Source organism: Melopsittacus undulatus, chromosome 3 (assembly GCF_012275295.1).
Source record: "Melopsittacus undulatus isolate bMelUnd1 chromosome 3, bMelUnd1.mat.Z, whole genome shotgun sequence".
NCBI classification, from domain to species: Eukaryota; Metazoa; Chordata; class Aves; order Psittaciformes; family Psittaculidae; genus Melopsittacus; species Melopsittacus undulatus.
In genome coordinates, this window is record NC_047529.1 from 97,766,900 (window position 1) to 98,008,293 (window position 241,394).

Here is a 241,394-nt window from a genome sequence, read left to right on the forward strand (position 1 = left end):
AATAAAGTGATCAAAGTTCCAATCTTTAAAGTCATTAGTATAGAAACAACATTAATGACACAAGGATTCTTCAAAGAGATTTTTAAAAATCATCAGTTTGGCAAATACAAATGTTCTAATCCAAGTGCTCTTGTGTTGGAACACTTGAGAGCTGGACAGCTGAAACATCATTTAGAAAAATATTCATAGCTGGATTCCAGAAATTTTGAAATACAATCAGTTCTATACTTACATTTGTATTCAAACACTGCTAACAATGATTTTTAAAAGATGCATAAACTGTGTGATATTAAGGTGATTCAAACGGAAATGCCTCACAACCCCGTAATGAAATTATCATACCAGAGTATTCTCATTCAGTGCCATGTAGTGAACCACAATTTATGCAAAATGGCACATTTCTCTTCCTAATTCTTGAAAAAGGTAAGTGGGATATCAGGAAAGGTAGGTGTACCTTATATAGGTAATGTATTTATCAATAAACTTTTATTTTAAAGGAAACTAAAATTTTCCACTTAGAAGAAGGAGAGAAAACACAAAACAACAACATAAAGTGGAGAGCATATAACATGGGTTAGATGGGTTAATCTGATAGAGAAGAAAGTTCCCAGAAGCTCTTTCTAACATTGTTTTCAAGAGGGTTGTACTGACTTCTTTCAAGTAACAATGCTTATTCAGTTCAGGCCTGATATAATCCATTAACTTTGATAGATTGATTCTTGATTAACATGGCTTCGACACTAAAATCCATCTCTCTGTACTGTATCTGAGTACTAATGTCATTATGTACATCAGATACATACTGTATGTATCTGAGTACTAATGATATTAAAAAATGAAGAATAAAAATAGAAAACTACTTTTCAATTAGTTTGACAAATGATAGCACTGCAGAGTTCTAAACTCTTAAAAAACCCTACAGATACGAAAAGCAGATAATATTTTTCTTCACATGACATAACTGTCATGACATGTAGTGTCAGGAGATTTTGAAATGTAACCAAAACTGAACACATCTGAAATGAGTATCTTGTCAATTATGTCTTCTGAAGGAAAATACACCAGTGAGAGAGCTCTGAAATTGATTCTGCAAAATATCAAACAGCCTAATACAGCAAAATCTTCAGGGATGGACTTAAATAAATTATTAGGGTCACTGAAATCAACAGGGATAGTCTAAAAGGGGACAGCATGATCAGCACCTTGCAGTTTGATAGCCCCAGTGAGAAATTTAAATGCAAGTCAGTATTCACTTTCTAATTCTGCCACTCTTTCCTTCATCTTTTTCTGTATCTGAGATGAAGGTGGCTGTTGGTGTGTGTGACATTCATAAGCAATACATCTTTTCTTTATCATTGCTTCCAACTCCAAGAAAAATGAGAAATTACATTTGCTGCCCTAGAAATTCTCTTCAGCCACAGCCACTTTCCAATACAACCCCATTTTTCTGAAGGTAATCTATTAAAGCATCCAGTGCAAGTGGCTGCTTTTATACCTTCATATGCTTTGCAGGATAAGAATTATAAGGATGCTGTATGGCCTGAGAATGGAAAATAGCCTGCTCAAATAACCCAATGCCACTTGTTGTACGTGCTATAACTCATTTTACTTATGTTCTTTGTCTCTTACCTTCTCTTAATCAACATTTTCTTCACAAATTTCAACTTGAAGTTGCCCCCTCCCCCAAAAAAAGATGAAGTTAAATTGATGACTAGGTGAAATATTTATTATGAATGAAAGACTCTGTTTACAGACAGTCCTCGGTCACTTTTTAGAAAAATATTGTTAAGCCTATATCTTCTCAAGCTAAAGAGAGAGGTAATTGCTTCTTCACTGAAGATCTGTTCTGAATGCTAAGTCAAACAGGGAGAGAAACCTGCATGGAAGTGTTATTTTTAGCATCGGTAGTACAGCAATAAATCATAATAGTAGTCTTCAACCTGATGAACCAAAAGCCTCTTTTCTCTTACTGTTCTTCAGGCTTGCTTCTTCTTGCTCCCTGGACAGAAGCATAAGGAACTGATGAGAATATCATGAACCTTTTCAGACAGTCTTTTGAATTTATCCCATATTTGAGTCATTAAGGTTATAGTATCAAGAGCATTTTTTTCATACATGAAGTAAAGGGCTGAATTTATTCTAAAAGCCTCCTCATAAACACTGGTTTGTAGATTATTTTTCTATTTATCAGGAAAGCAGCATTACAAGAGATGATCCCACCAGCCATGAAACTGTTATTTCTTACTACTGTTTATCATAGTATGTCATTTTCATAACAAGTTACTTCAACATTAGCCATTTGAAAACAGTTGCTTTTGTATTTTCCTGGGGCACAGCTGTCTTGCATCAGAAATCCTATTTTATGAGAGGTTTCTGTTGCTCTGGCAACAGCCTTTGACAAGTTCTGCCTGTGAGGCTGCAGAGAAGAGAAATCGCTCAGAGGAGAGGTCCATGCCCTTCTCACTGATGCTCTGACTTTGTTATACAAACAGTACCATGTTTCTGAAAGCCAACAGTAAATACTTATCAAAGGGTACATTCCTTGACTGTCACAGGGCATTACAGAGAAAGGAACTTATGGAATAAATACATTGGCTAAGAGTTAACTGATTCTGATTCTATCATATGTCATACATGAAGAAATGGAGCTATGTTGTGATGCATATTGTCGACTAAAAATGCCACTTTAAAAATGGTGACAATGCATCTGCTAGGACCACAATTTGTCTTTGTATGAACATCATCAGAGCTGAGAGCACACAGAATGACAATAAAAACAAGATTTTGAAGGGGTAGTATCATACAAGTTTACTGTTTATTATTTTTGTTATCAGAAATAATGATTTTTCTTGCCATTTTCTTTCTTTTCTTTTAGGCCAGATGATAATTATGCTTCTGTGTTGCAGTATGTAAATCCAATCAAATTCATTTGCTCTTTGGGTCAGATAGACGTTCATTTCTACCAAGTAATCTTAGCTTTGATGGTTTCTGTGAAGTTGTTTATTGTGTCCTGATCATGACGCTGTAGATGCCTCTTTTTCTTTGGATTCTGGGTTGTCAAAAATTGTTTATTTATGGAGCCTTTTGCTACTGAACTGCATAGATCTTCAGGAAAGAGGTCCTTGACTTAACACCTTCATTTGCTGAGTGGTGTGTGGGTACAGTCCCCAGGCGTCTAAAACACTGCCAAAGATGAGTTGTGACAATCCCCAAGGCTTCTTTCTTACAGAAAGATGAGAGTGTCCCATATTATAGAAAGGCCTGTTTGGGCTAGGTAACTGCACAAACTGGAGATTTCTTATCTCTGGCTTTCACTGTACTTCATTTGTTGACAGAGTCAGGAAGTAGATACCTTAAGAAAATGGAGCTCTCTGGGCTCATAAGGTATCCACACCAGAATCAGTTTCACCTAGTAAAGTCAGTGACAAGACTAAGGAAGATGAGGTCAGCATCTTGTCTGACAGCAGTACACTGAAAAATTAGGTTTTTGCTGGATGGCAAATTTGGGATCGGAAAAAGCTCACATAATTCAGTAAGGAATCTACGGGTATCTGATATCTGTCAAGGCGACCGTACTTAAACTGTCAACAGCTTCCTGACAAAGTTAAATGCAGGATATAAGTAGCAACCATTTATATTTTTTTTGTTTGATGATGTTTTAGTGCAAGGTATCCCTGCCCATGGCAGGGGGGTTGGAACTAGATGATCTTAAGGTCCTTTCCAGCCCTAACTATTCTATGATTCAATGTTGCATAGAATGAAAATATGATAAATGTGAGAGCAATGAGCAAAAATCTTTCAAAAAAAACCCCAGCAATCTGATTTTCAAATCTGCTGACTGTAGCTCCTGTCCTATATAATTGCACAGAAAAGTTTATTTGGGATTGAAACCAGTGTGAGCCCACACCAGATGGTAAAGATCCTGCTTCTGAAGAGATGGGATGAAAAGGGTTTTTTTTCCTCTTTTTTTCTTGGATGAATTCTTTCCAAACTTGCAGTAATATTTTCAAGTTCTTTTTGCTGCTGACTTTCAGCGAAGTTTTCTCTTCTGCTTTTAAACTAATTTTCTATGACATAGTGCTTTATGTTTCATGAAAATAAAAAGTCATGCATCAACCATTCTTGTCAAATGTGAAGCAGATCCCCTAAACTAAGACTGGCTGAAAATAAAATTACAATACAAAAGTAATAACGGATTTCTGCTTCTCTTTAAATATTTCTTGCTGTCAGCATTGAAAATTAGCATTTTAAAATTTTCCCCTCAGAACTGAAGTGCTAGAAATTTTCCTTTTTATTTTTGCCCTGTAATGAGAGCATCTGCAGTCTTTAAGTATTGCTACTGTAGCAGCTGAGAATCTCACAGAACAACTATTGCAGGACTGTTAAAAAAATTGAGAATTGAGAGCACTGATAATAATTGTACTAATTTTATTAGTGCTAAATCCTTACAATTAGATTGCCAATCTGGAGCAAGAATAGAAGAAGTATAATATGAAATTTGCATATAAATGAATGGCACATTTACAGTATAGTGATACACACTAGTATAAAATCCTAATATAAATAATTCTAGCACTGCTGCTATGTAATCAAAGCAGTAAAGAAGCAGGAAGGGGGACCTAACCATGGGAAAAGGTTACTGCTGACAATATCTTATAGCATAGCAGCTATAACCTGAGCTGAAAACTGCAACATGCATTCTACCAGTAGATTATAGGAAGTGTGTTTTATTGAAGATGATATTTATAACTCAGCAGTGACTTCAACAGTGTATTTGTGACAACTGAAAGTTTCAAAGAGCACAGAATTTATGGCAGGCAATAAGCAACATTTGCTTATTCATAGACTTAATTAGATGTAAAATGATGGCTCCCAACAAAGATTTTGACCCTACCCTGAGCTTTAGAAGCCAAGCTTATGAAGGGTTTTGCAGATTGCTGCTGTGAAAAGTCGGGAAAAATGAGCCTCTTCTCAATAGGTTTGGATCTTGCAAGGCCAGCAAGGATCTAATGAGATTTTTCAAGAGGTCACTGACAAATGTAATGATACATCATGCTGAATGAAATAGAAATCTTGCAGGAAAGATATCATGCATGAGCTTCTAATTAGGAATATAACTTCATGTATATGAAGGGATGGGGTTAAGGATTTATAGACAACATTGTTATTCCTTTTGTCTGAAGCCATCACAATGAAACCCCAATGTTCTTTTACATAATTTTAATGTATTTTTTATAGTTCTGTGTAGTAAAGTATCTTCAGTCTAATAACTGTTCTATCAATTTGGAAGTGAAACTAGAAATTATACAAGAGGAGACAATTTGTCTGTCTTTCATTGTTAGATTACATATGCTTTTAATGATTCTTTAATTATTCCCCTCTCAATCTTATATGTGTACAGGCAGAAAAAGAACTGTAGGAAATGTCATAACTGACAGAAATATCAAAACAAACCCTTATATGTTGTTGGAATAAATCTTAGTGATTATTTAAATATCATAACACTGGAGTGAAGTTTTAAACTCATTAAAACTAACTCTTTCTCTTTCAGAGAGTCTTTCAGAAATTCACAAGGGTCCCTATATACACAGAGCATTTAAATTTGTCAGTAATCTCAGTGAAAAAGAATAAAGTCAACTCAAAGGTGTCATTCAGCTACACTGCTGATGTCTCTCTCATAGACTGCATATATTATCTTCTTCCCACGATATTCTTTCTGGGCTTCTGCAGCCCTGTTAACCCTGTGTAAGTGAGAATTGTATGTCTGTTCTCTCACATCCCCAGAAACTAGAAACCTCCTCCAGCATTATGAACAAATAGAGAAGTGGTGCAGGAGGGGTTAGTAGACCACCTAGTCTCCTGTAAAGCCCTCTGGGTCTCAAATGTTTTGCATTATTTCATTTTTAAAGAATGCCTTTTCATCATGAAGGATGGGTCTGATGACTGATAAAGACAAGAAAGGACCAAGAATATGTATGAATTTACTTACCGACAGCATTTCTAGGGGTGCAAGTTTGAATTTATCTGCATCAGGGTTGTTACTTTTCCTGCCCACATATATACTTTTATTTTTCCTGCCGAAGCGGACAATGAGAAATGCATTGGCAGTTTATCAAATGAAACATCAGAGTACAGGCTTTGTACTTCTAGCATATAAAGCACACAACATTCAAGTTATGAAAACTTCGCAGCTCTCTATTACAACTGAAGAATACAGAAGGGTGTTCTAACAAGTTAGAACTTGCTAATACATGTCCTTCCATAACACTAGCTCTTGTCAATTATTTTCTTGTTTCCTTGTGCTGAACATAATACAAAGTTTTAATCAAATCAGCCAAAAGATTCTAAGTGCAGTTGTGATTGTGAATAGGAATTCAGTCCTGCTGAAAGCATTTTGGCTTATATCTCCTCTGATTAAATACTGCAGTTTTCCACCATTTGCAGGGAACACACTACACTAATCATTGCCACAAAACCAGATTTGTGGCATAAATTAGTTATTACATTTCAGTCTTAAAAAGGGAAGCATGTTAAGGAAATTTGTCTTCTTTTCCAAAATGCTTTAAGCTTATATTTCCAAAACGCTTTAAGCTATTTTCTTGTGCGGTTTCTGTCTCCTCTTGCTAATTAGAGCAATCTTGGATGCCATCTTCGAAAGAAAAAAAGGCTATTTTATGGTTTTCTTTTTGGATGTAGAACCAATAGCATTAAGAGGGAGTGAATTTTTCCATGTGGCTGATAGGACCTCATAACAAGTTGCTGTGAATAGTAATTAATATTGCCCATTTTAATTCTTCTTTTAAGATTTTCTTCTTTTTCTTTGCTTGCTGCATCTAGTAACAATCCTTGAAATGGGAATCACATCATGTCTTCTATCCTAGTAAATATGAATATCAATTCAGCAGTAGAATTTATCCTAGAGATGCCATGTAATGCATGTAGAAACTCTGGATGACATGTTTACAGTATTTCAGAGCCACTGATAAATCATTCTGTTAGTTGCATAAAGCTGGAAGTGTCCAAAATAAACAAGGATTGATAAGAGATTAATTTTCTCACCAAATCAATGCTCACACATGTTGGAGAATTTTTTTTTGGAAAATGTCACAAAACACTTGTATTCCATTAACAGAGTTTAAGTGTTTTTCTTTTAGTTAGATTTACTGTTTTGTCAAATATTCCAGTTTTACCTCTTACTGTTCCATTTCCTCCTGTATGTGGAATTCCTTGCTTGTGTGTCAATACATGCCCTGTCTGCACCAGCTGGCAAAAAGTTTCTAGAGTTTGGCATTTAGATTTAATCTACATGAGCCTGCAAATAAATGTGAACCCATTTACCAGCAAAGTGGTTTTCCTCCCTGATGGATTTTTAGCACTGGAATTTAATGAGGCCTTTGAACTTCGTCTAATTCCCTTCAAATGGCAGACTCTGACATCTTTGCTTTCTTCAGGACAGGCCTTCATGTGTAGAAAACAGCTGAAGCTCAGCAGCCCCCTTGATCAGCTATACAGCCTGTTCCTTCTCTCAGCAGCTTGGGGAGAAGATGGTAGAAGGGATTACACAAAGAAGATGCTGCTTGCTCTAAAACTATTGCTCATTTTAATTTCCTGAAGCTTCTATCATCTCATCAAATCCAAATAAATAGAGACCGAATGGAGTGCTCAGTTCAGCCAAGTAAAACAATCCTGGAACAGTGTTCTCAGGAAGTCTTTTCTCATGTATGATAGACAACTGAGCATCACCAAAACTAGCTCCCTGTCATGCCCCTCTCTCCTCTGTCTCCACTTCCAAATACTAGATAGTGTCTTGCAAACCCATTATGAGTGTCAGCACATCTTTCTATCAGGTTCAGAAACCTCCTGAGAAGACTTCCTGAGCAGACTAAAAGCACACACAGCACAGAGCATTTGGCCCTGTGTTTTCACTTGGCACCACAATGCCCTATCCCATACACTAGTTTTGCTTTAGAAGATACTAAGGAGCTTCTGGGAACAAACTAATATTTACCAGTGTGGATGGCCAGCAAATCAAGCCATATGGAGTCAGTTATGCAATACTTTAGATATACTGACCAAAAATAGGTTTAGTGGTCACCTGCATTGTCTTCTCCAAATGCCTTTTTACCATTGTGTGGTAATTAGTCACTCGAGTGAGTAATAAGCCACATTCATTGGTTTTCTTTCTGTTTTGGAATAAAAATTTGTTGTAAGGTGATATGCGTAGGTGTTTAAAACTGTTCACACCAGCCTGCAGGGAGAATTTAAATCAGGGTGAGTAACTAACTCCCCAGTACATGGTGAACATGTACTCACCCCTCAATCCCCAGCATGCAGTCTACTCTGGGACAGTCTGGACACAGGTCACTGAATGACCCCAGGTGCTGCATGCAGCTAGCTAGCTGTAGCCATAAGGCTCAACTCCTCTTTTCTTCCACTGTTTCCTATCAGCCATTCTTGCCACATTCTGGTGCAACATTTTTCCCCATCTTCTCTCAGACTTCTCAGAGATGCCACCAAATTACTATTTTGGGAACAAGAAGGGAGGTGGAGCTGTGGCAGGAGAACAAAGAATGAAAACTAACAGGGAGAGAAAAAGAACTCCATGCTTCTCTTGCCCAAGAAATTTATGACTGCAGTGTAAGGCAGCCATGGCTTAAATGGGAGATGGGCTATCAGAAACTGCAAGAGCACCAAGCCTGTGTGCAGAGTTGTCTCTGGAATGACACCAGTTCTGTTGAGTCCTACATGTGGAAAATAAGAAACAGGAGTATATGGAAACTTTGGTGATAAAAATAAAAGAGGAGAAGAGTGAAATCTGTTCTTTTGACAAAATTCCTTTTCCCAAGGATTTGTCAGTAGAGATGTTTGACAAAAAAGGTTTCATCAGTTTTATGCCTGGTCTTTTTTAACAGAGGTGTTTTGTACTTAATAGAAGTTCATGCAGTATTCACAGAAGGGAGAAACTGTGAAAACAGTGTTGCTTTCCAAACCCAAATAACCTTTGGCATCTTTACTTCTTAAAATTATCCAAGAGGAAGAGCCTATTAGAGTTATGCTACAGTGGCTCACAGCTCCTGGGCTCAACGCTTATTCATTTGCAGTGGAAGATTACTATCACTGAGGTAAACAGTGCTATTTTGACTCAAAAAGAATATCAGAACCAAAGATGTCCAAACTGCCTCCGCTTCAGCTATGCTTCATAAAGGTAGGAATTTCAAGAAGGAGGTCCAGAAAGCCTACTGCCTCAAAATATTTAATCTTTAAAGTACTTAGAGATCAGAAGTTAGTTAGACACCTAAAGGTAGATACCACATAAGTTCAGAAGCAACCTAATCTGGGAATTCAGCTCTGTTGTTATCTAGCTCTTTTATGACTCTTTACCTAGGATCCTTCACAGACCTTATCTGAAAAAAATGCTCAAAGGATGACTCCTGCATCACATTTTAGTTTCTAAAGAGAGGTCTGCATTGCTGGGCCATGTCTGTAACTTGAGAGGAGCACTGGGTGCTGGAGCACTTAGAGCAAGCAAGGAGAGGTATTCATTCTGCCCCCTTGTTTAAAGCACTCAGATGAAAAAGAGTCTATTCCCCAGAAATGCTGCAATTCACAGTTCGCTTTTGTTCAATGGAAGAAAAATAATTTAAGGAAGCTGTCACTAGAGCAAATATTCTGCCTGCTTCTAGGGCTGAAGACCCCTAATACTACAGCCTTCAGGTCAAGGCAGGATTTTTCTTGCTCTGTTTCTGACCCTGGGACTCTTGCATTTTTAGATACTCAACACAAAATAAAGGCAAGACAAAGCTGCTCAGGAATTTAAATAGACTGAGCAGATACTTTGGCTGCATGAGGTGGTAGAAAAAGTACATGTGAGTGTGCATGTGTATGTGCTTGTGTGCATGTGTCTGCGTGATATGGCTTGGAGATACAGGGCTGAGACTACACAGTGGAAGAGAGAGAAAAAGCAGCTTCAGCAGTCTGAACAGCTCTGCTGTGTAAGCTTGTGGGAAGCCTGGGGATGTGACTCTTGGATTAAAGTTCTGGCAGAAGGAATCTTGGAGGGGTAAGTGAAGAAGCTGTCACAGGTTAGTTGGGGTTTTTCTACAGTCAAAGAAGTGCGATTTGTACATTCCTGTAAGTCAAGCTGCATAAGAGAGATGTGATTGACTCCATTGCTAAGTTTTCTTCCCAGCTGCAGATCTTAGGAGATCCTGATCTAACAGCTGCTTTGATCAAAACATGCTGCTAACAGTAATTGCATGTTTTCCTCTCCGCTCATGGGGAATGTGAAGATATTTTTTAAGAACTTCATAGGTTTAAGTTTCAGGACTGTGCCTACTGCTGCACTCCTGCTGCTGTCTGTTTTTCATGGTATTCAGAGATACTGTCATTTTATAACACCAGACTTTAGTTATAGTCCACCATTTTGATCCTTTTGCCTCAAAATAACTCAGACAACTGAGTTCTCCAATGAAGATAGGCTGGCATCCCATGTTAGCTGTGCTTCTGTAAAGCTTCATCAATTGATATCAATTGACTCTAAGTTTGAAGTGAATCCTGCAACTCAGATCCATTTAGTTACACCAAATTTATATAAGAAATAAGAATTTGAGTCTCAGTTGACAAGTATAGACCATAACAGTATATGTTACCTGCCTTTTCTCACAATCAAGGGCTTGGCCTATTGTCAACAAAGAGGAAGAGAGGCTGATAAGGAGATGTACAACTGAAAGTTGTCCCAAACAGTCTGAGAAGGGGTAAGGCTCCCTTTAGTTCAAAGGAGGAAAAAGGGTGAGAAAGTCAGTCATCTTTCTTTTGAATGGAGCCAGGAGGCTCCTTTCCTCTCTCTAAGGAAGCTCTCTGACTTTTGGAAGGAAGAATCTATCTACAGAAACAAAGACGGTTTGAGCTTATGAGAAGTGAATGAATTGCAGGCTGCCTGCCCTGTTGAAAGCAAGTAGTGCTGGCTTCTACAGAGATGGAGTAAGTAAATAAGTACCTTTCCTCTGACCTCAACAACCTATTAGTACTGACATATTTTAAGATGTGAATTTAATTTATATACAAATGATGCACACATGAATCCTGCTGGAAGTGAGACAGTGTTCGTGTTTCATATTTCTTGCTGCATGAGCATCCAGGTGTAATTCTCCATCAGCAGTGGCCTAGATCAGACTCAGGCTAAGGCTCAGCTTCCACAGCAGTTTTCGGATCTAATTCCATCAGCTCCCAGCAATGTGGACTGTGCTCTGCAAGGCTGTAAAAAGCCAACATGGAATTTAACTGAATAAATAGTTTAGCAATGAATATTACAAAGTAACCCTTTACTTGGTCTTTTTTTTTCTTTTTTTTTTCCTTCCTTTTTTTTAAAAAAAACCCAGGGGATAGATGTTTTTCTGCCACTTTGTGTGTTTATTTTCCAGTTACCATAGAGAATAATTGACCTATTTTCTTCCAAGAATAAATATCTTTATTCAACCTCCCTAAAAGAACAGGCAGCCAAGACTCGCACTGAGGCCCCACCCATGCTGTCTGCTGCTACAGCCCACAGTGGACAGATTAAGCTTTACCATTTTTAATGAGGCTTTTGAACTGTTGGATGAAAATGTGTTTCTTACAGTACATTTATCCTGCTGACTCCTACTGTTTCAGACCAGAGATTTGGTTTTAATGAGAAGCCTTAAGGAGATGCAAAGTGTAAAGAAGGCAAGACTTTCAGCAGTGTCATTGCCCCAGGCTCTTTGCTGTTTCCTCTCCATTTCTTTAAATCCTCCAAAGATAACTAAATAAGTCACCTTTCAGACTGTTTTTCCTGGTCATTCCTTTTTCTTTTCCCTTCTCTGGGTATGTAAGGGCTTCATCATAACCCCACTGAATTTATGGGAAGAGTTGATGGCATCAGGATTTCAGTGCTAAGTAGATTATTTATATATTTGTTTCTGGATAATTTTATGGTTTTTGCTCATGGATATAAAATGGGGAGAGAAAACCTTTTGGAATTCCTCACACAGCTCCCCTCTGAGAACCAGGCTATTTGCTCCATTACCCTCTCCGTAACCCCAGAATATGTACTCAGACACTATCCCAGTCACTTTTCCCCCTCATACTAATGCCTGTGCATATTGTTCACGTTTGCATACTGCTGTCCACTTGAAATAATTCTAAAATTATTTCTGCCAGATCACAGGCATTGTTTCTATTTATACAGCGTAGATTTGTTTTTTCATTGCTGCTAAGCACTGCACTGAATCTGAGAGTTTTACCTATTGCTTTGTCCAGCAACTTTTCTGTTCAATGTTCAGTGGCATACATGGCAAGTGTGGCAGCCTTGTAATGACTGAGATTGTCTGTAGCATTCCTACCTTATTTGCTGAAAATCTGGAAGCATGTGGTAAATGCAGCACAAGGATACACAAAATGAAAGAACCACCATGTAATTCTGATTTTTATGTACCTCAATAGCCAGTTGTTAGGAACAATGGCTGCTTTTTCTGTTTCTCTTGTGCAAGAGTTTGCATCTTCACACCCATCAACTAGGCACAGTCAAAAATACGACCCAGAGGGAGGACTAGGTAGAAAATACCACAGAAACATGGTGTATTTGTGTTATTCTTTGGTCCATATTTGAGCTCAGACTTGCTCCTTTTCCTTGTATGAATACAAGGCCTGGCTTGGCAGTGGAATCAGCTACATGTAAGAGGAAAGAATGGGCATACCCTGCACCTGAGTGCCAGTGCAAGCACCCATCTCCACGGGTGCTTTGCTCTGCCAGGCAGGTACAGATTTTCCATTAAGTTGATAAGGACAGCCCTGGGCCACTCTCTGAGCTGGCTTGTCACACAGAGCAGGCACTGTAGGTGTGAGTACATAGAACTATAAAGTCAACCAGGTTGGAAAAGACCTTTAAGATCACTGACTACCAAGTACACCACTAAACCATGCCACTAAGGGCCTTATCTACACGGTTTCTGAACACTTCCAGTGAAGGTGATTCCACCACTGCCCTGGGCAGCCTGTTCCATTGCCTGAGCACCCTCTCAGTGAAGATACCTTTTTGTAATATCCAGTCCAAACTTCCCCTGTTGCAGCTTGTGGCTGTTTCCTCTTGTCCCATTGCTTGTTACCTGGGAGAAGAGATCAATCTGCACATCTCTTCGTGCTCCTTTCAGCCTGTTGTAGAGAGCAATAAGGTCCCCCCTGAACCTTCTCTTTTCCTGACCAAACAACCCCAGTTCCCTCAGCCATTTCTCATCAGACTTATTCTCCAGACCTGTCACCAGCTTTGTTGTCCTTCTCTGGACCGGCTCCAGCACATTAGTCTCTTGCTTGTACTGAGGGGCCCAGAACTGAAACCAGGATTTGATGTGTGGTCTCATCAGTGCTCAACACAGGGAGACAATCACTTCCCTGGTCCTGCTGGCCACACTATATGCCACGCACAAGCTCCTCTTCTGCCCAGCAGACCTTCATAAGGTATGTACCATGCAGTTCCCAAGACTATCCATGACATCTGCAGAGGAAAATTGCTATAATCCACACATCCTGTCTCCCAAACACCCTTACACAATATCATGCATGCTTTAAAATTCATTGTTTAAACCAATCCAGCTTATTTGTAAATTCCTTTTAAAAATACACAAATACACAAAAATGCTTTCTTAGTGCACATTACAAGATTTATTCAGATATTAAATTAAAATTGAGAATAGCTGGAATTCCTGAAGTAACTGGTAAGAATGGTAACTGCTGGGAAAAGGAAAAGGAAATTATAATTTACTCAGTGTTGGCTGTAATACCAGGTTAAAAAAGGGATGGTTTTAATCTTGTGTCTTCCCACTAAGTTTTCATGTATGTGAGTTAAGCGATCCAAAAGATACTCAGAAGTCTCACCATTCCAGTGTTACAAATTACTTCGTGTTCTCCACGGATTGATAGCCAGATAAATGGAGGCAGTGTTTATTTTACCACTCAGCAGATCTTTAAATATTATTACTGTGGCATATTTCCTTTGCTTTGTTTTATTTCAAGTAGAATTCTATTTAAGACTTTAGGTCACTGCTTTATGGCCTTAGGCTTGGTATAGATCTTTAACCAAGCCACTGTAAATAAACAGTAGTGATTTCATGGGATTGCAGATCATGACAATGCTGTTGGGAACATTTTCTTTAAATGTCATGTCACTTTCACCTACTGCCTTCAGGCCAGTGCATGACATGCAGTAAGTGTCTGATGAAATGTCACATCTGGGAGGAAGAACTTGTGTGAACGCTAAACTGGAATGTGGAAAAATGGTGTTACATACCCTGTAATCTAATATTGTTCTGCCTTCTATGGAGATATGTGTCTACATTCTATGAAGATAACCAAAATGACTTTTGCTTGAAGTTCAACAGAAACTAAAATTACCTCTTTATCCCCAGCTTTCTTGGGAAGCTCTTGCTTCAGCAGTTCAATTCCAGGTCTTTGTATATTTTGCTGCCATGATAAGAGCCTTTAACAAATAAACTCAGAAAATGGAAGGAGAGGAACGAAATTACTCTATCTTATGGCATGAGAATAACAACCTTCTCCTTAAATAAGAGAATAGCATCCTACCCCTAACACTCTAAATCTTAGGAGAGTCCCTACTCTTAGAAAAGAACTGGGAAGGGATCTAGTGGTGCTGCCCTAATACATACTCAGCTCAGGCATTTAAGAACGTGTGATGCATTATTTGAAGTGTTTCTTTTCTATTTGTTTTGAATCTGTCGCCTACAAGGTCTATTTGATACCCATAGTTCTTATATTAGAAAAGGCAGTGGACAATTAACTCCTATTCACCTTTTCTTTTTACTCTCTGTTTACAGAAGTCTAGCACAGCATCCCTCCATTGTTTTCCGGGCTGTGTGCCATTACTTTCAGGGAAGCTGGTTTTAGCTTAAACAATCCCTCTTCTCTTTATCTTTTTTATTTTTATTATAAACTTTCTGAGATGATGGCACTGGAAGTGCACACAGTATTCAAGTTCTGGGTCTGCTATGGATTCGTGCCATACTCTTTTCCAAATAAATCCAGCATTTTAGAAGCTTAATTGTTTGTTAGTAAGGACTTATTTTCCAAAATCCTCCTCCTGAGTGATAGAAACTATTTCTGAGTCTACCATGTATACAGGATTGTTTTCCCCACAGGCATTACTTTACATTTATGCATTCAATTTCATTTGTTGTTTTATTACTCCCTTAGCATCATAAGGATCTCCTGCAAATCTTCACAGTCAGCTTTCATTTTGATGACCCTGAACAATACACTATCATCAGCAAAATTTTGCCACTTAACTGTTTAACCCCTTTTCCAGCTCACTGATTATATTTTCTACCACTGTTTTTACTGCTTGAGCTGGTATTTTCAATAGTTTTGAATTCTTATTTCTGACAAATGGAAGAAATTCCTGTCAGCTGGTACAGAGCCGTTTTTAAACAAGAAGTTATACATGTGACAGCTAGTAGGTCAGCTATTTCAGACTTGTGTAGTTTTACAGCTCTGTTCTGAACAACATCTGGGTACAGTTATTTGTTACCATTCACTTTGCTGACGGTTCCACATTTCCACAATTCAGTCCACGACACATCCTCCGATTCATCCAGTGGGAAGAAGGACTCCAATGGGAAATGTTTCCAAAGTCTCCAAAGAGAGCACAGCTACAAAAAAATTTTTTTTTTACAGTTTCTGCTCTGACCTTATGTTCTCTGAGCACTCCCTTTAATGTTTGGCCATCAATTGCCTGCAAATTTTCTGTCTGGCTTTTTATTCCTCATCTCTTTGAAAAAGCATCTATATGACATTTTACGTCTTTTTCAAGTTGTTCCTCAAACTTTTTTCCAACCTGCCTTCCTATGCATTCATATTTAATCTGCCAGTTTTTATATATTATTTTCCATTTTCCTCCTTTCAGTGTAGCCTCAAATATTTGAAAGCCTGTCTTCTTACTTGACTTGTCTTCCATTATCCTGATATTGAATACTGTTAATTGATTGCTTCAAGTTTATGGTGGAGTGTGTTGATATATCTGAAGTCTGTGGTAAAAATCCTGCCATCCTTCTGAGCCTCTGATACCTTGTCTATAGTCTTCATGTTCTGCAAACATTTACTCTTTTAGTTGACCCTTTTAGTTTTGAGTTTTTTTAGTAGGAGTTCTCATTTTAGTGACAGGACAAGGGACAATGAGTTCAAACTTGAACAGGGAAGGTTTAGATTACATGTAAGGAAGAAGTTCTTTACTGTTAGGGTGGTGAGGCACTGGAATGGGTAACGCAGACAAGTTGTGAATGTTCCATTCCTGGCAGTGTTCAAGGCCATGTTGGACAGAGCCTTGGGTGACATGGTTTAGTGGAAGGTGTCCCTGCCTATGGCAGGAGGGTTGGAACTGGATGATCTTAAGGTCCATTCCAACCCAAACCATTCTATGATTCTGTGATTTCCATATAGCTGTGCTATTTTTTTTAATCAACTACTGCTGAAGCACATTCTGGAGACTTGCTGTTCCCCAAAATTTTGCTTCCCCAGATTTTAAATCCAGGTGCATAATAGTCAGTGGTTCATTTTCCCACAGGGAAATGACTCATGACAGGCTTTTTTATGATCCTGTGCCATGCACCGTCTTGTATGCTTCCCTCTCTGTACCTTGTCCTTTGGCACAAGCTGTGTATATTAGAGTTTGGTGCTCTTGGTCTTCTTTTTGCTAAGTAGCATTTATCTTGTCCACCTTTTGGCTGAAGAGAACTAAAACTGTTGTTGAAGAAAGTTTGAATGACTAGCAGCAAAAAGCTTAAAATGTGTATGGAGAAAAACTGCTCATTAATACCTGTCAGTGGTCTCTCCAGCACTGCTGTAACATTGACTGCTATCAAGGGAACACACATGATGATGTTGCTTGACCTCCAGAGTATCTATCTCTTTATTTTCCATTCCAGAGCCTCTGTCATTGCCTTTGGGAGCTTGCTGCTGTCTGCACTGTCTGAATACCTGGCCATACCAGTTTGTCTTTATGTGCCCTTTTCAACCATGACAGGAGGTTCTGCCAATATCTTACTTCCAACTAGGATGTCATGCACTAAGTAATACATTGCTTAATTCACACGGGATCCTCTGCATTGCAACTGCACTTTCTTTCAGTAACAAGTTCCTTTCCTGGAGCTATTTAAGTAGATTAACATTCAACTTGCCCTCTTATTTCTAGGCAGAAGGATAATTATGTACTGTCATCTCAGACTCTGAAATTAAACTGTCAGTCATGCAATGGTGTCATCACACTACATTTGATAAATCAATCACAGGACTATGCATATATGCCAACACGCCAGCATCACTACCTCTGTCCTCAAGCTAATCAACTTCTTTAGGTGCCCTCTTTGCCTGATCTCAGAAGCAAGACTCCTAAACTCACATTTTCCATGTGAAGGTATAGAACAGGACACTGAGGTTACAGACCTCACATAATACTTTATTAGTGAATACATAAATTATTAAAATGCATACAGAAAGAAGAAGAAAAGGAGGCTATGCTATAAATAGAACAAGCTTGCTGCTGGAGACTTAAGCAGTCATCCATACTCATCTTCTAAATGATTTAACTCACTGCTGTAATTCATTAGTTCCTTCCAGTATGGAAAAAAAAAAACCCAAACCCCGCATTTGTTTCTATGGCAAACATCTGAATTCACATTGAACTGAAGGTCTACATAGCCCCTGATATTTTACAGGGTTTTTATCTGTTCAACCAAACCCAATAAACTCAAGTTTACCTTTATTTTTCAAAGATATCCTTGAGGTTAGCACTGGGTCTATATACTGCTGACAGCTATAACAGAGTAGAAAAATGAATAAGGGAGATTTAAATTGGTTTCATCAGGATGTTGCAGCCACAGTAACCTTGACATAAACCAGCTGCAAGCTTCCCAGGCTAAAACAGCCCTGGGGTGAATCAGTTCTAATAATACTTCTGGCTTGTGCGCCATTTTAACTGTATCTAAAAATCCTCCAGGTTTATTGGGTTCAAGAGGTATTGTTATTATTTGGTCTTACTTGCATGAGTCCCATAAAACTTAAGCAATATGCTCCCCACATGCTATGAACTTTAGAGGATCCTAAGTGACCCATAAGATGTTTGTGGTAAATGCCATATTGTGGAGCTGGGCAGACAGACTCAAGTGTAACCATGAAGGTCAGAACAAACCTTGCACCTGTGTACAAAAGGTCAGAGCAAGAAAATGCTCATTCTCAGCTGCTTCCTCCAGATCTGATTGAGAGATGTGCGTGGAAGTGGCTGATCCATCAGGAATTGTGCCACTACCGTACCTTACCCTAACCTTAACGTTAACCTTACCGTACCTTACCCTAACCCTAACCCTGTCTGTCCACAGTGCAGGAAAGCTCACTCCAAGGTCAGTAAATACAAGTATTTTCAACTTGACTCACCTGAAGTCCCGAGTATAGGAGTACTTGTTATTCTGTTTATTTATTGCCTCAACTGATCAAAAGTATGTCTGTTTCAACAAGTTTCCTTAGTGGACAGAGGACTTTTGTGGCTGTCACTGTTGAACGTTACTTAAGCATGGACTGAAAAGTTCTGTGAGTGAATCTGCGTTATGGCTAGTTTGCATTCAGTCTCACTTCGAAGACAAATCAAAGTGGTAACCAGGTGAAGTCTAATGGCACCGAATTCTTGTGTGGCTTTTCCAGAATGTTTTGTCTCTCCCCAGTGGGTGAACTTCTTATTTCCTTAGCAAAAAGGAAAATCTGAAATAGCCTTGAAAAGCAAGTCCCATTACATTTTTACTTGTCTTGAGCCAAGCAATTCTGAGGCCAATTTGTATCATGATCTTTGAATCTGAATTTACCAATCACCTGAAACTTAAAGAATTAAAATCTTACTGCTGGATCTCAGCAATCCAACAATATCACCCCCAGGCCTTTTTAAAATAGGGAGCATTTCACATCATTCTGAGACTCTGCTCAGTGCAAACCAACAAAATCTGAGAATCTCTGCATGCGCGTTCTAAGTGGTGATGCTACCACAGAGGACTGCAGTGTTAAAAATCACGGTATCTGTCTGCTACCAAAATTCAAAAGGGTTAAATATGTCAGAGAACACTCTGACGTTAGACTGTGAAAGAAAGGATTTAGTGGTAGGAAAATGGATATATTCTGTGCCACATCATTTAGTGGGATAGCAAATAAACATAGCTGATAAAAGCATGTGTAACATGGTAAACCAAATAAGACATCAGAAGCAATCCTGTACAAATAGATTCTAAATATTTGAAGAGAAATGCTCCTGGTGAAGATCCTTAGCACTGCTGCAAGTGTTTCTAACTGCTGGGTATTGGTGACCTGTCAGGACTCACAGCATGTGAGTTGAATGTGAGCAAATTCCTAATAGCTCTGTAATTTCTTACCTTATGGCCCCTATTTGCCTTCAACCAAGAGATATACACCCACAGATGTTGCTTCTACATTTACAGAATGTAGGAGGGAGTGTGCAAGCACCCTGATTTCTTATTTGGCTTAAGGTAATCAGCTTCACCTCCCTTTCCAAAAAATGTCATCAACACGTGCAGTTGGTTGCATTTGAACAAATGATCTCACTATAAACATATGCCTTTGGTGTTCCTATCTCTCAGTATCATGTGATTTTCCCTTCAAGAAAGGGAAGTTTGGAATGCAAATGGCAATTTATAGTGGTGAGACCCTTCGTAAAGCAGAAACTCGCAGCTTGAGAAAGGTGCTTTTACAGAACTGGATTTGTTGTCTGGCATGACTGCATGATGATCTCATTGCTGTCAACGAACCAGAACGAAGACCTGATGGGAGCTGTTCAGGAATTTGAGGACAAAATGTAATGTCATTGGAAAATGCTGATCTGTCAAAAAAAATTTTTTTTGGAAATAGTCTGGGTTTAACAAACTTTCCCTAAATCACAGTTGTATTTCCTTTAAACCTTGCCCAGTTTTCTGACGATTCATTTAGCGGGCTGTTCAGGATCTTGTGTTTCCAGGGTCCAAAGCTGTGGCCAGCTCTGGCAAAGCTTAAAATGAGTTGGGTTTGAAGGATTTGAAGACCCAAAGTTTACAGTTTGTGAACAGAAAGATGCTTTGCAGAACAGACCACTTGACGAAATATTCAGAAGAAATCCCTCTAATTGGTTGATGGCTTCACAGCCTTGCTTCTGGGCTACAGCAGCTGATGACAGCTTCTGCAGGAAGCAAGCAAGGTCCATTGCTCGGCCCTCCTTACAGAAGATCAGAGCAGAAATAATCCAGCAGCAGAGGCTCTAACCTGGTAGCAATAGGACTGCTCCTTTCATTTACATCCCTACAAAACCTCACTGGGAAAGGGGAAAGGCCAAAGAGCACTGTCTTTGCTTCGTGTTGGGAAGGAAGATGAGGACATTGCATTGCAGACTTGGGAGGAGAGAAACAGCACCTCAGAGGGAAGTTTTTCATAAATCTTATTTTCATGAGTACAGGCCTGATTTGGGGCTTGAGAGACCAAATTCACTTTTGGATAGGGGATAGACTGATGGCAGATTGGTAGTAGCACCCACATAGATTTACTCTGTGCTTACAGAACATGCAAAGCTCAGGTGCTGATGCTTAAAAGACCCCAGGACTTCAAGTCACCTGCCTGTGCAGCAAGAGGATTCCCTGCTCACTGACCCTCCAGTAACACGGAGCACAGGAACACTTAGAGCCTCAGTTCACAGAAGACTTCCCTGCTCCCTGCCAGAGGACTGGGTGCCACATGTAGACACTGCAGTTTTTAGGCTGCCTGAGCTGGGGTTAGGATCCAGGATGCAGACAGGGGTTTTGAGTGTCCTGGGCTCTCTGCCAGAGAGTGGAGCACAGTGCCAGGCCGCAGGGCTGCAGCAGCAAGCCTGCCGGGGAGCCCCAGTAGACCAGTCAGCTTCATCGCCTTTGGGAAAAAAAGAACAAAATAACAAAGCAAGAAGAACAGAGAAATCTGCAGGGGATGACAGTGACTGCAGTCTTCATTCCAGATCAGAGGGGAAATCTTCCTTGTTTCCAAGAATAAGAAACTAAGTTTTAGGCAATTGTAGCACAGCCTCAAGGCCTCAATCTATGCAACTACTTAAGCATCTACAGATTCACAGAGACAGAGCTAACAGCATAGCGGCTCCAACTCTTCAGTGGGGAATGTTTCCAATGCATAATCAGACTTTAGAGGACAAAATACTTATGGTTCACACTAAGTCAGTACTTCTCTCTCATTTTGCCATCTGGGCATGGACCTTCCTGCCTCTTTTGCTGTGATTTATCAGAATATTGTGACTGATACCTACAGTTGCCTGTCTATTATAAATGCTTCAGATAACTGAACGTATCACATTAATTTGACCCTAAATAAAAAAGCGCTTCACCAACATTTTCTGTCCTTGCTCTATGGTAACCATAGGAGCAAGGCTAAAGAAATGTTAAAACTCACATCTTCAGGAGAATCTGCTAGTCTTCGTACTTTCTGTTCAGGATGGTGTTAAGTCCATAGATGCCAGCAGAGTATCACCACATATTTCTTCTGAGCCTTGCTCATGACAATACCACATGGCAGAGTCATATAAAAAATACTGTGAGAGGCGACTCTCATGCTTGGACTCTCCACTAAGGACTTTAAAGTATCATGGTAAGCAGGATCCAGGTTCCTTCTTCCTCTGACAGTAGCACCTCCTTCTGTGTCTCCTCTACCCACAGCTGGTCCTGCAACAGTCCCTCAAACCTTGCTGGTAGGAGCTCAGCACAGCTCATCTTCAGGCTGTGCTGGTGCTGGTGAGGTTAGTTTGCTGGTCCCTGCGAGTAGCACAGTAACCCTCACTGACAGCTATGATATGCCTTGTGAAACCTAAATACAGAAGTATTTGTAGGGAGTAATATGTGCAATGGTCTGTCCAGAGCCTAAAAGTCATCCTGGCCTTTGCTTCCTCATTGTAGTGAAAGCTGTTCATGAAACAGAGGGTTGGAAATCAGACTTTTGAGCTGTTGTGTGCCATAATCAATCTTTTTAAATAGTCACAGAAAAAAAGAACTTCGTTCTAGAGCACACATTGTTTATAGGCTGAATTCCATGCTGAAGTTGATATTTACAGCTGCTATGAATCTTTTAAAGGAGAATGTCCTCTAACTGCAATAGGGTATAAGGCTTTAATAATGCAATACTTGCAGAGGCTTGACGAGATGTACGGTAGCCATATTTTTGTAGCCAATGCATTGCAAATAAAGAAATATAAAATGAATTACAGCCGTGCTGATGCCAGCAATCACAGCTGCAGATTGCATAAAAAGCAAACGAAGGACTCTCTTTTTCCTAAGGCAACCTCCTAGTTGGCTGCTAGTTTTCTGATCATTTGCTGTTCATTACTTCAGGGGTTTTAAGAGTTTTTTACACACAGGAGAATAAGCAACCTGACAGTTCCATAAAAAGACACAATAATGGTTTGCATGATAGGCAACTGATATGCACTTTTCTCTTTAATATATTAACCTATTTCAGCTATATTTGTAGACACACAGTGACACCCAGTGGTTGATACTAAAAACAATAGGCCGACCCATAATTTATTTGAAGCCCTGGAACCGATTATTAACAAGATCATACACATTCCAGGGTCTGAAAACTTCCAGCACATACAGTTTATTGAGAAAAAAAACAACCGTAATTCAGGATGTTTTTCTATTTTATATATTTTATTGATGCTCCTAAACAAAAATAAAATAGAATTACACAGCACTAATTATACTGGGCAAAGTATAATAAAAATGCTAAAAATAGCTGTTTTCATTTGTCAAAAAACTTCTCCTAATCACGTGTGTAGGGAAAAAAATCTCTATTTTCTTTTTATGGCAATTCTGTGCCAGGCACAGACTACAGACATGTATCAATACAGCATATACAGACTAGCATGAGTATACTGCAAAAGACAAGATTATGCATATTCAAGAGTGAAGGTGAAGAAGCTCTAAGCTCAGACTCCACTGGGAATACCACAGAAACTCTCAGTGACATGAGTGGAGCACAACAGTGCATAACTGCCCATGAGTGTTGCCTCAGATGATTCATGGTATTGCAAATCTGTGAAAATCCCTCAAGGTTGGGGAAGATACATGCTTGAGTTGACTAATATGCTACAACAGCGTAACTCTGACTGCTGTGGGTCAGAGCTAGTCAGTTATACTGAGTCATCTTCCACGCTGTGGCTTTAATGAAATACTTGGTTTTGTCCAGAGAATGTGGAAAATTCTCACAGGTCTCCCTGATTTCTCTTCATGTAGTACTGGAAAAGGTTTGCTTCTTACTTGTGAGAGTCACACAAGTTCACTTTAATTTTCTAATACACAGTTCAGAGCAGTGGTTGTTTAGGCCTTTCTTAGGCTTATCTATGATCTGAGATGCCTTCTTGCCCTGAACACATGAGCTCCCACCAGAATTTTCCAGTAAGATACCATTGCTAGTAGGAGCACTCAGCTAGGTGTGTTCCACGTTCATACATTTGAACCTTCAATTGGAAGTGGTCTGGGGTAATTCTGAGTAGAGAACCTTAGGGATAGCAAGTAGAGCTCTTGAAACGTCTGTGTGCAATGAAGGCAGCCTAGAAGTAGCTAGGTTTCTGTAAGTGTGTCCAGATCAGTGAGATTTCTCTTTATATACTGGGATATTCACGGGCTTGATGAGGAAAAACCCTTTGCTGGTATTCCTATTATATTTTTGTAATTTGAAGAAAACTTTTTTAACACTGACAAAATTATTGTTATTTTCTGCCTTTTGGCAGGTGACATCATTTGGTCCAAATCTCAAACTAATTTTTGAGGTCCCAGTCTTGAAAGAATTTGAGCAGTTGCAGCTCCCACAAAAACAGTCTGATCATTCCTTTATCCCAGTCAAAATTTAGCATTCATTTAGATTCATTTTTTAAAGAACCTCTTCATATAAAAAGAGATTGTCAGGGAAGATTCACACAAAAAAAAAAGAGGCGTAGAAAGGAGTAAAGTTAAAGAAGAAAAGGAAAGCAAATGTAGAGGAGTAAATCTAAAGGACTACTTGTTGTATGTGAAGGCATGGCTATGGGTAGAAACAGTCTCAGTCTTACTTCCCTTACATTGGAAGCCATTATGTGTTCACATAATAAACTAACACAATAAGGGCGTTAATGCCTTTCTTGCGTGCTAGCTAGTTATTACAGACTCACAATAAGGTGGATCAGAGAATGCCTGTCACATGCCCAAACTACCTTTATTCAAGGAAACTGCCATCTCAGTGCGTCATATGAGGCAGGTCAAGCCTAGGGTGAAGCAAGCTTTCTGTGTAAGAATTTTAATTAGCAGTGAGCAGAATAAAATACGTAAGCTGCTGAAAGTTAACAAGTGCTACTGTTCGAGATTTATGTTCAAATCCATGCCATGTACTTCCCTTTCCTCACCGACATACTGGATTAGCAGTATACTGGATAGTCAGCAACAAATATTACAATCATCCTTCTAATCTTATTAACAAACTTGTAAGAAGCATTAAGGACACATTTATACCACTTGTGGGAAACAGTCCAAATACAACGAACCAGAAGCTGCTTATCTACAAGCAAAACCAGCATTCTATGACTGAAGGGGGCCAAGTTAATCAGAGCTATCAAGAGACTAATTCAGGTCCAGAGGACTGGGAAGGCAGATTAAATGATTGTTCATAAATCACTGAAAACATACACTATATAGTATTGTAACAACAAACAATGATCTTCTGTAGGGTGCAGTTTCCTGTTCTCTCTATATCTGTGTTTTGACATTTTAAGTATCTCGTCAGCATCTTTTTATTCCTAAGTGGTGAATATATGGCAATAGCATTATAACTCAGCTTGTTAATCATTGGACCTTTAGGAAAGAAGAGGGTAGACTGCAAAAACAAACCTCAAATTGTCCATGTTTATAGGCAGTGCTACTATGCTTACTGCAAGCATGTAAAAAATATAAAAGAATATGATCCAAGATACTGTGGAGGAAAACTTGGGAAAGTGACTGAGAGGATGTGAAAAATCAGCTTTATATATGCTCCTTTGCTTTATAGGATGGAGGGGAGGATACTGCTGGCTAATTTTTCACTCTTAAAAGTATTTTGTAGAAGTACTAAATTGTGCTGGTTTACCAAGGAAAACAGGACACCAAATGTAGGCTTATTCACTGACTCCACCATGGAACAACTGGGGTCTGGTCTTATGCCTCTCTTCTAGTAGGATCGAGACTATCCACAGGCTACGACTGACTCCTCTTGAGAAACATCTTCCAAAGGCTAGTTACCCATATTTGAAAGTTGTTAAAACATTACACTTTGGCTGCTTGCTGTTTTTCCCATCAATACTCCTAACAAAGACTTTTGCACTATTTACCAAACGCAAAGGATTCCTCCAAGGACTAGAGTTAATGGCAATTATTTCTGATCCCGCAAGACATGGAACACACTCCAGTTCTCTATGCAACATAATGCTCCACATTTCTAGTGCCTGATTTTCCATTGCTATGCACTATTTCAACTATTCAGGACTTACGTGCTGAAAGACTAATTTGAACTTGCTCTTGTAAAAAGTATCACCTGAAATATTGCAATTTTTCTAATTTTTTTTTAAGCAGAAGGCACACGGGCTTTCCTCTCCTTAAAAAAATATATTTAAAATAAATAGTAGCACTGCCAAAGGCATGTAGGGTTTCTTAAGAGAAAATACTTCTAGCAAAATGAAGTGAAAACATCTCTGAGAAGGTAGTGGCAAGAAAGAAAGCAGTTTACCCACATCAGTGTGATCTTAAAACTAAAAAGACTCAGTAAACAGTAAAAATGTTGTAGTGCTTGGCAAAAACAGGTTCCATATTATCTGTAGGTTGATTGCAAGTTTCCTCCTTGTACAATTGCTTACTACCTTTTTTGCTTGAAGAGTATGTTGTGCAATAACCTTCCTGTTACCAGAAACATATGGAACTGTTTCTTGATGTAAAACAAGTTGCAGTTCAGAACTATTTGAAATTTTACAATATAGCAGTTATCAGAAACCTAACCTTCAGTCCAGAGTTACTGGTCAAGTTAGTATTTCTACTACCACTTAAAATGAGTGCTTCTACGATGTATTTACTTCATTCACTCTTTAATGGTTTCATTGAAAGATAGCAATTTTAATTAGTGAGATGTTCACTGCAAGGCTCTGTGATATCTACACTAAACCCTGCTGGTGCAAGAGCCAGGGCTCAGAGCTTTCCTCACTAGATCACTATCTATCTTGCTATCACTAGGTATAGTAAGGCAGGCCCAAAAAAAGGGTCTAACAACCCCAGATGCAAACGCAACAGCCATTTCAAAATGGACTATTTGTACTATAAAGAGTAGCCTAATCTGATATTATTCTGAGACATGAGGAATAAAACTCAGCAAGTCTGCCTACTTCTCCTGTCACATCATTTGGCTCCAGACTTCCCCCAAGAAATTGGAAGAGGACTCTTAACATCAATGATTCTGACTTCCTTTTCACACCATAAATATTACAAAATATTCCAGAAAATTCACATACTGAAATATTCTTATATTTCTAAAATTAAACAGGGGTCTTCCTAAGATAACCTAAAATTTGCAGACAGGTTGCATTTGTAAACAGCACATTTGTACAGCCTTTTAAATACCTCTTTTCCTTTTTCCCTTTCCTTGACTACTATACAGTAAGTCACAGTGCAAGCCAATTGTCCCACTGGTGGCAGGAGTGAAGCCAGCACGTGCAAACAGTTAAACTACATGGAAGGGTAGTTATGTGCAAAGATCTACAAGAAAACCAAAACTTCAGCAGACCAACTGGAGCATTTTATGAGTGCTCACATTTTCAGATGTAGTCTGGGCCTTAATTTATGAAGGTAATTTCTAAAATGAACAGAAAGGGAAAATTCATAAAATGTAGAGAAATCTAGTAGTGGCATCTGGGTGAAACAAGTTACTCAACTGGTTTTCAACACCACTTTTCAGAATCCCACCCTGAACTGAAACCCTGGGCAAAACCTGACATGGCAAAAGCAGGGCTAGAGTGCCCTCCGCTGGCACAGCAGGGGCAGGGGACAACGGGTTGCTCGCTTGGAGAGTCTGAGGGAAAGGGGAGCTGAAAGGAGGGGGAGTGCAGCCTTAGTATTTCAGCAAATGCTGAAAAATCCCAGTGCCTTGCTCTGTTGTGCTTCTCGATCCTTCATTGCTCTTGTATTATAGGGCATCACACAAGAGGAGGAGCAACTCTTGAAAACCTATTCATTGTTCTCATTTTAGGTAAGCATGGGCAAAATGTCTTTTCTCTGTCTCCTTCAGCATCTCTTCTATGTGAAATCCATTTGGATCTCAGCTGCTCAAAAAGCCCCTACGAGAAGAAATAATAAAACTAAGTTTCCTTCTATTATCAAAACCATGTTTAAAAAGAAGATAGTGAGTGATAACGTCCTCATAGATAGTCTATTGAAAACAAATAAACAGAATTACTTACTTGCTTGTGTTCACAGAGATCACAGTCCAAATCACAGACTACAAGAAAATCTAGAAAACATTTCCAAATAGCAAACAAGATCTCTTCTTTGGTCCATATGTTCAGCAGTCTTACAAAATTGTCTTCTGATCCATGTCAACCTACATGTACTGCAGCTGTACTTAGAAATGTGTGTATGATGTATATGACCCAAATAGCATTGGGTCAAGTGCATGAAGCTATGAAATGAGGAGAGAATTAACTAGTCACCCAGCCTATCATGCAGTCCCCCTGGTCACTGCTTCTGTTTGGCACACAAATAAAACATGCATTTGTGACTCATTTTATTGCATAATATTCTACCACTAAAAATTATTGTCCAAAGTTTCCTCCTCAAAGCTGATCCAGTGTGAGACTTCATCTCTTTTGTCTCCTCCCACCCTTTACAGTGCCCTGAAAGCCACTCCTCACATTTATCAAGAGGCACACTGCTTTTTCTGCTGCTGATAATCATTGTAAAAATCCACAGAGAACCTGAACCCAAGGAATACTTAATATAAATGCAAACTTCTGTGATCTTTGAATACGACAAAGTAGGAACTTCCTAGTTATGCTCTACCCATAAGAATCAGATTAGCTTTTCCTTGTTCAGATTTGAGATGGAACTTGCAGTTTTTCCTTTAATTGAATTTATGAGAAAGGTTACTTCTCCAAATCAAACCACTGCTCTAATGCAATTCCTCATCCTGTAACTTTTTCAGCTTAATATACAGCTATATTTATACTCCATGAGCATTTAATGAGTTCTATGTGCGAAGTAGAATTAAATATATAGAGCATGAACACTAAATTTAAGCCCTTTTCCCTGAGATGTCAGGAAAAGTAAGTGTCCTCTCAGAACAAATGTTCAGCCTGGAGCAGAGGGAAGGAGCTAATGGCTAAGCCTAAGCAGGGTTATGTGGGAGCCTTTCTGTTCAATCTAGTAGTCAGTGAACACATAAAAAGTGAGGTCCTGGTTCTTCAAAGCATAGACCACAGCTAAAGACATCCTGCCTGTTTTCTTGCAACATGCACTAGCAACAGCATCTCAATAGCATTAGTTTACACATTTTTAGTAGTGCAGGTCAGTCAAAGACATGCTTCACAGCATTATCATTGACCAGATCGGGAACAGACCACTTGCTGATGCTCTGCAAATAATCAGACTGCATTAGGGAGCATTTCTTACCGAGAGGGTGATCAAACAGGTTTCCTAGAGATGTGGTTGATGGCCCAAGTCTGCCAGTGTTTAAGAGGTATTTGAACAATGCCCTTGATAACAGTCCAGAAGCCTCAGAACTGCAGGGGACTACCAATATATAGGGACCAGGCATGAAAACTGCATATAGATACTGAGAGAGAAAAGCCAAAAGAAAAGGGGAGAAAAACAAAACAAAACCAACAAAAAAAACCCAAAAAACAAACCAACCACTGCTCCAAAAAAAAAAAACCAAACAAACAAAAACACACACACAAAAAAAAACACCAACAAACAAAAAAAAGGTGTCAAGTAACAGAATAAATTTACGGTTGTCTATGGAAAATAATTAGCAAAAGGGTTGCATATGACCTTGATGATACTGGGAGGTGAAGTCATCTGAAGTATCATTGGATAGTAAAGATGGAGCCAAATCCTTTTGAAGGGAAGAGGAATATCTATCATGGAAGGAAAATACTTGGGACGATGCTCTTATTCAACAAAGAAAATTCACAGCAAACCTTGTGATACTCAAAAGTTCAAAATACTCTTTCTAGCAGCACGCAGAAAGCAATTACATGGGTCAAGCAGTACACAGAAAGCCGAAGTACCTCACTATTGAAAGCTTATAATCAAACATGGCAACAGGCAGAAAGCACTGGGCACCTGGATGAACCACTTCTATCAGAAACCAAGGAAAACTGCTGCAGGTGGCAGTGAGGGGGTGAAGCTATCTTCCCATGGTGCTGCAGGTACCCATTTTCTGCTCTCAGCCTTGAGATCGGTTCTGGGAAGCCAGGCTAGACTAAACCATCCAGCCTCACACCTTTAACACTGCCCACCTCGGTGACAGCAGCTCTCGCACCGAGCAACTAAGCAGAATGCCAGCTGCCCCAGTGAGAGTCCTCCAAAGTCCTCAGTGCAAGGGGCTATTGCTCACTGTTCGGTGGGTCCGGTCAAGCAGCTCTCCATGAGAAGCACTGGCAGGAGCATGAAAGTAGGGCATTTCCCGGTCTGCCTTGCGGCGGGGCGTTCATGTACCCTACCGACCCAATACCCGGGCCTCGTAGCGCCAGGAGCACAAGGCACTAGCAAGTGGTGCTCACGGCTGGAGGATCAAACCCAGCAGCGCCGGGCCAACCTCGAACGGGAAGGGGGAAAAGGGGTGAGAAGCCCCCCATAAGGCCACAGTGGCCACCGGCCGGAAGATGAAACACGGCTGTGCGGCGCTGCCAGCCCCCTCGGCACCGTGCCGACCTCGCCCCTCCCACCGGTTGGGGCGGGGGGTGTCACACCTCTTCCAATCAGGAGGAGCCTTATACCGAAGTTGAATGACTTAGCTCCCCGAGACAGAGCCGGGGAGCCACTCAGCATTGGCTGTACAGCCGCCAATCACGACTCTCCTTACAAGCAGCCAATGGGAGGGGTGCTGTCGGTTGTTGTTGCCCTGTGAGGCGGCTGCGCTGTGCTGTTGGGTGCCGGCCGCTGCCGCAGGAGCCATCCGTGAGGCCCTAGGCCCCCCGTGCCCGCTCGCCTCTTGCTGCCCCCCACCGGTCCCGCAGACCCCGCGGAGGGCGGGGAGATGCAGCCCCCGGGCCCTCAGCAGCCGCCGCTCTATGCACCCAGCAACGGGGATTTCACCTTTGTCTCCTCAGCAGACGCCGAAGGTGAGCGTGGGGCTGCGGCCGCTCGTTTTCCCGACGGAAGGGCTCGGCCAGGATCGGGGGAGCGGCAGCTCCCGTGCCACTGGGGCAGGAGCTGCCTGTCTTGCCCCCTCCCCCGCTGCTGGGCTTAGTGGCGTGGCTGGAGGCGGAGCGGGGTGGCTAAGGTGGCGGTGATGGCCACTGCCCTCTGGCCCTGGCTCCAGGGGCGGCCGCGGCTCTCGGTTCCTCAGGTTCTCCGAGAGCCGTAATCTAAATTGTGCCCGGCGACCTGACACAGCCGTGACAAGCGCTGCCACAGGCCACTCCTCTTCCCCACGTTGCTGGAGGCGCCGGTTTTTGTCTGTTGAAGATAGTATGTATGTACGCGTTCGCTGTAATGTTGTGCCAAAGGCTGCGCGCCGTGTCTTGTGTCAGCACAGGAATGGGGGTGTAGGGGGAAGAAGCCGTGCCCATAGTTTAGGGATGAAGTGTGGCCTGCTGCCTCACAGCTGCACAAATAGCTGTGGTGTTCCAGCATGCCATGAAGATCTGCCTCAAGACTATGAAAATGAACATCGAAGAGTCAACATTGTGCTAACTTAACTTGATGGGGGATGATCCTTTTAGGCTCTACCTATTTAAACATGCATTCTACTTTATGTGTGTATTTAGTAACTGTTGAGATTGTGGATGGGATAGGGAATCATGTGAATCCTGACTCATGTGCCCCACCCTGGAAAAGAATTACTGAAGTAGAAAAACTGCCATAGGACACCCCTTCTTTGGTGAACTTCCAAGTCCCTCTGACAAGGGATGCTAATCAACAGGTACAATCTCAGCTGTGGGGTTTTTGTTTTCTTTGTTTTTCTTCTTTGCCTTGGCCTGAAAAATGATCCATCTGAATGGAAACTCTCTGGGTTCCCCTGGAAATATTAATTGAGCAGTGCTGAGCCCAGTCCAATACAACTACCTTTCCTGTAGGATATGTCGAGTTGGGTTTGGCTTTGTGTTCTTTATGAACACAAGGAAAGTGTGATCTCCTGCGTGTTTTGCAAAGTGCTACATAGATCTACCCCAACAAAGAAAAACATAAGAGAAGTTCAACAGCTTGGTATTTCTAAATTAAAATACTACATGTTGCACTCTAATTTACCAAACGTTTACCAAGTCTTGAGATCTAAATATATATGTATGCGTGTGTATATATACATATATAAGTATAAGCTGTTTTATTTTCTTGCCTGTATTTCTGTATGGTAGGAGCTGTTTGTGGGGAAAGAATGCTGGAGAGGTGTTCTTGGTTAAGTGGGCAGATACAGTATGAAGAACAGATTGCCTGATGTGTGTTTTTTTCTCTTGTACTGCTTTTTCAAAACCAAGAGCAAAGCATGTCTTGAAAGCTGGTTTTCTGCAATGCCTGGTTGAACAATGAGGCATGTGAGGTACCCCAGTTTTGCTTTTGTGGTGCTTGAGACAGTAGCAGTGAAACTCCCTAACTCCTGCAAGTGAGCAGCAGAACCATCAATTCTTGGCACATTCTTTAGCACTTGGTCTGTTGTTAACAACCTCATGTAGAGCAGTGTGTGCTATAAAGAGGAGATAGTGGATTTTTTTTCCCTTTGATTTCTGCAGCTATATGTCCCACCTGAGATTTCTTGCAAAATAGACTTAAAATCGTGTTAATAGGTTTCATGATTAAAAAGTGTGGTTGTAGGCATTCACTGGTCATCAACTTCTAAAAGGAGTCCTGTTAAATAAGACTTGTGTAGAGGTTTTCCTGCCTCAGGATGGATTGTCAGTGATCACTGAGAAAGGAGAAATAAGTGGCTGGCTGGGCTGTTACATTGGCTTGTTTTGGCAGTCACAGTTGTGCACAGAGTAGCAACAGCCTCACCTTGTAGAGAGGCAATATGTTGTAGCATAAACAAATACTTTTAAATGGCAGAAGGGTTCCATGACAATACAAAACTCCTGAGGTTTCCTCTACCTTGAGGCCCAGGCATCAAGAATACATTTATCTTTTTTCCTCCCTATGTAAACATCACAACAGAAGGCAGCTTTGCTTGGGTCTGGTGAGAACTGAGCATGTGTGCTGATACTGACAGGAGCAAAGAAAAATTCCTTGTCTAAGTTACAGTGATCTTTACAAAGATCCCGCACAGATGGTGTGCCTGGAATCAAAGCAGTGGCTTATTAACTCTCATGATTATGAAATGGTTGAAAAGCATTTATGGAGAAGCTTAAATTAAGCTTGAGTGGCTTAGCAAGTTGATTGGGAAGGAGAGTTCTGCTAAATTGGTTGTGATATTGAGTAATCGTGAACACTTCTGACATGCTGGCTGAAGCCTGTGTGAGGGTCTGTCTTTCTACACATTTTCCTTCTATAAAACTAGGTTGTATTTTGATATAAGATGTTGCAAGTGTAATTTACAAATATGGCCTGACTTGCCTCTGTGAGTGTGTGTTTGAGAAATACTTGCTATAAGTGGCTGTTTTGGGGGAATTGGTGCCCAGGAGCTTCTTGGTGTGAAGAACAGACACAACAACACAAAGACAAAATAAGCTTTTCTTTGGTGAAGTAAAAAGGTGTTGGATGAGAGGAGAGTTTTTTGTCTTTCAATATACTTGTAATAACATTTGTAGAAAAAATCACATGTTTATGCTGGATTTTTACTTCTTAGCAAATGGAAATCTGTTATTTCCTAAAGGAATAATTATCTTTTCTATATTTTATCTCTTTTACAGTTACTTAGTATATTTTAAGTTATTATTTTGTATTTTTCATCTGTGTATAACTGAACATAGTGAGTTAATAAAATCAATGTTTATTGGTGACTTCAACACAGCCAGAACTACATAAATTGCCCTTTCTGTTTTGTTTGGTACTGTTGCAGAGCAAGATCGCAGTATCTTGAAGAGAACTCCTTGTATCTCATCTTATTACCTGGAGCCTCGGGATCTCTGATAGTATCTTTCTCTGACATTTTCAGCTGTTTTATAGGGCAGGCTAAAAATGTAAACGTCTACAGATGTTTTCCTTTCATGAAAAATTGAATATAAAAGCAGAGAATGGTTTCAGCTCAATGCCACTGTGCAGAAACAGGCTCCAAAAGAGTTGTAATATGATTAGCAAAAAAAATCTTAAATAATCCCCACCTCAATGTGATGAGACTTGCATTAGTTAACTCCTTTTATGCCTTTAAATACTTGATGATAAAACACAAATCACAGCCTTCCTGTCACACCATAACACTGTGTCATCAAGACAAGAGTTCCGTCTGGAAACTAAAACTTGGTAATTTGAGTCCTAGACCAACATCGTTACAATTGTATTAAAAGCAGAAGGACCTTTTCAAATTATGTATCTGTTAAAATAGAATTTTATTCTATAACATGGAATATTTCATGGTGATGATGACCAGCACATTTAACTTTATATGTCTGTTGTTTGTCTCACAGTACTTTTGAAACTAAATGGCTTTTGACAAGACATAAAATGGTGTATCTTTCTCTCCCTTTCTCTCTCAGATCTTAGTGGCTCAATAACAACTCCAGATGTTAAGCTAAATCTTGGAGGAGAATTCATCAAAGAATCTTCTGCAACTACATTCCTAAGACAGAGGGGGTATGGCTGGCTTCTGGAAGTGGAAGATGATGACCCAGAAGATAACAAGCCACTCCTGTATGTCATAATTTTTTTTTTATATCTCTTTTTATTAGCTGTGTAGGAAAAACAAACAACTTGCAGCCTCTCAAGTTGTCCCACAGCCTTCTGCTGTCACAAGAATTCTTTTTGACAAATTGCTTGGTGTACAGGAATGAAAACATTGTTTCTCATTATAAGGTTTATTTTTAGTGTAAAGGAGAGGCTTGTTAATCACTGCCGGGGAGGAAGGAAGAAGTAAAATCCAGTTTTACTCATATCTATAAAACTTCTGTGGATTTTTCTGCTGTTATCTGTTGATCCTGTAATGATCAAAAAAACCCAATTAATTCTTTTGCACTGTAGTGAATTTATTGCTGTCAGAGAATCAGAGGCTAAGACAATCTGGTGGAAGGATTCATGTTAAGTAAATACACTGTCAGTTACTCTGCAGTAAAATCCTTGTGAATTGTACTTATTACAGAAGGGATGTTAGAAGGAAGGTAGCACAACCTTTATTATCTGTGATGCTCTCTTGTAATATAAAGCTAGATTAAAAGGGTGGTAGTGTTGAAGGACAGCTTAAAACCGAAAATCGCTGCATCCCTTGTTCCATGCACAGGTTGGCTAAGGAAACTTTGTATCTTAAGGTTACTACACCCTAGGCTAGGCAGCCTGAGTCTCAGTCCTTGTTCTGTATCTAAGCAACTTCATTCTCAGAGTCTCTGTTTTTCTGTGTGAATTAAAGATAACAGTGTCTTAAAAAAATGGAGTGAGCAGGAGAGTACTCTGGAGAACTCAAATGAGAGTGTTGGAGAGAGCAATGTATAGAGAGCTTAGTAATGACACTGCTACTTGAGAAGTCTTTTAAACTGTGAGAAGTAGCTCTTTGTGTGAATAAGTCTGTTCTGTAAAGCTCTAACTTTTAATTATGAAACAGAACGGAGCACTGAGGTTTCAACATAAGCATTTTTTTTTCTTTTGCATACCTTTTTATACCACAAAAACCAAGTTTGTGATTCAAATGGGTATAAAGCACTGGAAGTTCCACCTGAACATGAGCAAGAACTTATTTACTGTGAGGGTGACTGAGCAATGCAATAGATTGCCCAGAGAGGCTGTGGAGTCTCCTTCCCCGAAAATATTCAAGAGCCATCTGGACACAATCTTCAGTAATGTGCTCTGGGTGACCCTGCTTGAGCATGAGGTTGGACTAGTTAACCTCTGCTGGTCCCTTCCATCCTCAAGGTGTTCTAACCTGCTGGTTGCTGGAAGTGAGGAGTACGTGCCAGGGACAGGATCAGTTTATGACACAGGGTGAATGTATTCATCCCAACAGAGAACACCTCAATCTGACTGTTACGTAGCAGTTTTTATGCAGTTCTGATTATTCCCATAGCATGTGCTGTAATGAAGCCTTGTAACCTGAATCCTGCTATGACTAAAAGACTAGCAGCCAGTTAAGGGAAGTTAACCCATGTTGTGATACCATGCAAGTATTTTGTTCAATAGAGGAAGATTATTTTTCTTTTTCATTGGGCAGTCTTAGCCCAGAGACTTGTTTCCTCTTACAGCATTCATCACTTCTTGGATGAGGTAGCTATCAGCTTCACGCAAAGACAGTCTATTCACATGAGAAGTTGTCAGAATTTGCCCTAGGCAATGACAAAGAATGATTTGCAGACAGGAAATATCTGCACAGTCTTCAGAGTAAAATACAGGGATGCTACATCCTGTTTAGATAGATGGAGGCAAATAGATGCTTCTAGTCTACCCCTTAGATTTAGGGATGTGTTAATTTTTGTTATTTAGTCACAGGTTAATAATATGAATTCTAAAATAGCTTCAGTAATAGCAATCCTGAAATTGCCTTGAGAGACTCAATGAGCAGTATTTGATTACTTTTTTTTTAAGAGAAATTACGGTGAATCATGTCTTTGTGTTTATTCCTCGCTTCAGCTTTTCTGAGGAAAAAGCCATAAATCAAACCCGTGTATAAAACTTTCATAAACTGACAGGATATGATTCTGCATTTTTTTCTCTACTGTGCTCTTAAGTACAGAGCAGAAGCATGTCTGTCAGAAGCCTCTTGCAACTCTTGCTACTTGGTTGTGACTGCATAAGGAAAACCTTCATGTACAGTTCTGGTTTTAGGTTCCATGCGTAAGCTTAACGAAGTGGAATTGCCCATTACTTGACAAGTTTTATTTCTTCCTGTTCTCCTAGGACAGTTGAGGCAAGATGTACCACTTAAGAATCTCCTGTGCAAAAGAGTCTTCTGGTCAATTTGTGGCTGCTTACAGATAGTTTGCAGCAGGGAGTGAAGAAGGCAGAAAAGAGCAAGATCTGTTAATAGAATTTACTGATAGCTTAATTTGCTTTCATTTATTTTTACTCGTATCTGAAACAAGCCAGTAATTAAACAACTGGCATAAACTGGTCCGCTAAAAACTACTGTTGTTGAAGGAAGTTAAACCCCATTTAATTTAAAGGAATTGTTTTTACCTTGTGCTTTGAATGGTTTAGGATTAGTGAATGTAAAGGTGTTCTTTCCTGCAGAATTTGAAAGAAAATGTTTCCAGAACAAGTGTACTCACAGCAAACTGCTCAGCATAGGAGTACACAAGCATCCTACTTTTGTGTATGCGTGTCTGACTTCTAAGTAGTTACAATGGTATGAATGTGTAACATGTTCCTGCATGTCAGAAAATGGATCTACTGTCTTACTGTAGACTGTTAGGGTATGTTGTGTGTGTTTTCTATTCTCAATCATGTAACTGAGTACTGAGCAATTAAATGTATCTGTCACACCAGTTCCTGCCAGTTCCTGAATGTGGGGTGAAGGTTTGTTGTGGGCAAACTGTTCTCTTGCTAGCCATGGCTTCAGAAAGCCTTAGTGATGACAGGAGAGTTGCTCCATAAACCTACCATTTACCCCTGCAATTACTTTTTTTTTTCCTGCTGTTTCATTGCTGTGCTGTATAGTAACACTCTCTTACTTTACAATTTCAGGGAAGAACTTGACATTGATCTGAAAGATATTTACTACAAAATTCGATGTGTGTTGATGCCTATGCCATCTCTTGGGTTTAACAGGCAGGTAGTGAGAGACAATCCAGACTTTTGGGGTCCTCTGGCAGTAGTCCTCTTCTTCTCAATGATTTCATTATATGGACAATTTAAGGTAGGTATAAGGCTTTTACCCAAAAGTAATTCTAAGCTAAATTCAGGGCTATGACTGCTAAGCAATTTACATTCTTATGTACGTAGAAGTCTTTTTCTTTTTTCTTCTTTTCTTTCCACATACTAACGGAGGGCATTTCAAATGGTGATTCTCAAGTTAATATGTAGAAAGACAGCAGTCAGAAATGTATTAAATGGCCCACGGGTAAGTTAATTGTGATGAAATGTCAGGCTTGTTTTTATACAGTAGAACAAAGGAAAGATGTGGTTTCTAGAGGGAACAGATTGATGCTAATGGGTTTATAGTCATATTAGTGAATCTTTCAATTTTAATTGTGACCTTTTGTTAATATGCTTTTTATTACTAAAAATATTACTGAAGAGCATGTGTTTGGATGTAATGAATTTTAATTTCCTGACAAATAAAGCTACTAGTTTAATTCATATTCTATCACTGCTGTTATCTGGTATATTTAATCTTCATGAGTGCCATTTGCTATTTTGTCCTCCCTGCTCAATTACAATCAGATAGCTTTCCTCTGGTCAATAGACTTTTTCCATAATTCCTTTTGAAATACAGGGTGAATAGCTGTTCAGCAGCATTGTGCAGATTTCATTGGCCTCCATAAACACTGTTAGGTTTTTCCTTTATATTCAGGTTGAAAGAGAGAAGTGGTATCGTTTCTAGTTGGAATTTAAATATGAGCCTAGGTGATCCTGCTTCAGAAATCTTTATGACTATATGTGTAGTTACAGTTGGTTTAAATATAATGTAGTATAGCAATAAGACATATGTAAAGTAGCAGAATGTGCTTATGCAAGGATTTTTGTGAATGGTGAGATAAAATCTTTTGCTTTGCAACCTCTGGCTTCCATATGGTGTAGCAAATGCTGACTAAGACGTCACTCTCAGTATCTTGTTTCTGTGAGGCTCAAAGAGAGTAGGCTAAACTACTGTATTATTCAGTCTTCTGGGCAAAACACTTAGCTGTCTCCTAGGCAAAGCAAGGACCATTCCTTGATCCCATGACAGATAAACTACCTTTTGTAGTTTGTGTACCTACTGTACATGGACAGTAGGTTTAATGTTAGGAACAGTGGATTTACTATACTGGTGTAAGAGTGCTGTATGTGTGTGAGGATGGAAAGCTAGTAGCCAGCAACAGTATGGCTGACAACAGCTAGGCTAGATGAGCTGGATGGTGGGCTGTAAGCTGGGGAGAGTGGAGCATTCCTGCTTTAAGACTAGTCTGGTCTTCTTAGACTCTGAATGAAAGCAGAAAGTAAAAGGAGGCCATGTTTTGTTTTCACCAATAGCATACCGCTGTGGTTTTTTGTTTTGTTTGTGTTTAAGTGGTGCTGTGATTTTATTTTTTTTTATTTGTGGGTTTTTTCTTGTAGGTTGGTTTGGTTTTCTTGGTTGGTTGGTTGATTTTTGGTTTTTTTCCCTGTTTGATTCTTCAATGAATCTGGAACTTTTAATTAAGCAATATATTGAATTGAATACTGACTTAAATATGAAGTCATTTGTAAGTTCATTGTACATTTTGAAATAGAGACTGGACTGATACTGTCATTTCCTTCTAAAAAGGTATTTCAGAAGGGACGGCTTCACTTCTAGTCCTCCCAGTGGCTCACCTCCAAGAGCAGCTGAGTTACTTTGAAGGCTCTGTTAAGCTAGAGAACAATTTTAATTTTATTTTTCTTCAGTTTAAGACCAGAGCGATGAAAGAAGCAAGAAAAAATAATGACAGACTTTGTCCCAGGAGTCTGGGGCTGTATTAAGTTGTAATCATCAAGTTCTGCTGAGAGTTAGTCTGATGACTTCTGGGCATTCTCAGTTTGAGTAAAGTGGTGTCTTCATGGATGAAAAAAAGCAGAAGTCCAATGCCTTATATTGGTTGAGCTGACTTTTAAGCTGCCTGAGCCCACATTTTGTAATAGGTGCCGTGTGAAGACATTTAGCTAGGGTGATCTTAGCTTTAGTTTTAACTAAACTCTTCCGAAATCTGCTACAGTATTACAGTACTTACAAAACACATTGCATGTACATTCCATGTTCACCAAACCTACCATTAATGTGATTCTGTAAATATAACCTCTGAATTTTATTCTCAAGTTCTGTTGTAATAGTAAGTGAAACTATTCAGAATTCAGTTTTGCATAATAAAATCATTGACTGCAGTAAAAGTAATTAACAGAAATGAGTTTCTTTTCTTACAATGAAAATTATTAATATAAATTAATTGGTTTTTATCTCCTAAGGTGGTTTCTTGGATTATAACTATTTGGATATTTGGATCCTTGACAATTTTTTTACTGGCCAGGGTTCTTGGAGGAGAAGTAAGTACCTGTATGCAAAAGCACATAGAGGGAGGTAATGTAAAGTCTCTTGGCTACACTTTTCAATAGTAATTGGGTTTTCTTGGTGCTTGGTTTTGGACCTTGTAGCCAGCTAAGAATGGATGCAATTGGTAAGCATAACATCTGGATTGAAAATACAGAGGGTCAGCTAATCTTCCTGTGCAGTGGATTATGGCTTGCTGCTGGGTGTGACAATCTGGAAATCTGTACTGTGAATCCCAGAAATGTGAACAGGTGTCTGTGAGCCAGGACTGAAGCCTATTCTTGAGGGACAAGTGCTTTCAGTTTTTCAATCACTTAGCTGAATGGGACCCTTTCTCCTCCTTTGCACTACTTTTGCACTGCCCTTTGCTTAAACATTTTAGTTTTTATTTTAAACGGGGCTAGCAGCAGTTTTATAACGTCCTTATGGGGAGAGCACCTACCGGTGTTTGTTTTCATCCTTGGCCTGATGCAGTTCAAACCCATTAAAGAATGAAAGCACATGTTCTTCAACTGCAAAGCCAACTGAAGCTCTGGCCTACATCCCTCCCTCCAGCTGCTTGCACCAGCAGGGTTGGAATAGCTGCTTGAGCTGTTTATGAATTGAGTCACTAAGTGATTCAGTTGTAAACAACAAGAAGTGACTTGCAGCAAGGCCCTCAGACTGCTATGGTTTAACAGTCAGGAGGTTAGAAACTTCTTAAAATGGCTCTGCAGCTTAAAATGCCTTGAACTGTGTTGTGAAGTACTAAATATTCAGCGGTACTTGATTTTGATACTTTAACTGTGCATATTGCATTCATGATGAACTAGTGTTGCAAGCTTCCTACATCATTTACATTTGCTTTCATCTTTAAATTTTCCTTTTAATCTTAATTACTAGAGTCTGCTTGTGTGAATACTGTTTTGAGAGGTAAAGCTTTTATAAATGCGATTGCATGGTTTTCTGCATAACAGCATAATCCAGACGCCCTGAAATCATTGTGGTTTGTGGCTCAAAATTAAATTATCGGAATGCTGGGGAGAAAGTATAGGTCTGTACTGGGAAGGATCAACAGCCACAAGATATCACTTGCAAGATGTTCTCTTGTTTCATCACTATTTTTTGTATTAGACCCAAGAAGCCTAGCTGGGCCCAGGAGGGTTTCAAACCATAGTGGGGTAAAAGTCTTTCCTGCTTGTGACAGGCAGGACTAAGCTGAGAGGTCTCTTCTAGGGGTGTGCTCCTGGGTATCATATGTACCCATATGTACCCATGGAGAATGGCAGTTGAGAACCACTTAAGGCAGAACACGAAAATGTGAGGGGTGGGTGGAATGATGTATTTCAACTGGTGTAAATACTTCCTTTAGAAGTGACAGAATTGTCAATTACAGTGGGTTTTGGCTTTTTTTTTAAGAAAAAACAAATTACACCAAAACAACATATATCTAAGAGATCTGAATGAATTACAAAATTCTAAAGGGTCACATACAAAACCAGTTTTCATACTAGCAAGCTTCATTTAGCTAAAATTTCATGAATACATAACGCATTATTATTGCTAGTTATACTATTATAACAAAATCAGATTGGGCCTGGTGACAAAGATTGAATGCTACAAAGTTTATTTTTATGTGCTTGAAAATTTCAGGTTGCTTATGGCCAAGTTCTTGGTGTGATAGGATACTCCCTACTTCCCCTCATTGTCATAGCACCTGTACTTTTGGTGGTTGGATCATTTGAAGTTGTTTCTACCCTAATAAAAGTAAGTTCAGTATCATTTATAGAGAATTGTCTATGGCTATTTTTAATGCACTTTCCTAACGCTTCAAGTCTTAACCTATTCAGGACAACAGAATGATGTGTCAAAATATTCAGAACTACAGCACAAGCGAGCTCTGTGATCCTCTTGGCTAGTGTGCTGGACATGACTGCTAAGCAAATTCTGCTTTAAATGTGTGAATACTTGGGATAGACAATGCTGTTGCTATAACAACACCTGTTGTTATCAGCTAGCTGCTGTTTAAGGATTTTGCTGTGCTCTACTAGTTGCATTAAAAATAAATAGGATTATAATTTTGAGAAGAGGATGCATAATTAAACCTCAGAATGAAGAGTCTGAAAATAAGCTGTTCTGTTCCTCCCCCCATCATCCACTTTATTTTTAAATACTGCAGCATGAGTCTGACGTTAGTCATTGTTCTGAGACCTTCCCATAGTGGTAGCAGTATAAAGCTCTTGATAACCTTTGCAGAGAAGGTTGGTATTGTTCTGATTCTGTGTGGAATGTAAGGTACAAAGCAGGAATAACTTGCCTGATGCCACCTGCTTTTTCATTTTTTTGAAACTAGCAATGTTCCCTGACAGATCCTGACACTACGTAATGTTCCTGAGCACTTCCAGTGCTTCTTAAAACCCTTTTAGGTAGCCTTTGAAGTTACTGCTGAACTTCTGGAAAGGTTGACTGAGAAAATTGTTACTAGCTAAGCTGTATGCTTTTTGAGTTCTTGTTCTACTGATGTTAGTGTTTTCTGTTCTTTTAGCTTGGTGGTAAATGGTATAATTGAAGTACAGCTGAAGTGTATGATAAATAACAATTGCTGTGTTTGTGACTTGATAACTTGCAATTACTATTAAGTGATAGAGTCAGAAAGCAAATCATTAATCTGCCAGTTAACTGCCAGAAATATATTTTAATTAAACCTCTCTTACTTGATTCCTACTAGCAGTTTGCTAACTGCAGGGCAAATCGTTTTGCATCATTAGATCATTAGTGTGAAAATGGAGGACAAGCCCCATATGGCCAAAACTACTTGTTCTGTGGCAAGCACTGCTTATTATGTCAGGAGAGCTCAGTGCTCAGGGAAATGCTTCACAGTCCTAAAGTTGGGGAGGTTACAGTGAAATAGCGAAGTGCCAGTCAGCTTTCCTCCAGTTGCAATCCACAAAGTAAACTATTTGGGTCATGTGCCTCAATTATTTTAATTGCTGCAATTTTCCTTATATATCTTTAGGAATTCAGTCATGATATTGATTAGTCTTCTTGTTGAGCTCTGCAGGCCTGGATTAGGCAGCAAAAATGGAAGTATGTGATCCCATGGTTTTTTTTGGGTTTTGTTTTTATGAAAGCAGTTGAACAGGCCACATAATCCCTCAAGGGGCTTCAACTTCTCTGACAGAACTAGAACTGTGAAAGAAGTTCTTTGCTGGGGTCCTGTTACGCATGCCCTCTTTGGTCCTGTGTTTTGCAGAAGACTACAGTGTTTTTTCATGCCACTCAATTTTAAGTATTTTTTCTTTTTTATTAATATTTGAGGTGCTGCTAGAGCATGATGTCTGATTACTTTTTGCTATAACCTTGTGAGTTTGAGCTTTGAGTCTTAATTCACTGACCTCAAGATTTATTTGATTATTTTTTTTTCTAACTTCATATAACTTACTGGATATTCATAGTTAATGTTACTTTCTACCAGTCTTTTAAACTGGTTCTTTCTTAAATTCATAATCAATATATTTTTTTCATACAACTATATGTTGTTTTCATTTTGACAGGCTTCTCTCTGCACTAGAAAAGGAATGTGAGGTTGAGTTACCTTGAGGTGGAGGCAAAACAATTAAATGAAAGCTTACAAGACAGACAAATCCTAAAATAAACAATGGTGATATTACCCTCTGGTATATATTGTAGTAGGAAGTCAAGTATAGTAACTCCAAGAGCATAAGGAGTGAACAGCTGGGGACATGAAGGTAGAAAGCAAAGTTATTAATCCAGTGAAGTTTCAGTCTGGGTGTATATAATCTTATGGCTTGCTTTGTGGTATTGGTATGTCTTGTATTAGGGAAAACTTACTGTAGATCCTAAGCTGCTCACTTCAGTAAAAATGTCTCAAATGAAAATAACATACTTATTTGTGAAATATTTCTCTAAACTTACATGAAAATGCACAGAACTTTCTTTGTATATTTGGACTTCTTCCCCTCCTTGCCTCCTCCCCCCCTCAGCTTTTTTGGGGGGGGTTCTTTTTTTCTTTTTAACTATGTTGAGAGAAGAACTGATTTTTATCTTGATATCTGGAAAGACATTTTTGTGGTGTCAGCTAAGACTGTTCATCTTCTTTTTCAGTTGTTTGGAGTCTTTTGGGCTGCATACAGTGCTGCATCATTACTAGTTGGAGAAGAATTCAAGACCAAGAAACCCCTTCTAATTTATCCAATCTTTTTATTATACATTTATTTTCTGTCCTTGTACACCGGGGTGTGATCTAGTACAAGATGTGGCTAGAAACTGTATTTTATTCACTTGCAGACTGATAATGCGTAAGATTAAGGAGGCTGGAGATAATACAAGTGACTGTTTTGTATCCAGTTGTCAAGATGTTTTAAGATTGAAGAGCATATTTGTGTATATTATTTAATGAAGCAATTGTAGCTATATAGATTTGTATCAAAGTTCTAGGTTTGTTTAAGACTCTTCAGATTTTAATGAGCAAAATAAAAGAACCTTGTGTTTTATAAGAAAGTGTAGCAAAACCACAACTCAATACCTGTGCCAAAAAGCACTAGGACCAGATTACTATATTTGAGGAAAAAAAGATGAGAAGTTAATGGTAACGATCTCAAAGTGCAATTTTTCTTTTCAGCTTAAACACAGCTGGCTTTTTTGGCACAGCAAATTCTGTAGATAATATATATTTATGAAACGGTTCTGATTGTTCACAGAATAGTCTGTATAATCAAGACATGAAGATACTACTTTTAATTTAGTGCCTAAATTACTTTGATTTGGCTATTGAGTTTTTATAAATTCCAGTTTGTTTTCAAAACATGTATATACTGTGTATTTTGTATCTATGGCTTGTGTGTAGCGTAAGTACTCCTTGGTTAAGGATGTATATTGGGTTTTTAAAAATTGAAGATACAAGTATTTGAAGTCTTCATTTACTATCTCTGACCAAAGGAGCAAGATATTTACTGTGCGACATAATGAATTGGAATGCATCTTTAGAGAATCAAATTATTTTACTCAGAAGTGTAAGTTTACAGAGAAATAGGTAAACACCTTTCCCAACTGTAGAGATGGCTTAATGTTGCAGGAAAAAAAGATGATCTTTCAAATTTGTGTGATCTTAAAACAATGTTATTTTATGATGACAAAATAAAAGTAATGCTTCCCTAACTATGTTTTACAACATTTTGCTCTGTCTTGCTTTTAATAGCATGATATTTAACATGCATCCATGGTTTGTTTTTTTTGGCTGTGTGTTTGTTTTTTTTCTTTCCCCAGTACTATTAATCCCTTGTAAAGAGAAATAAAACAAATTTGCAAGGGCAGATTCTCCCCACAATAAACAAGGCAGAACAACAGCCTTGGTAACAGTTACAGTCTTGCTAATTTTGACTATCCAAGGATTATGTAATAATGTGGTGACATGTTAAATATTTCCTGTGTACTGTGTTGATTGCTTATGTAATGGTCCTTATGGTAATGTTTCTTCACAAAGGAAGTCCACTGAAGTTCACTTTGCATGGTACTAACTTAGGTATTTGCAATCTTCAGTATTTAGCATTGCCAAATAGATTTTGAGCTTCTTAGTATTTAATTTTGGTAACAGGGGAAAAGAAATCATTCCCCGTCCCTTTTTTTTTGTGTGCTTCAAATAAAAATTAGCCATTATAAGGCTGTCTGATCCCTAATGGACATGCTTCCGTACCAGAACTGTAGTTTTTCAGACTTTTAGACTGTGTAACTTGCCGTTTTAGTAACTATTTTTACTACTCATTAATGATGCAGAATATATATTTAAACTCCAGCTCTACCACAGACCTTTAGCTTATGCAGTCTGCTTTTCTGGCTGATGCTTGTGTTGGTTTCAAGCAGAACTAAGTAAAAGTTGGTGCTGGCCACAAATTGTAACCTAATACTCTTAACTTGTAATACATTAAAGAGGAAAAACTGGAAGAGAGGTGGTCTTTTCACCTCATTTTTGATTTCTGCAGAAGTCCTGGTGGAATTACTGCAGATCTGTCCTAAATCAATTATAGCACCAGCTTAGTTCTTACCTGTGTTTTGTGAGCATCCATAACATATTCTTAAAAAAGCAACCAAAAAGAACAACAAAAAAAGTGTATTAGCTCTGGAATCTTGCATGATAATTTGGTCTTATCTCTGTTTCCATGACTTACATTTCTTTTTTAACAGGAATATCCAACTAGTATTAGAAGACCCAGTATCAACCCAGACCCTGTCTGTGAATACTGGTTTACTAAACATCCCCACAAACATGAAGGGCAAAGACACATTTAGGTTGTTAGGCTGTCAGAGAGCTTTAAACTTAGTTCCTCTTTGCATAGCTGTTCTATTCAATATCCATAATAGGTCCTATGCATCTGAAATGACTGAATATTCAAAGGATGCAAGAACATTATTTAATCTCCAAGTATCTTATTTTCCTCTATAGTGATGTTCTATGAAATTTATAGTTGCAAGTTTAACTGTTTCTTTCCACAGACTTGGCACATGTGTAATATGCAATGTAGATATGCACTTAACATAGTACAGATTTTGTACACGATTGCAGATTTGCACCTTTTAATCTTAGTCTCTCTATGGTCACCTTCTGCGTATGCTGTGCAAGAAGTATGTACAAACAGCTCTTAAATGGTTCTGATAGTTTGTAATAACTTTGCATTCAACAAACTCATATTTTTAGATGAGGTATGTGTGTAAATACAAGATGTATTTTATAAAAATTTTGAATTAAACTTCTTTACAGAATGTATGAAGCTCCTTTATATTTACTGAATTGACATCTATATTCCTATTAATGTCATCAATCTCAAGCTTTGAGGTGATAAATAAATACTTGTGATAATAGATGCAGTACTGCTACTGTCACTGAAATCTGGGAAATATACTCAAAATGACAGGTTAGAAAGCCAACATTATTATGGCAACCCCAGTGCATGGGGGCTCACTCTGCTCATCATGCACAACAGCAGAGACAGTTTACAGTGTATGTATCTTCATTATATACACATTCATAATTCCATAAAATGCTCACCAAATTCTGTTACTCACACATACAGTAATTGGGCAGATAAGGTTGTGGCGCAGGCGCTGTGAATCCTCTGTGATCATGATGGTTGGTTGGGGAGAAAGAAATACCCTTACTCATCCTTTTATGGAAAGCCATTAGCTAAGGACATTGGAATGTGTTTAGTCTTTCCAATTAATTATGTGTTCTTGTTTGGTCTAATTTAGACCCTGAGAGGCTCCTTGAGTTTTCTTTTGCAGCTGTTTACCTATTTCTGAGGCCTTGCCAACAGGAGGAGGAAGCCTCCATTCTTCTTGAGAGAAGACATCTGGTTCTTTTGTTGCATGCCTTTCTTGAGAACTGTAGCCTATAGAGGCTCTAGTTTAAGAATCGTTGTAGCCCAGCTATGTCCAAGTCTCTATTCAGTGAAATACTAATTTGGTATCAATTTCTCTCAAAACTGGAGAGCATATCCATCTAGCACAAAGTTCCTGTTCCAAGATGCAACACCTCATTTCAGGAAGAGTTGTGGGTATCGTATATTCATGAAATGTGCCCTTTGGACCACCTTCTGGGTAGAGCAGTGAAACATGTACATGTGAACTTGCTTTCTTCCCTCTTCTACCCATCAGACATACTCCATCATTTATCAGAAAACTTATGCCTACTTGAAAACTATGTGAAATCAACTGCTTTGGGGACACCATGGAGCTTGAGGTGTGCTTTAAATTTGGTCGCTACCCTTATGGGTCTTTCATGTTTCATCTGAAATAGTGAAGTAAGCTTGAAAGCTGCTTATTCTGCACTCAGGACAATTTTGATGAGGCTGGTGCCATACCCATGTGGATTCTTTTATTTTCCCCTTAGACGCTGTATTTCTTAAATCATTTACCTCCTATGGCAGCCTGTGTTAACATGAGTCCTTCTAATAAAAACATTCTCCTGTGTGAAACCACATTGTATTTGAAACATATATTTAAGACCATAAAAAAAATCAGAAGTTTTTAGGACATCAAAAACCATCAATATATTTAAGACCATAAAAACTTTTTCTAATATTCTAGTAGAGCGGGTCACTTAGATAAAATAATGCCAATAGGTAGGTTTGGTATTCCGGGGGGGGGGGGGGGGGGAGGGAGGAACCCTCAGCAAAATACAGAACATATTTATGTCATTTTTGAAGCTGGCTGAATCCTGCTTCATAACAAAATGCTTTCATGGGTATAATGACTCCATCCCTACTTTGGGGTGTGGGAGATGGGGTGGGAAATGCTCCCGGAAGGTATACACGTGTGTGCACCATACTCAGTCCGAAAGGAAGCGGTAGCAACACGGTACTTGCATTTCTTCACTCTGTACCAGAGCTGGAAGCAGCCCAACCAGGGGCTGTCGCACCGCTCCGGAGCGCAGGCAGAAAACCAGCCGCAGAGCCAGCCTGCGAAACCCTCAGGCCCTTTTCCCCGACGCGGGAGGCGGCAACCGCGCTCATCCGCTTACGACCGAGTCTGTGACACGGCACCGGCGGGGGCTGAGGAAGAACCCGATCCCAGTGACCGCACTGAACCCCTGGCAGGGGCTAAGCAGCTTCGCCGGCTCCTCTCCGGAGGCCCCGCCCTGGGGCAGGAACACAGCTCCTCCCTCAGGCCCCGCCGCCCGGCGCGCTACGGCGGCGCGTGCCCTTCCGGAGGGAGGCAGGAAGGAAAGCCCCGCCTCTCCCCTTGCCCCGCCCCTCTCCGTGCTGAGCGGCCGCTCCCTCGCCGCGTCTCCCCTCCCGCCGTGCGAGGCAGGCGGTTGGTTCCGCATCCGGCGCGCTTGTGTCACTTCCCGCTCACGCTGGCGCTCTCCCTTTCCCCCTCTCCCCGGACCCGGATGGTGACTGGCGGCGGCGGCGGCTCCAGGGACTGTCAGTGAGCGGCTCCCCGCGGGCCTCTTGTCCTGAGGGCGGCGGCGGCAGCGGCCCGGAAGATGGCTGCGGCGGCCTCTTGCTCTTCGGCGGTGTCGGCGCCGACTGGGGCCGGGCCCGGGCCGGTGTCGGCCGGGCCGGGCTCCTGCGAGTGGCTGCTGCTGCGGGACGGCTGCCTGCGCTGCGACGCCGACGGTCTCTGCAGCTTGTGCTACCACCCGGCGCTTAACGCCATCCTGGCCGTGACCGCCCGCGGCGCCATCAAAGTCATCGACGGCACCTCGGGGGCCACGCTGCAGGCGTCGGCGCTGAACGGTGAGCGCAGGGCCCGGGCGGCCTGCCCGGCCCCTCTGCCGCGAGCCGGTGGCGAGGGGAGCTGGCCGCGGCACTCCCGGGGCGGCTGGAGGGCACGATCGCGGCGTGGCGGAGCTGTTCGGGAGGTGGCTGGGGCTCGCCTGGACACAGGTGTCGAGGCTGGCGAGGGGCTTCCGCCCGGGGAGACCGAGCTCAGCGCGGGCCCGTGGTGCCCCGGCTCTTGTTCATTCCCTGTCGCTTTTGAAGCCTGAGCGGTTCCGACTCTCTGGGGCAGAGATACTCGTGTAGGCAGCACCGAGGCCTTTTTCTTCTGCAAAATGTATTTGCCTGGTTACTGAAAAATGAAATGGGATGGAAATCTAATGTTGAGGGCTATGTTTTGTATTTTATCTTTTCAGGTGTGCTTATGGTTAACGTAACGTTGAACCTTCCAAAGATTAGAAACAGCTTGTTATGCAGGATAGGCATAGTTCTAGTTCTTATTGATATATGATACCGTAGGAATTTATTGAGCCTTAATCTGGGCTTGCTAAGAAGGCGTATTTCTTTAAAGTATGTTTTTAACACTTAAATAATACTTAATAGTGTCAATACAAAATTAAAAGTGTTACTTGTCTTATAGTTCAGGATTATTTTAAATCAGAATTCTTAATATTATTTGATGGTATGTTTTTATATATATTTGCATAGTTTTTCAGGCTGCTGAGTGTCTTGATTGTGTCTGGTGCTAGTAACAGTATATCTGCTGCTATGTTAAGGAGTCATGATTACCCACTGACTTTGTGAGAGGCAAGACTATAGCATCTCCATAATATGAAGCAGCTTTCTTTGTTGCCCATTAGTGTTTTTAGACTGCTAACAAACTAGCTGTGTGGAAAAAGATCCATGTGCCATGAATACCTCTTGTTCCTAGCTCATTAACAGTTCTTAAACTGTGGTACTTGTCAGAATATCGTGGGGGTGAGGGTGTAGGGTTATTTTTGGTGTGTTGTGAGACCAGGCTTTGGCATAGAAAGATACACTTTTACTAGTTGTGTACTTATGTTCAAGTACTTGTGTTCAAGTTGTCCAGTTGTGTGTTGTTAAGATCAAGCTGTGCTGAATAGTGGTAGTGAAAGGTTGTTTGCCACCTGAACATAGTGTAGTAATGCCAAGAATTGTACGGTGATGCCATAGTCTAGGTAGTACGCATACTTTCACCTTGAAAACTTCCAGCCGTATTACAATGTCAAACTGAAGACAGCAGGACAACAATCACTGATTTCCTTTCCTAAGTTAGAGTCAGTACATTGTAAAGTATAAAGGTAAAGTGTTTGAGGCAGTTAAAAAAAGTTTGTGAAATTATTGTGAAGGGGTTTTTATTGCTTTGGTTTTGATCACTTGTATTAAAAATGAGGCTCCTTTGTTGTGCTTCCTGCTCTCTTCAGATCGCTGTGCTTCGGTCATTCCCTTTCTTCTGTTGTGCTATCTCCTGAAGTGCCTTTTTTATTAATAACTTAATTTCTTACTTTTCTACATGCTCTTGCCAGCGTTTGAGAATTGTTAAGTTGTGGATGAGTAGGACATAAATCAAGGCCTTAATTTGTAATTGGTTGCCTGTGTACAACATGTTTAATTCTTATGAAGAGAAAAAGTGAACTATAAATCAAAGCCTAAGCTGTTGTTTGACACTTTTCTGTAATAGAACCCTTGCAAGAGATTCGGTTTAGTATTCAAAATGCTAATGCAAATTCTCCCCTAAACAGTAACTATTTAAAAATAACGTATTGCTTTGATTCTGTTACATACATTCAGTCATGTATACTTCCTCTAGTGTCAGTCTTCTCTGTGACAGCATGGCTGTGAAAGATGTATTCTTCTGTTCCTCATATGAAACAACAGAATTGCTTGCAATCCACACAAATTTTATCTGTGCAGTGTAGCTGATGATTACTTTGCTGGGGAAAAAAAAAACACTTTAGTTTAGTCTGAAGAAACTTTAAATTAATTTCCTTACAGATTTGGACCAGTGTGCCTGTGAGAAATCCGGCTCATCTCGGCAGCTGGTGTCTGTTTGGCCTGTTAGCAACCATGTTGACTCTTGTTCTCTCCCTCTTCAGCCCTTCTTTGGGAAGAGGAGGGAAAAGGGAATTCCAACTGTTCTTTGGTGCCTGCCTGCTCTGTAGTGTGAGCTTTTTTGATGTAGGATAGTACTAGCTGGACACTCAGACCAGTAGGCCAACTCTGTCCCTGCTCCCTCCCCTGCCATAAACGACAGGTCAAAGGATATTGTTGCTTTGGGACTTCTGGTGCTATAACTAAAAATAGAGTTCCTAGGAATTAAAACTGCTCCACTTAGGAGACTAGACTGCATGCCCTCCTTGATAGTGGCACTGCAGGTCTTTTGCTCTGCCAAAAGATTTCTGTTGGACAGAAATGCTGTCGCTCATTACCCAAGGAAAAACAACATAGTAGGCACTTCTTTCTAGAAAGTGGAGCAAGAAAAAGGATCCCCCATCAGGGGTAGGAGAGAAGAAAAGGAAATACCATGAAGTTTCAGTCTTGCTTTTATTTTCAGTCACAGTTCACTATGGCAGTACATTAAGCTCTGAGCTCACTCTCAGTGAAAAGGCTGAACCTGTGGAATACTGAATCTGGTAGAGCAGTGGAGACTGCCTTGGTTAGAATGTAAATGAAGACTGCTGTCTTTGGTGTGTAAGAGAGCAAGGCAAAAAATTCACAGCCAAAAGACAGTTCAGTTATAAATCAGGTCCAAACATTAGGATGTGGTCCCTGGTCTTTGTGCTTCAGTTTCTCATGTGAATGTTTGATATGTGAGCTGATTCAGGGATTTTTCTTCTGAGCCCAAACTGTAGGAATCCAATGGGGATTATGATTATCAGTATACCACGGTGGATCTTCATGAGATCTCTTTCTTGAAAGTGTGTGATCATCTTTAATTTATTTCCTGTATGGGCACTGTAAGCCTGTTCAGGAGGGCAAGGTGATCATTTGTAACAGTCCAGGGCATGGTAGTGGATAAGAGCACTGGTAAGGGGAAGATCAGGTGATCCTTTAATATTAATCTTTGTCTTATCTGGACACAAGGTTGTTCTTTTTATTCTACCAAGGCTGTTGCCTGTACACTATGCATTTCAGAGAGCTGGACTGGAAGAGCAAGGACAGTTCTTGAGATTACTCGGTATTATTCATTCCTATGTGTTTGCTAGTAGTGGTTATCAGGACTATTTTTGAACCTTTTGTGCAAGTCTGTAAAATACTGAATTTTCCTCTTTAGGCATTTAAATATTTGTGTGCTTTCAGTTTTATTTATGTGCTTTCAGTTTCAATTTGAACACTGGTAGCCAGTGAGCATGAATGAGTGATCAATCTCCAAATACAGCACAAAGGATGTGCCTTTCCCTCTGCCTCAAAAAAACCCCAGCCCACCAGACAACAAATAAACAACCCCCAAACCCAACAAAAACGAAACAAACAAGCCAGTCAAACAAACAACGAACTCCAAAGCATCAAAGCAGATTTCCAGCATAATTTTGATGAGATAGTGGCACATGTTGCCCAGAGAAGTTGTGGGTGCCCAGTCACTGGCAGTGTTCAAGGCCAGGTTGGAGGGGGCTTGGAACAACTTGCTCTAGTGGAAGGTGTCCCTGCCTGTAGCAGGGGAGTTGGAACTATATGATATATAAGGTCCTTTTCAACCCAAACCAGTCTGTGACTATATGAATTCCCAGAGAAACTTGGCCAGGAACTGAATAAAAAGTGAAAACTTACTGTCAGACCATCTTGAATGTTTCTGTAGGTTTTCTTAGATTAATTTGACTTAGCAATAGCTTCAGAGCCTTGTTTGCTAAAATGCATGGTGTTTCACAGCTAAGGCCTTCTAAATTGCTGTGCAGGCCCTAACAGTAATCAAAAGATAGACTTCTGAATCCATGCAGAGAAGGACCTCTTCACTGTACATTGTACCAGTTCCTGTAGGGGAAGCAGTCTGGATGATTACTAGAGGCCCTCAACTGCTGTTTCTCCAACAGAAGAATTTAGAAGGAAATACATCCCAGCCCAGAAGGCTCACCTGTGCCAGCAAGTTCAACACCATTGTCTGTTAGTGTTTCCTTTTGGGAAGTCCTGTTTGTCTTCAAGTGGTTTGCTTTGAATTATGGAGCATTGGAAATCTATCAAGTGATATCGGCTTCTGATTCGTTTTGAATCCTTTCCATGGTGTGCAGGAGTTAAAACAAGAATAAAAGATTCTCTTTTGCAGCTTGGAAGGCATAGAGGGAGTGTACACTTCTTACATCTCTGGGAAGAAACTATTTGTTTACTCTGCCATCCAATTCTAGGCTTGAATTATTTGACATCAGCATCAGTTTCAACTGCTTCAAGCTCACTCTGGTATTACTACTCAAGTTGGCACCTTTGTGCCTCAAAATTGGGGCAAGTTTCTTCATCTTCTTGGCTCTTACAATTTGTTCGATTATGAGACAAAAAAATATTAATAAAGAAGGCTATGGCTATTAATACAAATTTTTCTTGTAATTATTTTCTCATTGCATAGGGAGTATTGTCAGATATCTAGTGATCTGCTACAGCCCACCTTGCCTGTGAGTTTACTTGGATGACAGTGCTAATCTAGGTGAAATGCTTCTCAGAGAGAGCATTACACTGATTTAGGTGATCTCACCGTGATTCATGAAGAGCCTTAAGCACTTGAAAAAACAGAATAGGAGAGCCGTTAGATTTGAGTTCAGTGTTTTATACCAGTAAAGATTCTAGACCTCTGTGTGTTCCATTTGTCTGCTACCTTAATCAGAGTATGGCTGATACCCCATTCTTACTTGCTAGGCATCTTGCCAGACTGTCAAGATGCTGTTGATTGATATTTCCATGCTCTGTGGAAGCACATCTGGATTATCTTCTGCAGAAGCTAAAAGAGAGTGAAAATGGAGATCTTTTCTTTCCACATGCCTTTAAAGGGGTGTTTGCATTACTGTTTATTGCAGGCATCCAGAAGTAATAACAGGAAGCAGTGCAGGCATATGTTATGTTGCCAGGCAAGATAGCACATTTTTCATTTTATAGACAAGATTATTCATATCTGGACTGATTAATTCATGGCAACAGTAGCACTGTATTAATAAAGGTTGCAGAATGCTTTCATGTTAGAGAATCAGAAGAATTCCTAGCCCTCTGCAAAGGGACTTTGAAAAAGGTCTTCTGCAGGAAGATGTATCTTTAAATGCTTCTTACTGACCCAAGGAAAAATTACTGTGCTCTGTGTCAGGATTTGAACTTCGATTTCCTGTTCTGTTCTATTTCACAGGTAGTTAAGATATTTCTTATTGATATGAAATATCCTCAGAGAAAACCTCATTTTGAACCTCTGTTCAGATTGTGGTCCAGCTTTGTTTAAGGCAGCTTTTAATATGCCCATATGACTGTTCAGCTTAGCTCAACTCATCACATCCAGTGATGCTGGATAGTGTATTATAGAAAATGTGTGAGAAATTTGTCAGAAATATGTTCTGACAGAGATTATTGGTTAGTTCATATCCAGCACCTTATGAAAGAAAGCAGGTTGTTGGACTTGAAATAATGGAAACATGGAGGAGGTTTTGCTTTGGATTACCCAGACTAATGATCCTTAGAATTCGTGACCGTGGTGATCAGTGGTTTGGATCTAATATATTCTTCTGGCCTGTAATTGGTCCTTTCTAGCAGCCCACCATAATGTTAGCTGGCTCAGTAGAACCTCTTTCTCAGTCTTCAGTTATATTGTTTACAACAATATTTTTATGATTGCTATTGCATTGGTATCCATACCTTAAACTCAGGTGAAATGCAACATGTAGTGGTATAGAAGGCAGAGTATTAAGAAAAATCTGTCCTAGCCTGAAGATTCAGCTTTATTGTTTCTTTCTAGTTTTTAATAATGATTATGTCTGGTTTTTGGTATGGTATTAGTCTGTTATTTCATGCTTTCTTCCCAAGCTACTTTCAAATAATTTCAAATTTAAAATTGAAAGGGTTCATTAATTCTCCCTGAACAGTATGACATCTTTCAGAAATACTTTTTAGGCTGTCTTGGAGATGGAGATACAGCTTACAACCATGTGGACAACAGCTTCTGAGCCTGTCAGTCTGTCCTAGGTCATGTTACCTATTCCAGTGGGATCAGTAACTGTGTTCACAAAAAAAAAGGAAATTTACACCTGAATCAATTCACTTTCCTCATGATTCTTAAGTGATGCCACAGTATTGCTTTCTGCTGTTAAAAAAGCTGTCCTTTAAATAGTTAATGCTCTCTTAACTGCAGTGGCTGCTTGCAGTCACAAAATGAATGCTTATCGCTGAGTGAATGGTTCAAGAAAGACCAGCTGTTGCCTTCAGTTCTTCCATTTGTGCAGTACTTGTGGATACCAAAACTTGCATCTTCTGATTTCTCTGGAGTCAAATATTGGAGTGTGTATTGGCTCAGTTCCTTTGCTGCCTTGTCTTTGTGAAGAGCATCAAGATTTGGTGAGGATCTTGTGTATACTGCTAGTCAAAAAGTAGACAGGAAGTCTGGTATATGCAGAACATTTATTTTGCAGGTTTGCATGTATGCTAGGGGAAAGATCACTCCACAGATCAGGATGATGCATGACAAAGTGGAAGAGAAAAAGCAGCTCTTGTTTTATGGCCTAGACTAAAAGTGTGAAGTTACGAAAATAATAACTTATATATCACATGAATGTAAAAACTGTTATGTTTAAAATTTCCTTGAGGTATTTGCTATAGGGCTGTTCAGTGTGTGTTTTATTGCATTTTTTTTTAATGTGTAACTTAGGGAATTTGTTTATCAGTTAAGTAGACTTCAAAAGTATTAGCATTAGTGAAAATGCATATTCAGTCTCAAGTGCTGGTTAATGAGGTGGCTTGCATAGCAGTTCTTCAGTCCCCCATACAGTTCCTTGGTGAGAAAGCAGTTTTATCCAGTGCACTTCCCTGACCTGGCTGAGTGTGAAGTAGTTAGGATCTTATCAGAGCATTTGGCAGCTGTAGAAGAGTTTGATAAACTCTGTTTGCTGGACAACAGGGAACAGAGACTCATGAAAAACACCTTATGGAGATGAAAGAGCTGGGGAGGTGATGGATGGGATTGAGAACTGTGATGGAGTGGCTGGATGACAATGAGAAAGGGTTAGAACCAGTTAGGGAAGTAGAAAGCTTGGATAGATGGCAGTAGAGGCTGGGAAACTGGAGTGTTTTGTTGGAGAGCAGGAAGGCACTGTGGTTATTGTGGAGAAATACAGTGATAGATATAGTTAACCTGTCTTGAACAGGATCATAGATTCATGTTATTAGGTAAACCATGACATATAACACTGCTTAATAGACTTCTTTTTAATACGTTTTTTCTTGTTCTGTTTTCTATAGCTTTTTTAAGTCAGAATTACAGGATTAGCATTTTTCAATAAACAGTCTTAGATTCCCTCTCCATTGAAGACAGAGAAAGGAAAAGCCCTTACTCTGAACTTTTTGGAGGAACCTACTTTCGCATTACCTTTAGAAGGAGCCTGGCAAGACCAATCTTACAAGGCTTAAGTTAGCTTTTCTGAATGTCCCCTTTCAGTGACAGAACCAAAGTTAAATATATGTATTTAACTATTTTCAGATATTCTTATGCTGCAAGTAAGTGTCTTAAACATATAAGGTCCTTCAATTTTGCCAGCTTCACAGAAGAATTCGAAAAAGCATCCTAAAGAATAGTTTTGCTTTTAAATTTCACTTAAACATGAATAGATCTAGTCTGTTCTGCCTCAGGTTTCTTATGTAGAAGCAATTATTAGGAGAATGTGAGAATGCATTTGGTTAATTTGAAGTATTTGAAAGAATTCAGTGGAGTTGGAGCCTGATGCTCTGGACTCTGACTCCTAATGTGAGAATGAGATCTTGGAATTGTACTGGAGAATACAGCTGAGAATATAAGTCCATTTCGATGCCTGATGTGTGCAATTTTGATATTTCCATCTCAAAAAGAGTATAATGGAGCTGGAAGCTTAAGGTGTGGGATGCTTTTATATGTGAGACAGTATTCAGTCTGAGAAGGTGATTGACAGTGGAGAAGTAAGAGTGACAGAGGCTTGCAAAATTCTGGATGTGTGAAAAACGTACATTGGGAGTGGATGATGCTCTCTGCTCTTGTGCTAGTAAAGATAAAAACAAGTAACTGTAAGAAACAGTAAACTATGAAGCCCCTGGTAGTGGAACATTGTGGATGTTAGATGTTTGAAATTACAACAGTGTTGGACAAACTAATGGAAGAACAACCAAACACTTTTGGCTCAGAGGGTCCCTGTGCACAAATTAGGGGCTGAGAACGTTACAGGAAAGTACTATTGTATACACACCTTAAAATTCTTTGAAAGATAGTAACTCAGCTGTATAACATAGCTGTTGCACTACTGCTGTAGTAATGGAAGGCTGCTGTTAGATTTCCTCCTAAACTGTTTTTTCTGCAGACTAAACAAGCCCAGTTATCTTAGTCTTCATGTGTTGTATGCTACATCCCTCTGTTTCCCCTTAGACACCTAGTCCCTAGCTTCTGTGGATGTATGTGGTTATATTCCATACCAAATGTAGGATGCTGCATTTTTCTTTGTTGAATTTAATAGAGTCACAGAATGGTTTGGGTTGGAAGGGACCATAAGGATCACCTAGTTCCAGCCCCACCTGCCACCGACAGGGATGCCTTCCACTAGAGCAGGTTGCTCTAAGCCCTGTCCACCTGGCCTTGAACACTGCCAGGGATGGGGCAGCCACAGCTTCTCTGGATAACCTGTTCCAGTGCCTCACCAGTCTTGCAGTAAAGAATTTCTACCTTATGTTTAATCTAAATCTACCTTGCCTTTATCTCTTGTCTTATCATTACATGATTTACAAAAAAAAAAAATCCCTCTCCATCTTTCTTGTAGCCCTCTTAAAGGCTACAAGAGAGGTTTGTGTCAAGCCATTTCTCTGGCTTTTTGAGAACCTTTTAAAAGGCAGCCCTGCCATTTACTGCATCTCTTGTCCTCAGTTGCCTTGCATTTGGTGTCATCCACAGTCTCGCTGAAGGTGCAGACTATCCCATCATCCAAGTCATTGATAAGGATAGTTAAGCTATACAAAGCTTCGCTGAATGCCAGTCATAACTGGCTGCCGGGTAGGTGTTGAATCCTTAATTACTGACCTTGCCCATGACAGTCTAACCTGTTTTCACTTGGCTTGTAGTTCACCTGTATGCTTTTGAGAACTTGCTCCTTCTCTGAGCTTGATGTTTTGGAAGGTCCTTGTAATATTTGGGCTGGTGGAGGAGAGCTAAACCATTTCCTGCCAAACAGACTGTAGAGTTTAAAAAGTGCCATAACTGGAGCTGTTTCTTCCTGTTACAGAGACTGCAGGGTACATGATGGGTAAGCTCAGGTGCTCTAGCCACTTCAGTGACAAAAAGAGGAGCTGGTGTTAAAATTTTGTCTGGAAAAGGCTCTTTGTTCTGAAATGCTGCGATGGGAGTTGCTCCTGTGGAACGGGAAGTTCCTGTTACTGAGCTGTGAAGTATTCCTTGCCTGTCTCTGGTTCTGGGTGGATGCTGAGTAATTTCCATCTGCAGTTTGTGAAAGACAACTTTCCTGAAAATTTTAATCATACTTTTTCACTTTGAGGAAAGTTCTGAAGAAGGCAGTGTCCTCTGTGAGATTTTTGCAGGAGAATTGCAGGGACTTCAGTTTTCAGAATTTACCTGAGTTGGCAGACAGGATTGTAGTGTCCCTTGTGAAATATTCATAATCTGTTCTTAGGATAATAGTATAAAGCTCTGTGAGCAGTTGTGTTCTGTGTGACATACAAGGCAGCAGTAATGTTAGATACATGGAGATCTGAAACCACATGAAGAGCATGGGCACAAAGAGCTCACCAGTGTCTTCCTGCTAATTTAGTCTCAGTTAAAGTCTGCTGAGTGGAAGAGGACCCTATTATGCCTGCAAAGCTAGTCAGATATGAACTGCCTTGATCTCAGTGGAGTTTTATGTTCTGAAACCTTTTAAGTGTTAATGTTAGCTTTTGTTAGTGGTTGCTTGGTCAGACACATTGACTTAATATTCATGTATTGGTCTACGATGCTTTGGCCCAGATAACACATCTTCTTACTCTAATGAAGATTGTTAAAACCAGCTATCGTATAATGAACTGCTGCTGAAGCAATTCTGTCCTGTTTGTTGCTAAAGGAAAAGGTGAACTGTAGATGACATTCTGGATTACCTAAATCCAGTTTTGGCAAATAAGGGAGTCTAAAGGCACTTTGTGATCTTAACCTGGGTGTTTCTGCCTCCTCTGTCATCCTTGCTGTTTAGAGAATGTATTCCACAAGTTGGAGAATCCTTTTGTTTTGGAAAGGAGGGACTCATGGGCTTCACGGTGGCTGCTCTGCTGAGGTGATGTCTAGAGCAAATAAGGGGCTAGGCCTGGACAAGTGCACCTGGAAGATAAAAGTGCACTGCTGAAGTTCCCACTGAAGATGTAGGTGAGGAGGAGCAAGAATAAATTCAATAATGATGGGCACTGATGGCTTGGTTTCGTCATCCCTTAGACAACTTTACGTTACTATGTTCCCAAATGTTCATAAGCGCTATGTCTTGGTTTCTTTTGGGAGCCACTGGTTTAAAACAATTTAAAGACATCTTTCTCCTTTTTAAACCAGACTTGCAGTGGTTTGCTATTTGTCCTCTTTGGTGTGAAAATAATACCCATTGCAACTAATCCATAGTAATGATTTTATATAGTACTAGCTCAGAATAGTTTCCGGCAAATATAGTGACTTAAATCAGCAAGTTAAAGCTTAAAACATTTTTTTTATTATTATTTGTACTGTAGAACTTCCTCAGACTGCAAGGGTTCTGATATGCTTGCCTTGGCATATCGTATTGTATGCTACTTGGGTAGCAATTAGGAAAGGCACCTGCCTTGCAGCAAATAAGGACAACTGATACATACTGTTTTTTTTAATCCCATGTAAATCTGAAAAATGTGTGAGAACCAGCTGAGCAATGTTCTGTCCAGAAGCATTTTTTCCTTCAGTTGAAAGGATGGTTTTGTTGTCTGCTGATTTGGCTTCTGGAAGGAGAATTTCACACAGCGTATTACCAGGAGTGATAATGCCTCCTAAACTTGAGGTTTTACAGCCACACTTCACAATAAAAGGAGGGGAGGGGGAATAGATTTTTATTTTTAGTTCTTACAGTAAATGTTAAGGACTTCTGCAGCTGTACCACTCCCTTCTCTTGAGTTTTTGGATTCTCCTGTGTTTAAATAGCTTGAAGTTCAAATCTCATGATACAGACTTAGTAGGATAGGAAGGGCTTTTGATTTCCTGAAACTTTATCCATATATCTTCCCATGGTTGCAGTATTTTCAAATGAGAACTGAGGTATTGTTTGGCTATTCTAGTTTAAATTAGAAATGCAAAGACTGGGCTCAGTGGAGTTGATGTGTGTACATGTTTTGCTGAGCTGATGGGATTTCTGTTTCTCCAGAAATGTTACTTTAATTCTTCATCTAAAGACCTAGTTGTATTCATAGATTGAGGTTATGGGTGTTCCCTTAGCTATTTGATTAGTCTCAGATCTTAGCATTATGGAACTAGTGCTGTGATGCATCTGTTAACAACTGTCACTTTATAGCTGCAGATAAAAGTATTAGTTTTCTATAATTAGAAACAATTTTGGTTTTCGCATTCTGAGCATTAGGAATTTCTTGCCAAGAGAATTGGTGACTTTGTGATATGTTTTAGTGCCATTCCTTGCTAGCAGTTTTCAAGGTGAATTAACTTTTCTCAATATTAGAAAAGATCAACGGTATTACTATCAACATTAATCTACGTCTCTTCATGAAGGTAGCCATGCATACTCAGGTGAGTCACTTCCTCTTAAGGTCTAAAGCTTTGAGGCTGAAGCTGTCTATATCAGAGAGATGGAGACAAGCTTTTTCGTTCTGATTCTTGACATGAAAGGCTGATTCTCTAATTAGTTTGGTTCATCTCACTGCCTGCAGATAGGCACAATAGATGCTGCTTAGACTATTATATATTCTCCCAACAAGTTTTTGTATGATTTTTTTTGTAGGTCAGTTTTGATCGCAGGATATTGCTGATCTCTGTTTTGTATTGTTCAGACAAAGAAGGTGGAGGGGGAATGGTCCTTTTCTGTTATTTGCTTTTAAGTGTTCAGGTTGCTAGTTCTAAGGTTGTTATAGATGACATACCATGATGTAGTATGCTATTGGGCTTCCACTTGCATCATGCTGGCACCTTGCTGGGTTTCCTTGTAGGAACTGACAAAAGGCTTAATGCCTTCTTAGAGAGTTCTTTGGGTTTTAATCCTAGGAGATACTGGGAGAAGCCATGATCCACTTGTGCCAAGATTGAAAAGCAAAATTCTTAAAACCTTAGAATGTCTATTTTGCCTTCCATAAATGACAGCTGAAGGAATTGGGACTGAAATGAGAATAAAGTTGGGTTTTGATGATCTGGCTTAAGTAATTTTGTGAGTTTATGTGAAACTTTTGAATTGTGATTTGTGAAGATGCAGATCAGTACTTGCTTCTAGTAAACTTAGCCAGGCTGGACAGACAGAATATAATGTAGTAGTGCCAGTAGGTTTTTCAAAGGATATAGGTCACAGTCCTTAGGCACATTATAAAATGCTGATCCTGAGTTAGAAAGGACCTTTCTGCCAATGCTTTGAGGGTGATTAAGCTTTTTTAGGTATTTCTTCTACAGTGGTGACTTCTTCTGTAGTGGTGACTTCTAAAATTTTAGTTTCCTGGTTCTCAAACCATTGTTCTAATTGTATGGCCAGCCACCTGTGAACTAGTTTGTTACTAGTAATAGATCCATCTTGAAATGTATTTTCTGAACATTTTTGAAACTAATACTTTTAAAGGTGTTAAAAATTGTGGCTTTTTTTTTAATCAAAACTGCTCGGTATTTTTTGGGGTTTTTTTGTTTTTTTTTTTTTCCTCTGTATAATGGCTTACTTCCTTGTTGCAGCTGTGTTGTCTGTAGAAAGTCTTGTGTGAGGAACTCCAATGTATTGGCAAAAAAACAGTTTGAAACTACTAGATTTGCCATTCAGAGGACCTTTTTATGTTAAGCTAGGGCTAATGACTTGACAGCTATCAAGTGATTCCAGGGTTCTTGAAGTGTTTCTGAAAAAAGTTGGAAACATTTATAGCAATGATTGCAGCGTACTTCATGCAGGCAAGAGCTTATGTGTCATATTTTGAGAGTCTGTGAGTCACTGTTTCCAAACTTTTGGTGAGAAGGGCAGCTGACAACTATTCTTGATCTGAGTTTTCAAGAGAGGATACCACAAATGCAATGTAGTCAGATTGATATGCCCTATATTTGGAGAAGTTTTGATTTCTAGTTAAGTATATCAAAGTGTGAAGATGACCGATTTAAGTGGCTGTCTTTATCTGGATGTTTTTTCTGTATGGTAGCTACCTTAATGGTGATTTTTAATTATTCATAATAAAACCAGTATCTAGTGCCTGCAGAAAGAGGAGAACAGGGACTCAACTCAATTAATGCAAAATTCAATGAAACTTCTGTTCCAGTGCAACAAGAAGAGATCTGTGTTGAAGATCCAGTGATTCCAGCTTTGTGCTTTGGATGATGTGTCCATCTACTTAAGGCATACATATAGTCAGCTTCCGTAGCACCAACTTATACTTCCCATGAATTAAAGCAGTTTGCCTTCTACACACATAGTGTATTACATGGATTTAGTTTTATAATCCATCCAGCCTTAGACATGTAACAATGAGCGATATTAAAAATCTCTGGGGATAATATCCATTGCCAGTCTTACTTGCTGCCAGTCTTCCTTCACCTCCATCAAACTTCTCTAACCTGTTGCTGACATCCTGTGTGAAATAAGCTACATTAGTGTCTGAAGTAACATGTGTAGCATTGGCACATGTTATATGCTATACTTAGTTTTTGAGTATTGTTTTGATGAATGAAATGGTGTTAATCAGCCTTAATGGTAGTTTAGCAATTTTGTTGTCTTTTTCATGCCGATTTGTGCAATTTAATTCTTGTTCTTGGTTGTCAGCTAACATCAAGTACACCAGGCATCTACATTAGGCTTGAAAACACTAGTTTAGGCTTCCTGGTAGGAGCAGGACTTGAATGATGGCTTCCACTATGGGAATAAAATAGTTGTAGTTATTGATGGGATGTGTAAATTTTGAATGTTTGTTTTTTAATATAGGAAATATAAGGTTAGGTAAAGGGTGTAGTACCTAAAATGCTGGGGTTTGATCACTCAAGTAAAGACTTTGTTGAAATATTACATAAATTTCTGGAACAGATGTTAAAGTTCTTTTTTAAAAGCTGTTTTCTAATCAGATTTTGCTTTTTGCCTTTCCCTTTGTAGCTAAGCCAGGTGGACGGGTGAAATGTCAGTATATTTCTGCTGTGGATAAAGTGATCTTTGTGGATGATTATGCAGTAGGATGTAGGAAAGATCTCAATGGCATCTTACTGTTAGACACAGCTCTGCAAACGCCTGTTTCAAAACAAGATGATGTGGTTCAGCTTGAATTGCCAGTTACAGAGGTAAGATGTGTGGGTAAGGGGGGAAAAGAGTATGTAAATAATGCGGTCAGAAATACCAAAACCAGACATTTGACCCTGGGTTTCCAGTGTGATATTAACAGCATGTAATGGAAGTTTCTTCGTTATTACTTGTTATATGGCAATAGCTTTTTGCAGTTATCCATATCTCTGACAAATAAGAGCTTGCCAGAATTATGAGTACATTATTTCAGGTGAAAGAACTTCTTAGTGACCAGAAATCAAGACTCATTTCCAGAGCTATGTATGGAATCTATGTTCACTTACAAAGTCAATCTGGGCTGCTAGGCATCCTTGAGGTGCTTGATTGTTTTAGGCTTTCGGGGGGGGAAAAGGGTAAATAAAATCAGGTAATACAATGTTGCTACAAGGGAAGAATTAATGCTAGAATCTAAATTTCTGTTGGAATCTAACTTACTGACAACTTTTTTTTCTCTGCAAACCTGGCTTCCCTTTTATGTTTGGACTATTGCAGCTGTAATGTGATTGCTTCTGGTTTGAGACAATACAAGCAAGCACTTGCTATCGATTAAGAGTGTACATGGTTTTACTTGGAGTGTAATGCTTTGGATTTTGTTGCACTGGTTTACCTTCGGTGTCAGTTTAAAATATTCGTGTGCTCTGGGAGTGTTGGATAGTAGGTGCTTATTTATGAGCCAAGGATATGTGTCATATATGAGGTTTTTAACTACTTGTCTTGAGTAGGAGTAACAGCAATAAAATGTTGCTTCATAGAGGTCTCCCAAGAGAGCTTTCCAGGTTCCTCAAGCTCTCTGACACTGGTGTCATTTTTACAGCTTTTGTGGGTAGCTACTAAATCTTGGTGTGTTTGGACAAGTGGGAAGGGACTGAGGGAAGTCAGCATTTCCTTTCAAAAGTTTTGCTGTCATTGATTTGCAGTCTAAAATGTAAGTTTGTGTCAGTTTTAGCTAAAGATTCTTTGGTCTAAAGAGTTTACAGACCTTTATCTCAGGGTTAAAGTAGAGCACTTCTTTGAAAAGGTCCTTCCAGGGGAGAGGGGCACAGTGAAGGAAAATACTGTAGTTCAGTAGGAACAGATTTGGGGAGTTCATGGCCAGATCAGTGAGGTGGGAGGAAGAACATTTGCAGTCTTCAGTTCTTACTTTTAATTTTAAACAGGAGGTAGCCAGACCTCAGAAAATTTTAGCTAATATGAAGCAAGTATTACACAAATGCCTCAGTCCACCTTTAATATTTTGTTAGTCTCTACAACTTTTCTGCAAATTTTTGCACTTAAGTAGTCTTTTTATATGATTGATCTGCTTGTAATGCAGTGCATCTTTATGTATTTTGAATTGGCAGCATTAACAAGTTGTGATGCAGGCTCTATGCTGTTTTTACTTCCCCATAGAACACTGTAAATTTATGAACTTCCACAAACTTATCTGTTTTTCTTCTGTCATCTGCAAAAGACTTGAGAAGTATGAGATGTCACAATAATTGTAATTGCCTTTATATTGAAATCTCAGAAATGGATACAGCCTTAGCTAGGGGACTGGTAGATCTTATTTCTGTTTGTCTTCCCCTGAACTCCCCAAGGACAAGCATGTAACCAAGTGGCCATTGCCCTTGGGAAATACTTCCTGGTGTTTGTAACTTGAATGATTTCATGTAGCATTTTTCAGATGTTAGCCCACCTAACAACAGATACAGAATGCCCTATGCATTGCACATGAAGTGTACCTTTAAATCTTACCTGGCAACATGAAGTTAGCAGACAAGCAAGAAAGAGATGGGGCTTGGAAGAAAATAAGTCTATATATGTTCTTGTCTAGATGCCTTATTTGTGAGTTTTAAGAATTTCAAGATCCTGAACTAGCCCATTTTTTCTTGTCTAACTTTTCAGCTTCATTATGCTAGCACTGTAAGTAATTTATCTCTAATTTTGTTGTAGTGTTGTTTTTTCATTATCATTTACTATTTTTAAGATCCAGAGCTACTCAGAAATATCAAGGCTTTGTTCTTGCTCTGTTTGTCCCTAAAGCTGAATAAATCCTTTTAAAGGGAAAGCATTGGGCAATGGTTGTCACTTTTTTTGCTTGGCTTTAATATATGTTGTGTTTTAATTGTTTATATGACTGACAAGTTTAACATTTGGCAATACTGCCCTTGAGGGAGCTTGTTGTAATTACTGTCACTGTTGCTGAAGGTTATCTGTTAGTTGGCCTACAAAGTAAAATTTGGAACTGCTTATTCAACTCAGGGTCTTTTATGCAAATTACACTGATGTAATTTGGCATATCCTACTTTACCATGTATTATATTTCCCAGAGTAATGAAACAGGTGTAATTCGTGTCTGTAGTTATTCAGTGTGAATGCTAACTTTTCTTGCACATCTGCATTTTAGGCTCAGCAGCTGTTATCTGCTTGCATAGAAAAAGTAGATGTTTCTAGTACAGAGGGATATGACTTATTCATTACACAACTGAAGGATGGTTTAAAAAATACCTCACATGAAACAGCAGCAAATCATAAAGTTGCAAAGGTAAGAATTTGTTTTCTGTACTGTTTAGCATGGATTTCCAAGTCTAATTTGTTTGGCTGTCATTGAAGCATATAAAATGCTTGACTTAGTGTGGTGGATTTTGTTTGGAGAGGATAGAATGTATGTGTTACTTAGTTCCTTTGTGTGAAGTTTCACTTGTTAAGGGAGCAAACAAGCTTAATTTCTTGATGATAAATCCAAATAATCAATTGAACTGAGCTTAAAATCTGTAGTTACTGACTTTACTTGTATTATTTTCTTGTAGCTTTTGTGTGTCTGTTGTTTTGTTATGTCTTAAATCAAGAGAAGGTTCAAGGTGTGCATTTGTTTTTGCTTTTGACACTTTTGTGATCTGTTTGGTTTTTAGATGTTAAAACCTTAAAATATAAACTAGGTGCTTTTTATTCTCATTTTAGTGGGCAACAGTTACTTTCCACCTTCCTCATCATGTTTTAAAGTCTGTCGCCAGTGCCATTGTAAATGAACTCAAGAAGATAAATCAAAATATTGCTGCCTTACCTGTAGCATCCTCTGTGATGGATAGGTTATCTTACCTCTTACCCAGTGCTCGACCAGAACTTGGTGTGGGACCCGGTCGATCTGTGGACAGGTATATTAAGACAAAATAAGTGATGAATTTAACTCCTTAGTTATATCAGAGTAAGCTCTTAGAGACAATGTTGTTTGCCAGAGGAATTAGTCCTATTCTGTATTTTCTTGCTCCTGCACATACCACTAATTAACTGTTTAATGCACATTGCACTGAACGTATCACTAAACTTAAAGAAACCTTTATGGGTGCCACAAGACTTCGTTCAGTTTCTGACTTCATTGCCAGGCTAATTGAGTTCACTTTTCTCTTAATCCCAACACATACTTTCCAAAAGGTAGCAATTGCAGCCCTAAATACAGATCCCTAGGTAGTATTGTAACACGTTAATGTGATATGTTCACAGAGGCTTTACTTTTCAACATGTTTGATTATGGGCTTTATCTGCAGTGTGTATAACTAGTTAATTACGTTACAGCTTTAGACCTTACTGACACTGCAGTGTTGACATGTTCAGAAACTGCGTAGCTTTAAGACCACATGTATGCTTCTTTGAATGCAAAGACAACACTCATTTGTCTACCAGAGATAAAGCCTGCATACTGTGCTGCAAGATTAAATCAGTTCCTTCATGTAAGAGAGGGTTATGCCTATGTTTTGTGGTTTAGAAGTTTAGGAAGTTATTACCTTTGCAGCACGTGAACTCTCTAGTTAGCTGCTGTGTGTTTGGGGTCAGAAAATTTTGCCTCAGACTGTTGCTTTATCTCTCTCTGATCCAAATAATAATGTGCACACAAGTGAGTAACCCGTTATTTTAATCTACATAAGCAGAGACTACTTAGAATACTGATAAATCTTGTAAGTCTGTGATTCCATCTAGTACATTTCTATAGAAATATTATTTTGTAAGCTTATCATTTCTTACAGCTCAAAAAATTTGGTATGATTTAATTTCATTTCATATTTCTGCTCCTCAAGTATGTCTGTACCGTGCTGTATTGTATTTTTGATTAAAGCTTTCCAAGATCTGTCTCTTTAAAATGGTATAATGCCAAGTCAGCACAGCCCTTAGGGGGACGTTGCAGGACTAGTTTACTTCCTTGGTAGGAAATGTTTAATATATCCATTGTCTTATAAGACAGAAAAGAATCTCCTGAAATTAAGTGTCAGAAACAAGAAGTGAGGCACTTTTCTATCTAGCAGCACTAGTTCTTGGGATGATACTGGAGAAAAAGCTTCTATCAAGGAGAAGGGAAAGCTGATATTTGTTTCTTATGTACTACTTCAGATGAGGGACATGCTCTGAGTAGAGGTGTAAAAGAGGCACTTCTTTTCTCTGTAGATGTTGAGCTGCAGAGGAATTCATATCTTGTGATGTAGTGGTTTATAATTTTTAAGTATTACACTGTCAGTGATTGACAAATTTTGTGGGGTTGGTGCCATGTATTTAAGCCTAAAATAACACTTTGGAGTGTTTTCAAATATGCATATTCATATCTGTTCAACTAATAATGCCAAATTTTTACAATAGTTGTCATGTTAAAAAAGAAACAAAGCAACATCTCTCTAGCAGTTCTATTGGGATAGATTCTTCATCTTCAGGAAATGCAGAGTAGATTTGTATATCTGATGCTTCTCTACAGTTAGACCAAACAGGCTACCTAGAAGCTTATTGTATTAATTTTAAATTTAAGACCTGTAAGTTGTTGCATTGCTTTCGGTGTTTTGTGGAGAATGTACTTTAGGCACCACAGTGAAAGAACTTTATAACATTTCTGTAGTAGTTATAACTTAAAGTTGTCATCATTAACAGTCTGGTATTTCTAATGATTACTAAAACATAGAAAATATATGTTAAGTAGTTTACTTTTTTTCTTATCCTAAGTGGCAGTTTTAGATAATGTAGAATTTTTTGCCTCTGTAGGTCTTTGATGTATAGTGAAGCAAACAGACGAGAGACATTCACTTCATGGCCTCATGTGGGCTATAGGTGGGCACAGCCAGATCCTATGGCTCAAGCTGGGTTCTATCACCAGGTAAAAAAGTTCATTTGTTAGTAGTATTTATTTTCTAGATGAGGGTTTGGGGAGCAGGTGAAAAAGTTTCCTCTTTTTCCATGCCTAGAGGTTGCTTCCTTTTTACAAATCACAGAAAATATTGTTCTGAATTTCGTCATATAAAACACTTCTAAGTATTAAATTGATCTGAGTTGACAGTAATAATGATGAAGTTGGCTGTTACATAGAACTTCTCTCCTTGTTAGACTATAGAGTAAATATCTTTATTTTTTTTAGGTATTATAAGTAAAGCAAACAAGCGATAAGCTTGACATAAGCGTTCTGTAACCATACTTTCCTAGTGGGACTTACACTGTCTTCTAATAAACAACAGTCCTAGATCACATTACTAAATTATTAAACTTAGTGAATAAATACAACTTCAACATTTCATTCCACTACTTTTGCTTATTTTTCCTTCTTTGAAATTATTTCTACTATAAAGATTTATTTATCTTACGGATTTAAATAATGATGGCTGACATTGTCTGCCTCATTATGTCAACTGCAAATCCTCGTAACTGCAAGTGGAGAACGTTTTTGGAGAATTCCTTAAGCTTGTTTAGGAGGAAAAATGCAGGGAACTTCTATGTTGGAATTACATTTGCATATTCCCAAGCATATCTGTTACTTGAAATGTGCTCAGAAAAAATGCTAGATTTTAAGAAAATTGAAATTTCTGTTCTTTTTCTGTGTCACTTCAACAAGAAGCAACTGTCGTTAGCAGAGAAGTGATGTAGAATGCTTTATATTCCAGCAGATTGAGGTCATAGTAAGAAATACTTGTTTAGCCTGTGCTTATCCAAGCATGCAGTGGCTCTTCAGAGGTTCTAAATTTTTTGAAGCTTGTGAAATTTTTCCAAATGAAAGAAAGTCTTACCAGTGATGATGAGTTTTGTTCTGCGCTGTGTGGTTTTTAGCAAGCGGCTTGTGCATGTGTTGGTTCTGAGTCTCTTCTGTAGTAATGTGGCTTGTTTATTTATTTATATATTTTTAAAAGTTGAATACTACCACTTTATAGTTGCTAATTTGTGACCTTGTATACTTTTGATGTGGTGCTTTGCTATGCCACTATAAGGTGACTTGATCATCTGGTTCAAGTGTTTTGTAATATACACCTATATACATTTCAAGTGTTTCTTCATATTTTATAGCCTGCTTCATCAGGAGATGACAGAGCCATGTGTTTTACCTGTAGTGTATGTTTGGTGTGTTGGGAGCCTACAGATGAACCTTGGTAAGTTTAATGATGTTTGGAGCAGACTTAATTTTGTGATGGAGTTTTTTAGAAACGTTTGGAGGACAAAGATCACTATTATCTTGATAGGAATTCTGGTGAGTTTAGGGAGCATCACTGACAAAAATGGATTTCCATTATGATTCCATGAGACAAATCACAAAGTAATTCCCTTTGCTATGTCTAACTTTTGTATAATACTAAATCAAGTCCATTGTAGTTAATTTTATTTCTTAATTCTGATTTGCTTTTTCATTTCAAATTGTTCCATGACAAAGATGTTCAAGATGCTCCATGGCAGACAGCATTTCTCTACAGGGATCTAAACTAGATCTTCTGTATAACTGTGACTAGAACACATCTTTATATTCTTAAACTTCAATTGCCATGCAGTGCATATTTGCTTTTTATGTGAATTTGCAAGATCCATTATTAGTTCCATGAATTGGCTAAAATTGTGCATGGTTATTACCATGCGGTGATATGCAGTGAAATGCAGTGCCTTATAGTGATTTTATCGGGGTTCTTCATGTACTTTTTGTCTTTTATTATCTGGTAATTTATAATCGTTATTTGAATAAGTCTTATTCTTGACTTGCTGGAAACTTTCTTTTGTAATATTCTTAGTCTTGTCTCCTCTTTTCCCTCATTAATTTCCAGACATTTTGTAGTACTGTAATTGCCTTGCCATTTTTTCTCATTCGAGATGAGAAGGGTTTTTTCATGTTTCTTGGTCAGTTTGTCATTCAGGACTGTTTTCAGTATTGATTTTTGTACCTGTGAATGTAGAACTAAAGACAGGACATTACTGTATCTTATTAAGGTAATATAATCATATAATATCATAGAATCACAGAATGGTTTGAATTGGAAGGGACCTTTAAAGGTTATCTAGTCCAACTCCCTGCAATGAGCAGGGCCATCTTCAGCTAGGCCAGGTGGCTCAGAGCCCTGTGTAATCTAGCCTTGGATGTTTCCAGGGATGGTATCTCATAACATTGGAATTCTAATGTATGTTCTGTAGAATTTAATCTGGGCTTTTTCTCACAAGGACATGATGGGCTTCTGCCTGCAGAACAATTATATTTAAAAATGGACTAAATGTAGTAAGAGCACTGTGTGTAGACTAATCCTATTTGAATATCAGTATCCATTAAGTGATCAAAGGCTTTAGTACAGTCATGCTATTGAGAAACAGCAGGGAAAGCTGTGTTAGTAGCTTCAAAACTCTCTTGTATGGTTGACTGCAGAATGGTTCAAACAGTTCAGTTTCAGCTTCCTTTCAAGGGCTGAGTTTATATATGATGTATTTTTCACAGTAAGAAGTCAATGTTTGCTGTGTTTGTTTTTAACATTAAAGGTCTGAACATGAGAGACATTCCCCAAACTGCCCATTTGTCAAGGGTGAGCACACTCAGAATGTACCTCTTTCAGTCACACTGGCAACAAGTCCAGCACAATTTCCCTGCACAGATGGCACTGACAGAATAGCCTGTTTTGGATCTGGAAGTTGCCCTCATTTTCTAGCTGCTGCAACAAAGCGAGGAAAGATCTGTATATGGGATGTTTCCAAACTTATGAAGGTACACAATATAAACCAGTTTTTATTAACTAATTATTGCCAAGCGTATCTTGATTCAAATCAAAGACCTCTTCTGTTTTGTTTTTTTTGTTGTTGTTGTTGTTACTTCTCAGGTCCACTTAAAATTTGAGATCAATGCATATGATCCAGCTATTGTGCAGCAGCTTATGTTATCAGGAGAACAGAGCTCAGGGGTTGACTCAAGGAGACCAACACTAGCATGGCTAGAAGATTCATCTAGTTGCTCAGATATACCAAAATTAGAAGGAGACAGGTATGCTGATCTACAAAATTAGAAATATGAAATATTGCTGTGTAAGCGGTAAATGCTGTTAAGTCATGCCTTGTGAAACATAAGATTGGTAAGTTTGTTTTATTTTCTTGGAGATAATTTTTAACCACTGTGTATATGTACACAATTCAACACTTAAAACCCAGTAATCTAAATTTCTATCTTTTAAGTCAGTTCCATTTTATTCCTGCTGTTTCAGTTTTCATACACCACTAACAGAGATACCAAATCTCATTGCTGCCTGTGCTGATGTTCCACAGGCAGAGAAAAAAAAAAGAGAAAGGAATGTAAGTTTTGGAACAGCTTTTGATTTTACTTATGGATTACCCATTTTGGATTTTGAAAGTAAAGGCTACCCATGAATTTCTGGAAAATGTTGTTCTCTGATTTCTTCTCCATAATGTCTGGTTATGTCATTCTGAAAATATGTGGATGTGCTAGGAATTGCTTTAATTTTTTGCCTTTAACACGTGCATGCAGGTTTTAAACAATTAGACAGTCCCGTTGCAAGCTTTTAGGTAAGCTGGAAGGGTATGCCGGTGTTTAGAAAGTGTCATGTGAGAAAAGCAGTATTCTCTCATTTATGTTTCTTACAGTCTGTTACTGGAAACTCCTTTCTCCTATTACCAAAGCTCAAACAAAAGGGTGAATGTTGGGGGCCTAACAGCTGCCGAGGCCTAGACTTTTAGGGCTGTAAACTCCTTGGCAGTTAAAAAATTAAAGACATTTTTAAGAGCTGGTTAAAGAATAGTACAGACAGTACAGTCATACTGCTCAGAAGTAAGCATCTTTCACTTCACTTAGCCAGTATGAAATTTACTATCACCTTCCCACTCAAGGGGAAGGTGAATGAAAATCAGAGTATTGAACTGTTGCTGCCTTGTCATGAAGTGAAGGTTAATTAGTTTTGAGCCAAACAATATCTGGTTTTTCAGGGTGAGAAGGAACTTGTTGAATTTTGGGAATACAACTTAGTACTCCAGTGAGTAGTTATGCCTGAAGCTGCAAAGTTCTTCCTATGTATAAAGAGCCTGTAATAAGAGATTGTTTCTTACATTGGAAAAGCCAGCTGTGTGAAATCTTCATGTGTTCTTAAAACTATTCAGGGCCTGTTTCTCTTCAAGAGGTATCTTGAACAGAATCTGCTGTTCTGAAAAATTATTAATCTGGTAGAATTCCTAAAAGCAAGACACTTTTCATACACACTTCTGTACTAGCTACAAAATCACCTAAGTAAAGACCAGCCTGTTAGCTCCTCTTTTCAGAGACTATGTTGAGGAACTCTGAAGAAGGCGTCATCAGTTTTTAGAGGTTTTGTTTGTTTGGCTTTGTTATTTTTGGAAAGATTCCTGAGGCTTTCATTTTAATTCCTTTTGTATCTGAATTTTTGGGAATACGGTATTAGAATGAGGCAAATGGAAAGCTGGCCTACTGGTTTGATGGTGGAGTAAAAAAGTCTTTATACTGTTTGTGTCAACAACCAAATTATCAATGGTTGTACAGTGCTTGCAATGCTTACTGAAAGAAATGCCAGGTTGTAATACACAATACTTTTATTTTTATTTATTTAATTAAAAATAAGAATGCAGCAACTGTTTACATGGCGTCATTCATGCACTTTCTTTCAGTGATGACCTGCTGGAGGATTCAGACAGTGAAGAGCATTCCAGATCGGAATCTGTGACAGGTAGGTTATGTCTGATTCATAGTTTGAAGGTCAGGAGGAAAGTTTTTTGTCTTGGGCTTTTAAAAAAGCCCTATCATAATCAGTGATATTATATTCACTGTATTAGAAAAAAGGAAAAAGATTGACCTTGAAAGCAATGCCAATATTTAAGTCATTCTATGTTGGAGAGATTACACACAGGAGACAAGGAAAATCTCTACTTTGATAGTTAATAAATACCTTGTTTGATAATAAGCAGTGCTGTCAGTAAAACACACAAACCAAGTTAAAAGAACCTACTTAGACTAGGAATAAATTACAGCTGTAGCAACTCCTTTAAATTCAGGGGAATGCCAGGGAGAGTTCCTCTGGCTGAGGAGCAACTTCTGCCTCAAGAGAGTACTTTGTTTCCCTCTGTGTATGCGCTTTGGTGGAGTATTTCTCGTCCTGAATAAAGGTTTCATATGGAAGCAGAACAGTGCTATGCATGTTGTTCTTACTTTATTTTCATAGAGGCTGAATCAGAAATTTTGAGGGAAGGAAGGATTACTTCTTGTTTCACATAATCCAGTTTACATCTTTGAGTAAGAATCAGCAAGTGGTGGGGGGAAAGAATGCGTGCATGTAGACACAGTGAAATTGACTTGAGATGTAAAAAGGGCTTTTTTCATCAAACAGTATTATATGCAAGGTTTTTTTTTTTTGTTAACATACGTTAAACCTTTTTGTTTTAAGGGCATACATCACAAAAAGAAACTATGGAAGTCAGCCTTGATATAACAGCTCTCAGCATCCTTCAACAACCTGAAAAACTGCAGTGGGAAATTGTTGCAAATGTTCTGGAAGACACGGTTAAGGATCTAGAAGAACTTGGGGCAAATCCCTGTTTGGCCAATTGTAAGAGTGAAAAGATGAAGGACAAACATCTAGAACAACACAACATTCCCTTTCCTTGTTTATTAGCTGGAGGTCTATTAACATACAAATCACCTGCTACCTCTCCTGTTAGCAGTAACTCTCAGAGGTCACTGGATGGCTTAAGTAGGACTCGAGGTGAGAGTGTCTCGGAACAGGGATCAACTGACAATGAATCCTGCACTAATTCTGAACTGAATTCCCCTCTGGTAAGGAGGACTTTACCCGTATTGCTGCTATACAGCATTAAGGAGTCTGATGAAAAAGCAGGAAAACTCTTTTCACAGATGAACAATATTATGAGTAAAAGTATACATGATGATGGTTTCACAGTTCCACAGATCATTGAAATGGAGCTGGACAGTCAGGAGCAGTTGCTATTACAGGATCCCCCTGTGACTTACATTCAGCAGTTTGCAGATGCTGCAGCCAACCTAGCTTCTCCGGACTCAGACAAGTGGAGCTCTATGGTTCCCAAGCCTGGGACTTTGGTTCAATGCTTGCGTCTGCCAAAGTTTGCAGAGGAGGAGAACCTGTGTGTAGATTCAATCACGCCTTGTGCAGATGGAGTTCATCTGTTAGTAGGACTGCGGACTTGTCCTGTCGAATCTCTGAGTGCAATAAATCAAGTAGAGGCCTTGAATAATTTAAATAAATTAAACTCGGCACTATGTAATAGAAGGAAAGGGGAACTAGAGTCAAGTCTTGCTGTAGTGAATGGCACGAGTATTGATGTAATCCAACATGAGTCACCAGCAGATGTACCAACTCCTTTAATAATTCAGCCTGAACAGAGAAGTATTAGTGGTGGATACCTAGTGCTTTATAAGATGAATTATGCCACTAGAATAGTTACTCTAGAGGAGGAACCAGTAAAAATCCAGCATATCAAAGACCCCCAAGACACAATTACCTCAATGATTTTGCTCCCACCAGATATATTGGATAATCGAGAAGATGACTGTGAGGAACCTGTAGAGGAAATACAGTTAACTTCTAAAAATGGAAGTGGGAGAGAGAGAAGATCAGAGATCTCTACTCTTGGGCACCTGGTAATAACTACTCAGGGAGGATATGTAAAAATACTAGATCTTACAAACTTTGAAATTCTGGCCAAAGTGGAGCCACCCAAAAAAGAGGGTACCGAGGAACCAGATATGTTTGTCTCTGTGATATACTGTTCGGGCACAGACAGATTATGTGCATGCACCAAAGGTAAGACTTTTATTTTAAAATAAATTTTTAATGTTTTTTTCTTACAAATGTATTTGGATTATATTCTAGAATGTTAGAATCTAAGTTTCAAAATAGTAATAGATAAATTCCAATGAATTTATGTACAGTTTGATTCTGTTCTAGAGAGCGTGAACTCTGGTTAATTCCTCATCTTAAATGTAGATTTTAGATCTCTGAAATTGGAGTAACTCTTGAGTATGTCCAGTCTACTGGTAAATTGTTCTTGTAGAGGCACAGATTTTCTTCAAACCAAATAAAAGTAATTCTTATATATAATTATTTCTGTGCTAGAGGTTCACATTTCAGAAAAATGCCTCCTGTCTGTAATTGGCAATATTTAAAAGGATAGAGAAGATAATGCTTTTATACTCTATTCCAGTGGTCAGTTGTATCTTCTTTCAGATAGGGCTGCTGGTTCTGCTTCAGCCTTTTGCAACTGGTATTATTGCTTCTCTCTTTATGTGCGAGAGCCAGGCTGTCCACGCAGGATTGTTAGATCTTTTTCAAAATGAACATGAGACATTTTGAGGGAAGGAGGCAGGTGGGAGGGGAGTGTAACTCTGGTCCAGGTAACTGCTACTTTGCAGAAGACCCTAAAACACCACACCTCCCATTTCCGTGTCACACAGGGACAGTAGAAACAGCTCTGGCTGTCACCCAGCTGAATTCCTCTGTGTACCATTTAGTTCTGCTGCATTTGAATGCAGCTCTGGTGGAAATGCTTAAGCTCTCAGAGGGGCTAAACTGATGGGATGGTTCTCACACTTCAGATGAACTCCCACCAATACCTTGTTGAACTTTACTGGAAGAATTTATATTGCCACATTTCCTTCTTTCATGGTGGTGTCATGTTGATTATACAGTCCTCCTATGACCAGTTGCTAAATAAGATTTACCTGTTAAGTCCAACAGATGAAGTCAAGCTTACTGTAAAAATCTCATGTCTCTGAAGGACACTGTGATCATCACTTACTTACCTACCAGGAGTTTTTAGCAGTGGGAATTCTATATTGCTTCTTTAGTACGGATTAAAACACTGCATGTTAGCAACTAGAATTTATGTTTCCAGATTCCCAGTGGAAACATTCGTATTTGCTAAACTCTGCTGTTTTGGTAACTGCTTTTAATGAAATGTTTATTAAACTGTTTCAGTTCCATTTAGTAATGCACTCTTTTTCCTAGTTAAAATGAAACTCAAACTGAAAGATTAATTGCCCTTGAAGACTGTTAGTGTGTTGTATACATGTCATAATGTTTCTGCCTCTACTTTGCTGATCAAACTGCAATCTTATTAAAAAAAAACCAAACCAAACATCTCTAGGGTTTTTTTGTTTGTTTTTTTTCCTACAGAATTGTACTGTAATTCATTTCTTCCTTACAGCAAATTTATTCTCTTCTTCTTGTGGTTTAAGATTAATAGTTAAAGGGCTTCTTGTTACTGTGCAGGTACTTTGCCATCCAGTGTTAGCATGTATGGTAATTATATTCTTATAGCATTTGGTATTATCTAAACCTGTTTTGGGAACTTGAGTGCAAGTTGTGCAGGTCTGTTGAGCTGGGAGCATTTATTCTGTGTTTATAGGATTTCTAACAAAAAACCTACTCTTAACTAGATAACCACCACCTCTGTTACCAACTGGAGAGCACTTCATCTTCCTCATAATAGAGAAACACATCATTATGCTTTTTCAGCAAATAGCTCTGTGTTTTGTTCCCTCTGAGGGTGTTCTAATGTCCATCTAGTAATTTATAAATAGCTTTGCAGTGACTTCTTTTGTTGTTGCTGCCTTTGAGGTGATTTTGGTTCCTTATTTCTGTAGTCCTATCTATGTGTCACAGGTATTCCTCTGCCCTCAAGCTTCCTCTTTTTAATATAGTACTTTGATACCTTTTTTGTTTTTTTAATCCATTGATTATCTTTTACTTACAACCACTGCACCTCTGTTTGGAACTTGATTTTCTGCTCTGCAACCAAACTAGAATTAACTTCATTATTTTCATTGTTAAAACGTCTTTAGAAGCTTTTATTTTCTTCTTTTAACAGCTTAGTCACTTGTCCTAGTATAATTTTTCTTACTTTTGAGCCATCATAAATATTAAGGGATTAAGTATTTATGTCCATAAAAATACATTACAAGTCAGGATTTCAGAGTCTGATGCTAGATACATCTGAAGCCTCAGACTCCTAGCATTTATGCCAAAACACAAAGCTTTGTAAAGAATTACTTGATAATTAAGGTTTATAAATAACTGTACTGCATAAGATTCAGGAATACTGAAAGCAAAAGCAAATAAAAAAGCTGAACTATTAATATAACTTTTTCTCCTATGTGTTATTGCACGTTTTAATAACTTGATGTAAGGAATAGGTTTTGCCTAATCTCACACAATGCAAAGAACACAGTCCCACTGCTCTTTCTGCTGTAAGGGGGTAAAATTGCTCACTTAGCAGATAAATGGCTAGAGATTTTTCTCTTTTCTTGTGTTTTTTTTTTCTTGTTCTTGTTTCCCCTTCCCCCCACCCCATGCAGTTTTCTTGGGCTTCTTGCAAAATGACTTTGAGGTCTTTGCTCCTCTATATTTACTACCACGTATGGGATAGTGCCTATAGTCTAACAACGTTAGGAAGATATGTGTTGAAAGTAGAATAGTTGTATTCACTGGTGCATGTGAAGTTAATCCTTCCAGCAAGTATCTCCTAGTGGAAAGACAAAAGTGAAAATGTTAAGTATAAAATATGGAACATGCATGCTCTGGAAATGCTTGGATCTTGGAAAACTATTCCAGAATATAAGCTGAGCATTATATATTCTTTCCTGTTTACTTGCTTGGATGATGGGAGTAGGTGAAGAGGTACTTTCATGTCTGAAAGTTTTAGATGTAGAACAGTCTTTTCCTGCTGTTGACAGAAATCATATATATCTTGTTGGCATATTATTTTCATGTGTTGATTGTATCGTTTTTTCCTATAGCTGCCTATAAGGTATAGCTGAAAAGAAACATCTGTGTGAATGGGTGTTTCAGGTTTTGAGTGTTTTTATGTAACTGTGGTTTAGACCTGCATTAGACATCATCTGTGTTTGTGAGTTGTGAATAATTATTCTTTTCCCATTTCAAAATGTTACTTTTAGGTGTCAGCTATGCAGTAGATTACAGGTATTTATTTTGAATAGGATTACAGGTGTAGGGTGCTCTTTTGGTGATACCGAAAGCCTGTTATCTGGTGCTTAAGAGAACCAGATACAGTTTGGTTTGGATGCAATAAATTTCCAGAGCCGCACTTGTCAAACATGAATCACTGTTCCAGCCTAGTAGTGCAGAACATGAGCCAGTAGCAACACCAGCAGAAAACAAAAATGAAGTAAAAAAAACCCAACCAACCAAACCAAAAGCAGCCTTGACTTTTGCACAGGTATTTTGATTTTTTTTTTTCCTGGCACTTGGCTATAGGAATTATGGTATCTTTGTGACAACTTCTCAAGTATGTGTCATCAGAAGGTCACCTTTGGGTGTTCTATGAGAGCAAATGCCTCCTTTGTGATACAGAAGCAGAGCCCCCTGCAGGGGTCTGGAAGGTGTGCAAAAGCACTAAGAATTGTAGAGGCTAATACTTGTTAACTGAAGATCATAATAAACTTATTTACAGAAGCTTTTTCTAAAACAGGTATGAGGAAGTGGGATATGTCAAGTTGAGCATAGAATTATTCTTGGAAAAGTGGTGGAATATTTCAGGAATGCAGGGATTGTGACTCTCTTCCTCTTGTAGTATAGGAATAATGAATGGTAAGGATGGCTTCCACTGCTGTTAATTATTGACAGAAACTCAGAAATCTGGTTTGAGGACTAAAGTTTTGTTTTGTTAAAAGCAATCTCTACACAACCATTTACAGAATAAGTGAGACCTTAGCATAACTTTCCCTTAGGAAAATCCATAGCTTTCTGAAGTTCTTCAGAATTTTTCCTGCTGAGAGCCATAAAATGGCAGATCATGCAATTCAGGGTGTTGAACTTCCATGGCATGAGGATGTACTTTATTTATGTACAGGAGTTTATCTGGTTTTGATTGTTGAGATTATTCTGATCATTGATTTTGGACAGTAAACAGAACAGCAAACAAACTGAGGTTTGGCTTATTACCAGCTGAAGCTGTCAAGGTCTGTTTTTTTCTAATGTGTGCCTAATTCTCTTTAAGGAAAATTGCTCATTTTTGAGTGGTTTAATCTCAGAAACTCATTGTTATTTGCTAGAACTAGGGTTTTTTTCCCTTCCGTTCTTGGAATTTGTTGTTCTGTACCAGAGTTGGGTGACCTGAGGTGGAGAGAGATGTGGTAGAGGCTTTTTACCAGATCTCAGTGAGAAGGGCCTTGCCAACAAATGGCTTAGTGAAATAGCTGTTTCCGTAAGATAAAAGTAAAAGGAAAAATAGAGGTAGTGAGGAAATCTCCTGTTCATTCAGGTGCTGAGAGCTCTGCTTTCATGCAGCATTGCCCAGACCTTTCGTGGGTTTTCCTACAGTGCACAGATCTTGTCCGTTTTGGTCATTTAAACTACCATTTTCCTCTTTTTATTCTGGTTTTATTTTTCCTGGCTCCTTTATTAAGCCATTTGTTGTCAGGCCTTTCATACTGAGAAACAGAAAAAAACCCTGTACCAGCTCTCTCTGTGCCTTTTGCATGTCTTCTGTGCCTCTCACATGATCATTCTGCCTCTCTGTGTCTCTCTATCACTGTTTTGCTCTACTCGCCCCTCACAGTGCAGAACATGTACTTCCTGATTATGCTTTTATCTTGGCTTATTATTAGGTGTATTATCTCAACTTCGTTCCAGATAACTCTGGGAATTTGCATAACAGGGCTTGTCATAATGGTATTCAGATGCTGAAGGACAGTCTGTAGTCAATTTTCAGTAAGAGCTATGGAAGGTCTACCCTAGGATTTTCTTTTCTATTTAAATCCTACTGAGTAGGATTTTTGTAGCTTCTAAAACTGTGAATAGTCCTTCCCCCAGGCTTATGTAAAATTGAACATTCCTTCTTGGTGACTTCTCTGTAAATGACAGAATTCATCTATGTATATCTCTAGTGGTGACTAATGGGCAACCTCCTTGAATGAGGTCCATCATTCCAGCTTCCATCAAAACATTGTGTCCTTAGCAAATTTTGGACTTGCTCTTTTGGCTGTTGCCCTGATCTGTGTTGTAATTCCAAGCTCCATGAAATAATATGAATGGCCCCTTAGTTACGAGAGTTAAAGAGGGAAAGTGATTTTTCAGTTCTCAAATATTGAACTTTAAAAGGAAATTTATGCAATTTTACAAATGAAGTAGTGTAGGCCAGCAGTTGATGTTATGGGAAGTGATTGGAATGGTTATGATTTTTGGTTTCTGCTGAGGTTTCCTTAATTAAATACCCTTTAATCCCCTCTCCCTCTCAGTTTTTGTTTTCTTTCATGCTGTTCAGAACTGCAGTCAGCATTTTTGTAGTTCTGTCGTGCATTTACCCTGAAAAAAAATGCAATAGTAAAGCAAAACTAGTATTCCTGTATAATCTTACTGATTTCAGGTCCTGCATTACTACATTGCAGGTCATAGTTGTTGAACACTTCTAGCTGCAAAAGCTGTTTTGTGAGGTAAGTATTACTGTATGCATGTCTAAACTTTCTTCTTCTGTTGTCTGTGATGATTTTAGGTGGAGAACTTCATTTCCTTCAGATTGGAGGAACCTGTGATGACATAGATGAAGCTGATATACTTGTAGATGGATCCCTTTCTAAAAGCATAGAACAGTCCTCAGAAGGCACCAAGCCCTTATCTAATCCTTCAAGTCCAGGCATTACAGGTAAATTGCACATGTTTAGGTGTATCAGAAGTAAAAATGTTTTTGAAATTTTTGGAAGTTGCATTTTAAGATGATTCTGAGTTATTTGATTGCATGCTGCTTTATACTTTTTTGCTGCCCCCAGTTCTGTAGTTGCTGTATGTCTATCACTGGCTATGTACAAACATAACATTTTAGCAGTTCCTAAGTTTAAAACAAAACCCAAACCAAAAGAAAACCACCACCTTCGGTATAGCTTGATTATGGCTTACTGGAACAAGGAAGGGATTTACTTATGTATAGACTTCAAAAGTAGTTGTACCTTTAGATTGCCTACTAGCTGCAGGTCCTCCTTTAAGTGGTTAGAGATTTCAGAGAATGTAGTATTCCTTGATCTTGGTCTATAATGATTTCCAAGTTTGATGCATAGTAATGATCAGATAGATTGAGTACTGTTTTGCTGTGACATCAAACTGAGCCACTAAAAGCTTTGAGAGAAGGTTAATAGTCATAGGAAGCAAGTGCTAAAATGAGAGGGCTGGGGAAAAGAGCTGAAACCAAATGCTGGTTGCATAGTGCTTAGTCTGAGCTATCTGGGTTAAAGATACTGAAGTCATTAATCCTGGACTCTTAGCATAGAATGTGCAAATCATGGCTAGAACTGTGCAAACATTTTCTGTATAATGCAGCTGTCAGAATGTGTATTGGTTGTGAGCAGACATAGCTATCAATGTTTGTAACATCAGTGTTGCTCCTCTTTTAATCAAGTCCCGACCAGGAGAAAAAAAAACATTTTCTTCAACTTTTTCCTAACATGTTTTTCAGACAGAGACATAGCTCAGCAGAAAGCTTTCTGTTTCAGGAAGTGAACTCCTAGGCAGATCTGACTGAGCATCAAGTCTTGATCTATATATCTTGTTCACAGCTGATGGCAAGCAGCAGGGGAGTGTTTTTGTGAAATCACTTTGTTGTTCTCTGAAACTGTAGCTAAAAGATGCTGTGGTCAGTAGAGAAACCACAGTAACAAGCACAAGCTTTTGTTCATATATTCTTCATATATATTGTGGCTGTTTGTGTGGGGTTTTTTTTTTTTCTGTTGTTGGCATTCTGGAATGCATTTCTTAAATGCAGGCTAGAAAATAGAATTTACAACTTGGATACATTTTGAGATGTATTGTAGTAGAAGAAAATACTTCAAGTGTACGGAGTTGTAAATCTTAGATTAGGTTAAAATTAATATTTCCCTTTTAAGGAGTGGAGGGATTTTTGTGGTGAAGGGATCTAAAATTATGCTTTTTTTTATAAACAAATTGAAAAAGGCTGTTAATTTTCCTGAACAGTTTAAAACCTTTGTTCAAGTTTGCCATTAGGACTAGAATCAGCTCTTCATAACTCACTATTCCAATATAACAAAACCAGTGTAATTTTGCAAAAGGTTCGAAGTAACTTTTGTGTGCTCTTAGCTCCTTAATTTTTCAATTTTAGGGTTGATACCATGTTACATATTATTGCTCTGAATACTCCACAGTTGTAATTGTTTCTATTGGGGGGAGGATGAAGCAGAAAAAATACAGTCTACTCAAAGGTAGAATTGTTGCACACTTAAAGCTATGATCTCACTTATCATTGCAGTGTCATCTAGGTAATGAGGCTCATATTTGGCAGTAAAAAAATAAAGGTGTTTGCTATATTACTGAAATTAAATTTCTAAATAATTTCACATTTCTAATCTCTTCAGCATTTTCCTGTCTTCTGGACTAAAAAGTCAAAATCATAGGTGTTGCAAGGAGGCTGAATTTTTTGCCTGACTCCGGGTATCTCATATGGAACTCCTCCACTTTCTGGGGAGGAATTGCATGTGCCTTGTTGCCTGCTCTCAAGCTGAAGGATGTAATCTTCTTTGCTCCCTGGATGGTGACAAGTAGTAATCAGGTGGCAAACCTGCTGCTTTTGATATCCATCGTTTCTTCACAAGTAAAAGATTTTTTTTTCCAGAATACATTTTTAAGAGAAAAATACTCAAAATACAGTAAGATTAACATTGTGCATTGTTATTTTCCGTCAAGTTTTCAATGTTTTTTGTCTGAGGACACCTGAATATTTTTAGAGTTCTTTTGTAACATTTCTGTGGGAGTTTGTCTCCCTGTGATATTTTAATCTTGAGTACTCCTTCAATTAATATCCTTGTTTCCTCAGGACAAGACTTGAATATATAAGAAGACAAAATACCTGTCTAGGTCTAGTGTCTTTCAAGTGCCTTATATAAAACATGTTTGTTTTTCACTTACCCCTCTTTTAAGCTAAACAGGGAGCCTTCCAAATCATTCTAGTAACTCACCATAAACAAGTATATATTGATAAGCAGGTGCCAAAGCGATGTTGTAACATTTTTATCACTGTTTAAAATTGCATAGTAATTCCACGTCTGTTTTCAAGAAATATAAAACTTTAATTTTTTATTTTTTTTTTTTTAATCTGAGTCAGTACAGGTGTTTAAAAGAATGTTTTAATCAGCTTTACATCATCAAAGTGTAGCTGGCTAATTACTTTTTCCTGATGCTTGTGGTTGAATCCCGTTCAGCATGCTCAGAGCTCTCAAAATTTATTCCAAATGAGCTGCCTTCAAAGGATGCTGGCTTCCAGACTGGAGTCACTTAGTGGCTTGTGTCTGGGTTTTTTTTTTGTTGTTAGGTTATTTTGTTTGTTTGGGTATTTTTGTTATTGGGGTGGGGGTTTTAATTGTTTGGGTTTGGGTTTTTTTTTCTTCATTATTTTAGAAACTTCATGTACTATGTAGTTAAATTTACCCATATAACTTTGGTTATGTTTCAAAACTATAGGATGTTCTGGGCAAAGTATCTGTGCAGTAATTAATATATGTTCTGTAATTACTCAGGAGTTGATCTTTTGGTGGACCAGCCATTTTCTCTTGAAACATTGACATCCCTGGTGGAACTGACCCGTTTTGAGACCTTGACACCACGGTTTTCAGCCACAGTCCCTCCCTGTTGGGTAGAGGTCCAGCAAGAGCAGCAGCAAAGGCGACATCCTCAGCACTTACACCAGCAGCACCATGGGGATGCAGCTCAGCATACTCGAACTTGGAAGCTCCAGACAGACAGGTGGGTAGGTAGCGATGCAGAAAGAATCATATGAGTATTGTGTGAGTAGTTTATACAGTGGATTTAAGCACATATTTCATGCAATGTAATTGTTTTAAAATAGTGTGTAAGTTTAAGAACTTGTACTTTAATTTCAGATAGTAATCCCTCTTTGGTAGTTTGTGTTAAAGGTCTTTGTGAGATTGCCAGAATTGTCTTAGTGAACCTTGAGGCAGATTGAAAAATCAAGTTTTCAACTTGTCTATTTTTGTTTGCCAAATGTTGCCATTTCATTATATAATTGGACAAGCACATTTGTCAGAATTACAAATATTCTTAATTGTTTCTATAAAAGTCTGATTCACCCCTCTTATGCATACACAGATTTTTAGTACTTTTTTTTTTTCAAATGGGAAAATTAAAGCTGCAGGTGCCAGTGTGACTAATGAGCTGTCATAAATTAAATTGTATTGTAATTTATTTAAAAATGTGAAGATAGAATCTGGATTTACTTCTGTTCATGTCAAGTTAAATCTTTATACAAGAGTCATTTACTTAAGCCATTATATAGCCGTGGCTGTGCTAAAATTTAACCAATATTTTCATTGAAATGAACTGCACTGACATGGTATGGGTAGTGCTGCTTAGTTTTTTGCACGTAACTTTAGAACTTGGAATTCCTCTAGACTAAAGACTAAAACTAGAACCTAAAAACTGGAATAGCAGTGTTGTGGTCTTGAAGAGTTGTTTAAAAATGTACCTGAAATAGCTTTGCATAGTTTTTTGGAAAAGTGCTCAGAGAAACAGAATAGAGGTAGAAGCTGTGTTTTGTGTTTTATCAAGGGACTCAGGTAATACAACACTACAAGATCTTTTGGGTCAGGCTGTCACCTATCTGTACCACTGATGTACAAGATTTGGGTAGAAATACATAATCTGAGTGTCCATACTGTGTAAATAGTGAAATAGCCAAAGGATTGTAGGGGAGCTAGACGTCGTGTATAGTATGTGTGAACAAATTGTTCCAGGTGAGAAAATGGGTCCAGAAGGTAATAGTTGCAGGTATTTCTGTGGCTGACACCTCAACATGAGCTGAAGTTCCTTTAATTAAATGGTCATAAGCTGTGGTTAAAGACTTGTGATGCATTGTAGACTTTAAAATTTTTCTCTTTGTGTAAGTAAAATACTCTAACAAGTGGAAAGGAGGTGGTTCTTTGCAAAATAACTTCCAGTTCAAACTACTGATTATCCAGTGTGTTCAGTAACAGTTGAAAAATAAAAAGCTACCAATAGGAATATATAAGGAAGCAAACAAGTACTAGCTGTTAATTGGAAGATGATAGGTTGAACATTAGGATATGAGTATTGGTTTTATTAGAGGAAAAGAATTATGCCTGCTGCGATTAAAACAGTAATGTAAAGAGGTAAAGTTACAAGTTTTGATTTAGTACTGGAAATCTTTGACAGCTGCTAAGTGACTCATGATGAAAATGATTAAATTACAGCCCTTTTGTTCACAGAGTAGAAAATACAATCTTAAGACTGAGAGCAGCATAAGCTCTTCATTGAAAGTTGTCTGGGAAGAAACTTTGATTTCTGGATTTTTTTTTTTTGGTCCTTATTCTAAAGTTCCTTTTATCTCCTGAGTGTCTCATACTGATTCCTATCAAGATGTGAGATTACAGGGTTAGATGGATGAGTAATGCAATTTGATATGATAATTGTTTTGTTTCTCAAATAGATAGGGGATAATCCTGTAAATGTATTTTAGGGAATGGCTTTATATTACACTTGCACTCTTTCAATCCTGTTTCTTTATTTTAAAATAGATGTGTAACTAAGAAAACAGAAGAGCAGAGTCTGGTTTAACTTGTGAATTACCTAAAATATCCGTATTTCCCCTTCAGTGGTAATTTCATTGAAATGCTAAATTGGATTAATCCTGTTTAAAAAAATAAAAGTATGTGAATTCCTAATGTGCTTTGATAAAACAGTAACATCTGAGTTTCTGTGTTTTCTCAAATTTAGATAGGAAATATTTTCTGTTTTCACCTAATGCAGACATACTTGAAAATACATGAAAGAAAGAGGAGCTAGGTACTGATCTGCTTGTGGTATTTAAACTTGGAGTGGGTCTGCAGCTCAAAGGTCAGTTGTAGTGGAAGATCAAACATTTATGAGATCTTCTAGAAAAGGAATAAAGAAGTGTGTTAGAGATATTTTGTAGTTGTGAGAATGATGGTGTATTTGCATTTAGAACATGGTCTTGATTGTGTAGTCTTCTTTAAAAAGGTGCTGTAGAATGGTTTCAAAGGTGATAAAAGCTGCTGAAAGAACTTGCCTTAGAGTATCAGAGAAAAGTCAGAGGATGGATATGCTAAAATGTGAAAACATTAAGGAAGCAAATTTTTTTTTCTTATTTGAAACTTCACAAATAAAGTTAATGCACTTAAACAGAACTATGAGAAATTAAAAAGCTGCTTAAAGGGGAGTTTTTCATTCTTCACAGAATTAGATTGTGACGTTCATTGCCACAGTTATAACAAGTATTAAAGATCTCTTTACTGTTGGATTAATATGAGACCTTCATGGAGGATCATTATTCCATACATGCCTATTGAGAGATACTTAAAACTTCCTTTGGGGCATCATTCCAGGAAAAGAGTAACTGCTGGTATTTATAGTTTTATGGTAACAGAACTGCAGTGAGGGTAATAGGGAACCTTTTCATTGCTACTTTTATCCAAATGTTGATTTGCTTTCTCTTATCAGTTAGCTTTTAACATGTTTTTTACAAAATGAATGTGGGTAACAGCAGCTTGAAAGACTTCTACTTCAGGAATTCATGTGGACGTCAACCAATGCAGTATAAGGTGTTTTTTTTTCCTCTTGTTAAAGAAAGCATGCACAGATGGAGAATGCACTGGGTAATGCTGCTTGCTTGATCTGAATTTTCTCTTAACACTGGGTCACTGTCTTCTTTTTTTCCTGACAGCAACAGCTGGGATGAGCATGTCTTTGAACTTGTTCTGCCAAAAGCCTGTATGGTTGGACATGTGGACTTCAAATTTGTTTTGAATTCAAACATCACAAACATTCCCCAGATTCAAGTGACTTTATTGAAAAATAAAGCTCCAGGCTTAGGGAAAGTCAATGGTAAGCAGGAACTTGGTATAGTTCAGATTATTTCTTTTCTTAAGCTTATTATTCTCTGTGATATGTATTAGAAGAATTGCTTAGAATTGTGTATATATTTGGTTTTACTTGTTTCCATTTTATTCTTCTGCTCAGCATCATGGTCTGTTTTCACTTACTGTGTTTGAAGGTAAATTGGGGAAGCAAACCAGGTAAACAGTTTCAAAATTGTGAATTTTACACAAAAAGATACGTAGCTCAAAAAGGTTGAACTGAATTATTGTTCTGTACTGCTTGAATCCTCAAGTCATTAAATAATTGTAAACCATCCTAGAGATTGACTGATGAAACAAATGGTGCGTTTTAAAGTTCTTGATATATTTAGAAATATAATAAATTATTCCAAATCACAGAAGGAAGTTATTTGTCAGTGCCTCTTGGATGCATGAGAGAAAACAGCAAGTGTTTTTTTCACAGCACAAGAATAATAACTGACTTACTTGGGAATTCTGTCATCATTTGGCTCCTTAAGTAAGCTATGCAGAAGCTGCAGTATGATTTTACCTTTTGTTCTTTGCAGTTTTGACAGGGTAGACCAAAGTTATGGACGCTTTTGCCTAGATCCAGCTAGGAGTCTTCCCAAGTAAGATCTCTGCATCTTACTAGCTCGCAGAGAACCTGTGAGGGGGTAACATAAATTGACAAGTCACTTTGATGTGGAATTATTTGTGCCTCTATTGGGATTTTCCTGTGGTGAGTGTTCATTGCGTGTCCTGCTGCCCTGTCTGCCAGGGATGGAAGGTCTTACATGCAGCTCTTCCTTTTATTGAGACATTAATTGCTTGTCTTTATCTGGACACCTCTTTCTGAAAACCTTCTAGGAAACCAGTTTTTCAGAGGAATCTTGCTGTCACATCTTATTAAATTGGTGGCTGGATATAAAATGTGTTGGGGAGAAGAGAACAGAAAATGTGATTATAAAAGCTCTTTTTCATTTTCTGTTTTATTAATGCTAAATAAGAGCATTCCAGCTAAAAAATAGTAACAGTGTTCTAAATTTTGAAAAGGAATACAGGCATACCAAAGGTCATTGACATGCTTTCATACAACTCACTCCTGGTATCCCCCAGTGTTTAACAAGAAAAAAAACTGTGCTGGAGATGCTTCCTGAAGAAATCCATTAAACTGGTAGTTATCTGAGAATAAATTATTGTTGCATAGTAATATTCTTGGAGAAATGTGTATTCGTGTAGGATACAAGATATTTTAAGTGTTTTAACTGAAGTGCTAGCTGTGACTGCAGGACAGTAGTCAATAGGTGTTCTTGCAGGTTCTTCCTTTGGTTAACACTTGAAGAAAAACTAAATTTTTAACATGCAGCAGAATTTTTTTCTGTCAAAGAGAAAAACAGGACAGATATTCCATGTTGCTTTTCTGAACAGAACCTGCTTTGTTTTCAGCGTGAATTTTAGAATTCATTTGCAGATCTGAATGTCAGAATTACTCTGAAAATCTTCAACTGTGGAACAAAACAGTAGAAGGAAAGCTACACTTTTTTCCTTAATGTTTCTGTATTAAATATTTCTCAGGAAACAGTTCCATGAGTTGATAATTCTTTGAAGATATTTAATTTGGCTGTGAAATAGATCGCTTTTTGTGGATGCTTTACAGTACAGAATACAGATCATAATATGACAGAGATCTTCCAGAAAGTGACATTTCACTTTCTTACATGCAGTGTAGCAGAATTTGCTTTTCCCTGTTATGGATAAGGTGGAGAAGACGTGATGGGGAGGGACAAGGTGTACACAGGCAGTATGGAAGGGAGTGAGAGAGGTGAGAGTGCCTGCAAGGCAATCTTGGTATGATCTTCTTCTGTTGGAGTCTGTAGGATTGGGGAGCCACAACTAACCAGTGTCTTCTCAAGTGTTACTGCATTTTAGTTGTTGCCTACCCTTTTTCAATTTCATGGGTTTTGGAAAAATACCTTAATGACACTTGTCTTTTTTTCTATGCAACGCTGAATGCAGCAATAGGGCACTAATGGTTTCATTATAGGGGAAGACAAACCTAGGTAATTTATATCTGTACTGCATATTAACCAAAATCTTCCAATCCTAGGTATATGTAATATTCAGGATTGTTTGGTGGCTCTTGAAAATACATAAAATCTTCAGAGTGAAATTCAGCTAAAACCCCCCGTTCCCATCTCTCCTTCCAAGGAGGAAGAAAGAAACTGAAATTTGAAGATAATGAGATCTAAGGAAGATGTGTAGGGGAAAGTTTATTTAGTCAATTTTTTTTTGTATGACAGGAACCCTGGAACCAGCTAAATATGTAGTGTGTAATAATGGGAAGGCCAGAGGCATAATTCTTCCAATTTCTTCAATGTTTTTGATCTGGCAGTTAATTCACTGTATATGCTGGTTGTTTCTTTGCTTGCATGTCCTCTTTGTCTATGATTGATGAAAACCATTGAATTGAAAGAAAAGCTGTGCTTAAGTATTAACAAAATAACGTCTGATGTGCATTCAGTAGGAGCAATCCAGTTATTTGTAGTTTAAATTATCAAACTTTCAATACCAGAATCTAATAACTTTGGAGTAATCTGGAGTTGATTATTAGGAGAAAATAATATGTGCAAAGCAGGCTGTTTACAGGTCATTTGAAGAAATATTTTAACTGTTTGCTTCAACTTGAGTTGCAATCGTGGTATGAAAAAGAGGCGTTTGTGTATTTGTGGTTCTTGTATTAGAAACAGTGTCGTGGGCAGGAAGCTGATAAATTTTCTATAAAAACTACTGCTTCTGTTTTCTGTGAGCCTTAAGTAATGTTTATGATACCTTGCTAATATTTTTATTTCTAGAAGCAGCAGTAGACAGGCAGATCACGTTTCCTCTATCTCCAGCTCATAATATTGAAGTGGAAAGAAATGGAAAACCAGGACTGGTTGAATTCAATGAAGAAATGCAGTATATGGATGTAGAAGAACCACAATGTAAGTTTTGTTCCTTACATTTTGTTTAAAATATGAGCTTGCTTTTTTCTTTTTTTAATGATGCACAGGTGTTTCCTTGCAAAAAATTCTCAGATATTTAAAACAACTATTTTCTCAGCCTTCTTCAGTATGTTGCCTCTCTCACAGGTCTGTTTACCGTAGAAGTTGAAAGTTTAACCCAGACACACCCATAAAAACCCAACAATAAATCCCACAAAACAACAAATTACTGCAGAGTTTTGGTACTTTAAAGTAGATTAGTATTTATTTGAACTTACAAGAAAATAGATTGATATAGCACCTTTTGAATTTAAACTCTTGCCCTGTTCCAGCAGTATTTTACTTGTTTACCTTAGCTAGTTTTAGTAGATTTTTTTACTTTGCGTGCATGGACTTGATAGAGATTGCTGCTGTAAACCAACAAAAACAATGAACAGCTAGTAGGGAATTCATGAGTAGTCATGCTGACTTTTGGCCACGTAACACTTGCTGTGCCTGTTGTTATAACCTTTTAACGAGTACTCTTCCACAAAATCTGTTAGAGACACTCTGAAAGGCAGTCACATTGGGTCTGAGTGAGATCTGGAGACTAAAAATTGATAGGTGGAGTAAATCAGTTCCAGAACTATGATTCTTTTTCTTGGTTCTTTCGACAGTCTTATTTTACACATTTTGTATTTTGTGGCTCTGATGAGCCAATCGATGTACATATTATCCTAATAATATAACTGGAAAGGCTTTGAAAACTGTCATTTACCTTTATTGATTTCACTGGAAATGGTTAAAAGTGAACCTCATGTAATCGTTAGTTTTTCAGTGTTGCATTGCATATATTTATTGATCAGAGTTTGACATGGTGTATTTTTAACCTATGCAAATGATCAGATTTTGTGACTCAATTATGAATAATTCAGGTCCATATTACCCATATTTTTTAAGGTCTTAGATTGTGTCCATTTCTGGAGGAACACAAGGAAGATATACTTTGTGGTCCAGTATGGCTGGCTACTGGACTTGATCTATCAGGACATGCTGGAATGTTGACTCTAACAAGTCCAAAGCTTGTTAAAGGTAAACCATGTTATTTTGTTATTCATGTGAAGTATGTGTGAATAAAGTGCATTGTGTACTTTTCTTGTCAGACTTTGGTTTGTATTTGTTTTCACATTGCCAAATTTTCTTTTATAACGTAATAGTGACTTAACTTTTCACATTGATGCTCAAGTACTGGAATAAATGTATCTGAGCTTTGCTTCTACACTGTATCTGTGAATTTTAAATCTGTTTACAACTTGCCCCTATTAAACTATGTAAATTTTCTTTCCCCCCCTTCCCTCTTTTTTTTTTTTTTCTCCCCACTTTTAGGCATGGCTGGTGGCAAGTACCGCTCATTTTTAATTCATGTTAAAGCAGTGAATGATAGAGGAACAGAAGAAATCTGCAATGGTGGCATTAGACCTGTTGTTAGGATACCATCTCTCAAACCTCAGACTAACAAGGGCCATTCCCTTGCTTCACTATTGGCAAAAGTAGCAGCAGGCAAGGTAATGACTGGCCAAGAAAGACACCTGTGTTAAAGTTGTAGAAATGGTATGATTTATTGAATCTGAAAATGAAGCAGCTGTTAGGAGAGTTAAGATCCATTAAAATTTCTTTTTTAAGAGTTAACGCTGTGTTAACACCTTCAGGAATCAAGAGTTCAGCATCTTTTAAGTTGTTTTCTCTGTGCAAATTTAGCTGAAAAGTTCTGCTCTGCCACTTCCCCGTTCTGAGCACTTGATTTTGAAACTGGTGTGTGAGTGTTTTCAGTAGTGCACACACCTCATCCTGCTACAAAGCATTATATTTGTGTGTGTATATATTACTCTTGATGGTTGTAAGATCAGGTAATACAATGTACATTTTTTAGACACTATTAGAAAGTTTAAAACATAACAAACTACAGAGCATTGCTAAATGTGATTATCTATATTAAGGCAATTATTTGGTTGATGAGAAAATGAACATGGGCCAACTTCAGTGTGCGCTCACAGTCCAGAAAGCCAACCGTATCCTGGGTTGCATCAAAAGGAGCGTGACCAGCAGGTTGAAGGAGGTGATCCTGCCCCTCTACTCTGCTCCTGGGAGACCTCACTTGAAGTATTGTGTGCAGTTCTGGTGTCCTCAACATAAAAAGGACGTGGAACTGTTGGAACAAGTCCAGAGGAAGGCTATGAGGATGATCAGGGACTGGAGCACCTCCTGTATGAAGATAAGCTGAGAAAGTTGGGCCTTTTCAGCCTGAAGAAGAGAAGGTTGCTTGGAGACCTCATAGCAGCCTTCCAGTATCTGAAGTGACAGGACAAGGGGCAACTAGTTTAAACTTAAACAGGGGAAGTTTAGATTGGATATAAAGAAGTTCTTTATTGTGAGGGTGGTGAGGCACTGGATTGGTTGCCCAGGGAAGCTATGAATGCTCCATTCCTGGCAGTGTTCAAGCCCAGGCTGGACAGAGCCTTGGGTGACATGGTTTAGTGTGAGGTGTCCCTGCCCATGGGAGGGGGGTTTGGAACTAGGTGATCTTAAGGTCCTTTCCAACCCTAACTATTCTATGATTATATAAAAAGTGGTCTATTTTATTACATTGCTCAAGCCGAGGTGAGATTTTACTCAACAGTATTTCTCTGAACTACGTATACAAATGAAGCAGTCAAAACTAGTGTGATTTATGATTTTTTTTCCTCTCTAAAAAAACCAGGAAAAGCCATCTAGCAAAATTGAAGCCACTAATTCTTCAAGAAAATCAGATAATCTGAGAGGCTGTGACTTACTTCAAGAAGTATCTGTAACAATTAGAAGATTTAAAAAAACTTACATGTCAAAGGAAAGGTTAGTAGGTATTTTTTAATTCTAAAAAATATTAGCTTTAATTACACCTACCATTAAACACTTCAGGATAGCTCAGGTCAAACTACAGTTTCAAATTATTTCATAAACATGTCTTATGGAAAGTCCTGTAAATTGCGGGTTTGAGAGCACTGTGCTATGCAGTTTGGTAGAATAACACCATGCATAAAATTGTATGTTGAGTGATTATCTGCTTGACTGGAAAAGACAAATATATATATGTTTTCTTGGTGAATTAGCTAAATAATTTGGACACGGTTTTGGTTCTTGTGTGTGCTTGGGTTTTTATTTGATTTGGTTTGGGCTTTTTGTTTTTGTTTTTTTTTTAAGAAAGCATCTTTCCTTTTTGTTTCCATGTTGTCTTATTTCTTACAGCAGAGAATGTATTTGTCAAAAAGTTTAGAATCAAATGTAACTAACAAACTGTTACTCAACAACTGGTTAAAGTCTCTATGAACTGGTACTGCAGACCTAAATACAGATAATACAGTATTTAATTTGTTTGTAATGATCTTAAAGAGGCTGCAGAGAGGTATGTGCAAGTGGTTGCCAAAGAGTGTTGTAGATGGTGAAAGTTTGTGTAGGTTTAGAAGTTACCAGACAAGTTAATAGGAAGAAAAAAAATCCTTGAAGGTTAGTAAATATACACTAACCTCAGAAGTTCTGTGAGCAGAAAATAGACTGAGAATGTTGGGAGATATCACATATGCTTATGTACTACTTTTACTCTCATATAGGCATTTTTTTTGGCCACTCCTAAGACAGGATACTAAGCTGGAGGACCACTTTAATGGGAGAATGGCCATATTGGATAATTCTGTTTCTCATTTCCTTCCCTTCCTCCCTAGAGTTCAACGGTGTGCCATGTTACAGTTTTCAGAGTTTCATGAGAAGCTGCTCACCACTCTTTGTAAGAAGACAGATGATGGTCTGACTACAGAACATGCTCAGAGTCTTGTACTAGACACGCTTTGTTGGCTGGCTGGGGTGTATTCAAATGGGCCTGGCAGGTAAGAGAACTTGTGTTTAAAATAGCATGGCTATTTCTCAGCATTAGTTCTATTTAAAAAAATGAAGTTTTATATGGTTCTCTAAAATATGCAACTTGTTGTTACAGCTCAAAGGAAGGAAATGATAGCTTGCTTTCTAAAACACGTAGATGTGTCTCTGATATAATACGTGTTTGCTTCTTTGAAGCTGGGCGGAGCATAGCTCACAAATGTGCACGATTTCTTGCACTATGCATCAGGTCAGTGCTAATTGTTTTGATATTTTTATATATTTATATTTTATGTATATTTTGGAGGGTTGCATGCAGGTCTGAATTGTAAATATGTGTTCGTTATCGTTTACCATCAAATTTATAAAGCAACAAGATCTGGAAGATCTGCTATGGAAAAACATGTTAGGCTATGACTGCAAAGAACATCAGTGTTTCAACTTCACATTATGGGCGAGATTTGCTCATACTTATTAAATGCTAAAGTGTCTGTGTGGTTCTTTGTAGCAATGGCAGGTGTGACCCAAGTCAGCAGGGGTTTGGATCAGTTCTTCTAAAAGCTTTACTTGACAATATGCCTCTTTTGCCTGCTGCTGCAACAGGTGGTATGTATACAAAGTTTGTTGTCGTAAAAATGCACTGTACATCGTTGTTTGGCATATTTTGTTGGGTTGTCTTTTGAAATAAGAATTAGATAATTATTCAATTAGTAACAACTGCTTCATGGAGTGGTCTGCTAGATAGTATCCAGATATGAAATATGCATTTGTAGACGATGTAATTTTAAACAAATTAAATAGGTTAGGACAGAGTGCTAAGGCACTGAAAGGTGTTCAGCACCCACACATTCTCTTGACATTCTCTCACATTCTGTGAGAGTCAGGATTGTCTGTTACTTCTGAAAATTAGAAGATTTATTCCAAGGAGCCTGGCTATCTGAATGATGTCCATCCAGCAATCCATTTCTGTTACTTCTGCACCAAAAAGAAATTTTTAATTAAATTCCTTCCTCATCTGCACTGCAGAGTAATGGTATGTTAGGACCTTGTTGAAGCCTTTTGAGTGCCAGATAGAATGAAAAGATGACATTAGTACTCATATTTGGGGTGGCAAGACCTGCTTTGTGTTTTTCACAGTATGACGCTGTTGAACTGCATCTAGTTTGGCATCACCAAGGGGTCTTGCAGGGAAATTAGTTTGCAGTCCAAAATGCTGGTTGTGCTGCCATCCAGATAGAAACATTTATCATGCAGCTACTGAGGGTCTGGAATGCTTGGGGAGAGTTGAAGGAGGAGGCCAGGGTTTGTGTTTCTGTATAGAAACACTGCACTATGCTTTCAGAACTGATTTGTAAAGGAAATAGTGCTTCCAGCAGATACAGAATAAGGAGACAGCAGCCAAAACCAGAGAAAGAGTAAAGTACAGAGTAAGGCTTGGCTCTGGAGGAATTTGCACCCCTGGCCTAAGCACCTTAGTGTATCAAGAGCATTTAGATTCTTGAGCTTAGTAGAATCAGTGGGCAGAAGCAAAGAGAGAACTATATGCAAAGCTGTCTCTTGGAAACCATTTTTTCTTCGATTATGAATTAGTTGATAAGAGAATTTGAAGTGCTTGTGGAAAGTAATGATTAGAGGATGATTCTAAATTGAAGTATCTCAAAAGAAAAGTGGAGGGGGAGAATGCTTCCTTGTCTGGATTTAGTAACCATTAGGTACTTCATTGCTTATGCATCAGTGTATTCTTTCTGAGTGGAAAATGCATATCATGTTTCACCTTGAATTAATTTTTTTTCTCTTTTTTTAAATGCAGGATCTGTGTATTGGTATTTTGTCTTGCTGAATTATGTAAAGGATGAAGATTTGGCAGGATGTAGTACAGCTTGTGCATCATTACTAACTGCTGTGTCCCGACAGTTGCAGGATCGCCTAACACCTATGGAAGCATTACTTCAAACAAGGTACTAAGAAATGTGGTGGTTGTAATCTTAATAAAAACGAGCATAGAAGCTAGTGCCATCCTCTGTTTTTCTAAAAAAATGTTGGCCATTTAAAATAGTAGGATTTTTCCATGTTACTTGAGCAAGCATTAATTTTTACAGTTCTAGAAAATAGTTTTGATTTGTGCAGAGTTCAAGAACTAGAATCATAGAATGGTTAGGGTTGGAAAGGACCTTAAGATCTAGTTCCAACCCCCTGCCATGGGCAGGGACACCTCACACTAAACCATATCACCCGAGGCTCTGTCCAGCCTTGCCTCGAGCACTGCTAGGGATGGAGCATTCACAACTTCCTTGGGCAGCCCATTCCAATGCCTCACCACCCTCACAGTAGGGAACTTCTTCCTTATATCCAAGCTAAACTTCCCCTGTTTAAGTTCTAACCCGTTACCCCTTTTCCCGCCACTGCAGTCTCTAATGAAAAGTCTTTTCCCAGGATCCTTATAAGCCCCCTTCAGATACTGGAAGGCTGCTATGAGGTCTCCACGCAGCCTTCTCCAGGCTGAACAGCCCCAACTTTCTCAGACTGTCTTCATACGGGAGGTGCTCCAGCCTTTTGTAGAATTGCACCTTTTTGTAGGAATTGACTCATCCCTTTATATAGCATGGTTCAAAGTACTTCCTCTACACAACGTATTTGAGATAGAGTTGTTTTGTTTTGTTTTGTTTTTCCTTTCCAGTTGCCCACTTTTGAGTTTGGTACATACGACATTTCAGATTAATTAGTGGTGAACACGGCTGCCTGTATCTCAAGGGAAGTTTTTTGAAGTGAGCCCCTGTTCTTGGCATCCTTAAAGCTTAGATTTTTTGAATGTTTCTAGATAGTGTTGTACTGATTCTCTTCTTTGAACTAAAGTTGCTTTCTAACTGAGTATCTCCATAGTTAGGGTAAGAATAGCATGAAACAGCTCTGTCTGCTCACATATTTGATTATGGTAGCTTTTGTCTTTAGCAAGGACTGACTGTTCCCTGACTTAGTTTACAAATTTAGACAGAATTTACTGTCTTTTTCTTTATATGTCTACAGATAAGAGAATACTGTAATTTCTCTTTTTTTTTCTGTAGAAGGTAAGTATTAATACCTTTTTTTTTATATAATTTAGCAGGTACCCATTGCTTTACTCTTTTTTCCTTCTCTCTTCTCCCTGAGTTGTATTTTACCATATTTGTGTGCATTTACATTGCAGAGTTTCTAGTACAGATTTTTCCTTCTTTGTTATTGTTTCCAGGTACAGTAGCCAACCATTTGTTAATCAAATAAAAGCAGATGTCTGCTTAAAGGACCTTCACATTCACATTGTTTTAAGACAGTTAGTACTCATTTTACTATCCTGTGCTGCAATGAAGCAAGTAAAACTTGCAAGGATAAGGCCAGATGGCTGTGTTACATGACTTGCAGTTCAGAGAATAACAAAAAAAAGGAATTTCAGACAATATTTTAGGCTGTCCCACAATAGAGCAGGTTGGTTTGTCTCTATCAAATCTGACGAATTTCTCCAGCTTGTTTTTGAAAGCATCTAGTTAAAGTAGTGGTAGAATTTAATTATTCTAAATACTTTAAGCTATTACATGGCTTAATTTTTCTTATCATTAAGACTTGAACTGTTTCATTCTGCCTGTGTCTAATCTGAAATATATTTTGCTGCAGCTAAAGGCTTCTAATGTTTGTGTCCTGTCCACCTTAGCGATACTTAATTCTTAACAAATTTTGGATGTCTAGAGGATGTTTGTATCTTGATTGTGTTCTTCAGATCTGTAGTTATTCTTAAAGTATTTCCTTTAGCCTTTTTCTTTGGTTCACCTCTTTCTTGAATTGTGGTACACAGAATTGTCCAGTTAAGATCACTTATGAGTGAAGCAGAAGAGATTTCACATATCTTATATTCATTACTCACAGATTAATAGGGTGATGGGGCCTTTTATGTGACATAGTTATCCATTCTTTGGGGTTTTTTTATTGATGTATCTTCTATAGCCTGTTCTGGAAAGTGTAGCTAATGCATTTTAAGACTGAACCTCATCATTCCTGCTGGAAGATCAATAAAAGGCGCTGTTCTTATTTAAATATATTCTGTCCAACCCAGATTATTTCACTCTCTGCAATATTCAAATTCTGATCCAGTTCTACAAAGGTTTTGTAACCCCTTTTTATGTTTTATCATGTGCTTGCTTAATAAATCGAACTCTTCACTTAAATCATGCAAGTAAAGCAGTTTTAATGTTGAACTGACCTAGTGGATTAAGTTTTTGAATCTGAGCTCTAAAACAGGTTGAGAAAGTACCCTGCTGAATTTTGTCTGACCATTTTTGTGTATTTTAGTAACCACTATACAGTAGCATGTTGTCTCATGTTTGCTGCATGTCCTTTTTTCCAGGCAATCTGGATTCATTTTATACTTGTTATTTTTAATACGAAGTTTTTATCTTAAATTTGGTACCTTTTTAGGTGCTTGTTATTATTGTCCTTCTTTAGAAAGTCATTTTCTGACTAGTTACAGTCTTAGTACTGTGTAGCAAAAAGCATTGAGCTTAGCCAATATGGAGGCATTTTAATATTCAGAGACGTCTAGAGCCTGTCCTGCCTTGTTGCTGGTATATAATGTGCAATACTATAAGTATTCATGAAGACATTTATCCTTTTGTGACTACTTGAGGAAAAAAAGGCACTTAAACACTCCAGCCTTCTCAGTGTTACTTGCTGGGGGCCTTCCTCGCCTGCTAAAGAATGGAGAAGTTGCTCCAAGGCAGAGAAAAGGGGGTGGAGGAATTTCGTGTTGCTGCTGGTGTGTTTATGAAAGTATTTCATATTTCGGTTCTTAGCAGTCAAACCACAAAGTGTTACATGTTTCTTACGGTTGTATCTACACAGATGCGTTCTTTCTTTCTAATCCTGTTGAATAATTTGGCCTGATTTACATTTTTTTTTCTCCTCTTGTCAGTTGCTGTTAATGGGTATTGGTACACAAAAGAACCCAACACTGTCTGTTATTACTTTGAATTTTCCTTATCTTGGCTTATAAAACAATAATTGATTGGGGACTACCTTGTTAACTGAGGGATTATATAATTTTTTTTCTACTGCCAGAGTAAGAGTAGTAAGATCTTCTTCTGTTGAGATACTTAGAATACTCACAAGTATTGATTGGTATTCCTAGCAGCATTTCCTCTTTTCATCGTACTATAGCTGGAATGACTAGCTGAGGTTGAATTAGTTTTGCTGTTTTGGAAAACAGTACTGTGTATTTATTAACTTCAGATAAATGTCTGATTTACCATGTGCAGGCATACATATTGCTGTATCTAATTGTCTGAGACTTGTAGTTTCCATGTCTGAGTGTGATAATGTGTTACGTCTCTAGGACAGTGTTACATCTTCAGAACAACTTAGTAACAAAGAGTTACTTACTTAGTGTTATAAGCTGTTTGAAAAGGTCACTTAATAAATCACTTTCATGAAATATAATACATGGTAATTTGTAAGATATGTCAATTGAATAAAAAGAATAGTTTGGAATATAGAAAAATGTGATGATTAAATATTTGGCCTTTTTCTATAACTGATTTTATATAAATTCTTGGTGTTTGAATAGTGTTGTCTTGTTTTGTTTGCAGATATGGATTATATAGTTCACCTTTTGATCCAGTTCTGTTTGATTTGGAAATAAGTGGCTCTTCTTGTAAAAATGTATACAACAGCAGCATCGGAGTACAGTCAGATGAAATTGATTTGTCTGACGTTCTATCAGGTATGTATGTTTTACAGTTACCTATCATGGAAGAATTAGTAATTCTTTCTACTATACTGTTTTCCTTTAGTGAGGATGGGATTTTATACTTGCTGTTTTATAGCTGTACATAATGAAGTTAGAGATACTCTTTGCTTCTTGAGATCTCTTACATTTCCTGTAGACCTTAGGGCAAGAAAAGAGTCTTTTTGGTATCTGTTCTTTTCTTATCCTGTCGAAGATCTAAGAAAAGGCTAGGGATTAAACAGAAAGGCTGCTGTCATTCCATGGGTCTGAATTGTCCAGGAAGCACCTGTCCCTTCTATTGAGCAGCTTCCTTGAGATGTGTTATTACTCATTTAAACTAGGAGCCACCTTATAGACAGAGAAATCTAAATGGATTTTTTCTGAAGTTGGCAAGCTGCCACATGGCACTCTTTTACTTTAATATTATAGATTTAATGAGATGTTCTCTGTTTCAGACACATTAAAATACTTTAAAGTATATTTATATCTGCCCTCTTAGGTTAGGTCATAAGTGAATCTTTAGGCTTTGGAACGTCCTAAGAATGAGACAGTTTTTACCTTTCAGGAAATTATTTTCATAGCAAGCAAATTTATCAGTCATAGTGACTTCTTTCCTTGCCTTTTCTTGTATGCTTTTGTCCATCTCCTTCCCATCACCTTCCATACATCACTGTGAATTTGTTAGTATATTGAGTAGTAGTCTAGTTTTTATTCTAACTTGGTGTATGATCTTGGTCTGTTATTTTTTTTCTCTTCTTTCCAGTAGCATCAATACTTTTGCAAGATAAGTTTCTTACAGCGTGGAAAGAATAGACCATCGTGTATAATTTTTATCTGGAATTAAGAAGATTGCACTATGCTACTGCTGTCACATTTGTTAGTGTGATTTACTAAGAGACTCTGCTCAGATTTGGCAACATTATCCATTAAAAATATATTTCAGTTTATATTGTGGATGTGATAGTGTTAAGGTGTTTGTTCCACAAAGTGAAGTAGTAAAATATGTGGATTATGTTTAGTTGTTCCTTTCAGCTCTTCATGACTTGAAATGTCACTGTTAAGAAAACATAAGCTCATTGTACAGATACTTATTTCTCTTTCAGGAAATGGAAAAATAAGTAGCTGTGCAGCTGCTGAAGGTAGTTTTACTTCCCTTACGGGACTTCTGGAAGTTGAACCTCTGCACTTTACCTGTGTTTCAACTAGTGATGGAACTAGAATAGAAAGGGACGATGCAAGTACGTTTACTGGTATATACAATTTTTCATTTTTTCTACTTAGCATAGTTCCACAATACAGTTATTTTTAATTGGACATAATGAACATTGTGTGCCGAACAGACTGCATATAGCTTTGTAAATGTTGAAATGTGTTTTGGTTTTTTAAATAGTTACTTCTTGGAGCTTAACAAATAAACAGGTTTCTAAATGTATTAAATTGGATCAATCTGTTTCTATCAAAGAGGGTAACATACAAGCTTGCATCTTTACTTTGCAGCCTTATGTGGCAAAAGAATTCCAGAGTATTCTATAATGAGAATGTTGCATGTATCATGAGTGTGCATAATCTATAAACCATATACTTTGTAATTCAAGACAAGTGCTACTTTGTAGCAAGAACTGGATAAAAGGAGATCTGCCTCTTGTTATTACATGGCTCTTAACAATTAGTAAGGAATTAATTTAAAGGTGTGTTTTATCATTCATTTTCTACATACATGTTTTTGTTTTGTTTTGTTTGCTTCATGCCAGTGAGTACCTTTGGGGTTACCCCAGCAGTTGGTGGCCTCTCTTCTGGAACAGTTGGGGAAGCCTCGACAGCACTGAGTTCAGCAGCCCAGGTAGCTTTGCAGTCTCTCTCTCATGCAATGGCCTCAGCCGAGCAACAGCTCCAGGTGCTGCAAGAGAAACAGCAGCAGCTTTTGAAGCTTCAGCAACAGGTTGGAGGCTATTTAGCTATTTTTAATGGTGTCTCTAAACTTCAAAAGCTGAGAAAGTAGTCACAGAGCTAGTCACCTTTTTTTTATTATTATTATTTTTTTCCTTTTTTTTTCTCCATACTGTATGTGAGGAAGGAACAGCTCTGCACTGTTATTAATGCTGAGAGTGTCTCCCATGCTTCTTTGGTCTTTCTGACTTATTCTTTTTGTTATTTTGAGGGTGGGTTGGGAGTTTATAATCAAAACCAAGTCTTAATATGTAAGCGTATCAGTCTGAAACTGAAAAAGCCCACTGAAGTGAGAAGTGCAAATGCTGACACAGGGAAGTACCAGTCATAAAGTCACTGTCAGTATGAAGCTTGGCTGTGCTGACCCTGTTTTGCTGTTCACTTGTAGGTATTTTATTATTTTTGATTTCTCCAATTAATTGCTCGCATTCCTCAGCAAAGAAGGTTAAATTGAGTAGTATTTTATTTTTCAGCTTCTAGTTGGCTATCTAACATGCCTGTTTTGAAGGTAGCTTGGATTTATTAAATTTAGTTTTATAATGCTGCTCTTGAAGTTCAGTACTGCTGCTATGTTCACAGGTATTATCTGCTGCATACACTGCTTTAATTTTCCCCACAGAAAGCTAAGCTGGAAGCAAAACTACATCAGACAACAGCAGCGGCGGCGGCAGCAGCATCAGCAGTTGGTCCTGTTCACAACTCTGTGCCTTCTAATCCAGTAGCAGCCCCAGGGTTCTTCATCCATCCTTCAGATGTCATTCCACCCACACCAAAAACAACTCCTCTGTTCATGACTCCACCTTTGACTCCGCCTAACGAGGCAGTTTCTGCTGTTATTAATGCAGAGCTTGCTCAGCTTTTCCCTGGTTCAGTCATTGATCCCCCAACAGTTAACCTTGCAGCACATAACAAAAATACAAACAAGTCCAGGACGGTAATTATTTTTGTTTTTTTTTTTTTGTCAAGGAAACAAAATGCTCTAAGCTGTATCAGGATCTGATTTGTACTTGAGTGCTAGTAAAAATCTGTTGATTTGGATGAGATGTGAAATGTACAGTGCTAAATATAGACTACATGAAAAGGAAGACTTACGAAAGCATGATGGAGTTGTTAATAGTACCTCAGATGGTTTCTTTTAACTGGAGCTAGCTTAACTGTATAAGTAATTATTAATCCTTTGAGCTTAGTAGTTAATGTATTTTCATGGTTCATGCTCAAATGTAACCTTAGCGAGGTGTTGTCAAAATTACACATCTTTAAATCACAAGAGGTTTTCTTAGTCTTTTGAAAAGAGCAGATTATAAATGCATAGGTTTTAATGACTTAATTTTACTGATGTTTTCCCACTCCTCAGAATCCACTTGGATCTGGTCTTGCCCTTGCAATATCTCACGCTTCACATTTTCTTCAACCTCCACCTCATCAGTCAATTATTATAGAGCGAATGCACTCAGGTAAAAACAGAATTCCTAATAACAATTTTGACACATTTTCAAATAAGTGGAATATGTTCCAGAGTGTTGAGTAAGTTGCTCAGCTGCACTCTCACTTGGCTTTTCAAAGAAAAGATATTTCTCAGTTTGTATTTCTGTTGTATCTGGAAATGTAAGTCTTAGTATTCAGTGATGTTTATCAAGGTAAAATTTCTGGGAGCTTAGGGAGTACGTTGGGTCTCTAGACAGAGAACCTGTTCTGCAGTAATGCTTACAAAGTCTAACAACTTCAACCTAGTTGAAGCCAAAATTTCTTTTCAAAGTGTGCAAGCTGTAGCAAGATATTCTGAGATTGTGCAGCTGTTTTTAGCCTGAAATATACACCTTTTGAACAATAGGTAGATAATGGCTTTATTGTCTGAGAAGTAACATCTCTTCGCTGTTTAGCACACACTGGTATTTAGGCCATCCTGTGTTTTTCTGCTAGGAGCAAGAAGATTCGTGACCTTAGATTTTGGAAGACCTATACTGCTGACAGATGTATTGATTCCCACTTGTGGAGATTTGGCTTCTTTGTCAATTGACATCTGGACTTTAGGAGAAGAAGTGGATGGAAGGCGACTGGTAGTGGCTACTGACATTAGCACTCACTCACTTATTCTACATGACTTGTTACCACCCCCAGTTTGCAGGTTTATGAAGGTAAAAGTTAATATAGTCTGCATACTCTTATCTTTTAAACTCTTGATCTTTGGTAATATATGAACTTTCTCTTAAGTTCTTTTTAGACCAAACTTTAGTTGGATGTATTTTTTTTAATTAATTTTTATTTTTCCTGGTTTGATACAATTGTGTTACAGTATAGTTGTGTTCTCTTTCAGATCACTGTTATTGGTCGATACGGTAGCACAAATGCCAGAGCAAAAATCCCGTTAGGATTTTATTATGGCCATACCTATATCTTACCCTTTGAAAATGACTTAAAACTGATGCATGATCCTCTCAGAGAAGGTGAAGCTGCAAATCAGCCAGAAATTGACCAACATTTGGCAATGATGATTGCATTGCAAGAAGACATACAATGCAGGTTAGAAGAATGTACTTCCTGATTATTTGAACTTAAAATACTGAGATATCATAATGTTAAAGATGTATTTTTATTTTTTTCTTCCCACGATAGTCTTCAGACTAAAGAAGACTCTGCCTTTGTTGTAGAGTTATATCAGTGAACATCTTTTATAGTAGTAATAAAAAGATTACAGCGTATTATTGTTTTAACAGTGCATTCAAAATGGACTAGAAGTTGTCTTCTGGCAGGATGACTACAATGTATTGGTATTTGCTGGTATCTATTGAATTGTCTATTGGAATGTTTCCCTTTAGGTACAATTTGGCCTGTCACCGGTTAGAAATCCTTCTGCAGAGTATTGACCTGCCACCACTCAATAGTGCTAACAATGCTCAGTACTTTTTACGAAAGCCAGATAAGGCAGTAGAAGAAGATAGCAGAGTGTTCTCTGCTTACCAGGACTGCATTCAGCTACAGCTTCAACTCAACTTGGCTCACCATGCTGTTCAGAGGCTCAAAGTAGCTTTAGGTGCAAGCAGGAAAACACTGAAGGAGCAGTCTGATCCAAAAGAGTTGATTCAGATGTCATCCACAGAACAGTTACGCACCATCATTAGATACTTACTGGATACCTTGCTTAGTTTGCTTCATTCTTCCAATGGTTAGTATTCTTTGAAGTCTTGATACTTTTGTCATGTTAATAACAACAATTTGCAAGTGTTTCTACTTCTTGATCTATACTTGCCCGCTACAAAGCTTTTGTGCTATGTTCAGATATGTTTTAATGTGATTTTAGTACCTGGTAACATATAGTGCAAAAGTTCACCGGTGGATAACCTGAGCACTTCCTGCTTCTGAAAAGGGAGGATCCTGAAAGAGGATGTTGAGGTCCTTCTCCCTTTTCTGTAGTCCTGGCTGCATATTCCTTTGTTAAAACAATCATCTAATCCCTTTGTGGACTGATTCAGTTTGCTGAAGTAATAAAAGACTGCTCAGGCTGAATATTCGAATTGGTTTTATAGTTAGATGCAGCTTGTGGAAGGATCCATGAGAATTGAAGCCTGTGCAACACCTAGGATAAATTAGACAGTTATAAGTGGGGAGGGGAAGCAGAAATTGCTTGGGGGGTGGGAGGAGTGAGCTGTGTGTGGGGAGTAATAAATCCATTATCTCCACACAGTTTGTGATTATTAATATCTAGTAAGGATTTTTATTTCCTAAACTTGTCATGGAAGGAGTTCTTGGAGAATCAGAATTGAAGTCTGAGTAGGAGTGGTGGGGTTTGTCTTGCTTTGAAAAAATGAAGGCAAAACATCGTTACATTGTCCTGTTGCTGGGCAGCCGTGGCTGTCTTGTAATTTTCTGTGCCAGATTGTTCTTAAGCAAAACTAGGAGTTTTTACTCTGAGTAGACTCTGTGGGAATATGTGCATGGACGTAAAACGATTTGGTTTTGACCAGATGGCCTGGTCTTGATGGGTTACCTGCAAATTGCTGTCTCCCCATGTGTTCCTTCCTCCTTCCCGCTGTGCCAATTAGTCTAATCTTAAAGTGTTTAAAACTTCTACAAACTCTTTCTTCCTATGTTTTGAAGCCATTGTCTCCTTAAACATTGTTGCTTCTTATCTTTTCTTGAAAGGGCACTCTGTTCCTGTGGTTCTGCAAAGTACTTTCCATGCTCAAGCTTGTGAAGAATTATTTAAACATCTGTGTATCAGTGGAACCCCTAAGATACGGTTGCATACTGGCCTTCTGCTTGTTCAGCTCTGTGGAGGAGAAAGATGGTGGGGTCAGTTTCTGTCAAATGTACTGCAAGAATTATACAATTCAGAGCAACTTCTCATATTCCCACAAGACAGGTAAGCTGTAAGTCTATATTGATATGTTACCTTTAAATTACTTCAGTGATTCTGTTGTTCATAACTTAACATTGGAATTGACAAAATATGGCTGAAGGATGCTTACCCATCTCTATTCCACCGATTTAAGAAATAGTCCCCCAAAACACTGCAAATGATGAATGTCTGATTTCAGTTATTTGTTGCACCTGTTTGGTGCTTGCACCACAATTAGTTGCTCTTTTTCCTTACTTAGAGATCTTTGCGTACCTAGCAGGATTTCTCCCTAGTGTCAAAAATTGCCTTCTCCTTTACCAGGCTTAAGTCCACCCTTATTGTAGAAATGCTTTTCTAATGCATTTGGAAGTAGGATTGAGACAGGAAAGCATACTATTAGCATTTAATACAAAGGAGTTCTCTGAGAAAAGAGCAAACAAGCATAGAGCTTGAGCAATGCATGTTAGATGTGCTGATTGTTTCAGGTTATTGATTGAGGTCTTTGATATTCTAAACATTAGCATTTATTTTAATCAAATGTATTTGCTGTTCTGTGGCTTTCTGCCTTATTTGGACAGCAGTATTTATATCTTCATTATTTTTTGAAATTAATTAATTCAATGATATAAGAATATTTAATTCTCTATACCTGATATTTAGTATGTCATATCTCATAGGAAATAAAACAAATGAGATCTTATGTCAGATGTACAAAGTAGAATGCTCTACTGACCTCTTGAGGATGAAAGAGAAAATGTTCACCTTAAAACACTGCATTATCCTTTCAACAATAGACCATGAAATCCAGTTCAGTTGCTGGGCCCATAGTACTGCTTTCAGTGGGTATCTGCTCGTGTCTCAGATGAAAGCCTAGGGAAATGCTGTTCTATAAGGGGTGTTTCACAGTATTACTGGATCTGAAAAAGAAATACAATCTTAAATATGTAAATTTTATTTTTAGGGTCTTCATGTTGCTTTCTTGCATTGGCCAAAGATCGCTTAGCAACAGTGGTGTTTTAGAAAGTTTACTTAATCTCCTGGATAACCTGCTGTCACCACTGCAACCACATTTACCTGTGCACAGAAGAACTGAAGGTAGCCCTCTAATTTGGGAATGTATATTTTCATATGCATTATAAGCTAGAGAATTGAGAGACTAGCTCACAATTTTGTTCATTAAAATAAGAAATTGCTTGGTTACTATATTTCCAAAACACAGTTGTCTTTAAAAGTGTGCTGAAACTTCTTGTTCTTCAGGTGCTAAAAGAGATTCCTCCCCTCACCCCCACTTAAACTTGAGCAAAATCTATTTGGCTGGTTTTAATTCAGCTAGGAATCTTCAAAGTTTTAACTAAGTGGGGGAATATCCAACGTATAAACAACTCCAGTCGCTGTACAAACAACTCCAGTCACTTTTGTGAATAACTTTGGAATTTACAATTTTGGAAATACATGCCATTTCTGCTCTGGAGATCCTTTTCTAACTTTCAAACTTTTGAGGTGAAATGCAGATATGAAGACAAGTTTGTTAGGTGTATCTGTGAGGTTTCTACGAACTACATAGGTTTTTTTATAATCACGAGGAACTTACCTTTTTTTTTTACCCTGAAAAATTACTGAAGTTAAATTCTCTCAACTTGATTTTCTGTCAGTGTTTTCTTAACCACCTGAGGTTGAAGAAAATGCTTGCTTTTGAAAACATCAGACTCTAGGCTACTTCTTTTGTTACGTACATATAGCAGAGCATTGTAGAATATTTGTTGAAAATTCTTAGCCTTGTGAAGTTGGTAAATGCCAGCTGAGACTCTCCTTACTTACTTACCTTGTCTCCTGATGTAAACAAGCCTTCAGCTCATGTCAGAAGCTGTCCTATTACTTCCCATTGGCCTATCTTGTACTTTATCATGGCCATATCCTTCTGTAGTCTCTAACTAATTTGAGCCAAACCCAAGCTTACATCTCCTCTACTTCTGTTTGCACTCTCCCCACAGCTGCCAATTCCTTTCATAGCTCTTGCCTTACTAGTTGTCCTCATGGAGGACTTTAGGAAGCAGAAGTAACTGATACTTCAGAGCTTTATTTGCTGGTCTTCCAGCTTCCTTCCTCCTGGACAGTACAGGTGAGTACTAGGGCATTATTATGTGTGGTGGAAGCATCAGGTGCGGCAGAAGAAATCCCTTCTTGAGAGCTGTCATGAATAATCGAGTATCAAATGAGGGAAACTTAAAGGGGAAAGAGTCAGAAAGGAAAAGGACAATCAGAGCAAGAGGTGAGTGTTGTGGGTAGAGAAAAGTTGTAAGCTTTGAGGCAGAAAGAGGGGAAGGAGTAAGCAAAAGACACTTGGAGGGAGGGAGAGAAACTATTTAAGCGATAAAAGGGAAAGAAATGCACTTATTTAGACAGAAGTATGAAAAGGTATATACTTTACCCTGCAGCAGGCCTCCCTCCTTTTTATTCTCCTAACTTAAAAGGTGACTCGTTTTTATTCTTGCAATTAAGTCTGCCATTCCTGTTCTGCTGCCTGCTCGGGGTGGGTTGCTTTCTGCCAGCGTGGACAGGAAACTGGAATTAAGTCAGAGCCTGTATCCTATTGCTTGGGCAGAGAGCCGCTACATGTGATTCTAGAGAAAGCATTTCTGTGCTTTCATTTTATTGTTTGATCTGGAATTAAAAATAGTGTGAGTTAATTAAAGTTTTTTTGAGGTCAGTGAATGAAAAGTGTAGTATAGTTAAATGTGGCTATCAGCACAGTGCACAGATTTGAAAATGTGCATTTAATCTCCAGTACTGATGACTTACTGTACTGACATGATATACAATTTATGCCATCTGCATAATGGCTGTGATTAAGTGGTCATTAATTGTAGGCTTCTGGTCTTCATTGAGCACTCATGAGTTCACTTCAGAAGTGTACATTTGGATTTACACACAAAGATTTTTCATGCATGATATGCAAGACTAGGGTTTTTTTCTGCCTATACAAAAAAATGCTGCGTTTAATGTGTGTGAGACTGAAATAGGCAATAGCCAGTCCCTGATGCTGCCAGCATGGTTCATGTCGTCTGGACTCAGTCTTGGCTTTCCGACATTTTAATCAAATGGCGACATGAAAATAGCCTATCAAAGGAGTAAGAATAAAGGTATTTGAGTGCATGGTTCTAACTGGTCTTCTTGGAGACCTGATTGGAGGAATTTCATACTAAGGAATGTGAGACATCTAATATATGTGTCTTAATGCAAGCAGCTGCCATTTCACATTTGTTTTTTAGGAAATATAAACATACAATTTTTGGTTATTTCTTCTTTTAAATGCTGCTTAATTTTCAGCTTTAACAGTAGAGGTGAAGCTGTTGACTTCTGACTTCCTCAAACTTAGAAGACTGTGACATGCTTTCCTGCACCTGAGTTCTATACTTAGTATTTGCTTTCTTCCATCATTTGTGGGTGCTCAGACTCATATCCTCATTAAAAAAAGAAAAAGGGTGTGGAATCTTTGTGGCCTAGTCAAATGCTTTTTATGGTTTCTTTAAAATTAGTTTGTTAAGGCTTTAAAACTTCATTAAGACACTCAAATCTGTTTATTTTGAAGGAGTTTTAGACATTCCCATGATCAGCTGGGTTGTAATGCTGGTGTCCAGGCTACTGGATTATGTAGCTACTGTTGAAGATGAAGCAGCCACAGCCAAGAAACCTCTGAATGGAAAGGAGAGGGATCGATTTTTGACAGGTATTTAATGCTTAGCATCAAAACTTGCTTCTATGGGTACTAGTTTGGGAGCTGTGCAAATACTTATATATTCAATTCACATGAAAAATAAGATTTTAAAAACAGATATTGTGATCATTTTATTTGCACTGTTGTCTGCTTCCCCCTTCTTAGAAACATAATCTTTCATTATTTTAAATGAAAAATGCAATATTGATTTTAGTTTGTGAAATGCTTGTATATTATCCTGTGACTCCATGATGAAGCAATTTAGATTACGCCATATTGAGACAGTTTGTATTGTGAGAAAGTGACTTCATAACCACTTTTGTATTTGCCATGGTGTTTGTAGCCAGTATTTCTAAATGCATTTTTTGTCTCCTTATTCTTGTTACTATTGAAGTGAATTAACAGTGGTTTTCTTTGAACATCTTTTCGAAAGATTAAAACTGTAAAGCCTTTGTGTTATGGAAGCTGTTTTGGTATTTTTATTAGTTATGACAGTCTTGCTTTTCCACCCTTATATGTTTTTAAAATAGCAAAAACAAGATGGTACCACTGGATTTTAAAATAAAACAAAAACATTACCATCAGTGATGACAGTTGCATATCTAGTTAGATTTTTCTTGTTTCTTTAGCATTTAGTGTACACACGTGCTAACCATTTCTGCAATGTAAATTCTTTTCTTTGGAGTTAAGTGAAATTTAATAATACAGATTTTTTTTTTCTTATTTCCATTAGGAAACCAGTGGAGTTTTATAAATAATAGCCTTCACACTCAGAGTCTGAGCAGATCTACTAAAGGCAACAGTATCCTAGACAGAGTGTATTCCCGAAAGATCAGAAAACAGCTTGTGCATCATAAACAGGTGACTTCCAGCATGGTAGTGGCTATTTTCACACATTTGTATCTCATTTCTTTGACCAGCTTTGGCCCTGAGACTCATTCAGCCTTGCTTTTGCATAGGTCTGGTTCTGTAGCTAAAGGCTGCCTAACTTCTTTGATGTTTGTCTCAAACCATGGGGCATGGGGTCTGCTGGAAGAACTGATTTTTGAATGTACTGTTGCACTCTGTGGCTCATATTCGACAATAAATTGAACTTTCTAGATAGATCTGTGTGCACCTGAGTGCAAGCACCTAAGCTGTAATTTTAAAGTATTTTAAAAGCTCAAGTTACAATTTGAACTGAAGATTGCTATCATATGAACATACTGATCCTTTTAACATCTTATTGCTTAAATTTTCATTTTTTCCTATTAACATTTTCTTTTAGCAACTTAACTTATTAAAAGCAAAACAGAAGGCTTTGGTGGAACAGATGGAAAAAGAGAAAATACAAAGCAACAAAGGATCATCATACAAACTTTTAGTAGAACAGGCAAAACTAAAGCAGGCTACTTCAAAGGTACGATGCTCTGAAACTGTAACTGACTTCCTGTCCTTTGTGTGAAAAGACCTGTTCCTGCAAAGTCATTTTTGTCCTTTGTTGACCTTATTTTAAACAGCTGTTTCATCCTGGCTGCTATCAAGTATATTGTGATGCTGAAAACAGCAGCCATCTGGAAATTTCTTGCATTGTGAAAGACAGTTCATCATTCTACAAGGGTTTTGTAGATAGTTATGGCCAAAATCACCAATAATCTTGTACCTTTGAAAGTGCCAGTCATATCTTTAAACTTGGATAACATACACCAATAGACATAGAATCATAGAACAGTTAGGGTTGGAATGGACCTTAAGATCATCTAGTTCCAACCCCCCTGCCATGGGAAGGGACACCTCACACTAAAGCATGCCATGCAAGGCTTCATCCAACCTGGCCTTGAGCACTGCCACAGATGCAGCATTCATAACCTCCCTGGGCAACCCATTCCAGTGCCTCACCACCCTTACAGTAAAGAACTTCTTCCTTATATCCAATCTAAACTTCCCCTGTTTAAGTTCTAACCTTGTTACCCCTTGTCCTGTCACTACAGTCCCTCATGAATAGTCCCTCCCTCACATCCTTATATGCCCCCTTCAGATACTGGGAGGATGCTCTGAGGTCTCCACACATCCTTCTCTTCTCTGAACACCCCCAACTCTCTCAGCCTGTCTTCATACAGGAGGTGCTCCAGTCCCCTGATCATCCTTGTGGCCCTCCGCTGGACTTGCTCCAACAACTCTATGTCCTTACGTTGAGGACACCACAACTGCACACAATACTCCAAGTGAGGTCTCCTGAGAGCAGAGTAGAGAGGCAGGATCACCTCCTTTGCCCTGCTGGTCACACTCCTTTTGATGCAGCCCAAGATAAGGTTGGCTTCCTGGACTGCAAGCGCACACTGAAGCTGGCTCATGTTCATTTTCTCATCAACCAACACCCCCAATCCTTGAAAAAAACATGTAAAATAGCATTTTATATGGCTGACTTTTATGCATGATACTCGTCTGGATTATCTTCTGGTTGAGTAATCAGAAAATAATCATGCTAATGATTGTCTCCCCAAACTGATAAATGTGACTTTTGTGAATGCTTTCTGAACTTTCTCAGAAGGTTCTTAGCTCCCTAAAACTACATATAATGCAAGTTGTGGCATCTTGCAGTAAGCCCCAGATAGTGGGAGTGGACATGGTAGTTAAAGAGTTACTTTGATTATGAGATGAAGTGCTGAAATGTAGGGATTACTGGTGATGGCAACATGGACTTTGCAGGGAACACAAAAAAAAAAAAGGGTGTAAACCTTTCTAGCTACCAAACTTTAAATATTTACTCTCTAGTTCCAGAATTGCTGATGCCTGTTAAGATGACTGAAAGAAGGCCTGCAGAAATTGATTCTAGAATGTTACTCTTACAAGCAGTCTAAAGGGAAATCTTAGAACTTCCTGTAATTATGAAAAATTAAAACATACAAGCACAAAAAAACCAACAACAAAATTTAAACACTAGCATAAAAATAAATCTGTAAGTTTTCACTAACTTTGCTTGTCATGAGCTGTTCTTTCCTGCACTATCTTCTGCTTTATTCCAGCAGGTTATAGGAAGGGGGCTACTCCACTGTTGGCCCACTGGAAACATCTTTAAACCAGTCACTGGCTGAAATAATGCTATCCAGCTATTTAAGTTTCACTTTATAGCACCCATTTTGCATCAGAAAAGCATGTAGAACTAAAGAGTTTTCCCTTACACTATCTTAACATCTATGGTATTATTTGATAGTTGCATTTCATGCATTTTTAACTATTTTGCCTACTAATCACTTCCGGTTATGACAAGTGAGTAACTTAAAATATTTATTGCATTTAGGAGAAAGCTGAAACCTGTGTGTTAGTAAATAGTCCTTTCTTTGGTCTGCTTCAGTAGACTCACTACTTAAGTGAGATTGTAAGAGTTGTTTGTACTAATTTTAGACTGCTTGTGTAGCTGATAGAATGATCTGAGCTGCTAAATGTGTGCCGTTGGTGGATGGGGGGATTAATCAAAGCACCTTCTTTCCTCTGTTGAATACATAGACCCTCTGTCAAAAAAAATTGTAGTTTAGAGCCTGATAAAGTATTAGACTGGTTCAGTTTATGGTGGCTAATGGGCACTTTGTACCCTGGAAAGTATTAAGAAAGTTAGAACTTATTGATAAATTACTTAACATGAAAAAAAAGTCAGCATTCTTGTAAATTTCCAGATTAGCAATTTTTATATGTAGTTTGCTCCATGGTGACCATAGCTTTATGTGCAGGTGTGGAAATAAGAAGCAAACTTCTAAAATACATATTCTCAATGTGTTTTATGTCAAAAGATAAAGGCTTAATTGGCATTTGTCCTGAACTGGTTTTCATATGAGACTGTCACCCAAGATAACATGCTGCCAGAATGAATTTCTGCCAGTAAAGCTTTAATCCTATTGCAGATTCTCATATATTCTTACTCTCTCTCCCTCTCTCTTTTTTTTTTTTTTAAAAAAAAAAGTTCTGCAGTTCTGGTATTACTGTCTCAGATTTTCACTGGGAAAAGATTTAGAGCTTAGTTTGAAAATGTAGCTGTTTTCTCAAATTTTATTTCTGCAGCACTTCAAGGACTTAATACGCCTACGTCGGACTGCAGAATGGCCTCGTTCTACTTTAGATACAGAAGTATCAACAGCAAAGGAAACTCCAGAAATTGAACCACTTCCATTTACATTGGCACATGAACGTTGCATTTCAGTAGTGCAGAAGCTGGCACTCTTTCTCTTGTCCATGGACTTTACTTGTCACGCAGATTTACTTCTGTTTGTTTGTAAGGTAAACAGACTATGGAACATCACTTTGTAGTTGTAATGGACACTCCATTGCTTTAGCTTTCTATTACTGCTTTTTTGCAGGCTTGGTGGTAAAAATTTAGCTGCAGCATTAGAACTTCTAATAACCTCTGGTGAGGTAGTGCCTCTGATCTGTCACCTTTTGTGTGACTTAGTATATGATGGCTTCAAAACTGCGCAGACATAATAACTGAAAAATATTTTCATATAAGTACACTTGTAAAATTATGAAACCGAAGCTAGTAAAAATACTTCATTTGCTTCTATACAAAAGGTAACAATCATAAAATTTAAAGCTACTACATATTTTCAGTGTTAAATATGAATAGGCATATATTTCTTTTTCTTACAGGTTCTTGCTAGAATTGCCAATGCTACAAGACCAACAATTCATTTATGTGAGATTGTAAATGAGACTCAGTTGGAAAGATTATTGCTGCTTCTTGTTGGAACTGACTTTAACAGAGGAGACATCTCTTGGGGAGGAGCATGGGCTCAGTACTCTTTGACTTGTATGCTGCAGGATATTCTAGCAGGTTTAGTTTATGTTTATATTTTTCAGAATGTACATTACACTTGAATCTTTCTTCCTTCAATGTTTTTAGGGGTTTTTATTATTATGTTAGAATCTGCTGACACTGTCAAGATAGGGGAAAAAAAGGAAACAAAAAAAACCCCAACCAAAAACAACAATCAAAATAAAACCACCATGATATTGAGATTAGTGTGTAAAGAATGTGATTTAAAACAGTTACCATCAATCCTGAATTGGTAACTTGTGCATTGCAAAGTTAATGTTCATACAGCCCTGATTACGTGAAGATTATTCAGAACTCCTCCGTTTGAGGAAGTAGCGCTTAGAGAACTTAGAGTTAGGTGAAGAAAAAAAGAATGTTGGTCTAGACTGTGGTGTTGGCTGTGGTGTTAATTTGTAACTGAAATTGGTTGTCTGCTTAATCTAATACGTAGGAGAGTTGTTGGCGCCTATAGCAGCTGAAGCTATGGAAGAAAGTGCTTTGGGAGAAGATGCTGGAGCTTCGGCTGGGGATTCTGATGACTCTCTCCAACAGTCCACAGTTCAGTTAGTGGAGACAATAGATGAACCTTTGACCCATGACATCACAGGTAGATTATTCCATGACCCTGATGTGTATATGTATACTGGAAAAAGTGAGGGGAAAAAAAAATAAAACAACCCACGAACTTTGCTGTTATTCTTCTATCAGAGTGTCAGTAAACAATTTTTGGTGACAGGATCATAGAATCGTAGAATAGTGTTGGAAAGGACCTTAAGCTCATCTAGTTCCAACCCCCCTGCCATGGGCAGGGACATGATAGGTTTCTGAAAATGTAGGCAGACTGTGAGCAATTCCACTTAATTTTACATCTAATCAGGAAAAAACAGTTATTTTTCTGATTATTTAAAATAGGCAACTTGATTGCATTCATTAACATTTTCCACTAAGAGTTGTAATATTAAAAGCCTTAAAATTATCTGTTAAGTATAATTTTTTTTTTTAATAATTTGTACTTGGTAATATTCATACTGTTTTAATCATTCAAAGGTGCTCCACCTCTGTCATCTTTGGAAAAAGATAAGGACATTGATCTTGAATTACTGCAAGACCTGATGGAAGTTGATATTGATCCTTTGGATATTGATTTAGAGAAAGATCCTCTTGCAGCCAAAGTCTTCAAGGTATGATACACCTGCATTTTCAGGATAACGTTTACAGGGGAAATAGTGAAATCCTTTCTCTTTGCCCTTCTATGTTAGTGATATTTGATCTCTTAGACCTTCTTTTAGCCTATTACAAAGGTTTAATGTAGAGTGACAAGAAAGAACCTAAAGATTGTGCTGCTGTCTTAGACATATTCATATCTCAGTTGACTACAAACCATTTTGCTTTTGCATGAAGTTACGTACATAAGCAAGAGAGGTTCTGAGTTAACTCATACTTCACATGTTAAAAGCAGCAAAAGCATAATATAAAAGAAAAATAAGGTTTCTTCTTTTTTTTTTTTTTAAGAGAGTGCCATTTGCTTCTGCAATTGATCTTTACAGTTAATACTGCTAGTATTGTGTTTAAAAAGGTAAGTCAGCAGTAAGTAGCGGTCAGACCAGCTTCAGACCATGACATGAAGCAGCTGACTTCAAAACTTAATTCACTATAGAACAAGAAAATTAAGTGCTTTTATACTCTGATGTACTAAACATATAGAGGTAGTAGAGTTGCGTTTAGATGTAATAGTATATTCTCAAGGTATACTTAAAAAGAGATGTGGTTGTAAAGAAACACAACTGTTCATAAGAAAATGTTGTTTCTTTTCTCTGTCCATAAGGATGATGCTTTCATTTGGAGTTTTCCCACTCCTCTCAATATTGACTTATATCTTCAGCCTCATTTGAATTAACCTAAATTATTTTTCTCACCATTTGCTCAGACAACACTATTTTTTTCTATATTCCTTCACATGTCCTTCCACTGTTTACCTATCATGTAAAGATTTCCTTTAAATTGCACCCTACCAAAAATTCTACTTTTGCTTAACTTTTCCGTTGCTGATGTTTTCTTCGTTTAGTCTATTTTTTCATGTGGTAGTACTCTTTAGTCCACTTCATCCACACATATCTTCATGATCTCATCTTGTTACAGCTGATATTGGATCTTGTCATTAAAGACAGGCATACACAAATTGCCTTAATAGTCTTACTTGAGTTTTTGTTTTTGTGGTCCATATGCTTTCTTAGCTTCTTAAATTGACATATGAGTGGAGATTATTCAGTTCTTTCTCTTGCAGACCCCACTACACAAATAATCTCTGAGCCTCCTTGATGCTTCAAGCTACTTTAATAGTACAGTTAATGCTATAGTATTCTTTCTTAGATAGCTTATTCAAAATATTTGTCTACACTTCCAAATTTACAAAATGGTATGAATGTGAGAATAAAAATTGCTGATAATTGGCTTCTTTAGTCTTTCAGATAGCTAACTGCATTGCTGGATTTTGACATTCAGTATCTTACACTGCAATAAAAATGGAAACAAAATTTTATAAAGCTATTGCATCTAATCTTCTGGTTTTAATTTTTTGTAACTTCAGGGTTTGTCATTACAAATTTTATCCTTTTACTTGGGCAGTCTAAAGAGTTGCTGTTTATTTTTTTTCTTTGTTTTTTTGTTTGGTTTTTAAGCCTATAAGCAGCACCTGGTATGATTACTGGGGTGCTGATTACGGCACCTACAATTACAATCCTTACATTGGAGGTGTTGGAATCCCAGTTGCAAAACCACCAGTAACTACAGAGAAAAATGGATCACAAACTGTGAGCGTATCAGTGTCTCAAGGTAAGTAATGAACTGAAGTTCTGTTCAGGATTCCTTTTCTGAGATACTGTATTTGACACTTTTTCAAATCAAATGATGTAAACAACCTATGTGTATTAAATGGGAAGAAGTAACTTTTCTATATGCCACAGTTTTTTCTGTGGTAGCTCAGAAAATATTATGTGAAGTTTCTATTTAAATGAGCCTAATACAGCAGAAAATCCTATTTTCTAGCATTTTTGAATTCACTTATAGACAAGTTTAAATCTTTCCTGTTTTCTTAGGAAATTTGGGAAGCTCTTTTCTAGTTGGCTGATAGTTTGGATAATTGGTTCTAGCCTAAAGAATGAGGTGGCACACTTGTTTAATACGGAGTTGATAGGTCTTTCCCTTGCCACACTGGGGAAAACCAGCTTTTTAGTTCTTGGTTGAGAGCTGTTACTTCATTAAAAGTAGGCTTATCACACATGATTAAATGTGCATATGTTTATTATTGTGACTGTGAAAAGAAATATATGTATGCATCACAGAAATTTAGTATTTGATTAATTGTATATTTTATTCCTGTAAGAATCTTCAGTTTGGAGTGTTTCTATGTTCTGCTTCCATCACATATTAAAGTGAATCTTCCTGTTACCGATTCTGAGGGTTGTTTGGTTTGGGGTTTTTTATCTGTTTAATATGTACTGTATAGCTATATTGCTTGCACAGGAAGTAACTGATTATAAATGTCTCTGATATAACTCAGTTTTACCCTGTTTGTTGCCTTGTGTAGCTTTAGATGCACGTCTAGAAGTTGGCCTTGAACAGCAGGCTGAGCTGATGCTGAAAATGATGTCCACCCTGGAGGCTGATTCCATTCTACAAGCATTAACAAACACATCTCCTACATGTAACTACATGTTCTAAAATCATTTTCTTCACATAATGACCATGATGCTTTGAAATCTGAAACTAATTTTTTCTGCAGTCACTTAGCAGCATGGAAAAGGTTATATTTTGAATTTTCTTGTTTGGCTGCATTAGAGATTTTTTTCCATCAGATTTTTGAGTTATGTGTGTGCATGTATCTAAAACATTTTGTGAAACTGGTCAAGTATGCTGGATTTCTTTGAAAGTACATTGCACTATAGTGCAGGAATTGTTTTTATTTTCTGATCTAGGTGTGAGTGAGCATTAAATTTCCTGGTTTTGTGAACTTCATTCATTGTGATATTTCAGATGTTTGAAAACTACTTTGCACTTGACAGTTTCACCTGTTTAATGATGAAAGTGAATATATTTTAATACAGTTTTAAACTCAGCTGTTCAGTAAGCTTTATGTTACAAGCTTTATGTTACAAAAACACACGTGATGCCAGTTTACTTCTGAACATATTTTCAGTGAGTTGCACTGCCTGTCTTATTAAGGTGTGCTTTCTTATAGCTGTTCTGGGTACCTTAATATACATGCAGTCATTAGTTGAATATCTGATAATTGAGTAGGTTTAGTGATGTCCTCAGCTTTTATTCTCTAGAAGGTTATTATTGATTGCAATAGTTTTACCATAATGCAAGGAAGAGATGTTATGGTTGTTTGTTTTACCATTGTGTTACCAAGACTCTCCTATAATACATGTTTATTGTGAAAAAGTATTTGTTTGGGGGTCTTTTTTCAAGCATTTTTTGTGAAAGTGAAGTTGTCTGATATTCAAGTATACCTTTCGTAATATGGTAGCCAGTAGTCCAGCTCAGCTGAACACTACATTGAACGTCTTTTTGTAAATTATGAGTGTCTTTCCCTTAAGTATAAAATGCAAGGAAATAAACATGAAATTACTTTTAGTAACTTATGCAAAATAGTTCATGGGAGGATGGCACTTCTTGTTTTGTTTTTTTAGTAACCCAGTCTCCTAGTGGAACAGATGATTCATTGCTAAGAGGATTACATGCTGCTAATCAGAACTCTCAGTTGGTTGTACAGTTGTCATCTATACCTATGCTGAGTGCATGCTTCAACAAACTCTTTTCCATGCTGCAGGTCCACCATGTTCAGGTATAGAATTATGAACTTTGAAATATTTTTATAGTATTTCTCGCTAAATTAGAAAGTTGTTTTTGGATACATCTTAATAATTAGAATTCAAGTAACCTGTTACATTATGTGCTTCATTGCTTGTGAAGCTGTCATGGACAACAGTACCAATAATGTAGTAGACAAGCTGCTGGAAGGTTTTATTAAATAGGATATTTCTTGTTACAGTGAAAGTAAGTTTGTGGGTTCACTGAAAGATAATAGTTAGCTTATTAGTGAAGATTGTCACTTAGTATTCAGTCTCCCATCTGTGGACATTTTAAAAACCCAGCTGGATAAATCCCAAGCAACCTAGTCTTGCTATATTCTTTGGACCTTCTTTGAGCAGAAGATTGACTTGGATAACATTCAGAGATTCTTTCCAACCTGAATTATTTAGTAATCCTAAATGTTAAAAGTGTCTTTTGGGAAGTCATTGGTTTAGCAACACTTTTTTGATACATACGAAGGAACACCATGTGTGCTATATAAGTGATGAGGTGCCTGCCTGCCTGTTCATATTTTAATTGGGTGGCTGACCCGTTCCTCAGTAGTTCTGTAAATACCTCATCCAAAATACAGTTTGTGATGTAAAGGACCTTGATGCTCCCCCAAAATACCTGAGTAGTTATTTTCCTCAAGGTAGTTTTTCAGGGAGCATCAGTGTGTCCATGGTAGTAAAGGAAAGTTTCCCAGTAGTTAAATTGGCCTTTTGAATAATTTTGGTTGAGTGGTAAACATAGCTTGACTATATTGAGACATTCCAAAAGCTTAGATGCAAACCAAGGTTACAAGTATAAGGTTCTGATACACGCTGCTCAGAAATGTCTGTAAAGCTGCTTTTTTTTTTTCTTAACATAAGTTTGAATAAACTTCTTAAGAAAAACTTAACTGTATTTAGAGAATGTAATTACAAAAACATAGCAGATGGATTATCTATGTTGATTCTATGCTGAATTTGCCTTGAATATTATGGTTATGAGTCTTCAAATCCATCAAATTCAGTAAAGGAGAGTGTGTGTGTGTATTATCAGTGAAACAGTAGCAGCTGAGAATGTAGATAAGGCTTTTGAAATCAAAACATATACATGTTATACATTTTTCCAGAACTCTGTAGAGTGTAATTTTGGTCTGATAGTGGGTTTTCCCTCCCCCCACCCCCCCCCTTTTTTTTTTTTCCAGCTTGAATCCCTTTTACAGTTATGGCTCACATTAAGCCTGAATTCCAGCTCCTCTGGAAGTAAAGATAGTGGCACAGATATTTTCCTTTATAACGCTAATCGAATACCTGTCATTTCCTTGAACCAAGGTAAAATACATTAAATATGGGAAATTAATTTTCAGGAACTGTAAGATACGCTTGTTGGGGTTTTGGGTTGCTGTTTTTTTAATTAGTCAGTTTTTACAGTAAATATTCTTGATAAGATCGGTGTTAGGATAACCATGGTGTTCTTCTTAAAGAGCCTTTGGGCTCATTATTTTCTTAACATGAAAAATGTGTGACTAGTTGTAACTGAGAAGATGAATTTGCTTAATCTCCTCAGAAATTAAAGTCTAACATTTGTGGGGTTTAACTCATCATTGCACTGAGGAGGGATTTTTAAAATACATGTCTTAGTCTAAGGTGAACTGTGCACCTGTATGCACTTCTCTGACTTACCAAATGGGTTAGAGGAGGTGGGGAAACCCTATTACTTTCTGACATCAAATTACTATGGTAGTACAAAGATATGAAGAATTTGGTTTTTTCTATTACACAGTTAAGAATCTGTGGGTCTCTTCTGGTTATAGTTCAAAACATTAATGCCTGCTATAACAAACCTGTTAAACTGACTTCCATGAGAGCATTTTGGAAGTAATTTCTTTGATTCATTTGCTCTGAGATGGCAGGGTGTGGGCACTGTAATAAATTCTGTGGGACAGCATCTGAAGTGTTGGTGAGGCGTCCTGGAACAATAGTTGACAAAACAAAATAAATTCAAGAGGAGTAACAATAATAATAATAATAATAAACATAGCACCTTACAGTAAAAATAAGAAATATATAGTAATACGCTGAAGACAAAAGCTTGAACAACATGTTTTTCTTGACAGCTTCAGTAACTAGCTTCCTGTCAGTTTTGGCTTGGTATCCGAATACCTTACTCCGGACATGGTGCCTTGTGCTTCATAGCCTAACTCTCATGACAAATATGCAGCTTAATGGTAAGTTTTGTCCTGTCTTTCCTTCTCTCCCCTCCTCATGCTTGGAGTGTAGGGAAGATTCTTTGCGCAACTGTCATATGCTAGGGCAGGTCAGTTCATGGTCAGAAAATCTTATTTTGTTATTCCATTACTTGCTGATAAATCTATTCAGAATGAGAGCTCAGGCTGTGTAACTTCTGTGCTTCAGAAATTCTTACCTGAGAAGTGCAAGATATTTTTCAGGGATCAATTCAGTACCCCGACCATTTCTTTTCAGAGAAATGACCTTACTTGGTTACATGATCCAGGGACAAATTGGGCAAGGATGGTATTTAAAAATCAGTATTTGATGGGTGACATCATTTAATGTCATTTAAAGGAAGGTGGGCAGAAGCAAATCTACAACGATAATGATACGTGGCTAGGAAAATTTCTCAGAGGTACAGCTGCTCTCAAGTAAACAGCCGTCATGTGTCAAGTCATTCTCAAAGTGCATTTACTCATCTGTTCCTTGAGCAAGAACTAATGTTTTCCTCACATGCCCTTTGCTTCTGTTATTGTTGTCACTGGAAATACTGTTGGAGAGCAGTGTTTTGAACATAAATGCTACCTGACAGAGCTAGAATGCCAAACAAACCCCTTTAAACTATAAATATAATGTACTAAAAAAAGGGGGAGGTGTGCTTTATATTGTAGTGATATCTTTTGCTGTTAAATATAAAATATTGAAAATAAAATAACCTAAGTTTTGTCTATATATTTTTAAATTAATTCGGATATTCAGTACTTATGGGCAAACTCAAGTGACATCTTGTTCAAAACTGAAGCTGTACACGAAGTTTGAATGCAGCAGTTACATTGAAACAATGGCAAGTTACAGAAAATTGAAAAACAGAATAACCAAATTCAGGTTAACTTCCAAATTTGATTAGTTGTCAGCTGCAGCTGAATGTATGTTAGTGATAGTGATTTGTCTTAAATTTCAAAATCGTTTATAAGGAACTTAAAATTAAAAAAAAAGCTGTAAATCAAAAGGCAGTAATGTTACAGGTCTAAGTATATGTGCAAGAGCTAGAGCTTGCCATATTCTTAGAGACCTGAGTATCATTTTCGGTTTTAACTTGTATTGTGATATGCTCAGGAACACCCACCAGAAACAAGAAATAAAAAAAACACTCGCCACAATCAACCTACTTACCTTATTTCTGTAGAGAGAACATCAGTGTATGGTGTGTTTTACTTCAGTAATATTCAGGGGTGCAGATTCAGCATGGAAAATAAACTGTGAAGTTCACTGAGACTGGTGTTTCCAAGGCACAGCCTGCAATGGAAGGCTTCTCTGTTCTGAAATGTTTGTTTTTTTCTTTTAGAGAACCTATGATATCATGTGTTTGCTTTATAAAGACTTTTTCCTCACCCAGATAACACTTAACCTCTTCAACTTTTGCAATATGGAATATAAACTAGAGCAGGCTTATTGTCTAGAATACAGTGGAACTGGAATGCTGTGGGATGCTTTCTTCCTTGTATTCAACCCCAGCTATTGCCATGCCATCAGTCATAGCCTTACAGTCTTGTTCCACTGCTAATGTTGATACATCAATGCAAAATGGTTTGCATTGTTTTGCCAGACATACTTTCAGCATTAGTTTTCTGCATTTATCTAAAGTAAGAAATCTGTTTATAGTTTGAGAATAAAATGGTATTTGTTAATGGAAAACTTACTTTGAATTATCTTCTCATTTCATCTTCATGTAAGGATTTCTTTTATAGCAAGTGTCTTTCTAATGCTATTTTTATTTAATTTCTCTGAAAGCTTTTCAATTGAGGTAGAAGCAGTCAGGTTTTCATCCTGGTTTTGACGAAGATATTTCATTCCTATTAGGAATCATTAGTTTAATGCCCCTTAGTTTAAGGAAAGTATTGTGAATGAAGAGGACTCTGATAAACAGAGTGACTAGCAAGTAGTTCATGATTTGATTCTTTCAACAGCCTCCCTAATGAAGAATCTTATCTTGGGATGTGAAGGGATGCCAGCCAAGCTTTTCTGCCACAGCATCATTTCCTCTTGATTTAATCTTATGTATGATGAGGTAGTCTGAAAGAGATTGCATCTTCAACAGTAACCTGTAACTTCATTTACATAAGTGTAGTATTATAAGAATATGTATTTTTTTCAGTAGGTAGTTACGCTTTTTCTCAAGTTGTTTTGAATTGATTCAGTGTACCATGGTTGAATGAGTAAGACTTCACATTTAATAAAGCTCATTTGGTTGATCATTGAAGGGTGTATTTTAATTCTAATTCTGGTTCTCAGAGTTCTTATCTCTTAAGCTCTCTACAGTTCTAGTCAATGATAATAAGTCTCTGAATGTGCCAAGGACAAAAGTATCTTCATTGTTTACAGGTTAATAGAACATATAGTCTCTGTCTGACAAACTAATTAAGCCTTATTAAAGTGTTTGACTAGCAAAGAAAAACAAATCAAAATGTCCATATATGTTACATCTACAAAATTAAACTCTACTTTCAGGAGTACTGCCTTAGGAAGCCTGGAACATTGGTGGAACAGTTTGAGGGTTATATCTGTATTTAATGGAAAACTCTACACTCAAAATTGTAAATTTTTGTAAGCAGTAGCTGATCTTGCTGAAAATATTTACATATCATGAAATAAATACAAGGGATATGCAGTATAAATGTCTGATTTACAGTGAATACTTAAGATTACAGATTTAATTCTTCTGGCTTTTTTTTTTTTTTTAAGCTGGTCCAAGCAGTGCCATTGGAGCTCAGGAAAGTACTGCCCAATTGTTGGTGTCAGATCCAAACCTCATTCATGTATTAGTGAAATTTCTTTCTGGCACTAATCCTCATGGAACAAATCAACACAGTCCACAGGTAACTAGCAATTAAAATAAGAGAAAAGACCTCTTAATAATAGGATTTCAGTATACTTGACAGGAATATGTGTTACTCATAATATAGCATATTCTGGGCTAGTTTCTTTTTTTTGGCTGTAGTCTTAGTTGGCTCTGAGCAACCACAGGCAAGTTCATATTGGTTATACATTCTGAGTAGCAATCGTAAGTTTTACAACTACTTGGAGACTTCACACAGGGAGAGAATACCATGTGATACACCAGTGAATGTGTTCCCTGTTAAGATTCCTTAGTTGCATGCATGAAAAAAGTACGAGTTCAGTTTGCTTCCTGAAATCTTACTGGGTTACAATTAAAATGACAATGAAGATTAACTTTAAATATCTAATAATTTCAGAATTTAAAATTATGCTTTTATTTTCTGCCTGTTTCTGAATTCCTGTGAGGTCTACTGTTGCTCCTAATTTCAACTTATTTCTTTTTCTATTTTATTTTTTTGGTTTTACAATCTTTGAAACACCTCTGAGTAGTGATTGAATGAAAAGCCCAAGTTAACTTAATTGTATGTAACATTAGACAGGAATCAGAAACAACTAGTTTAGGGGACAGAAGACACAGCATTTTCCAGAATTTTTTTCCAGAAATTACATAGTCTTTTCCAGAATTAAATATTGTTCTGTTCCTTTAATTTAATACACTTGCATGCAAATGTGTGGTTTGTGAAAATGCATTCAGATCAGCACAGAAATGTATTCTGTGTGAATGCATAGTTTGCACTGCTGAACAGAAAATCTCAATCAGCCAAATGAGTCTTAGGCAAAGAATTATTTGCTTTTTACTCATGGTTACTAATAGAAAAACACATAATATAAATTGATACAGAATAGTTCTCCTGTGAAAACCATGTAAAATTTTCAGAAAGTTAAGCTACATAATATTTTTCTGTTCTTAGAAAATGTTCTTGTTAGATACTGCTCACTGTTCCTGAAGATGTTTCAGGTTCTTATAAAATTTATTAAAATGCCTTTCCCTCTAGGTTGGGCCAACAGCGACACAAGCTATGCAAGAATTTCTTACTCGATTACAAGTGCACCTTTCTTCAACTTGTCCTCAAATGTTCAGTGAATTTTTATTGAAATTAATACATATACTTTCAACAGAAAGGTAAATCATAACTGTTTTGTTTTGTTTTTTTTTTATTTTCATGCCCTATTTATCTTTAAATCTGTGTGAGCATTAATCACAACTGGGATGTATATGACCCTCCTTGTCATCCTGTCAAGTTATATGTAGATGGAGATCTTAGATACTGCTGCAGCACTGCCAGCAGGATCTGGGGTGTTTCTGGCATGTGGAAGAGTGCAACTGGAATCCATACACAGCCATCTTTGTGTGAGGGACAATGAATAAAAGCACTGAACAGTTGTTTGGACTGATTTTATGATTTTATAAAGACCTACAATACAGGCCTTGTTAAAGTAATCCTAAAATAGGGGCACTGTTGATTAGTTTATTTTAAAAAGAGTATTCTGAGACCCCTGAATTAATGAAAGATTCTGGGAATTACATGTAGATTGTGAAAGTCATATAGATAGCTTTTATAACATGGTAGGATGAAATACGAGATTGTGTAATTCTATTAATGCAAAATGCACGTTTATTGTTTTGTCTACTGTTTCTCACAAACAGTGGAAGACCCCTTCTGCCCCACTCTTCTGGGGCCTACTGATGACCAGTCTTCCCACTAGTATAGATGATACGTGCCATTGACCAGGGGAGATAAGAGCTTATGGCTTGCCTTTTATAACAAAAGGCTCTGCTTTCTCAAGCCTAGGTCAATGAGCACAAAACTACCGTGTAGACAGTAGTACATTAAAAATCTGGCTATTGTTTGGTCTGAAGTGCATGAGCAATTATAATTTATTTCTAGTACTGTTGTTCTGGTCATCCCCAGACAAAAGATTTATATAATTAGGGATGAGCTTCCTCAATTTCTGGCTTCCCAGTAGGTGGCACTTCGGTGTTATCTATTCTTTAATCATGCAGAAAACAGTTTCAGCCTTCTCTAAGAGATTTTATTTTAGTAACTTAAGTTGGATAAGTGGTGCTTACCACGTTACACTGATACTGATACAAAAAATGCATAATATAACAAAATCAGTCATTCACAATGAATCTTGGAATGCTTATCTTCATGCCATAACTTATTTGAAATAAGCTAAATGAGAGCATGGAAATACTAGTTTTTGAAATGTATTAGATTTTTTTTTTGAGAGAGAGAAATTGAAGGTGAACTGAAATGTCATAAAATGGAAGCAAAGCACCAAAAAAGGGTTTAGATTATTATTTCTGAAACCTCAGGTAATTACTGGAGTGTAGCATGTCTGATCAAAGCATACGATGTGAAGAAAAGCAGTATTTTACTATTAGAACTGATTAAATGCCAAATATTTTCTTCAGGGCTATTTATATAAAATGTTTTCTATTTAATTTTTAAAGTCATACTAAAATTAGTCAATGTCAAAAGGAGAAATACATCAAAAATCAGTAACACTTCAAGAATTAGCACCAGTTTTATATTAAAAGTACTGATTCAAAAGGTTCAATTTGTAGTCCACTGATATATGTGCAAAAGCAATTGGGAAAATAAACTTATCCCTAAAAGAGGGTTCCTTCAAACAATCAGTCTGCAAGCACCAGCCTGTAATAGTTTGAGCACCTTCTCATGGTCGTCTTATGTATCATTATTTAGATAGCTAAAACCTTGCCCATTCTGTTTTCTGCCTTTGGAGAGAAGAAAACCAACAAAACATATGGGATGAAAAAAATCCATCATGATTTTCTGTTAGAAAACTAATAATCCTAATGATTTTAAAGTATTAGATTGTTTCTTCGCATGGGCTTTCCTTGCAGACATATGATACTTTTCTCCCACAGCTGAACAGGACTCTGTTCCAAGCTTGTACCTGCAAAATTAACTGAATTATTAAAAAAAAAAAAAATAAAAGATGGACCCTAGACTTTTTCAAATGACTCTGTATTCCTCAGTGAATATCAGGAAAGTGATAGCACGAGCAGGTTCTATAGTAGTGACCGGTACATTAATTAAAAACTTAGAGTGCTTGACTTGAGAAAGATCAGATTGTGCTTCAACATGCATTTCTGGTAATGGCTGGAGTTTTATCTGTTGAAATCTTGGTGTGCTCTCAGAGTCTTCAAAAATCATGGAAAAAAAAAACCCAAAACACCAAAAATCCAGAACAAACCCCAAACCGAAAGAAACAAACCACTTAAACTTGTTAATATTGAATGATGAATTTTTATTTATGGTTTTTGTTTTTTTTTTTTTCCTTTCAGGGGTGCTTTCCAGACAGGCCAGGGACCCTTGGATGCACAAGTGAAACTCTTGGAGTTTACCCTGGAACAGAATTTTGAAGTTGTATCAGTTAGCACTATTTCTGCAGTGATTGAGTCTATAACCTTCCTTGTGCATCATTACATTACATGTTCGGACAAAGTGATGTCTCGCAGCGGCTCAGACAGCTCTGTGGGTGCTCGAGCATGTTTTGGAGGGCTTTTTGCCAATATTATCCGTCCGGGTGATGCCAAAGCAGTTTGTGGAGAAATGACAAGGGATCAACTGATGTTTGATTTGTTAAAACTAGTCAACATTTTAGTTCAGCTGCCACTTTCCAGTAACCGAGAATATAGTGCCCGTGTTCCAGTAGCAAGCAGTACTACAGACAGTGTGTCTGATGAAGAAAAGGTTTCAGGAGGCAAAGACGGCAATGGAAGCAACCCTAATACTCAAGGATCTACTGCATATGTGGCAGACTTGGTGTTAGCCAACCAGCAAATTATGAGCCAGATTTTATCTGCACTCGGGCAGTGTAACAGCAGTGCTATGGCAATGATTATTGGTAGGTATTTGTAATTTATTTATTTGTAAGTAAAACAAAAGATCTTTTGGGGTGATGAAATACTTAAAGCTTCTACAAACTCATAAATTGAGTGTAGACATTGGGGGAATGCATCACAGAAATGACAGGGAGAGACTGATAAGTGAAAGAAAAAAGAATGTTATGTGAACAAACCTAATATGAGGTGGGAGACAGTAATTAAAACCAAACAGGAATGCATTTGGCATTTGAATTTGCTGAATCTAAGAATGGTCAATGTTCAAAGGGGCCTCTGGAGTTTATCAAGTTCAACGTCCCTGCTCAAAGCTCAGAGCCTGCTCAGAGAGCAAGTTGCTCATTACCTTGTCCAGTTGGGTTTCTAATTCCTCAGGGGTAGAAACTCCACAACCATCCTGGGCAGCCTGTTAGCAATGTTCAGTTATTCTTAAAGTAGAAAACCTTTTTCCTTAATTTTAAATTGAATTCTTGTATTTCAGTCTACGTCCATTTCATGCCTCTATGCACAAATTAGTCTTCAGTTTGTGCTATAGACACATTACCTCAATTCTTTAAGTATTGCATTACTTTTTTCAGTCGTTTCTGAAAACAGTCAAATTACAGTTATGGCCCTTGCACAGAATACATAAACTTTTTTATTCCTCTGTTGTACCAGAAATCTCATTAATGTTGTTTTTGTCAGACACGTATTTAAGGTGCATTTTCTCAGAGAGACTATCTTGATGTGACTTGCTTGTGATCAGTGATGTTAGCATAGGGTTTGTTTGCACAAATGAAACCACTGGCCGTAAATGTGTCTGTGTGTATAAATCTGGAAAAACATATTGCAGGAGGATAGGCAAAGAGCTTGCACTCCATTTCAGGCATAAAGACTTGTAAAACATGGTTCTCTTTATAGTGATTCTCTTGTCTCAAAGTACTTCTGGCCTTTTCTACGCTCATCTCTTTTAAGCAGACGTGAAACTGTTAACCAGTGCTGCTAGCAGAAAGTAGTATATTTTTTGGATGAGAGCATGGATGAGAGCATGTGAATGTTAGAGCAGTGGTTCATTTTGGCATAAGAACAATTGAGGAAAAATCTCCAGTAGTCAAATTAAACAGCAGGCAGGAACTGACAAGTCTGGACTGCACTGTTGGAACCTTCCTGAAATTAATTCTAAAACATCTCCTCCTTTACTCTGTGTAATTGGTGTCATATTGCGAATATACTGAACACAAAAAGTAGTTTCTTCTGGGAATGGTGGTTTGTGCTGCGTATGAGCTGCTTTGGAGTGAAATTCAGATATTCTTCTCCAAAACTTTGATGTTGTTCTAACCACTGATTTCTGTTCAGGAGTTGTTTTGCATTTTTAAAAATTTTGGAAGGACAGTCTTATTTCAAAGTGTTTTCATTGAATTCAGGATTTAGGACCAGCTGGTCCCTTCAGTGGATTGTTCCTCCTGCGGTCCTTTGATAAAGGTTATTGAAACTAATTTGTATGTGTATTTTGAGAAGATATAACACAGTTATTTGTAGTTTTAGCTCCTTCATGAGAAACTGCATTAAGCTCTCTCCAGACAATTTCTATGAACAAGACTGTAGCCAAGGTTACATATGCTACAAAATCAGCTATCAGCATTCAGTAGTAAATATGTAATACCTAGTGCAGCATGCTAGCTAGCCAGGAAAGATAAGACAGTATGTGCAGATGTGTACTGATGTGGCTTTGGTGTCAAAATTAGTGCTAATCATGTTAATTTACTACACCTGGTAAGACACCTGGTCAGGAACCAGGAAGGTCTTGAGTAATTAATTTGTCTCATGAAGTTAAAACATTTGTTGGATTTTCTTTATGACCATTTTGTCTATTTATTTCTTTAGGTTTTTATGCTTTGTCATTGACAGACAATGAAAATCATACAAGTAAAAGTATCCCCCTCCTTGCTTCAAAGTCTTCACAGCAGACGCACATTACTTGTCTTAAGTTTCATCACTGATTCTATTTGACTTTCCTAGGCTGTGCAGAGGCTGACTCTTAAGACTTTTTTTGTCTATCTCCATGCATCCAGTGCTTGTCAATATTTTCTTTCTTGACAGCTTTAAGGTAGTTAAAGTACTATAGCTGTCAATGCTGTTGCCAAACTGTTTTTCTAAGGCATGTTCCAAAGATGACTTGAACACATCTTTTACTATAATTTTTTAGTATGATTCCAGTTTCTCTAAATGGAACAGCATTATTCCATAGATTCCTCCCACTCAAATCTAAAACCACTTTAAAAGCTTTTACAGATAGATGTCATATGATTGATAAGACAGTTGTATTTATGGAGGTAGTCTCTTCCCTGGGAAGACTATTCTTTTGCTTTCTGTCATCAGTTTCAGCACTGTGTAATCAATATTGCTGAATATTGATATTCAGTTAAATCCTCATTAATAAATCCTGAGCTGTAACACTGCGAAGAATTTTGAGAGGTATTTCTGATAGAAGTATATATGTTAAACGGGGGGGGGGGGTTGGCTCTACAAATGCACTTCTATTATATGAAAAAAATCTTTTCAGTCCCTTCTGGCTAGGAGTTATTCCAGTCCATGTGGCTCTTACTCTGCTTCTTTCACTTAATACCTAAGAGGTATTTACGTATTACCTAAAATTGGATATAAATTTCTGACACCCTTCCAGGATTGAGTCTTTCTACTTAGACTGTAAAGAAGGTAGCACATATCTGAGAGCACTAATAATAATTTCTTTGATCCCAAAAACCCCATTCGGTTTGTAGTTTGTAAAATCCATGTGGACATTTAACTGAAAAGAAATTTAAATATCCTTGAGTTCTTTTATGTGCTGTAATGGTTTTTTAGATCTCAGTTTCTGACCTTTGAAGTGTTTCTGTTTTCACTAAGGTGCAAGTGGCTTACATCTCACTAAACATGAAAATTTTCATGGTGGCTTAGATGCAATATCAGTTGGAGATGGGTTGTTCACTATCCTCACAACACTTAGTAAAAAGGCAACAACAGTGCAAGTGATGCTTCAGCCAATTCTTACCTACATGGCCTGTGGGTACATGGGAAGACAGGTAAGTTCCTTTAGGTCTACTGTGCTTCAGAGGAATTACAGATTAGTTAGATTACATTTATAATAAGCTCACAAAGCTGAACTAGTGCTATGTAAAAGAAATGTTAACTTTTTTCCAATGTCACTTCAGTTTGGTACTGAAGTTGGGCAGTCTCCCTCCATTGCCAATGGTAGAAGGAGTGTTAGTTTCTGTAAGAAAATTTCAACATTCCTGTAAGTGTTCCTGGCTAAAAGCTTGAGGACGGATTGAATGTTTTCTTATGTGCAGGTGAGAAATATTCTTATGAACGCAATAAATGTGGGTATTTTAAATGCTCAATATTATTTCCCTCAGCTGCTTGTCCTGGTAGTTTGACCTTTTTCTTACCTCAGAGACTGCTCCTACATAAGGAGTGAACCATGTGGAACATGGTATTGCTGTTTTCTAGCAGAGAGGTCAACTGCGCTGGCATTTTCTCTCTGGGATTTTTGCCTACTAAAAAGGGAGGCTAAGAGCAGTCATGTGTATTTCTGTCATATTAATTTTGTATGAAATCATGTATTGCTTAACTGTTTTTCTTCTAGGGTTCTCTTGCCACTTGTCAGTTATCTGAGCCTCTTCTCTGGTTCATTTTACGGGTGTTGGATACAAGTGAGGCACTGAAGGCTTTCCATGATATGGGTAAGAAAGGCTTTCCTTCAGCTGTGTCAAGTAAAAGGGTTATTGTAGACTTTTTTTTTGGCACCTTAAGAAGGAATAAAGATATGTGTTTGGAGGAGCAAATTTACTGACTACTGCTTTGCTTGCTTAGAGTCCATTTCAGGTTTCTGAACAGTGTTGTTGCCTCTTCTTCCCATGTTGTACACAGGTGGTGTTCAGCTTATTTGTAACAACATGGTAACGAGCACAAGAGCTATTGTTAACACAGCAAGAAGTATGGTTTCGACTATTATGAAATTTCTTGATTCTGGTCCAACCAAGGCTACAGATAGCAGTTTGAAAGCTAGAGTGCTAGCTTCCGAGCCTGATAATGCAGAAGGAATTCATAATTTTGCACCTTTGGGTAAGTACTATTTCTGTCTCTTACATTAATGTTCAGTAGTCATTTGAATCTTTATCAAGTTCTTAGAATTAGTGTGATAGTGTCAAATGTTGAGCTACTGTTAAATCTTCTAAACAGGGAGCTTGCTGATATTTCAGGAAGATGTTGGGGGAGGATATGAGCGCACCTCCTCCACTTGTAGTAAGACCTTGTGGATAGGGGAAAAAAGGAAAGGAAGTGATGTGTGCCTGATGTAGTCATGCAGCAGGGTGGGTCTCTTCCTCCTTCCATAGGTCAGGGTGATCAGTTTCACCCCACCATCTACTGTAGATACATTAACACTCACTGACTGCACTTAAGGCACATCAGGTTGTGATGTTATGAAGCATAGCATAGCAGACTTGGGTGAAACAGGGTGAGCCTAACCTGTGTCAGAGCAGAAGGTGGAGTGTAGGGCTGATATTGCTGCTGCTGCTCTCACACATGCACCTAATTGCTCTGATGTTGCCTGCATGAGCATTTGTTAGAATTACAGAGATGTTTTGGTAACAATACAGTGCTTGTCAGTTAACTAAAGTGCATGTGTTTTAAGATGTAGATGTACTCTAATACCTTACAAAGGCTCCTTTTCACTCCTAGCTTCTTAATGCCCAGTAGGCTAACATAGCTCATGAATGTATTCATACAGTGTGTCTCACTGTCAAGAGGAGAGAAAGGATTCTTTTTAAATTTTCTGGTAAATTTTTTGGACAAGAGAGAAATCCATTCAGTCCATTTGGCTTTTCAGAAATACCTAAATGATAAATCTAAGAATCCTGCAAATGTTGATTCTTGCTTACTTTTAATAGAAAATATCCTATATTTATATTTTGGTGGATTCTTGCATGCCTTATCTCCCAGCAGTTCTTGATGATCTGGTGTGAGTGGATCTATCTTAATACTTTACTTTCAGTCATGAGTGTGCTTTTGAAATTAACCATCTGGTTGTCCTCACTTAATACATTCTGTTTCTCATCATGGAGTGCTCACTGAGAGAGAATTCAGTTCATGTGGGATGAAAGTCTATTGAAATGTGTTCAGGAATTTACCTCCAGCTGCTACTAGGCATTCAGTCATGGTGCCAGGCTAGAGATATTTTCACATAAACCCCCAAGAACCTGTAGCTTGAACAGCACCAATCTGGTCTGGTTGTGCCATAATATTTGCTAAAGAAGACAGAGATTGGATCTTCCTCCTTCATTCTTAACTCATGCTAAGATTAGAAAAATAAGCAGTTGCTGCTATGATTAGGATTGGGGTTTTTTTTTTGCTGTATGTACATATGTAAACTACCTGTTTAAAACAGCATAAAAGAAATGATCTCAGCAGTTGTCATTATTACGCATGGGATGTTATCAATGAACCAAACCAGGTGAGATAGAGTTAAAAAACAACAAAAGTGTTTTCTGCAGTTCAGGTTGTAAATTTATCTGGGTTTTATTAATAATCAAGGTTAATGGTACTGTTTTTGAAGGTTCAATCACCTCAAGCAGTCCCACTGCCCAGCCTGCTGAAGTGCTGTTACAGGCTACTCCTCCCCACAGACGAGCTCGGTCTGCTGCATGGTCATACATATTTTTACCTGAGGAAGCTTGGTGTGACCTCACGATTCACCTTCCTGCAGCTGTGCTGCTCAAGGAGATTCACATCCAGCCTCACTTGGCTTCTCTGGCAAGTAAGTACATCTACTGACATTGACGCTGGTTTGACAATTGGAAGGGTAGGGTTTAGAAATGATACAAAAAGTATAATCAGAGGAACTAAAGCTGGTGGGTTGCTTGAAGAAAACCTTTAAAATAAGCAGAAAACCTTGCTAATTCTGCTTTCGTTAAGAATAGAAGGTCCTGCCTCTGCTTTATTTCTTATAGCTTCATTAGCATTAATGTTACACATGCCTGGTCAAACTGCTTGAAACTTTCCCTGGTGAGATATTGATCAGGGGTCTTCAGGCAAAATGGTTTTGTGTGGTAGTTGGAATAAAGTGTAAGATATTCAGCTCTTACTGTTGGAGCCCTCTTAGGAAAACATGGGGCATTCACACTGACACAACTTTTCTTCATGGTAAGTCTTTAAAATAAACTGTATACAGCATGTATCAAAATGCTTTTGCATTTCAACATGCACCATCCCACAGGACAAATACTCCAGCTGCAGTTCTGTAGTAGTGTTTGTCCAAAACCTTTTCAACCATCTTTGTATACATGTTTAACACTTTCAAACCAGTACACATTTTTAAATAGTATTAAACCTTCTCTTCCTCTGTAGCTTGCCCTTCATCAGTATCTGTTGAAATAAGTGCAGATGGTGTCAATATGTTACCTTTGTCAACTCCTGTTATCACGAGTGGTCTCACCTATATAAAAATCCAGCTAGTAAAAGCTGAAGTTGCCTCAGCTGTCTGCCTTCGTCTCCATCGTCCTCGGGATGCAAGTACACTAGGCCTCTCTCAGATCAAGCTGTTAGGCCTCACAGCATTTGGAAACACCTCATCTGCAACTGTCAATAATCCATTCCTTCCCTCTGAGGATCAGGTGTCTAAAACAAGGTAAGTTTCTAGTATCAACAAAGAGCAGCATGTCTGTGCCAGTTCATGGTTAGGGGCTTTTTTGTATGGTGTTTTCTGCTCTGAGTCAGATCTTCCAGAAGCAAACCATGTTCATGAGTGCCTGTTTTGTAGTTGAATTTTAACATATACAGAATCTATTTCAAATGTCTTAGAAAACTTGCCCTTTTTGTTGTTTGTTGTTGTTTGTTTTTTTTTGACAGAAGGCAAGTAGAAGCAGTGCTGACTTTTTTTTGGTAGCGTGCTTATCTGCATATGTGAAAGCAGATGTTTCATCTCTCTAATGGTGAAAGCACAGTAAGGCATTTAGAGATGCGTTCTGTGTTTTTAATGGGTAGGCAGTTGTCAGAAAAACTGAAGTAGCAACATTTCTTAACCCTATTGAAGTCAAGGGAGTTGCATAAGTATTGGAGCAGAAATAGAAATAGGACAGTGGGTGTTTTGTGGAAGTCTTATCTAATATTGCTGTTTGCAAAATTTGAGAAATAGGAACTGAGTGTTGTTAGGATTCTGGCGTATCAGCAAGATTTCTTTTCCAAAGCTTTTATTTGGTTAGGTGGCATCTTGAGTTTATTACTCATTTTTAAAATAAAAATAAATCGACATTTAAGGATTTAAAAAAAAGGTTCTCTTAAAGTCACACAAAAATAATCAGTGTCTAAGGAAAGCAGATGAATGTATGTTCTTTGTGTCTTGATACGCTTTATTGTGGCTTTTGGCTTAGTTTTGTAAGTATCTTAATAAAGCAGTGGTAGTGATATGACAGATATATTCAGTAAACATTGATGTAATTGTCTTTTAGATGAAACGGAAAACTTGCTCTTTCCTAAAATGGTATTTAGGAGTAAATCATTCCTAAAATAAATTGTAAACTTCATTTAAGATCTGTATACAACTTTACCTTGTTTTGAACTATGGCAGATAAGATTAGCTGTGAAAATAAGTTAACCTGCTAATTTAGAACTTGGCAGTTAAATGTAGCCATTTGTTTCACATGCAACTTAGATTCTCATCTTGTTCATGATGATTTAAACAGCATTATAGTGTATTTTTTTAATAACACGTAGTTAATGTGTTTCCAAATTAACTCCATTACAGTAGGTTTACTTTACAAAATTTATTATTAGAAGGAATGGTGAAAGATATTGTTAAAGAATAAGAGAGACAGGGAAAATGCAGTGGCTCCTTTTTTCTGTGCTTTTAAATCTGGTTCAATAAGGTTTAACTTATTGTAAATTATTGTTGATGTGTATGACCCTAAAAGTTTGTAACGTTAAGGAGGCTGTGCAGATGTATAACTTTAATGCCAACCACTGTTGCAGGATCTTGACTTTAAATAGGAATAAATGCAATGGTGCCCAAATGAGGCAGTGTGGTCTTTAATGTTCCATACTTACATTTTGCCCATTTTCTTTGAATACGTGAATCAAGAAATCTTTGGAAGCTGTAGTAATAAAACTTGGAAGCTCTTCATTGTTCCTACCTGAAATCCTTCCTTTCTTACAACCTTAAACCAATGATTACACCAGCAATTACTGATGTATGTTACATTGTGGTCTTATATTCAGTCATTTTAATTTGTTTTTCTTGGGTGATATCTGGTTATGTCACAGCAGTTTTCTGCAGTGTTTGTCCTAGAATCTAATATAGGTGGTTATGTTATAGATGAAAATAAAAACATAAACATGAGCCAATGTAGAATTTTCTTATGTTTTCCTTTTCAGTATTGGATGGTTAAGATTGTTACACCACTGCCTCACTCACATAAGTGATTTAGAAGGAATGATGGCTAGTGCTGCAGCACCCACAGCTAATCTGTTGCAGACATGTGCTGCTTTACTAATGTCACCTTACTGTGGTATGCATTCTCCAAACATTGAAGCAGTGCTTGTCAAAATTGGGCTTCAGTCCACCAGAATAGGCCTAAAATTGATTGACATTCTTCTAAGAAACTGCTCAGCCTCAGGGAGTGATCCTGCAGGTGAGTACTTTGTTTTTCTTTTCAATTGTTGCTTTAAAACATTGCTTGTATAAATGTACAAATATTTGCATGTTACTTTCTGAATTTGGGTTGCCAGAACTTGCTGTTGTGCATTGTCATGTTTCTAAGTATCACAGTCATTGTATGTGGTAAGTTCTACAACAGTAAAACAGTGCAACCAGGGTTGTTTTGATTTATTTTATGGAATAGATACTTAGGTGCATGTTTTGAAGACATGAGAGGACATGCAATATATTGTGTGTCTTACTATAGATGGTATGTCCAAATCTTCCTAAATAAAGAGCATCCATGAGTACTGTTAAGGAAAACAAACACAGCAATATTTGAGCAGTAATTGTCTGGAGGGCAGTATATATTCTGAATAGCACTAAGCAATGAAAATATATACAGGTGGACATACGCCTATGTCCCACAGTGAAATTTTGCAGTAGCTCTTCTGTTAATGAACTGGGGCTTTTGTATTTATGATTCTACACCACTTTGCTTTCAAATGAAAGAGAACTGAATTCATGCTTTTTCCTGTTTTGAGGTTGCTGATAGTAACAGAAAACACTTTCCAAAATGGCTTCCATGACTTATTTTGCTGTGAGTTAATGCTTCAGTGTAGTCTGGTGCCTTTTGCTGGAATGCAGTTAGATAAGAAGTAGCTTCATACAGGGCAGGAGATGAACACAGTGAGAAGAGTAACAGGAAATAAGCTGAGAAAATATTCAACCTTAGTCCAATGGGATGGAAATGGGAGTTAACTTCCATTTTGAAATAAATGATTGCTTTTGTGAATCACAACATCTGACAGCACTATTGGAATTAGTCATGGCTTTTTGGAATATATGTAAGAAAATCCTACTAGTTAAACGTTTAAGTCCTGTATCTGCTGAATGTCACAACGGTTTTTCCTTTCATAGTAAGGCTGAACATTACATTGAACACACGAAATGCAGAGTCTCAATATAGTGGTGTATATGAGAATCACGTCCTTATTAGCACTACTTAATTCAATGTTAATATTGTAATTCTAAATAATTTCACTAGTACTTTTAAAAATCTGCATATGTAAGTACTTCTGTTGTTTCCCCTCCTGTTTTTTTGTTTGTTTGTTTGTTTGTTGTTTTGTTGTTCTTTTTTTTTTTTTTGAATGCTGCAAGATCTGAATAGCCCTTTACTGTTTGGAAGATTAAATGGTCTCTCTTCTGACTCCACAATAGACATTCTTTATCAGCTTGGAACAACTCAAGACCCTGGAACAAAAGATAGGTAATGTTGTTTGGATTGTCATGTGAAAATGTATACAAAAATAATCTGCTAAATACTGGCTTGATATGACTGCACAGACTTTTTCAAATGTGATTGTTACAAGATAGTGTGAGTGTGCAGACATCCGAAGAAGCTTTCCCTCCTAGATCTTTGCATACTTTTCAGAGAATACTCTCCCTCTTTTTTTGCTCTTATTAATGTGATAAAACTTCTGTGGCTCAACTGACTTTCCTCTCAGATACTCAGAACTCAGATACCTGCTATGTTTTTTTTCTCTGTAGAAAGAGAACTTATATTTGGCTGTCCAAGTTAAGTGGTTTTAATTAACTTTTTCCCTGTTAGTGATCTAAGTCTTGAGAAAAGAGTTTGAGCTCATTCTTGAACTTTGGTTCAAAGGGAAAGATAACTGTGTAAATTGGATTGCAAAAAAACCAACAAGCTCATTTGTTTCTGAGTGTTTATTTGACCCTTTATAATGTACTACATCATATTGTCTTCCAGAATTCAAGCATTGCTGAAATGGGTCAGTGATTCTGCGAGAGTTGCAGCTATGAAAAAAAGTGGCCGGGTCAGCTACATCTGTCCAAATAGCTCAACAAAAGAGTATGGTCTTTTGATGCCATCTCCTTCCCATTTGCATTGTGTAGCAGCAATTCTGTGGCATAGTTATGAATTACTTGTTGAATACGACCTACCAGCGTTGCTGGACAGAGAGCTCTTCGAGTAAGTAAAGCAAAGTTTTGCACCACGTACTTTTTGTAGCTAAATTATTTTGTTCAGTAAGATGATAGATCTTGAAGTGCACTCATTGTGAAACAGTACTGATAGAACAAATACTTAACAATACTCAAACAGGTTGTTTTGTAGTTCTAAACACAAAACTGCACTTGATATAGTCCAGGTATAATCGTGTTTAAAATAAAAAAGTCCAAAACAAAGCAGCAAATCCATGTATATACTTGCACATATGTGAAAGGTAAACTGTTAAAAGTTTGGGGTTTTTTGTGGGTGTTTGAATTTATAATTCAGGGCTGTTCTTGTTGAGACTGAGTGTAATATCTATAACTAATAACAAAAAGCTAAAGAAGTGCGAGGGGTTTCTTTTTGGAGTTGCCACTCTTTTTTCTGACCAGTCTGATTTGAAAGAAACAGAGCACAAACTCTTGAGTGAATCTTGAGCTATGAATTTTGTGGATGTTGCTGTATTCTAAGGAAAAGTTCACCCTAAACACCAAATATATATTTTTAGTGACTCCAGATTGAAAACATGTGAGCAAATATTTCTCCTTTATGTTGCTTAACCATCTCTTCTGTTTAAACAAAACAACAGAAGAGAAGCCACATAGCTTTGTTTCATGTGTATTATAAAAAAATGTAACTGGTAAATTCCCATACCTAGTGAAGCATCTTTCATTTGTACCATTAATACATTTCCAGTGAATGAAAGCATTGCTAGCATATAATTCTTTTTGTCATCCTTAAGAAATATTCATATTTTAATACTACCTCACTGTCTCATTTAGGCACAGTCAAACATTCAAATAATGGGAAATGTACAAGTTATGGTTATTGGTATAAGCATGTGGATTTCTTACCTATGTGCAACATGATGATCTTTAGATCTGTGACTACAAGCTAGACCTTTTCCAAAGACGTTTCAGTGATACTGGAATAGAAATAATAGCTAATTCAGAACAAGCTTGTTCATTTTGGGAATCAATTTAAGGATTTTCAAATTGCAGGTCAGTTAGTTCCTTCAGCAATGCATTTTAACAAAAATACATTTTCCGGATACATGTAAGTTTTAACACTTGCAAAGGAAGAACTTTAATAAAAGTAAACTTTCTAAAATTGATAGTCTCTTTACATTTATAGTAGTATAAAAGTGGGTTTCACAGTTGAATTCCTGACTTTGAAGGAGAGTAATGTTGTTTTCATCACAGGACAAAATGAAGGAATGTTAATAAAACTATTGTACCTAGCTTGAGTGTGCATGTTGCAGTACAGCCCTGTTCCTCTGCCTCCTGCCAAGTAAAACTATAATTCATATCAGCCAGCATCTGGAGCAAATTATAAAATACATTTTTAATAAATACAGAATTGTTGTCAGACTTCTCTGGGTAAATAATTCTTCTCATAAAAATAACTTCTTGTGTGTATTTTTAATCCTCTTTGATGTTTTAGCTTTTGAAATGTTTTCATCGATTCTAGCTATAACTCCTAAATTTCTCCTTCATGTGATAGTTCCCTTCTTTCTTGAATATGTTTTTTCCATCATCCACATTTTCCATTTCAGTATTTCTGCTTTGGCTAAAGGATACTAATTTATTCCTTAGTTAGTTTTTTAATATCTAGTTGGAAAATAATCTTATTTTTCATGGATCGTGAACTTACCCAGAAAAATTTTGGTGGAAGGATTGTGTGAATATGTAGTTGGAGAAGAGTTTAAGTGTACCTTTATATGTGGACTTTGGGAAATTTTGACTATTTTCCCAAAGTCATGGGTCATTTGGTCACTGAGATGACTAATGTTTTATCTTGGAAAGGTTTTTGTGGGGGTTTTTTATCAGCCATTCACTAGACTGATGATAAAGCTAACTTTTGATGAGCCTACATTCTGTTGTGAACACTTACAGTCCCTCAGACTAAACATAGACTAATGCTTCCATCAAGGAGAGGGAAAAAAATTCATTGTCTTCAAATAGGAATGTGATGTATGATGATAGTTATTTGAAAAAAGTTTGAAACCAAAGTTATTTGAAAACCTGACACTGAAGTGGCACAAAGTGTGTGTTCACCTCTGTATATAAAGGCTAAGTTAATGTAACTTATGTATGGTGCTAGGTGCTGTGAATGCAGGTCCGAAAACTTGCTTTTTTTTTTCTTAATAGTCTGACAATGTCTGTATGAGGAAATTACCATTTCACTGCTGTCCAAATACCACTTCTGAAATTTAAGCTGAGTAATAGGAGCTAAATTAGCTTTTGCATTCATGTGCCTTGGATTAACATTCAAGCAGATAGTATTTGAATGGCATTGAGTTCAAAGGTAAGGTGGGATTTTAGCATCTCTGATGTATCTCTGTTAACTTGCATCCTGAGTGCAAGTTGAGTAAGGATAGCAAGGGTAACATCATTCAACCAACAAGACTGTTGGTACTTTCATGTTTTTGCAACTTTCTCATAAAAAAATAATAAAGCAAATTTAAAAAAATTGTAAACATATTAAAATACTCTCAGTTGTTACAGAATTAAGAGACCTTTTCTTAAATGAGTGCGTGTGCATGCGTATGAGCCTTGTTGCTTCAGTGTGGAGAGTTGAAAGCACAAAGAGGTTGCAGTTGGCTCAAAACTACATAAATTATGTGGTAACTGTCAAAAGACTGAAATCCTTTCATGTGCAGCATGCCAGAAAAGTTAGCTTGTATCTATTTTAAATGGAGTTTGATGAAAGAACTTGAAACACAGTTCAGGAATGCCTTTTGGGTAATGAATGAATGTCTTGCTGATACTGTGATCCAGAAGAGGCTTCCAAGCTCAGCACAGTGTGTTTTACAACTTCTACAATAGTTAATCATAATGTAGAAAGATCTCTTATGAACCAGTGAAAACAGAATTTGAGTGGGAAACTATGTATTGACATAATTTTCTGTCTTCTGCAGGTCACTGTTTAACTGGTCCATGTCTCTTCCCTGCAACATGGTTTTGAAGAAAGCTGTTGATAGTTTGCTTTGCTCAATGTGCCACATCCACCCAAATTATTTTTCCTTACTCATGGGATGGATGGGTATCACTCCTCCTCCAATGCAGTGTCAACACAGACTGTCCATGACTGATGACAGCAAAAAGCAGGACCTTAGTTCATCTTTAACAGATGACTCTAAAAATGCACAAGCCCCTCTTGCACTAACAGAGTCTCACCTGGCTACTCTTGCTGCCTCGTCTCAGTCTCCTGAAGCTATCAAGCAATTATTGGACTCAGGTTTGCCTTCCCTGCTTGTGAGAAGTCTTGCTAGTTTTTGCTTTAACCATACTTCCAGCTCTGACTGCACTGCACAATCAATGGATACCACCCAGGACAGGCTCAGGAGGCATCATGTTCCACAGCACTTTAATAAAATGCCTATCACGGCAGACCTGGTTGCTCCTGTTCTCAGGTTTTTGACGGAAGTTGGCAACAGCCACATGATGAAGGATTGGTTGGGTGGCTCTGAAGTCAACCCACTGTGGACAGCACTTTTATTTCTGTTGTGCCATTCTGGTGCTACTTCTGGAGGACACAATGTGACAGCACAACAGACCAGTACAAGATCTAGCTTACTTTCTTCTACAGTAACAGCAGGGTTGACCACTCAGCAGCGGACAGCAATTGAAAATGCAACAGTTGCTTTCTTCTTACAGTGTATCTCTTGCCATCCTAATAACCAGAGACTTATGGCACAGGTAAGGGGTGAGGAGGTAAAAAAGTTTTAGTTTCTTCATTAATAACTACAGCCAACTTTCAAAACTTACTTTTTTAGCTTTCCTTAACTTTTAGTCAATGACAGCATACAAAACAGTTTTGTATTAAAATTGATAGATTGTTGCTCTGACTTTGAAACATAGAAAAATGTTTTGACATGGCCATCCAGTCCTATGTATGGATTTGTATTCCTCTTGGTTTAGAGGAATAAACTTTAGACCAGAAGCCGAAATAATATATTGAATTGGATCTAAACCCTTCTGAAATGGCATTTGAAAATCAAGGTTCATACACATCTTTTATGTTGGCAACTTAGAGAGATTTCCTGCTAAATTTGCTTGTGCAGCCATATACCCTGAGCAATCTGTGACCAGTGAAATAGAAGCTATTGCAGAATAAGGCTTTGTATTTGGAATTCTAGTGCAAATTCAGCTATTTTCCTTACATTTGTTAACCTTGCAGACTTAGTGTTGAAAAATCCTTTTTTAAATTATAGTTTTTTTCAGCTAAGAATGATGATCCCCTGGAAACAGGTAGACTTCAGTAAAAAATGAATACAGTTCTCTATGGTAGCAATACTGCATTATGCAGTGCAAAATTTTTGTTTCAGGAATTTGAAAGCTGTTTTTCTAAATATTTAATCTTTTTTGTTTTATCTTCATGAGTAGTCTGTATACTTACAATTGCTTTGTTGCTGTAGTCACTGTTTTGAACTTTTTTATGAAAAAAAACAACTTGCTGCTGGTGTTTTCTTCAGTGGTGCTCATTTCTGTTCTGTTTGAATAATGACTTCAAGGTAGATCTTATGCACTGCCTATTATGGCTGTGTAGATCTGTATTTCAGAGACTTAAATATAGAAATTTTTTCAGTCTGATGTCATTTTGCATTCCCAGGTTCTCTGTGAATTGTTCCAGTCCTCTCCTCAGCGTGGGAACCTCCCAACCTCTGGAAACATTTCAGGATTTATTAGGAGGCTTTTTTTGCAGCTCATGCTAGAGGATGAAAAAGTGACTTTGTTTCTTCAGTCCCCGTGTCCAGTAAGAATTTTTGATATCCATATGGTAAACATGGAATAAATGTAGCCTTTAAAAATAATTAAATAAATAAAAAGGGGTATATTCAACTTTGAAATGTCAAATGGCAGCTTTTCCTACTGTGCATATTGTAGAATTTTGAAAAGAAATGGGTTGGTGAACCCATTGCTGAGTTGCAACTCAGCGTTTTTCATGAAAGAAAATTTAAGACACTATTATAAGACAAAGCCATCTTGTTGAACATACACTGCTTTGGAAAGAACTGACAATTGAAATTTATCTTGTGGAATACTTTTTAATAGTATCCTTATGCATTAGCAGCAAATACAGATACAAGTTTTAGTCCTTACAGCAGTTCTTCATTATCAGATTCATTAAGGAGCAGTCATAGTTTTAATGCTTCAAAATTGGCAGAGATCCTTCAGCACTAGCCAGAACACCACAAATAAATTTTTGAGTGATAAATACTTGAATTAATTTATAAAACAGATGAATGCTTTTATACCTCCAGATGCTTCACTAGAACACTGAATTATAATTAATGTCTGAAGAGGTCTGCTCTCAATTGAATGCTGTGAATAAAGAAATAAAGAATAACCAGAAGTTATTAAACTATCTGCAACTCACAAAGAACAGTTGTTTTCTGCTTTGATTTCTGCTGTTCTTACTATATCTTGGAAGTAAAGTACTACATGAGATATATGACAGGGGAGCTGGATCAGATAGTATAAAATGGAAAAGGACGAGCAAATATGGTTTTAGCAGAAACTGAGATTAATTGTTAACATGGCCATTGGTAATGTGAAGGTAACATCTGTCTTCTACTAATTTGTTTTAACAGATTTTTGCACAATGTTACTAGATATGTAAGAGGAGAAAAAATATATTGAAAAGAAGTTGTCAGATAATTCCATTTCTTCTATTGAAACCACCAGGAAACAGTCTCCTGTTCTTACTGAGATGATTCTTCCTCTAGCATCCAAAGAGAAACCTTAAAAAATAATGTGGATGTGGAGCATATAAGTTTAGTATATCTGAAGACATAACCTTTCAAAGATTGGTTCCCCATTTTTATCTCACAAGTTCCGACCAAAACTGTACTTTGGAAGCTAAATTGTGATTGTCATCAAGTATTAATTTTTTTATAATATTGCATAACAATAGATTGGTCTTGTATGCATGTATTAGTAAAGGCGTCTGCTGATGATGTGAGGAAAGGGATAAGTGTAATAACTGTAAAAAGGACTGCAAGTAAAGAATGATGCAAAAGGCAAACTGAGCTCAAGATAAAATATGTTAAGATAAAATATTTGAAATGTTTTAACTAGCAGTGACTTAGGTTTCTGTCATAATAGCAAAAGGTAGATATTAGATCTAGAATAAATTTCAACCTCAAGTCAGAGCAAAAGAGAAATGATACCTTTCTCTACTGCAAGTATATTGTGATTTTCCTAATTTAATTTCAGAATTAAGGTTTAATTTCATAAGTAATTGCAAGTCTCAGACTCAGTTTTTCTCTCATATACAGCAATGTCAAGTAATTGTTTTGTTGTGTTTTTTTAACAAATATATTTGATATGGTGCTGATCTTAAAAATATTCTAGGCTTTTGAATTTTTGGGTTAAAACAATAAACTTGTCTTAATGCATTTTAACTGTGTAGCTTCAAAGTTGAAGGATAATGTCGGTTTTCATCTTTATCATGCTAAAGATCTAGCTTTATTTTGCTGAGGTGAGTTTATAAGAACAAAATGTTTTAACTTACTTCTGAATGTCAGTCATGATAAAAGTTGATTTTTTTTAATTATTTTTTTTTAGCTGTACAAAGGTAGAATTAATGCTACCAGTCATGTCATTCAACATCCAATGTACGGAGCTGGACACAAATTTCGTACCCTTCACTTGCCTGTCTCAACAACTCTAGCAGAGGTTCTTGATCGTGTGTCAGGCAAGTTTGCAGTAGTTCATATTTTACTTTTTTAAAACACAGTTTCAAAGAAAAAATCTCAAACCCCCAAAAACTGCATGAACTAGATATGTCTGACATAAATATTTGCTGTATTCATTGCTAAATGGCAAATATGAAATAGTGGGTTAAGCTTTAGGCTTTTCAGTGTGCCTTACATGTTGCATGTAAAACATGCATTCACAGGTTAAATACTGTTCTATAGTATAGAACTGTTTCTTTCTTGTTTATAGTATAGAACTATTTCTTTCTACAAAACTGGGGTGGTGAATGTGACATTTTTATTTCATTCATTTTTTGGTTGGTTGGAGGCTTTTTGATGGGTTTATTTGGGATTTTTTGTTTGGAATTTTGTGTGTTTTTTGGTTTGGGTTTGTTGTTTGGGTTTTTTTGTTTGTTTGTTTGATTTGGTTTTGTTTGGGGTTTTTTTAGTAATAATGTGTTCTTAGATCTGTCGTAGGATATTAGCAAGACCATACAAATGATACAGTAAATATCAGTAATATCAGTCTTTAAAATACACTGTCTTTCATCCACTCACTTAAATGTTCCCAGGTTCTGTCAGTTAAACATCCTAGAACTTAAAAGTTTATCTCAAAACAGAGATAAAATCATGTTGTTATGGAAAGGACATTAATGAAGGCTCCATCTAATTTCTGTGGATATATATTTGCCTGTTACATAAACATTTGGGTTTGCTTACTAAGTGAAGATTGAAAACCATAATTTGAGATTAATTTTAGTTGTATACAATGAGAGCATAATGTTAAGGCATGAATTTATTTCTTAGTTCAAAGTTCAGTACTCTCAGTTGTACTACTTAAATATACATGGAGAGATGAATCCCTCTCTAAGGAGTTCTTTTGACCACACCTCTGTTGACACCTGAATAGTAGATGCTTTAATCTTAAAATTAATCCCACCTACAACTTTAGCACTTTAGAAAATAGAACTGCCATATTGCAGATGTGCACAGAAATGCATGTGCTTAGAAGCACACGTCTGACTGGGTATGTGTGTTCTTGTCTGCAGATACGTTGGTATGTGTAATTTTTTGGAAACTTTCCATTTCTGAAGCAGATCTTCATGGAGTTCAGAGGGACTAGTACATTTTTTTTTTTTTACATCTACTTAAAATCTTTATGTTGAAATTTGCTTGGGATTTTAATTAAAAAGTAGTGAATGAAAAACAGTGAAAAATGCTTGAAGCTTATTTACCAGGGAATAGTTCACTATTTCTGATAGAATTCTATATTAACTTACTGTGCAGACAGAGTCATGTGGAATGTGACTGAGGTCTTCAGACCTTTGTGCAAATTATGGTCAGAGTTACTGTAATGGGTGGGATAGTCACTGTGTATGAGGTAGGGGTCAGTTGCTGAGCAGTGACATAAACTGTACTGAATAGCTGCCTTAGTGGTGTATTGCAGTCAGCTTGATAGCCAGTGCTAATAGGGACTGGGGAGGGGAATGTGATGATGTGATATACTGTAGTGCCTGTAATTGAAACTGATCACAAATGCTGACTTTGTAGGGTACCATAAATTTGGGGTTTGCTGCAGAATCATTACTCCTCAGTTTAACTCTCCTTTTAAGTTGGAATGATTAATTCTGGAAAAGTTCAGTTTCTCTTATATTTCCATCCCTCATCTGAAGTGATTTCTCTGACTGTTATTAAAAGCTTCGGGATACTTTTATATCCTTCCATGAAATCCATGGTTAGGACATAGTAAAGCAGACTTCAATATATGAGGAGTAAAATGTGTGTTTTTTGATGAGAGGCAGAAAGAAGGGATGGACTGGGAAAGAGGGAAGGAAAAGAAGCAAAGACTGCCACTGCAACAGATAGGAAGTCGTGAAGGTTTTGTGTCAAGAGTCTGACCCTTGGCTTAACTTCGTTTTTTTTAACTAAGCTGTTAGTGTCTCAAATTGATTGTCTTGCTTGCTGCAAAAATAAATCACAATAAGTATGTTCATGTCATAGTCATTCTCCCAGTCTTTTAAAAAAAGTGTGTGGGAGGGAGAGATTCTAAAGTCATTGCCAAATCTGCTACTTGCATTCCTTCACTGTAGAAAGAAAATGTGCAGTATCACTGTAGATAGGATTGCTTAGGACGAATATCAATTGTTTTGTATTGCATTCAACTTGGTGTTAATTTATTGGTCTTGGATGGTCAGAAAAATGGAACAACAAATCTGAGTATCACCTGAATAGTAAAAATAATTTTATTAATGACCTTTAAATTCTCCAGCACTAAATGGACATTCAGACCAAAGTAGAGAAGTTAAATAATAATAGTAGTAGTAGTAGTAATAATAATAATAATTTTTTTATAGTAGCAGTTTCACAGTTTCGCCCTCTGTATCTTCTTTCGGTCTGCACTATGTCTGACACGCATACAACCAATGTCTTCAGGCACAAATAATAATGTATTTTGAAGCTGTCAACCCATATCTCTTTCAGCACCTCACCCACTGGTGATACACAGTTAAAGTTCAGCTGGATGGTACTTCTATGTCTTGAGTTTGTGGTTATAGCCTAAGGCTGCTGTGGCTGTGTGGAAGCAAGTTACTACTCAGAAGCAATTAGATTTGGCTATTCTGATGCCAATGTTGTACCTTACAAGGTGTGAAATGATCCACTGTCACCGCACATGTGTCATCTAATAGTTGCCTGCTGATCTTTGTGATCTACACTAATTGACGGAACCAAACCAGTTGAATTGCAGTAATGTAATGTTCACTTAAGCAAGCAGCACAAATTTTAGATATGTAATGTACACCTTCCGGCTTCAAAGGAACAGTCACACTTGCCAGTTGTGAAATTGGGTCAGTATATAACACTAAACACCCAGACCTAGATACAACAATTAATTTTAACAAGTCTACAGGTGCCCTTGAAAATAAGCTTTGGATTTTTTGGTTGAGTTTTTATTGTTGTGTTGTTGGGTTTTTTTGGTATGGTGTTTTGGGTTGGGTTTTTTTTGGGCATTTAGATGGGTTTGGTTTGTTGGAGTTTTTTTGTTGTTTGGGGGTTTTTGGGTTTTGGTTTGGGTTTTTTGCTTAATCTCATTTTTGTTTGATTGAAGTAGTGTCTTAAACTGCTACAGTTTTAAATTGTCAGAGGAGAGATTCTGGGGGGAAGAGGACCAGAATAATCATAATACCTTAATTCATAGATTCTTATCAGACTATTACTGCCAGGGGTGGAACTCTGAGCCACAGAAGTAGTTGAGAATAGCCTTGTTAAACAGCCTAGAAATTAATAAAATCAACTTTGTGTCTTGAAATGCCATTCTTGCCCTTTTTTTAATCCTATATAGATACCCCCAGTATTACAGCTAAGCTAATTAATGAACAGAAGGAAGATAAAGAAAAAAAGAACTATGAAGAGAAAGAAAAAGTTAAAGCAGAAAATGGATTTCAGGACAATTATAGTGTTGTCGTTGCTTCTGGTATGTCTTTTTTTTTTTTCTACCATCTAAAAACATCTTCCTGATGTTAAAAGGGGGTGTGTTTGTGTGGGGAATATCTATGAACAATGGTTTTATTACTAATAATTGTTAGAGAAATTGTAGTGCCCAGTTAATCTGACCAGCTGTTAGGCAGCAAAGATTGGTTCGTGGTAGAACAACTGCCTCTAGCAGATTATGTACTTTGATAAATTTCTACCTGAATGTATCAGTGATTATGTTGTGGATGCTGTTACTAGTGCATTTTACAGGATTTTGTAGACACACATGGAGCTCGGATTACATGGCAACATATTAGTATTTGTATACTGTTACTGTGGTATGGGTATTGCTATCTTTACCTTTTAGCAGTGGCTGGTGCATCAGAGTTGAGCCACTCCCACAATATGCTTTGGAAATAGAAAGATCCATATACTTTGGTACTCTGCTAAAAACTGTAAGGTGGAGATGTAAGCAGAAAGCTGTTATTCCACTTGGAAACCACAAATACAACAGGATTTTCTTCCAAGCATTCACCTTTTAAAAGCTGATGTGAAGATCCTCCTGAAATCAGAAATGATTTCAGGTACAACATGAAATCAGTCATGATTTCAGTACATGTACAACACTATTCCTCTAAAACTATTCTGGAGGTTATAGATTGAACATAGTAATTTTGCAGTGGTACAAGATTACAGTTCAGATGATGTCTGTAGAGACCATCAGTCTTTCAGTTGGAAGTTCTGGTTTGTGTGGAGAGATTAATGAACTTCAAACTACTTCTGTCTAGTTTTCTGCCTTCATTGAGGTACCTCAATTTCATTTACACTTCGTGAAGCATGAAGAAGAGATGCTGATTTCCTTTGACTTCTGACACCAATATTTCTTAAGCTTTTTATTTCAGGTTTTTAGATATAACTCTAAACTCAAGTGTTGAACAGGGCAGCAGTTTTATGGATGTTGTTATACATTTAAAGCAACACAGCTGATGTTAATAACAGCATTTTTATCTGATAATATATTTGCAGTAGGTGCCACTTAATCAAGGTAAACAGGTTTTGATAAAATTTAAAATGTTAATGGGTCCAAGTGAAGGTCTAAAACGTGAATAAAGAATCTACGAATTAAAATAATAACATGCCAAGCTTGAAGATAGGACATAACATAGTCAGCAGCGATGTCTTATCCCAGTTGCATCTCTCTACTGCTTGATGATATGTAGCCATTCCCTGTTTAGAATGAAGCAGACTTAAGTATTTCCTTCTTTTTGTTCACATTTTTTCCAGTTAAGTAAAATAGTTTAAATATAAGCTTTCTTTATTTGCATTTGGGTTTACCACTTGTTTATGAAATCTTTTTTTCTTTTGTCTTTATCTTTTCCTATATTCTGGTGATTTGTTGGGGTTTCTTAATGTCCTCAGAGCCTTAAATCCAGTATTTAACTTGTTCTCTATTTGTGAAGTTGAGGGCAGTGATAGTATTTGAAGCCTGATCTTCCTGAGAAAAGCTATTTCAGTACACTGAGATTATTGGAGAGTATGTTTTGTATTAGAGCTGCTCCTACTGACCAGCTGAAAGCAGGGTGTATTACAGCACTTCAGGTGTGGATGTTGTTGGTCTTGCAGCTGCTCTTGGCTAATGATAAGGCAGTAGTTGTATGTGTCTGGATCTTAACCTGCTGGTCTGTCACCTGCATAGAAGGGTACATGATAGCAGTATATTTTCGTTGTACCTTAAGTCAACTTAACCTGTCCCAAAATATGGCGGCCTTGCTATATGTGCTTAGTAAGCTTTTACATACCTAGTTTTGCCTTTTAATTATCATGTAGTGCTTACTTTAAAAGTTTTGACCAAGGCAACTTTTAAAGTATGTTTAAATATGCCTTTCATCACGTGGTACTGTCACTACTGCAGCTGGAGTCACGTTTGTAGACCAGAGAAGTGGTTTGCTATCTGTAGTCTGTGCTGAAACGTCTATCAAATTAGAATTTTTTTTGCCTTTTTTACTTTTAGTTGAAAAAACAACCTAAAACAGTTCAACTGTGGACCCATTGCTGAACAGGCTCTTTAACTGAGTTTAAGAGCATAATCAGAATAGCTTTTGCTTTCTTTATGGATGATATGATCTGGTACAGTTATGGTTTGGGGCTCAGGGGCGGCATGCAGCCTTGCAACTGTAAAAATGCCAGGATTACATCCAAATATGTATTATACATGAATACTATTCTGAAATATAATTACTCAGTGCTGAAAAATTAATCTTTTTTGCTATCATTGAAGCTGTTGAGTGCATTGCATCTCAACTGATGGAACTTACTAAATACTAGAATGAATTTGATTTTTTTTCTTCTGTACTAGGTTTGAAATCTCAGTCAAAAAGAGCTGTTTCATCCACCCCTCCACGTCCACCATCAAGGCGAGGAAGAGTGATGGCAGATAAAGTAGGTACTTCTTCCTCAGGAGGAGAATCTTCCAGCAAGACTATTAGTGTTCCAGTCTTTCATCTATACCATAAACTTCTACCAGGTGACTTTAACTACTAATTTTAAACTTCAGTCTTATGTTCTTTTTCAGTGACTGGTATGTCATCAGAAAGTAGATGTAATGCTAATGGACATCTTTGTCTCTGAACTGTAGAGCCTTTCTGAGTTGGTAACAGCTTTCAACAAGAAGTGGAGCATTTTAACATCATAGTGGCTTGACAAAAGTAATGATTGTGCTGATCTCCTTTGTAGTTCGTTGTTCATAAACAAAAACTCAAAATTATTTCCACCTTCACTCAGAAATAAAAGGGGGATGGGTTTGTAAGGTGACTCACTCTTTCTCTTTCACCTTGCAAGGCAGAACTGAACTGGTATTTGTGCCCTATTACTTCATGTTCTGAGTGGGCAGCCAACTTGCATTCCTCTCTGGAAGGTTGATTTGCCAGTTCAGGAATATTCTTGAATTCCGTAATACTTGTGTTTTCAAAAACAGCATGTCTTAAGTGGTTAGTCATGGTTTACATATAGCAGATACATTTTATCAGGTATCTGGACAAAGTTGGTGGTAATGTTGTAGTTGGAGCATAGAGAGGGAGATCTTATGGATCCTTTCCAACTTGAGATGCTCTATGATTATGATTCTGTGATCTATAGAAAAAGATTGGTTGTGACACTGGAATTCTCAACTTTAAATTAAGGATAATAGGACAGGAACATGGGTGAAACACTTGAATATTATGCAGAAGAGCAGCTTATCTGGTTTATAGTATAGAAATAAGGAACAAGCTGATGGAATTAAGTGGTAAACTTCTCATCAAAGTCATTTTCACCTAATAAAAAATTAATTTGCAGCTTACTACAAAATTTGTTGAGGCTAACCTCTGGCAATTATTAGAGGGATCATATACTTGGATTAAACTATCTAGAATTGGTAAAGCTCATGCTGCTATTTTAAGAGGAGATCAAAACTCAGTGTGTGTATTTTCAGTATCTTGCTGGCAAAGGCTGACTGTCCACTAATGGAAATGTGGGCCATTCTGTGTGATTAGGTTGATCACACGTCTTGTGCCAGTTGTTACATAAAGAGAAGCCGTGGAAAGCAGAATTGGTGATTAAAGAGAATGTAGAAAACTTAGATGCACATTGGCAAGACATTTTTAATTTTCATTTCTTCAGACACCATCTTCCACTGAAGAAACAGGTTGCTACTAAAGACCCTCCTGGAACTTCTGTTACGTGATAAAGTACAGTCAAGATTAAGTGGGCATGCTAAATGTATTATAAAATCCAACTCTAGAATATTTCACCTCAGGTGTTACCAGAAGTTATTCACTACTCATTATCAGGAAAAATTGTTCTGCCTTGAGAGTAATTTGTAATTTCAGGGAAGAACATATCCTTTGGAAACAGCAGAGTGGCCAAAATCTTGATTTGTGTAATCAGTTTGGGCTGTATTGCATGTGCATATCAAGTCTGCATTGCTGCTCCAAAAATTATTCCTGGCAGTGCCATTCATTTTTTTTCTCACTGAGTTGTGTCCCAACACAAGAGTAGTGAGCTGTGTTTGGGATTAACAAGACTGAAAAAAGAATTGCAGGTGTTTTTGGTTCACCCCCACCTTTTTTTCCATTTCAGCCATTTTACCTTGTGTTCACGTACCTTTATATCACCACAATTCAAGGATAATGCAGGGGTGGGGTTTAATATTAGGGGACAGGCAGTACCAACCTAAAATGCACATAAAATTATAGCTATTCATTAGATATGCCAAGTGCTTAGGCTCTCAGCACAGAGCTGTGTTAGGGAATGTTGGCATGGTCCTTTGATGGTTGGTTCCAAACTGATGGGGCCCCTTTTCCCAAGAGAACAAATGGTAAAATTAAGGCCTTGGTTTGGAGCCAGGTAATATTTAGTCCACTTGGCATCTGTGATACAAGTAATGAGCAGCACCTGGACGTGTATGTTAAAATAACCCAGTCATCATTTTCCTCTCTGACTTGATGCCACTGTTGCTTAGGCCAACCGTTACCAGCTGAAATGACACTTGCCCAGCTTCTGACTCTGCTCTATGACCGTAAACTCCCTCAAGGATACCGATCAATAGATTTGACAGTTAAGCTTGGCTCCAAAGTCATCTCAGATCCAAGCTTATCAAAAACAGATTCATTTAAACGTCTTCACACAGAAAAAGGTGAGTGTTCTTGCTTTTTTGGCATCTTCCTTTTAAAATGCTTTTCTTTGGGACAAAAATGGTTTTGATTTTCTTGTTAAGAAACATCAATTTTCTGTGTTTTCCTGGATGGTGTTCCTGAGCCATTCTCTATAAGACAAATGTAAAACTTAACGATAAAGAACAAATTAATTGCCCATCTTTAGATTGTATCTTTAAGATGCACCAATATGGTCGTTCTGGTTTCACTTTTCTTTCTTCATTGTAGTGTTATATATATGATACAATTATATTATTATATAGGTACCATATACTTTATTTCTTGACAAGTATACTGGTTTTCTGTAGCAAGTGTGTATGCTGATAACCAGGGTAGATTAAGTAATGCAGGAGCTGGTTGAATCCATCCAGTTTCTAGGAGCCTTTGAATTTTTCTGTTTTGGCATCTTGGGTACTTAAAGGCTTCTTTGAAAATGGGAATTTTTCTGAAGCCCATCTAGGCAGGTCTTGTAACTAGCTTTTAAAAACATTATTTTTAACATTTTCTAATATGGTCTGTTTCTTCCTGATGTTTTTTTCTAATTGCTTGTTATTACTAATAATGCTGCAGAAGGGAGAGGGAGGAGCTATATCCCAAGAATTTGGTTTGAAATATTTTGATAGTGCTCCTTCAGGGAAGGACTTAGAGAAATGGGTCTTTGAGATTAAGCTAAGGTGATCTGCTAATCCCAGGATAGAATTACAATTTAATCATTGATCTGTTTTAAGACAGGAGCTTCTTTTTATTTTTTCCTTCTTTGGAAGGCTTATGACTTTTTACACTGTAAAGCAGAGGGGCAAGCCTTCCTTTAAAATCTTCGTTTAAAAATTTTCCTCATCACAGAAAATCTAACCTTTCTTGTGGTCTGATTTATTCATGTCATCAAAAGCAATTAAAAATTGTAAGTCATGTTCAGCCTAGCATGGTGGAATCCTCCACTTCTCTGATACAAGGTGGTGATCTCTTACTGAGACCATCATGTTTGCAGACATCCTCACCTACTATTTGTGATGATACAGAAAACTTTCACAAGAGGTTCCTGTCTGTATCCTGAAGAACAGTAGATATAAAAGATCTCTGTAAAAGTTCTATGTTTGGGCTCGCTCTTAGAATGATGATCTTGCTTTGGAAGTCTGTCCTATTTCTCATAGCCTGTCAGGTTGAATTAGTGTGAATTGATGTACATACTCCTACACATCCCTGATTTGAGCTTATTATATCTGATACTTTGATCATATTGCTCCATAGCAGCATGCTTCCCCCAGAGCTTATCTATGATATGCTTGTTATCTGATGCTTCTTGCACATTAGAAAGTTGAGAATTAGGATGAAAAGGACCTGCTGTTTCCTATTCCCTTTCAAATTAGGAAAAGATAAAATATCCATGGTTAAAACTTGGGGAACAACAAAAAGAAAAAAAGGTTGTTTTGGTAGTTGTGTATCAGACTGATCACATTTAAAAGATAGTGAGACCACTTGAACTATACTGCATTTTGATGTTGCTATGTTGTGAAGGCTTTGAGGACCACTGCCCTGTAGTATTTAATAACATAATTGCAATACAGATTTTTTTAGATTTAGTATATTGCTTATTCACTGAAGTTTTCCTGCAGTAATGAGCAAAGAGGGTTGATTTTTGGCAAAATTAACTGTGGTAGGATGCTGTATGTATAACCTGTGTGCATTGCTGTGCAAAACAATCTTTTTGTCTCTTGTACAAGACATTAGGGTGCTTAGTCAGAAACTGGGAGGATGGAGGTGAGTAGAAAGTTAAAAATAGAAATCTTGATCTTTTTTATGAGGAAGAGTAGCATTAAATTTCACAGCTTTGGCAGAGGGGTATTTGGACGCCTCACAGGAGATGTGAGAATGACAGGTGTGGTGAGTGATGAGTGATACAACTTTATGGATGGCAAGTTACATGATGGGAGGGAGAAACGAAAAAAAATCTCTTGTTCAGCACTTCTGAGGAAAAAGCAAGACTAATTTAAGTAAGGGTCTTCCCTTTCTTAAGCCATGAATTTACCAAAGAGTAACAAACACATTTTCATCTCTAGGATGAAAGACAGTTAAAAAACATCTTGAAGTTATATATCCAGTTTTAATAAAACTTAAGAATGTAATTGTCAAAATGTAGCTTTATATAAATAATACCAAGTTATGATCTGCCATCACTGGCAAAAAGTACCATGAATACTTTAATTTTCTTTTGATATTCTTGTACTCATTCATTTCAGCTTCTCACCTCAGGTTTTGCTTAAGAAGGAACTGGTACTTCTGAAGTCCGATTTTAAGTGAGGATGAAGAAATAAACTCAATATCGATGATGTTGTCTTAATTTCTCTTTCCTATGTGTTTTTGTAGAGCATGTGGATTTATTGGGACCTTGCCCTGAAGATGAAGCCATCAGTCCTGGGGATGAGTGTATGGATGCTGTTCTAGATGAATCACTTCTTGAAACATGTCCCATTCAGTCTCCACTGCAAGTTTTTGCAGGAATGGGTGGATTGGCCCTTATTGCAGAGAGACTCCCTATGCTTTATCCTGATGTAATTCAGCAAGTGAGTGAAAAAGTCAGTGTAAAAAAACATGCTAACTGTATGTGTGTGTGTGTGTTGAAGGATAGTATTTTCCTCATATTTCTTTACGGTTCACTTTGATATCTCAGTTACATGGGAAGCTACTTTAAAATAGGCAAGTGCTATTTTAACATAGCCCAGTCCAGCTAAATGTTATAGTCTGCTTGAGTAGCCATGTCTTTGTGGAATAAGTGCATTAATTCACTGTTGTTGATTGCCTCACTTCTGTTGATCACCTCAATTAACTGTTAATGGTTAATTAACCATTTAACCATTTTCTTTAACGGTTAAATGAAATTTAGTTCTCAAAGCAGATTAAATGATTTTATTTAAATTTACTATTGTAAATAATAAACAACTGTATAATCTTAATTATCTTTATATTTGTAAATAGTCATTATAATATAATGTAAGAACTTGTATTTGTATACTTATAATTATGTATGGAGTTTCTCTGGAGGCACTGATAGGCATTTCAAAAGTGTCAGTACTGGCATTAGTGTGAAACTATTCCTTTGGCTGCTGTTCTGGTACACAAACTATTAAAAAGGGAAAAATAACCCGTGAATTATTCACATTCTGTTTGACTTTATTTTTTAAATTTTGCCTGATACTCCTACCAGGAGAGACCATGAATATCTGTTCCCTTTGAAATTAAATCAGTCATGAATTAATTCATGAACAGGGTGCTGTTCAGTACCCTGACTGCAGAAATATGGCAGGAATAGGAACCCTCTAGTGAGATCACATAATTGATACTAATTCTTTGTAAATAGTTCTGCAAAGATATTTTAGAGGTCTGGTATCAATGCAGGTCAGAAATTAAAAGTTAAGGAAATGTGTTCAGATAAACAATTACTGTATTTTGAAATCCAAGACTGATAAAGTGTATTATGTATTAAGAAGGCTGCTTGAAGGGATTCTGCAACAGACAAAAGTCAACTTATGACCAGGAGAAATGTCATCCCTTTCTTCCTTCCTTTTAGTATAGTCCTGGGTACTTTCTTTTCACCATTATTTAGCTTGATGTAAGTTTGGATTCAAATAGTGAATAAGAATTCTGTGATCCATAAAACCAAATAAAGTGCAGTCATACCAAATTGAAGATTCAGAGTGAACACTGATGAATTCTCCAGACCCTTCATTCATTAATTTTACTTTTATATTCCTCTAAGTCACTGATAGTTCTTATTCTCTTAATGTGTAGGTGATTGGAATAAATGCAGCTAAACATGGATTTGACTTTTAATTAGGAATTTGGTATTCTGAATAAATTCTGCAAGGGCTTTTCAAATTAATCTTTTCTGGTGCAGTCTGATGAAAAATACTGACATTTTAAATATGATTACATCAGTTCACTTGAATAGCATAAAAGCCTGAAACTTCTGTGATGTTTAGTTGTGAGAGAGACCTGGCTGTCATACCTTCATTTTAACCTAATGTATGACTGTTTGCTGGGGAATTTCACAACTGTTACCTCTTAAACTCTGATTCTCATCATACTGCCTGGCTGCATAGCCCTCTATGTCTCACAGTCCTCTAGTCTCATAGCCCTCCTGCACAGTTCGTAAAACAGAACAGCAGACTGTTCTGTTAGGAGATTAATCGTAATAAAGCTTGCCAAATCAATCTAAAGCCCAGAAGGAGCACAAGATGCTAGAAGACTGCTGATATCCAAATTTCTTCTTAGTTTTTTAAAGGTATTATGATTAATTGTTCTCCTTTCTGCAGCACATAATTAAAAATCAGATACCTGAATTTGCCGTCAATGTTTAATGTTAAAAGGCCTATTCCTTATTTATTAAAGTCTGATATATAAACTAATCTTTGTATTCTTTATTTCAGTGTAGTTTGTTTCCTGTGCCTCTAGCTTTTAAGCAGCATGTTTTAGGTTGGCAAAGCAGAGTTGCTTGCTTGTGTAAGCAGGACTTTCTAGAGCTACAGTAAAAACACAACAGATGCCCTTTTTAGTTGTCTCTCCTGGTCCCCGTATCTGTAAGTCGTAGTGTATTTCATGTGACTTTTTAATGGAGTCCTATGCATGTCCTTTAGATCCTAGATTTAATAACATTTTTGCCTGTTTAATTGAATGAATGACTACAGAATTGTTTTGCTTTTTTTGTGGTGAAGGTGAGCACTCCAGTGGTTACATCAACCACGCAGGAAAAGCAGAAGGACAGTGATCAGTTTGAATGGGTCACCATCGAACAATCAGGGGAATTGGTGTATGAAGCACCAGAAACAATTGCTGCAGAACCTCCACCGATCAAGTCAACAGTTCAGACTATGTCTCCTATACCTGCACATTCTTTGGCTGCCTTTGGTTTATTTCTTCGTCTCCCGGGCTATGCTGAGGTGCTGCTAAAAGAACGGAAACATGCTCAGTGTCTGTTGAGATTGGTGTTGGGAGTTACAGATGATGGTGAAGGAAGTATGTGCTGCAATTATTATGTTTCTTTGTAGACCACAGCTAGATCATTTTACTTATATTTATTTACACTTTAATGCTTTTAGCAGGAAGTTAGAATTGGTTTATGCAGACCTGTGTTTCTGTAGCATCTTTGATAGCCTTTTGTCTCTAAATATTAGATTCTGTCTGACAAAGTTTTTGTCACAGTCATTAGTGTTCAAGCGTTCTCATCTCGGTGTCAGAGTAATTGTAAAATAACTGATGATAAAACTTAGAGTGACACTGTCAAGATGACAGTGCATTCAAACAGAGCAATACAAGTAGGTGGATACACTCAAATAGTTGAGCAAACATCATATAATTCTGCAACCAAATGCAGAATAATATGGATAGGAGCATAGCTCCAGTAGAATAAACTGTTGAATAACGCTGTTAAGAAAATAAGAGAAAGATCTAAAGGTCATAGTGATCAAATTAGCTAAGCAGGAGCTCTGCCTTAATGGTGTGAGTTCAGAAGGAGAAATGGGGTATCCTTCAATGAAGGAACAGATTGAGTCAAGAGACAGTTTGTAGTCAGTGTCTGCAACCCAACCTGTCATTTTGCATATAGTTCTAATATTTGTATTTGCTAGTGTTTTGAAAAACTGGAAGGGTGTATGTGAAAGATGTGTTAGTACTTTTAAGGCATTGCCTTTCATTATGACTTTGAAAAGAATGCTGTTCTTTCCATGCTGCAATCAACTGAAGATAGTCTATTCAACAGCCTGTAGAGTGGTGGATAACATGTAGCTCATAAGACCAGCTGAGAAACTAAGAATCTTGTTTACTCTACCTTCTGTTTCTTATTTCTGTCCTATCAAGCTATAGGACAGTAGACAAAAATAAACTGGTTAAAGTAGTTATTACCTGAAAGACTCTGTGCAGTCCCATTTTTATATCCTTGGGTGGCTCCAGTCCCATGTTATTGCAGATAATTTTTTTTTTAATAGTAAAAAGACCAGCTCAAACTCTTAAAATTTGTATTGCTTGCTTTCTTGTGTGTGCATCCACTATTGCTATTGGAATATAGCTTCAGAACCTCATTTTCCTGATAAGCAGGGTCTGCTTTCATTTTCATTCTACATTTATTCATATCCCAGTTTTGCCCATTTATCATTGTGCCAGCATTGTTCTTCATTATATATAGCTCTTCTTTTTTCAATGCATTTGTTGAGAAGAACTGTCTTCCCTCCTAGCCTTTGTTTTTGCTGGACTAAACAATCAATTTGTCCGTTCCCTAAGCCAAACCTCTGAATTCAACTCGATGAAATGCGGGATCAGTTTTACCGAATAGCCCACATTCATTCTCTGTATATATTTGACTTTTCTGTTGAAAATGCATTTTTTTCCTGCACCTGGAACCTCTTTATATGTTCAGATAACATGAAGAGCTAAACTTATATATCTGTTTTGCTACACCTGCAATTCTGCAAGTATATCGGATGGGCTTCTTTTCCAGAGGTGCTCAGTATTATTTATGAAGATCCCAGAGGACTTTTTGTTTCCTTCGTGTTGCTGTCTTTATAAAGTGTCAGATAGATATGAATTAACTCATGTGCATGAGTGTGTGTAGTTATATACATACGAATGTATACTTATATAGTATCTACATACAAATATAGACACATGTATTTAAGTTTAAACATGCATTTCAGTTTAGATATCAGTGTGACAATTCAGATGATAAACTATAAGAATGAGGGAGAAAATACATTTAGAATGAAAAGCAAACTTCTCAACAGAGTTGGCTATTTTAAAGTATTTTCAGTTTTCAGGTATCCCTATACATGCACTGGGGAAGCAATGTGACATGCATGGCAAAATACAGAAAAAAAATGAGACAGTCCCACATTTGAGTATGTTACATTAATGGTTCGCTGTTATTTGAAATGTAGCTTTAAAAAGAAGTAATTTTTGTTCATAATGCAGAATTATGTTTCACCACACACTCAACTTGAATAGCATCACAGATTGGATTGTGTTAATTCTCACTTTAAGCACATGAATATGGAAAAAAAAAGACAAATCACAGCTTCTTGTCAGCTGAGCTGCTGTTAGCTGACCGTGTGCATTCTTAATTTGCTGTAGTTGGAATTTTACTATTTTTTTCTTTAAATTAGTCTAAACCTCCTTTGTTTTCTTAATTTAGAAATAACAAGCTGAAGTGTCATCAAATACAGAAGTATGCTCACTATTACTCACAAACAGTTTTCCCTCTGGAAATGGTGGATTAGATTTTATAACTTTGGTTCTTAACAAAATCCATAAAAGAAATAAAAAAATATTCTTTCTTCTACACTATTCCCAAGCTGAAATTTCTTTGTGAAGGTAGCTCACTATATCCGAATGTTTAAGACCTTGTAGTTTTCTGTATGTGTTTCCTATAGATTATTGTAGAGATCAACAGGCTGTACTGAACTATTGAAAGAAAATATGGGTCTGATATTTTTCTTCTTCAATCTAGGTCATATCCTGCAATCTCCTTCAGCAAATGTGCTTCCAACTCTGCCGTTCCATGTGTTGCGCAGTTTGTTCAGCACTACACCATTAACTACTGATGATGGAGTACTGCTCAGGCGCATGGCACTGGAGATTGGGGCTATACATCTTATCCTCGCTTGTCTCTCTGCTCTAAGCCACCATGCACCACGAGTCCCCAGCTCTAGTCCCAACCAGACAGAGGTAAGTTTAGAAGCAGCATTACTGTCACTGAGAAGTAGTGAGAGTTTTAACTACAGAAAAGAAAATAACCCCATTGCTTTTGTTGTAGTCTTAATTTCTGCAGAGTTAGCATTTGAATGAAAAACAAAAATAATTGAATAGAACTTGAATAATTGTCCTTGCATGTTGCAAATGAACATGGTAATCACAAAATTTAACCAACAAAGAAGGCTTGTCATGAGGCATTAAGGTGTAATCAGTTTCTTTTATAGGACCTTCTTTTTCAGTGTATGAGGCATAATGTTCAATGGATAGTGGTTCTTTAATCCTCATTAGATAGCATGACCTCATTACCTTATTTAGTATTCATCATCTAAACTCTACTGGCTGCTGTTTCCTCTTAAATGCTTCACAAACAAATGAGTTGTGAAAATTAATGAATAAATGCAGCCATTATTTTATACCCATTTTACTGATGAGTAAATGATATCTAAAGACAAAAATTTTCCATAGGGTTCAAGATCCTGAGTGAATCATCAAAACGAAACTTTTTCAAGGGAGCTTCCTGTACTATACCTTCTATTTAGAACATGTATCCCCTGTTTTTTTAAGATTCCAGATTGCCATTTCTGCATAACACATCTATTGTCTATGGAAGTGTTTAAAAAAATTTCATTACTTGCCCTCTTTAGCATTGTTGTGACAGAGGCTTGCACAAAAAAGTTCTTTGTGGCTGCAAAGTATAGGACTGTCTGTATTTTATCAGCTGATACTAAGGGGCTGAGCAAGGAAGAGATGAAGCTGTGCCTCAGAGTAATTCACTTTAATGACTAATCACATTGAAGGGGATGTTGAGATACCCCATCAGAAGCAGAGTATCAGGCTACTGGCACATTAACGCCTTAAAAGTTTTGTGCTTTTGGAGGGAAAGTGCAATCATTAATTTTTATCTCTGCTTCAGTTCTACCATGACCTCTTATACAGCTTGCTTTCTCGTAATTTGCATCTGTCAGGTGATAGATGGTAAGTTGAAACTAGAGATCCATCAGGCCTGCACTGAGGCTTACATTTCTGGGGCTAGGCTTTCCCTTAAGTGCTTAAAGTCAGTGCTTATGACAGTCCTCTTGAGTTTTAAAGGCATAACATGTTCATGAGTGATGTAGTGAGCAATATCTACATGAGAATAACCACACAGCTGTTTCATCATGGAGGTGCATTACATTCCCACTGTAAAAATCAGATGGTGATTCCAGACTGCTCTCAGTATGGTACTTCATAGGTGGTAGCTTTATTTACTGTTGTGGTAATTTCATATGTCATTTCTTTTCCTTCAAATAAAACCTTTAACTAAGTTTATTGAAGAAGAACAGAAAATGAAACTTCAGAGCTGTAAATCAAGTATTACAAATTAAAGCTGGGCATCTATTCACATGCATCATTTCCAGTAAGGCTAATTGTTGCCCAGTAAAGAAAGTAGTAAGTGCTCAATGCTCCCAAAAATGAAGCCGCTTGTTTAGGGTGCTGAATATGTAACTAGGAGAGCATTGATTAAAAAGTGCAGATCAGATTTTTTTTGTTGAATCCTTTTCACCAAATATGTGGTAAAATTTAAAAATTAACATAAATACTTAAATATTCATAACAGCCAAACAATATTATATTGGAATTATGTTAGTAAAATGCAGTGCAGCAGACCACAGGAAAAACCTGAACAAGCACCTTTGGAAGAACGCATTCTCTCAGATGATTTTAAGGACAAGATATTCCCCCCCGGCTGCTTACCTGGAGAGGAGATATTTGGTGTTTCAGTGCTGTACATGTAACTTAAACCTCTTGCTATTTTGGGACATTTGTTCAAAATCAACACACTTGAGCATCTCAACATTTCATTTTTGTGCTTTTGATAACATTTCTACTCCCATCCCCTTCGTTCTGAATATGTTATTAAACTTGACTACATGCTAAACAGTAATAATTACAGAGCTGTGATGTTTACCTTGATATTAAGTAGCATTCTGATACCTTTCATCATTTAAGCAGTAGTAGTACCTTAAAAGAAAACAAAAATGGGCTTACAGTTCTGGTCAAATTGAACCACTGACAACAATTTAGGGCTGATCTGTACTGGAACTCCATATATGTAGCAAAGTCTTTCCTATCTAAAGCATTGAATTTCACTGAATCCTGATTATATCTTCATGTTGTTAGTAAGCTGGGATTACATTCTTTTGCATAACAAAGGTTTTCTAAAGACAGTGTTCATAAGATGAAAAACATTAAATTATTGTGACTTTTCTTAACTTAGCCACAGGTGTCAAGCACACACAACACTGCATCAACAGAAGAACAGCAGTTGTACTGGGCCAAGGGTACAGGCTTTGGAACAGGCTCCACAGCTTCAGGATGGGATGTTGAGCAAGCTTTGACTAAGCAAAGGTTAGAAGAAGAGCATGTGACCTGCCTTCTACAGGTGTGTAATAACAAAACTTCAATGATAAGCACTTGAAAAATTAGAACTGCACAGTAAAAATGGAGCTTGTATTTTTTTTAAGTCATATAGCAGAGTAACTATGATATTTTGAGCAAAAAATATTGTACAGCCAACCACCTGTGTACATGAAAAATGATAATGTTTTGAGTAGGGGCTGTTTTCAAACATCACTAGGCTGCTGCATAAAAAAGACCAGCGTGGGTAAACCCGGGTGACAGTTCTGAATAGACAGTGAATCAAGAAGCATTCCATTGTGTTTCCCTGGAGCTGTCACATACCTCTGTCAATGTTGCTGTATTCAATCAAAAGTAAAAACTGTCCATTAAAGGAGGAGAATGTGGGAACAGGCATTTTGGACTTTATGACAACTAATCTTACCTGTTCATTTCTTGCATATTTTTGCTGTGCTTCAAGGAAATAACTGTGGTTGTTACTGGTGCTAATGAAGGTGTTATATCAGTATAAGAAGACCTCACTCAGGCATACTATGAAATCATGAGTACGTCAATTAAATGACAATAGCAAATCACTATTAAAAGTCTGCCTTCCAAATGCCTCATGCTAAGGAGAAGAAAATACTGCATAATTAGGATTTTCAGTCCACTGTGAAATGAAACCAACCCCTGTTATCTTAGGTCAGTGTAGGGAAAATGAGATTCTATCTAGTCATGAAGAATTTCATTCACAGAACTGTCACCTCAGATGCATGAGCTACACTCACTGCAGGGGCAGAGCACAAAGGAGATGAAATTTTGAAAATGCCATGACCTGACTGATGAAGTTACCATTTTGATGTAATCAGTTATCTCAGTCACTGTAGATTACGAGGCACAAGTATCATGTCTCTTGCAAAAGTAAATCAAATAAAATCTGAAACAACCTTCCTAAGCAAGGAAGTGGAAAATCACCTGAAGTAGCTCTCAACAGAGCTTCTGGGCAGTGTTTTGTATTATGCCAAAGGTCTCTTTTCTAGAAAGGTTTAGAGAAGTTCTGTTGTATGGAGGTGCTGGTAAGATGCTGCAGAAAAATACCATGTTAATGAGGTCAAAGCAAAAAAGGGAGTGAAATAAAGGAGAAAAGGCTGAAAAGGCAAATAGAGCCCCTGAGATCTCAAATAATACAGCCTTTCAAACCTACTTGGTTTTAAAGTAAAACTGCACAAATCAGTCCCATGGAAGTACATTAGGCTGTACAGCACATGATTAGGACCTGTGAAGGGAAGAGCGGGTGTGCAGTGTGAGGTGACTCCTGCCTTCACTGTGGGGAAGGTTGCTCTTTGTTCACTTAAGCAAGAGCCATGCTCACAAGTTTTTGTTCCAGATAACTGTCATGCTCACCATAACTTGTCATTTTCTCTGTAAACCCTTAAGTCCCATCCAAAAGGAAGTTACAAAGGTTTTTGAAACATTTGCTGTAAAAGTAAAAAACACACATCTTTTGTTGCTAGTTGGTGTTCTAAAGTGAATGGGACTCGTCAGCTGCATGTCGCAGTGTGAGCCTGCAAACTCCTGCTTTGAGTAACTCCAGCATATTACTTGAACTTCTAAGTTAATTCAGAATTATAATATTTATTTAATTTTATCATTAGCAAAATTTGGAATCATGATCTAATAACTGTATAGAAGTTCTTCTGAGACATCTCTGGGACTGCTGAACTAAATACCAGTACTGAATTGGCAAAATAGCTGCTAAAGTATTGTGGCGTCTTCCTTAAGGGAAGGAAGTTGTTTTGCCTAAATTAGGCAAGTTTTGATGAAATACGTCTGTGTATTTCAGGTTCTTGCCAGTTACATAAACCCTGCAGGGAGTACATCAAATGGAGACACCCAAACTAGCCATGAGGGGAGAGGACAAAACAGCACTGCTCTTCCATCCGTTCTCCTAGAGCTACTCAGTCAGTCTTGCCTCATCCCAGCCATGTCATCGTACCTCCGCAACGATTCAGGTAGTGTGCCACTGTTTCCTTCTAATCAGAGTTAGCTTAATTCTGTCAAATAAGCTGTTATATGAACAGTAGGTAGTTCTGGCTCTTTTGGAATACTTGCCAATTTAGAATTGTACTCATGGAACATTCACTTGAGTCTTGGCAAACGAAATGATAGTGTTTGTTGAAACACTCATTTGTTGTGAAAGTTTAAACTGTATTGTTTTAATGTCTTTTAAAATAAAATTCTTAAATGGCTGAAACGAACAGGAAGATGGTATTTCCATCTGAAAAGTTTACATTTTAATTATTCTACAGAAGATACGTGGAGAGTACTTTATACAAGACCATGAATCTTATTGTGAAGAAAAATTATAATTCTGTAAGAAACATGAGTAAGTATATGACTGAAGTTGTAGTATTAGGGGAATTCTCTTTTATTTGGATCAAAGCTCCTTCTTCCTTGATTAGGAAATACATAAATAAGCCTTTTATCAAAGCTGCAAAGTATTTCAAATAGCTGGGAACAATTAAATTGTTGGTTTGTTTGGTGCTTTTTTAAAGGGGAAACAAATGAGTTGTGATCACAGTTCTACTCATAATCTTAAAACAAAGATGTTCTGATAGTTTTCATCCAGTATGTTGCACCTTAGTGTGGAAACTATTTCAGTGTACACGATAGCATCAAACAGTATGAGTTAAGCAAATGCCCATGTGGAACTCATGGCAAAACCAGCAGATTGGGTGTGTGATTTGTGGTCAGTCTCACTACGCGGCAGGCTTTAGTAGGAAGATTATTGATAAGCATTTTTTCTTCAGATAACTGTCAGCCAGAAGTTTTTGAACACTGCCTGAGCCTTAGGTTGGATTTTGGTCAGTTGTTTAGTTTGTAAAGATTGATTTAATCCTTAAGTAGCAGAAGGAGTTGCTCCAAATCTGAATAATTTGGTTTTGAACCTTATTTTGCCTGCCCTATTTTTGGAGTAGCTGGTAAAATGCCTTATTACATTATTGCAGTTCTCAAATTTGGATGTCATTTGTAAGGTTTGATGATGTGAAATTCTTGTAGCTTCTATTTGAATTACACAGTATACTTTATATCCAAGGTAGAACAGAAATCACCCATTTCTTGAATATTTACAAAGCTACACAGGACTAAAGTAAGCATGTAGCTCTCTTAATCTGTAGTAACTAGTGCATTACATAATCTTGTATGATGGAATTGAAGTAGTCCTGTATGATGGAAGTAGTCTTGTATGAAGTAGTCTTGTATGATGGAATTGAAGTAGTCCCCCTGCTGGGGCCTTATAGTAAAAATAAAAATAAGAAGAGGTTTCATTTGCTGGTCTGCAGTATGACACCTTTCCCTAATTCTGCAATTAATTTCTTGCTTCTACTTTGCATATATTACAGTGAGGAAAATTAAATATGTAGCTGTTGTATGAGCTTATAGACCAGGCTCATTATCAGAAATGAAAATTTGTAAACCAGGGAAGTAATCTTTTGAACAGTTACTCATAAATTCTTCATTGTTGAGGTAAAGAAGGAAAAGTCGTTGAAAGACCTGGCAAAAAAATGCTTTATTATCTGAAGGATGAAGCTGTTGGTTCTGTCTACAGATGAATCACGGCTGTTGAAATTGCTTTTTGCTGTTTTTGGTAGAAAAAAAGTGTCTGTATAAGTCACCTTTAGCCGGGAAAGAACAGTCAGATACTGATAGAAGAGGTGAGATATGTGGCTGGTAGCGACAAGTCCAGACTAGTTTGGCTTTCAGAGACCATTTGTTTTGCCAAAGTACAAAGAAAAGGCAAATTTTCAGTGGCAAATGTTTGGTTTAGGTATGTTTTCCAGTGCCGTATTACTGTTATTTGTGGTTGGCAGGAGATGTTGAAATGTTGCACTTGTGAATTGACAATTAATAAAGAGTAAACAAGGGAGACGCTTCCTGCTTATTCGTAAATGGATGTGTAGCTCTTAGTGTAACAGCTAAACTACCTTAAAGCAAAGCAAAACCTTGCTTTTCAGTAAAAAGTTTTTTCCCCTTACAAATTCACAAAGCATGAGGTCATTTCTATTGGAATTCAGAGCTGTAAAATCTGAAGATGGTTTTTCTTTGTTTGATCCCAGCAATAGTCTTGGATGTTTTCTGATGTATTTGTTCAGAAGTCAATACATACAGCTATAATTAACAATGTTCTTCTGGATTGAAAAACTACAATAATAACTTTGCAGGCTCATATCAGTCAAGCTTGCCTTTGAAAATTATTACATTTTCAAAGGCTATCAGTGTGAGAGGGAGGATGACTCATGGAAAGAATACCTCCTTTTCATGAATGTTTGATTCAGATGCATTGAGTTTGAACGGAGTCCCTGAAAGCAGTTTGTCTTAGCGATGGCCATGCATAATTCCAATACAGTAATTACTGTTTCGTTCAAAAGCAGATGAATAATTTTCATGTTACTGAGTGTGAGCTGCAGGTGATGCTGGGGCTTTCAGTGCCACTAGCAGAGTATCCAGAAACATAGCTAACAGATGCTGGCTGTCCCAAGAGACACAGGTTGAGAAGCTCTGGAGCTCTGTTCAGCTCTGGTATAGTGATCATAAGATTGAAAAATTCACTTAATCTGTTTATGGTTGAAATATACAAATTGTTGAAGCAGGTGAACAGATTTGAGTCTTTTCTGTTAAACCTGATCTAATTTCAGGCTTCTCTATCTTGAATATCTCTTCTTCAACAGGGCTGAATGCTTACATGGGGGATGTAGGAAGGGGAACAGGATTAGTAGTAACACTTGCATACATGGTATTCTAATTTTGAGACCAGTGTACCCTCTACTGCCAAAAGGTACTTTCTTGGGGAAAAAGCATAACTATATTCTTCCTGTAACATGCTGGACTGTGGAATTAGGACACTGCATAAGGAATGCTAATAGAGTGTTCCTGGATTCTGGCACCCCAGCAGGAACAAGCTGTGCTGGGCACAGCGCGGCCGATAAATAGCAGTTTTCGACAACTCTGTAACTTTCTCAGACCTGAATCAACCGTATTCTGGGTTGCATGAAAAGGAGCGTGACCAGCAGGTCAAAGGAGGTGATCCTGACCCTCTACTCTGCTCTCGTGAGACCTCACTTGGAGTATTTTGTGCAGTTCTGGTGTCCTCAACATAAAAAGGACATGGAACTGTTGGAACAAGTCCAGAGTAGGGCCACGAGGATGATCAGGGGACTGGAGCACCTCCCATATGAAGACAGGCTGAGAAAGTTGGGGCTGTTCAGCCTGGAGAAGAGAAGGCTGCGCGGAGACCTCATAGCAGTCTTCCAGTATCTGAAGGGGGCCTACAGGGATGCTGGGGAGGGTACTGTAGTGACAGGACAAGGGGTAACAGGTTAGAACTTAAACAGGGGAAGTTTAGACTGGATATAAGGAAGAAATTCTTTCCTGTTAGGGTGGTGATGCACTGGAATGGGTTGCCCAGGGAGGTTGTGAATGCTGCATCCCTGGCAGTGTTCAAGACCAGGTTGGATGAAGCCTTGGGTGATATGGTTTAGTGTGAGGTGTCCCTGACAGTGGCAGGGGGATTGGAACCAAATGATCTTAAGGTCCATTCCAACCCTAACTATTCTATGATTCTATGCTATGAATGGGTGCCAGTGGGACCAGTTAAAGGCTACCCTTATGCTTTGGAGGTAGCCAACTAGATTTTAGGTTTTGCTGTCAGTAGTTGCAGTAACAGTGATCTTCACACACACACACGCACATATATGTTTCTGGCATATGCATAAAATAATGTGGGAGAATTTTTCTCTAAAAGAAATATGTACAGTGCAGCTGCAGATAGGCTGTGTTTGTTGCAAACAAGTGGCTGGTGCCACTGTGGTGACACGAGATAGTAAGCATTTTGGTATTGATGAGAATTTTATATTTTGTGTATAGATGCTCAGGTACAGGTGTGATACATCCTGCTTGCAAAGTTGGCTTGGCAAAATTCATGAACAGTTCCAGTATCATTTTATGTAACTGGCCCATGTCACAGTTAAAAATTTCTCTAGCTTTTTTTTGTTTAAGTATGTTTCACCATCCCTGTGTAATTTACCCAAAATGTACATGGACTAGATTGCTATCTAGATTTTTCTACGTAAAAGGTATAATGATCATGTAAGGAGTCCTCACATAACGTTTAATCTTTTAGAAACCTCCTCACCTTGAAGCAGATCATTACAAACGAGATTGCTCTGACACATTCTGCAGCTTCATCTGCATCAGAGCAAGGTGATTGTGGAGTCCTTGAAAATTGTGAACTGACCACTTCCATTAACTTCTGTAATTGCTTTTTTTAGGTTTAGCTGTCTATGCAGGACTTTGCTTATTATGCAAGATAGCTCTAGTCACAAGGAGCAATAGCTGCTTTGTCCTGTTTCTTGATCATTTTTTCCTATGTTTGTTTTGTATATTGTTATGGCATTACTGTGGTTTTTATGGCCTTTCATTTTACAAATGAAAAAAGTTTATCTGGAACATGGTGAGATTCTTTTTTATTATTATTATTACTACACTTGTGTTTATTCCTAAGGACTTAATTCATGTTTACATTTATAAAATTGATGTCATTCTTCTATATTGTGGAACATCTGGCATGTATTTGTTACCATACAGTTACGCACACTTGGCACCAAAAGCTGTCGTGTGAAAACTTTTCTCTTTTGTATTTTATGTAGGATATTTCATTTGAAAGAGTTAGTGCTGTAGAACTCTTATAAATGTGAACACTTCTCTCCTTGAACAAAATGCACAACAATAAAATTACAGTGTGCAACAAGAGGTTCCCAGCAAATGTGTGACCGTCAGAATCTAAGTTGAGTACATGGCTATCTTGAAGGTCTCAGTTTTTTTCATAAGTAAGAGCTACTTGACTGATGGGCCTAGATTTATGAAGACTAATAAAAGCTAGTATTTACAAGTGGGAAAGGAGAAGGCAGAGTAGTTAATGAGGTTTACAGAGAGACGGCAGTGCAAGGGAATCATGAAACAGAAGGAAAATCAAGTGACTTCTAGGACAGGGACCGTCTATTTTGTTATGGGCTTGGACAATAAAAAGCCCAATGAAGTTGGGATTTATCAGTGATACCACAATATTAGGTAGAATGTTCATGCTTAAAAATATACTTGTACTAGTTTGTCCATAAACCAGTATCTAGGAAACCCTGAGATGACTTAATCTTGTTCAAAGCTGAAGAGTGCAAGAGGGTTTATACCACCTGTTCCTTGGAAGACAGACTGCATTGCAAGTTGCAGGATTCTCTGTGCTTGAATACCTAGGCCTACAAAAAGCAGGCAATACTGTGATTTTAGCTGGGCTTTTATTGCATACTCCTCTCTTTTAGACACCCTTCCTTCTTTGGTGGATAAAGTTTCCATGTGATGCTGTCAGCATAGCTCGTGTCGTTAGGTTAGCTCGTGTTGTTAGGTTAGCTCATTCTTCCTTGGGTTTGACTGCTGAGAAGAGATGACGCATTTCTATGTGAGAGTTTTACTAAAAGGATTGTCTGTGCAGACCAGCATGTTCCACTTTGTAAGAGTCCAATATTTGCTTTTAATGAACCTTTCATAGTTTACCACGTACTATCACACCCTGGACTTGTGGATTCATTAACAGTTTTGCTGCTTATCCTGCTTTATCCTGCTGTCCAGTACCTCATTGTGATCTTCGTTTAGTAAGTTCTATGGACAAATTGTTGAAGGTGAACATACTGAAATTTTTTTTTGCCTCTTTTGATATAACTTTGTTAGTCCATTGTAGTCATACTTTTCAGGCCTTGCCTCCTTATCTCACAGCTTAAACTACACTGGATTGCCTATTGAAGTATGGAATTTCTTTTCTGCTAATCATACTTACTTTGAAGGCATTATATGGTGTTGTTCTACTGTATGCAAAGTAGTCCAATTCTACTGGACTGAGTAGGCTGAGTACTTTAGAAAGTTTGTGTTCCCTTATGGCTATCTGAAGGTGGTACACTGAGCTCATTCAGCTAAAAGTGTACTACATCTTTATTCATTGCTGAAGGTGTACAGGTACTGCTGTGGTGAAAAGGTTGAATCATCATGAAATTCTGCTTTTCCATAGACTACTGACTTTTTACTGTGTCTAATAAGTAGTTGCTGTTATGATAATTTATGTCTTGGGTAGCATCATCTAGTGTGAGGCATCCTTGATGATGGCAGGAAGGTTGGAGCTATATGATCTTCAGGCCCTTTCCAGCCTTAACTATTCTATGATTCTATGTTGTTGAGATTCTTATGCTTATATTGGGTTAAATGTTCAAACACCAGAGCTGTATATTGAGCTCATTTAACTAAGGTAAGACTTAGGTCTGCATGGGTGTAATAGAGGACAAGTATTACCTGTTAAGGGAGGACATTAGACTTTTGTTTTAAAACAAAATATAGCTCGTATGCCAGGGCAGTCTCTAACGATACTGTTACCCTTTGACTTCCTTCAAAGGGTCAAAGCCTATTACTGTATGTGAAATTAAAAGTGCAGTGACAGTTTAGATAGACAGTATATACTTACTGAAATTAAAAATTCCACTGGTTTTCATTAATGTTAATGAACTCATTCATAAGAAGAAGGAATGATTCTGAACCTTTGCCACATTTGGCTAAAACTTTGGGTTTGCTTTTTATCTGTTTTACAGTTGAAGTGTTTGCAAAAAAAGGTGCAGTGTCTCACTCCAGTGCTGATGTACTAGTTGATTCACAATGTTGAGAAGAGAGTTATGCGTTGAAATGACATGAAATAAAACTGTTTATTTATTTCACAGAATTGACAAGTTTTAAATAACTTCAGGATCACAACAGCAGTAATTTCTACCTGAATTTCAGATTTCTGTTCAGTTTTCAGGTTCTTGTAACCTCTCATTTTAAGATCCATCTCAAATATCCTTGTATTACGAGATTAATGCAATAATATCCATAAGTATGTCGATATGAAGTACATTGAAGTATTTAATAATGTATTGACTCTATTCTGTAGTCTTAAATAAAGATGAATAACCTGCATAATTCCTGTAGAATGTAGCTTAGAATGCTTTGGTGGTTCATGTACTGAAAATAAGTATAGAATACCAGAGACTTGCTGTAGACCATGGATAGTGAATAAATTTTCTTGTCTGCACATGCTTCCTTCCAGTGCACCCTCAGCTCTATTTATCAGTTCTTCTGGTTGAGCCAGTGTTGGTTCAGAGTGCAGACCCAGAATATACCATCATCTACCTCATTCATCCTTAAATCAGTATTACAGAGTAGTTTCTACAGCTGATGGAAATACTGTTGCCAAATTCATTTTGTTCAGCCTCCCTGATCTTATTTTATGCATGTGCTTGTTTCAGAGTGACTTCCAAAGGCTCAGTTGGTTTAGCAGTAATGAGGTTGTATACAGTAATAAGTTATCACCTATACAAGGGATGTATTGCTCTGCTTTATCAATTTATGGAAGGCCTGGATGTAGCTTTGCAGTCTAGGAGAAGGAGCTGAACTGATTTTTCAGAAATGCAGCTCCTCCATTGTTCCTCTGTGGCACATGTAATACTAAGAAGGGTATTTAATAGAGTCAGTGTTTCCTTTTTGGTTTGTTTTTTTTATTTCATTTTTGCTCTGTGTGTGTGTGTTGATTTTTTTTATTTTTACTGTGGTTTTAATCCTAAGCTCCCAAAAGTAGCTTTTCTTTTAGAAGATATATGCAAGATCTATTAATGTATACAAAAGTCTTCTATGATCTCAGACTGCAGTTTGGATTCAATTCAAAGACATATATAGATGTAATTTAAAAGGTAGAAACAGTTTCATCAGTTTCAATAGATGGAACATGCATAAGAGCTGCAATTCTGGGCCTCAGTCATAAATGGTACAAAAAGGGAAAAATCTCTTCAGAACTTGGTCCAGAAACAGAGAGTACACCCTTCTGGGCAGAGATGATTAAACCTGTTCTCCATGCAACACAATGAATCCTTGTGTGATATGTTTTATTTCACTTGAACATTAGCATTGGGATGAAAACATGAAATTTTTTTTACTTATGTTAAACACATTCTAAAAATGACAATATAAAAAATATCATTTATGATTTTTTTTCATATGGAGAATATGTATTGGTGTGCCATTGTAATCAGTAATATTTCTTAAAAGAATTACTGAAATTATTGTTTATTTTTTCACACCACTTTAAAGGATTTTTAATTGGAAAAGCACATTGTCAGTATAGCATGATGACTTCAAATACAGATTCGGGAAAGGCAAGGAAATCTAACCTTCCTCAGCTTTCCACAAGACTAATAAAAATGCTATGGAATATAGTCAATAGTTAAAATTTTATTTGTAGTATTACAATTTTTGTTGTAAGAGTGTTCTTTTTCCACACTTATATATCAGTGCAAATTATAAGCCTAAATTATAGTGACTAAAAAGAAAACTCTTTTGTCCATTTTCTGGTCTCAGCTATGAAGAGACATGTTGCACAAAACCATAGAAAGCATCATGGGCTTGCTTATATGTACTTATATATTTAATTCATCTTTCTATGTTATCATTGATTTCAGTGCTTACATTTCTTGCTTGTTTGCTGACAATGAAACAGTGCCATCTCTGTTTCTGTTATTGGATTTCATCTGTTATCAATGAGAAGTTGAATATCATCTGCCTTCATTTACGTAATTGAGCACCCTAGCTGGGCTCGCAGATGCGTGTAGCAGTCACTGAAGCAGCTCCCTTAGCCACACACTTTGCTCTGGAATGTTTTCTGATAATCTTTTCAGACAGTGGTGGGTTTTTGTTTTCAATATAGTAATCATTCTTACCATCACTGGTCTTTGCACAGTGTGCTGTGCAATTGATGTTCAAAAATGTCATCAAAGTGTGGTGTAGATATACACAAAAACAATAACAAATAAATTGAGCACAGTTCCAATAATCCCAAGCAGGGCTAAAATAGATTCTTCTTTTTCCTCTTTCTCTTCTTGCCTTTTTACATCTTCCAGCGTTGTGATGGCAGAGGTCCCCATTTTTCCTGCAAATACCTTCACCAGTATTCTGGCAGCTAGCTAGAAGAAAGAAAGCAAATGATATATCTGATCTGACAAACCTGTGAGCTTGGTCTTTTTAAAAGCAATTCTGTACTTCTATACGCAGTATTTCCTGATGCTCCATTTATTGAGTTGTGTTCATCTTTTATTTTTGTATGTGTGTGTCCATGTTAAAATTAATTGTTCTGTAGATCTGATAGGAGTGAAAACCAGCTTGATGCTTCAAACCCAATTAATATGCTTTACTATGAAAGAAATACAGAATTTGTCTTTAGCCAGCTCATGTTTTTCTTTATAAACCAGGGAATTGACGAAAGCAGGTATGTGAGCATTGTCAGAGACCCTGAAATGCCTGGGGAGATTATGTGAATTTTCAGCTGTTAAATATTTAACTATCACAGTACAAAACCAATTGCAAATATTCATGTCTGCTGGTTTTGGACATGGAAAATAGCCTCCTTAACACAGTATCATAGTCTTTTTTGACCAGTGAGCCCTAAGTAGGCAGTTGCAGCTGAGATCTTGTCCTTTTATTTAATTAATCAGCTTTTGCACATCCATGCAACAGTAAACATTTAACAGAAAATGTCTGTCTCTTCAAATATAAAGGTTGCTGTTGTTGTGATTATATATGCTTATTATTGCAGTATGCCAAAGGACAGCAGTACTTTTATAGTAGTAAAATTCTATGCAGTATAAGAAGACTTCAGATCTTTACAGATGCATGTATGATTTATTACCTTTTTTGTTGCAAAAGTGAGGTTTACAGGTCATCTCTGTTAATTGCTCTCTTGTACTCTTAATTTACAGTCAAATTTCCTGTAAAAATGTCTTTCCTGTAAAATTATGTTCATTGGCTGAGTGGCTGAGATGTTGATCTTATATGTAATCTGCTATGCTGGTTTAGCCCTATTGATCAGAAAGGTCTAGCCTTAAACCGGAATTTGATTGGGATTTCTCCTAGTTCAGATAACCCGCAGTTTACTGAAGATTTGCAATCACATTTTATACTATAATAACATTTTTCTCTCCTGGCAAGCATCTGTAATCATTAGAGATAAATGTATTTCTGCTATGAGTCTAATTTAAAATCATCAGCTCAGAGAATATCTCACAGAAAGGTAAAAGAACCAAAGATGTTTCTTACCCTACATTGCATCAGGAATAAAATGTCATCAGACATGCTTCTTACTCGTTGATTCAGTGGCAAACCAGGCTTTTATCTTCATGAAGAGGCTGCTCTCCTCACTCAGACAGACCAGATAGGAGCATGAACGATTCCTTGATGAAGAAGTTTATCGGTGAGGATAATAATGTTATAGAATCTTCCAAATGAGTGGCCTTCTCTCTTGGTAATCCACTAAAGCAAGTCTAGTCGAAAAACAGTGAACCCCTTTCTGGTAATGATCCTCACTGTTGACTAATTCTCACTAAAACTGAGGATTTTTTTTTTCCTTAGATGATGCAGAGCAGTTTGATGCATGCTGTTCGGTTTTGTCTTGGGGAGAAAAAAAACCCACAAAAAACCCCCAAACAGCTGCTGGGTTTATTCAGTTGTACTTAGTTATTTATTAAGACTTCAGAAAAAGCCAGCCTTTGATTTACTCTGTGGCAGCCGTCTGAAGAGGCTTTCTCACGTTGACACGCTGTAATTCCAAATGCAGCGAACTACATGCAGTCACACTATGTAATTTTAGTCCAGCCTGAAAAAGGATGAAAAGGAGTCTGCTTTACTGGCAGTTGTGTGAATGCTGCCACACACCTGCATTCAGAGCCTCCGGAAAGAATTCCAAGGTATTCTTCGGAGCATTGCATAACTTAGCCAGGCAAATCTGAAGAGAGGAATGACAGTGGCTTTAGTTGCACACTGTGGTGAGCTGTGACATTGATTAAACATGCAGTTGGCACTTGCTGAATAAAGAAGGAGCTACGAGCCACCCTTGCAGACAGTGAGTTGCATAACAATGTGCGATGGCTCTGCTGTTTCATTGTCAGGCCCCGCACATTTTAATCCTGTAGTACCAACGCAGGAGAAAGTGTGCAGTGTAAGGAGGAGTAGAGTTAACTGTACTTCGGGGTTTGCTGAAGAAGTGCTGCATGACAAATGGTGACATTAAGTCATTCAAGCTGAAACAGTGTTTCTGCCTTTTGTCTCTTTATGCTTTGTTTGACAGGCAATTGTTTCTATGGGAAATGGTACTTCTAACACTTTTCCTTTTTATTCCCCACCCAAAGAATGTAGTTTAGTGCATAATTAGGGAAAACACAGACTTGCAGGAAAATATTCCTTTCGTGATTTCATAGGAAGAAAAACACTGTTTTTTCTAGGTAAATCAGAGAGGTATATTTTGCCTGCCCTATTGGAAAAGGGGGGGGTGAGAGGTGCTCTGTGAAGTCTGCTCTTCTTCCCAGTCTCTTCAGATAAAAAGCCACAATTTTAATAACCCCTGCAAGTAGCTGTGTTCCAGATTTTTTTTATTCAGTCACTTTAAGCTAGGAAGGCTCCCAGTGCTGTGTGTTTTCATTGGTACAGCACAGCTTCTTGATATAAAGGCAGCCACATTTTATATACATTGGAAAAATTATGGTTTTAAAAATACTTAAACTATCAAGCAATTCAGAATTGAAAAGTACAAAAAGCTCATGCATATGAAAAATCAAAACATAATTCATTGCACTGAATTGAAACAGCAGGAATGGAACTAGAAACCTTGATCACTTTCCAGAAGAGCATATTTTAGAAATTACAAGGCATTGTGTGAAATTCAGTTCTCAATAATCTTTTTGTGAGAAAGCAAAAGAAGGTAAAATCATTGCTTAAAGTACTTCCATTTTAAAATTAATTTACTTACACATTACACTTCATTTCTCATTTTTTCTGAAGTATCGCAGTACTTTTGTTAGTTATTCAATAATGGACAAAACTGTGTATTTTGTATGTATGTTGTTTGAATGTAAATACCATGTCTGAAATACCATGAGTTGCATGGTGCTTAGACATGATTTGCTCTTTATCCTGAAAGTAGTGTTGCCTCAGTAGCATTGTTTGACTCGATAAGAATTAAGTAATTAGGTTAAATCTTTCTAGCATTACTTCCTTAAAATATATTCTAATATGTCTGTGTGGTACTTCATTTTAAGCTCTTCTCTTATTCTGAAAAGGCTGCTGGAGCTTCAGTTGTTCCTGGAATTGTTTTCTGCATCTGTATCTTGAGTGTAGTTCTGTATTCATTTAGATCAATTCAGAGATACAAAGATGGTGAGACTTTCACCAGTGTATTTTGAGCCATTCACATGGCGAAGAGCATGTCACAATAACCAAATTTTCAAGCCATTGTACAATTTTAACCCTCAAATGTGAAAAATCAAACAGTTTCCTCTGTGAAATTGTGCAAAGTGCATCTTTAATGATTAATGATGCATTTGGAGGGAAGGAATCTGTCACCTCGGCAGGATAGCCATATAAAGAGTCAAAGCCAGCAGAAGAATTTCTTGCAATATTATCAAGTGTAAATAGTGTCAGTAAAGTAAATTCAGCAGCTCCACTGCAAATAGACAGCTAAATAAGATGTATCCACAGAGACCAGCAAAAGATTCAGAGTATTTTCTTGGCCTGGTTATTGCTGTGGTTGGTGTCTGGTATTGGTCTGCTGTTGTGATGTAGCTGGTGCTTCAGTGGCTACGGTGAACCTAGGGAAAGAAATCTCTGGGTTCCCTCTGCATGCAGTCCAGGGGGAGCAACACCTCCTGCACCCCATGATTCAGATCCAGTGTTTGCTATGGCCCTTGACTGGGGGCTTTTCTCCCTTCCCATCCTTCTGCTGTATTGGTGTGCATGTGTGCAGGCACATGCCGTGAGCTGACTTGGAAAGCAGACCCAGCCAAAAATAAATCTCTAGCACAATAAGAGGGATAGGACAGTTGTCAGTGCTGGCAAAGAGTTGCTGTTTAGGAAGAAATAAGGAAAGGTTGTCAGGCTTAACATTCCTCAGTTACAGGAAACTTGAAGAATTCATCCATGTTAGCTGGAAGGTGGTATTTACAAATGAATTCCTTATAGTGAACAGTACATTTCCAGTATGAAGAGAAAACTTCACAAGATTTCTCACAAGTGAAGTAGAATCATAGAACAGTTAGGGTTGGAAAGGACCTTAAGTTCCAACCCCCCTGCCATGGGCGGGGATACTTCTCATTAAACAGTAATATAGGTTGATTAGAAAAGCAGAACAAATTCTGTTAATTAGAGGTCATCCTGTTCATTACCTGTGGTGTTTGAGCATTTGTATTGCACAGGAATAGACCTTAACCAATACAAATGTGTGTCATATTTTAAAGGTGTTCATACTCCAAGAGGAAGTTGCCAGGCTGTCTTGTAAAAACTCAGTGGTATAATTCAATGATTTAAAGCCTTGATCCTTAGGTGATCATTATCCTTCTGTATGCTACTACTGTGAGTAATGTGGAATGCCCATAACATCACATTTATGAAAGGAACATGTATTCTTAACCATAGCATAAATTTTTATTTTCCCCATGAATTTTCACAGATTTGTTTAATTTTTCATGCAGTTTAAGATTATTCTATATGCTGTATTTATTTTTTTTCATGCAGATAACATGTTCTGTGTCAGATATTGTTTAGCCTTATAGAGAGCAGATGCTCTGAAGAAGAACACAAATTAAAGCAGAATGTAAAGGAATATAAGAAGGATATAAATCAATGATGTATAAAGGAGAATTGAAGGAGAAAATGGAAGAAAAAATGTAAAGAGCTGTCTAGACTTAAAATCTGTTTAGGTTAAAATGCCATAATGAAATCCAAACGATCATTCGTAACATTGGTTGTCCATGAAGATGGTTTTCCCATATAGTTGCTTTGCATTTCCCCAAGACACAGGAAACTACTTGAAATGTTGTAGCATGTGCATCCTGTAGGTGCTGTGTTGTAGTTTTCTCTGACAACCTCCACAGACTTCCTTTTATGAGATCTCACACTTTTTCAGTTAAATTGCAGAATAGTGAACAAAGCTCTGTTTGTTGGGAGATGCAATAGTATGTGCACACTAGGGTGAACTGGTTTGCCTGGCATAAGTGTGAAGTGGATATCCCCACTCCTTCCTGTTTCCTTCAGGTTTTGTGTTTTGGGGTTTTCATTTTTTTCCTCTGTCTCCTGAGAACTAGACAGAGCTACTGTGTCCTTTGTGAGAGCTGTTAGCCTATTTTTTATGACACCGATTGATGTGTTGATGCCCTTGAGTCAGCAGTGGTGGGCATGGCCAGTTTGAGCTAGGTTTCAAAGAACTTTTTTACTCCTCTGTTGAAAAAAAGAGGAAGAACTCTGATCATCTGTAGCAACACAAGTTACTTACAGATTTCTTTCTGTTCTTATTCACACCTCTTTCATGTGTTTCATTTCAGTATTGACATGATTATTTTGAGACTTCAACTATGTGTCTACATCTTGTTTTCCTTCTGACTGAGGAACTTCAGTGCCTCTTGGTATTGTCTGAGGTTTTTTCTTGATCTTGTAACTTGGTTACTGATTCAGAATATCCTTGGCAAAAAAATCAGAATTCTCTCATAACTAACTGCAGAAGTTGCTTGGTTTGTTCCCATCTGTCAGTCTTCACTTACCAGAAATTTACTTGTTTCAGTCACGTACACCTGCTTTAAAATAGTTCTGTGTTAAGAAATCAATTAAATGGTCATGGAGTAGTACTGGCTCCTCTGCCACAGCCCTTTCAACACCAGCTTCTCTTAGCACCAGTGAAGCCCAACCACTGCTTTATTGTATGTGAATAGGGTCAGAATGCACTCTGGTATTTTGTCAGGAAAAGTGGTAAGTTTGACAGTTGAGTAATAGTTCAGGAAAAACGGAACCAGTCTGCGTTTGGAGGGTGTCAAGGACAATGTCGCACACTTGTTTTGAGGGAACTATTTTAATCACACTTACTGAGTTAAAGCAACTCAGAGGTTGGTGACTGAATGTTCCTGAGTTAGAAGTGAGGGTTTCAGCCCCAGCTGTGTGTGGTGACCTTCTGGATATGGTAGAAAGGAATAATGGAAAAAAAGCATGGGCTTTTTTCTCTTCTTCAGTCTCTAGTCTCACATGGGACATCAAGCGATCTTCATTTTGTTCTTCTTCACTAGAGTCAGAAAGAATATCTTGTATGGATATTGCACTTTTAAAAGGCAGTTAGTAACTTTTAAAATGCTTCAGTCATGATTCAGTGCTGTTCTCTGCAGCTCAAGAGGTTTTTTGGTCAAAGGTAGTGAGTACCCATGACTGTTTCTTGACCTTGGTTTGAGTGTAAGTGAATGCTGGGTCCTTCCTGCAGAAGCAGAGTAGTGAGAACTAGACCTAGTTCTCATCCTAGACCAGGATAGTGGTTCATGGAGAACAACAATACTAATACAAGTTCTTCTTTGTCTAAAGCCCTTAAAGCACCTTACCCTGTGAGAAAGAACAAATTTTGTCCATGCAAGGCTTCAGATGACTGATCTTCAAAATAAAAAAACCACAACAACCAAAATACCACCATCACAGCACATTATTTTGCCACACTTCTTTCCTCTGATTTGTCATCTTAGTGTTGGAATGAGAGGATGAAGTTGTTATCTCAGGAAATCTATTATTTTCTATTGAAAAAAGTTAATACATGCTTATTAGGTTTTCAAAACATTTAAAGTAGTGGTCTATTTCCTAGTAGCTAGTGCTGTTGGAGTAGAATTCTAATAACAGCATTCTTTTTAAATGTCAAAACCAATTATCCATTTGAGTGGTAATAATATAAAAGATTTATGAAAGGACAAATTGTAAATTTGTACTTGTAGCTCTACTGTGTTGCAGAAATTTGTTGTAATTTATAGGGAGTAATTATGAAGTATGCATTGAAGCATCATGGCATTGAGATCTTTGAGAATTAAAAACCTACTTGTTGGGAGGAATGAAGCAGCTTAGATTTGGCTTGTAATTGGGTACTGGATTGCAGATAAAGCACTTAGTCCTTTAAAGACTGAAGTTTACTTCAAAGAGCTAAACAAGTTTTTTTTGACAAATCTTTATTTAGCAAAGATCACTGAGAGGCTGTAATTTCTGCTTCAATCTTTATCTGTTTCTGTACTGCATGTTGTTTTATATGGCTTTTAAACATAAATCCATTAACCAGAGAACTCATCATTGATTTATACAGCTGGTGGTGGATTTTGCAGCTGAATGTACACAGCATACTTCAGACAAGCTTGCAACCTCTGGCCCCTCTCTCTTGATCAGTGAATTAAAGTGCATGTTATGTTTTCCAGGGGGAAGGGAGTTTTGTAGGAAAGAGAGTCTAGAAATCAGGTGAGAAATAGAAAGGGTAAAGACCAGATTTCAGAGGGTATCTTGAATATCACACCTTGTTCTTTCTTCTTCTCACCCACATAATCTTTGTCCTGTTGGCGAAATAATGCAGAGTACTTTTCAGAAAAGCAAGAGTGGGCTGAGGTTTTATGGTCTGTTTGTTTTTATGAGCCTTAAATCACAGTTGGTTTTTTGGGTTTTGTTTTTCCCAAATGATGACTAAGCCACTGAAGTTGCTGTACAGCACGATCCTGAAAACCTAAGTAACTAAGGTTTGTTTCTCATTTGAAGACAACTGTGAATTTCTGGGTCTCTCTGGCTACAGGATATCACGACTATCTTGAAAGAGTGAGCAACAGAGTGCATATGTATCTTAATCTGCCTGCCAAGGACCTGTAAGTTTTTACTGTTTCCCTTTGGGAACTTAGACAACACTGCCGGTACCAATGTGAGATACACTTTTTTGACAGACCTTGATGCCTTGCACTCTACTGTGTAATGTGTTTTGTGTAAAAGAAAACAGTCCTGTTTGCCCTCCTCCCTCCCACAAATGCATTTTCTATGTTAAGAGGCTTTCAGAGAAATACAGTTAGACGCCAATGGTTGATACAATGATGTGTACAAGCCTACAAATTGTACATGAGATGCAGCTGGTGCTCTTCTCATTTCTGAAGTTAGTTTCTGTATGTTTACTTTGAATTATTCACTTGAAAAATAAAAGGTAGGGGCTGTTTGCTTCAAAAGCATTTGGGTTTGGCTCTAAGAGTTCCATGAGAGTTTGTCTGCCAGTAGATTGTCACATCTTGTCATAGCAGTATAATTTAAATTTCATGAAACAGAAGAGGTCACTAACATGACAATTCAGGGCACAAGGCAGTAATGCTTCTGCCTTTTTTAAGGTGGAGGGAGCATTTAAGCTTTCCTGGTCCATTTATCTCATGTTAAGGTCCATGAGTGCTTCATTTGGAGTTCCTTTCTTCCCTCCATTAAAGGGAAGCCAACACTGGTAGCTGTATCCCTGCTTGTAGGACAAGACTGGGAGTCTAGACTGGTTTTCCCTCTGAGGGTAGTTGGTAAAGACATTCAGCAGGCTGTTTAAAATCAGAGAAACCACATTGTGTCTTTCAAAATTCACAGAGTATATGTTACAGGGTCTGCATTCATTCTTATTTTACTTTAGTCAGTACATCTCAAGTGGTTTTGCTTAGACTTGGAAATCGTGGTTCGGAATGTGAGTGCTGGGTGTCTGGAATACATTGCTGTGCAGCACCACATCCTACAGACATTCACAGACTGTGCTGAAGGTATTAAGAATTCATTTTAAAAATGATGCTTCTCATTACCAACAGCCTCAGTCCTTTCTGAGAGGAGACTGTGCCATCCAGGGGAGAATGTGACAGCACAGGAGATGTCCTGGGCTTCCATGGGATGTCACAAAATGTATAATCCGCTGCTTTACTTTGGTTTTTTTTGAAGCTCTCATGCCTTCCTGGTACTTGTTGCTAAAGATACAATAACTGCTTGTGGGGCACAAATGCTGCATTGGTTACACACAAGGGTCCTGAAAGGAGTCATGAAAGTAATGCATCTTCTTTCTTTTCTTTCTTTTTTTCCTCCCATATTAATGGCTTTGTTGATTGGTGGCAGCACAATTCGATAAGCTGCTAAGAATTTGTTGACTAAATCAGCAACCCCTTTCTTTCAGTTCCTGTACAGAGCAGATTGCCATGGTTAGTTGTACACTTTTTGACTGCCTTTCCTAAGAGCGAGCTCACTGTACTTTCAGGGAAGGGATTTCTCAGAGGTGTGCAGCTGAACTTGCGTTTGAAGAACTTGCTGGAACATTGAGGTGAGAGCCAGCTTTCACTCTCACCAGTTGAAAGTCTCATTTGATTGGTCAAGTACTCTGTCTTCATTATTCCAGGCCATAACAGTTTCACTTGTCTTTTATTTCATCTGGGTTCTTGTTTTCTCTCCTGTTTTTTTAAATGAAATATTGCAACTTTCCTAATATTTCCCATATTCTTATGCAGACACTTCCCATTCATGGTATTTCTTTTCTTATTATTGTCTGAGGGTATTTATAGTATTGAGTATAGGTCAGAGGAAACAGAACTCTGTGGCTGAAGGTGTTAGTCTTGGAGTTAATCTATGGTAGATTACTCCAACACACAAACTCTAGCTTTTTTTTAATACTGTTTATGTATTTTTGTCCTCTACAGAGGACTACTTCAAGCATGGCGCATTAAGAAAACAATATTATTTTCTTTTGAGTTAGCCTTTAGTGGTATACCATAACATAATGGAGGATGATCCATTTCAGTAAGTGTTGCAGGAACTTGCATGAGGTTGCACAGAATGTGCACGTTCTCCTCTTCCACAAGGCTGGGCCATAGAGATAATTCTCCCCATTATATGTGGTTTGCAGTTAAGCTGGCTGTTAAATTTACCACATAACTATTTGCACTCTAAGGCACTAGTAATATGCAGGGATTGCAAGGGGTTACCTTTCATTTAACTTTGACTCAGGAAGGCTTGAATTCTTCTCCTCAGCCTTCACTTTGTGTGTTTACCAAATGCCCATCTTGGTATTTAAACAACCAACTCTTCTCTAGAGTGCACACTGAAGTGATGAAGGTTTTCTTGCGTATCTACAGGGGCTCTCTCACCTTGCCCAAACAAAATAGATATCTGAGGTAGAATGAGATTCTGAAGTGGTCTCCTTTCTTTTCCCTGAGGACATGATCTTGTAGGTGTGCTCAGACACATGGAAAATTGGCCATAAAGCACAGGACCTGCACGTCCTTTCATTCCAGTAACAATGTCGGTATCCTCTGCTGACAGTTAGAAGATCCAAGTCTTGGCCGTTTTCCATCTGCTGAGGTAATGGTTTAAAAACACCCCACAACTTAATTATCTAATTTTGAATTTCCACATCGATTTCTGCAGCATGTGCAATGAACTGGCAGGTTTCCATCTCATTTTCAATTCCCATCTTACTCTAAAATGCTAGTGACTGCTTTATGGGCTGGAAGGGGTAATGCTCAGACTAAGGACCTTTTCAGAGTGGCTCCTTGCCCACTCCTCTGCCAAAAATAGTGAAATCACTGGTCCCTCCTCCAGTGCAGGGATGATGAAAGCCAGATTAACTTCCTTAAAAATCCTGCTCTGTGTTTCTAGAGAAGTGATACCTTTCATCTCTGTGGAGTGTCCACACCTCTGCACCCGATGTGGTTTGGGTTTATTTTTACTTTTTCAAGGAAGATTTTGTCTGCAGAATATGTAAATCTTGTTTTGTTTTGGTTTCCTACAGAAAATATATTTCTTACATTCTTGGCTAACTGGAAGATCAATTTGACATTTGTAGCTTATCTTTAATATTAGAAATTACTGCTCCTTTTTATAGAATCATAGAATAGTTAGGGTTGGAATGGACCTTAAGATCATCTAGTTCCAACCCCCCTGCCATGGGCTGGGACACCTCACACTAAACCATGTCACCCAAGCCTTCGTCCAATCCGGCCTTGAACACTGCCAGGGATGCAGCATTCACAACCTCCCTGGGCAACCCATTCCAGTACCTCACCACCCTTACAGTAAAGAATTTCTTCCTTATATCCAATCTAAACCTCCCCTTTTAAGATTTAACCCGTTACCCCTTGTCCTATCACTATAGTCCCTAATGAAGAGTCCCTCCCCAGCATCCTTATAGCCCCCCTTCAGATACTGGAAGGCTGCTATGAGGTCTCCATGCAGCCTTCTCTTCTCCAGGCTGAACAGCCCCAACTTTCTCAGCCTGTCTTCATACAGGAGGTGCTCCAGTCCCCTGATCATCCTCGTGGCCCTCCTCTGGACTTGTTCCAACAGTTCCATGTCCTTTTTATGTTGAGGACACCAGAACTGCACACAGTACTCCAAGTGAGGTCTCACGAGAGCAGAGTAGAGGGGCAGGATCACCTCCTTTGACCTGCTGGTCACGCTCCTTTTGATGCAGCCCAGGATATGGTTGGCTTTCTGGGCTGCAAGCTGAATGCCATAGTAAAGAGTTGTATTAATAGTGAAGGCTTTTTTCATCACCCAACCAGGCAGAAAACTTTATTCTCATGCTGTCCCTGAATGCTTTACATATGTATCTATCTTCATATCTTTTTAATATCTTTCATTTATCTATGCCTTTCTTTATATTATTATGTATTTCTTGGATAATGTGGAGCAATCCTGTAGCTTTACATTGATGCTTCCTAACACTTGTTTACTAGATTTGATACAGACAGAACTTGTTTGTAGCCTCATGCTTTTAATTGTGTTTCTTCATATTTTGTTGGTTTTAAAGAACTGGTGCTGGGTAAAACAGCTGTCTTTCAGAGGAGGGATTCTTGGAAGTTGCAGTGGGGCTGGATCCCAGGGCAGTATGGACTTCTCTCAGTATTTGGCCCACATCCTTACTACACTGATGCCTGTTGGGCCACTTTTACGAACTAACAAAACCAATGAATATAGAATTTTGCATTTTTAATTTTCATTAATACTTCTTACTTAATGCTGTGTTCCCTGCCTCCCATGTTAGATGGCTCTGTAGCCTCCAAGAAGCATTCCTTTATCACCTGACCACCTTTTCAAGACTATTTGGAGCAAATGTAATGGAAGAGAGTGATCTCTCTCACAGAGACTAGAGTGTGGCCTGGAGTGTAATATCCCCAAAACTGGGAACCACATTATTTAGTACCACTAAATAAAACCACTGTATTTAGTAGTCACTTCTGCTTTAAAAGCTTGGCGTGTCTTTTAGATTGTGTGGGGGCTTTTTTCCCCGTCCTTTGAAAATACAGGAAGCTGTGTCTACTCAGCTGTACACACTGCCTTAATGAAATAATGCCTCTTGCTTTTCCTGGCAGAGGGGGTTGTTTTTCTGGAATTATGGATACATTTATGACAAACGTTTACGTATTGTTTGATCTGACTTATAAAATAAAGTTTCCTGAAAATGCTTCACCAAATACAATATTCTTCAAAATCAAATCTTCTTTAAAACTAAGCAAACCAGAAATAGTCAAGAGCCACAGTGTGCTCCCTTGAGCCACGTTACTACACTGACTCCAGATGACTGACCAAATAACCCGAGCAATGCATTTGCTTCTGTAATTGAACAGAGTTTTGCTTTTATATTGCAGTTAAACTGTTTTTTTTTCCAGTTTTCCTAGAAGACACTTAAAATTATAACAATGCCAAGACAAACCAAGGTTGTTAGCCCATTACTCTGTCACTAATAGCGGGCAGTAACAGGTGCCTATAGGAGAATACAGGGATGGGGCTGACACAGATGCTGCCCCACATTGCTAGTATGTGGCCAAGGGTGGCGTCTTCTAGTTTATTGGCATTTTCTTACATGAATTCACGCAATTACTTTTGAACCTGTAACAGTATTTACTGCCCCAGCATTTAGTGTTGAACTTTTCCAAAGCTTAACAGTGATGTGTTGTGTAGTGTACATTCTTCTGCAAGTGGCACTGTTTCTTCTACTGGTGTGTATATTCCTTTGAATCTGTTGATCAGTCCTGTTCTGTTATTTTTTTTCATCATTTACAATTAAAAAAAAACCCAAAACCCTTATGGTGCACTTCATTAGTCCCTGAGGCTGCAAAGTCTTCATTGATTTCATTCCAGATAGTACTGGAGCTCATTCTGCGCTTCAGGTTGCTTAGTCGCCATTCTCTCATCCCTTTTCAAGCTCTGGCCTGTATATTTGAGAAAGGGTGAGAATGCACCTGGTTTGAAGTGGTACTAATGACTGAATGCAGTCTCATTAAGTATTTCCTAATTTCTCTTCACTTTTTCTATTATTTGAGCTGATTTTTTTTCTCCTTGGATTCTAATGTGCTCAGTGCTGACATCAGAAGAGCAAAATTTTAAGGCTGTATTTGAACATTAATAAGAATCAACTTGGAGCCTAACACTGAATTCAGAGCCCCACCCTTCTTGCATTGTTTCACTGCTCTGGTACAGGATTTGTAACTCATGACCCATAACGGGGCTTAATCCCTCCTCTTCCTGCTTCCATTATGCAGGTGAATTGTATTTTCTGATGCTGTTTTTTCAGATGCTCAAAATGGTACTGTGAAAATGTTTGTGTTATTCCTATAAAGAAAAGTGAAGAAAAAGTAAAGCCACTTAAATTATTACAAGATGAACATATTTAGAAAGCTTTTGTTTCATTTTTACCCAAAGGCTCATGTTTTCTTAGAGATCTGATTCTGAAATCCTCTGTAGGCAATTTCTCCCCCCCCATCAAACTGGAGCAGAACATAGGGTATTAATTAGGCCTATTAGAAAAGAGCCTTGCCCTGGGTTGATTCTGAAACAGAAAATCAAGAGGCAGCAGAGCATGACGTATTTGGAACTGACACTATTGCCTGCAGCATGGACCGCATTCATAGATCATATGCTTGCAAAGATGCAGTAAAGGGGGGCTGAGGGCAGCTCTGTATTTAAATATTTAGCAAAAGCATGTGTGGCCTTATAGGAAAGAGAGTGTGCCTCACTCGTGCTTGGCAGTGTCGGTGGGCACAAAATTGCCTCTGAAGGTTTCAATTAAAAATACAAAATGAGTGTTTCTTTTGTGTGGCTTCTCTGAACAGCAGTGTTTGTAGCTACTGAGAGTCTTTAATATGATAATGAGGTGCTCAAGTCTTCATTTTAACCCTGGCTGTGAGGGATAGGTTGTGAATAATATCCTGAAGGACCAAAAATACGTTCTCAGTACTAAGCACATTTTGGAAATGGTATAAAATTGACTCAACTTTAAGGTCCTTTTTATATTATCTAGAGGAAAAAAGGTAAAAGAAAAATGGGGTGGCCGGGTGTGTGTGGTACTGCGGTTGTGAACTTGATATTGGACTTAAACTGTTTACTAAGTAACATGGTAGTGAGAATGTCTTATTTTACTTTTAGCTTCCTAAATTGATGAGACTCCATGTCCTTTAAACTTCACTATAAAAGAAAAAAAAGAAAAAAAAGTAGTTTGAGATACAAAGGTATTTCCTTGGGGGGTTTGCAGGGGAGGTTTAGATACAGTGGAGTAAATTTTGAGCATTTGTGTATGATGTGAATAGAGCAGTTTTGTAATATAGCTGCTGTACATAACTGTCAGAGGTTTTCTTTCACACAACTTAAAACAGAGGCAGGATTAGATGGCTGCTTCTGGATGAGTATTTGAGAAAACGCAGTCATTCATCTTTCCAGGAAAATATAAAGTCTCGTTGAAATAGGAAAAAATAGATCCAAAATAAAAAATAAGCCTTGAAAGCATCTCTTGGGTCACTGGAAACTACCCAGCACAGGAAGGAGGCCTCTTGGAATTGAAGATGCAAGCATAATTATAAAATCAGAATGCAATTTTGCCTGATTATAGGGATCAGTTTGTTCATTACAAGTTTAAACCTGGGGTGGTTTTTTTCTCTCTTCTCATCTGCTAAATGTGAGCCATGCTCGTAGGCATTCACAGGAATTTCATGGATTAAATTTGCATTTCCTGGTTGTAGATGTGCATTCTCTTCAGAATGCCTTGTGCTTCTCAGTTATTTCCTTTTAATACCCATTTGTGACCATCACTCTCATTTTTGCAGTGGCAAATCTCTTTGAGAAAGCAAACAGAAAAGGGATGCAATTTGGAAGGAGTTTCCAGTAGCATTGCTGCCAGCACACCCTACTTCCCTTCAGCAGAGACAGAAAGTCAGTCCATGTATATTGGCAGAAGTGAAAAGAAACTGCACAGGAGAAATAGCCAAAGTTTGTGGGCCTCTAGAATAACTGAAATTAAAGGAGTCCTTAAATGATGAGAGTCTAGTAAATGAGAAATGATGTACACGAGAGAGTTTGAGAGTATATATATATGTATATATATATATATATACCATATTTCTCTTAGCACAGAAGCAAGGAGGGTATGCAGTGGGCAATGTGATGTATTTAAAGCTGGTAAAGTTTTGGTTTTTTTCCTCAAGTGTCTGCTTTGCTTTATTTTACATCAAGTTAGTAAGATCCTTTGGGTAGGAATTCCTAGTTTGGTCACCATGAGAACTGCAGTGGGAATGCTTTTGTATCAGAGCAAGTAAAGCAGAACTTTTCTCACAAATTATTCTTCTCTATTTGTTGCTTTCATCTGCTGTTAAGTGTGAAGATTTTTTGATATAATGGACATGCTATATTAATAGTTTATTTTAACATAAGTGTGCATATTCTCTGTGATAGGTTTTAAACATCCTTTGCCGTGGAAATAAGTTTTATAATCTTATTCACAGCCAGTTAAGTTGTACTGAGGATGTTAAATGAATTGCGAAAAAAAATTTATTGCTGCTCAGTACTGTCTATTTAATGGGCCATTAGGCCTGGCTGCTCTTTGTTTGAATATTGTATAATATTAAAAGAAAGCAAAGGAGAATTACACTCAGTTGGGTCATTACCTTGTTACAGATATATATGCAATTTAAGGTGATACTTTGATCCTGTGAAACTACCTGCCCTTATATGCTTTTTCAGTATGCTAAGGTTGTAGTTGCGTATGGGTGGCCTTAGGTCTCTGTAAGAAATAGATCTATATTGGTAATGAATAAACAGATGTGTGGAAAGAAATTGAAATGTTTTAAAATCACACACAGTTGTTGAATGTTAACCAGTTGTTTCCCAGGAGTAAATAGGCTGTCTAGAAGTTTCCAAACATGTGATGAGTGCCCTGATGCTTCATGACCTTTAGGCATGTGTGAAAGACTGCAGTTTTCAAAAGACAGGGTGCTCAGCAGTTTCTGAAAATCAAACCTTCTCAATAACTTCATTCAGGCTCCTCTTCCCTCCACTGCCCAAATCAAACTGCCCGTTATTAGCATATACAGGAGATCTGGTTATATTAAATATTTGTATTTTACTTATTTAGCATGCATTGTCTTTCTAAATTGCAAATATTGTGGGAAGAGGTTAACTGAATTATAGTGATGCCAGTAAAACTTGACCTTTAGTACCCAAAGGAATGGGAGGGAGGGATAATACCTTATCCTACTAAACCATGAAATGTTTTCCAGCTGTTTGCCATCCCTGCATATCTTAGAAAATGGCAGTGACATTGCTGCAATTTCTGCGTTTCATAAATGCAATAGAAATTTAGACCTGTGATACTTTATATGAATTGGAAATGTATATGCCTGCTGCCTATCATTCAGAAAGGCCTCAATGAATTTCCTTGCTAATTAGTGAGGACAGTAAGACACTGGCCTGTTTTTCTGATATGTCTGCTCATCTTCTTAGAACTCTCAATTCCTGCAATTAATAAAACAATGGTGGTAGTAAAGATGCTGCTGCTGTGATCCTTTAAATCAGTTGTCTGTGGTAGCACTAGGGTTCCAAGCACTTCCAGAGCACTGCTGTCATGTCTTGCTGCCCACCCTGTGGTGATGTTGCCCTGCTGCTCTCTTTTGCCTCCCATCCCTGCTCCCTCACCCTGGGCTGTCACAGCTGTCTCTTGGCCACCAGCAAGGGATCATTTTACTGGTCTCTGGATGCTCACGCTCCAGGTTCCACAACAGTTTTTCCCTTGTGCTCTGCTTCATGCTCCGCTTTTTGAACTGGTTAACTCCTGGGATAGCCAGAAGGTGAAACCTCGATGTGTGTTTACTGAATGCAAGTTGAAAAGCACGTAGCAAGCTCACAGGGGAAGTCGAGTGGTTCAGGCTGTGCTAAAGGTCCCAGGCACTGCTTTTAGAGCTTCATTCAAAATGATACTGTTGTTACCAAGCAGCCCTGTCCTTCCGACCCTGTTTAGAGCAGACAAGGAAGCAGGATAAAAACTGAGAGCAGATCCCTGCTCTGAGTCTAGTAATAAAATAATCTTTATCTCTCTTTTGATAGAAGTAAATGGTAAATGCTCAGGACACCTAGGAGAAGCTGAGATAGGCACTCTCGGGCAGCAGTTGTGTTTGGGAGTCAACAAGGGGCAGCTTCTGAACTGATCCATGGTCCAACGGGGTTTTACCTTCCTCAGCAGTTCATTGCCCTGCAGAATCGGTGAGCACCACCAGCACAAAAATGGGCAGATGTGAAAGACACCCATCTGTGTGAGCCTGACAGCCAGGGCAGTCCAGGCACAGGCAATGTGGGAATCTTGAGAGCATCAAACTGAGCTGTTTGGAGAAGGAATTTGTCATTGTTTAATAACGTTTTTGACTCTGGAATAACAGAGAATCCTAGGTAATATATCCTGCTGTCATTTTTATGAAGCCAAGAATTTAATCTCCTGTTTTCATTTTCTTAGGAAGGCTGTGTATTTGCAGTTTGGTGTGCTTATGTGCATGCCCACAGAAATCAAATAATGTTAGTGCCTTCTTAACAACTGAAATACCCATATAAAAAAAAATGTGACATATTTGGGATGTGCTAATGCTATTCAAATTCTAGCTCTGCTATAAACAAAAGTATCTGTTTCTATTTGTGATGTGTTGGATTTTCTTTGCTACACGAGAAGCTACCTTATTTAATTCAAGGAAAGTGTTACGCTACACCCACGTTGCCTAATTCACTCAAGCAGAAAGAAGTTGGGTGTGTTCCCAATGAGTAACACACTTGGAAGAAAGCAGTGGACTACATTTAACACTTGTTCTTCATTGAAGTTTGTATTTGTTTAAAATACAAAGTGCTGGCATCTTACTTGGTAAGATACCTTTATGTGAGGATGATAGTTCAAAGGACACATTGCTTTTATTTAATGGAAATAGGATTTGTTCATTTGCAGATTTGTATTCCGTATTTTTATTCATATTTTTAGTATTTTAATTCAGTTCCTTAAAAAGACTTTGTTACAGGATATAAAGACACACAAAGTTTTCTGAAATACTCCCATTATACATGATACCTAAAGGGAAGACCTCTATCCTAAATCCCAACTATCTGAATAGGCTGCAAGCACTAAAAGCAGTAAAAATGATGGTGACACCTGAGTGATACAGCCCAAACACTGAAGTTGTAGTCTGAACACTTCTGGACTCCAGGAAGTTTCTGTTTGGATGGCTGCAGGTGCAGCTGGCTACACCAGGAGGAGATAGACGAGTTGGCAAACAGTGGATCTGGGCCAGGGGGTATTTTACAGAGTGTCTCAGTCCGAGTGGCATAAATGTAGTGTCTTAAAAATTGATTGCTGTCCAGTTTGGAACATCCAATTACATGTAAATAGATATAAAAATGCTCAAGTCTTTTTAACCTATTTCAGAAAGCAAAGCTGTGCCTCCAGATGCATACTTTACTAGTCATTTTGGCATTCCCTTTCATTTGAAAGCAAAGTAGGCACAAGGAGTAGGTGAACTGCCAGATAAAGGTAATAAACTGTAATTTGCCAATTTTGCATTCTTTACAGCAAGTTTTTCTGATACTTATCCAGACACGCAATCTTGGTAAACATGGTTTAGGTTTTAGATAGGGGATGAGGGGGAATTCTGGCATTTTGGACAGACTTGCATGGGTCATAATCCTTACTAAGCATAATACAGGCCTTGGACAAAAATAGTGTGAGACGCATAGTGTACCAAGAAATTGAGTTTAGCAGAGTCTAATGGTAAGGTAAAAGAAATTGGTAGCTGTTCCCTAAAAGATTGTTTAAATTGAAACCAAGTGAATGCATTTCGTATGTTTCCCATGGGAACAATTGCAGAGCGATGCAAGTGAGTTGAATCTGCTAAACTCAGAAATCTTTCCTATCTTTCTGGAAAACATTCCCGTTTTAAAGTTACATTAGTCCAGTTTCCCTCATGACAGTAATTTTGAATTTAACTATCCCATTTAGCAAGGGAGAGGGCAGGCAAGCATTGCAGGATTTCCAGTTACATATTCTGGTCTCATGAAAATTTCATGGTTAAAATAAATAAATAAAAGCTTTCCAGAAGTGAAATGCTGTGGTTATCTAAGAGATTGTATCTCTTCTTCACTAGCTGCCTCCATAATAAACAGCAATTGATTACATTGAGGAGCTGCTTCATTGTTAGCACTGCCCGTGGGAGGAGGTTTCTAATGAGGACTCTGTGTGGTTTTATGATCTCCACTTCTTTTCTTTTGTCCTGCTACGCCCTCCTCCCCTCCCCCCCCCCTTTTCTTTTTTTGACTCCTTGCTTAATTTCATTATCATCAGATCTATTCATGTTTAAGGTGATTTTACACATTGCGGGGATTTTTCTGTGAGCAGCTATTGTTCCCTGGAGACTGAGCGTAAGGAATGGGTATATATACAAATATATAAAACATAAGGATCAGATTATTGACACTGATTTTCTTAATGCCAGTGTTCAAATTCAGTGGAGTTTGCTTTAAATCCATGGGATATTTTGACATAGGATATTTTCAGAGCCCTGATACCAAGCCTGACACATAAGTACTTTGTTCCAGTAAATTTTCTTCCTGTTCACATCAGAACTTCACCCAGTGAAGACTTTGTGACATTGTAACAGTTTCAAAATACAAATAGCAAGCTGTTGATCAAAGAACTCTTTGTAGAGAGAGAGAAATCTGTATTTAAACTTAGATAAACTGGCTTGTTGAATTTTGCTTGGCTATTTATACTGTCCCATTCTGCTGTATTCAGAGCTAAGGGTTTGGTGACAGAAGATGAAAGTTTGTGTCCTGCTTTTAGCTTGGAGGATGAGTGCTAAATGAAATATTAAAGAGTCCGTCTATGGTTTGTTCTGCCCTAATGCAAGTTGTCAGGGCTTTTTGTTGAGGTTTGTTTTGTTTTTTTCTGGGAAATAACAGATTTATTTTATCAGAAACTCAGTCACTTGTAAATTCTTTGAACTAGAGCAGTTTTTTTCTGCAGTTAGGTTAAAAATAGCATGTCCTAGGGACAGAGGAAGCAGCTGTGTTAAAGTATCTGCATATTGCTACATTTCCAGGATTTCTGTTAATGATAGAAAGTCAGTTGAAATGACATCTATTATGTGTTTCTCCAAGCAAGTGGAAAAGAAAAATAAACAATGTGGTGCTGGAGAATCCACTAGCAATTGTGTGTCTCTGCCTGTCTTCTTTTCAGAGGAGCTGATGTCCACATTCTAACCACTGTTCCTTCTGCGATACATATACATCACACTGAACAGCATTAAGGCTGCCCACCTAATCTATGTTCTTATTCATGTTCACTGCGTGGTGGTTCATATGTATGCAGATAGAATCTGCATCATTTTCAGAGCCTGTGCATGCTCTGAGGAAAGTGTAATGTTTTCTAAAATGATACTTTCTCCATTAAAAGAAGCAAAGCTAAGCTTCTTAGTAGGTAACTTCTTTTATTTCATGACCATAAATACTCTGCAGTAATGCAGACAAGTTTTCCCAAAGGAGAAGATAACTATAAAGTGGGTGATATGAAAGTCTGTCTTTATTAATGCTTATGCTATTAGAATCAGCAAATGCTACCCTGCTACACTGTAAATTACAGTTTTTCCTCCACAGATACTTCTTTGCAATTACTGTTGGCATACAACTTGAGCCAGGATTGTATATTAAACTGCTGGAAATGAATATAGTGTATAGTGATCCTGTTCCATACCTTGTTAGCACTTTTGTCTTCTTATATCTCTTGCTAACCTTTGTTTTCCAGGTATCTTATCCAATTCTTTCTGGCTAGGTCTATTAAAACACAAATTACAAATGCCTATTACAAAATACTGTATTTTTATCATTTAATGTAATTGATATTTTAATAACAATTATAATCTAACTATTCTATTTAAAACATCTGTACTAGGAGTCTTCAATTTGATTAATTTTTGTAAACTGTTTTTCTCTCTTAGTTTTGGATATGGCCCGACACGTTCCCCTTTACCGAGCTCTGCTAGAATTACTTCGTGCTATTGCCTCCTGCACATCGATGGTACCATTACTGCTGCCTCTGTCAGGGGAAAGTAGTGAAGAGGAGGAGGAACAGTTGGAGTCACAAGCTTCTGTTGGGACTTTGCTGGCTAAAATGAAGACCTGCGTAGATACTTATACCAATCGACTGAGGTAATCACTTTCATCATTCCTGACCTTCATTTAAACTGTATTTTATACTTACATATTATGAACCTAGAAGCAAAAGAAGATTTGGTGCTGTATATTTTATCTGAATGGGTGCTGCAGTCTGGAGTGAGAATGTACCATTGTTTGATCCAGATTTATGCTTGTATTCTGTTTTACTTTAGTATTTGCAAAGAATGATTTGTACGACACAAGCTGGGGGAGGTTTGTGTGCTTCTGCCACTTCACTGCTAACTGCAGATGCTGCGATACAAATTTTCGTTTCTTTCTTTCAGTAATTTTCTGCTTCCAGCAATTAATTGGTTTCTTGATACTGTTTATGTGCTTCCAGTTTAGAGATGGCTTGTTAGGAAATAATACCCGTCCTTCCCTGCAAAATGTAGTGCTGTCCCTCAGCATATGCAGATATGTCATGAAAAGAAGGTCAATATAATGTCAGGAAAAGGTGTCTGTAGAATTTCTTCCTTCCATTCTAAACTAAGAATATTTACCAGTCACTACCCGAGAGATTTTTCAGAGCAGGAATCCCATTGTTGGGAACTCATTCTAGTATCTCCTGATGTTCTGCTCTTTAACCATCAATTTCTTTAATCCTTCTTGACTGAGATTGCTAATCTTGCATATCAAGTATGTAATGTACCTGCAGTGGGATTTTTCTACTGGCTTAATGCAAAAGAAACAGAATTAGAAAGGACAACTTTATGTTGGATACCCACCTAAAAATGTCAGCGTGTACTTGCTGGCAGTATTATGTAGATCACTGTATACGCAGTCCTCTTAACATAGAAAAATATATTTGGCTTCTGTGTAATCCCTTTCCAGTATAAATGTATGGATAAAATTCTCTACCACACTTACTTTTTTTTTTTTGTTAATCTGGTCACGCGTGAGCCTTGGATTTCGTGAGCATGGAAACCTCTGTCTTTTCATGTCACTCCCCAGGCTGAAGTCTGAAAAGTTTCTTTGTGAGAATGGCACATTGCTGCCACTCAGGAGATCTTTTTAATTTGGTAAAATAAAATATGCTGTGACTCGTTCTTCAGTGTCAGCTCAGGGTCTGAAAACAAAGAAGAATTCTAGAAGCACAGTTGGTATTATTTTAATAATTGATGAATTTGATAAAAATTCCATGGTTGTTTCAGTTACATTATCTGTTCAGTCTTGTATGACTTTGCTATATCTCGTCTTTCATTGGTTGGGTTAAGCATAATACTGTTTTTCTTTAAAGTAGTGGCTTAAGCAAGGATGAAAACACCAACAGGGTGAGCAGCCTGGAATCATTGGGGTGGAAAGTTTTAATTCTCAGTATTTTAATTGGAGGTGTGCCAGCAATATAAGCAAGTGTTGGCATGAGTTTCTTAAATGGGACAATATGCTGCCCCTTTTAGGTCAGATGCCAGAACAACAACATAATTATGGGATCTGCTTTCAAAGACAAGACTTTCCTTTGCCTGAAGAGCAGTTCTGCTTGCATGTCTACCACATGTCACCTAGGTTGGAGCAAGTGTCTGCTTGGTTCCAGACTTTAAGAGGAGCAGTTTCAGACTGTCCATTTGATTTTAGTTACGTTCAAAGGTCATAATATTCTGGTAGGAAATTGGGAAGTTTCTGAATAATGGAGAAGACATTTAGGTACGAGGCGATTTCTCATGACTGCTAGGACTGCTAGGGAGTCAAAAGCCATCACTAGTTTGGGCATGGTCATGCTTGTGTAATGGTTGCCACTGGGGCTGAGTTTGAGACATTTGATTGCTGTGATGGCTGAGGTCTATGCCACATAGCAAAGCAGGCTCATGTGATCCACTGTCTGCCAGGGGAGCTTCTTGGCAAATTGTTAAATTTGGCAAAAGAAGCTGCTGGCTTATTTTACCATGTGGAGTCTGACAAACCCAGGTCTAAAATTCCCAGTTGTGCTTTGTCTTTCCACATCACTTTGGCCACCCCCACGATAGCTGCTTGAGGGAGATCTGAATTTGGTCATCTTCACACCTCTGTCACTTGTCACACTGCTACTGAGGGTTAATCCTGCACAGTTCCAAGATTGTATGAATGTCAAATTGTTGTTATGACCTGGATGCTTTTTCTGTAACGTGAGGTTGCTGGAATATAACCAGGTAGGTCCAAGGCATTTTCCCTGCTACAGCTTTTCACTGTCTTCTCTGGGTTTTTTTGCAGAAGTACTATGTGAAATGGTACGTTTTGCAACCAGAAATTTTTCTTTATCATTTGGTACCAAGAATTGAGGCCTAATTTGCTTTGGTTTTCTTTAGAAGACAAAACAACTGTCAGTTTCTTTCACTGCACTCTCAAACCTCTGTTCAGAGCTAATGGTTGGCTGTGAGGATCTGTCCTGCAGCCTTAACTGATTTGGAATGCTTCAGCATAGTGTCTGTAAATACAGTTCTGGAAGTTCCAGGGAAGAGGATGTGGAGCCAGCTCAGAGGAGGTCATGAGCTTTCACTAGTGTTTATCTGCAAAGGCATGGTCCCTAGCTTGTTTTGCCAGATTTCAGGAAGTTAGTTTAAGAATCTGTGAATTACTAGAAGGAACAAACTCCTGTTTGGTACCTATGGAAAACCATGAGGGCAGGGTGATACCCCTGGTGTGAACTCATGGCAGGTTTATCCCAAGCCAGTGAATGTCAGAACTGAACAGAAGTCTGCTATTAAGCACTGTCCCAGTAGTACACAGGGGCTGGATGGCGCATTCCCTTTATTTGGCGAATACTTTGGTAAAGATAGCCTTCCATATCGTCGCACTTACCTCAAAGTATCAGGCATGGATGAGTAAGTATTAGTATTGGCTTTAAAAATTAAAGTTGCCCTGGGAGTGTATCATTCATTATTCATTTGGCACCGTGTGAAAAGAAGGCTGTCATCTTCTAGCACAAGCTAAATTAATGGCTTAAATTATTAGCATGTATGCTGCTGTCTCTTCTAGCAAATATATTGGTGACTGTCATCCCTTTAAATATGAGGTGACATGATTTTGTCTTCTTTTTCTTCAGTGGTTGAAAAACCGCAAAGTGTCTAAGTCTAAATTAAATACTTGGCAGCTTCTGCACTTTGAAAACTGCAATATTTAGATAAAGGCTTGGCCTGTACTGAATAACTGCATTACCTTTTGCTCCACAAGCAGAATCTTTACAGAAAGAAATGTACAGCATAATGCAGACCTTTAAGTGTTTCCCAAAAATAGAGAACATTTACAGCAAAATATTCATATGGTTATGTATTTGACTGTGGCATATTACTCATGAGTAGTATTTATGAGGTTCTCACATTTCTTTGTAATACCATTGAAAAACATACTATCAGAGCTCAGGAGTTTGGTAACACCGTTAGGTTACCTGCATGCAGAAATCTGGATACAGGTTGCTGGAGTGCAGGGAAGGAGCTGAAGGATCTTACTGACTTTATCACTTGGATTTTAGTATTTCAACTCCTCATTCATATGTTTTTGGCAGAGCGCTGTAATTCCCAGCAACTCCCTCTCTCCAGCTGGGACTGCACTTGTCCTTCTGAAACACTTGTGTGTCTTACGTACAGTTTGGATAGAGCTGAATGCAGCTCTGAATCCAGGTGAGAGTGCAGCAGCAGTATCAAAATGAGATGATGCCAAGAAGGGAGGACATTTCCTCAACTAATAATGTGGTGTGCCTGTGTTATACATGCTCACAAATGGTTGAGTGGTCACCAGGCTACTCTTCTTGTGTGCATGCAAATTAATACCACATGTTTCAGATTGCACTAAGAGATGGGTTTATGAGCCAAAAAAAGTCGTCTTCAGTAATGCTGTACTTTTGTACTGGGAGTAACATTTGCATTCCCCTGAAATTCCGGTTTCCCACCTCCAAGATTGAATCTACCAAAGCTCATTAGTATTTATTAGTTGGGATTCATACAGCTGGCTGCAGGGCTACCGTGGGCTTACAGAGGCCAGAAGTGACTTTGACCTTGGTTTACTTCTTGTGTTCTAAGATACACCAGTTGGTCAGTTATATGTAAAACCCATTTAACCTTTTACAGGGCTTTGAATTACATCTGCCTCACCCCTTTTGTAACTATATGGTTCAGGAAACTATATAGACTTTCAGATTTACCAGACCAGGGCATGTTGTTACCTCAGGAGGATGGGAATACAGACCAGCTTCACGACTCTACCTTCAAAACTGTGTGAAATTATAATCAGTGTGAAGGTGCATAGCACTGGGGAACATTTTACATACTTCCCTATCTATAGTCTAGGGAATTAGTTGACCCATATGGTGATTGTAAGTAAACTGAGAAACTTTAAAGTACTGTTAAATATCTCAAAATATGTGTGTACAACACATGTACAACGTGTAGAGACTAAGATAATGTAGCAGGCAGCATCTTATGAAGCATGCAGGATTAATTGTATTAAGTTGATATTCTTACTGCAAAAAAAAATCAGTCAAATAAAGGTTGGAAGATAATGAGGGAAGAAAAAAAAAATGGAGGTCGTCATTAATAGAAGTCTTGCAAGTTCTGGCAGTACCAGTTGGGGTTTTCCCCAAAAGAGGGGGTAAAAAAGAAAATCTCTTTCCCCTAACCATTAGAATAGACAAGTCTGACTTGTGTGAGGCAACTAGATGTTGATAAGGCAGTATGTCTGATTTGGAAGGTTTGTGGGGCTAGCTTGTACTCCCCAGGAAACTGGCTGAAATCCCTGATTAGGTAGGATAAAGGTCAAATATGAGATCTTGCCTGGAGAGTTCTTGTGTCCAAGGCAGAATCTTGCACTTTAATTCCTTAACTGCTTTTACGCAGTTCTGGCCTGACTCAGAAGTTAGGTGGCTTGGTAATCATGCAAGCTGCAGATAACTGCAGGTGAGAGGGTAGAGTGGTTCTGCCAACACTTGGTTTTAAAAGTTACTCTGAGGAGAGGGCTGTGTTGTCTATCTTGCTGCTGGTAACAGTGGACAGAATCATCGTATTGTGGTAAAGTAGACGTTAAGAAAACACATTCTCTTCTGATGTCTCAGAAGCGTTGAAGTGTTAACTAGGTTCTGGACAAGGAGAGGGAATTCTGTTACTGGTACTGAGAGTTTGCATTTGAGTAGATGTCTCCTCCTACAGTTTCAGCTAGATATGTTCCTTGTCTGTTTAGGTAGTTGGCTGTCAGTAACTCAGTATATCTGTTAGGAGGTTTAAGCATGTGATTAAGCATTTTGTCTAATGAGGCCAAACTTTAATTTTTTTTATTCTAAGATCAAGTAGAAGGAAGAAAACCCTAGCAGTCTAAATTGTAAAACCACGCGGAAGATGAAACACTACAAGATAACTGTCTTGAAAATAAATTTGTAAGAATTGATTTCACTTTCAGTATCTTCACTAGTCACACTGTTACTGCTTTTCACACATCTTTCTCTTGGATAAGTCCACTGACATTTCATTTTAGCCAAAATGTCTCCAAGGGTTTTGTAGCAAATAGCTTAAGGATTCTACATCAACAGCAAGCTGTTCTAAATTTGTGCACTGTTCTTGGGACTGGTGGCTGCTACCATGTCTGTGATCATTGTGACAGATTATCGTTGAGGTTTAGTGGCCTTAAGTATGCATTTCTGAACCTGGTTAATAGGTTACTTAAAAATACTGGCCTAGATTTTTCACAAGGGAAAAGGCAGTGATAGGATTTTTGAAAGTATGAATGGGAGAGGCAGCTGCTGCTGCTTTGTCTTTTGTCTTAAATGGTTCCTCAAATGCTGAACAACCCTGTTTGGCTCTGAGGCTTTCCTCCTAACTTTGAGTATCTGAAAACTCAGTACTGCTTCAAATTAACAGCAGGCTAACATCCTTTTGGCTTAGCCTGGAACAGGAAAAATGTACCATCCTGCAGTAATGGATTCCTTTATTAATGCACTCTAGGGAAATTCTCATATGATTAGGTACCATGCAAAGGCTTTCAGTGTTACTGTAATCACTTCTACTGAATAGTTTAGAGGCTCATTCTTTATGCATGATTTCAGTCTAGATTAAAACACAGAAAGGATGTAGTATGTGGTAGTTACCTAAATATGTTTGGGACATCAAAGCATTAAATTACTGGTTTTTCTTGTGTAGCTAGCTTTCTGGTTTGCTTCTAAGCATGGTAGTGTAATACTATAAACACCAGTGCTGCTTGGCTGCTGAACTTGTTGGGTCTTAAAATGAACAAGTACTGTTAAAACAAAAAGAAATATAGAAATTGCAGTCATTTGGTGGCTGTTAGCACTAAAATCTCCTAAGTTTTGCAGGATACCAATGTAAACACAATAGCTCTTAAAACATAGAAGCTTTTAAACCTCACATATAGGTCACAGTGTTATCAATACCGTGTCTTTGTTTCAACAGTTGAATATACAGGGTAGTAAAGACTGGGTTGTCACAATCTAAATATTTACATGTATCTTAAATTACGAGGCAACTACCTTCTGTCAAACACTGGTGTTAGTAGATACTGTATTTTCAAGTTATTTCATTATAAAAATTTAAGATGTTTAAGTTGACTTTTTGATTTCCATTATGTTCATTGTAAATGTTTAATATAGCTGCCTTCTATATTTGAAGACTTTCAAAATTATATTACATTAGAATGATTATTGAAATAAAATGTCTTAACTTCTATAGTGTAGGAGAGAACTGCAGAGAGAGACAAACTTCGTGTTGGCCCCACTCTCGTGATACTTGAGTTGTAGATCAGACATGCTGTGAATTTTTACTAGAGGTTTCCTAGTGATTTGCCATTAGTGTATTTTAAATAATTGGTGTATTGTGTAGTAGGAAAGAGTACTTTGTTAGCTATTTAGGACTTGATTAGGATCTGCATGGGTGGATGAAAGGCACATTCGTGACATCATCACTGGTACATCGATTTTGTAAGCTTTTCCAACACTTACTGGAAATGTTCAAACATAAGGTCAGTGTTCAGCATAACAGTCAACAGTACTAAATGGCTGAAGCAGAAACTAGTCTCACCGTCTTCATGTTCATATTTTTATTCTTCATGTCAGACATACTTTTGTTTGTCAGACCAAAACTGTGTGTTAGTATTGTCACAGCTGATTGCTACATTCAGTGATTAACCTTTAGGTCCACAGAGACATTCCATTTCAGAAGACTTGTTTTAAACTTGGTCCTTTAAGCTTTGGTATTTTTCCCTGTTGAAAAATATGCTGAGTACTAATGAGTCATTGAAAAAGCTTTCTTTCATGCTACGTCCCATTTCTTTGTTCAAAACAGGTCTAAAAAAGACAAAGCTAAAGCAGGAGTAAAACCAGATACTTCTGATCAAGAGCCAGAGGGGTTGACACTTTTGGTACCAGACATCCAAAAGACTGCGGAGATAGTTTATGCTGCTACCACCAGTTTGCGCCAAGCAAACCAAGGTAAAATAGAAATACTTTTCTAAATACTGTTTAGTGTTGTTTGTAATACATTCAGTAACAGATAACTTACAATTAGCTTAAAAGCAAGAAAAAAGTACTTCCCTCCTGGCCCCAATTGCATTTTCAAAGGTGGCTGGAACCTTGTAGTGTCATGAGACAGAATAATGCTAGTAAGTTAGAGTCCATCTCATGACTTACAGGTTTTTTTCTGGCAGGAGACAACCTACGTGAGTTTTAATAGTAAAGCCTTGCTGTTAAAACTACATCTTATGAATTAGATTAGCCCTTAACTAGATGAACACAGAACAAAAAATCTAAATCGTGGATTGAACCTGCAGATGTTCGAAGGACCCATCTGATAGTCTAGTAAAGAAAACTAAAGATTAAGTAGCTTAATCAGGGCAGTGGATTTTAAAAAGGCGCATGTAATCAGCTCCTGATTTTGCCAGAGCATCAGGAATACCTGTGTGAACGTCCATCCACACAAGCATAAGTCACGCTTTGAATTTTAAATAAACTAAACATAGAGGAAACAATAAAAGACTGTTCATAGCAGCAGCAGTCATGAATTATTTCTGAACTGAAATTATTACCTTAATTTACTTGGAGCTGTGCAGATAATGAAATACAGAGCCATGAGAAAACCAGTTTTTGTGCCTTGTAAGTGATCCCCAGATTTGAGACTTGTGTGCAAATGATGTAGCCATAAAATGTCATTTCAAGTTAAATACTCCCCACATGCTTGCTGTACTTGTCTCAGAATAACATGGTTAACTACAAATAATCATCACATTTTATGTAACAGAAAAAAAGATGGCTGAATACTCCAAAAAGGCTGCTGTGAAACCCAAGCCTCTGTCTGTTTTACGGTCTCTTGAAGAAAAGTATGTGGCTGTCATGAAAAAACTCCAGTTTGGTGAGTTGAGAAGTGGGATATTTGTGTTTTACAAAGCAGATGCTGAAGATATATGTAATCTGTTGGATGGAACCACTGATTAGTTTTAAAAGTTACCAACTTTTTCACATATGTGACCACTGATACTTTATACATGTGGAAAATTATATAGGTCTGTGCTTTCAGGTTACCAACTAATGCACTCGTTGAGCTAATAAATGTTTTAAGCACACACTAGATTAATTCAAGGAACCAGATGAATTCTGTGATGATGTTCATGTTTTCATTTCAGTAATGATTTGTGAGTCCTTCAGTCCTCAAATTATATTGAAGTAATATGGTAGTAGTGCTTTTTAAAGTTCCTATCTATGTATAAATCTGTATGTTTGCTACTGTAGCTTTTATTTTTTAAATGGAATAGAATTCAGATCATAATGAGTTTTCTGAAATAAGACTGTAGTAACCTTCATTGAGTCCTTGCATTTGGAAAGTATGATGGGATTCAGTGCTTAATTTAGCCATAAAGGAAAAATTATCAGAAAAAAAATCATAAAGAGCAAATAGTATCTCATCCTAAAAGAGCTATAAAATTACTGCAAAAACATGTTCTATGAATACGTTTTGAATTGTGGAGAAATATGATTTGCAGTCATATTTTTTTGCTGTTGCATTTGCATGGGATTTTCCTCACAAATGCTTGTGGAGTGTATCCATCCCAAGAGCAGGGGGTAGGGAAGTTTGCAACAGCAGCTTTTCACCCTGCCAGCCATGCTGCAGATTTTGTGTAATAAGTGATTCAAGAAAACCAGCTTCAGTCCAATATTTTATGATTCTTTAATAACATTGCAAATACCACAGAAGTAAATACCGCAGGCACGCTGCTTCACACCAATTCCTTTATTAGTATGATTATGTATCCATAAGTATCATTATATTCCTGGCCTGCCATAGTTGGTAGCTTTCCAAGTTTGAAATGTTGTACATTTGATAAGTTGCATATGAAAGCTCATAAATTTTCTGCAGAAATTAATTTGACCCAAGACTGTTAATGCTTTATTTTGTGATCACTGTTAACTCACAAAATACAGAGTTGAGTTTTCTTGGTGCAGTAGTTTATACTACTATACTGCAAATTAAACTTTTCTGATTTTAATACTCAGAGTCTTTACCCAAGACTAATCCATTATTAACTTCGCTGCTCACTGCTCCCCCGAGGCATTAACATTTTCTTCTCTTCTAGATGCATTTGAAATGGTTTCTGAAGACGATGACGGAAAATTGGTCTTCAAAATAAATTACCACTACATGTCTCAGGTAAAAAACGCGAGTGACGCCAACAGTGCTGCCAGAGCTCGACGTCTTGCTCAAGAAGCTGTGACTCTTTCAACCTCACTGCCTCTCTCATCTTCATCCAGCGTTTTTGTTCGCTGTGATGAGGAGCGGCTTGACATAATGAAGGTAAAGAAGTAAAGTTACTTCCCTCCTTAAGCTTGGCATATAAATGTTTAAGAAGGTGCCTTACATCTTAAGGAAAAATCAGAAGTATTTCATGTGTGCTTTATTTGCTGCCCAAATTTTAACATAAGTAGTAGGATTTAGAGTCTGATCCTGATTTCTCAAGAATCTGGCAGGGGCAGCAAGAGTCCCTCTATCCAGGAGTGCCCTGGTAGCCAGTGAGACATCACAAGGTTCATTTTTCCTCTGCTGTTCTTAAGGAAAGAGTTTAATTTCTTACTCCATTATGGTCTAAGTGTCTCTTTGCATACAAGCATTTATGTCAAATAGAAGTAGTAGGTATGGAGAAATACACTGAATATCTCTGGACCTGAAGTTTGACTTAAGATTCTACTAATAGCATGCAGCAGAGGGTAGATTTTTAGCTCCTACTGGTTTGCAGAGGGCTTCACTTAGCCAGAATATCAAAATGAACAGACAGCCTGTGTATGATTATGATCTCTAATGGTATTTTCTGGTAAGTAGCATGTTTCATATAACTTTTAAAAATCTCAACTGTGAGACAAATATGTAAGGGGTCTTTTATAAAGCTGTTGTATTTTTTCACAATTGTAGGTTCTTATTACTGGTCCTGCAGACACCCCTTATGCAAACGGTTGCTTTGAATTTGATGTATATTTTCCACAAGACTATCCTAATTCTCCTCCACTTGTGAATCTGGAAACAACTGGAGGCCACAGCGTGAGATTTAATCCAAACCTCTACAATGATGGCAAGGTAGGTCAACTTTGTTCTTGGATATAGATCTGACAGGGAAGTGAAATTTTCTTCCTTTTGCAATAAAAATATCATCTGCTCCTAGCACACTGGAGGAAGCTGTTTGGATAAAAGCTAGGCTTTAGACTGAAATGTGGAGTGATTTAACAACTTCAAACAGGAGTGATCTCCTTTCTTGAATTGTCTTAGGAAATTTTTAGAGCCTTTATGAGCTGGATTGGACCAAAAAGTGTGTAATTTTGACCTAGAAAAAATGTTCTTTTCCACCTTCTTTGCTAAATTAACCAGAAATTTATTTGGCTAGCTGAAATAACCTTTCCACGGTCAACGTATGCTTCATAGCAGCTGCAGCTGAATGTGTTTGCCAACTGCCTTGTCTCTTTTTCCACACAAAAGTGATTTTTCTTGAGGGAAGATAAAGCCTTCCCTTAAGCTCAGTATCTTTTAAAAAAGAAAATATAACTCTGAAGTAGGGACTTAATGATCATTTTCTTAGAAAAATAGTAAAGCTTTTGGAAACAACATTAGGAGTTAAAACAGACAAGCTTTCCTCCTTTCCTTTCTCCATCTCCTTGGTATGTTGTGGCTCATACTAAAGGCATTAAACAGCTAAGAAGTTGAGTGTATATCAGGGAGGTGTAACTTCTATTTACATTGAAAGTCAGCACACATGAAATTGTCTACAGAGCAGTAGAGATGGCTCCGTGTAGGTCTTCACTGAAGCATAGAGCCACAAAATAGCTTTGGCTGCAGCACTCTGGCACTTTATCAGCCTTTTTTGTGTATAAACATTTAATCCATAGGCTAACATTTTTCCCTTATTCCGCTGTTGTTCCTGGGTTCCCCGTGCTCCCTGTTTTACAAACTATAATACCCCTTTCCAGTACTAGGCACAGGGTTTTCTCCTAACATGGACACAGAATGTAATTTATATTGAAGACTTTATCTCATTTTTTTCTGTGCCTAGCATTAAGCATTGAGTCTTGGCAAATACTTGCCTCTAAAATACTGTAGTTTATTTTGTCTTTTTGTGTTCCCTGCCTTTGATTATTGCACTTTGTGATAAGGCTCAGGAACTCCACAGACTTCCCTAAAGTCCAGATCAGTCATAAAGTTAAGAAATATTTTCAATTTCTTGATAGTCTGTGTGACAGAAACCACCTTTCACACGCTACACAGAATGATTGTCTTTAAAAAGCACAATAACTGTTAGAGCAGTATTTAAAGAGGAAAGTGAAGAATCAGATAGTACTGGTGATTCATTTATTTTTGGAGCCACTAAAATCCATATGCTTTCCATGAAGAAAAGTAATCTACTCTGCCTTGCTTATTTATTAACATGGAGTTCTTGCTTATCCACATTATTTTTATCTGCTTTCATGTCAAATTAGTTTCATAACAAACAAATTTGTCTTTTAGCATGCACTTTTACAAATGCTTATAAAAAACAAAATTTAAACATAACGGTAACATTCTGTTCTGCCCAAGCAGAATAATTTTATCGTAATATTTATCTGTGGTATTAATGATGTCACCTTTGTAGGTGTGTTTAAGTATACTTAACACATGGCATGGGAGGCCGGAAGAGAAATGGAATCCCCAAACATCAAGTTTTTTGCAGGTGAGCATTTCTTCTTTCTCTTCAGTAGATGTTATGTAGGAGTAGCCAGGGGTCCATCAGTCCTAAAGGTTCTTCTTGTAGTTCTTTTAAACCAGAATTCTCTTCCTCAAGTAAGCATAAGGAAGGCACTGCCTGGACTCTCCGTGGATGATTCAAGTATTTTAATTAAAATAAAATCTAAAAAAAAAACCTAAACCAAAAAAAACCCACAACAGACCAGACTGGCAGATGGCATCACATCCTAGAACATCACAAGCTTTTTATGGTGAGGACAAAGTAGGCTTCATGTTGTGAGAGATGAGAAAGTGATGTATCCTAGTGTAAACTGTAAATGTACTCCTCTACAAGCAAGCAAGTTGAATGGAGGAATAGGAGGAATAAAGCTGAGGAGAGTTGAAGTGTAGGTATACTGTGTTCAATAACAGTTACCGTTAAATTAGACCGGAATTTATTAGGACATATGATCCTTCTAATTTTCAGCTTTATGTCATAGAGATGCCCTGACTATAAGCACAAACATTAAATATAAGTAAAGCTTGCAGTGGCTTCTTTACTATGGCACTCTATGAATTTTTTCCTTCCTTGGAGTAATTATTACATAGTACAAGGTACGTTGTCTGTTCCAAATCCTAAAAGACTGCACAGTTTCTGTTTCTGCATAGTGGAATTAAAGTCCTGGGCTTCAGCATAACAGGTTTCAGCTTGTTCAGGAAATGGCCTTGGACAGCTGGTTGATCAGTCTCCTAGAAGTTCAAGAATGGTCTGCTCCAAGGTGCAGAAGTCAAGCAAGAGTGGCAGAAGGCCAGCATCGGTAAACAAGGAACTCCTGCCTAAGTAAAACTGCCGAAGGAAAGCACACAGAAAGTGGAAGGAGGGGATGGGCTACTTGTGAGAAATAGAGACTTTCATTCAGAAGAGAAATAAGGAAGACCAAAGGTCAGCTGGTGTTGAAAATGGCAAAGGGTGTAAAGAGGAACAAGAAGGGCTTCTTGTAAGTATGTTGGCAGCACAAGAACACATCTTCCTTAGGCTTTCCTGCTGCTCAGTGGGGCAGGGAACCTACTGACAAGACATCCAAAAGGCAGAGCTCATCTCTGCCTCTCATTTTAGGGGTAAGGTTTGCGTCTCATGTGCCTGAGCCCTTCCTCGGAAGGCCTGTGAGAATGAGGAACTACCCACAGCAGAGGAAATGGTATTCAAGCTGATCAGACCCACGTATTCATGTAACCAAGTCTCATGAACCAGAGATGCTGAGAGAGCCAGACAATATCACTGCAAAGCCATTAACTCTTATCTTTGAAAGGTCAGAACAATAAGAGGAAAAATCCTACCTGTCAAACCTCACACTCAGCTGTGGTCCTTCGGAAGATTATGGAGCAAATCATCCTGGAAGCTATTTTCAAGTACATGAAAGACAAGGAAGTGACTTGAGAACAGCCGTGTGTATTTCCTGGCAGCAAACAGCACTTAACCTGCTTCCCTTCTACAGCAGCATGACTGGCTTTTTTCAAAGGAAGAGCAGTGAATGTTGCTTGCTTTGACTTCAGCAAGACCTCTGGTGCAGTCTCTTTTACTACCTTTGTAGCCAAGATGGTGAGGTGTGTATTATAGGTGAGTGGAAAAGTGCTGTGGACCAATGGCAAAGAGATCTTACTGCTGTCTTCAGTACCTAAATGGGGAAGGTACAGAGAGGATAAAGGCAGACATCTCTTAAATATGCTGAGGAAGTTGGGGTTGTTCAACCTGGAGAAGGCTGCGCGGAGACCTCTTAGCAGCCTTCCAGTATCTGAAGGGGGGCTATAAGGATGCTGGGGAGAGACTCTTCATTAGGGATTGTAGTGATAGGACAAGGGGTAACGGGTTAAAACTTAAACACAGGAAATTTAGATTGGATATAAGGAGGAAGTTCTTTCCTGTTAGGGTGGTGAAGCACTGGAATGGGTTGCCCAGAGAAGCTGTGAATGCTGCATCCCTGGCAGGGTTCAAGGCCAGGTTGGACAGAGCCTTGGGTGATGTGGTTTAGTGTGAGGTATCCCTGACAGTAGCAGGGTGGTTGGAACTAGATGATCTTAAGGTCCTTTCCAACCCTAACTCTTCTATGATTCTATGCAGAGCACTTGAAAAAGTGCCACTAGGCACAAGATGGGGCATGGGGAATTTGGATTAAATATTAGGAAATACTCTTTCACTAGAAATGTGATCAAACACTGTGACAGTGTCTAAGAGAGATTGTGGGATTTCCATCCTTGGAGATATTCATGTTCCCTCTCCCTTCAAGGGACACTTATGATCCTGGAGATCTAAGTTGTGGTTCCTTACATGGTGTAACTCTCTCAAGACAGAACTTCTTAAGAGATGAACTGAAATTTTGGACTATAACTATAAAATCAATGTAGAAAGGTGCAAGTATTAGGAAGTCTTATTTTCACTAAGTTCCTTTTTCTAAGATTAGAATGATAGATTTGATTGTAAGAAATCGCATGCACCATTTAGGTTTCAAATTTTAAAGTTTTTTAGGGTTTCATTTTGAAAATAGTAAAGTTGGTGGAAACCCCCCCCCATACTGGGAAAAACACTGTAGCTATTAAATGGAAACCAGCTGCAGGACTAAATAAATTGCTTGGATAGAATTAAGCACTACATGTGTTTTCTGCCTCAGAGATTAAACTATTGTCAGACCACCCAAAATACTTCAGAAATTAAATTTTATAACCCAGATGAAATGGGAAGATCAGTTTAGTTTCTCATTCATTACAATTACAGTTCAAAGTAATAACTGGTTATTAAGGCCAAGAAAGTACAATGCTGTATAATGTCAAATTTCTCTACCATAGCTATATATCTAGATATATATCTGACATATAAAATTTATAAAAGCAAAACCCAGCTACTTCCAGATCCGTGTAAAGGCCACAGATCAGCAGAACTCCTTTGGTACCTGAAGCCTTAGACATGAGTTACTCTACCTTGGCTGAGCACACTTACAATACTAAAAAAGGAAGAATATTAATGTAAGTGGCTGTTTCCTTGCTGGAACCTGATTTGCAAGGCACATTCTGTGTATTTTAATGCATTTAGCTGTATTTTAATTTTTAAGTGTAACAAAAAATAGCCATGGCTGATTGTAGTTGAACACATGGCAGACATGGGAAACAGTGTGATGGTGCACACAATACCTTCAACAGCAGCTAGCTGGAGAAACATTAAACCTTGATCAGTTTTCCTTCTCAGCCCAACTGGGGAATGCCAGTCCATGTTTCCCACCGCACAGCCATGTGCCCTATCCATCAAGATAGAGACTTGGCTGCCCTAGATTACCCTTCTGTCCTATACTTAAAGCACAGCGACTGCACAAACTGAAAGTGTCATGGCACCAAAAGGGATGAGGGTGTGTTTCTGTGAGTTAATGGTGGGACTGAGATTACTATGAGTGAGTACACATGGCAGAGAGGGTGGGAAGCTGGAACACTTTTGTGCTGGCTTTGCTACAAGAGAAACTCTGAGAGAGCAGCACACTTAAGGACACCACACAGCTACCTGGTTAAAAGAACCCCAGTGTCTTGAACTGTCACTGGCACAGTGTCTCTGATGTAAGCTATACATTCCAAGAAAAAGGACTGTTGTTTTCCACATCCAAATTCACCAACTGGACTGCTACATGAGGGAACAGATTCAAACTTTAAATTGTTTCTAAGCTGGTACGAGAGTAAGTTCCAGAAACAGCTGCCCTGACATTTTTAATCTACTGAATTTGTTGTCTTGCACCCAAATATGCCAGGTGCTGGAAACACCATTCTTAGGGTGTTACCTGTCATCAGGTTTTCAATGTTCGAGGAAGGGTGCAATTAGACGTGTGTTCCTCTAAGCATTTACTTATATTTTTGTTATTTTTTAAATTGTATTTGTCATTTTCTCATCACTTGAGCTAAATATGCTGTAATAGGACTTTATGTATAGTAATGGTTTCAGTTTGAAAATATGGGTGTTCCCTACTTCACGTAGCCTGTATTACAAATGAAAGTAATTTGCCACAGAAGTGGGTTTGCACACAGGGTGAACATAACTATGTATATTTGTAAAAACAAGTGGGTAGCACAATTTTAATATTTATTTTCTTCTCTTAACAGGTGTTAGTGTCTGTCCAATCCCTAATACTGGTAGCAGAACCATATTTTAATGAACCAGGTTATGAACGATCCAGAGGTACTCCAAGTGGTACCCAGAGCTCTAGAGAATATGATGGAAATATACGACAGGCAACAGTCAAGTGGGCAATGCTTGAACAAATCAGGAACCCATCACCATGTTTTAAGGAGGTAGGTTTTGTGAAACGCAGTAAATATTTATCTTGTTGGAGCATTAAGAATAATGCAAATATTTGGAAACATCATGCACCAAGTGTCCCTTTTAGCCTCCTCTTATGCACTGGGGCAACTGAGTGGAGACGGAAATTAATATAAGGATGCACCTGACTTCACATATTCCTTTCTGGGAAGTGTGCATAAAGTGGAGATGATCCATAAGGGGGGTTGGTGCACAGTTTGATCAAACATGGTTCATACATCTTGGCTCATTCTTAATGTCAGGTGGTTCCTTTTACAATTCACATGAAAACTGTTGAAGAGCCCTACAAATGGGCACTTGGTGTTAATCTGCACAGCTGACAGGAAGTATTTTTCAAAAAAACATTAATTTGAAGCAAGTATCTGGAATCACTTCAGATACACCAAAACAATGCAAATTGGTAAAATACTTTCAAACACATTCCACCCTGCACAATATTTATGGAAGGATCCACAAAGCATCTGTGCTATACAAAGCTATCTGTTCAGGCAGCAAGTGGTTAGTGACAGGGCTAGACATGGTGCAAACACTTCCTGCTTATGCTGCTTTAATAAAATAGGACTGAGAGAGCAACAGTAAAAGCCTCAATAGTGTATCTGTGTAACATAAACACAATACATATGCAAATATAAACATCCATACATGATGCCTGCATAGTAAGATCATCACTGAACTAAAGAATGTATCTAACATTTTGCTACTACTTTTTCTTTTACCTGGTGTGACACTGTTGCTGGCTGTCATTTACCCTCCACGCAGATAACATTCATTGAACACTGAAGTGGCAGGCTGCACAGAAGTCATAGATTCATACAAGCTGGAAGATCCTCAAAACAGGATCAGCTGAATTCAGATGAGGTTCCTCAGGGCTTCTTCCAGTTGGGTTTTGGAAACCTCCAAGGACAGGAATTTCACAATTTATCTGCAGCCTGGCTCAATGCTGAATTATCCTCACACTGATATTTATTTTCCGCCCTTATATCCAGTTAGACTCATTAGGGGTCTTGCAAATTTTGTATCATTAAAGTATATGGTTCTTAACAAACAGTGCAGACTGTTCCTTCATTCAGAATGTTTTCTTGCAGGTCATCCACAAACATTTTTACTTGAAAAGAGTGGAGATCATGGCACAGTGTGAGGAGTGGATAGCAGACATACAGCAGTACAGCAGCGACAAACGGGTAGGCAGGACTATGTCCCATCATGCTGCAGCTCTGAAGGTGAGACTCATTTTTGTAATTGTATGTTCTTTAATCCGAAGATGACAAATGGCAACAAAATTGTTCAGCAGCTGACTTTGCTAATAAAACTAACAGAAAACTCTGGCTACTCTAAAGCACGGAAACACACCTGTGTTTCCCTGTTGTCAAGAGCTCATGTCTCTGCACTCTGCTTTCTCAGTAGTTTTTTTTACAAGTTAGATTTTCCTTTGGTCACTGTCCTGCCTATTTTTCTGTGAATATTTCTGTAAAATATAGAGAGTTTATTTTGTTCTCTCTAAGGGTGGGTGTTGGTTTATGACGAAGTTGTACTACAGCCAACAACAAATACGCTTTTTGAATACACAAGCAGTTATTAAACTGTAGTCCATTACATTTAGTTTTACCCTGTGTTAGTTTTTACCAACAGTTATAACCATTATAAATGTTTTCTCTTTTCCTAGCCAAGTACTAGCATTTGAGTATATTGTGTCACACAGACAACACACCTGTATTACTTTGGTTTCCCTTTCATTTTTCCTTCCAGAGGAGGAAAATAAAAAGGTTTTGAAGGCTTCTTTTTTCTATTGCCAGACTTGTTTGCTTTCAAAATTCTCGGTCTTCAAAATGAGGTTACAATTGGTTGCTAGGATCGGAATATAAATATCTCTAACTCTGTTTCTGTAACAGATCTCATCATGAACTCCCTGGAAAGGTCCATTTTGTCTCTGTGACCTCCATAGTCTAAGCCAGTTTCTGCTGAGAGCACAGAACACAGATAGGACTCAACTGCAAGACAAGGAGTGTAGCATTTATACTGATGCACTTGTCTGCTGCAGATCTGTTAATTTGTCCTTAGCAGCACTTGCTGATTATTCTGTCCCTACAAGGACAGTAACAGCCCTTAAACACCAGGGGAAAACATAGGCAGTTCTGGAAACAGTACATTTACAGCTCTTGTACTTACTCCTTTTTTGGTTTTGCTCACGTTGTCCAATGTTGTGAAAAGTGTTGTTTCAACTATGACCTTCCACACCGACTGCTTTTTGTTTATTCAGCGCCATACAGCCCAGTTGCGGGAAGAACTTCTGAAGCTTCCCTGTCCTGAAGGGTTGGATCCAGACGCCGATGACTCCACAGAAAAATGCGGTGCCACAAGCTCAGAAGAGACGATGTTGCACGAACAGGTTAAACCCAGCAGCAGTAAAGACATCCCCACTGATTTCAAGTTATGAGTTGTATTGACATGGACTTTCTAGACACAAAGGCTTTGAAGCACAAGCCAAATATGTCAATATTTGTATGTAAGAAGCTAATTATGTAATAGGTAATGAAATTGAAACTATACTATGCCCTTAAGGATATACAGTTTAATTCAAGATGATCTTTTATTTACCTGTACAAGAGTGTAAACTTTTTTGTGCTTTTATTTTTCAATTGTGAGAACCACTGATTGGTATGTTTAAAAAGTTATGTATACAAGAAATGGATAAATCACTGCTATATAAGGGAAACTACCTTAGGAAAGAATGTTTACTGAATGTTTATTTTTTTTTTTTACTTGTAGAGTGAGGGCAGTTGTAACAAAGAATATATATTGGTCATTCTTACAGCTACTATTTAAAGTCAGACAATTTTCACTGAATTTGATAGATTTTACGTTTGGCCATATATTCATGCTCATATTTGATTCTAAAGAAAACCTCCTGTATACTTCAATAAATGTTAAATGGACATGATCCCTCTTTTATGATTTACTGGTACATTTTTTAAATAAACTGCCATAAAATACGTTCTAGCTGAAGACTTGCACTTGTATGACTGAATTCATTACAGTCGACATATTTAACTTTATGCTTACTAATTCTAAAATGCAGACAAAATAAATGCACATGGTTTTACCTCATGCCAAAATTTGGACTTGAATTCATCTTTTATTTGGCTATTTTATGCAAACTATCAGTATTCTAAATTTCTTAAGGGCTATTCTGAGACGTCTTTTCTCTGTTGAAATGTCTGATTTTTAGATAATCAACTGTACTCTTTAAATGATGACAGGGGCTAAGGATGTGCCACAAAGGAGAACATTCTGTAGTTCCCACTGTGTAGACTTCTGTCCAGTTTTATATTTGCAACCACAGATCCCTAATTAGAAAGGGAAAGGGATTTGCTTGATTTAATAATCAAGTCTCGCTTTTAACATGACATGCATTACTCTCACTGTTCTTAATTTTTGAGCAGTCCTGAAAAGACTAAAAAGTTATCACTTGGTATTACCTCAGACTAATGATCTGTTGTATTATAAATACTATAAATCAGGCAAAACCGAACCTTTTTTGTTTTCTAATTGTTCTTTGTTTATGAGAGTCACGATGGAATTTTTTCACTTTTTGTTTTACAATGTATTATTTCTAATCATTAAAAATGACACCAACTGAGGTTGTGTTCTTATGCTGGTGGTTAACAGACTTTGATAGTGCTGACCAAAGTACTATTTTTCTGTTACACTGATACGTTGTGTTAATGCAAGGCCTGTCTAGATTGTATGTACCTCTCAAAATCCCGGTTTAGGCATGTCTGCCTTATTTTAGGGAATTCTTAATCCGAATGCAAGACAAGCAGCTCTGTGCCAGAGCTGCTGGTGAATACAGGAAACAGTTTGTGCCACACAGGCAGTGTTAGAACTTTATCAGTGTTAATACAACACTGCATTTTTCTAAATGGGTATTTACTTACCTCCTATTACTGTACAAAATGACTGCGATATTATTGTAAAGGCTCCAAAAGCAAAATTACCCACCAACTTCCAACTATATTTGTTAGTGGTTTCCATTAAAGCTCTTCATTTAGTGATTAAGCTGTCTGCCTAAAGGAGCACAGCCTTTTTATAAAGTCCTGGCACTTGTACCGAACCCAAATGTATCAGACCTGAAGATTCTCCTTAAACATGAAGACTTTTTTATCATTAAAAAAACCATTGAAATAGAAAGTACTTGACTTGCTTTGATTTGACATTAAAAGGGTGGCTAACATGATTGTACCTTTTTCTCTAGCGTGTATTTATGGTATCTAGCAATGCTGATGTGAAGTCACTGCTGCTTAATTAAGCAGATGTAAACAACTGCATGGGATATTAAACTCTAATTTGTATCCACGTAGCAATTATCATTTTTTTGCTAACCTGAGCTGAAATTGTGTTGCACCAAGTGAATGCAGAGATTCAATCCTTAATAACTTACAACTATGTTACAGCCTAGGAAGTAAATCATGAACTTGGCAAGAGATAGGAAATGCACCTTTTTCAGGTTTTTAGATGTAACACACAAGGTAGCTATGTTACTTTGCAGTAAAATCACAGTAAATCCTATGAGGTGTGTAGACAACTCAGTATTTTCTTTAACCAGTTCCCCGTATCCTTTACTATTTTATCAAACTGAAACCTGTATAGGTAGATGGTTTCTAACCATGACGTTAAAGTCCTGTGGTTTAACTGTTCTGCTGCTTTTGTAGAACATGTTTTAAAAATCGACAACTTATTTTCAAAAAGCAAGACACAGCAACCTGCTCATTAGATCATTCTGGAATTTTAGCCTGTGGTTTTGGGCCTACCTTTGGCCTCAAACTGCTGTACAGTGGGGGAGGGGGGATGTTATGCACCATTGGAACTGCTGTAGCCACTCCACCAAAGGAAAAGCATGCCACCTAAGTTGGCAATAGTCATTCCTTTATGCTAGTAATGGCTAGTAATAAGCTTTTCTGACTGAGTCTATCTACAGTGCTAATGAAGAGGGCACAGCTCAGCAATCTGTGAAACCTTGTACTCCCTGAGAGCAAATCACTTGTTACACTGCTTGCTATGCATAAACAATGGGTCTCTTTTGCAGCTGCAGACACAGTACTCTTGTATACAGACATGAATGATGCCCCTGCAAGGTTTAGTGGCTTCCTCTGGAATTGCCTTTGGGTAAAAGATGTGCATAAATGTATGAATTAATGCTTCTCTGTAATCCTATCACTGCTACACAGAAAAAAAATTACAATCTAGAAAAAATAATAATTTTGAAACAAGAACCCTGTAAAAAGCTGCCCAGTTTCAGTCCAGATGAGATGTTTAGGTGCTAGCAGAGTAAAGTAGGTGGGACTACAGGCTGACTGGGTCAATAGCAGCCTGTTTGGTGGCTTTGGTTGGGTTTTTGTTACTATTTTTGTTCTCTAAATCTTTGACCTAAGTTCAAGGTAGAGATTCTGCACATCTGTTGGCCTGTCAAGGAGCCTTCTTTGAAGTACGTAAAATCATGCCAACACAGGTAAGGCACTGGTCTGCCAACAGCTTCTAGGGAGATATGGTGTGGAGCTGGCACTGGTTCTGTGGTTGGATGATGAGCTATTGAGCAGCAGTAGAGCTTGAACTCCTCACTTAAAAGAAACAAAACTCCCCTGTAATACAAGAAATCAGTGTACTACACCACTTACGATGGCTTTAACCTCTGCTTACTGTATCAAATAGGGAATTCAGTTAACAAAAAAAAATCTCTACAAAACAATCTATTTTTCCATGCAACTATGTAATCCCTTACATAGGGTGTTTCTTAGGGGAGTTTTTCTCCCCAGAAGTGTTTCTGGTGTTACATAAACAAATGTTCTGTTTTACATCTTAAGGCAAATAGCTTGATAAACAACCATATTAGTAATATACCATGTTTACCTAAAATTACCTGAACACAAATCCAGCTGACCTAGGTTTAAGCCAGGACTATACTATGATACTCTTATCCCTGTGAAGAGGAAATATTTAGGCTTAGGTTTTCAACTGGAGTTTCTCAGGCATGGCATCTTCATTTGTTACCTTTGTGCTGCCTTTGTAATAGTGTGGTTCAGAAGTGTTCTTGTTTCCTTGGGTTTTTTCCAGGAGCCAGTCACCATCAGATGGACTCCCCTCCCTGAACCATCAGCTCTCTGTAGTTAGAAATTAGAAGCATTTTTCAATGGAAAGGAGACACAGATTTATATTTATCTTACCATAACGAAAAAGTATAAGGTACAGAAGTTATTTCAGATATAGGTTCTCTTTTTTTTTTCTTTACCATGTGTATACACAGATACATATTTCTATAGGCATAAATGCATCTGCTCTGGCAATCATTTATCTTTGAAAAACAGTTTTCTGAGCTTTATCTTCCCCTCTCCTTTTCCATAGATAGTGACGTTAGGTGGAATGTGCAGGTGTTTATACCAGCATCTGAGCTTTCTGAAACAGAGTAAGCTGAAGGGGGATGAAAGTAAGTTCCGCAATTACTGAAATGAATATCAGGTAAAAACATTTAATTCTCCAGATATTTTGTTTTGCCATTGGTTTTATTCTCCTAGAACATGAATTCAGAAAATACAACACCTATGCAGTGAATTTCTGTAGTAGAGCTCTAAAATAGTCTCACCACTGCCTCTATTTTTAATAAAGGCTCAGAGAAAACAAATCCCAAACCACAGTGTTCCATCTTGATTGAGAGTTCTACATATTGTGACCTGATATCTCTGTAGGCTGCGATCTATTCTGTGCTTCTTGTCTCTCGAAAAGTGATAATCTGGTCCACTTAGTTCTCCACCCATATTAATGCTACTTATCTTTTTAATACAAATTTAATACCAATTTTGTATTTAAGGGTGTTAAGTTAAAAGTCCAGAAAGGAAAGAAGCATGTTCTTCATCAGTCAGAGACTGTACAGGGCACATGGTAGCCCTTCTTCTGATGGGAAAATTGATGAGTTGATCATGAGAACTAGTGCAGGCAGAGCACCAAGAAAAACTGGGAGTAAGGAAAGGTGTATTATTGTCCCCCTCAAAGACACATAGAAATGAGGTAACTGGTGAGGCTTTCACACAGCAGGAGTTGTTAAACTTCAACAATAATGCCTGAAATTACACTTAAAACCAAATTATAAATGTGTATTTGCAAAAATAACAAGTGGGCTGATCTACCAAGGTTGCTGGACCAACAAGCCAGACATGGTTTTACATGAGGAACATGCTTCTCAAACATGCCATGGGTCACTGCATTTAAAAACCTACAGCCACTTTCCTGCTGCCAGTGTTGTGCTCCATACTTCCAGCTTAGCCACTTCCTCCGTTATTTTTCAATTTATTTGGCCTGCATCAATATTCATTGTTCTCCTTTTCCTCTACTGACTCACATCCACAGACATGCATGAACCCTGCAGTAGTCCATAAACTCTTTACACTGGGTGTGGTTCTGGGCAACCTGATCTAGTTGAAGATATCCCTGCTCATTGCAGAGGGGCTGGACTAGGTGACCTTAGAAGGTCCTTCCCAACCCATCCTATTGTATGATTCTATGATCCTACATAAAGCTCGGTGGGTAGAAAGCAACCACATCACAATTCCCAACAGCAAACATATGATCACATCTTTAAAAAATAGCAAACCCCAAGCCAGAAAACTAGAGCAAACCAAAATCTCATCATAAACAATCCAATCTGCTATCATTACAGACTGCCTCTGTTGCTTTTCATTAAGTATTTTCTCATTTACCAGGAGAGCAAATGGAAAAAGCAAAACGTGGGGGGTTTCCATCTTTTCTATTTTATTTCAGATACTTAAGCAACTATGTTGTTCAGAAAAACAATGGCAACAGAAAATGTCTTGCAGCCTACCAACCAACCAATGGCTGGGATGTCATGAGAAGTCCTGTTCTCTCACCTTGAAATTGCAAGTTTTCAGCCACAAAAAATCTTTGACTGTACCTAAATTAATAAGAACCACATCAGTGGTTCTTACTTCAAACAATCCTTTGTTTGAAACCTCTGGTAATAGTAGTAAGCTTATTTCTACCATTATTTTAAGCAGCTTCAGAAAGTAACGAGGTGGATGCCACGCAGATGTCCAGGAGTCTTAGCTGAATCCCAATGCAGCACAGTTCTATGCCTAGAGTATGACAGCAGCTCTTTAGTGTAGTTAATCCAGGATGTAGCAAGGTCACCATGATTACACATGCTCAGCCAGCCCAGCCAAGCAGTGGTATTCTCATGTTAGGGAAGCCAGGTTGCCAGATTCCATGGCTGTGAACATTCCTGTGGGATGCGAATCCCAGCCTCCATCCTGGCTATATAGCTACAGCTTAGGCTGTCCTGAAAACCTTGCAAATGTTTGCTGGCAATATAGTATGGCAGTGATTTAAGAGGAAACAGAGGTGACATGGCAGATCAAAAATAGAGCCAACAGCAGGATTGCTGGAAAAGAAATTATATGGCTGCCAATAGGGCCATCCTCTCAGCTACCAGGTTGTGACTGCAAATTTCAACTGGATTCTAAGGCAGTTTCAACCAGTGAAATGTGGTGTGATGCATGAAATTCACAGGGGTTGGCCTCCAGCTCAGCAGCAGTCACAAGAGAAATCATGTAACCATCTGGCTAGCTGAATTTGGCTACAGCATGTGGGATTCTGTGTAAGTCCCAGAGTATTACAGCAGCCCCAAACTAGGGGAAAAAAAATTCTTTCAGATTCAATTCAATGCATCTCCCATCTGCCTCACTATCACTAAAGGCAGCAGAGTGTGGAGGCAGGTTACACAGACACTGTAACACCTGCTATCATACAGCTCCTGGGGAGGCTCTAAACATCAGGAACATGAAGGGCCTAATAGAGCCACCTGATCCATATGACAACAGGGAAGACAAGGTGGAAATTACATCTGAGTGATGATTTAGCTCAATACAGATTTCACTGTCGTTTAAAAAAAACCAACACAACAAATGTATCTATAAAAAACCAACACAACAAACAACTGCTGTTGATGACAGCAAACAGAGATCAAAGCAGAGGTACTCCAGAAAACAAAATATCCTTTTGTTTCTGCACTGCCAATGATGTGGTAGACCTCCTTCATCTAACACTGATGTGTTAGACCTCCTTCAGCTCTATTCTAGCTCTTCCTCCAAGGAAATCATTCATGTTAGAAAACAAATAGCCAGATGAACAAATGACACACAGCAGGGACCTGAACATCAATAACCTGTATCAGAGGAGAAGCCAAGCCATTAAACAAAGAATAGGAGAACAACAGCACATGGCTCCTGATAAACAACTGTGTAATTCGGGAAAGATGGTTCTATCCTGAAGAACTCTCAAGAGTCTGTACTGCTAGCAGAAATCAATGAAGGATAGTGCTGAAATTTCAAGGCTGCATATAGAGAACTGCACTAGAATGCTAAATGCAATGTCTGCCTAGTGCAAGACACGGATTAATCATCTGAATAAAAATAACACAGTTAAAATGCTTGTTATGATACTGCTCTCTTCCTGAAAATGTTAATATGATTTGCGTAAGTGTATTTTTCATTACTGCTTTAAATATGCTTTTGCTTTTAATTGCAAATGCATTTTCAGGCACAGAATCCAACAGCAAGGGATTTTCTATTGCCAAGTGTGCCCTCAAAGACAGTTGTTGAGTCAATGTCACTAAGGACAAACCATGACTGTAAATTCATCCAGTCTTCATTTCCCCCTGATAGTTCATTTTCCACATTTCAAAACACTGACCTTGTACAAAGCAAAGCTCCACTGAGGCAACAGAACAGTGCTCAGTGCCCCAGCATTCATCACAGGCTGCAATTAAGCATCCTACTACATCAGAATCTGAGGTTCCACAGCAAAATGTGCTTGAGTTGTCATACAGAAATTATTCTCTGCTCATTCCCAAACATTACATCCTGTGACTGATGCAAAATCTCCATGTAGATTAAATTGCCAGCAGTGTCCACCTCAACCTTTGCCGTCTTTTTATCAGACTGAGTTTGTTCCATAAGCCTTCTGGGAAAAAATCACACTATATTTTCCCGAAATTTAAGCATTTCCATAGTTGAACAGCTTTTCCCTAAATGGCCTTTGGGTTTTAGTTCAGTTAGCATATGCAAAGAAACTATTTCAGAGTTCTGACTCAGCATCATCTTCTCATCTTAGTTTAGGCCTCTGTGTATGACTTGTTATTTGTATGACATCGAAGGAAAAAGACAGCTCTGTGTGAAGCTAAACGTTTCAAGTGTCTAAGACATGTTTCAGAAAAGATTATTTCCTCCTGCTTTCTTATTAAAATATCATTTTGCCATTTTTCTGACCATTCTGTATACTAAGTTCTCTGCCTAAAGTTAATTTGTATCATACAATCACAAAAAAGCTGACCAGGAGCAACAGCTGGAAGTGCCCATCCATTTAGCCTGCTCTTTCCCAACCTGAAACATCTAGCTCCCTCAGTGAATATGACTATTCATGGAATACGTGATCTAGGTCCCCTACCATCACCTTAGTTTGAAGTCTGGTCTTCAAACTAATTGCTTTCTCCCTTTTGCCTCTAGTTGCACTGATGTTACCATGGATACCCTGCATTTATCGCTCACTTCAGTTACAAGACAATTTCTACATTTTAATTTACTCAAACCCAAAACCTTTTTACCATGGGTGAAGAAAATAAGGACAAAAACTGAGCACAGGACATGTTTCACTTTAGAAAGGCTGGCCAGTCCCAGTTTCTATCATACTAGCAGTGAAAGCATTAATCATCATAAACCCATTTTGTCTAAAAGCAGAGTTAGTATATTTTCTCTGTGTAAATCACTTCATTGCCATGACAGAATGATGTCAGAAAACCTAAATAGGTGATCTAATAAATTTTCCATTTAGAACACTGTTTAGCATTAAAGGTTACTGGGGAGGTGGGTAGCAGGGCATGACTGATGTCAACTACTGGTAAGAAAAATTTGGTTTTAATTTTTATAAAATATGGGTAAATACTGTTTTGACACAGACATACTGTTACAGACTCATAAAATATACATATAAATTAATGGTGGAGCAGTAAGAACCCAAGACCTTTCTAGAATAAAAATCTGGCTCTAGCTAATAGTAAAAATTTCTGAAATTTGTAAAAGAGGATTAAAATAAAAATTAACTTTACAAGTTGTATCATTTCATTCCTCTTTTTAAGGACCATTTTTGAGCAATAATTTGTCACTTCAGGATCACCATTTGTACATATACAGATAGTTGGACACATAAATTCTTGTACCTGAAGTTAGTTTTGCTTCTATTTTGGCTAGATGCATAAGAATCCTCAAACAATGAAATAGTAGTACAGGAGAGGAACAGAATTTTATTTCTCCCCCCAAAAGCAAACAACCTTACCTGGTTTGCAGTCTGTACATTAACCAAAATGTAACTATTTACTGAAATCCTACAGCAGCATGATAGAACAGATACATGTATGTACATACATATATATGGTATAATAGAAAATGGAAGGGCTGTGACAAAACCAAAGCTATTATTCCCTGATTCTTTGTATAAGATTTGCCCCAGTCACGCTTTGGAAGAAATTACTAAAGGTTGACTCAAACCTTTATTTTTCTATTTGGTATCTTTCTCCTTTTGGGAAAACAAATGCAGAACAGATTGGGCAAAATAGATGAAAAACTGTTTCATCCAGCTTTGATTCCTACTCCTTATTGCAGCAGTGGGTATACTCAGTAACCACAACTCTGCTGGGTAAGGCATAATAATTCTCTTTCCACACAGTTGATCTAATCAGAGGTGTGCTACAGCCCACACAGACCAGCTGCAATGAAAGAAGCAAGTCCCCTTTAAAACAGCAATTTTCTATACAGATAAAGCAGAAAGCTGGATATCCTCTTAGCATTTATCCAGCTCTTAAAATGGGTTTCACAGCCTCTAATGGCTGCAGAACTGTAGCTCTATCAGCTTCCCAATAAGCTCCTTCAAAACCAGCTTTCTGCATGTAAGACTTCTACATCTTCACTTACAAACGAGACACCTCAAAGAAACGAATACCATTTTACAAATACCTCAAAGAAACAAATACCACCTAGTCTGGAAAAGAAAACTAATGTTTAAAAATATGGATTGGTTCATTATATTTGTTTCTTTTTATCTTCAAATCATACTTCAACACCTGACTCCAAAGGGGAAGTAATTTTGTCAGGGCAGTTTATTTCTATAGAACAGTTAAGTGGGTTTGATGTTTAACACAAATGTTTTAATTATCCATTTCATCCTGAAGCACAGAACACAGCCATGTGAGATGACATCCCTGCTGTGAGAATAAGGATGGTCCTCTTTTCCTCACTTCAGAGTTACACTCCTACAGCTGAGCTCCAGTGATCATCTAACCACCTACATCACTGTGACAGTGTCATCCTCAACTTGACAAAAAGCTGCTGTACAAAGAGGAACCTGTAGGAAATGCAGCCCACCAAGGAAAGGGTCTCCTGGGTACCAGAGCAAGCTCCAAGGAAAGGACAGGGCAGTGTGGATGGAAACAAGGCAGGAAGGCAGGTTGGTGAGACCTCTCATTTTCAGAGGTAGTGAGCTGTTTGGCCAGCTCAGCTGCTCACACAGGTACAGCCACAGCTCTTCCAACTTACTCTGTAAGCATCAGTTTCCTGTTTCAAAAAACAATTAACATTCATAGATTTTAATAGATCCTTCAAGTAATTTGATTCATTACAACAGGACAATTTCTTGTTTAATTTCAACCTAATCCTTTCACCAGTGATGTTTATTCATTTTTATTCAGCTTGATTAGCTCACCAATTTTAAATTCCTCTAGATGTGCTTTAAAATACGTTCTAGGGGTAAAACTCATCATTAACATGCCCTTGCACCAGGAAAACCTTAGTACATACTGGGGGAGAGGAAGTAAATAAAACAAAAGTAAAGCATTCTCCTGAATTCACATCTTTCTTTCCAATGAGCTTTGGGTAAGCTTTATTAATATGTCAATACTGATATGAGAGAAGGGAAAGGAAACAGATTAATGTGTTAATCAAGTGCTTTAGATTATCTATAGCTGCATATTTGTCAAGTGACATCTTGGAGGACGCCACCTTAAATGAGAACAACCCTTGGTAGTAACTAGTCAGGACCTGGGTGGTATAACTTCCCAAAATAGAATCTATACTGCTGATTGAAGAAGCTCAACACAGAATTGGATCCAAAACCCCACTGACTCAAAATATGTATTCTTCTCACTAAAATGTTTTAAACTCACACACTATGTTCTCGAGTGTTGTTTCCCTGTATGACTCTCTTTATTAATTGATTTTTCTATTTACTTTTCTTGTTGTCACTGCAAAAACTATTATCAACTTTTCCAGTGTTTGCATTGTTCGTTCCCTTCAAAATTCCCCTTGTTCTTGCAAATCTTGACTTCTTTCTTTAAAAAATGGTTTCCTTTGGTAATGTTACTCTCTTCCCTCCAGACTATGCAGTGCTTAGTACTTACCACATACATAGATGCTCAATTCTCCTAACTCCCAAATTATTTTCTAAGTTAACAAGAAAAACTTCACCATTTTCTCCTAAGATGACACCCTAAATAATTGTTCCATCTAAATTATTTTTCAAGCTCTTCACATTTCTGTCCCCTTTAAGAACAAAATCTAAAATGGAATTCAGTAATTGAAACAAAGATCAGTTAAGCAATATGTTAATGTAATGTTTAAATCATAATGGCAACGATAACACAAATGAAAAGGGAAATGTACACACACATTCTCCATAGTGCCCTCAATTTAAGAACAGACTGCAACTGACAACCTTGTATCTACTTTAGGAAAACTGGGTATTCATGCTTTTGTACTCCTTGATGTTGCTAAAGGTAGTATGTTTTTTAAAATTCATACTGGGGCACATCACCATCTAAAGTCATGCTAAAAGCAGACAAATTAAACCTGCCAGTTATGGATATATTAAATTCCCTCTGATTCCCTCAACCTCCTACAGGCAGAAACCAATTACTTTTTTTTTTTTTAACTCTCAGTACTTTTGTGTGAGAATGTGCCTCACACTAATGACTTTCCGCTGGGTGCACTGCAGCAAGCCAAAGAATAGCATTAATCAACTCATAAAACTCTCATACGCAGCATTTGCCGAAGTAAAATTTCTTTCCTCTGTTTTTGACATCCCAGTGACTGCACTGCAGAACTGCTCTAACCACTGCACTACAGGTGACAACATGCTGATACCTTATTGAAATTGTGCAAGGGCACCATCTGCTCTGTATTTGAGCTATGAGGCTGAAATGCTCTTTTTAAAAGACAATCAAAAGGTGTTTTGGAGAAAAGGATGTAAATTGCATGTGGGAGGAAAGAACATGGACCAGGATTCATTTGCTTGGAAAATTCTACTGCACTCCGAAGAAACAAAGCAGACTTTAAAATAGTCTTCATCAGCCACTGAACCTTTTGTCCAGATGCTTAACCTCCACCAGTGATGTTGCCACAACTTACCAGGCAGTTCTTCCAGAACATGAGTCTTGGCATAAACTGCTACCATTAATAATTATTTTTCTTGTCAGTAACAATAACATACGAGACCTCTTAAATGTCCACCCCCCTCCCCTTACTCATTACCTCTTTAGCAAGATACTAAAGCTCTTAATATACATGTATGTAAACTGGTAGAGCCTGATCCTTTCTCAGCAACATCCATTGCCTCTTCATCCCTTCATCTACAAACACATTCATGCTATCTTTCACACTGCATTATAGGCAAACTAAAAGAAAACCCTTCCAGGCTTGTCTGCAATGCCACTTCTCAACAGTCCTTTTCTCATCCTTTTTCAGTATCTACCATGACAGCTCCTGCAATGTACTGATTGTATATACATGGAGGGTTTACAGCAATTTCCATTATTTATGTAGCATTCAGATCTTTTCATTAAAAAGATAAAATCAGACAAGATGCAGCTGTTCACACAGCTGGCTTATGAAAACATTATTTTTTCTGCCTTTTCCACATTAGCTCTCCACTGTACCTTCTAACAACTCTAGCTTCCTATCTTAAACACTGAAAGAGTCCTTATCAGAGCCTCTCCTGCAACTTATAGGCCTTAACAGCCCTGAGCAGCCTCACCTGGGACCTCCACACACACCTGCCTATGGGCTCAGGAGCTCTATTTAAATCCAGCCAAGGGCCATCGGTTTCTACCTATCACAGTGTTGGTTTCCAGTTTTGTCACAGCCATGGACCTATTGGAACCCCTGATCTGACTTGACTTTGGATCTGCCTCATCATTGTGAGTTTCCATAATGATTTATTTGAATGTACTGAATTTGACCGCAGCTTATAGGTCTGCCTCGCTCAGGTAATGGCTAGTGGGGACCCTGCCCTGCCAGCTGTGTGCAACCCCTGCCCCAGCTTGCTGGCCCTGAAGAAGCAGCCAGCACTTGCTGTGCTCTGCTGGTCCTGTAGTAACAACTGCCACCCAGTTCTTCTGCTATGATTAAGATTTCTAGATGCTGTTTTAATATAGTTTATTAAAAATAAGAAAATTACTTCCCAAGCAATGAGTAAGCAAGGCAGTTCCAGTGCAATACTGAATTTAGACTATTATTTCTCACAGACAAACTCTGAGTTTGTATAGTGACTGGCACAGCTGGGCCTATCAGAGGTGCTACACTAATATGGATAAGTAACAATACAACTTTGGAAATTTGAAAAGAAATAACCTTCATTTACACAGGCTTATAAAACATTACTGAAGTGTTCCCTATTCAAAAAACTGTATCTGCAAATATGAAAAATTGCAAGTACTTTATTATGTGAGAGCTCTATCTGTAGGCAAAGCTTTAGCTGATGGCACTGAACTGCAGTGTCAACACTGGAGAAAAAGCTGTTCCTGTTTTGTTATATTTGGTGAATGCAGATAAATAAATTCTAAGGGAATTTATTGTTTTTATTTCATCCTGTGGCTTCATCCAAGCTACCTGCAGCTTAAAGATTATTCTGTGCTGAACTTGGAAGTTTGTTGCATTTGAAATCTGCCAGCTGCTAGAATTATATATCAAACCAGTACTTCAAACCACACAGCAATATTTATCAACAAGACATATCTTTCACTTTTCAACTAGTTACCTGAATAACAGATCTAAGGTTCACTTACAAAAACTACAAGAAAATTTAAAAGTAGGTATCCCACCTGAGAAACAGAAGATTTTCCAAGGGTGGATCTTTTCAGATATCTGACTACAGCAGCACTGAAGAGTGTGCTGGGGGGGGAAAATAAGGTAAAAAACCCAGATTGCAGCTGTATTAGCACACAAAGCAGTAAGCTTTAGCATTGGCTCTAAAATTCAGTTATTCTATTTCATCTTCAAAAAGTCACACATTAGAGAAGCTATACATTCACTCATGCCTAGGAAATTACAAAGACTGTAGAAGTACTAGATCATCATTATTCCTGGGAACTGATCATTTTTCTGTGTCTCAGACTACTCTTCCATCTTGTATTGTATTCAAACACATATATAACTCATCTATCTCACTTTGAGTTTGGGTGTATAGATAAGCATCATTAGGATGAAAATACGCTGGAACAGGGATAGCTGCCAACCAGCAAGAACCAGCAAGACAGCTAACTCCTCTTCTAGTCATGGTCAGCAAAGAATTTTTTTTATGAATCCTCAAGAGCTTGGAGATTTCCTTTTCAGCAGTTACTTTTGGCCATGGCCACTGCCTTTTTTCTGTATGAAGGACAAGGAGCAGAAAAGCTTGGCTCCCCGAGTTCTTGGTGGGTTCCTTCAAAAGCAAAGTTCTTCATATCACCTACAATCATTGCTGGCATGAAAGCTGAATTTCACATCCTCTTGAGTTAAAATGTAAAGCCATCTACAAAATTCTTTAGGATTCCTGCAAGTTACATAAATTAATAAACTAGTAGTAATATTTATGTTTATTGATTTGCTTTAGGTTTCTTTACAGAAAAGCAACAGGACAAAATGGTTTACATTTGATTTCTACTATCAGCATAGCTCTGATGCCCAAGAGAAAGTTCTGTGAAAAAACATTCAAAGAAAACCCCTTTAAAACTGGTAATTTCTGGTTGGCTTTAATCTGCTACCACTGCTGCAAATTATTAGCTAGTTGGTGGGTTTGTTTTTAAAAAACCCTCTGATTTGAAAATAACTTTAGCTTCAAAAAAAAGAAAATTCTGGCCTCAAACATTGATCCAGAGACTGAAGCCCTATACCCTTCCTATCAGTGTTTTTAAATCTGTAACCTAGAATTGTGACATAGTGAGGAATGGAAAACCCTTCTTTAAAGAAACTCTCTTCCAGAAATTCACAGCTGTTTCCCTGTGTCCAGACAAAGTATTAAACATGAAAAGCAAGCACCATGAGGGTGCCTGTGTGGCAGCAGCAGCTTTCCATTTCATTGAAATACACAGAACCTAATAGCAAAATTCTGCTGTTCTTTTCAAGGGCACATATGGAAATTATAAACTTTGCAAGTCCATGGACAATGCATATCTTACTCATAAACCCCTGTTAGGCCCTGCTACCAATCAAAGGTATTTCAATGATATTACGTATTGCTTCTCAAAATAAATTAAGAAGACACCTAAAGAAAATAATTGTCAACTTTGTAATTTTTTATTTTTATTTTTGCAGATCTTACTTAACACAGAAAATGAAAAGCCTTTTCCCTTTCATCCCTCCCTCTCATGCTTCATCTTTAGCTATTATTTTTCCTAGATATTGTTTGCTCAAGACAGTGCTAGTAACCTGAAGCAAAGCACCACATCCTTTACGGTAGGAAGTCTGGAACAAACTGACAACAAATAGTATTATGTTGACAGACACAGGAAAAACTTTCCAAAGAAAGTCACTGTACATCAGAATCCAACCTTTCTCTTCCTTTCCCCAGAAACATCAGCATGAGTTACAGTCACAAATTCTGTTTCAGAACTGAAATCTGGAGATTTTAAGCTACAACTTTTTATTGAAGACTTGAATGCAAGCTTGTTATTGACAAAAACGATACCACTAATTGCAGCACAGGGCAAAAGTGAACTACAGTAGTGGTCTGCATTGTCACTGGCAGCAAAATTTAGCCTAGATATACATAGATGCTATGACACTGGAAAAGCAGCAATAGGTGTAAGTAAAAAATGGCTCCATTATACAAAGAAATATTAAGAGTGAAACATTAGTGGAAAAGTAAACAGTTTCCAAATTTGTGTACTGTGAAGAGAGATTTTAAGGATTATGGTGATACAACTAAATCAGGAGTTTTGCATACACAAGAGTTACTGAGGCCTGGCTTCCTACTGATTTGTGTCTCGGCTGACTTTTTCTGCTCTCAGGGCATTTAATGGTTCCCCACACTACTCACTCCACAAGGTTGAGTTCTCTGTTATGTGATAATAAGAAAGTTTTCATGCTGGAGACAAAAATTTATCTATTCTTATCTATCCAGATTCTTCACAAATCTAGGGGGAAAAAAAAGAAAGAAAGAAAAGTCTTAGAGACAAGTTATGCCTCTGTTTCAGTTTGGCTGAACATAGCCAGTGGGTTATGAAAGTATTAAATGAGGACAGCCAACAAGACAAGACTGCATAGATTCATTTTCCCTAGAAAATCAGGCTAGCAAGAACAGCAATACAGGGGCTGGATAGTTTCTTTCTGCTGCTTTATATTAAGTGCTGTGTTTATTTTCAGTCATACGTAGGACTAAGATGTTGGTATTATCCCATTACTGGGATTTGTTAATATATTTTTATGTATTGTCATCATCCAATAGACTGTAAAGACTATTTAGGCAGTGAGTCTGAACAACTCTTAGTCCAAGCTTCTGGCAGGATTTTTTCTGGGGGTTAAATGGCATCTGTCCAAATGGCACCTTGTCAGAGATTCTGGCTGTGCTTATGCCTGTAGGAGTTCCAACTTTTTGTATTTCTAAGTCATTAAGCAACAATAAAATCTTTATATCTAATGTTCTGAATTTTACAATTATTCTAGTAGAATAATGATAACATAGTTGATGACGTCTTAAATTTTGCTCCACATGCTTCATTACCTTCCAACTTTTGTGTCAATAAGTCTTAAGGCTTTACACAGTGACAACAGATACTCTGTACATTCTGAGTGTGGGACTTTCCTACAGCAGGACAGTGTGCATTTTGATACAAGTCAGAGAATATAGTACCTACTCTAGATTATTTTTTTTAAACTTCTTTGCAAAGGCTGGAATAATGCAATGATATCTAAGGCTAACTGAAATATCTATATATATATTAAGGTGAGACAGTTTTGATTTACAGCAATTTTAAACCAAATTCAAAAAAATAATTATAGGGAACACAGGTGACAGAGAATAACATTCTCAGTTCTAGTTCTCAAAGGCCAGCTACTGAAATAAGCTGCTCTTTCTCCTTCCCCAAGTGCCTTCTCTGCAAGCCTGAAGTAGTTAAAAGATGCTGTGTTTGGAGTTCAAGTCTGAAGATACTAACAAATATTTAAGATGAACTACTTCTAATGGCATTAAAGCAGAAATATACTATATACTGAACTAATGTGTATGAAGCTTCCTGCTATTAGGCCTATGCACTTCAATGCAGAGAGAGAACATGGGGTTTGGAAAACCTGAACACTTGACCATTAAAGTAAACAGTGGACACATTCAAACCTCAGTTCATTTGTCCACCTGAGAGCTGCTGGAAGCTTTCTGCAAAATATAGGAGCATCTGGCTATCAAGAATGTTTAAGACCTTACCTAATGATCTCTTTCATCTGCTTAAATTAATTCAAGATGCTAAGATGCCAAAAAATGGTGATTAAAGATCCCATGCATATAGAACTCAATCCCAATAAGCAGTAGGGAGATTATACAAATACTACAAAACAAAACAACAGCAAGCTCCCAAATAATTGATTGAAAACTTGGAAAGACTGGAAACTCGGCTGCCAGAAATGGAGGACAGTCTGGCTTATTAAAAAAGAAAGAGAGAATACATTTTGTTACTTTGTCAAGAAGAAGAGATAAGAAACTAGAAGACAGGAAAATGTGATTCTATTACATGTTTAAAACCAGAAAGATTAAAACACAGTATTACTCACAAGTATAAGCTAGGTGTAAATTCTCAAACAAGTACCTGCAGTCTCTTCAAAACTCAGTTTCCACATACTAAATCCCAGCAGCAGATTCATTAGAATTAGTTAGATCAGCGAGTTAGAAACTGGAAGGCTTCACAACATAAATCAACATATATTGCTACACTAACTAGGTGACTGAAAGATGCAAGCCTTCTCTTACCTTTATTTAGCCATCTTTAAGAGAGCAGGACCAAAACTAGGTCCCCAACACCTATTTCTGTTCTTCCAGAAACAACTGAACTATAGCAAGGACACTATCTTTATCCTGTACCTTTCTTCCCATTTTAGTACTGGCATAGACTTTTATGGCTTGAAAATGAGATGTAAATAGAAATAGCTATTATATTATGTCAGGAACAAAGACATGACTTTGGAGGAGAATCTGTTCACACTAGAAGCCAGACTAAATTAAGTCTTGACCTATACCACACTGTGATGCTATCAGAATCTGGTTCTGTGCCAGTTAGTCACAATGTCGCCTCTCCAATCTAAATTCAGCTATTAAAAACTATACTTACCTATAGAAAAGAAAGCAACACAGATTTGTTGATTACCTTTCTAACTTTTCAGAAAAGTAATCAAGTAGATGAAATACCTAATGCCATTAAGGCTGAATAATACATTACTTTAAAAAATGCCAATAAAACAGCAGCAGCAATTTCCAATCAAAATTGTAATTTTACCTAGTCTCTTTAAGGTTAGGGCATGCAAGTGTCATTCCCACAATGAAACTTATTATACTTTTCTGGGCTCTGCCTAGGTGCACAGTGTGGACTGAGATAATGAGCTAAAAGAGGAGAGAAAAGGGAAAATGAGGAAAAGTTGAGGTTTGATTTGTTGTTGTGTTTTTTTGAGAAGCATTTGATTAAATGTTTTGAATCATTTGTCTAATCATTATACTAAAAAGAAATAAAGTATGATTGAGCAGTACTGCAAATCGAATGCACAGTTTTAAATAACACACATTCTTATTTATCAGATCACAATCATCTATGGAAAGATCTCGCTTCCCTTTTCCTGACTATACATTCTACAGAGCAGACCAGTAAAGTTATATACTTCTGAAAGCTATTTCTATGCAAATGCTGCTGCAAAATGTATTTCCTAGCCACCAAATGTGAATGCAGACTCTCCCATCAAGGTGATTCAAGGTTCAGAGAAAAACTTGAGAAGAAACAAAATCATAAGGAAAAAAAATCATAAATGGAGATCAGGAGATAATTTAGGCAAAATTCCTGTCCTCAGCAGATCAAAAAATGCACCTGGGTCAAAACAATCCCAGGCACAGCTACAGGTTGGGCAATAAGGAAATTCAGAGCAGCCCTGCAGAGAAGGACTTGGGGGTGTTGGTCGATAAGAAAATTAACATGAGCCAGTTTCAGTGTGTGCTCGCAGCCCAGAAAGCCAACTGCATCCTGGGCTGCATCAAGAGGAGTGTGACCAGCAGGTCAAAGGAGGTGATCCTGCCCCTCTACTCTGCTCTCATGAGACCTCACTTGGAGTATTGTGTGCAGTTCTGGTGTCCTCAACATAAAAAGGACATGGAGCTGTTGGAGCAAATATGATCGGGGACTGGAGCACCTCCCATATGAAGACAGGCTGAGAAAGTTGGGGCTGTTCAGCCTGGGGAAGAGAAGGCTGCGTGGAGACTTCATGGCAGCCTTCCAGTATCTGAAGGGGGCCTACAGGGATGCTGGTGAGGGACTATTCATTAGAGACTGTAGTGATAGGACAAGGGGTAACGGGTTAAAACTTAAGCAGAGGAAGTTTGGGTTAGATGTAAGGAAGTTCTTTACTGTAAGGATAGTGAGGCACTGGAATGGGTTGCCCAGGGAAGTGGTAAATGCTCCACCCCTGGCAGTGTTCCAGGACAGAACCCTGGATGACATGATCAAGTGTGAGGCATCCCTTCCCATAGCAGGGGGTTTGGAACTGGATGATCTTAAGGTTCTTTCCAACCCAAACCATTCTATGATGAAATATCAAAATGTGTGTGCTGAAAATCCTCTATATCCCCTTGTATAGAAATTCCTATTAATTGCAAGACTATCACAAACTCCCCTAAGACTTCTTTTTCTGACTAAATACTATCCTAGCTCTTGGATTTTTTCTAAGAAAAAAGAATTAATAATGGGTTCTAAGATGGATTATTTGACAAGAGAAAAACTTAGCTAAACAGTTTTACAAAGTTTAACTGCATTAAAGGTTGAAACGGCATAGGAACAATGAATTGGCATTTAGCCTTAGAATTACTGCCAACTCCTAAGGAAAATTTGAATCAAATAACCTAAGCTTCAATTTCCTGTGTAAGAAAAAGCAAGGAATGGGTTCATAAAGTTTAAGGGAAAAAAAAAATAAAATCTGGACAAGAAGACCTGAGAATATTATCAAGACACAGGTAACAGCAGAGACTCCAAACCTATTCCTTGGAAGTTCTAAGAAAGGATGTTTTAGTTAGGAGAGCAGTATCACTATGCCTGTTTGGCCTGCTCTCTACTCATTTTGTGTGGGCTTACAATTTTTACAAGCAAATACTATAGGATTTTTGCCAGACATCAAGTCATAGGCTCTTATTCTGAGTGTGCTGACAAGAATTTGGTGGTAATAGTAGCATATACCTGAAAATTCCTTCTGAAAAATGCAATTAGCACCAGTTCTAATGACTTTGTGGAAGAACAGATCACTCTCTTTGTCACCAAGGCTATAGAGGATGATAAGCATAAGACGGGAGGGGGCGGGGAGAGAAGTCACAGTTCTGGAAGAAGCATGTTTTGGGTCATCTTCAACCCCCCCAGCATATATTTGGAAACTGGCCCTGAACGCAATCTCTCATCTACATCCAGAGGGATAAGAAGTTAGTAAAGCATCTGCTCTCTGTGTGTCATTCCTGGTTCACTTATTCCAGAAATGATCCATGGTAGCAAAACCCACAGTGTTTGTGCTGTTTCATCCCAGGCAGGATAGCTGAGCTGAGTGGAACTGAATATAAAGAATTCATGGCAGTGGTTGATTGTTTTATTTTAGAATAGTGGCTGCACATTTGCTTGCTTTATAAGGATTAGCATCTTCATTTTAAAGGGTTTAGATGTTATGTATATACAGGAAAGGCACACATAAACTGTACAAATCCGCAACTGGTGCTTGTGTTACCATTCTCTTATGTGTTGATGTGGGAGGGACTTAAGTTACAGCAAAGCCCCTTCAGACACTAGATAGGACATCATATTCCTTTTCCATTTGGATGAGTGAATACTTGTTTCCAATACAGAAATAAATGCTCTACTGCACCTGCGAAACAGTATCTGTCTTCTTGGATAAGGCAATCTCAACTATAAGATATAAGATCAGTAGATATAAGAACAAACTCAATCTCGTTGAGATTGCCCAATCTCAACTGTAGATATAAGAACAAAAACTTCAGTGGGAGGAGAAAACAAAAATGTGCAAGCTGAAATTGCTACAAAGGACAGACAGCGGTTCCTTACCAACAGGGATGTCAATATGCAGTGAGTCATTATGATGCAACTCTGTGATTCATTCAATTCAAAGCCACTCTGGGATGTCAGACACCAACATATTTTTGCTCTGTGTGAATCCACACAAAAAGTATACTCCAGCTGTTAATAGACTTCCACATTGCTAACAACTTTCTGATAAGTTTTTTTTTTTTTATTTTGTTTTCTACATTTGTTACTGCAAATGAAGACAGGCTGAGAAAGCTGGGGCTGTTCAGCCTGGCGAAGAGAAGGGTGCATGGAGACCTCATAGCAGCCTTCCAGTACCTGAAGGGGGCCTACAGGGATGCTGGGGAGGGACTATTCATTAGGGACTGTAGTGATAGGACAAGGGGTAACAGATTGAAACTGGCAGTGTTCAAGACCAGGTTGGATGAAGCCTTGGGTGATATGGTTTAGTGTGAGGTGTCCCTGCCCATGGCAGGGGGGTTGGAACTAGATGATCTTAAGGTCCATTCCAACCCTAACTATTCTATGATTCTATGATCTGGTTTTAGCCAACTTTTGATCCTTAGTAAAGTGATCATATTTGTTTCAGGCCATGCTTTATCAGTAAAGCTAGAGGTACCACCTAGATAAATTGAACTGTAGGCAATTCAGACAAGTATCCTAAAAATCAAGACTGGATAATGATAAAAAAAAAACACCCAAATTTTTGTCTTTAAAGCTGAACAAGAAGAGGTCTTCCTCTGAGATGCAACATAAGTCTAAAGCAACTGCTCTTCTTCCAAGTGAACAAGTTAAGGACAGCATGAATATTTTCCCTATTCTCATGTTCAAAATAAATTCACAATGCCCTGCAATTTATTTTGTGACAGAACATAAACATGTAGACATGGACTAATCCCTTACTATTTCCTAATCTCTTTTTATTAATAATTGCTACAGGCAGACTTTAACTGAATGGATGGATCAGCAGAGTTCAGGCACACAACAAGATGTAACAAGTGGTTTCTCATCATGTGCATTTCTAGTCTGCTCTCTAGACAAAATCCTACTTGCATGTTCGTTGACCTACAAGAGCAGAAAGAAGAAAATTTCCCACAGCAACAAGAGTAAGGTATAATTCTGCTACTGAGAACAGTTGGAAAACCTATGTTAACTTATTTTCCTTCACTTGGTCTTTACATGCTCTTTATTCTTCTGTTGTTATAACTCTATCATACTGCAAAACCATGCTGAGCTTTTACTTAAGCAAACCGAAACTGAGATGCAAAAATGGAGATGGCAAAAAAAGTACTACTCTGACATATATGGAACCATATCCCAAATCACTACCAAAACACACTTTTCAGAGAGAAGAGTAGAAAACACAGGAAGAAACATTTTTGTGCCCATGGTTGCTGTTCTGTTTGTTTGCTTGTGAAGATAAATTGTACCTGCTTTGCTTAGAACTCCAAGCTAAGGGACATTCTCCAAATAGAAAACATCAAAACATGCATTTGTGCTATTTGTCAAAGCTGTAAGAAACTGGAAGTTTTTCAGGATAGTACACTTCTCATCAGGCAGAATGTTTCTGTTACTTATTATAACTTAACACAGCTTAACATTTAAGCTAATAACACTATTAAAGTTAAATCCTTCATGCTAATTAGCTGGAATAATCATATTGGAAGATACAACACAACATCTAACTGTTCTGTAGATCTAAATCAATTTGGGTATACAATTTGCGTAAAATGCATTATCAATCACGTAACAATCTAGGTAGTGATTTTAGACTTTAAGTCTGAAAGCTGAAGAGGACTGCTTATTATGTTATTGTAAAAATAGCCACAAAAATATATTCAGTATTTTTCTGCTTATGGAATATTCTGTAATTAATACACAGACACCCACAGACACACACCCCCCTTTCATCCACAGCACTCACCAAATCTTACATTATAAAACAGAGAATAAGGACCACTGTTCATGCCTAAGTCACACACCAAACCTTACTGAGGTCAAGTCACAGACACCTCAAACTTTGGAGGACCAACACAAAAAGCAGGACTGTAAGTGATTTTCAAGCACAATTAGAATTTACTAATAAGAGCTGCATTGTTCCCTGGTAAGAACTAATATGATAGAAATTCAGCAAGGTTCTCAGAATGTTAAACTTGTCACCCCTTCATTGTTTACTGCTTGTCATAATCACTGTTTCTGCTTAATCTTACAATTTTGTTTCACAGGCAGACTATATATTTACTTGAGACCTACTTAATCTTTGTCTAGTTATTTACTGATCTTGGATACCATTCACGTAGAGTTACAGTAATATTAGCATATATTTCCTAATAATCAATGAAGATTAATGTAAGTGCTTTTAGGAGAGTCACCACAGTATCAGAGAAGAGCTGCCCAGAGGTATTTGCAACTGGCCATGTTCTTTGTTGTTCATTCTCTAGGAGTGGTTTGAATCACTCTCTTTTCCTGTTGTGTGGTGACCTACACTGCCTTGTCCTGTTCCTGCTTTATAAAGTTGTTAGTAAGAGAAGGATTTTCTAACCACTTTCTAAGGAACCACCTCTCCTTACAGTGAGGGCCTGCACACTAACTCAGCAAAACTGAAGAATGTACTTTGAACTCTTAGCTTACATCTTTTGGAGCCCATTAAGCTTCAAACAAGCTTGAAGTCTGTTTCTGAAGATCTAACTCAAGGTGATGTGACCATAAATATAATGATTCGTATTCATATGAATACTTTTCATGTTAACAAAGAATAACTGGTTACTGGGATATAGCTGGATTGAACTAACAAAGTAAGAAAAATGATAGAATTCCCCAATTCAAACTTTGCAGCTCCTTTTCTCTCACCAGAGACATCAAATATTCACTTTAGAATTGCAGAAGTTTGGGTATACAGTCTTTCAAGTTTTTATCCTGCTGTACCTATGAGTGGGTTTTATCGTCAACAATTCCTTTCCCCTCAGACAGCAAATCAACTACTGTTAAAAATGGTATATAACTCAATTGCTTCTTTCCTCACCAGTAACAAAGACTTGGCACATGGAATTGAGGATAAATTAAAATTCATATAATGGCAGCTTTTGCAATCGGCAGCTCATTGTTAAAAATGTTGTAATAAATGTCTATTTATTATGCTTAAAGTAATAATAATTACTTTAAACTTATCAAATCTTTAAGAGTAGTGGTGGTTTTTTGGTAGTCCACAATGAGATCATCTATTTCAAAAGGCTTAGGAAAAAACTGCTGCAACAGAAAATATTTATTTATATAATATGGATCAAAACAGCAGCACAGATATCTTGCAAGGTGATATTAAACATGCTTGTACAGACACCAGACTAGCACTACACTTCATATGGATCATTCTCATACCGTCACGGAAGAAAGTTAAAGACGAAGGTTATTCCCTGAAAACTCCTGTGTCAGAAGGTCTAATTACCTACTTCTTGCTTAGAAATAGTAAGAAGTATTATGCTAAACCTCCCGTATGAAGACAGGCTGAGAAAATTGGGGCTGTTCAGCCTGGAGAAGGCCGCGTGGAGACCTCAGAACAGCCTTGCAGTACCTGAAGGGGGCCTACAGGGATGGTGGGGAGGGACTATTCATTAGGGACTGTAGTGATAGGACAAGGGCTAACGGGTTGAAACTTAAAACAGCAGAGGTTTAGACTGGATATAAGGAAGAAATTCTCTACTGTTAGGGTGGTGAGGTACTGGAATGGGTTGCCCAGGGAGGTTGTGAATGCTCCATCCCTGGCAGTGTTCAAGACCAGGTTGGATGAAGCCTTGGGTGATATGGTTTAGTGTGAGGTGTCCTTGCCCATGGCAGGGGGGTTGGAACTAGATGATCTTAAGGTCCTTTCCAACCCTGACTATTCTATGATTCTATGAAAATCTTGGATCCTCACTAGACAGTACTGCAAAAGGCTTGTTTCTCTTTGAGCCAACTGACAGAAGCAGTCCTGAAATACAAACAAAACCTTTTGACTGTTTGTCAAGAAATACATGTATATTCTTCAGACCATTCAGGGAAGCCAATTTAAGCAACACACTTCCTGAAGTCTGTATCAAATGGAAACATTTGATAAACAACCAAAGCCATCTTTTACATGAGCACATCAGTCTGCTCTAGGTCAGGAGTAGTGTTTCCTGCCGGTGGTTCTCCTGCCGTGTATGCACCTGCTATAGTCTCAAGGTGCCTCCAGAACCAACGCACAGGGGAAACGAGCAGAGGTGAGAAGGCAAAATATTCCTTGGCTGTATTCACCACTTACTCTCAGAAGAGTTTATTTTCACACACGCACACACTCCGAGGCCCTGAAGGACGTGCGCCTCAGCCGGCCCCTGCCGCTCTCACCGGGGGTCCCAGGACCCTCACCAG

General features: G+C 37.8%; 2 protein-coding genes across 2 annotated transcripts; both read left to right on the plus strand.

Annotated features, from left to right (window-relative positions):
- The first annotated feature begins 30,152 nt into the window (after positions 1–30,152).
- YIPF4 (Yip1 domain family member 4) lies at positions 30,153–46,317 on the plus strand. Its single transcript, XM_005145352.4, has 6 exons — positions 30,153–30,412; positions 33,917–34,070; positions 37,044–37,215; positions 39,480–39,557; positions 41,194–41,307; positions 43,666–46,317. Exons 1-6 carry the CDS (start codon positions 30,328–30,330, stop codon positions 43,801–43,803), a joined length of 741 nt encoding a protein of 246 aa, XP_005145409.1. The 5' UTR covers positions 30,153–30,327; the 3' UTR covers positions 43,804–46,317.
- A 2,277-nt stretch (positions 46,318–48,594) lies between these two features.
- BIRC6 (baculoviral IAP repeat containing 6) lies at positions 48,595–217,741 on the plus strand. The gene is made up of 74 exons (XM_034060268.1): positions 48,595–48,794; positions 63,251–63,432; positions 65,820–65,957; positions 66,374–66,567; positions 68,432–68,543; positions 69,719–69,801; positions 71,162–71,384; positions 71,497–71,657; positions 73,304–73,362; positions 74,077–75,471; positions 81,179–81,328; positions 84,204–84,429; positions 87,404–87,564; positions 90,410–90,541; positions 91,481–91,612; positions 91,907–92,085; positions 93,279–93,409; positions 94,276–94,437; positions 94,545–94,676; positions 94,935–95,032; positions 96,237–96,384; positions 100,036–100,169; positions 101,279–101,425; positions 101,927–102,114; positions 102,742–103,056; positions 103,477–103,576; positions 104,043–104,257; positions 104,437–104,642; positions 104,939–105,285; positions 106,263–106,482; positions 107,420–107,553; positions 110,048–110,185; positions 110,907–111,034; positions 111,441–111,572; positions 114,209–114,424; positions 114,794–114,977; positions 115,411–115,566; positions 116,007–116,140; positions 117,638–117,791; positions 118,546–118,662; positions 119,651–119,805; positions 121,006–121,132; positions 121,918–122,028; positions 124,775–124,908; positions 125,926–126,053; positions 128,247–128,809; positions 131,688–131,863; positions 132,427–132,523; positions 132,711–132,905; positions 134,398–134,598; positions 135,189–135,468; positions 137,211–137,467; positions 138,634–138,742; positions 139,244–139,465; positions 142,404–143,184; positions 144,098–144,241; positions 146,056–146,185; positions 149,527–149,658; positions 152,014–152,181; positions 154,156–154,329; positions 156,713–156,909; positions 159,058–159,358; positions 161,841–162,058; positions 164,343–164,507; positions 166,305–166,473; positions 196,681–196,891; positions 204,151–204,296; positions 205,102–205,212; positions 206,432–206,649; positions 207,262–207,423; positions 208,967–209,044; positions 213,172–213,360; positions 214,474–214,608; positions 215,646–217,741. Exons 4-74 carry the CDS (start codon positions 66,494–66,496, stop codon positions 215,820–215,822), a joined length of 13,884 nt encoding a protein of 4,627 aa, XP_033916159.1. The 5' UTR covers positions 48,595–48,794; positions 63,251–63,432; positions 65,820–65,957; positions 66,374–66,493; the 3' UTR covers positions 215,823–217,741.
- The last annotated feature ends 23,653 nt before the right edge of the window (positions 217,742–241,394 follow it).

Bases quoted from the DNA above. Each gene is read 5' to 3' on its own strand.
- YIPF4 (XM_005145352.4), top strand. From the start codon at position 30,328: ATGCAGCCCCCGGGCCCTCAGCAGCCGCCGCTCTATGCACCCAGCAAC. The intron at 30,413-33,916 runs GTGAGCGTGGGG...TTTCTCTCTCAG, and splicing joins CTCCTCAGCAGACGCCGAAG to ATCTTAGTGGCTCAATAACA. The intron at 34,071-37,043 runs GTATGTCATAAT...TTACAATTTCAG, and splicing joins GAAGATAACAAGCCACTCCT to GGAAGAACTTGACATTGATC.
- BIRC6 (XM_034060268.1), top strand. From the start codon at position 66,494: ATGGATAGGTTATCTTACCTCTTACCCAGTGCTCGACCAGAACTTGGT. The intron at 68,544-69,718 runs GTAAAAAAGTTC...CATATTTTATAG, and splicing joins AAGCTGGGTTCTATCACCAG to CCTGCTTCATCAGGAGATGA. The intron at 143,185-144,097 runs GTAAGGGGTGAG...TTGCATTCCCAG, and splicing joins ACCAGAGACTTATGGCACAG to GTTCTCTGTGAATTGTTCCA.